At 46.3% G+C, this 288,358-nt stretch overlaps 4 protein-coding genes across 4 annotated transcripts; 1 reads left to right on the forward strand and 3 right to left on the reverse strand.

The window, feature by feature from the left end:
• The first annotated feature begins 18,170 nt into the window (after positions 1 to 18,170).
• IRAK1BP1 (interleukin 1 receptor associated kinase 1 binding protein 1) lies at positions 18,171 to 40,689 on the forward strand. Its single transcript, XM_054162465.1, has 4 exons — positions 18,171 to 18,449; positions 28,623 to 28,688; positions 38,921 to 39,051; positions 40,408 to 40,689. Exons 1-4 carry the CDS (start codon positions 18,171 to 18,173, stop codon positions 40,676 to 40,678), a joined length of 747 nt encoding a protein of 248 aa, XP_054018440.1. The 3' UTR covers positions 40,679 to 40,689.
• A 583-nt stretch (positions 40,690 to 41,272) lies between these two features.
• LOC128897294 (uncharacterized) lies at positions 41,273 to 66,380 on the reverse strand. The gene is made up of 7 exons (XM_054162490.1): positions 66,268 to 66,380; positions 63,597 to 63,660; positions 56,302 to 56,607; positions 53,496 to 53,663; positions 50,421 to 50,510; positions 43,901 to 44,011; positions 41,273 to 41,458 (listed from the first exon to the last, which is right to left on the reverse strand). The coding sequence occupies exons 1-7, from the start codon at positions 66,378 to 66,380 to the stop codon at positions 41,363 to 41,365; spliced, it is 948 nt and encodes a 315-aa protein (XP_054018465.1). The 3' UTR covers positions 41,273 to 41,362.
• Positions 66,381 to 69,655: 3,275 nt separating this feature from the next.
• Positions 69,656 to 195,182, reverse strand: PHIP (pleckstrin homology domain interacting protein). The gene is made up of 40 exons (XM_054162546.1): positions 194,815 to 195,182; positions 194,615 to 194,673; positions 194,411 to 194,440; positions 194,193 to 194,252; positions 184,190 to 184,340; positions 183,984 to 184,082; positions 175,599 to 175,759; positions 164,071 to 164,292; positions 163,347 to 163,447; positions 156,608 to 156,678; positions 155,436 to 155,536; positions 155,263 to 155,303; positions 153,339 to 153,437; positions 151,497 to 151,650; positions 149,572 to 149,706; positions 134,170 to 134,298; positions 128,914 to 129,139; positions 124,533 to 124,670; positions 123,254 to 123,437; positions 122,480 to 122,603; positions 116,745 to 116,885; positions 115,154 to 115,230; positions 114,220 to 114,451; positions 109,374 to 109,493; positions 101,858 to 101,965; positions 101,330 to 101,454; positions 100,487 to 100,569; positions 94,242 to 94,353; positions 93,965 to 94,026; positions 91,709 to 91,864; positions 89,744 to 89,864; positions 87,039 to 87,164; positions 82,676 to 82,748; positions 82,062 to 82,112; positions 80,933 to 81,082; positions 78,193 to 78,345; positions 74,353 to 74,516; positions 73,580 to 73,860; positions 72,668 to 72,829; positions 69,656 to 70,670 (listed from the first exon to the last, which is right to left on the reverse strand). Exons 1-40 carry the CDS (start codon positions 194,858 to 194,860, stop codon positions 70,027 to 70,029), a joined length of 5,472 nt encoding a protein of 1,823 aa, XP_054018521.1. The 5' UTR covers positions 194,861 to 195,182; the 3' UTR covers positions 69,656 to 70,026.
• A 28,565-nt stretch (positions 195,183 to 223,747) lies between these two features.
• HMGN3 (high mobility group nucleosomal binding domain 3) lies at positions 223,748 to 265,889 on the reverse strand. Its single transcript, XM_054162547.1, has 6 exons — positions 265,645 to 265,889; positions 237,939 to 237,989; positions 227,803 to 227,832; positions 227,112 to 227,159; positions 224,369 to 224,482; positions 223,748 to 223,813 (listed from the first exon to the last, which is right to left on the reverse strand). Exons 1-6 carry the CDS (start codon positions 265,657 to 265,659, stop codon positions 223,775 to 223,777), a joined length of 297 nt encoding a protein of 98 aa, XP_054018522.1. The 5' UTR covers positions 265,660 to 265,889; the 3' UTR covers positions 223,748 to 223,774.
• Positions 265,890 to 288,358: the final 22,469 nt, after the last annotated feature.

A 288,358-nucleotide genomic window follows, 5' to 3' on the forward strand; every position in this document is an offset into this window, starting at 1 on the left:
AGGCAGTTTGCAGGCAAAGATTCATGAGAGAGATCTACAAAACTGGGGTAATAAACCCTCCCAACAACCAGGTGGTAGACAGCTCACTGAAGTGCAATCTAAGGGCTATTAAGGCACAAATTTAGCATGGGTAATGCTTTTGAGGATTCTGCTGCACCAGGCACAAGTTTGCCTCTGTCCTGCCTGGTGGGAAGGTGGTTTGTGAGATCCAGTTGCATTTGTCACTGTCCTACTCTGATGCAGTTGGTAAACTGGTGGTGGTGCTGTTGGTTAAATTCACAGAATCACAGAATGTTAGGGACCTCAAAAGCTCATCCAGTCCAACGCCCCTGCCAGAGCATCATCACCTAGAGCAGATCACACAGGAACATATCCAGGTGGGGTTTGACTATCTCCAGAAAGGGAGACTTCATAACCCCCCTGGGCAGCCTCTTCCAGGCTTCTGTCACCCTCACAGGGGAAAAAAATTGTTCCTCCTGTTTCCATGGCACTTCCTCTGCCTCAGCTTCCACCATTGCTCCTTGTGCTGTCTTTGGGTATCACCCAGCAGAGCCTGGCTCCATCCTTTGGGCACTCACCCTGCACATCTTTATCAACAGCACTGAGGTCACCTCTCAGTCTCCCCCTCTCCAAGCTACAGAACCTCAGCTCCCTCAGTCTCTCCTCACAAGGAAGTTGTGCCACTCCATTCAAGTCTGTCTTTTACCCATGACCACAAATGGTAAGTGAGCACTCCATGGCCTTTGTCTCAACCCTGGAGCCTTGTGTTGTGTTTTCTCCTCCTCATCTCATCAGAGGAGGGGAAGAGTGAGAGAGCAGCTTCCTGGTGCTTTGCTGCCAGCTGGGTGGGCTTAACCCACAACAGGAGACTCCACTTTGACTTGCACTCTACAAGGCTCACCCCTAAACCATATCCCCAAGCACCACATCCAAACCACCTTCAAACACATGTAAGCGCTTCCTCAGGCAAATTGTATTCAGCAAACTCGCCCTCAGCTTTTGTAAACATCAAGAAAAAATGTACCCTCCAGGGGAGTCTGTAACTTTAACATTCAGGTACATTGTTTTGAAGCTGTTACTCTCAGTTATTAACCCTTATAAACCAGTTTGAGATCCAAAACTGAGCCAGGAGAGTCAGCCTTATACCCAGGGATTGGAATGTGCTGCCCAGGGAGGTGGTGGAGTCCCCAAGCCTGGCTGTGTTTCAAGGTGGTTTGGCTGTGGTTTAGGGGTGAAGCTTGTAGAGTAGGGTTGTGGGTTGGACTTGGTGATCCTGAGGGTCTTTTCCAACCTGAATGGTTCTGTGATTTCTGTGATTCACCTCACCTGAACATTTCCCCTGCATTAAAATAATGTCTCAGCATAAGAGAGGGTCTAAAATTCCCAACAGATCATCATAGAACCATAGAATGGTTTGAGTCATTTAAATATCATTTAGTTCCAACCCCACTGCCATGAGCAGGGACACCTTGAGGAGACCTCATTGCTGTCTACAACTACCTGAAAGGAGGTTATGGAGAGGCTGCTGGTGGTCCCTTCTCACAGGTAATTAGTGACAGAACAAGAGGGAATGGCCTCAAGCTGGCACTGGGTAGGTTTTGACTGGACAGTAGCAAAAAGAGTGGTCAGGCCCAGGGAGGTGGTTGAGTCCCCAAGCCTGGCTGTGTTTCATGGTGGCTTGGGGCTATGGTTTAGGGGTGACCCTTGTTGAGTAGGGTTCTGGATTGGACTTGGTGCTCCTGAGGGTCTTTTCCAACCTGAATATTTCTGTGATTCCCCTAGACCAGGTTGCTCAAAGCCTCATCCAGCCCTGTCTTAAACACTTCCAGGGATAAAACATCCACAACCTTTCTGGGAAACCCATTCCAGTGTCTCACCACCTTCTGATCCAAATGACATATAATGGATGTTTAAGTTTTTTTAACTTCTATATTAGTGTTTAATAACAATTAATCTACTGAGACAAATGAACAGCACACTTTATTTAGCATGTTTGCTGAGTTACTGGAGTTTACACCACCATCTGGGTTCTGCTTTGTGTATTCACGTTACTAATGAACTCTTCAGCTGCATTTTCCTTTGCAGGGAGGGTAGGTGCCAGGTCTTTTTTGTATTTGGACCAAATCCATGAAAGACACAAAGGCAAGAAACCAAACACAGTGGTTCTCCAGCAAACTCTTTAAATCCTTTCACTGGGCACAACATGAACTACAAGCTGTGGATATACCGAAGGTAAAGTGTGGCAAATCAAGCCAGCAGTGTGCCCAGGTGGCCAAGAAAGCCAATGGCATCCTGGCCTGCATCAGGAACAGTGTGGCCAGCAGGAGCAGGGAGGTCATTGTGCCCTGTGCTCAGCACTGGTTAGGCCACACCTGGAGTCCTGTGTCCAGTTCTGGGCCCCTCAGTTTAAGAAGGACATTGAGACACTTGAACGTGTCCAGAGAAGGGCAACAAAGCTGGGGAGGGGTCTGGAGCACAGCCCTGTGAGGAGAGGCTGAGGGAGCTGGGGTTGCTTAGCCTGGAGAGGAGGAGGCTCAGGGGAGACCTTCTTGCTCTCTACAACTACCTGAAAGGAGGTTGTAGCCAGGTGGGGGTTGGTCTCTCTGTGTCCAGAGGACACAGTCTCAAGCTGTGCCAGGGGACATTTGGGCTGGATGGCAGGAAGAATTTCTTCCCAGCAAGAGAGATTGGCCATTGGAATGTGCTGCCCAGGGAGGTGGTGGAGTCCCCATCCCTGGAGGTGTTCACAAAAGGCTTGGATGTGGCACTTGGAGCCATGGTTTAGTTGTCAGCAGGTATTAGGTAATAGGTTGCACTTGATGATCTCTGAGGTCTTTCCCAACCTGGTTGACTCTATGATTCTATGATTCTATACTACCATTTGACCTAAAAGTGTGCCTGGCTTCCTGTTTCAACATGAGAAGCAATATGTGGAGGGATCTGTAGAGTTACATTTCTGAACTGTGTTCTGTATTTCTCAGTCTCAGAAAGTGCATGGGTTACAGGGAAGAGCCACCAAGCAGGATCATTGAGAGCTTTCTCAGGTGCTAGCCTCAAAATTAACTCCAGAGAGACACAGGGTGGGGAAAAATAAATTATTGCTTCTTGAGAACCTGTGATCCAGGATTTCAGTTTATCTCTGGAATTCTTGCTTTTAGCTGATTCACTGCTGTGCACTGGTATGTTTATAGCCAAGAAAGAACAATGCTGAATTCATTCAGACCTGAGTTTATTAGTCAAGCTAATCCCACAGCTTTGGAGGAATTAGTGCAGGATTTCAGAAAGGGTGATGAGACACTGTTGTGATGACACAGTCAAAATATGTCTGAAGAGCAGAAACCTAGGTGTTTTCTTAAAACAACCAAGAGAAGTGTGGCCTGCAGGGCTGGGAGGGGATTCTCCCCCTCTACTCCACTCCAGTGAGACCACACTTGGAGCACTGTGTCCAGTTCTGGAGCTCCTCTTACAGGAAGGCTCTGGAGGTGCTGGAAGGTGTCCAGAGAAGGGCCACGAGGATGAGCAGAGGGATGGAGCTGCTCTGCTGTGAGGACAGACTGAGGGAGTTGGGGTTGTTCAGTCTGGAGAAGAGAAAGCTCCAAGGAGACCTAATTGTGGCCTTCCAGTATCTGAAGGGGGCTCCAAGAAAGCTGGGGAGGGACTTTTGAGGGTGTCAGGGAGTGATAGGACTGGGGGGAATGGAGCAAAACTAGAAATGGGGAGATGCAGATTGGATGTTAGGAAGAAGTTGTTCCCTGTGAAGGTGGTGAGAGCCTGGCACAGGTTGTCCAGGGAGGTGGTGGAAGCCTCATCCCTGGAGGTGTTTGCAGCCAGGCTGGAGGTGGCTGTGAGCAACCTGCTGTAGTGTGAGGTGTCCCTGCCCATGGCAGGGGGGTTGGAACTGGCTGATCCTTGAGGTCCCTTCCAGCTCTGACTACTCTATGATGATTCTATGATTTTCTAGAGGAAAGCATAGTGTAGACATACCACAGTATCAGAAGGTACTTTCAAAACAGCAAACCTACCTGCATCACTGTCCTAAGGAGGAAAGATAAGAGAGCAGCAAGAGCAGTATCCACAGTTACTTCTACAGATTCCCTTGACAGGGATTTTCTAACTCTATCATCTAAAACTCAGCTGCCTAAATACCACCTAGTCCCCTGGTCTCCTTGATAGTCTAAGGACAGAAAAAGAGAACTCCAGAAGGCAATTAATCCCAGCCTCAAGCAGATACCCAGACAGGGTCAATGAATCACTCTCTCATTTCTCTCTTATCCTGTGGCTTTGAAAGGAGGCTGACAAGTGACTTTCTGATGCCTAAGTTGGTAAGATGAATCCTGCCCTGGTGTCATTTTTCACTCTACTCTGAAACTTCACTTTTGGATTTTCTTCACCTTTGATGTCTTTTCTTACAACTACCTGAAAGTACCTTGTGGTGGTGGTGCTCAAGGACATTGAGGCTGGTGCTGGCTCTGGCAGAGGGGCTGGACCCAATGATCTCTTGAGGTCCCTTCCAACCTGTAATGTACAGTGGTACTGTGATAACCTAGCTACCATGACCTCTAAACTATTTGCTGAAGCATCACATCTACATGCTTCTTGGACAGCTCCAGGGACAGTGGCTCCACCACTCCCCTTGGCAGGCTGTTCCAATGCCTGACCACTCCCTCAGGGAAGCTTCCCTGGCACAACTGAAACCCATCTTAATTTCTTTTATTTTTAGAATAGAATAGAATTAATCAGGTTGGAAAAGACCTTTGAGATCATCAAGTCCAACCCACCACCTAACACCATCTAATCAATTAAACCATGGCACCAAGTGCCACATCCAGGCTCTTTTTACACACCTCCAGTGATGGTGATTCCACCACCTCCCTGGGCAGCACATTCCAATGGCCAATCTCTCTTGCTGGGAAGAATTTCTTCCTCACATCCAGCCTGAACCTCCCCTGGTGCAGCTTGAGACTGTGTGCTCTTGTTCTGGTGCTGGTTGCCTGGGAGAAGAGACCAACCCCCACCTGGCTACAACCTCCCTGCAGGGAGTTGTAGACAGCAAGAAGGTCTCCTCTGAGCTAGTCACTTGGGAGAAGAGATTGACACCAGCCTCACTGCAACCTACTTTGAGGTAGTTGCAGAGAGCAATAAGATTCCCAGCAGGAGCAGGGAGGTCATTCTGCCCCTGTACACTGCACTGGTTAGGCCACACCTCAAGTCCTGTGTCCAGTTCTGGGCCCCTCAGTTTAGGAAGGAGGTTGACTTGCTGGAACGAGTCCAGAGATGGGCAACAAAGGTGGTGAGGGGCTTGGAACACAGCCCTGTGAGGAGAGGCTGAGGGAGCTGGGGTTGCTTAGCCTGGAGAAGAGGACACTCAGGGGAGACCTTATTGCTGTCTACAACTGCCTGAAGGGAGGTTGTAGCCAGGTGGGGGTTGGTCTCTTCTCCCAGGCAACCAGCACCAGAACAAGAGGACACAGTCTCAGGCTGCACCAGGGGAGACTTAGGCTGGAGGTTAGGAGGAAGTTTTACACAGAGAGAGTGATTGCCCATTGGAATGGGCTGCCTGGGGAGGTGGTGGAGTCAGCATCCCTGGAGGTCTTCAGCAGGAGACTTGATGGGGTGCTTGGTGCCATGGTTTAGTTGGTTGGGTGGTGTTGGATGATAGGTAGGACACGATGATCTTGAAGGTCTCTTCCAACCTGGTTTATTCTATTCCATTCCATTCCATTCCATTCCATTCCATTCTATTCTATTCTATTCTATTCTATTCTATTCTATTCTATTCTATTCTATTCTATTCTATTCTATTCTATTCTATTCTAAAGATCTCCCCTTAGACTTCTCCAGACTAAACAACCCCCAGCTCCCTCAGCCACTCCTCATATGCCATGCCCTCCAAACCCCTCACCAGCCCTGCTGCTCTTCTCTGAACATGCTCCAGGACCTCAATGTCTATGCTACACTGTGGCAGCCAGTACTGAACACAGAATGTAACTCTAAGTACTAATGTAAAGTCACTACTGAAAATGTCAGCAAAGAGCTAATGAAATTGTTGAACACAGAATGTAACTCTAAGTACTAATGTAAAGTCACTACTGAAAATGTCAGCAAAGAGCTAATGAAATTGTTGACATTGAGAAACTCCACACCTACATTTTGCAAGGAACCCACACATTCTCTTTCATTTAGCAATGCCTAAGCTGGAGAAATCCTGCTGGAATTAAGTCTCCAGAAATATGCCCCTCTGGTTTCCTCCAGCTTCTTTTCATGTAGTTATCACAAACAGTAATTATCTTCATATACAAAACTCATTTCTCTGGCCAAGACAAGAGAGCTGTGTGCTGCCAGGTGATAACCCTGGACTAGAAGGTTATAAGAACCTAGGTGTCACCAGAGTCCCTAATGAAATGTTCCCTGCACCTCTACTAGACAGCTGTATGATGCCAGGTCATAACCCTGGACTGAAAGGTTACAAGAACCTGAGTAAGTGTGACCAGAGCCCCCAATGAAACTTTCTCTGCACCTCTCTAGACAGCTGTATGATGCCAGGTCATAACCCTGGACTGAAAGGTTACAAGAACCTGAGTAAGTGTGACCAGAGCCCCCAGTGAAACTTTCCCTGCACCTCTCTAGACAGCTGTATGATGCCAGGTCATAACCCTGGACTGAAAGGTTACAAGAACCTAAGTGTGTCAGAGTCCCCAGTGAAAATTTCCCTGCACCTGTCTTGACAGCTGTGAGTTGCCAGGTGATAACCCTGGACTGGAAGGTTACAAAACCCTAAGTGTCACCAGAGCCCCTAATGAAATGTGCCCAGCACCTCTACTAGACAGCTCTGTGCTGCCAGGTCACAACCCTGGACTGGAAGGTTACAAGAACCCAGGTGCCACCAGAGCCCCTAATGAAATGTGCCCAGCACCTCTACTAGACAGCTCTGTGCTGCCAGGTCACAACCCTGGACTGGAAGGTTACAAGAACCTAAGTTAAGTGTGACCAAGAGCCCCTAATGAGACTTTCCCTGCACCTCTACTCTCCTCAGGCCAAGTACAGCCCCTGGGCTTTAGCTAGATCAGCCAACATGGGTCTAGGCCCACAACAATGCGTCCTCCATGCTGGAGTTTAGCAGTGGATTATCTTCATAGCCTCCTGTTCACATTGCCTATGCTTCACCAGGAAGGCTGCAAAGCTGTATGTGCAGTACTGATGCAGTTGCTTCAACCTACTTTGTTCCTATCAGCACATGATGCCATATTTAATATGACTCTAAATTTGGACTCATCTTCATCCAGCACAGGAAAGTATGAGCAGTGAATTTGAAGAGCTTCCACGCAGATGGCAATATGGTGTGAAATGCTCTTCCTTTTCCCCTCACTCAGAGAAGGAAGTATAAATGTCAAATAAATTGGAGATCTTCCTCTGAGGAAAAGAAAAAAATGCAAAAAAAAAAGGGAAAAAGTTAGCTGGAGCTCAGCACCCTCCTGATTTGTCACTTGCTGTGCAGTCCTGTTTATTCCAAGCCAGTGGTTGATTCACTGGGATGTGTCACTCCAAAGCACCACATTTTGCAATCTTTTACTGCCATCTTATGTCATTTTTTGTCACTGCACAAGCCATGGCGTACTCCAGATTGTCAAAGAAATGCTTTCTCACACACAGCATTTCCTTTCACAGCACCACAGGACGGTAAGGGTTGGAAAAGGCCTCCAGAGATCATCGAGTCCAAGCCCCCCTGCCAGAGCAGGAGCAGAGAATCCAGCACAGGTCACACAGGAACACATCCAGACAGGGCTGGGAAGGCTCCAGAGAAGGAGATTCCACAACCTCTCTGGGCAGCCTGTTCCAGTGCTCTGTGATCCTTACAGTAAAGAAGTTCTTCCTCATGTTGAGGTGGAACCTCCTGTGCGGGAGTTTATACCCATTAGGCTGAACAAGAGCCAGCAGTGTGCCCAGGTGGCCAAGAAGGCCAATGGCATCCTGGCCTGCATCAGGAACAGCGTGGCCAGCAGGAGCAGGGAAGTCATTCTGCCCTGTACACTGCACTGGTTAGGCCACACCTGGAGTCCTGTGACCAGTTCTGGGCTCCTCAGTTTAAGAAGGACATTGAGACACTTGAAGGTGTCCAGAGAAGGCAACAAGGCTGGGGAGAGACCTTGAGCACAGCCCTGTGAGGAGAGGCTGAGGGAGCTGGGGTTGTTTAGCCTGGAGAAGAGGAGGCTCAGGGGAGACCTTCTTGCTGTCCACAACTCCCTGAAGAAAGGTTGTAGCCAGGAGGGGGTTGGACTCTTCTCTCAAGCAACCAGCACCAGAACAAGAGGACACAGTCTCAAGCTGCACCAGGGGAGGTTCAGGCTGGATGTTAGGAAGAATTTCTTCCCAGCAAGAGAGATTGGCCATTGGGATGTGCTGCCCAGGGAGGTGGTGGAGTCACCATCCCTGGAAGTGTTTAAAAATAGCCTGGATGGAGCACTTAGTGCAAGGTTTAGTTGATGAGATGGCGTTGGGTGATAGGTTGGACTTGATGATCTCTGAGGTCTTTTCCAACCTGGGTAATTCTGTATTCTGTAAAACAGAGCTGCCAACTGACAGCAGCTTCTGCAACCACATTTTATGCTGCATAAACTCCATTTTCATAAAGCACACTGACTTCAACCCTTCCCAGCTCCTGTAGTCCCAAAGCACAATGTTGCAAGACAACTAACATTTGTATTGATTTCTCAACATGTGCTACAAGAACTCCTATTAAACACACTTCAGTGATCACTCCCGACGACAGCGCAATCAAAGGAGAGCTGCAAAGTATCTCACTGCTTGACTTTCTCTAATGCTGGAGCAATTTCTGTATCTCACTTAATGCATTCACAGGAGAATCCATTAATACAGTATCATCTAAAGGCAAAATTATCTTCCTCTGTGCTCTGAGAAACAAGTGTTACCCAAAACAAAGAACAAGCTGAAGTGATGTTCAGTCTGGAGAAGAGAAGGCTCTGAGGAGACCTTATTGTCGCCTTCCAGTATCTGAAGGGGGCCACAAGAAAGCTGGGGAGGGACTTTTGAGGGTGTCAGGGAGTGATAGGACTAGGGGGAAATAGAGAAAAAGTAGAAATGGGTAGAGTCAGATTGGATGTTAGGAAGAAGTTCTTCCCCATGAGGGTGGTGAGACACTGGCACAGGTTGCCCAGGTGGTGGAAGCCTCATCCCTGGAGGTTTTGAAGGCCAGGCTGGGTGTAAGCAACCTGCTGTAGTGTGAGGTGTCCCTGCCCATGGCAGGGGGGGTGGAACTGGATGATCCTTGTGGTCCCTTCCAACCTTGAGATTTCTGTAATGTTCTCTACTCTCAGACATCATTTGGCCCCCATCACAATCCTCTGTGGCATGCTCCAGTATGGAGATATCTAAACAGTTATAAATCACTGATTTCTGCTTCCTTGCAAAGAGGAAGGGTGTGGAAACTAACCTTGAAAACTCCCAGAACAGGCCAGATTGGTCTAAACAGAGCCAGATGGTTAATCTTGCAATTATCTATTTTCTTTATTATGTATATAACTCCCTATGGTCTGTAGTTTTAAACATAAGAGACCCAATTCACTATTTGAGGTGCAGAACAGGGCCCCAGCTGCAAAAATGAGATATTAGATTAAAACTCAAGGTCAGGAAAAATATTGCTGCCTTTTTTTTTCCCCTTTTGCAAAATCTAAAGCTTGTTAATTAAAGGTCACCTGCAGTACTGGGTCCAGCTCTGGAGCCTTCAATACAGGAAGGACAGGGGCCTGAGGGAGTGGGTCCAGAGGAGGGCCATGAAGATGATCAGAGGATTGCAGCACTTTTGCTATGGGGACAGGCTGAGGGAGTTGGGGGTGTTCAGTCTGGAGAAGAGGAGGCTCTGGGGAGACCTAATAGCAGCCTGCCAGGACCTGAAGGGGGCTACAAGAGAGACTGCTTGCAAAGGCATGCAAGGACAGGACAAAGGGCAGTGGCTTCACACTAGGGCAGAGCTGATTTAGACTGGATGTCAGGAACAAGTTCTTTACCAAGAGGGTGGTGGAACACTGCAACATGTTGCCCAGGGAGTTCACTGGGGCCCCATCCCGGGAGATATTCAAGGTGAGGCTCAACGGGGCTCTGAGCAACCTGATCTAGTTGAGGACGTCCCTGCCCACTGCAGGGGAGCTGGACTGGATGACTTTGGGGGGTCCCTTGCAACACAAACCTTTCTATGATTCTATGATTATTCCAAAACAAGGAAGAGTAAACAAGAAGAAAAGTGGCATGGAATAACAAAGTCAACACTGGACTCCTGAAAACTGCAGGGAGGGACACTTAGCAGACATGAGCAGTATGAGCTAGTATTAAAAGATACTATAGAATCAGAAATTAGTTTGGGTTGGAAGGGACCTTGGAATGGAATGGAATGGAATGGAATGGAATGGAATGGAATGGAATGGAATGGAATGGATTGGAATGGAATGGATTGGAATAGACTAGACTAGACTAGACTAGAATAGAATGGAATGGAATGGAATGGAATGGAATGGAATGGAATGGAATGGAATGGAATGGAATGGAATGGAATAGACCAGACCAGGGTGGAAGAGACCTTCAACATCATCGTGTTCAACCCATCATCCAACACCAATGCAATGCCCCTGCATTGAATAGGGACATCTTCAACTAGATCAGGTTATTCAGAGCCCCATCCAACCTGACCATAAAGGTTTCCAGAAATGGGGCATCTACCACCTCTTTGGGCCACCTGTTCCATTATTTCACCACCCTCATTGTAAAAATATTTTCTTCTTTATATCTGTTTTGAATTTATCCTCCCTTAGTTTAAAACAGTAATTGCTTCTCCTGTCACAACAGCCCCTACTGAAAACAAAATCTGTCTCCATCTTTAAGGACACTGAGATGCTGGAAGGTGTCCAGAGAAGGGCAACAAAGCTGGGGAGAGGTCTGGAGCACAGCCCTGTGAGGAGAGGCTGAGGGAGCTGGGGTTGCTTAGCCTGGAGAAGAGGAGGCTCAGGGGAGACCTTGTTGTCTACAACTCCCTGAAGGGAGGTTGTAGCCAGGTGGGGGTTGGTCTCTTCTCCCAGGCAAGCAGCACCAAAACAAGAGGCACAGTCTCAAGCTGTGCCAGGGGAGGTTTAGGCTGGAGGTGAGGAGAAAGTTCTTCCCATAAAGAGTAATTTGCCATTGGAAAGTGCTGCCCAGGGAGATGGTGGAGTCACCATCCCTGAAGGTGTTCAAAAAAGGCTTGGATATGGCACTTAGAGCCATGGTTTAGCTGTGAGGAGGTGTTGGGTATTAGGTAATAGGTTGGACTTTATGATCTCTGAGGTCTTTTCCAACCTGCTTGATTCTATGTATTGAAACACTGCAATAAGGTCTCCTGGGAACCTTCTCTTCTCCAGGCTAAACTACTCCAACTCTATCTGCCTGATATGATCTATATGATGTAGTTTTATGTGCTGAGGGGACAGAAATTATTCAGGGGGGAATGCAACTTCAAGCTAAGTCCATAAACATTATAGTACAGAAGACTAGTACAGAGACTTGCAATAAAACAACTTGCCAACTTAATAGCAAGCAAACAAATACTCTTAACCAAAGATAATGCAGTTGTAAGTCTGAAGAGTATTCTACACATTCCCAGGTATGCATGAAGAGCCCATGGAAATTTGAGGTGAAAAAAAAGTTTTGTAGTACAGAAAAAAAAAAAAAAAGGTATTTCTATTGCACCTTAAAAAATACAATTTATCATTTGAAAAAAAAATGAAAATAAAAAGGAAAAAAGGAAAGGGGAAAGGGAAAGCAAAAGGGTAAAGGAAAGAGAGAAAGAGAAAAAGGAGAAAAAGGAGAAAAAGGAGAAAAAGGAGAAAAAGGAGAAAAAGGAAAAGGAAAAGAAAAAGGAGAAAAAGGAAAAGGAAAAGGAAAAGGAAAAGGAAAAGGAAAAGGAAAAGGAAAAGGAAAAGGAAAAGGAAAAGGAAAAGGAAAAGGAAAAGGAAAAGGAAAAGAAAAGGAAAAGAAAAGGAAAAGAAAAAAAGGAAAAGAAAAAGAAAAAGAAAAAGGAAAAGAAAGGAAAAGAGAAAGGAAAAGAAAAAGAAAAAGAAAAAGAAAAAGAAAAAGAAAAAGAAAAAGAAAAAGAAAAAGAAAAAGAAAAAGAAAAAGAAAAAGAAAAAGAAAAAGAAAAAGAAAAAGGAAAGAAGAAGAAGAAGAAGAACAAGAAGAAGAAGAAGAAGAAGAAGAAAAAGAAAAAGAAAAAGAAAAAGAAAAAGAAAAAGAAAAAGAAAAAGAAAAAGAAAAAGAAAAAGAAAAAGAAAAAGAAAAAGAAAAAGAAAAAGAAAAAGAAAAAGAAAAAGAAAAAGAAAAAGAAAAAGAAAAAGAAAAAGAAAAAGGAAAAGAAGGAAGAAAAAAGAAGGAAAAAGGAAAAGAAAAAAGGGGGGGGGAGAAAAAGAAAAATTTTTTAAAAAGAGAAAAAAGGAAAAGGAGAAGGAAAAGGAAAAGGAAATAAAGACAAAGACACCCAAGGCCACAATAAGGTCTCCTTGGGACCTTTTCTTCTCCAGACTGAACAGCCCCAACTCCCTCAGTCTGTCCTCACAGCAGAGCAGCTCCAGCCCTCTGCTCATCCTCGTGGCCCTTCTCTGGACACCTTCCAGCACCTCCAGATCCTTCCTGTAAGAGAGGCTCCAGAACTGGACACAGTACTCCAAGTGTGGTCTCAGCAGAGTGGAGCAGAGGGGGAGAATCCCCTCCTTCTCCCTGCTGGCTCTGCTTCTTTTGCTGCAGCCCAGGCTCTGCTTGGCTTTCCGGGCTGCAAGTGCTCACTGCTGGCTCCTATTGTGCTTCCCATCTACCAGCACCCCCAGGTCCTTTTCTTCATGGCTTCTTCAAGCCAGTCCCTGCCCAGCCTGTATCAGTGCCTGGGATTGCCCTGACCCAGATGCAGGACTTTGCCCTTGGTCTTGTTCTACCTCATGAGGTTGTCATGGGCCCACCTATGCAGCCTGTCATGGTCAATCTAGATGGATCCCTTCCCTCCAGCCTGTCTGCATGGGGTCTCATAGGCTTTCCACCATCCAAGATGTGAAGAGTGCTGCAGATAAGGATTATCCCCAAGGACTCCCATGAGGAGCCATAACCTCCCAATGACCTGGAGCATAACAGCCTTCCCCAACTTTTACCTCACTGCTATGAAATAAAATCATTCCTTACTAGCCTTTCAGAGACAGGATGAATTTCATTCTGGTTTTAAGCTACATGTTAGGTTTTTTCCCCTGGTTTCATTTTTAATCACTTTGTCAACTTATCCCATCCACCTGTCTGAAGCACTGCATTGCTTTTATGCCTTAGTGGTGGCCTTGGTAGGGTAGGGGTAATGGTTGGACTTGATGACCTTGAAGGTCTTTTCCAACCTAGATGATTCTGTGATTCCTGAAGGTCTTTAGGCCAGGTCACAGGAAGAATATTGGAGGCATTTCTCTTTCTCTATAGACCTCTGCATGTTGTTCACAGAAGGAGGCTGAGGGGAGACCTTCCCACTCTCTACAGCTACCTGAAAGGAGGTTGAAGTGAGGTGAGTGTTGGTATCTTCTCCATAGTATCAAGAGATAGGACAAGAGGAAACAGCCTCAAGTTGCACCAGGGGTGGTTTAGGTTGGATGTTAGGAAGAATTTTTTTACTGAAAGAGCGGCCAGGCATTGGAAGAGGCTGCCCAGGGCAGTGGTGAAGTCACCATCACCAAATGTGTAAGAAAAATGTGTAGACACGGCACTTCAGGACAGGATTTAATGGCCATGGTGGTGTTAAGCTGATGGTTGGACTGAATGATCTGAAGGGTCTTTCCCAACTGAATCACTCTGTTATTCTACAAAATCTGGCTTACAGTGGCCCTTATTATTGGCCATTGGCATGTGCTGCCCAGGGAGGTGGTGGAGTCACCATCACTGGAGGTGTTTAGGAAGAGACTGGATGGGGTGCTTGGTGCCATGGTTTAGCTGATTAGATGGTGTTGGGTGATAGGTTGGACTTGATGATCTCAAAGGTCTCTTCCAACCTGGTTTATTCTATTCTATTCTATTCTATTCTATTCTATTCTATTCTATTCTATTCTATTCTATTCTATTCTATTCTATTCTATTTACCCTACAGAGTGATTGTCAACATCCTGTAAGAAATGACTGACTGACCAATGTTGAACAAAAACACAGTAAGGAATAACCAAGTGATAAGGGTGTCAGGGAGTGACAGGACTGGGGGGAATGGAAAAAAATAGAAGTGGGTAGATTCAGATTGGATGTTAGGAAGAAGTTCTTCCCCATGAGGGTGGTGAGAGCCTGGCACAGGTTGCCTAGGGAAGTGGTGGAAGCCTCATGCCTGGAGGTTTTTCAGGCCAGGCTGGATGTGGCTGTGAGCAACCTGCTGTAGTGTGAGGTGTCCCTGCCCATGGCAGGGGGGTTGGAACTCGATGATCCTTGAGGTCCCTTCCAACCCTAACAATTCTATGATTCTATACACAGATATGTCATGGGGCCTCCACTCATATCACAGAATCACAGGAACATTCATGTTGGAAAAGACCCTCAGGCTCACCAACTCCAACCCAGAACCCTACTCTGCAAGGTTCACCCCTGAACCTGATCCCCAAGCACCACATCCAAACCACCTTGAAACACAGCCAGGCTTGGTGACACAACCACCTCCCTGGGCAGCCCATTCCCATACCTGGATATAAGGCTGACTCTCCTGGCTCAGCTTTGGATCTCAAACTGATACAAACAGCCCAACAAATTGTTTTTACACTGCAGTAAGTCAGCCTCTAAGAGACCTGGCAGAAAGACATCAGTCAGCGTGGCTACTGTAAAGTGTCCCTTCAGAAAGAGCATTTGGCAGCAGCTTTAGCAGAGGTTTCCTTGACACCCACACTGCAAACCTCTTACCTCACTAAATAATTCCAGCTCCACTGCAGAAAGGCAGCAGCCATGTAGCACTTCACTGCTACTGTGCAGAAACAGATCCAAACATAAACCCATCTGTTTCCTAAGGGGAAGAAAATACAAATCCCACCCACAGTTCAGCACCTTCTCCATCTCATCAGAGGCTGTAGTTAAGTTTTCAATGTTTTCATTCAGCAGCAATTTAGCAGAATGTTGCTCACAATTAAATTAGCTTTTGCAGCTCTGAAGCAACACTTTAATTCATCTTTTTTTTTGTTTAAAGTGCCTCCTACTCACTCAAACTGAAAGTCAGGGGGGGAGGAAAGCTGATTATCCACAGATTTGGCTTTATATTCAAATACTGAGTGATGGACTCTCAACACACTTAAACTGGAGCTTTCCAAATTACCCTTAAAGCCTGCAAAGTAAAAGTTATTACATTTTACTCAGTGCATGCTAACTGTGTAACAAGTGGAGTCCCCCAGGGATCAGTGCTGGGTCCAAGGCTTATCAATGACATTGATGATGGAACTGACAGTGTCTGCTCAGCAAGTTTGCTGACAAAATCATACTGAGAGGCCTGGCTGAGACACCTGAAGGCTCTGTGGCCATTCAGTGAGACTTGGACAGACTGACAGCTGGGCAGAGAGGAACCTAATGAGGTTCAACAAGGACAAGTGCAGAGTCCTGCACCTGGGAAGGAAGAATAAACTGCAGCAGTACAGGTGAGGAGGTGATCTGCTAAGGAGCAGCCCCAAGGAGAAGGAGCTGGGAGTGCTGGTGGACAACAAGTTCTGCATGGGACAGCAAAGTGCCCTGGGGGCCAAGAAGGCCAATGGGATTCTGGGGTGCATTAAGTGCAGTGTGTCCAGCAGATCCAGGGAGGTTCTCCTTCCCCTCTACTCTGCCCTAGTGAGGCCCCACCTGGAATATTGCATCCAGTTTTGGGCTCCTCAGTTCAAGAGGGACAGGGACCTGCTGGAGGGAGGCCAACAGAGGGCTACAAGGATGATGAAGGGACTGGAGCACTGCCTGGTGAGGAGAGGCTGAGAGCCCTGGGGCTGTTTAGTCTGGAGAAGACTGAGAGGGGATTTAATAAATGTCTATAAATATGTGAGAGCTGAGTGCCAGGAAGGAAGGGACAGGCTCTGCTCACTTGCTCCCTGGGATAGGACAAGGGGCAATGGATATAAACTACAGCACAGGAGGGTCCACCTCAACATGAGGAAGAACTTCTTTAGTGTGAGGGTCACAGAGCACTGGAACAGGCTGCCCAGAGAGGTTGTGGAGTCTCCTTTGGAGACTTTCAAGCCCTGTCTGGATGTGTTCCTGTTTGACCTGAGCTGGATTCTCTGGTCCTGCTCTGGCAGGGGGGTTGGACTCAAAAATCTCCAGAGGTCCCTTCCAACCCCTAACATCCTGTGGTTTAGTAACACTTGACCTTGTTTCAGAGGAAAGCATTTTTCCACAGATTAACTTGCATCTATTTTTATACCCAGTCTCCAATGAATCATCCAATTAAGTTCTTAATTGTGATCAGTTTTTTAAATACTTCTCCAAGACACTGTGTTCCCAGAAAGTTCATAACACAGTGCTGGGTTATGAAGTGTGAGATTTCATGTGTGTAACTACTCCAAGAGATTGTGTCTGATATGGGCTGCCTTTTATAAAAAGGCAAATCACTTTTAATCAACAGTTAAGGCAAATTAGTCTTGAACACACACACACACACCAAAAAAACTAGCCTGGGGACATGAGCCAACAATGTGCACTTGCAGCCCAGAAAACAAATTGCATCCTAGGCTGCACCACAAAAAGTGTCACCAGTAGGTGGAGAGAGGTGATTCTGCCACTCTGCTCTGCTCTGGTGAGACCTCACCTGGAGTGCTGTATCCAGCTCTGGGGCCCTTAACACCAGACACACCTTCACCTGCTTGCATGAGTCCAGAGGAGGGCCACCAAGATGCTCAGAGGGCTGAAGCACCTCTCCTATGAAGACAGGCTGAAAGAATTGGGGCTGCTCAGCCTGGAGAATAGAAGGCTCTGAGGAGACCATGCAGGTATATTTCAATACCTGAAGGGCACCTATAGGAAGGCTGGGGAAGGACTGTTTAGAAGGGCTTATAGTGATAGGATGAGGGGCAATGGTTTGAAACTGGAGCAGAGGAGATTTAGGTTGGACATAAGGAAGTTCTTTAAAATGAGAGTGGTTTACTCTGCCAGGTGGTGAAACACTGGAACAGGTTGCCCAGGGATGTGACTGAGGCCCTGTCCTGGAAGACACTGAAAATCAGACTTTCATAGAATCACAGAATCAGCCAGGTTGGAAAAGACCTCAGAGATCATCAAGTCCAACCTATTACCTAATACCTAGCACCTCCTCACAACTAAACCATGGCTCCACGTGCCACATCCAGTCCTTTTTTTTCAACACCTCCAGGGATGGTGACTCCACCACCTCCCTGGGCAGCACATCCCAACGGCAAATCTCTCTTGCTGGGAAGAACTTTCTCCTCACCTCAAGCCTTAACCTTCCCTGGTGCAGCTTGAGACTGTGTCCTCTTGTTCTGTTACTAGTTGCCTGGGAGAAGAGACCAACCCCCACCTGTCTACAACCTCCTTTCAGGTAGTTGTAGAGAGCAATAAGCTCTCCCCTGAGCCTGCTCTTCTCCAGGCTAAGCAACCCCAGCTCCCTCCACAGGATCCCTCCACAGACAATCAGCAACACTGGTGCTAGAAGGTTTTTTAATCGCTGTTAGGCAGGCACTGCCGCCAGCACAGGGCATGCTGTGGCACAACAAAACCGTCTTTCCTACACTAGAGAGCGACCACAGCCCTTCCTCCAGCTCTCCTCCTCACACTCTGAGGTGGTTCCGGAACTACATGTGCTGGAAAAAATAAGTCAAAACTGGCAGAAACAGATCAGCTGTTCCGCAGAAGAGGTGCAGCTACGCCACCCCCGCCACAGCCTCGCTGAAACCCGCAGCCGCCCGAGGCGCCGCACCTCGCCACCCAGCACGGCGGAACCGGCACGGCGGGCGGCAACTTCCGCCTCGTACCGGAAGTAGCTTCGCTGTGCCGACCGCGTGACGCCAGCGCCGCAACCAGGTGCCGGCGGCAGGAAGCGGAAGTGTGGCTATCGCGCGAGCCCCTCCCAGAGTGCCGCGGGCGCGCGGCGTCCGTTGCCATGGAGCCGTGAGGGCCTCCCCCCCCCCCCCGCCTCCCCCCCTCCTCCTACTGCCATGTCGCTGGCCGCGCCGCCCCCCGCCCGCGTCTTCGCCGAGCTTGCCTCGGCCCCGGCTCCGACCCCGGCTCCCGCTCCGGCGGGACCTGGCGGCCTCTCGGCATCGCCCGGGCGGGAGGTGCATGTGAGCGGCAGCGCGGAGCTGAGCGCCGGGCCGGACCGGGCGCGGGTGTCGCTGCGGCTGGGCAGCCGGAAGGAAGCGGCTGGAGCGGCGCGGAGCAGCGTGGCCCGCCGGCTGGAGTACATCGCCCAGAGCGCCCGACAGCGCGGCGTCCTGGTGAGAGCCGCCGCCGCCTCCTGCAGCGCCGGGGGCGGAGCGGGGGGGATCCTCTTCGGTGCCGGGCGGCAGGGGGCAGGCGGGGCAGTTCCGCTCAGCTGCGGGGGTCAAAGCAGCCCCTCCCGGCATCCGGGGCCTCCACTAGCCGGCTCTGCAGCCTGCGGGGTAAGGTGCAGGCAGAGGAGACCGCCTTGTGACCTCATCAACCTTTATACACATGTAAAGGATGAGTCCCGAGAGGATGGAGCCAGGCTCTGCTCGGTGGTGCCCAACGACAGCACAAGGGGCTGTGGGTCGAAGCTGAGGCATGTGAAGTTACACGTAAATATGAGGGAACAGGCTGCCCAGGGCAGTCTCCCTCTCTGGAGATATTCAAAACTTGCCTGGATGTGTTCCTGTGTGATCTGGTGTAGGTGATCCTGCTCTGGCAGGGGGGTTGGACTGGATGAGCTTTCGAGGTCCCTTCCAGCCCCTGGAATTCTGTGATTCTCTGATTCTGTGCCTTCCTGCCGGCAGCGGGGGTACGGCGGCCGGACTGGGGCATCCTGGAGGGGAAGGACACCCCGCTGAGGGGCCCCGGAGTGTGGGGCGCTGTGTGTGTAGGCAGAGCAGTATCGGCGTTTGGAATGTTCGTCCCTCTGCCTCGGGAGTACACCGACTGCTGGGTCCCGCTGTGGAAGCCTGCCTGTGTCTGGAGGGGGCTGCGGCTGTGCCAGCCTCCGCAGAGTCGCCACTCGGGCTCTCTCTTAACAGGTTGCTTGTTTTGCGTGTGAAAACCATCCTGCTTCCACAGTTTTGTCTGCTCCTGCACTAACGACAGCATCCTCATGCACGTATGGATGAAACTGATGAAGGGGGCAGGCAGCAACATCACTCCACCTATTCGTATGTGTAGTTACCAATACAACTTTGTGATTACCACAGCTCGGTGCCCTTAATATGCCACACCTGCAGAACTTTCCCCCCTCTTTCTTGTTCCACTTCAGTAGAAAGCTAAGGAAAAACGAGATGTGATCAAGAGAGCTGAAGTGACAGGGCTCAGAAAATGCATTTACCATAATAAGTTTCTTGGCCTCAGGAAACCATTCTGTAATAATCACTGAAGCATAGTCTTGGCTTTAAAGTTTTACCCACTCTGTAAAGGTCATATTTCTGCCAGCAAACATGCTGTTGTGCTGATGTTTGGGTTTTGGGGAGGGGGTTATTCAACAGTTTTGGGTAGTGCTTCACATTTAGGACTCTTAAAGCTGGTCTGTGAAGGTCTAAGTGGTTGCTCTTGAAAGTAACTTCCTGTTGACATGCCTTGGGAAACTGATGCCTTTTTAGTGTATTCACCACTGAGGTGGGGAAAAGGGAGATGCTGTCAACACCAAATGATTCAGTGTAGTAAAAATGGAAGAACTGCAGGAGGATTTCATGGTAGTGCATGATCATAGTATCAGTCAGGGTTGGAAGGGACCACAAGGATCATCTAGTTCCAACCCCCCTGCCATGGGCAGGGGCACCCCACACTAGATCAGGCTGGCCAGAGCCTCATCCAGCCTGGGCTTAAACACCTCCAGGGACAGGGCCCCAACCACCTCCCTGGACAACCCATTCCAGGGCTTCACCACTCTCATGGGGAAGAACTTCCTCCTCACCTCCAGCCTGAATCTCCCCACCTCCAGCTTCATTCCATTCCCCCTAGTCCTATCACTACCTGAGATCCTGAGCAGTCCTCCCCAGCCTTCTTGTAGCCCCCTTCAGATACTGGAAGGCCACAATGAGGTCACCTCAGAGCCTTCTCTTCTCCAGACTGAACAGCCCCAACTCCTTCAGCCTGTCCTCATAGGAGAGGTGCTCCAGCCCTCTGCTCATCCTTGTGGCCCTTCTCTAGTCACCTTCCAGCACCTCCAGATCCCTCTTGCAATAGGGACTCCAGAACTGGAGGCAGTACTCTAGGTGGGGTCTCACCAGAGCTGAGCAGAGGGAGAGAATCACCTCCCTTGCCCTGCAATGGCATCCCCCACACCTCAACTGCTGCATGCATTTAAAGATAAACTGTTGACCCCAGCTCTTTGATTCTGAAGCAGCTGAAGAAAGCATTTGTTCAGGTATGAAGAAGGCAATATGAAAGATCCCTTGCCCCCTGATTTTAGAGAGAGGTTATGTTGCAGCTATGGCACTAGATCATGGAATCATAGAATTGTTAGGGCTGGAAGGGACCTCAAGGATCATGAAGTTCCAAGCCCCCTGCCATGGGCAGGAGACACCTCACACAGCAGGTTGCTCACAGCCACATCCAGCCTGGCTGCAGACACCTCCAGGCATGAGGCTTCCACCACCTCCCTGGGCAACCTGTGCCAGGCTCTCACCACCCTCACGGGGAAGAACTTCTTCCTAACATCCAATCTGAATCTCCCCACTTCTAGTTTTGGTCCATTCCCCCTAGTCCTATCACTACCTGACACCCTAAAAGGTATCACCAGTGTGGAGACTGCTCTGGGCTAGAAATGTGGTCCTGCTTCCTGTGTTTTAACTGAACACACAGCTGGGTATGTGTCTGTCACAGGGAACGTGATTCTGTTGCCGTCAGAATGACTTGCTCAGTCTGGAATGGTGGATTTTTAATGGATTTTTACCAGGTTGAATGCCTCCAGTTTCTATTAAGTGAGTTAATAGGAGTTTAAAGTCTGGTGGAGCAGCAAAATACAAGGCAGCTCATCATGCATTTATTTTTATTAGAGAAAACAATAAGCTTTGTACCCACCATCATGGTGAGCTGTCAGGCTTTTGAGGGTGTCAGGGAGTGATGGGACTAGGGGGAATGGAGCAAAACTAGAAGTGGGTGGATTCAGATTGGATGTTAGGAAGAAGTTGTTCCCCAGGAGGGTGGTGAGAGGCTGGCACAGGTTGCCCAGGGAGGTGGTGGAAGCCTCATCCCTGGAGGTTTTCCAGGCCATGCTGGATGTGGCTGTGAGCAACTTGATCCAGTGTGAGGTGTCCCTGCCCATGGCAAGGGGCTTGGAACTGGCTGATCCTTGAGGTCCCTTCCAGCCCTCATAATTCTATGGTTCTATGATCATGGAGTGGTTTTCACCCCTGGCTGCAATTAAATAGCTCCTCAGAGTGTGGATAGATTAGAAGAGATAGATGCAAATGTTTAGCCTACAGTGAATCTGAATAACTGACTGCCAGGTTTGCAGTGATCCTGACTGTACTAGGATAGCACATGGTGGATGGCACACAAAAGGAGTAGGCAGTGCCTTTAGAGAGGTTGTACCCACTGCTGCAGGCACAGTTAAGCATGACCTGGAGAAACAACTGGCTATATGTGGGTGTGCTGCAGTTAGATTCAGAAACTTAATGGGAGCAGGGAACATAGATAGAGGAACCTGGTGGTGTAACCCAGGTGGAGAGTGGTGTGTTTTACAGTGTGAGAGCATTCTGTGTCTCACTAGAGTTGCAATAATTTCACAGGAAGCTTTTGCTCTTTCAGAGCTGCTGAGGACAGGGTGAGAGGGCTGGTGGTGTTCAGTCTGGAGAAGAGAAGGCTGTGAGGAGACCAAATAATGGCCTTCCAGTATCTTAGGGGGGGTGTACAAGGAAGCTGGGGAGGGACTTTTGAGGGTGTCAGGGAGGGATAGGACTGGGGGGAATGGAAAAATAATAGAAATGGGTAGATTCAGATTGGATGTTAGGAAGAAGTTGTTCCCCATGAGGGTGGTGAGAGCCTGGCACAGGTTGCCCAGGGAGGTGGTGGAAGCCTCATCCCTGGAGGTGTTTGCAGCCAGGCTGGAGGTGGCTGTGAGCAACCTGCTGTAGTGTGAGGTGCCTATGGCAGGGGGGTTGGAACTGGCTGATCCCTGAGGTCCCTTCCAACCCTAACCATTCTATGATTCTGTGCATTAAAGTATGGCAATGTTAATTCTTTCTACTGACTTGAGGGGCTGTGAAATGCTGCTTTAAATTGTGTGTTTCTCAGTGTTAGCAAAGTGTTAGCTCCAGGGAACTCTGAGAAACACAACATGAAGTTTGGTTTTGGTTGGTTGTTGTGTTGGTGGTTTTTTTTTTTCCCCCCAGAGTAGTTCCCTGCAGTCTAATTTTTAGTGCTTTGTTTCATCCAGTTTTAAATCACTCCTCCACTGGAGCTTTCATTTGCCTTGTAGCATTTCTGCTAACAAAGTCTCACTGCTGGCAATTTGTTCTTCACTGCATTTGCTCACATCACTTGCAGACCAGTGTAACATTTCTCCCCACAATCTCCACACAGTTCTAGTTGTTGCAAGCTTATTTAAGGCCTCTTCAGAAATCAGGTAGCTCTTCTATCTTGTTGGTTTATTTGGTTTTTAATTACCCCATGGAACAATTAACCCTTGTTGTTGCAGGAAGCCTGTGGGATCAGGAGTGCCCAACCTTTTTAGCAGCAGGAGCTTGCATTGGCAGCTTGTCAGGATGCCTGGGGGCAGCACCTGATTTCCATATATATTTACACAGGGTTTTAATCAGAAAGAGATTCACACAGTAGCATTTATTTATAGAGTGCTGTAAGTATATGCAGCAATTCAGAGCATGGAATCTGCTTTAAAGCCTGCAGGGAAAGTAAAAATCAATGGGGAGACCAATCTCTATTACTCAGCCCAGCTGCTCTAAAGTCACATTTTTGCCTCTGTCTCCTGAACCAAATGGATTTTTGTATTTACCAGCTCTGATTTATTTGGGGAGTGGTATGGAGATGACAACTTGTTTCCCTTAATCACTCTGCCTTAACAATTTGCATTGGCCATGTTGCCTAAAAATCCAAGCTGGTGCAGGATGGGTTCCATGGATGGACAAATCAGTGGATAAAGAACTGGCTTGATGGCTGCCCCCAAAGAGTGGCTGTCCATGGGACCATGGCCAGGTGGAGGCCAGTGCCAAGTGGAGTCCCTCAGGGATCAGTCCTGGGACCAGGCTTGTTCAACATCTTTGTTGGTGACATGGACAGAGGCACTGAGTGCACCCTCAGCAGGTTTGCTGATGACACCAAGCTGTGTGGTGCAGCAGACACACTGGAGGGAAGGGATCCATCCAGAGGGACCTTGACAGGCTGCAGAGCTGGGCCCATGACAACCCCATGAGGTTCAACAAGACCAAGTGCAAGGTCCTGCATCTGGGTCAGGGCAATCCCAATCACTGATATAGGCTGGGCAGGGACTGGCTTGAGAGCAGCCCTGAAGAAAAAGACTTGGGGGTGCTGGGGAATGAGAAGCTCAACAGGAGCCAGCAGTGAGCACTTGCAGCCCAGAAAGCCAACCAGAGCCTGGGCTGAGGTCTGTGGTGACAGGTTGGACTCGATGATCTTTGAGGTCTCTTCCAACCTTAGTGATACTGTGCTGCTACTGTACTGTGCAGCAAGAGAAGTGTGGCCAGCAGGTCGAGGGAGGGGATTCTCCCCCTCTACTCCACTCTGCTGAGACCCCACCTGGAGCACTGTGTCCAGTTCTGGAGCCTCTATTACAGGAAGGATCTGGAGGTGCTGGAAGATGTCCAGAGAAGGGCCACGAGGATGAGCACAGGGCTGGAGGTGCTCTGCTACAAGGTCAGACTGAGAGTTGGGGCTGTTCAGTCTGGAGAAGAGGAGGCTCTGAGGAGACCTAATTGTGGCCTTCCAGTATCTGAAGGGTGCTACAGGAAAGCTGGGGAGGGACTTTTGAGGGTGTCAGGGAATGGTAGGACTTGGGGAGAATGGAAAACTAGAAGTGAGTAGATTCAGATTGGTTATTAGGAAGAGGTTGTTCCCCATGAGGGTGGTGAGAGCCTGGCACAGGTTGCCCAGGGAGGTGGTGGAAGCCTCATCCCTGGAGGTGTTTGCAGCCAGGCTGGATGTGGCTGTGAGCAACCTGCTGGAGTGTGAGGTGTCCCTGCCCATGGCAGGGGGGTTGGAACTGGCTGATCTCTATGGTCCAAACCATTTTGTGAATCTATTCCAGAAGTCCACAATACCTGATACATGACAAGTGTACTTCTCCTGAAGACATAGTGAAAAGTATTCTTTTTACCTGTGATTATTGCAATCAAATAGATAATTCCTCAGCCAAAATATGTTCAGAAGACATAAGCAGTAGGGGGCAAAAAAGCCTTTTGGTTTTGATGATGTTGTTAGACTGGACATTAGGAAACATTTTTTGATGGCAAGAGTGGTCAGGGCTTGGAATGTGCTGCCCAGGGAGGTGGTGGAGTCACCGTCCCTGGAGGTGTTCAAGAGGGGATTGGATGTGGCACTTGGTGCCGTGGTCTACTCATGAGGTCTGTGGTGACAGTTTGGACTTGATGATCTTTGAGGTCTCTTCCAACCTTGGTGATGCTGTGAGACTCTGAAACATTTTTTTTATGGCAAGAGTGGTCAGGGCTTGGAATGTGCTGCCCAGGGAGGTGGTTGAGTCCCCAAGCCTGGCTGTGTTTCAAGGTGGTTTGGCTGTGGTGCTTGGGGCTCTGGTTTAGGGGTGACCCTTGTAGAGTAGGGTTCTGGGTTGGAGTTGGTGCTCCTGAGGGTCTTTTCCAACCTGAATGTTTCTGTGATTCTGTGCCCAAGTGTTGATTCCAAGTTCTGTTGTCACCTCACCTGTCTTGACTGTATTTGTCCAGACACTCCTGTCCAGTATCTAACAGCAGATGTATCACAGGGGACTACCTTATACATAGAATACATAGAATAAACCAGGTTGGAAGAGACCTTCAAGATCATCATGTCCAACCCATCAACCAATCCAACACCACCTAAACAACTAACCCATGGCACCAAGCACCCCATCAAGTCTCCTCCTGAACACCTCCAGTGATGGTGACTCCACCACCTCCCCAGGCAGCCCATTCCAATGGGTAATCACTCTCTCTATATAGAACTTCTTCCTCACATCCAACCTAAACCTCCCCTGGCGCAGTCTGAGACTGTGTCCTCTTGTTCTGGTGCTGGCTGCCTGAGAGAAGAGACCAACCTCTGCCTGTCTACAGCCTCCCTTCAGGTAATTGTAGAGAGCAATAAGGTCACCCCTGAGTCTCCTCTTCTCCAGGCTAAGCAACCCCAGCTCCCTCAGCCTCTCCTCACAGGGCTGTGTTCCAAACCCCTCACCAACTTTGTTGCCCTTCTCTGGACACTCTCCAGCAAGTCAACCTCCTTCCTAAACTGAGGGGCCCAGAACTGGACACAGTACTCGAGGTGCGGCCTAACCAATGCAGAGTACAGGGGCAGAATGACCTCCCTGCTCCTGCTGGCCACACTGTTCCTGATGCAGGCCAGGAGGCCATTGGCCCTCTTGGCTGCCTGGGCACACTGCAGGCTCATGTTCAGTCTACCGTCGACCTGCACCCCCAGGTCCCTCTCTGCCTGGCTCCTCTCAGCCACTCTGCCCCCAGCCTGTAGCTCTGCATGGGGTTGCTGTGGCCAATGTGCAGAACCTGGCGCTTGGATGTGTTCAATCTCCTGCCCTTGGACTCTGCCCATCTGTCCAGCCTATGACCTCAGCAATTATTCCTCTCGTTTACCTTCAATGTTGTCAAGCCTGGGAGGATGATAATTGGACCTGAGAGCAGTTTTATATGAGGTGGCACCAAGTGCTCTTTGTCGCTCCGGATGCATTGGTCCTGCAATAGCGCCCTGCAGCCACAGGATGGCACCGTCCTGAAACGCACAGGGACCCCTGGCAGGGCAAAGCCACTGAAGGATGTTAATCCGGTTAGCAGGCAAGAGAACTTCTTTTGTTTAAAGGATTAGAAAGCGGGCGTAAGGGAAAACAAAAGCACTTTGTCTTTGTTTAGTCTGACGGCACAGTTCTTTCTGCAAAACGTGAGCTGTAGGAGAAAGCTGAGCTGTGTGCTTAGCTGTTTAAGACAGGTGTGGACTCCAGAAAAAAGCTTTTCTTGGCAGCTCACAGGATCACAGGATGCTAGGGGTTGGAAGGGACTTCTGGAGATACTAGAGTCCAACCCCCCCTGCCAGAGCAGGACTATAGAATCTAACACAGGTTGCACAGGAACACATCCAGACAGGGCTGGAAAGTCTTCAGAGAAGGAGACTCCACAACCTCTCTGAGGTGGACCCTCCTATGCTGTAGTTTCCATCCATTGCCCCTTGTCCCATCACAAGGCACAAGTGAGCAGAGGCTGTCCCTTCCTTCCTGACACCCAGCTCTCACATATTTATAGACATTGATCAGATCCCCTCTCAGTCCTCTCCAAACTAAACAGCCCCAGGGCTCTCAGCCTTTCCTCATCAGGCAGTGCTCCAGTTTCTTAATCATCCTTGCAGCCCTCTGTTGGACTCTTTTAAGTAGATCCCTGTCCCTCTTGAACTGGGGAGCCCAGAACTGGATGCAATATTCCAGGTATGGTCTCACCAGGGCAGAGTAGAGGGGGAGGAGAACCTCCTTGGATCTGCTGGACACACTCCTCTGTATGCACCCCAGGATCCCCATGGCCTTCTTGGCCCCCAGGGCACATTGCTGTCCCATGCAGAACTTGTTGCCCACCAGCACTCCCAGGTTTTCTCCATGGGGCTGCTCCTTAGCAGATCACCTCCTAACCTGTAACCAGCACTGGTGCAGTTTATTATTCCTTCCCAGGACTCTGCACTTATCCTGATGAATCTCCTCTTTGCCCAGCTCTCAGTCTCTCCAAGTCTTGCTGAATGGCCACACAGCTGCAGTTTGATTCTATCCTAAACAGTAAGATTTGCTCCATTCTGTGACTCAAAGGAGCTGTCGGTGCTGCACTGACTTGAGCACTCTTTAACCAAGCACCAGCCAGACATGCTGCCAAAATACCTCAAACCTAGGACTGCAAAAGGAGAATGAGAGTTTTTAGAGACTTAACTGGCCCTGGGTCCTTGTGCTTACTAGAAGAGAGTATCCAAACCCAGGACTGCTGGGCTTGAATTTGGGCACTGCCAATCAATCATAACATTGCAATTCTAACATGTCTTGCTTGTAGGCTGCTGTGAAATGGTAATTGTGGATCCAATTTCCATATGGTATTTTAAAAGGAAAATGCTTCCCATGATTAATGTCATTTAGAGAAATACATGCATGAATGCTACATGATAAGCTTGAAGATGTGAGCCTCAGTAGGAACAAATCTGACACAGAAATCATCTCTTGCAGTGTGCCAGTGCTGAAAGCAAGGATTGTCTTCCTATGCAAATAGATTTAAACTTTTAAGGTAATTGGAAGGCTTATTATGTGCTTCCCTGCAGCTCATGAGCATTGAACAAAAAGGTTTGATTTACAGCTCAATTGTGAGTTCTGCTTTCTGTTGTGTTTGTGGTAATTTTACAATAAAAAGTGTTCATGCAGACTACTTCCCAAAAGAGAAGTGGGTGAATCACAGGATTGGCAGGGTTGGAAGGGACCTCAGGGATCAGCCAGTTCCAATCCCCCCTGCCACGGGCAGGGACACCTCACACCACAGCAGGTTGCTCACAGCCACCTCCAGCCTGGCTGCAAACACCTCCAGGCAGGAGGCTTCCACCACCTCCCTGGGCAACCTGTGCCAGGCTCTCACCACCCTCCTGGGGAAGAACTTCTTCCTAACAACCAATCTGAATCTATTCATTTCTAGTTTTGCTCCATCTTCCCCAGTCCTATCACTCCCTGACACCCTCAAAAGTCCCTCCCCAGCTTTCTTGTGGCCCCCTTCAGATCCTGGAAGGCCACAAGAAGGTCTCCTCGGAGCCTTCTCTTATACTGCTAGCAAGCTCGGTCATACAATCAGGTGTAGCTGGAGGGATTCTCTACCTTTGTTCAGTATCTCCAAGCCACTACTCTGAAAACATCTTACATTAGGGACCTGAAAAACACTTTTCACATAGTAACATTCTGAAAACAATTGAAGCTTCTAAGTTGTTGGGGCTTTTTTTTTTTGAAGCAGGTGAATTTAGTTGCACACTAGCAGTCACTTTTCAGACCTTATTGTTCTCTTCAAGTGAACAGCAGAGAGATTACATTATGGAGGTAGTGTGTAATTCACTTTAAATAATGTCAAGAAGCCTTTAACATCCTGCTAGTTTTTTAAGTGAAGAGCTTTGCATGGAAAATTCCATATTTCTGTTGCTAAGGAATAAGGCAAAACCAGTTCCCCTTTGCACAGGGCACGGTGTCCACACCTTTCCAGCAGAGTTTCTGCCCTTCTAAGATTACATTCTTTCTTACTTTGTTCTAGGAGGAAAACATGACTGTAACAGAGGATTTTACTAGAGTAGAAAATACTTACCAAGTGGAAGCAGAGGTATGTATTCAACATCACCAAATCAACCCCAAACAAACACCACCACCCCCCCCCAAACAAACACACACACCCCCCAACCAAACACACACCCCCAAACACCCTCCCCAAACACACACCCCCAAACACCCTCCCCAAACACACACCCCCCAACCAAACACACACCCCCAAACAAACACTCCCCCTCCCCCCAACACACACCCCAGACACCCCCCACACCACCCCCCTACACTCCCCCTCTACCCCACCCACACCCCCCCACACCCACACCCTCCACCCTCACACCCACACCACCCCCCCACATACACATACCCACACTCCCAAACACCCCCACACACATCCTCCCCCACCCACACCTCCCCACACCCATACCCCCCCATCCTCACACCCACCACCCCCCCCAAATACACACACCCATACCCCACACACACCCCCACACACACCACCCCCCACTCCCTCTCCACCCCTCCCCCAGCCACACCTCCCCACACCCATACCCCTCCACCCTCACACCCACACCCCACACACACCACCACCCCTACATACACATACCCACATCCCCCCCACCCCCCCCACACACCACCACCCCACATACACATACCCATACCCTCACACACACCCCTCCCACACCACCCTCCAATTCCCCCTCCACCCCTCCCCTCCCCACATCTCCCCACACACACCATACACCCCCACACCTCCCCCACACACCCTCTCATACACCCTCCACACACACCCTCCACACACACCCTCCACACACACCCTCCACACACACCCTCCACACACCCCACCCCCCACACACACCCCCCACACACACACCCTCTACACACACCCCCCACCACCCCCACACCCTCCACACCCTCCCCCCCACACCCCACACCCATACACCCACCCCCCCAAGACACACACACACAAAAACCCACACCAAAAAATACCCAAAACAACCAAACTCCAAACAAACAAACAAAACCCCCCCAGAAGAAATGTAGAGCAAAGAAAACGTGCAGGCTGTCTTTCCTCATACCAGGGAGTAGATGTTCTCGACAGGAAAGGCAGAAAGAAACCATTGCAGGACTGCAGTCTGAAGCAGAGGTCAGCTGCAGCCTTCTGTGGTTGTGTGCAGAACCTGTGTTCTGCTGCTGTGCTATAAAAAGAATCCTTTCCTTCTCAGCTCTGGGCTTTCCCTGCATTGCATGACACTACAGAAGGGAAACACTTGGTTGTAAGGCTCTGCACTTGTCATTCTGTGGCAGTGTAAGCAAAGCCATGATTCTGCACTCTCCTTTCCCCCCAGCCCTTCCTGCCCTCTAGCAGGTTGGAACCAATGATCTCTGGAGGTCCCTTCCAACCTCTAATGTACTGTGATACCCCCTGCAGGGAGTTCCATTTAGTAGATCAGGTGATAGGTCACTTCAGAAAGCTCCACCAGTTAATAACTTTTTATTTCCAGATTAGCTTGCCCCCTCCCCTCTACCCCCCCAGAATCACAGAACTGTCAGGGTTGGAAGGGACCTCAAGGCTCAGCCAGTTCCAACCCCCCTGCCATGGGCAGGGACACCTCACACTGCAGCAGGTTGCTCACAGCCACATCCAGCCTGGCCTTCAAAATATCCAGGGATGAGGCTTCCACCACCTCCTTGGGCAACCTGTGCCAGTCTCTCACCACCCTCATGGGGAACAACTTCTTCTTAACATCCAATCTCAATCCACCCATTTCTAGTTTTGCTTCATACCCCTAGTTCTGTCATTACCTGACACCCTAAGAAATCCTTTCCCAGCTCTCTTGTAGCCCACTTAAGATACTGGAAGGCCACAAGAAGGTCTTCTCAGAGCCTTCTCCTCTCCTGACTGAACAGTCCCTCTCAGTCTGTCCTCATGGGATTGGAGCTCCAGCCCTCTGATCATCCTTGTGGCCCTTCTCTGAACACCTTCCAGCACCTCCAGATCTTTCTTCTTTCTGTGTCCAGAACTGGACACAGTACTCCAGGTGGGGTCTGAGCAGAGTGGAGGGGGAGAATCACCTCCCTGGCCCTGCTGGCTCTGCTTCTCTTGCTGCAACCCAGGCTCTGCTTGGCTCTCTGGGCTGCAAGTGCTCACTGCTGGCTCCTGTTGAGCTTCTCCTCCCCCAGCACCCCCAAGTCTTTTTCTTCAGGACTCTCAAGCCAGTCCCTGCCCAGCCCATATCAGTGCTTGGGCTTGCCCCAAGCCAGATGTAGGACCTTGCACTTGGTCTTATTATTTGAGCTCCCTGAACTGGAGGCATTGGAAGGCAGAGGGCAAGAGTGCATGGGGGACTACAGTAGGGTGGCTGCCATAATCTAGAGCTGCTTAAACCAGCAGGTGAACAGCAGCTGGCCTTTGGTCTATGCTACGTGGCTCTGCCATCAGCTAGCTGCAAGTAAAGCAAAACTAATTGTTTCCTAGGTAAGTGACTTGGAATTCCTTAGGTAGCAAGTGCTGTGTGGAAGCTAGATATTACAGGAATAATCCCATTTACTTCAGAAGCAGCTCAAGGGAGCATATTTTTGCATGTTCATGCTGTAGTAAGGAAAAAAAAATGCTGTGCTGGAAGCATTCACTGAGGGGAAACTTGTGCTTTAAGTCAGTGGATCTTTTTAGACCACCAAACTTAAATCAGCAAATTTGCAGATCCAGATGAAGTAAACCTGGAGGCTGGCAATAAGGTGATAGCTGTTTCATAGAATCACAGAATTGTTAGGGTTGGAAGGGACCTCAAGGATCACAGTATCACAGTATCACTAAGGTTGGAAGAGACCTCAAAGATCATTGAGTCCAACCTGTCACCACAGACCTCCTGACTAGACCATGGCACCAAGTGCCACATCCAAGCCCCTCTTGAACACCTCCAGGGATGGTGACCAGCCAGTACCAACCCCCCTGCCATGGGCAGGGACACCTCACACTACAGCAGGTTGCTCACAGCCACATCCAGCCTGGCTGCAAACACCTCCAGGGATGAGGCTTCCACCATCTCCCTGGACAACCTGTGCCAGGCTCTCACCACCCTCAGGGGGAATAACATCTTCCTAACAGCCAGTCTCAATCTACCCATTTCTAGTTTTGTTCCATTCCCCCCAGTCCTGTCACTCCCTGACACCCTCAAAAGTCCCTCCCCAGCTTTCTTGTAGCCCCCTTCAGATACTAGAAGGCCACAATTAGGTCTCCTCGGAGCCTTCTCTTCTCCAGACTGAACAGCCCCAACTCTCAGTCTGACCTTGTAGCAGAGCAGCTCCAGCCCTGTGCTCATCCTCATGACCCTTCTCTGGACACCTTCCAGTACCTCCAGATCTTTTTTGTAATAAGGGCTCCAGAACTGGACACAGTGCTCCAGATTGGGTCTTACCAGAGCAGAGTGGAGGGGGAGAATCACCTCCCTGGCCCTGCTAGCTATGCTTCTCTTGCTGCATCCCAGGCTCTGCTTGGCTTTCTGGGCTGCAAGTGCTCCCTGCTGGCTCCTGTTGAGCTTCTCATCCCCCAGCACCCCCAAGCCCTTTTCTTCAGGGCTGCTCTCAAGCCAGTCCCTGCCCAGCCTATATCAGTGCTTGGGATTGCCCTGACCAAATGCAGCACCTTGCACTTGGTCTTGTTGAACCTCATGAGGTTGTCATGGGCTCAGCTCTGCAGCCTGCCAAGGTCCCTCTGGGAGACTGTATATGGAAAGAGATTTAGCATGAGGCTGCTTGGGCCAGCTTTTGACTGCTGTTCAAAAGTGTATGGTTGCCAGGGATCTGGGTGTCAGGAGCTGAAAAATCTTCCCAGAGCCCTGCTGGTTTGGCTGCCCTGCACACTAAGGCAGCAGGATGGTCGCTCTTTATGCAGAGATTAGTTTCTCCTGCCTTCCCCCTTTATGTGTGTACTTGTTTCATTAGTGCAGCTTCATAAACCAATGAAGTCCCATTGACCACTGTGTTTGCATACTTCAGCACAAGCAATGAATTTTAAATGAACTTCTGCTCCTTTACTAAAGAGTATTGCCATGATACCTGTGTTCCATGGAAAATAATAATAATAATAAACCAGGTTGGAAGAGACCTCCAAGATCATCGCGTCCAACCCCTCAACCAATCCAACCCACCTAAACAACTAACCCATGGCACCAAGCACCCCATCAAGTCTCCTCCTGAACACCTCCAATGATGGTGACTCCACCACCTCCCCAGGCAGCCCATCCCAATGGGCAATCACTCTCTCTGTATAGAACTTCTTCCTCACATCCAACCTAAACCTCCCCTGGTGCAGCCTGAGACTGTGTCCTCTTGTTCTGGCACTGGCTGCCTGGGAGAAGAGCTCTGCAGGCCAGCTGTCTGGAAGACATTCTGTCCTGCTAGTAAAAATTGAGGCAAAGAAGGTGCTAAGTACTTCTGCCTTTTCCTCATCCTTTGATACACCATTTCCCTCCATGTCCACCAAGGCGTGGAGGTTGTCCCTGCCCTTCCTCTTGCTATTCATGTATTTATAGAAGGACTTTTTGTTGTCCTTCACTGCAGAGGCCAGTCTAAGCTCCAAATGTGCTTTTGCCTCCCTAATTTTCTTCCCACATGATCTAGCAACATCCTTAAACATCCCATGGGTTGCCTCCCCTTTCTTCCAAAGATGATACACCCTCTTCTTTTCCCTTAGTTCTTTTAGAAGCTCATCACCCATCCAGGCTGGCCGTCTGCCCCGGCGGCTCCTCTTCCGGCACATTGGCACAGCCTGATCCTGTGTCTTCAACAGTTCTTCCTTGAAGCAGGTCCAGCCCTCCTGGACCCCTTTGTTTTTAAGGGCTTTATCCCAAGGAACCCTCTGAGTTAGTTCCTTGAGTAAGCTGAAGTCTGCCCTCTGGAAGTCCAGAGTGGAGGTCTTCCTGGAAGTCAGGCATTGTTTCATTCTGTGAACTGTTTTCATCCCTTCTCTGAAGAGTTTTCTGGAGGCTGAAGACATTCCCAGACAAGTAGCTATTTTAAGGTAGAGGTAAGAACTCAAGATATGCTTTCCATTTTAAGGAGATACTGCATCCAGTTTTGGGCTCCCCAGTTCAAGAGGGACAGAGAGGACTCAAGAGAGTCCAGCAGAGAGCTACAGGGATGATGAAGGGACTGGAGCAATGCCCTGTGAGGAGAGGCTGAGGGACCTGGGGCTGTTTTGTCTGGACAAGACTGAGAGAAGATCTAATGTTTATAAATATCTGAGGGCTGAGAGTTAAGAGGCAGGGGACAGGCTCTGCTCACTTGCACCCTGTGATAGGACAAGGGGCAATGGATATAAACTACAGCACAGGAGGTTCCACCTCAGCATGAGGAGGAACTTCTTCACTGGGAGGGTCACAGAGCACTGGAGCAGGCTGCCCAGAGATGTTGTGGAGTCTCCTTCTCCAGGGACTTCCAAGCCCCATCTGGATGTGTTCCTGTGTGACCTGTGCTGGATTCTATGGTCCTGCTCTGGCAGGGGGTTGGACTCAATGATCTCCTGAGGTCCCTTCCAGTCCCTAACATCCTGTGAGCCTGTGATCAATTTTAAATCCGTGCTGGAGCAAAGGAAAAAACCCAGAAGGCTGAAGTTGTCTGGGAGATTACAGAGCTCTACAATGCTCATCATAGATCATTCATTGCATGATCATCTCATGGGATGAAGATTATGTTGGGTTTGTGCATTTCTTAATATATTTGCCTCCTGCCAGACCATAACTTCTTATCCTCTACAGCCTTACCCAACCCTTATGATGTCATCATGTTTTTGCATACCTTTTTTCACTCTTTTTAACCTTCATCATTAATTTACTGAAGAAATGGAACCACTGCTTTAAATTCTAATGCTTGGATATCCTCTGTTAATGTTCATGGAGTTTTTCTGCATCTAGCTCTAAATGAAAACTGACTTTTAGGGGAAGAAGAGGTCACAGTTTTGCCCCAGAGGGTACTTGATTATGTGTTTCCTTTTTAACAACCACCTTCCTGAGTGCCCAGAAGAACTGCCCCAGTCTGAGCAGCTTACCTCTTGCTTGAGACCCACAGTTCCCCTGTTTGACCATTCTTTTGTCTCATCCCCTTGAGGAGACTATAATCATGTGAACACTGATAGCAATCTGGAAGACACTGTGACAGTCCTCACAGTCAGACTTGCAACTTTCCACAAAATATGACAGGTTTTTGGCAAAACAGCACAAGGGGATGTATGCTTTTTATATATGGTGAGAACTCCCACTAAAGAAAGAAATCTGGGCTTAGCTTCATCTTCAGTCTTTGTTCAGATTGCTACTGCACCTTCTAGAAAGCAATCCAACCCCTGAGCTGCAGATGAGATTTAACAAGCCTGAGTGCTGGGTTCTACACTTTGACCACAACAAGCCCATGCAGTGCTCAGGGTGGGGACAGAGTGGCTGGAGAGCAGCCAGGCAGAGAGGGACCTGGGGGTGCTGGTTGACAGCAGGCTGAACATGAGCCTGCAGTGTGCCCAGGTGGCCAAGAAGGCCAATGGCATCCTGGTCTGCATCAGGAATAGTGTGGCCAGCAGGAGCAGGGAGGTCATTCTGCCCCTGTGCTCAGCACTGGTTAGGCCACACCTTGAGTCCTGTGTCCAGTTCTGGGCCCCTCAGGTTAGGAAAGATGTTGAGCTGCTGGAAGGTGTCCAGAGAAGGGCAACAAAGCTGGGGAGGGGTCTGGAGCACAGCCCTGGGAGGAGAGGCTGAGGGAGCTGGGGTTGCTTAGCCTGGAGAAGAGGAGGCTCAGGGGAGACCTTCTTGCTGTCTACAACTACCTGAAGGGAGGTTGTAGCCAGGTGGGGGTTGGTCTCTTCTCCCAGGCAACCAGCACCAGAACAAGAGGACACAGTCTCAAGCTGTGCCAGGGGGAAGCTTAGGCTTGATCTTAGGATAAAATTCTTCCCAGCAAGAGAGACTGGCCATTGGAATGTGCTGCCCAGGGAGGTGGGGTGGTCAATGTCCTGGAGGTGTTTAAGAAAAGCCTGGCTGAGGCACTTAGTGCCATGGTCTGGTTGATTAGATAGGGTTGGGTGATTGGTTGGACTTGATGACCTTGGAGGTCTCTTCCAACCTGGCTGATTCTATGAAGAGTGTGCAGCTGAGATGCAGACTTGGCACAGTTTCACACAACAAGTGTGATCCTTTGTCCTTGTAGGAGATGGAATTGCCCTGCCACTCCATCATGGTCAGTTTTCAAGGCCCTAAGCCCAGCTTTGGCTCAGTTGAGTGAAGAGCCACGGAGCCAGTGCAAGGATTCAAGCCAGCATGAGGTACATGTAGCACACTGAGAGGCTACCAAGGGTAACAAGGTGTGTGCATTAATTACTTTGTGATAATTGTTGATACCCATTTTTATCTTACCCTGTCTATGAAGTAACTTCCTCCTCCTGTCTCTACTTCCTTCCACTTACCTCATTTTCCACAAGGTTAATCTGTGCTGTGCCCAAAGAAGCAGTGCAGCTGACAGGCCAGTACTTGGATTTCTGTACCCTACACCTTCACTGGGATAAACTGCTGCATGGGCTGCAGCAATCACAAGGGTGACTATGTCCAGGGGTTGGCAGTGGGATTTTCTTTACCACAGCTTTTTTTCTTCCTAGCTGTTGAAGATGTATTAGTATGCAAAAAGATAGGGAATAGTCAGGGCTAAGCAAGAACACCTGATCTAGAGTGAGGTGTCCCTGCCCATGGCAGGGGGGCTGGAACTAGGTGATCCCTGAGGTCCCTTCAAGCCTGACAATTCGATGATTCTAAGAAGATGAGGGTGACTTGGTGGTGAGAGCATTTTACTGGGAGGTCAAGATGAGGGTTTAGTGCTTCTGAAGAAGAGTTCTGAACCCAGGATTCCTGAATGTTGTAGCAGCCTCACTCCTGGCAACTGTGCTCTGCCACAGAAAAAGGCAGGCTCCTGCCTGGAAAGTTGCCACCTGACTAGATCAGGTTGCTCATTGCCACATCCAGCCTGGCCTTAAAACCCTCCAGGCATGAGGCTTCTACCACCTCCCTGGGCAACCCTGGGCACCCTGACTGGTGGCACTTTCCTGCAAGGAGGGCTGTAGGGCTTTCTGTCCAGGCCTGATAGTGATGCCTGCATTGTAGCACTTGGGAAAGCACCTGAATGCTCAATGCACTTGTACTTAATGCTTCTTGTTGCCAAGCCCACAGACAGCTAGATGTTGAAATTGTTATGAATGCAAATCTGATGTGCCCAGTTCTCTGTAGGCACTGGAGCACGTCTGTGTAGCCAACACAAGGGTTTCAAGCCCACTGCAGGTCAGACTGGGCTAGGCTGAGTTTAGTCTCATAGATTAGTTTGCTTGAACCTCATGTTTGAGATTAAAATGTGTCATAGGATGACAGGATGTTAGGGGATGGAAGGGACCTCTAAAGATCATCAAGTCCAACCCCCCCTGCCAGAGCAGGACCACAGAATCCAGCACAGGTCACACAGGAATGCATCCAGACAGGGCTTGAAAGTCTCCAGAGGAGACTCCACAACCTCTCTGGGCAGCCTGCTCCAGTGCTCTGTGACCCTCACAGTGAAGAAGTTCCTCCTCATGTTGAGGTAGAGCCTCCTGTGCTGTAGTTTATATCCATTGCCCCTTGTACTGTCACAGGGCAGAAGTGAGCAGAGGCTGTCCCTTCCTTCCTGGCACCCAGCCCTCAGATACTTATAGACATTGATCAGATCCCCTCTCAGTCATCTTCTCCAGACTAAAAACCCTTAGGTCTCTCAGCCTCTCCTCACCAGGCAGTGCTCCAGTCCCTTCATCATCCTTGTAGCTCTCTGCTGGACTCTCTCGAGTAGATCCCTGTCCCTCTTGAACTGGGGAGCCCAGAACTGGATGCAGTATTTATGATATTCCCTCTCAGTCTTCTCTTCTCCAGACTTAAACAGCTCCAGATCTCTCAGCCTGTCCTCATAAGGCAGATGCTCCACAGCAAACATCCTTCCTGGACAAATGTTTTCCACATCATTATGCTTGGGCTTCTACACCATTAACATCCAGTAATCTAAGGGAGGGACCAGGGGGCATCTAGTCCTGTGTCCCAAAGAGCACATTCATTCTTCAGATTGTCCACATACCAAGAATGCCTCACTTCCTCTCAGAAAGCATTTCTCAAACCTCAATTTTAGACCACTGTATGAAACATGTGCTCTTGCAAACCTCTCTGGAGCTATATAAAAGTGTTCTAAGTAAAGAAATGTTTGAGTTATAAACAGCAGTGTTTAGTTAGTTTCAGGTTGGAAAAGACCTCAGAGATCAAGTCCAACCTATGACCTAATACCTAACACCTCCTGACAACTAAACCAGGGCTCCAAGTGCCACATCCAAGCCTTTTTTGAACACCTCCAGTGATGGGGACTCCACCACCTCCCTGGGCAGCACATTCCAATGGCAAATTACTCTTTCTGGGAAGAACTTTCTCCTCACCTCCAGCCTAAACTTCCCCTGGCACAGCTTGAGACTGTGTGCTCTTGTTCTGATGCTGGTTGCGTGGGAGAAGAGACCAACCCCCACCTGGCTACAACCTCCCTTCAGGTAGTTATAGAGAGCAATGAGGTCTCCCCTGAGCCTCCTCCTCTCCAGGCTAAACACCCCCAGCTCCCTCAGCCTCTCCTCAGTTTGTACCTGTCTGGCTGTATGCTAATTTGAGTGCTGAATTAAAGGGGGAGAAATCAAAAGAAAAATGGGGCCCTCAGGTTAGGAAAGATGTTGAGCTGCTGGAAGGTGTCCAGAGAAGGGCAACAAAGCTGGGGAGGGGTCTGGAGCACAGCCCTGTGAGGAGAGGCTGAGGGAGCTGGGGTTGTTTAGCCTGGAGAAGAGGAAGTTCAGAGGAGACCTTATTGCTCTCTACAATTCCCTGAAGGGAGGTTGTAGCCAGGTGGGGGTTGGTCTCTTCTCCCAGGCACTCAGCACCAGAACAAGAGGACACAGTCTCAAGCTGTGCCAGGGGAGGTTCAGGCTGGATGTTAGGAAGAAATTCTTCCCAGCAAGAGAGATTGGTCACTGGGATGTGCTGCCCAGGGGGCTGGTGGAGTCCCCATCACTGAAGTGTTTAAGAGGAGCCTGGATGAGGCACTTGGTGCCATGGTTGAGTTGATTTTGGACTTGATGATCTTTGAGGTCTCTTCCAACCTTGGTGATACTGTGATCGGATGGTGTTGGGCGATAGGTCGGACTTGATGATCTCGAAGGTCTTTTCCAAGCTGGTTAATTCTGTATTCTCTTCTGTCTGTGTTCACTCCCAGGTCTGTATTGTATTCAGTGATTTTGGCAAAATGCAGAATGTTTGCAATCTGCTCACTGAAAAGTTAGGAGCCTCGGTTACCATCAGCCCCCCTCATTTCTACCATACGCCAGAAGCTGTGGACAACCTTCGGTAAGGTCTCTCCCCTGCCCCAACTCTTGCAGCCAGAGATTAACAGTCAATGTGAATACATAATTTATACTCCCTGTAATGGGAGCAAATAGCTTCCTTCAGATGTGAATGGCTGTTCAAAGATCTCAGTGTTTGTTTTAGATATAAATTAATGTGCATGTTTGGCCTAGGAGATGCAGCTTGCTCTGTCTGCAGGGTCCCTCTGCGAAAGCAGAGTGTGATAAAAGAAAAACAACCATGATTTCCATTGTAAGTATAATCTACTGTGCATAGCAGGTCGACAGAATTTGACTTTGGCTGCTTCAGTGTGGGTTTAATTTGTATTTATTCATGAAGGCACAAGTGTTGTTACCAGATGCTGGTAATTCTAAGTGCCCTTGCCAGTTCCAATTACTCTTGGCTGATGGCATGATCTGAAAAGAACCATGTATGGTGCACACTCAGCAGCAAAATAGGAAGCTCACAGTCCTGATATTTTAGGCATTAACTGTTGAATGTCCTGCTGCTCCCATTGACATGGAGGGGAGGAGCAGGGGGAGAGGGAAGGTTAGTCATGGTTGGGATTTTGCCTCTAAAAAGTCATGCCTGGTCCAAGGAGCAAGTACAACTAGCAGCTGTTCTGGAGGTGTCAGGAGTGTATCTCAGAGGCATAAACTTGAACATAAGATGTTCCATCTGAACATGAGAAGGAACTTGTTCACTTTGAGGGTGGTAGAGCACTGGAGCAGGCTGCCCAGAGAAGTAGTGATGTCTCCATCTTGGGAGACCAAGGCCTGCCTGGTTGTGTTTCTATGTGATCTGCTTTAGGTTGGACTTGATGATCTTCAGAGGTCACTCCCAACCTCTACCATTCCGTGATTCTCTGTATCTGCACAGGAGTGTGGAAATCAGGCCAGGGAGGTTAAATAGGTGCTTGTATGCTTTCAGCTGAGCCACCCAAATGTCTGAAGCAAGGGCAGAACCCTTGCTCTGCACCAGCCACTACAGCAGCATAGAGGTGTCAGAAGTGTTGAATGATCACCAAGGAGGATGCTAGCTACCCAAGGAGGTTGTGGGATGTTCAAAGTCAGGTTGGAAAAGGCCTTAGGCAGCCAAGTCTGCTTGAGAGGCTTTCCTGCCCATGGCAGGGAGGGTGGAGTGTATGATCTCTGAGGTCCCTTTGAACCTAAGCCATTCTGTGATCTTCTCCTCACACTCTACGCCATCACCCAGATGGTGGGGACAGAGATGTGCCTGAGTTCTCTGCAGCTAGAAAATCTGAGGTGTTAGAAACAGAAATGCTTGGCAGGAATGCAGCTGCATAGTCAAACACCACTCAGCCCTGCCTGTCACTGTGCTGCTTTTTCTGCCTCTCAGCCGGCAAGTCTGTGTGGCTGCTGTTGGGAACACACGGCGGAAGGCTCAAGAAGTCTGTCACCTGTTTGGCCAGTCCCTGGGAAAACCTTTGTTAATAAGAGAAGAAGAAACAAAAGAGTGGGGAGGTCACCTAGACAGCCCTTTGCCACACTCCCCAGATGCCCTGACTCTGCAAGAGAGAATCCAGAACGCTACCGCCCATGCTTCTTGTAGAGTGTTTGCTGTGTTTGAGATAAAGGGGAAAGGAAACAGAAGAACCAAGTTGCTCTAGAACCTTTCCAATCCTCCATGGTTTTGTAATAAAATTTTTATCCTTTCTTGAGTTGTTTGTTGGGTTTGGGTTTGTTTTTTTTACTTCTTAAGGGAGCAAATAGAATTAAGAGAGGATATTAAGAACGAGGTTTGTGTCATGAGTAGAAGGCTGCTCAACAGAGCTGTCCAGGTGCAAAGAAATAAACCACAGTAGATGAACTCTTCCTTTGCACAGGTCATTTGAATGCAGCACAGTGCATGCTCCTGTAGAGAGAGCAGTCAAAGTATTGCAAGATTTACATACTGCAGCCCTCCCCAGAGATATTCCAGTTCCTGTTGGCCTTTACTTAGCTCTGTCCCCTAAAATGAGAGGTGTGATGAATTCTGAAAGTACAGTTCTTAGCTAGTTAGTTGCCTCTTCTGCCCTCTCTGAAAGGGCAAGGTGTTTGATGTGAGAAAGCTTTGGTGCTCTCACCTGAAAGTGAGCTGTATTTAAACCTTCCCTCACAAATCTAGAAGGAAATTAATCCCCACCCCAAGTCCTGGAAGACTGAACACTCAGTGTGCTTGCTTCTAATGAAATGGATTGCTCAACAGGTAAACATGCCTTGGAATGGTTTATTTCATCAGAGGTAAAAAATATACATGAGTTTCAGCCTGCTGTCCATTTGCTGGGGTTTAAAAAGGAGGTTTGTTGAGGACTTCAGTCATGAGGATAGATTTTTTTCAACCATGGCTGCATGATGTATTTTGTCCCATCATATCCACTGAAATAGGTTTTAATATCAGGGTGATGCACCTGAGAAAAGAAAACTTCCAAGTTGAATAAGCACCAGAACTGGCAGTGAATACAAACTGGTAGTTAAAAGTTACTACAGGCAACTTTTTGGCAAACTCCCCATTAGTTTTTTAATAGATCAGGTACATAGAGACACTTTCAGGGAGGTTTTCTATGTACCTTAATTTATGTCATCACTTTCCCCCTGTACAAGGGAAGAGAGGGAGAAGAGCAGAGAGTAGCTTGTTACTACATAGCCACAACAAAGAAATGCAGCTAGATCCTGTTATCAGGAAGACTCTCCATTAGTTTTTAAATAGATCATGTACACAGAGATACTTTCAGGAGGTTTTCCATGTACCTTATGTCATCACTTTCCCCCTGCACAAGGGAAAAGAGGGAGAAGAGCAGAAAGTAGTTTGTTACTACTTGGCCACAACAAAGAAACAGCTAGATCCTGTCATCAGGAAAACTCTCCATCAGTTTGTAAACAGATCAAGTACACAGAGATATTTTCAGGAGGTTTTCCATGTACCTTATGTCATCACTTTCCCCCTGTACAAGGGAAAAGAGAGAGAGAAGAGCAGGGAGCAGCTTGTTACTACTTAGCCACCACGAAGAAATGCAGCTAGATCCTGTCATCAGAAACTGTTTGGAACCTTCTCAAAGTACTCTGCAAATGCTGAGCATAGTTCATGAGAGATGAAGTGCTGAATGTACACCAGCACTGATGTTTTAAAATTGGGGCTGCCTCTATTCTATTCTATTGTAATTTACTGATGCAGATGCCAATCATATGCTGTTGCTACAGCTGTTTGTTATTGTTTTTCAGCTGGATCAGAGATCTAACCCAATTAGGCCACAGAAACAGCAAAGAAGCAGTCAGGGAAGTGGGAAGAGACACCACATTGATGTCCTGAGGTACATGACCATCCAGTGTGAAGATGCAAGCCTGAAAAGGGCAATTCAAGTTGCATGCTTTGTTATGATGGAGAAAGCCAACAGTGAGCAGGTTAGAACTGCCACCTAGGAAAGGGCTGGGACAAGTCTGAGCATTTTCTCATCAGTCTCAACTCTTGAGGCAATTACTCTGCCTGTTAGGCTGCTGGAAAGGCTGAGCTGAGGCAACCCACAGACCTTCTTTTGAACTTGAGGTATGTGACTCACTGTTTCTAATTAATCTCAACTTAGGCAACATTCACAGACCTGATTTTGTGAGCCTGTTACTATTAGTTCCTCTAATAATCCATGGGGAGAATCAGGCTGTCATGCAGGTGAACAAAGCAATCTGCTATCTTAAAGACTAGTTTACACAAGGTCAGTGTTTTAAGGTGAGGTGTCTACTTCTTCCCATGGACCATAAAGATAACCCAAGTTCAGCTAGCTGACTGACACAAGAAAGGATGCATTTTTAGACACAAGTCAGAGTGATCAGAACCCACTTTTAAATACCTGGGACACTTAGCTGGCACAAGATAGTTCCTGGCACGCTGGTATGTTTTATATTGCAGTTGGTGGCTAAACCAGAAGTCACAATGAACTAAGGTTTCTCCCAAATAGAAGAGGCAATGGTGCCACACTCTTCAGCCCCACGGATTAAGGGGAGTCCTTTATGTGCAGCAGCAGAGTTTCAAGAAACAACATTCAGAGTCTTAAGGCTAGCCTAACTTACTTCCTTCGGGGGGTGGGTGGGGGTGGGTGTTCTCCTGAAAGGCAAAAGATTCCCTATCACCTCTTCTCTGACTAGATCAAGCATCTCCTCTTAAAGGAATGGTTCAGCTATTTGCTGTACTTTAAATGAAGGCACTGCTCTTTAAAAGAGGGCATCACAATAGCACTGAATGCCTTGCAGAAAGCCGTTTGTATGTGGCATGCATGCCTGAAGCCTGCTTTCTGGATCAGAGTCTCTTGCCTAGTTTCAAGAAACAGGAACACCTTCCATAAGCTAGAAATCAAAAGATACCAAGGCCATGATCCATAAAACAGAACTTCTGGCTCCCAGAGAGTTCTGCAGTTAAGAAGAGAGAGATAAATTCAGTCTGGGCAACAGCTGAGCAGGAGCTGTTTGAAATGCACATTCTCAGAGTTGAACTGAGAAACCGATGTGCTTCACCAGATCCAGTGGAAAGAGATGCAATGACTTGTCCAGCTTTGATAGGTCAGTGACATCCCAGAACAAAACTCCCTCCCTGCAACAGCCTGTATGTAACAGAAGTCAAGCTGCTGAAAGACAAAACTAGGCAGCTGGATTCACTGAAGCAGGCAGTGCCTGGCTTGGGTTATTTATCACCTTCCAAAAGCAGGTACTTGAAAGTACAGCAGTAATTTGTTTACCTGCTTGCTCTGTTAGTTTTTGCTAACTTTGCAAAACAGCTAGATAGATAGTGTCCATTAAGCCAAAGGTCAGCCAACTTCTACATGCACAGGATAACAAGTTGCAACTGAATAACAAAGAAATGCTACCTCTAATCCCATAATAATCGTTATCTCCTCCTCAGGAATGTAAGCTGTGGACTTGCCAAATCCATTTGCTTTGTTAATTAGAATTCGATAGTGAGGAGTCTCTCTTAGATCCTGCAAAAAACAGAAGGAAAAGAAATATCCTCAAGGGGAGATGATGACTGAAGATTACCTTACATAATCACTTCACTCTCACCAGGCTTGCAGAACCTAAACCCACTCAATATATATACAAACAGCAGCTTCATTTGTGTGATCTCACTAACATCACCTTGGAAAAATTAAATAGAAAGCAATCAGAACTGTAATACATTAACTTCTTGGTGCAGCTGGAGAGGTTTCTAAGAGCCAAGGTTTTAATGCACCTTTTCAGCCACAGATCTTGCAAGAAACAGGACTTGGAATATCCATGCTTTTTGTCCATACCAATTTGTTAGAATCATGGAATTGTTAGGGTTGGAAAGGACCTCAAGGATCACCTAGTTCCAACCCTCCTGCCATGGGCAGGGACACCTCACACCACAGCAGGTTGCTCACAGCCACATCCAGCCTGCCCTGAGAAACCTCCAGGGATGAGGCTTCCACCACCTCCCTGGGCAACCTGTGCCAGTGTCTCACCACCCTTATGGGGGAAAAACTTCTTCCTAACATCCAATCTCAATCTCCCCACTTCTAGTTTTGCTCCATTCCCCCCACTCCTATCCCTCCCTGACACCCTAAAATGTCCCTCCCCAGCTTTCTTGTAGCCCCCTTCAGATACTGGAAGGCCACAATTAAGTCTCCTCAGAGCCTTCTCTTCTCCAGACTGAACAGCCCCAACTCCCTCAGTCTGTCCTCATAGGAGAGTAGCTCCAGCCCTCTGCTCATCCTCATGGCCCTTCTCTGGACATGCTCCAGCATGTTCAGATCCTTCCTTCACAAGTGGTAACAGAGAACAAAGAGAAAGAGGCAAGCTCAGAACATAATGCCACCTCTTACAATCTTGGTCCCAATCCTGGGCAAGAGCTAAGGCAACTTCTGTGAATGTATTAAAACCTTCCAGCCAAGAAAGGCAAGGCATGGCTCACTGTTATTGTCCCAGTGCCTATGAAAACAAATCATGGGCCAGGATCCCACCCTGCTCACTTTTCATCCATGTAAATTTCTGCTCAAAGGAACCCATGATCTAAACACCAAAAAACCTGATGGGTGAATACAGACAGGTAACTGGAGTTTAAGAAGCAGGTAGTGTTGATCAACAGGACAGGCAGTGGCCTCTGATCAGCAGTTTAGTCAAGACCTGGAAGTCAGAGAAAGGCAAGGAAAGGATTTGCAAGGACCAAGCTTAGTAGTTGCCTTGTAAAGGGCAGAAGGTGCTGTGCATTGCTGCTGCATGTAATGTGATAGGCAAAGGCAAGTTAAAACAACCCCAAAAGCACACACTGAAACCATGGCTTCACTGATGAAATTAAACCAAAGATGGCCACAGGGTCACTGGGAGAACAGACAAACCCAAGGTACAATAACAAAAGAACCAGAATGCCTGATAAGAAATTCCTGGGGGTTCAGGGGGTGAAAATAATACAGGGAGGAAAAGAGGAGAGAAGAAAGTAAGGATGCAGGTGTTTGAGAACCCAAGTGGGTAAAATGAGAGAAGGAACAAACTGCACAAAACAGGACTGCATGTCTGCTCCCAGCTGAACAGGAGTCCTCTGCCACAGGCAGAGTTTCTCCTTTTCCCCCCCTCATTTTCAATCCTCTCTGACTTGATTAGTGCCTGCCTGCCACTTAAGCACAATGTCAATGGCCAACCCAGGGAGCATGCAGAACTCTATCTAATACCAGACCAGCACTGTCAACAAAGATTCAGCATCTGATTTTCAAGTACAGCAAGGTCTGAGGCTAGGGAATTTCAAAAGCTTCAAGAATTCTAACAAAAATATGCTGCTAAATTGATTCACATTCCAGTTGTCCACATCCCATTGCTTTACAGCTGAAACTGATTAAACACTAAGGATTTCAAGAGGGGATTGGACGTGGCTCTTGGTGCCATGGTTTAGTCATGAGGTCTGTGGTGACAGGTTGGACTGGATGATCTTTGAGGTCTCTTCAACCTTGGTGATTCTGTGTGTGATTATTTCCATTTCTCAGGTGCAATAAAGATCACAGAATCATAAAATGATTTGGGTTGGAAGGGCCCTTAAAGATCATCCAGTTCCAGCCCCCTGCCATGGGCAAAGACACCTTCTGCCTGACTAGGTTGAGTCTTTGACAAGCAACAACCCAAGCATCTCTCAGGAGGCTGTGGATAAGCCAACACTCATGTCACATCTGCCACCCCACCAATTCAAGCACCCAAATGACCTGTAGCTTAGGGGGTTGAAGCTAGAGCCCTGCTTGGGGAGGAAAAAAAGGGCAAAATGGTCCAGAGAAAGGGGAGTAAAATCAGCAGAAGAGCTCCAAAGGGCAGTTCTCTATAGAGAGGTTACCAATTATGGATGATCAGATAAAATACTTAACAGCCTCTCAACTTTAGTAACAGCACAACATGAGAAATCTGTTCAAACATAGCTTGGCACTGCCAGAACCCAAACCATTACATGCCTTAAATACAACACTGCATTAAAAGTGAGACAATTTAACTAGAGGCTTTACCAGCACAACCCTGACCAGCTAAGCTTGGCACTGCCAGAACCAAACCATTACACCCCTGAAATACAACACTGCATTAAAAGAGAGACATTTTAACTAGAAGCTTTGACAGTACAACCCTGACCAGCTAAGCTTGGCACTGCCAGAACCAAACCAGCACAGCCCTGACCAGCAAAGCTTGGCGCTGCCAGAACCAAACCAGCACAACCCTGACCAGCAAAGCTTGGCACTGCCAGAACCAAACCAGCACAACCCTGACCAGCTAAGCTTGGCACTGCCAGAACCAAACCATTACACCCCTGAAATACAACACTGCATTAAAAGGGAGACATTTTAACTAGAAGCTTTGACAGTACAACCCTGACCAGCTAAGCTTGGCACTGTCAGAACCAAACCAGCACAACCCTGACCAGCTAAGCTTGGCACTGCCACAACCAAACCATTACCCCCCTTAAATACAACACTGCATTTAAAGTGAGACATTTTAGCTTGAGGCTTTACCAGCACAACCCTGACCAGTGAAGCTTAGCCAAGTAATGATGCAAAAGCAAAAGCTTTACTGGGGTGACAGTGCAGAAGCTGCAGAGGTGCTGCTCAGCTACAGTGGTACATGGGACCCTGAAGTATTTTCCATTAGGTTAGCAGGAAGGCTGTCTGTCTGTCATAGTGTTTCTGAGGTTGGGGGGGGGGGTGGGAGGTGGTTAACCTAAGTTACTCTGTAGATATTAACAGAGTTGAATACATTCAAACCTGTTTGGCTGGAGGGTATTTGTGTCGTAGCCATTCCTCTGGAGCGTTAGCTTTTGCATCCCATCCAATAATGACTCCTGAATAGCCAAACCTTTTGTGCACCATTACCTGTCCCACACTGAACTGAACATATTCAGGCTTTGGACTGCGAACATGAGTTGATTCTAATAGAACAAAGGCAGAGACACAGCAAGGGTAAATGTTTGATCAAATCCATTATAAGCATTTAAACAGAAATCCTTCTGCCAGAAGAGAACTGACAATTAGAGTAAGAGGTGAAGTAAACAAAAGAAGAGGTAGTTTGGGATTTCTTTTCCCCATCCAGCAAGGAAGGCACTTTCCTGTTTGTATGCCTTTGATGCTACCCTAGGGTCTCCAAAGAGTTTTGGAAAGCATGAACACATGAATGCATTGACAATTAGAAGACTTTTATCATGTGCTAACTGATTTGGCTGTCAATTTTATTCTAGTTTAGGCCACAGAATTCTTCTGTTCACTCTGATTGCAGGGAATTTTTTTTTCCCCCCAAGAGCAGCCTGATCAACTGTTTCTTTTTCCTTTTATGAAGTTGATCTTAATCAGTTCTTTTGAGTCAAGGGAAAACTGCATCTCTGCTTTGTGCATCGATGCAAACCGAGCACACTCAGATATATTCAATAAAACTTAGAGCTGCCAAACAGAGGGACCTGGGGGTGATGATTGACACCTGCCTAAACACAAGACAGCAGTGTGCCCAGGTGGCCAAGAAGGCCAATGGCATCCTGGCCTGCATTAGGAATAGTGTGGCTAGCAGGAGCAGGGAAGTCATTGTGGCCCTGTACTCTGCACTGGTTAGGCCACACCTTGAGTCCTGTGTCCAGTTCTGGGCTCCTCAGTTTAGGAAGGACATTGAGACACTTGAACGTGTCCAGAGAAGGGCAGCGAGGCTGGGGAGAGGCCTTGAGCACAGCCTTGTGAGGAGAGGCTGAGGGAGCTGGGGTTGTTTAGCCTGGAGAAGAGGAGGCTCAGAGGAGACCTCATTGCTCTCTACAACTACCTGAAAGGTGGTTGTAGCCAGGAAGGGGTTGGTCTCTTCTCTCTAGCAACCAGCACCAGAACAAGAGGACACAGTCCCAAGCTGTGCCAGGGAAAGTTTAGGCTGGAGGTGAGGAGAAAGTTCTTCACTGAGAGAGTTGTTAGCCATTGGAATGTGCTGCCCAGGGAGGTGGTGGAGTCACCATCCCTGGAGGTGTTCAAGAGGGGATTGGACGTGGCACTTGGTGCCATGGTCTAGTCATGAGGTCTGTGGTGACAGGTTGGATTCAATGATCTTTGAGGTCTCTCCCAACCTTGGTGATACTGTTACACAACAGAGGCTGAAAAAGCCTTGGATTGTCCAGTTTTTGTTTTGCTTACTGAACATAGTATTTACAGAGAAGGGGGGGGGGAGGGAAGAAAAGAGGGGGAGAAAAAAAACCACCACCATTAAAAAAAAAGAAGTATAGCAACCCACTATAAAAGACCTAATAGACAACAATGTCACAAGCAAAATCCAAAAGGATTGCAAAGACTCCAATACCTGCAAAATAAGAATGGGTTTCTGCTTCAATGTCTCCACTTTTAGCTCTCTTTTCTCCAGAGTACCAATTCCTAAAATGTAAAATTAATAACCCAACATTCAAACAAGTTCTTTAGAAACTGAGGTTTAGGATAATTGCTCTTCTTTCTGCATTTGTCTGAAGAGAAGGATGCTGTCCAGGTTGCCCAGGGAGGTGGTGGAAGCCTCATCCCTGGAGGTTTGGAAGGCCAGGCTGGATGTGGCTGTGAGCAACCTGCTGTAGTGTGAGGTGTCCCTGCCCATGGCAGTGGGGTTGGAGCTGGCTGAGCCTTGAGGTCCCTTCCAACCCTGACAGTTCCTCTGATTCTGTTCAAAGCTTTGGATATAAAACTTTTCATGATTTAAGGCCCCAGATGGGTGTTTTACATTAAAAACACTTCTAAGGAATACACAAGACAAAGGAATTTGTTCAAAGAGGGGAAAAAAACCCACTCTACAAATCTAATTTCTTTGGATTTGTAACTCTACAGTTGCATTAGAATTTTTATGTCAGAGGAAACCCATTGATTTTATCCAGGCAAGCATATATTAGTGTAAACTCTTAACAGAGTGATTCCTCAGTGGAATCAGAGAATTGTCAGGGTTGGAAGGGACCTCGAAGATCATCCAGTTGCAATCTCCTTCCCACCTCATACTAGATCAGGTTGCTCACAGCCACATCCAGCCTGGCCTTAAAAACCTCCAGGCAGGAGGCTTCCACCACCTCCCTGGGCAGCCTGTGCCAGGCTCTCACCACCCTCATGGGGAACAACTTCTTCTTAACATCCAATCTGAATCTACTCACTTCTAGTTTTGCTCCATTCCCCCAGTCCTCTCACTACCTGAAGTCTTTAAAGGTGGGTGACAATGGTAGACAAGGTGAGTCTCAGCTTGAGGCCTACACTAAGTACAGCTTTTCCATCTACACTAGGCTGAATTTCATAGCACGTTACTGTTTACCAAGGCCTGTAGTGATAGGATGAGGGACAATGGCTTCAAACTAGAGAAGAGCAGATTTAGATTGGATCTTAGGAACAAGTTCTTTACCATGAGTGTGGTGGAACACTGGAACAGGTTGCCCAGGGAGGTGGTTGAGGCCCCTTCCCTGGAGATATTCAATGTGAGGCTGGACAGAGCTCTGGGCAACCTGATCTAGTTGAGGATGTCTCTGCTGACTGCAGAGGGGGTTGAACTGGATGACCTTTGGAAGTCCATTCCAACTCAGACCATTCTATGATTGTATGGAACACATAGCTGCTTGCAATCAATTAATGTTGTTAATCATCCTGACTTCATGTGGTAAGTTTAGGATCAACCCATCACACTTCGCCATCAGGTATAGTAGATGACATGTACAGAATAACTGCCATGCTTCAGAGTTAGTTTTGCATGTTTGCACACCATACAGGCACAAGTTTTTCTTAAGTCTGGTGGAAAGTTCCAAATCAGCCTTAATAAACAAATGAGAGACATTTCCCCTTTGTAACTTACTTCTCCACCTCCAGCACAACTTCCTGTTAAAAAGAGAAAGTTATTCTTAAATGTAGACAGGATTTAACACCCTACCTTGTCTTTGATAGCCACAGCTTCAAACAATCTGCCCATGCATCCAGGCTCAAGCAAGATTTTGTAAAGCTGCTCCAAGAGGTAATGACCCTTTAACAGTGAAAAAAGATCATCACATTGTTTAAACAAACCTCTACTATTTTAATTATTTTTTTTTTCCATATTTAAACTTTAAGGCTTAACTTCTGTAGCAAAGAGAAAAAGAAATATTCTTTGACCAGAAATAATGTCTTCTTGAGATTAGTATCAAGATTGCAAGGGGGCCAAGAGGGAGGGGGGACAGGCTCTGCTCAGTTGCACCCTGTGATAGGACAAGGGGCAGTGGATATAAACTACAGCACAGGAGGTTCCACCTCAATCCACCCTCTCTCAATCCACCACAAGGAGGAAACTTCTTTAGTGTAAGGGTCACAGAGCATTGGAACAAGCTCCCCAGAGAGGTTGTGGAGTTTCCTTCTCTGGAGCCTTTCCAGCCCTGTCTGGATGTGTTCCTGTGTGACCTGTGCTGGATTCTATGGTCCTGCTCTGGCAGGGAGGTTGGACTTGATCTCCAGAGCTCCCTTCCAACCCCTAACATCCTGTGAGCCTGTGAAAAAATAGCCCATAAAAAAGTTGTTTCATGAATCTAAAAGGTTATTAGTTGACTCATACCTCAAAACCTGGCAGTTGTTTAAACCTGGGTCTTTACACACCAAGCCAGGCTTAGCTCTTTTTATTTTGCTCTCATTAGGTCATATAGTGAGTTCTACACTGGGACCACACAACCAATGCCACTGCACAGGCTGCACTACTAAAACTAAGCCATAAAAGCCTCTCATTGCGTGGTTCATCTTCAAGATGTCAACATCCACCAATGAATACCACTATCAAATGTTTGCACCTGATGTAGTGTTCTCCACTTTACATCTGGAGATAGTTTACATAGAATAAACCAGGTTGGAAGAGACCTTCAAGATCATCACGTCCAACCCATCAACCAATCCAACCCACCCAAGCAACTAACCCATGGTGCCTGCAATCCTGCCAAGATTTAACTTCTTAATTGATATGCAAGAAAAAAAGAATCCCTATACTTACTAAACTCTACAACTGCCTTCAGAATTTACTGTGAATGAGGTTTGTTGGTTAAGAGGAGAAAGTTCTTCACTGAAAGAGTAATTGGCCATTGGAACGTGCTGCCCAGGGAGGTGGTGGAGTCACCGTCCCTGGAGGTGTTCAAAAAAGGCTTGGATGTGGAACTTAGAATAGAATAGAATTAACATCAATGATGTTGGAAAAGACCTTTGAGATCATCAAGTCCAACCTATCACCCAGCACTATCTAATCAACTAAACCATGGCACTCAGGCTCTTCCTAAACACCTCCAGTGATGGTGACTCCACCACCTCCCTGGGCAGCACATTCCAATGGCCAATCTCTCTTGCTGGGAAGAATTTCTTCCTCACATCCAGCCTAAACCTCCCTTGGTGCAGCCTGAGACTGTGTCCTCTTGTTCTGGTGCTGCTTGCCTGGGAGAAGAGGCCAACCCCCACCTGGCTACAACCTCCATTCAGGTCTCTGAGCTTCCAGGCTAAGCAACCCCAGCTCCCTCAGCCTCTCCTCACAGGGCTGTGCTCCAGACCCCTCTCCAGCTTTCTTGCCCTTCTCTGGACACCTTCCAGCATCTCAACATCTTTCCTAAACTGAGGGGCCCAGAACTGGACACAGGACTCAAGGTGTGGCCTAACCAGTGCAGTGTACAGGGCAGAATGACTTCCCTGCTCCTGCTGGCCACACTGTTCCAGATACAGGCCAGGATGCCATTGGCTTTCTTGGCCACCTGGGCACACTGCTGGCTCATGTTCAGCCTACTATCAACCAGTACCTCCAGGCCCCTTTCTGCCTGGATGTTCTCCAGCCACTCTGTCTTGAAGCCATGGTTTAGCTAGTCATGTGGTGTTAGGTAACAAGTTGGACTTGATGATCTCCGAGGTCTTTTCCAACATCATTGATTCTATGGCTCAGTACCCAGTCCATATCATGCCAAAACCCCCAAACTACTTCAACAGCAAATATCTGCAAGCAAATCTATTTTAGCAGAAAGTATCTGCATGGAGATCTATTTTTAACAGTAAGAAACAAAAGGTAGTGGAAAGTTATAAATAGTCTTGCTGATCAAACACTTCACTTTCCCCCTTTTTCGAAGCACATAACCCACAGCAACATCTATTGGAATGCTGAAAAGCAGATTAAGGCACAGTCATGCAATCATGTGGATTAGAGACAGATTTTTATGTGAAGAAAGCAATGGTTGTTATTCAAGTTTTGAAGGACATCTTTAAACAACTAAATACAGTCACATTAAGCCCCAAAAATGTCTGAGGGGTGAGCTGAATGTTGGTTATATGTAGGAATGGTATCCTGGGGTGCATTAGGAAAAGTGTGTCCAGCAGGTCTACAGAGGTTCTCCTCCCCCTCTGCTCTGCCCTGGTGAGACCACACCTGGAATACTGTGTCCAGTTTGGGGCTCCCCAGTTCAAGACAGAGACCTGCTGAAGAGAATCTAATGAAGAGCTAAGATGATTAAGGGATTTGAATATCTCTCCTATGAAGAAGGACTGAGAGATCTGGAGCTGTGTAGTCTGGGGAAGAGAAGACCAAGGGAAGATCTTATCAATGTCTATAAATATCAGAGGGGTGGGCATCAAGAAGAAGGGGACAGGCTCCTTGCAGTGGCACCTGGTAACAGGCAAGGAATAATGGATATAAGCTAGAACACAGCAAGTTCTACATCAACATGAGGAGAAACTTCTTTCCTGGGGGTGACAGAGCACTGGAACAGGCTGCCCAGAGAGGTTGTGGAGTCTCCTTATCAGGAGACCTTCAAAGCCAACTCGGATGCGTTTCTGTGTGCCCTGCCCTAGGTGATCCTGCTCTGGCAGGGGGCTTGGACCCAATGAGCCCTGGAGGTGCCTTCCAACCTCTAATATTCTAAGAATGGCCACTGTGTCTCACCCACCCTCCAACATTCCAGGACCAAGTGTCAGTGGGGATGAGAAATAGATACATTTAGTAGGGGAAGGGGAGATTCACAACCTTTCTGTTAACAGGATGCGCTGAGCAGAGTCCGTTCCGTACCACTGGGATATGAAATACTGAGCTGGAAACGCGGACAGCAGCGCACAGATCTGCAGGGCTGCAGCTGCACTGATGTGAGGCATTCCAACAGGAAGCTTCTCCAAAGTCACTTCCCTGCTCACTGCTCTGAAAAAAAAGAAGAAAAAAAAAGGAAGAAAAATAAAAAGGAGAGACAAAACAACAACCAAAGGTAGCCATAATCTGTGCTGGCTGTGGAGTACTTACGAGTTTCCTTCAGGTTTTGTTGGGTCACAAGAAAATCTGCAGTGTGTGCACACAGGTTTCAGTGACAGCCACAGCACACCTAAATTTGCTGAAGATCCTCTCCTATGGATCCAGACTGAGAGTTGGGGTTGTTCAGTCTGCAGAGGAGAAGGCTCCGAGGAGACCTTATTGTGGCTTTCCAGTATCTGAAGGGGGCTACAGGAAAGCTGGGGAGGGACTTTTGGGGGTGTCAGGGAGTGACAGGGAGTGGGGGGAATGGAAAAGTAGAAGTGAGTAGATTCAGACTGGATGTTAGGAAGAAGTTGTTCCCCATGAGGGTGGTGAGAGACTGGCACAGGTTGCCCAGGGAGGTGGTGGAAGCCTCATCCCTGGAGGTTTTTGCAGCCAGGCTGGATGTGGCTGTGAGCAACCTGATCTAATGTGAGGTGTCCCTGCCCATGGCAGAGGGAGTGGAACTAGATGAACCTTGAGGTCCCTTCCAACCCTGACAATTCTATGATTCTATGATTCCAAATTAGGCCAAACTGCACTAAATTTGAGGGTACCTACAAAAAAATAATAGAAGACTAAAGCAGACAGCTTCACAAGACAAAGAAAACAAAACCCTGGCTTAGAGTTGCACAGAGATCACTTTCCTCTGGAAACAGAAAAACAGAAAGATACAAAGAAAGGAGCTGGGAAGTTGTATGATTGGCCAGTTGGCAGTAAAAAGCTGCTCTCCATGAAACACAAATAACCATTGTGCTGCTTTATCACCTAATTAAGTGCATTAAACTTGTCTGACCCTTCAGATTGATGGCCTCAAGAAAAACCTATTTGGATTCAGCAATTATTGTGCATGTGACAAAACTGAGGGGCTTTTTTCTTCAGACCAATGCATAGCATCACACCCAAACACTATCTGCACATGCCACAGTCCCACCACTGGACTGGAACAGGATTTGACATCCCCATCCATTCCACAGACCCCTGCCACACCTTACCAACGCATTAAGGTGTTCCTCTCTCTTCCCTCCTTCCCCATCAAATGAAGATATTCACCTTCAGCTGAGGAGTACATTTACTGTCTTTTTACTTCTCTTTCAACTCAGAACTAAGACTTTCTCAACCTGAGGCTTTCTATCTTTTACCCAAGTATTCTCAGAGGGCATAGGTTTGCTGGAGCATTTGGAGTCATCTACCTCCACTCTCCATTCTGTCTCCTTTTTCTCCTGGCATGGCTGTTACAGCTACTACTCTCTAGAACAGTACTCAGCTTGTGTGCACAAACTGTTCCAGCTGCATCTGGGCTGCTATCTTAATTGGCAATATAATTTGGGTTACTGATATAAATACAGTAGAGGTTACATGGGAGGTTAGTTGTTGAAAACTACCCAACAAAGCTAATTAAGATCACCAAACCATAGAATGTATTGGGTTGGAAGAGACCAGGTGCTAGGTAATAGGTTGGACTTGATGATCTCTGAGGTCTATTTCCAAGCTGGTTGATTCTGTGATACTTATGACCCTCTAAGGTCATCTTGTCCAATTCCCTTGCAGTAAGCAGGGACATCTTTAACTCAGTTTGCTCAGAGCCCCATGACGCCTGTCCTGGAACGTCTCCACCACATCTCAGGGCAACCTGTTCCAGTCTTCCATAGCCCTCACAGTAAACAACTTCTTCCTAATGTCCAACCTAAATCTACCCTGCTCTAGTTTAAAACCATTGCCCCTCTGTGCTATCACTAGATGCTCTTGTAAACAGTCTCTCCCCAGCCTTCCTGTAGGCACTCTTCATGTATTGCAATGCCTCTATAAATAATGCTAAAGGAGACCCAAACAGTACTGCAAGGGATCTGAAAGCTGCAGGTGAGGTAACTAGACCTTTCACTTCTGCATTACCTGCTGGAGAGCCAGCAGCAAAGAGCAGACCTCTATTTTAGACGTTGTCAGCTGTTGCACATCTGGAGTACCTGTTTACCCGTGTGTACGAGGGGTGGGAGGAGAGGAAGAGTCACACATCGGTTCAAGGAAATGACCACCAGCACGCTGCCGGGCTGGAGAGGCAGGACAGGACCCCCCCGGGGAACGCTGCCCCCTTGCCCACAGCGTGGGCACAAACCCCACCAGGCAGCTGCTGCCGCCGCCTCCTACTTAGCCGCTGCTCTCCTACTTCTAAAAGACAGAAAGGATGCTGTTAGGAGGCGAAGAGACAGCCTGGACCAAGAGCTGGAAGGCCACAGAACCCAAATACTTCCGAAAAGCTGTCAGAAACCGCCTCTGCCATCACCCCAGCCGCCTGAGCTCGCCCAGCTGCGGGCCGAGCCGCAGCACCCACCGCGGCCACCAACTGTGCCACAGAACGGCACGAAGCCGACCAGCACCGCGCCTGAGGGGCTCCCGCGGCCAGGGATAGCCCCGGCGCGCCCCTGCACAGCGCCGCCGGCCCCCAGCCCTCGCTCCGGCGGCGGAAGGGATCCGGGGCGGCAGCAGGTGTGGGCGCTGCCCCCCGACCCTCTCCTGCCTGCCGGCTCCCCGCAGGGTACCCGCAGCCCCTCACCGCAAGGCGCGCCGCTCCCCCGCAGCTCCGGGCGGCAGGTGTGCGACCCGCTCCGCTCCGCCCGGCTCCAGAGCCGGCTGCGCTCAGGCCGGGGCTGCGCTCAGGCCGGGGCTGCGCGGCCAGGTGGGTGGGGCGCGGGGCGGCGCTCGCGGGCAGGTAGCGGCCGCAGGGGGCCGGCGGACATCTTGTGAGGCCTGAGGGGAGCGGCGGGAGCGGCGGGACGGGACCGGACGGACGGGACGGGCTTCGTGTCGCGGAGCAGAGGCACGAGAGAGAAGCACAGCACAGCTTCGGTTGGAAAAGTCCCTTAAGGTCAGCAAATCCAAACCGTCAACCCACCGCCACCGTGCCCACTGAACCGGTAGCTCCTCCACCACCCCCCGGCAAGCCTGGTCAAGGATCTGACCGCTCTTTAGTACAGAAATTGTTCATGTTCTGACAGAGATCACAGGGTGTTAGGGGTTGATCATCGAGATGAGCAGAGGGCTGGAGCACCTCTCCTGTGAGGACAGGCTGAGGGAGTTGGGGCTGTTCAGTCTGGAGAAGAGAAGGCTCTGAGGTGACCTCATTGTGGCCTTCCAGGATCTGAAGGGGGCTGCAAGAAGGCTGGGGAGGGACTGCTCAGGATCTCAGGTAGTGATAGGACTAGGGGGAAGGGAATGAAGCTGGAGGTGGGGAGATTCAGGCTGGAGGTGAGGAGGAAGTTCTTCCCCATGAGAGTGGTGAAGCCCTGGAATGGGTTGTCCAGGGAGGTGGTTGGGGCCCTGTCCCTGGAGGTGTTTAAGCCCAGGCTGGATGAGGCTCTGGCCAGGCTGACGTAGTGTGGGGTGTCCCTGCCCATGGCAGATCTCTCCAGGAGATAAGGGAACTCACTCAGCAAACTGAATCTCTGCCAGGAGTGTCCCCTGACAGTAACAGTCCCCTGAGGAGGAGAGGCAGGCTTAACAGGGAGCCAAGGGCCCAGGAGAAGTGCAAAAATAAGGTCCAAAGCTCACAGGAGGTTCTATAGGCTTTGTAAAAAGGCCAGAGACAGCACTACAGAGTGAAGTGTTTGCTTGGAACATTGCCAAAGCCAGAGGAATATTTTCACAGAATCAACCATCAAGCCCAACCTATTACCTAACACCTCCTGATAACTAAACCATGGCTCCAAGTGCCACATCCAGTCCACTCCTGAACACCTCTGGGGACAGTGACTCTACCACATTCCTGGGCAGCACGTTCCAATGGCTAATCTCTCTTTCTGGGAAAAATCTTCTTCCTACCATCCAGCCTAAACCTCCCCTGGCACAGCTTGAGACTGTGCCCTCTTGTTCTGGTGCTGGGTGCCTGGGAGAAGAGACCAAACCCCACCTGGCTACAACCTCCCTTCAGGTAGTTGTAGAGAGCAGTAAGGTCTCCCCTGAGCCTCCTCTTCTCCAGGCTAAATAATCCTCTTGATAAGTTAGCATATAAGAAACCCACCCCTCCCCCCTGGCCAATAAGACAGTTTTAGATGACTTACCTTTCCAAAATCAAAACTTAAATGAGTTTTCTGTTGAATTCTATAAATAGTTTAGCCTCTTGTTTGCCTTACAACTTCATCCAGCAAAAGAGTTTTGTATTGGGGAGGAGTAACAGCAGGCACCAGTACAAGCTAGGAGCTGCCCTGCTGGAGAGCAGCTCCATGGAGAAAGACCTTGGAGTGCTGGTGGACAGCAAGTTCTGCATGGGATAGTAATGTGCCCTTGTGGCCAAGAGCCAATGGGAGCCTAGGGTGCACCAAGAAAAGAGTGGCCAGCAGGGCTAGGGAGGTTCTTCTCCCCCACTACTCTGCCCTGCTGTGTCCAGTTTTGGGGTCCCAAATTCAAGAAAAACAGAGACCTGCTGGACAGAGTCCAAGAGAGAGCTACAAGGATGACAGAGGGACTGGAACATCTCTCCTGTGAAGGAAGACTGAGAGCCCTGGGGCTGTTTAGTCTTGAGAAGACTGAGAGGGGATCTGATCAATGCCGATCAGTACCTGAGGGGTGAGTGCCAGGATGAAGGTGATGGTCTCTTTTTGGTAGTACCCAGTGATAGGACAAGGAACAGCAGGCACAAGCTCGAACACCAGAAGTTCCACCTCAGATGAGGAGAAACTTCTTTACTGTGAGTGTGACAGAGCACTGGATCAAGCTGCCCAGAGAGGTTGTGGAGTCTCCTTCTCTGGAGGCTTTCCAAACCCACCTGGAAGCATTCCTGTGTGGCCAGCTGATCCTAGGTGATGCTGATTTGGCAGGAGGGTTGGGCTCAATGGTCACTGGAGGTCCCTTCCAACCTGGGACATGCTGTGGGTCTGTGTTAACACACATTTTAACTATCTCAAGCCCTCTGCAACCACTGAACAACGAAAATGTGAAGTACTTGATTTGCAATCCTTCCCAAGGCACTTGTGTGTCGGGGTTGAACCACACCAATGAAGGATGGCAGTAGTCCAGCATGTGCACCCCCAGCTCTTCATGCCAACAGCTGGGTGAACTCATGCAGTGCCTTGAAAGATCACTCATTAGGAGTTTGTCTCACATCCTTGGTGAATGAGCAGGTTTGGAGAGCTGTATTCCCTTTCTTTGCAGTTCATAGATTCATAGAATGGTTTATGTTGGAAGAGACCTTGAAGATCATCTGGTTCCAAGCCCCCCCTGCCATAGGCAAGGACACCTTCCACTAGCCCAGGCTGCTCGAGGCCTCATCCATCCTGGTCTTGAACACCTACAGGTGTCCAAGCATCCATGAGCTTCCTCGGCAACCTGCTCCAGCTTTACACCACCCTCCTTAATTAAGAGAAGACTCTGTGCAACCTAGTTGCTCATGAGGGTGGTGAGACACTGGCACAGGTTGCCCAGGGTAGAAGCCTCATCCCTGGGGGCTTTTAAGGCCAGGTTGGATGTGGCTCTGAGCAACCTGATGCAGTGTGGGGTGTCCTTGCCCATGGCAGGGAGGTTGGAACTAGATGATCCTTGAGGGCCTTTCCAACCCTGACAATTCTATGACTCTATGATTCTATGATTTTGAGCTAGGTTGTTTGACTATGAGAAAAACACCCTCAGTAAATTCCTCTACTGTAGAAAATGTAAATAGAGGGCTTCCTTCTAGGGCTTCAGTCATGTTCTAACAGACTGGGTGCATTTCAACTTAGAGCTGTTCACAGGCAGATTCAGAGACCTGAGACAAAGCACAAGTTAGCAGAGCAGGCTGCCTAGCCCTTGCATGCTAGCATTTAGTTTGGCCTTGGTATCTTCAGGAATATGCCTCTGCAGAAATCTGCTGCTGAGTAAGTCAATTACCTGCCTCTGCTCTTCTTTTTCTCTTGGCTTTTTTTTAACTTGGTTTTGCTTCCTCCCCCCTCCCCCCCCGCAGCTAGAGTAAAAGGAGAGGCAGATGGCTCTGTTTCTGAGACAAGAAAGCATGAAGGAAATGTGTATGGCTATTTCCAATTAGAAACAACATTCCTGACTTCCCTGCCCTGCCCTCCCAGCAGCACAAGCAGATTGCAAAGTGCAAGGGGGGATTTGTGACTCCTCACCACGCTCCTGCTAAGAGAGCCAGTGAAGCTTTTGGTGAAGATACAGCACAGGATTGCTCCCAGCTAGAAAAACAACCTGACATTTTGGGCTTAGAGCTCCCTGTCCACATTAGTAAAACCCACAACAACAACAATTGTGCATTTTTCATGCTAATTTGGCATACAAGGACTCAGTTATGTGCTATTTAAATTCCAGTCACTGAAGCTGGTTTAGGTTCTCTGGCACTTGCTTTATTTCCCCGTGTGCTGCAAACAGAAACATGGATTTGTTTATAAAGCCATTGCCCTTTGCTCATTTGTCTTTGGGAAAAGTGACTTTTTAGTGAGCCTCCTAGTTCTCTGGAGATATTCAAGGTCCTGTGTGATCTGCTCTAGGTGCTCCTGCTCTGGCAGGGGAGCTGGACTGGATAAGCTTTCGAGGTCCCTTCCAGCCCCTAACATTCTGTGATTCCTTGGTTGCTTTGGAACAAGAACTTTTCCCTTTGAAAACACAATGGTCAGCATTGATCCTCATACATCATTTCCTTCATTGAATGATCTAGCAGGAGTTCATGGCATCAAGAAGGTAATGAAGCATTAGTAGTGGCACAGTCAGTATCTAGCTGTCAGATACCAACATTTCACTGTGTCTGTTACTCCTAAGCAAAGTCCCCAGAGACAGGGATCTACTGGAGAGAGTCCATGAGGATGATTAGGGGACTTGAGCATTTCCCCTGTGAAGAGAGACTGAGAGCCCTGGGGCTGTTTGGTCTGGAGAAGACTGAAAGAGGATCTGATCAATGTCTATCAATAGCTGAGGGGTGGGTGTCAAGTGGAGGGGCCCAAGCTGTTTTGGGTGGTGCAAAGGAATAAGACAAGGAACAGTGGATACAAACTTGAACATAGAAGGTTTGATCTCAACATGAGGAGAAACTTCTTCACAGTGAGGGTGACAGAGCCCTGGAGCAGGCTGCCCAGGTGGGTTGTGGAGTCTCCTCTGAGACTTTCCAAACCCAGCTGGATGCATTCCTGTGCAGACTCCCCTGGGTGATCCTGCTCTGGCAGGGGGGTTGGACTCACAGGATCCCAGGTTGTTAGGGGTTGGAAGGGACCTCTGGAGATCTTTGAGTCCAACCCCACCTGCCAGAGCAGGACCATAGAATCTAGCACAGGTCACAGCATCCAGGCTGCTCTGAAAGTTTCCAGAGAAGGAGATTCCACAACCTCTCTGGGCAGCCTGTTCCAGTGCTCTGTGACCCTTACACTAAAGAAGGTCCTCCTCATGTTGAGGTGGAACCTCCTGTGCTGTAGCTCCATCTCTGAGGTCCCTTCCAACCTCTAGCATTCTGTGATGACTACTCAAAGTAAAATAAGCACAGGTTTCAAACCCTGTCACATGAGAACTGGGATACCACTGTGTTTTAAGGCTGCTGTACAAAGTTAGACAGAAACAGATCCTTTCAAAACAAACAAAATACCTCATGAGCTGCCTAAGACTATCCACAGCAGCACAACTACCATCCTAGACCCGGGGGGGCTGGTTTCTGGAGGAGCACACTGCTGTTGCTGCACTAAGGATGCACACACAACAGGACTACCAGCACTCAGCAGAAAGATGTTAGTGTGACATTTTCAGTATTCTGAAATAGTTCCTCTCCTAGCAGAACTCATCAGTTGCTAAAACTCACACAGATTACTTGAGACAACTGAGATTTTTTTCCTGATATGCTATAACAAGTCTTGCTTTTGCCAGACTCCACTGTGGACATGTATGGAGAGCTACAGGGAGCTCAAATTTTGTTCTGCTGTGACCATTCCTCAGTCCCACTGCTCAGCAGTACACACACTTGCATCTCTGAGTTTCTTCTGTGTGATTTCAGGTGAGGCACATAAGGAAGAAAAGATCACAGGATGCCCTGGAATGGGTTGTCCAGGGAGGTGGTTGGGGCCCTGTCCCTGGAGGTGTTTAAGCCCAGGCTGGATGAGGCTCTGGCCAGGCTGATGTAGTGTGGGGTGTCCCTGCCCATGGCAGGGGGGTTGGAACTGGATGATCCTTGTGGTCCCTTCCAACCCTGGCTGATAGTATGATACAGGATGTTAGGGGTTGGAAGGGACCTCTGGAGATCTTCCAGTGCACCCCACCTGCTGGAGCAGGACCGTAGAATCTAGCACAGGTCACAGAGGAATGAATCCAGACAGGGCTTGAAAGTCTCCACAACCTCTCAGAATAGAGGAATGGAATAGAATAGAATAGACCAGACCAGGTTGGAAGAGACCTCCAAGATCATCGTGTCCAACCCATCATCCAACACCACCTAATCAACTAAACCATGCAACCAAGCACCCTATCAAGTCTCCTCCTGAACACCTCCAATGATGGTGACTTCACCACCTCCTCATGTAGCCCATTCCAATGGGCAATCACTCTCTCTGTGTAGAACGTCCTCCTAACCTCCAGCCTAAACCTCCCCTGGCACAGCTTGAGACTGTGTGCTGGTTGCCTGGGAGAAGAGACCAACCCCCACCTGGCTACAACCTCCCTTCAGGTAGTTGTAGAGAGCAATAAGGTCACCCCTGAGTCTCCTCCAGGCTAAGCAACCCCAGCTCCCTCAGTCTCTTCCTCATTTTGAGAAAGCATTACCCATTAGAAGCACATTTAAGTGGCATTTGCAGTATTCAACCAGAGGAATGCCCTGGCAAAACACCTAAGATCCACTGTACATTTAGTGCTGCAACAAAGTCCCCTATACTCTGGGCAGCCTGTTCCAGACCCTCACAGTAAAGAGCCTCCTCATGTTGAGGTGGAACCTCCTGTGCTGTAGTTTCCATCCCTTGCCCCTTGTCCTGTCACAGTATCACAGTATAACTAAGGTTGGAAGAGACCTCAGGGATCATTGCGTCCAACCTGTCTCCACAGACCTCACGACTAGACCATGGCACCAAGTGCCACATCCAATCTCCTCTTGAGCACCTCCAGGGACGGTGACTCCACCACCTCCCTGGGCAGCACATCCCAATGACGAACGACTCGCTCGGTGAAGAACTTTCTCCTCACCTCGAGTCTAAACCTCCCCTGGTGCAGCTTGAGACTGTGTCCTCTTGTTCTGGTGCTGGTTGCTAGAGAGAAGAGACCAACCCCTTCCTGGCTACAACCACCTTTCAGGTAGTTGTAGAGCACAATGAGGTCACCCCTGAGCCTCCTCCAGGCTAAACAACCCCAGCTCCCTCAGCCTCTCCTCACAGGGCTGTGCTCAAGGCCTCTCCCCAGCCTCGTTGCCCTTCTCTGGACACGTTCAAGTGTCTCGATGTCCTTCTTAAACTGGGGGGGCCCAGAACTGGACACAGGACTATCACAGAGTGCAAGTGAGCAGAGCCTGTCCCTTCCTTCCTGCCCCCCAGCCCTCAGCCGTTTATGAACATTTCTTAGTTCCCCTTTATCAGATACTTGCTGTGCAGCAAGTTCCCAAAACAAGCTGATCTGAGGCTGTTTTGCAGCAGCCCATCAGCAGCTGTCCCTGGAGACACTTGAAGCACTGGCTAGAAACACAGACTTGTTGGGCCAGCTTAGAAAAACAGGTTTTGCTATTTATTTAAAAATAAGTTTGTCGGTACTACATTGCAGTGACAGCAAATTCTTACACGTACATTCTAGGTTTGTAGAAAAGGATTCCAAGTAGTATGCATCAAAACTTAACATAGAAAGTGTCCAGGGGCAAACAAGTGAAGAAACTTTCCAAATCCACATATGTACAACAAAATGAGACCCACACACCAAAGAAAGGGCGCTGATATCCTGGGCCAGGTGCTTCAGGTTAGAACGGCGAGGAGCCAGGGTTCTGGAAGGAAGAATGAAACAAACAAAAAGTCCAAAAAACCCCAGCAACAACAACAAAATAAAGGGTTAAAAAAAAAAAATATAACCCCCAACCTTGATAAAGCTAAAGAATTGTAGTTTTCCCCAACTGTTACTCGTTACATACAACAGAGTTGTGTTTTACATCATTCTGTACAAAATAAGCGGCGGGTTTTTCCACCCCCCCCAGCCCTCCCCCCCAGTCTGAAAAGGTCTCCGTTCCCCCAGTTGAACCCTTCCAGGTTCAGTTTCTGTGGAGTTGAGCTCTGTTCTGTACACTGTTTAAGCAGGATGACAGAATCTGCTTCCCACCAGCCCCTCAGCCAGTTTCTCTGCCACCCTTCCTGCACTTTTAAAGTATGGTCCAAAAATGTAACTTCTGTCTGGGCTCAGCGACTGGCAAAGCGGAGCACTAAGCAGGGCAGGTGCCTGGCACAGGCACCACCACGCAACAGGAACTTGTGCTGCTTCTCAGTCCTGATTTCTATGACCTCAAATCCTTTGTTCTTTCAGGGTAGAAACTGATAGCACAACTACTGCCTGCCCCTCCCTAAAATGCATCGTTTGCATTGCTCAAAGTGAATTTCCTGATGTATTTATCTGCATTAAGAAAGGATCCAAATGACTATGTGGCTTGCTACCTACACCTCCTAATCAGCCCAATTTATTCACCTTTTGTTTTATTGCAGCATGCAAGGTTTCTCTCTAGGGTGCTGTGAGGCTGTTAGAACCTTGGGGATAAAAAGAAAACAAGAAGAAAGAAAATGAAGCTAATCACCTTTCCCCCACCCCCACCCTGCAATTGTCTTTTAATCTTTGCTTTCCTGGTGTGTTTCCTCCTCTAACCCACCATAAAAAAATGACATAGCAAATTCCCCCGTTCATGCTAGCACAGATGCCAGAGCAGCTAGAGGTTAGCTCTGGCTGAAAAGCTCCGTTATTTCTCCCTACACAGAGCAGAAGGGTCTCTCCCAGTTCCAAATCAGGAAGCTGCTGGGTAAGCTGTCAGTACCAGATCTGTCATTGGAAACACCCTGTCAGGCCTTGGCCAGTTCCATGACACTTCCCCCGCTTGCTTTCCTCTGCCTATGAGCAGGCACACAGAGACCACCACTTACAGCAGAAAACTAACAGCCCTTTTATTAGTTGAATATCTAGGTCCCCTTGGAAACCATTCTGTTACACAAGGACTTGTGAGAGATAAAAAGAAAATATAGTACTTTTTTTTTTACAGTTCAATTGTCTCCATTAGGTAGTAAACAGAAAATGAGCTTTTGCTGGTTCCAGACGAGGTGTTAAAGCCCTCTACCTTCTGTATCACTGTGGTAGTTGCAGGCTATGCCTTTAAAATTTGTCACAGATCTCAAACAGAAACAAATCATGGCACTGTTGCAGAGTTGTAGTCCAATCCTCATTGAAACAACCAATTTTTGTTTTAAAAGGCAAACCAAAAACCTTTGGAGAAAGACCACTGTGGACAAAACCTACTACGTTGAGAGATAAGAACTCAGGACGCAGTGTGGACAAAACCTTCTACGTTGAGAGATAAGGTAAGGACTCAGGATGCATATTGGACAAAACCTACTACATTGAGAGATAAAGTAAGGACTCAGAGGATGCATACTGGACAAAACCTACCACATTGAGAGATAAGGTAAGGACTCAGGACGCATTGTAACCAGTGTGGGTACGGCTGGACCTTGACTGACCAGCAACGAGATAAAACTCCCTCGAGCAGGACTCGCGTGCCCCAACTTAAATGCAGATGCTGACGACAGCGAGCTAAAAACACCTCTAACTTCCACACTCTACTAGGCAAGCACAGGGTTGCCCATCTGGTTAAGCCTATTGCTTTTATAGAACCAGTCAACCATTCAAGATGTGCCTACATTCAAATCACAAGCTCCAGCATTTACTTGTAGAAGTCCTTGATCCACCAAAGTGAGCAAAAAGACTTAACAATGCGGTGTGAGAATGGTAAGCCTGAAGTTACTGACTGGACAGACTGTTTTGTGTGTGTGTTGTGTGTCTTCTCTCTTTTTTGGGTAAGGTCAAAGCCTCTGGCACAGAATCAGAATGGGCAGCTTGAAAAAATACTGGTACAGCAATACAGTGAAGTAAGTCGTCTCTACACTAGGCTTTATTTCTCTTGTTTTTAATAGATATGAATATATCCTACGTGCTGCAGCAGGGTCCTTTATCCATCCATAGTTTTACAAATATTAAGCCATAGTAATATTTAACTCAACCCGACTCAAATCTTTTACAAGTCTATCGACGAAGGGATCATCACATGTACAAAGCAGACACTGTACAAATAGACATCTGTAAATCTCTCAGCACAGCAGTCTCGTCCCTGGAGGAAGACAATTTCTCTGTTAGGCTGTATCACTTGGGCGCTGCCGAGTGACCCGAGAGCTCTAGTTCGGTACTGACAACAGTGAACGCTACATGGGCAGGGTGCAGTTCAGGTCCCAGGAAACGGGCTAGCAACGGAAAGCTGCAGAGCAGTGAGGTGTGTAGGTAGGCGGAGGCACAGTGTCAGAGAGGTGGAGCACACCGGCAGGGCAAACAGGAGTCGCTTCCTCACGGGCAGCTACAGAACACACCCTTAGTAAGATACCACTCGGTGGCAAACACCGACGGCAACCGAACACCGCCCGCAAGGATCCCCAGCACAGAGCAGGAACACCAGAACAGCATCTCCGCATCCACGGGAAAACAGAAACAGATTTAATGAGTTAAAAACTGCCCTAAACTGCTGCCAGCTCTGTCGGATGGTCTGCGTGTCTGGGACTACGAGCCTGGTATTTACAATGCAGATGAGGTCCTGACACTCCGCTTGCCGAGCCGGCTGCTGGGTGCTGGAGATGGCGGTTACAGAACCGTCACTGGAGTTCATCCATTGCTTCACAACACTGACCTAGAGTTTATTGCTCACATCAAAAACAAACCAAACCAAAGCAAACCAACCAAAAAACCCTTAAAGACTCTGTTAATCAAAAGCTCTTTTCCTGTGTGGTAGTACATCACAACCACCTCAAACACGACATTGGGTGTTTTTTTTCCTCTCCACAGTCTGATGGTGACTAAAGTCTCATAAATAAACTTTTCAAGCCTAGTGAAACTAAAATTACAAAAATAGATAACTTTGAAATAAATCTGGTATTAACTCCTAATATTTATTTTTTTAAAATTATTTTTATTGGGTTTTTTTTTCCTTTTTTTGTTTTTTTTTTTTAGTGTTGCTTCTATAAAAAAATTTGACCCCAATTATCTACAGTTTATTTTAAAAGGAAAAAAGGTGGTTTAATATGAGTTAAAAAAAGAAGAGACAGACAACCAATCACTGGCTAAAGTCACCGATGGTAGGGAGTGGGAAGCAGTCCCCGTGTTCTTCAGGTAAGGCCTTTTCTATTCTCCTCAGATTAAATGTACAAATTCCTACCTCCTGTGAAGGGAACAGCATTGTTTCAGTGTTCTTTCAGTCTCCCCAAACTTACAGACAAGGTCTTTTTGTTTTGTTTGGATATATAAATATATACAGGAACATGCCATAGAAAACATTATTACAAATGGAGTAAATGCAGAAGCTGGAGTTTTAAGATAGAATCTATTTTCATATATTACAATGCAGATAACATCAGGAAATTACACAGTTTATTTTTTTCAAATGATTGCCTTCATCAGTGAGATTTGACCAAAGGAACAAGGAGAAGCAATTAGCTCTGAATTCTGAAGGTGTACTGGCAACTGCACGACCACAGCTTGTTCTAGTACCGTGTTTAGACCTCCATTAGTCTGAACTGAATGACAAAGGAATAGGTGGTAGGGGAAAAAACCAAAACAACCACCAAACCCACAATAAATACAGCAACAAATGAAATGCAGACTAATCCCTGCTACCCAGATCCACATCTGTAACACGCCAAAGAGGAGCTGGAAAACATCTTACTCTATGTTTTTTTTGGTAGCAAAATGCATAATGAACTAGACAAAACTAAGGTATGGTGGATACTAATTTGCTATCCACAGCAGTGCTCTGGGCAGCCTGATCTAGTTGAGGATGTCCCCGCTGACCGCAGAGGGGTTGGGACTGGATGACCTTCGGAGGTCCCTTCCAACCCAGACCATTCTGTGGTGCTATTTCTCTTCCTCTTGGTGCCAGATACCAACGTTCAGAGGTATCTGAAGTTTCCTTTCAGGTTTAGTTTTTCAACTAATTGAGGGTCATACACACAGGGACAAAAAACCCCAAAACCACGGAGAAACAAACAAACAAAAAGGAAAATAAATGGGAAATCAACCCCCAGAATCTTTCACACTACCCAAATCATGGAGAAACCACAAAGCAACGTTTTTGTACCATACCAGATCTCAGACAACAGGACTGCTACTCTAGTGGGGTTTTTTCCTGTTGCCTCCTTAAAACTGGACAACCCTTTCAAGTGATAGAAAAATGGTATTAAAGTCTGTCTGTAAAGGTAGAAAACAACTCAAAGTACCATAACCAAATAAATAACTGCCTTTGCTTTTTTCCCTCCTTTTGCTGGAGCAGTACACAGAACAATACATTCCCCCCTAAGTCACAGAGCTCTCATTTACAACAGACAACTTAACATTACTCAGGATGCAAGAAATAACAGAAGACAAGGCACAATCATTACATGGAATCTGGGGGGGTGGTGGTGTTGGTTTTTTGTTGGTTTTATCTTTTCTTTAGGATGTATATTGACTCATGTCAGCGTGAGACACCAGGAAAAGTGCAGGAGAAAACCACAATGTGCAACGAGACCACTGTATAAAACACGAGTGCATAAAAAGTGATTTTGGCCTTTTTAACCCTTTGATCATTGAAAAGAACCAATCTTCCCCCTTAAAATTAAACTAGAGAGTAGGAGATGCTTTTGAATGATTTTCTTTTTTAATGGTTTTTTGTTTGTTTTTCAGTTCTAGTGCTAGCTAAAAAGAAAAGAACCCTGAAAAAATGGATACCTGGGTAATATTGTTCCTAGGTCCTGTGTGCATATATCAATATACACACAGAGACACACAGACACACACTTAGCTTTGTGGGCGGTTTGAGCCTCTTCAGCATCATGTCTAAAGTTGTAGAAGCCACAGTCTGGATCAAGAAAGTAAACATCAGCATTCCAAACCCCTCTCCTGTAATTTCCTTGAATCCTTTAACCAGTTGTACATTGTCTAAAACATCCCTGTCAAAGGACCCCCATGATCTCTTGGGGGTCCCTTCCACCCCCTGGCACCCTGCCATCACCTCCCCCCACCAGTGCATTATTTTTACTACCAAAAGAAAACAAAAAGATACACTTCAGAACAAGGTCCTACCAAGTGCCTACTTGAAAACAGGACACAGCTTTCAGCACTGCAGATGGGGTGCTGGACAGACACTCCCAACAGAGAAAAAAACAACCCAAAAGAATCCAAACAAAACCCAAACCCAAAGGTGGTTTGTTTCTTTTTTTTGCCTTTTTTTTGTTTGTTTGTTTTTTTTTTTCCACTGCACTGATTCTCAGTCTTTGGCACAATAAACAGAGATTTAGTGATTGATACAAGAATCAAGGTCTGAAAAATTAGACATTAGTCCAAACTCTTTTGTTTCCAATGTGGAGATATATCTAGCTCTATATATATATATATATATTTGTGATTACATTTTTGCTATGTTTGGCAGAGCTCGGAGGAGCCCACAGCCTGCGCTGGGCTCCTGTCGCAGGTGACCGTTCCCATCGCAAGTGAAATTCAACAGATTAGCAAAGTTGGGGCATTTTTCCTTTTGTGTTTAAGTAGAAAGGTAAAGTGAATTTACTGCCACTTTTGGTTGTGGTTTGTTGTGGGTTTTTTTGCCATAAATCAACCTTCCTAAGCAACTTGACTTTACAACCACCGAGCAGTACCTTGCTTGCTCAAAACCAAAGGCTTCTGTTTTCGCTCTGTGGCATTCAAGGCTTTTATCACCAGCCCTTACTCCAAGCTGAGTAGTTCCCAGCTCTGTAGGTCAGTCAGAAACTGCTTCAACTGTGGGTGGTTTGGTTGGGTTTTTTTTGTCAGCTGTGAACAAAAGGAAGGTTCAAAGGCATAACCTCTATCTGGAGGGCAATAAATAGCAAAAGTTTAAAATATATATTTCTCTCAAAGAATGTTCTTTCAGTTTGTGGTTTGTTTTTTGTTTGTTTGTTTGTTTTTTTGCTAATTTTTTTTTCCCCCTCCCCAAATCAGAACATATTCTTCTAAACCCATAATAGCAGCAGGGAAGCAGAAGTCTGTTCTGCTGTTCCTTAACTGTACCTGCTCCATAGCATTCTGCAGTGAAACCCTTGGTAACAATTTACCAACCGATTAAATTAGCTTTTGCTTTTTCAGTCAACTTTCGGACTCTGCCTCTGCTGGACGTTCCAAAAGTTAAGGAGGTGTCTTCAAACAATAGCTGCCTTTGCTCTTCCTCAGAGTCATCTTCATTGTAAAAGGCTGTCCTCCTACCCTGATTTCTAGTTCTCATGTGAGGTTCAGAATCTTTAAGCTCTTCAGACCCTTCCTCCATAGGCTCAACTATCTTTTTCCTCCTGCTTCTCGTCTGCATTTTGACGTTGGCAGGAGCCAAGAGGTCCGAGCCTGGCTGGCGGGTCTTGACCTTCCTTTTTGGCTTTCTACCCCCACGGCCTTTTTTTTGTAACAAGTCTTCCTTCATATTGTTTTCAGAAAGGGAATTGCATGCAGTAGAAGCAGAGGCTTCTTCTGGTATATCCCTTGGAGTCTGGATCGTATTCTGCTCTGCAACCTTTTGCTGTTCCACAACCTGTAGCTTTTTTGGTTTTCTGCCTCTTTTCTTGTGCACCACTTCACCGCTGCCGTTATTCGGCTCCACTTTGGGTTTCCGTCCGGGGCCTCTCTTCACCGGAGGTTTTGACGGCTGCCCTCCGTGTCCGTTGACCTGAATGCTGCCCGATGCCAAAGCGTTGTTCTTGCACTCTGCTGTGAGGAAAGGAGAGCACTTTGTCACCGAACAGCTTTGCATTTACATTCACTTTCACACTGCCTTAATGGAGCTCCTACCAAAATACCCCAGTGGATTCACAGTGATTGCCAATCTGTCAAAATCAAAGAAACCCCAAGCGGAGCTCAGACAGCTTCTTGCCAGGATGCAGTAAGGACTAACTTAGAGAACTGTCAGGGGTGAAAGGGACCTCAAGGAGCATCCAGTTCCAACTCCCCTGCCATGGGGGAGTTGGAGCTACATCAGGTTGCTCACAGCCGCATCCAGCCTGGCCTTGAAAACCTCCAGGGATGAGGCTTCCACCACCTCCCTGGGCAACCTGTGCCAGGCTCTCACCACCCCCATGGGGAACAACTTCTTCCTGACAGCCAATCTGAATCTACCTATTTCTGGATTTGTTCCATTCCCCCTAGTCCTGTTATTGCCTGACACCCTAAAAAGTCCCTCACCAGCCTTCTTGCAGGGCCCCTTCAGATACTTCTAGTTGGGTTTAGCTCAAGGTAGCTTGAAGGAAAAAGCCCTAGGAGGCAGCGAGGAACAGCTCAAGTGTTTTTCTTGGCTGATACACCACCAATGGACAAGAACTCCTACTTTTTACCTGCAACAGCAGAAAGCTGCTCAAGAAGCATTGCTGCAAGCATCAGGAATGCTTCCAAGCAGGTGATCTCTAGAGAAATGAGAATGTTTCTTTCAGCCTGAGGAAGCATCCTTTATATCAAGTTCATTAGACTAGGGAGGAAAGGGTAGAACCATGGGAGACTAGCAAAACAAAACCCCACAACCCACAAGTATGCAGGTTGCACAGATGTCCCACACTAACAGACACTCAGCAGAAGGTATTGGCTTGGAGACTTTTACAGGCTATGAGTTTCTCTTAGGTGAGTGGTCCCAAGTTCTGTCAGTGAGGCACCTCACAAGATCTCTTATGGAGACGTTTCAGTACCACAGAGCCCTTGCCTAAAACACGACCGGGAACAGACTCGGAGCCAGCAGCATAGTTCATTTAGCAGAGCTCCTGCTGTGCTCAAATGTGCCCCACATCCTGCACTGAAATCACAGGCCTCCGCTGTCCTGTGAGTGGGTGTGCAGGAGAGAAAGGATCACATCCACAATCAGGTACTTCTGACGTGACCAAACAGCCTGAAGCTGCTTTTTTCAGAAGCACAGAAGAGGAGCAAGATCAAAACAGATAATCCTCAGGGAGTGGAGGACTACAAGGAATAACCAGGTTAATTAGGTGGGGCCCAATTTGCAGTTTCTCTGTCTTCAGAGAAAAGATGCTTAGTGCATCTGGCCGTTTCACAGCAGCTTCATAACAGCTGAAACAAAAGAGCTCCTTCATAAACAGGACAGCTTCCATAACTAGGACATCTTATTTCAGTCTCCACAGCAGCCTTGAGTTTTGAGGTACCCAGCCATCAAAAGACCAAGTTCAGTCTGATGATTACACAAAACCGGGTCCAAGCAACCCATACAGATGTGCTAAGCAGAAGTGGTTAGCACTGCAGAGTCCTGGTTTGCTATGGCAAAAAGCACGGAAGGAGCAAGGTGCTGCTGGGATGCTCCGAGCAGAGCTCACGGCTCTGGAGAGTGCCACCACGCTCAGTGTTACCGACCAAAACCACGGGAGTTTTATCAGGTTAAAACTCTCAGGGCTCAAAGTGTGACCCAGTAGAAGGCTGCTTTGGACACTCAGAACTCCTACCACGCCCTTTGTAAGGACTGAAACGAGGTACAAATATGCTAACATATCAAAATTGGCTGGGCACAGTTACCACACCCTGGAGAGGGCCTTAAGAGGAGTCAACGCCAAGACGATTCATCAAGAAGGAAACTGACTGTGACCAAGCTGTTCCACCAGACTTCCCTCTTCTACTGAATCATGCTGCCCTACCCCCCAGTTATCAGGATCACAGTACAACAGCACAGCCACTGCATCAGTGACTGGGGGGGAAGTTCCACAGAAACTGCCTACCTTGTGGATTGACAGTGGAAGATTTCACTTTGCGCTTGATTTGCTTCTCCTTCTCAGGATTTTCTCTCGTGGAGTTGTTCCTAGTGTTGTGACTCAAATCAGACTGGCTAGGGGTTGGTACAATACTCTGGTTCTTGGAATGTTTGGTTGAGTTCTCCAGTACTGGAAGGACAAAAAGAAAAGGAAAAAAAAAATCATTATTCAAGTTAAGTAGTTGATACCACGTGCAGAGCAGGACAAGGAGGCTGGGAAGGGCCTGGAGAACAATCTGATGGAGAGAGACTAAAGGAGCTGGGGATGGTTAGTGTGAAAGAGAGGAGGCCGAGGGGAGAACTTGTGGCTGTCTACAGCTCCCTGAAAGGAGGTTGTGGAGAGGCTGCTGCTGGTCTCTTCTCACAGATAGTTAGTGACAGAACAAGAGGGAACGGCCTCAAGCTGCCACTGGGTAGGTTTAGAGCAGACCTTAGAAACAAGAGTGGTCAGGGATTGGAATGTACTGCCCAGGGAGGTGGTTGAGTCCCCAGGCCTGGTGCTGTTTCCAGCTGGTTTGGATGTGGTGCTTGGGGCTCTAGTTTAGGGGTAAAGCTTGTAGAGTAGGGTTCTGGGTTGGACTTGGTGCTCCTGAGGGGAATGTTTGTGTGATACCCACATCCTATCTTACCTGTCTGGAAAGGAAGTCATGTCCTACTATAAACAGTTAGAATCAGACATCTGGAAGGGAGAAAGCTTCCAAGATAAAACAACAGAGCCCATCCCATTCAGTTTTCCTCTGAGGAGCCTCTAAGACCCAATGGCTTGAACACAGAACCAGTCTTAACAGGGGCAAACACATCGGATTTCCTAAAAGCAAGTTTCATGCTCAAAGCTACTCACAGCTGAAAACAAAAGGTAAGACACCAAAAAGCAACTTGCCTGACTTTCCTGCCCCTGCAGTAGTATTAGGCTTTGTAATTAAAGGCTTTATTGTCAAAGGCTTTGCTCCTGCAGAAGTGGATGGTTGCTCTGTAACAGCCATATCTGTCACCCCCCTATTGCTTCTAGTCCGCACGAGGGAAGAGGTCTCAGCTGCTTTGCCGTTCATCTGAGGCGGAGCATGTCTCAGTGCCGTTGACCGTGCAGGTGCAGAAGACGAAGAGGGGGCAGAAGTTTCTGCTTTCAGCTGAGGCTTTATTAATCTCCTCTTCCTTTCAGGGCTGCAAAAGGAGCAACAGTTGGTGTCCTGGGTGAGCGCTTCTTGTACGCGACAGGAACAAATACAAATCAAATGCTGGTGTCTGAGGTTGTGGGAATAAAACAATCGTCTCTGCATGGAGCGTGTGGAGAACATGACGTTTGCTGTGGAAACTCATGTGGTTGTGAGCCCCTGAGCAGTGAATCTTTACAGTAAATGCTCTGGGTGACAAAGCACGATGCCATCACTACCCTCACGATGCCGGGTTGCTGTGCATGTTTAGCAGTTATTGGAATGTTAAGCACTTACACTAGGATAGCTCTAAGTAAAGTTTAAAACTCTTCCACATCATAGGGCCTTGCATGTCAAAGCTACCATTCTGCAATATAGGGAATAGCAAAGGAAGCAGTAAGAGAAAAAAAGCCAAAACCAAACACAAACACACTGAGATCTGCAGTTGAGGTCTGTCAAGCTCAGGCGGCAGCTCACGACCGCTGCAAAGGAGTTAACCTACCTGGATGCAACACTGCTGGAAACTGAGCTGCTTCTACTTCTTTTTTTCCTCCTCTTCTTGATGGTGTTCCTTTTGTGGAAGCGCAGGGCGGATTTGTAGTCGGACAGGATAGAACTGATGTGCTCTTCGAAGAAGGCAGAGAGGCGCAGGCTCATGCTGTAGATCTGCAAGAGGCAAAGCAAGGTTTACACTCTCCCCAAGCAGCATTTCATTTCCTTGTCACTGAACAACAGCTCGGGAAGAAAAGTGATTCGTATGGAAATGTCTTTGGGAAGTTTACAGCCTCAACAAATTCACACTAATACAGAATCACAGAATCAGCCAGGTTGGAAAAGACCTCAGAGATCATCAAGTCCAACCTATTACCTGATACCTAACACCCCCTGACAACTAAACCATGGCTCCAAGTGCCACATTCAATCCCCTCTTGAACACCTCCAGGGATGGTGACTCCACCACCACCCTGGGCAGCACATTCCAGTGGCCAATCTCTCTGGGAAAAACTTTCTCCTCACCTCAAGCCTAAACCTCCCCTGGCACAGCTTGAGACTGTGTCCTCTTGTTCTGGTGCTGCTTGCCTGGGAGAAGAGACCAACCCCTTCCTGGCTACAACCTCCCTTCAGGGAGTTGTAGACAGCAAGAAGGTCTCCCCTGAGCCTCCTCTTCTCCAGGCTAAGCAACCCCAGCTCCCTCAGCCTCTCCTCCCAGGGCTGTGCTCCAGACCCCTCCCCAGCTTTGTTGCCCTTCTCTGGACACCTTCCAGCAGCTCAGCCTCCTTCCTAAACTGAGGAGCCCAGAGCTGGACACAGAACTCAAGGTGTGAACTAACCAGTGCTGAGCACAGGGGCAGAATGACTTCCCTGCTCCTGCTGGCCACACTGTTCCTGATGCAGGCCAGGATGCCACTGGCTCTCTTAGCCACTTGGGCACACTGCTGGCTCATGTTCAGCCTGCTGTCAACCACTGCCCCCAGGTCCCATTCTGCCTGGCTGCTCTCTCCAGCCACTCTGACCTGACATGCTTTAGCCATGCAAACTTGGCTTTAACAGTTGTGTTACAACTGAAGATCAGACATAGAAGGAACAATCAGAAAAGCCACTGTTTTGTTCAGCAGTTCCCTTTTCAACTGCTTTTCCATAATGCAGCCTTTCTAGCCTCAGCTAAAGCACAGAGGGATCCTGAGTGCAATTTTACTGTATCATACCCAAGGTCAAGGAATCTAATTCTCTTCTGTATTAAGCTGCAGCATAATATCCCATATTTGAGTATCAGTCTGTCCTCTCATGGATGAATTGATACTACCAGTGACTTGGTTGTACCAGGTCCAGTAAATGTATCAGAATCATGTAGCTGCACTTCCTTTTTCCTCCCTAACCTTGGATGATTTACAGAGAGACACCCCCCCCTTCAAACTCTGTTTACATCACAACTCAAGTATTTGACCACAGTTGCTATTAAGAGCGGACAGGGCACCTCCCTAGAACACTAAGCCTGCTTTAGAACTCTTAAGCCTACACAGCAGACAAGCTACCCAAGTGCTAGGCTCAACAGTAAGTGTGACAGATTCTACAGTGCATTACTGGAGACCACAGCCAAAGAAATTTCATGAGAAAATCCTTTAAGAACCATATCATAGAATCACAGAATTGCCAGGGTTGGAAGGGACCTCGAAGATCATCCAGTTCCAACCCTCCTGCCATGGGCAGGGACACCTCACACTAGATCAGGTTGCTCTGTATGCCTACTGTCCTAAGGAACAGCACATCTGCCAGGTTTAGGCTTACCACTCCAGTAACCATCAACAATGTAAATCAAGAAACAGCACTGAGGAAGTCAGGGTGAAAATGAAAATCCTCTTTCAACAACTGCTGCATGCAGAGGAAGTTCATAGCTTCTAGAGTGTTACAGTTCCTGACATCAGAACCCTCCACTCCTAAGTACACTAAGTAAGAGCTCCAAGTTCACTACTCAACCAGTCTGTTTGGAAGAAGCATCAAAAAAACCACTGGAACGACAGAAGAATCTGTGAGACCACACTAAGAGCTAAGAGGTGCAACATTCTCCTGCCTCAGTTGGAGGTGATCAAGAAGAGAAATAAACATCACAGAAGAATTCCGAGCTGCTCAGAAGGCCCTGCCCTCTGATGCAGCTGAGAGCCAAGAGTGATTTTTAGGTGGCCCAAACACTGAGTGGGAATACCTCCTGCTGACCCAAGAGATCAGTCACCTACTACAGGATTTGTCCCTGCATTTTAGGGCAATAAAATCTTGATGATTACTATTTAGAACAGTCAACCATAAAAGCTGTTATTAATTCTAGCCTAACACCTCATGCACTTTAGGAGAAGAAAAGCTACCCAGAAGCCTTGAGCACGCATAAGAACACATTTATAAGCCTTGCTGCTGACAGATACTGCAAGTGCAAGAAAGAATTCACTCTGCCATGGGCAGGGCACTTCAGCACCAGCTCTGCAAGAATGGTTTGGTAGGCTCATGTAGCTTTATGCAAGCAGCTCTCTTTCACAGAAATCTTAAGGGCTTCATTACGATCTCACAGCACAACGGTGAAGAGCACAGGATTTCATCATCCTCTGCTCTCCATATCTGGTCCTTTCAGTTTGGGGCAACCTCAAAAGAGCAGGAGTTTGGGGCTCTGTCTGTGCATATCTCTTGAAAAATCTACTTTCTTCTTCCAAAGTCACAGTATCACAAAGGCTGGAAGAGACCTCAAAGATCACCGAGGCCAACCTGTTGCCACAGGCCTCATGACTAGACCATGGCACCAAGTGCCACATCCATTCCCCTCTTGAACACCTCCAGGGATGGGGACTCCACCACCTCCCTGGGCAGCACATTCCAGTGGCCAATGACTCTCTCCATGAAGAACTTTCTCCTCACCTCCAGCCTAAACCTCCCCTGGCACAGCTTGGGACTGTGTCCCCTTGTTCTGGTGCTGCTTGCCTAGGAGAAGAGACCAACCCCTTCCTGGCTACAACCACCTTTCAGGTAGCTGTAGAGGGCAATGAGGTCACCCCTGAGCCTCCTCTTCTCCAGGCTAAGCAACCCCAGCTCCCTCAGCCTCTCCTCACAGGGCTGTGCTCAAGGCCTCTCCCCAGCCTTGTTGCCCTTCTCTGGACACGTTCAAGTGTCTCAATGTCCATCCTAAACTGAGGGGCCCAGAACTGGACACAGGACTCAAGGTGTGGCCTAACCAATGCAGAGTACAGGGCACAATGACTTCCCTGCTCCTGCTGGCCACACTGTTCCTGATGCAGGCCAGGATGCCATTGGCCCTCTTGGCCACCTGGGCACACTGCTGGCTCATGTTTAGGTGGCTGTCAATCAGCACCCCCAGGTCCCTCTCTGTTTGGCAGCTCTCAGCCACTCTGACCCCAGCCTGTAGCTCTGCATGGGGTTGCTGTGGCCAAAGTGCAGCACCTGGCACTTGGACTTGTTGAATGCCATCCTGTTGGACTCTGCCCATCTGTCCAGTCGGTCAAGGTCCCTCTGCAGAGCCCTTCTGCCCTCTAACTGACCAACATCTGCTCCCAGCTCACTGTCATCTGCAAACTTGCTGATGACTGACTCAATCCCCTCATCCACTATCATGCTTCTACAGGATCTGTCCTTCAATCATGCTTCCACAGATCAGTCCTTCACCGTGGCTCTCCCTGTAGCTCCACATCCCAATATTTACTTCTGAAACACGTCTGCAGAGCGCCAGAACTTCAGGCACTTAAAGAGCATACACTGCTTCCCTTCACAATGCACAGCTGTAATATTCATGCTTGAAGATGAGAAAGAATTAAACTTGTTCTGAAAGAGAAAGATCAAGTCTTACCCTGGATCTTTTACTGGGTGTATAAGCCTTGGAGTTGCTGAATATAAGCCTCACATCTTTACATAACTCCATTGGTGACTCATAGTTGCCGGCTTCCAGTGTTTCTCTAACAGTAGCAAAATCCATAGGAGTATCAATAATATCTCTATAATCCTGTTAAGAAAAAGCAAAGTATTACAATTCTTTCCCCCCCTTGCCAAGTCTTAAATGTATAATTTTAATTAGGATGCATTTGATAACCTGTTTAAACCAAACGTTCTCTTTAAATGGACAGGAGAAAGAAGACAGCTGAAGACATTTTGGTCCTTTCTAATCACACACCACACAACTCCCCACGGAGGTACTCAACGGGACTGAGGTTAAAAGTTCACTGGTAGAAAATTGAAGTCATTTGGTAAACAGATTTGCTGAAGTACAGAGCTCAAAACTTCAGTGTCCCAAGGCTTGTATGGCTGACACGCTGTCACGAAGGTAACCGTGATATCAAAGTGTGACTACAAAGCTTTCTGTGTGACTTAACAGCTCCAACTTGGTACTAAGCTTAACACCTTTTTTTTTCCCCCCCCATATTAGCTTTAAAAGATGAAGTTTGAGTATTTGAACCTAATTAGAGGCTTAGCACATCCCTGCTGTAACCTGAGCAGTTTCTCAAATGGAGACCTGACAACTTAGGACTGTTAATGAGAACTCCGCAGGCTGAAAGAGGACCCTGCTCAAGCCACTGAGGTAACTGCTTTTTTTTCCTAGGAGGCTGGGAAAGATAGGAAGGAATGAGAAGATTCCATGACAAAAAAAGCTTAAATACCAAAATTAACCAAAAAAGTTAAGTTAGGATCATCATAGAATAGAATAGACCTCAGAGATCACCGAGTCCAACCTATCACCCAACACCATCTAATCAACTAAACCATGGCACTAAGTGCCTCGTCCAGTCTCCTCTTAAGCACCTCCAGTGATGGTGACTCCAGCACCAACCTGGGCAGCACATTCCAGCAGCCAGTCATCACTGAACAGGATCATCATAGAATTGTTGACTCACAGGATCATAGAATGGTTGAACTCAATCCATCAGAACAAACGGGCTGGGGTCAGAGCGGCTGGAGAGCAGCCAGGCAGAGAGGGACCTGGGGGTGCTGGTCAATGGTAGGCTGAACATGAGCCTGTAGTGTGCCCAGGCAGCCAGGAGGGCCAATGGCATCCTGGCCTGCATCAGGAACAGTGTGGCCAGCAGGAGCAGGGAGGTCATTCTGCCCCTGTACACTGCACTGGTTAGGCCACACCTTGAGTCCTGTGTCCAGTTCTGGGCCCCTCAGTTTAGGAAGGAGGTTGACTTGCTGGAACGAGTCCAGAGAAGGGCAACAAAGTTGGTGAGGGGCTTGGAACACAGCCCTGTGAGGAGAGACTGAGGGAGCTGGGGTTGCTTAGCCTGGAGAAGAGGAGACTCAGGGGTGACCTTATTGCTCTCTACAACTACCTGAAGGGAGGTTGTAGACAGGCAGAGGTTGGTCTCTTCTCCCAGGCAGCCAGCACCAGAACAAGAGGACACAGTCTCAGGCTGCGCCAGGGGAGGTTTAGGTTGGATGTTAGGAAGAAGTTCTACACAGAGAGAGTGATTGCCCATTGGAATGGGCTGCCTGGGGAGGTGGTGGAGTCACCATCACTGGAGGTGTTCAGGAGGAGACTTGATGGGGTGCTTGGTGCCATGGGTTAGTTGTTTAGGTGGTGTTGGATTGGTTGATGGGTTGGACACGATGATCTTGAAGGTCTCTTCCAACCTGGTTTATTCTATTCTAAACAGAAGCAGCTTCTGAATGCTGAGCAGGTTTGTGACACCAGGGAGCAGTGTTTCATGCCCAAGCCCAGCAAGGTGCTCCCTGTCAGCTTATCTGAGCATCTCAAAGGGCCACTTGTGGTTGAGTTTAAGTTACTTCAAAACCAATGGTGCCAAATGGCCGCAGGAGTGTCAAGACAGAACTTCCTAGTGACTTCCTAAAGAGAAGCATGTCTCTAATGAGGAGGATAGATTTTCCCCAAGTTAATCACCTGAGTGATATTTTGAAGAAAAACTCAAGATGAGCTAGGAGGAGAGCAGGAAAAGCCTTTGCTTTGTTACTTCATGGTAGCCTAAAAGGCTACAAGAGACGCAAGGCAGCAAGACTTTTGTGTTAAAGTATTCTGTAGTTCCAGCTGGCTGCTCAGGGCTATCTGAACTCCACTGTAATCACTCAGGCAGAAAATGAAAATTGGGAGAGTCATTGTTACTACAGCTCTTGGGTGAGCACCTTTTGTGCATCGAGCACAGATGAGTGATACACAAATTCCTTTTAGCTTTTATAGTTCTGGAAAGGAAAAGGGGGGGGGGGAAAAAGGCTAAAAATTTATCCCTGACAACACTTGTCACAGGCAACCATCAAACACAGCCACTTTTCCCTCAGAAAAGATGGCTCTTCATTTTAAAAGCTGTAATTTACTTAACAACATCAGCATCCCTAAAGATAGAACAATTTGCAAGTGCTTGAGAGCAGAGAAGCAGCATTTCTTTCAAAATTACTTTAAAAAGACAATAAACATTAGCACGAGGTGAGAGCCGAGCCCTGCAAACAACAGAGCTGCCTGGAGCTCCCAGCAGACAAGAGCTGGGGAAAAAGGGGGCAGCACAGCTGGGGAGAAACCCCCACACACCCCACCCCACCCCCTAACAGCTGCATTGGAACCAGCCCTCCTGATCTGAACTACTCACTGGGTACTCCAGGAGATCCACTGGCTGGCGAAACGGTTCAGAGTCCTCACACTGGAAAATGAGGTTGAGCAGCTCCTGGCACTGCTTCTTCCACGACTGAATGTCATAGGACTGAGCCCTGTTCCGCAGCCGCCGCTTCGGCTGGTGGTCCTGCAACGACAGCAGTGCCTGGCAGCTATTAAATAAGTCAGCTGCTTCCACAAAACCTCAGGGAAAGGCTACCCTGCAGGACTAGTCACTGCTAATTCATGGCTTGGGAACAGCACAGGCAGAAATGCTTTTACACCGAGCAGCTCAGAGGTCAACAGGTCTCTAAGTTGAAAACTTTCTGAAAGCTGATGTTACCCAAGAGTACAAGTTCTCAGTTTTACATTCAGGCTTGGAAGGGACCTCAAGGAGCAGCCAGTTCCAACCCCCCTGCCATGGCCAGGGACACCTCACACTACAGCAGGTTGCTCACAGCCACATCCAGCCTGGCTGCAAACACCTCCAGGGATGAGGCTTCCACCACCTCCCTGGGCAGCCTGTGCCAGGCCCTCACCACCCTCATGGGGAACAACTTCTTCCTCACAGCCAATCTGAATCTCCCCACTTCTAGTTTTGCTCCATTCCCCCCAGTCCTATCACTCCCTGACACCCTCAGAAGTCCCTCCCCAGCGTTCCTGTAGGCCCTCTTCAGATACTGGAAGGCCACAATTAGGTCTCCTCAGAGCCTTCTCGTCTCCAAACTGAACAACCCCAACTCTCTCAGTCTGTCTCCATAGCAGAGCAGCTCCAGCCCTCTGACCATCTTTGTGGCCCTTTCCGGACACCTTCCAGTACCCCCAGATTCTTCCTGTAATAGAGGCTCCAGAACTGGACACAGTGCTCCAGGTGGGGTCTCACCAGATTGGTGTAGAGGGGGAGAATCACCTCCCTGGCCCTGCTGGCCACACTTCTCTTGCTGCAGCCCAGGCTCTGCTTGGCTCTCTGGGCTGCAAGTGCTCACTGCTGGCTCCTGTTGAGCTCCTCCCCCAGCACCCCCAAGTCCTTTTCTTCAGGGCTGCTTTCAAGCAGCCTCTTCAGAAATGCATTTCTGATTGCTTCCAGCACTGTAAATCATTAACAAATACAAACAGAGGTATTTTACCTTTCTCTTTCTAGTGGAAGTTCCTGGCACATTTGTATCTTTCTCTTCTTCCTTTGAGCAAGACAATGAGCCGCATAAAAAGGTTAAAGAAATACAAGCATGTATGAGTAGGTGAGATCTTTCACACTTTGAACCTTCACACTTCTGGCCTCAGCCCTCTGGGTGCCCCCCACGTGACCATCAGTTCTAGAATCACAGAATGGTCTGGGTTGGAAGGGACCTCCAGAGGCCATCTGGTCCAACCCCCCGGCAATCAGCAGGGACATCGTCCACCGGACCAGGTTGGTCAGAGCCTTGTTGAGCCTGGCCTTGAATATCTCCAGGGCTGGGGCCTCAACCACCTGTGCCAGTGTTCCACCACTTTTAAGAACATCCCAAAATTCTAAGAGCACCTAAATTCCCTAATAACCAGTGAAAGCTGTCAGCACTAAAGGAGAAGAGGCTTCATTTTCACCTAGTTTCCTAGCTGATAAAAGGAAGTACGTAACTTACAGAAAAGTACATCCCACTCCCTTACAGGGACTGAAAACAGCACTTTTGTATCCAGTAGGAAACAAACAGTGGCCCTGATTCTCCAGTCTCTGAATGCCAATGTCTAAGACACAACCACTTACCTCATCAGAGTCAGACAACACTTTCTTCTTCATTGCATTGTATAATGGAATGATGTCATAGCAACTCTGGTCTCTGTGTGAAAAAGAAACACAGACTATCATTTCTTTTCCATCTACACCTGTGGAATCAGCTGCATCTTGCCTAGGAAAATGTTTATGAACCCATTCCTAAATAAAATGCTGGTTAGTGCTGGATGGATACTAAGAGGACTGCAGCAGTAAGAAAAGAATCATAGAACCAATAAGGTTGGACAAGCCCTCAGAGATCATCAAGCCCAACCTATCACCCAACACCTCATGACTAACTAAACCATGGCTTCAAGTGCCACATCCAATCCCCTCTTGAACACCTCCAGGGATGGTGACTCCACCACCTCCCTGGGCAGCACTTTCCAAGGGCAAATTACTCTCTCAGTGAAGAACTTTCTCCTCACCTCCAGCCTAAACTTCCACTGTCACAGCTTGAGACTGTGTCCTCTTGTTCTGGTGCTGCTTGCTTGGGAGAAGAGACCAACCCCCACCTGGCTACAACCTCCCTTCAGGTAGATCTAGACAGCAATAAGATCCCCTGAGCCTCCTCTTCTCCAGGCTAAACAACCTTAGCAAGAGCTGATTTTCTTCCCCCAGAAAGCTGTACAGTATTATCTGCACTCTGTATAACACAGATCACTTAACAGTGTCCATGCTTTAAACCTGGGAATCAGATAATCACGTTCCATGCATTCATCATTAGCAGTGGCAAAGCTGAATTCCATACCACATCTCAATGGGCTTCAGGGCCACCTAGCTTTGTCAGAAACACCACGGTGGATGCAGTGCACAGAAGTGCAGTTTACAACCTCAGCATCCACAATGGCAGGCATTTGAAATGGAAATGTTTATTTGTGTAAGGACCAACAAAGCTATTGTTATTGCCTGCATAATTACATCAGAAATGCAAACAGTGATTTCCAGTTCCTGCATAACACAACGAGCTCCTGCACTCAAGAAACCCCCAAAGTTGTTCTACTGCTGGGTCTACAAACCTCCAGAAAAAAAAGGAGTAAACATTCAGCAGCTCTGCACTGCAATCATAAGCTGCAACACAGGCTGCTGTGAACAGCCTGGGGAGAAGGTGAAAAACCAAACCAGGCAAGCAATATCCTGCCCACCCCCTCTATCTTCTGGGCCCAGCCAGCATAGATTCAGGAAGGGCAGACCCTGCCTGACCAACCTGATCTCCTTCTATGCCCAGGTGACAGCCTGGTGGATGTGGGGCAGGCTGTGGATGAGGTCTGCCTGGACTTCAGCAAGGCCTTTGACACCCTCCCCCCCAGCAAACTCCTGGCCAAGCTGTCAGCCCCTGGCTTGGACAGCAGCTCTGAGCTGGGTTAGGAACTGGCTGGAGGGCTGAGCCCAGAGAGTGGTGGTGAATGGTGCCACAGCCAGTGGTGTCCCCCAGGGATCAGTGCTGGGCCCCATCCTGTTCAATATCTTTATTGATGATCTGGATGAGGGCATTGAGTCCATCATCAGTAAGGTTGCAGAGGACACCAAGCTGGGGGCAGGAATTGATCTGTTAGAGGGTAGAAGAGCTCTGCAGAGGGACCTTGCCAGGCTGGGCAGATGGGCAGAGTCCAAGGGCATGAGACTGAACACATCTAAATGCCAGGTTCTACACATTGGCCACAGCAACCCCAGGCAGTGCTACAGGCTGGGGACAGAGTGGCTGAGAGCAGCCAGGCAGAAAGGGACCTGGGAGTACAGGTTGATAGTAGCTGAACACGAGCCAGCAGTGTGCCCAGGTGGCCAAGAGGGCCAATGGCATCCTGGCCTGCATCAGGAACAGTGTGGCCAGCAGGAGCAGGGAAGTCATTGTGCCCTGTGCTCACACTGGTTAGGCCACACCTTGAGTCCTGTGCCCAGTTCTGGGCCCCTCAGTTCAGGAAAGATGTTGAGATGCTGGAAGGTGTCCAGAGAAGGGCAACAAAGCTGGGGAGGGGTCTGGGGCACAGCCCTGTGAGGAGAGGCTGAGGGAGCTGGGGTTGCTTAGCCTGGAGAAGAGGAGGCTCAGGGAAGACCTTATTACAGGGAGGTGGTGGAGTCCCCATCACTGGAGGTGTTTAGGAAGAGCCTGGATGAGGCACTTGGTGCCATGGTTTGGTTGATCAGATGGTGCTGGGTGATAGGTTGGACTTGATGATATCAAAGGACTTTTCCAACTTATTCAATTCAATTCTATTCTCTTCTGCTTTTTAAGACAACTTAGAGAATATGCCTCAAGAGTCTCAAAAGGGTCTAGAAATTTCACTCTTGTTAGAGCCCTAAAGTTTGTCTTACATGGCCTAAGCCTTTGCCCTGCAGTTGGAACCCTAAGACAAACAACAAAGCATCTGTGCTGTCGGTGCCTTGCTAGCTCACTCCAGTGAGTTATTAATAGACACAAGCTACAGGCCATTATTAAATAAGGATATTCATGTGTTGCACTAATTTAGCTCAGCTAATTAAAAGCACACGCACTTTGAAAAACACTCAGCTGCTTAATTAATCAGAAAAAAACCCCATGCAGGACAAAAATATTGAACAAAATCAGGAACAGAGAAGCCCTCTGGATACATCACTGCTCCTAGAGGTGTAGTTCACAAAAGCTTTGGACCTCTGAAGCAGTGAAGTATTTTTCATTCTCCAGCCAGTGTCACAGGTGATAGGCACTGGAGACACCAAAGAGCACAGAATCATAGAATTGTTGTCAGGGTTGAAAGGGGCCTCAAGGCTCAGCCAGTCCCAACCCCCTGCCATGGGCAGGGACACCTCACACTACAGCAGGTTGCTCACAGCCACCTCCAGCCTGGCTGCAAACACGTCCAGGCAGGAGGCTTCCACCACCTCCCTGGGCAACCTGTGCCAGGCTCTCACCACCCTCATGGGGAACAACTTCTTCCAGACATCCAATCTGAATCTCCCCATTTCTAGTTTTGCTCCTTTCTCCCCAGTCCTCTCACTCCCTGACACCCTCAGAAGTCCCTCCCCAGCGTTCCTGTAGGCCCCCTTCAGACACTGGAATGTATGGAGTCAAAGTCCTAGATTTCCAAACGCATTATGCAGCTGTAATGGCCTTGAGAACACACAAAATAAAGGACAAGATTTAATTTAACAAAGAGAAACGAAATCACTACCACTGCTGCTGTTTTTGCTAAACTGCTGAAGCATCCAGCTGTTTCAACAAGGGGATTGCAGCTATCACTGTGTACAAGCACATGAAGGCAGTGGACAAATCAGGAGGCTCTTCTTACACACTTTGGATCTGCAGATGTGTCAACTGACTGAGAAACCAAAACATTTTGTCACTGAGTTTTAACACAGCCAACCAGAGCACTGGAAAGACAACTGCTATTCCTGTCAGCTACAAAGCTTCCCATTTCTGCTTTGCATAGCAAATACTATTTTTAAGCATGGCATGAATTTTAAAGGCTAGAATTAAATGCCCCCAACTCTGTTCACACAGGCAGTGTTTAAACTCAATATGAGAACTCCTGACTTACCTACATCTTTCAAGCCATGAAAACATTCAGGCCCATTTTTATAAGGCAGCAGGAAGCCTCCTGCAATAAAATGCCACGCCAATCTATGCCAGTCTATGCACAATACAACTTCAGCTTGTTTTGCAAACTTTGGTATTCACTGCCAAGACAAACTCGATTCTTCCCTGCCCCAACAGGCAGACCACAGGCTTATTCAAGCTGCAGAACTATCACAGAACCACAGAATGTTAGGGTTGGAAGGGACCTCAGAAGATTGTCCTGCCAGAGCAGGGTCACCTAGAGCAGATCACACAGGAACACATCCATGTGGGTCTCGAATATCTCAAGAGAAGGAGACTCCACAACCCCCCTGGGCAGCCTCTTCCAGTGCTCTGTCACCCTCACAGGGAAACAAAAATATTCTTCATGTTTCCATGGCACTTCCTCTGCCACAACTTCCACCATTTCCCCTTGTGCTGGCATTGGGCATCCCCCAGCAGAGCCTGGCTCCAGCCTCTGGCCACTCACCCTGCACATCTTTATAAGCATTAATAAGGTCACCTCTCAAGACTCCTCCAAGCTACAAAGCCCTCAGCTCCCTCAGTCTCTTCTTGTAAGGAAGATGTTCCACTCCCTCCATCATTTTTGTGTCTCTGTGCTGGACTCATTCAAGCAGTTCCCTGAGGTCCTTCTTGACCTGAGTGGCCCAGAACTGGACACGATATTCCAGCTGCAGCCTCACCGGAGCAGAGGGGGAGGAGAACCTCTCTCGACTTACTGCCCACACTTCAAAATTCCTATCTGAGAAGGCCAAATACCTTGGGTAAGAGACAGGAACAACAACAGAGCTAAAAGCAACTCACTTTATGAAGTGTAGGAGGAGATCTGTGACAAACTTGGCAGATTTGACAATAGGGCTTCCAGGTTCATTGAAGGTGCGAGTGTTGTGTTCTATGTATCGGACTTCCCACATCAACGAGGAGAGGCGCCTGTGTAGGAAGGGAGGGAAGAGGGGAGGGGAAGGAGGAAAAAGAAAAGACATATTTCATATCTAGCAGGGAAAAGAGCCTTATCTCCAGTTTCCAATGTACCATCTCATTCATTTGTTGTTTCCCTATACAGTGATGAGAAAGCCTGCACGCTTCGACACGTTGCTCGGTGTGACCAGCAGAAGGCAGCTTGCTCAGGCTTCCTGCGGTGCTGCACACAAATGGCTTGAAGAAGAAATTTGACACTCCTCAGGAGAATTCAGCTGTGATGCTCCAGCTTTTATTGGGCCTTCCTGATCTGCATAATCCACCCTGCACCACCTCTTAAGTCACAGCTAAGGATTAGCAAAATGGTAGTAATTATTTAAAGTACACATTGTTCTGTCAGCCATCAGATTTCCTCGCCCAGCTCTGATTTAATGAGCTATGCAATACCCACAGCATGAAAGATGATGCAGAAAGACAAAAATAACTGCAAAAAAGCCCATCCAGATCTAAATAATGATAAAAGACACAACAAGAAGGGAAACTACATTCTATGCCAGATAAAAACTGACAGCCCAGAAGTTACAAATCTGTACAATCATACTAGCTAAACATGGTGACGAGAAACGCTGCCCAAGTGTTCTGCAGAGCAAAGCAGGGCACCACTTCACATCAGGAACAGCGTGGCCAGCAGGAGCAGGGAAGTCATTCTGCCCCTGTACTCAGCACTGGTTAGGCCACACCTTGAGCACTGTGTCCAGTTCTGGGCTCCTCCGTTTAAGGAGGACATTGAGACACTTAAACATGTCCAGAGAAGGGCAACGAGGCTGGGGAGGGGTCTGGGGCACAGCCCTGTGAGGACAGGCTGAGGGAGCTGGGGTTGCTTAGCCTGGAGAAGAGGAGGCTCAGGGGAGACCTTCTTGCTCTCTACAACTACCTGAAGGGAGGTTGTAGCCAGGTGGGGGTTGGTCTCTTCTCCCAGGCAACCACCAATAGAACAAGAGGACACAGTCTCAAGCTGTGCCAGGGGAGGTTTAGGCAGGAGGTGAGGAGAAAGTTCTTCCCAGAAAGAGTAATTTGCCCTTGGAAAGTGCTGCCCAGGGAGGTGGTAGAGTCACCATCCCTGGAGGTGTTCAAAAAGAGACTGGATGAGGCACATAGTGCCATGGTTTAATTGATTAGATGGACTTGATCTCTGAGGGCTTTTCCAACCTTATTGATTCTATGATTCACAGTATCACAGGATCACTAAGGTTGGAAGAGACCCCAAGGATCATTGAGTCCAACCTGTCTCGCTACACCTCACGACTAGACCATGGTACCAAGTGCCACGTCCAATCTCCTCTATGTTCAGCCCAGTATAATATTTATGGGGCCAGCATTTAAGGTCCACACAATGCCAGTAGTGACTGGGAAACCAATTCTATATTTTTTCCTGATTAGAGTTGCATTTTTGAAGCCATACAGGCAGGCTGAGACTCCTGGTTCAGAAGAGCAAAAAAAAGTAATCATGTTTTAAGGAAAGCTTTGTGCAAAGCTACCAGAAGCACAGGTTGCTTGTTACCTAAGCAGGCCTTGGCAATGCTACAAACTAGTAACACCTGATGCACTGAGGAAGACATCCTGGCTGCCAGCAGTAACTGCTCACTCTTTTGGCAGGAGAAACAAAATCCAGCAAGAAGTCTTTGCAAGCACTGATTGCAAAGCAGCAGGTTAGAGAAGGGAAAGCTGGATGTCTTAGTTTAAAGAGTGGACAGAAGTAATTTTACTCCCAAAGGAAGGAAAATAAAGAGGATCTCACTGAACTGGAGAGACATACAGGAATTGCATTCAAGAATGTACAGGAAAATACAGAACACATGAATCCTTAACACCTCATACACATGCAGGACACGTGACAACCCCCAAAAACCTTCCCCCAGCCAGACTGAACCACAAGTCCCAGTGTTCCTTTTCTCCCACCCCACCATGCCTCCCTTCCATTAGGCCTAAACAGGGCAAAACTGCAGAGGACAAAATCATAGAATCATAGAACTGTTAGGGTTGGAAGGGACCTCAAGGATCAGCCAGTTCCAACCCCCCTGCCATGGGCAGGGACACCTCACACTACAGCAGGTTGCTCACAGCCACATCCAGCCTGGCTGCAAAAACCTCCAGGGATGAGGCTTCCACCACCTCCCTGGGCAACCTGTGCCAGTCTCTCACCACCCTCATGGGGAACAACTTCTTCCTAACATCCAATCTGCATCTACACATTTCTATTTTGTTTCCATTCCCCCCAGTCCCATCACTCCCTGACACCCTCAAAAGTTCCTCCCTGGCTTTCTTGTAGCCCCCTTCAGATATTGGAAGGTTGAACAACCCCAACTCCCTCAGTCTTAAAAGCCTCATCCCTGAAGGTTTTGAAGGCCAGGCTGGATGTGGCTCTGAGCAATGTGATGTAGTGTGAGGAGTCCCTGCCCATGGCAGGGGGGTTGGAACTGGCTGAGCCTTGAGGTCCCTTCCAACCCTGACAATTCTATGACTCTATGAAAAAGCTACCAAAACCTACAGCTGGCAGTATTTCACAGTGGGGACTGAGACTTGTCTCTAACCTGTAAAATCTGCTTTCCAGTCTTTGTTTAATGGTACTGAGGTCTGTGGGATATGCCACAACAGTGCAATACATTGGGTAAGCTTGAAGATCCACAGGTGCCACAAATGCAGAAGCAATATCTAGACAGGACAGAAAAAAATAACAACAATTAAAAACCCCCCAAAGTTATATATCTGTATCTCACAAGAGCCCCTGAGTGGTTTCAAGATTCACCTCCTCACAACATGTGCTCTTCCTTCATGTTTGACACACACAGCACCTTCCCCCCAAATACAAACTACTCCAGATATCCTGAGCAGTTTGTGCTGTTCCACCTGAGAAAGTGCTTGCTGAGGTGTCTGCACCGTGCTCCCGAGACACAGCAAGCACATGCAACATGCACACCCCTAAGCAGTAGATTTGAATGTAGAAATGAGGTACATCTAAAGAGATGCAATTTGGTATTTGCTGTGCTGGTTCATTTCAGTTGGTTTTATAGCAAAGCAAACAATGCAATTCCTGCCATCACAGTTACACAGTACTGTTTCACCCTCATGAAGATAGGTGGGGGGAAAAAACCCCAAACTCAAACCAGAAGCACAATCTCCTGGCCCTACCTGCCAGCAAAGCAGCCTTCTACAACAACTCCACCACAGTGTGAGAAGACTTCTGAGCAATCTGTGCACCTACACAGAGCTGATTTTTCATCTCCTTTGCTTAGAAGCCTCATGAATGCTTCCACATATCAAACACTTTGTACCTCAAAGGAAAGTGTCACAATACAAACCAAGGAGAACCTTTGAAGTCTCTCTCTAGTCTTTAAAAAGAGCCAATACATGGGTGCTAAGCAGACTGCTCTTCTAGAAGCCGTTTGCTCACTCCTAGGAACGTTCCAGCAGCTGCTGCTTTGCACCAACACGCACCACACAGGCTACAGTTCAAGCCCAAACTAAGCAGTCAGCCGATCAACACAACGCAAAGTGTCAAAGCTCTTAGACCACACAGGGTAAACAACTGAAATTTCCTTTCCTTGCAAATGATTCCTCATAACTCTGTACCCTGGATTACCACACTGCATGGGCACTGCATGGAAGCAATGAGGATCTTCTTATGTAGCAGTATGTCACCAAAGAAGCCATGCGGTGGGCCACGCAGGCGTCAGAAACATTTCAAAGTGAGAGGTTGGTGGCTTTTTTGAAAGCAAAGGGTCTTAAATTGCTTTGAGTGCTTACAAACAGCTACAAAAAGGGTGACCAGCTGCATATTAAATTTATGACCAGTTACCCCACAACACAGTCTGCTCCTGACAAAGCATACAAGAGGCTGGGGACTCAGCCTGTACTCCACTGATGGATCTCCACCTCAGACACCCATCTTTGATCACGTGAATGTGGCAGGGATGTGTTAAATGCTTTGGCAATTAGCTTTGCAGAAGCTGCCTGTAAAGAGTAATTGCTACCCAGCCAAACAGCAAGTAGCTTGTCATAAGTTCATCAGTTACTTTTTCCCCTCAACACTTTGCACACAACCCAGACAACATTGAGGAGAAAAAGCAAACCAAAAAGGCAAACACACATCAGTATCCATACTCTTAAGTAAACACATAACATTTTCCCCCTGTCTGCCTCTAATACAATTAACATTGTGTTCCTCATACAGTTTGACATTTTTAATTCAATGGGAGAATCTAGTAGCTAAAGCAAAAAAAACCAACCCAAACCACCAGGAACTTGCTTTTGGCATGTAGAACCTAAGCCCCTAGCACATGTCAAATTACCTACTAAAAAGCAAGAGCCCCCCTTGAAAACAGGAGACAAAGTGGGCTTCATGTGTACCCACTGTAGGAGTATGCTATGAGAAAGCTTTGCTCTCAAGAGGTGCAAGCTGGATCTTAGCCCATTCATTTTGGTAGGTTCAGAAGCACACACGAGCACGGACTGAAAACCACAGGACAAACCCAATCCCCACATTACTCAGGATTTACCCAGGGTCATGAGCTGGTTTATCCCTGCAATAACTCTGTCGCATTCCTCGTCCCGGGTTCTGGAACCCCACTCTCCGTCCAGAGGCTTGTAGAGCAGCGTCCTACGTTCATCATCTGTTAAAGGAACACTGGTTCCCAGTTCTTCTGGAAATACAGCTAGAATGCAACATGAAAACCAAATAAACCAGGAATCCCTGTATCTTGGGTAACACACACACCTCTCACTCAGAGGTACTTAACAGCGCTTCACTAAGCAAAACAAATGCATGGGGTCTTGATTTGCTCAGAGGCATTTGGGGATAGGAAGGGGGAATGGGGATAGGAAGGGGGAATGGGGATAGGAAGGGGGAATGGGGATAGGAAGGGGGAATGGGGATAGGAAGGGGGAATGGGGATAGGAAGGGGGATAGAAGCAGAATTAACCAGGTTGGAAAAGACCTTGGAGATCATCAAGTCCAACCTCTCACCCAACACCATCTAATCAACTAAACCATGGCACTAAGTGCCCCATCCAGTCTCTTCTTAAACACTTCCAGTGTTGGACGTACCCAAATATCATTTCTGTACATTAAACCTAAGTCCTCACCAGGCAGTCTGGGTACAGGGTAAGAATTCTCCTGCTAAGTGCAGAATTTTTCAGACCCAGTGAAGACACTCCTTTATCCCTGTTCAAAGTTTGTGGTTCGGTTGCTTGGGTTTTGTTTTCAATCCAAAAGTCTTTGTAAGAACTTATTTTGGTAAGAACTGGTCAGTGACTTTCAGATGGAGCTCAGGAGAATGACTTTGCTGTTGACATTAAAATGTCCTCCAGGGAGTGGTTCTCAGCTTTGTGAGGTCAAAGGCCTAAAGTAGAGCTCCTAAGCAAGCAAATTTTAGCATTCTTAAAGACCTACCCAGTTTGATAATCAATAATGTAACAGCAGCAGATTTTCAGAGTATGATGAAAAGAATTCCTCTAAAATATATATATATATATTTATTTTCAAGGAAGGTGTTAATAAAACCAGGATTTGTGGCTACAAAAAAAATCCATCAGCTTCAGGTTTGGTCATCTGCCTATTTTAATTAATTAGGATGTTATCACTCTAACTTTTGTATGCTATTGATGGTAAAGAGGTGCCCAGTAAGGATGGGTTGAACCTGAAGTTGAAATCAACACATTTTGACTTAAAAGCATTCACATGGATGGCTGCTTCTGGGGGGCAATACTATCAAAAGCACAAGGGAGGAGAGCTGACCCAACTTCATTTTTTAACCATGCCATTATTAAATCCTGAAAACAGCAACTCCAGTGAGGAAGGAAAAACTGCTGCACTCTTGTGTGTGAGGCAGTGCCCACTCTGCAGGGAGTCTACCAGCCTCGTGTGCTGGGCCAGACAGGGAGCAAGTCCTGCTCTTACCCAATTAGATGATCCTGCTCTGGCAGTGGGGTTGGACTCAGTGATCCCTGGAGATCCCTTCCAGCCCCCTAACATTCTGTGATGCTGTGCTCTCACAGACACATGGGCTGCTTAGCCTGGAGAAGAGGAGGCTCAGGGGAGACCTTCTTGCTCTCTACAACTACCTGACGGGAGGTTGTAGCCAGGTGGGGGTTGGTCTCTTCTCCCAGGCAAGCAGCACCAGAACAAGAGGACACAGTCTCAAGCTGTGGCAGGGGAGGTTCAGGCTGGATGCAAGGAAGAAATTCTTCCCAGCAAGAGAGACTGGCCATTGGAACGTGCTGCCCAGGGAGGTGGTGGAGTCCCCAGCACTGGAGGTGTTTAAGAAGAGCCTGGATGAGGCACTTGCTGCCATGGTTTAGTTGATTAGATGGTGATGGGTGATAGGTTGGACTCAATGATCTCTGAGGTCTTTTCCAACCTGGTTAATTCTACTCTGTTCTGTTCTATCTTGTATGCACTGAATGTCTGAGGACATGCTGACAGGGCTTGGAGAAGCCAGCTGCCTCAAAACTGACACAGGCCACAGGTTGATCTTTGACCCTCACTTTTTGCAAGCTTGGGTAACATTTCTACTTCCAACATACACTCCAGCTTGTACAAGTATGGCTGTACAGACTGCCACAGTCCAGGTCTCTTGATCTGCTCTTAATGTAGTAGTTTTTTTTAAGGATGGCCTTCAAATCCTTCACAGTGGTTTGCGGGCCTTCCCCTCCCTCCCCAAGAGAAACAGGATTGTTAAGGTGTAATCATACAAACGTTTTCCCCCTTCTTTAAATAAACTCTTAAAGCAAATTACATTATTAGTGTACCATACCATTACTTGGTATCAGCTCCATGTCCCAAGGGCTCATCTTCTCAGTATCACCATTGTCCCAGCTTAAAGAAAAAGAATCACATGGAAATTATCCACTAATATTGCTTCAAGGAGGCAATTAACTCAATGTTTGTAACATAACTTATTTATAGACTATAAAGCATTGTGACACACTGGTGCAGGGAGATGCATGACTGAATTTAGTGCAAGCAAGCTGTTCAGTCAGGACTTCAAATGAAAGAATTGAAATAGAGAGATTGAAGATAAATTTGCTAACCAGACATTGTAGCACTGAAACAAGCTATCAGGATAATCAGGCTGAAGAGGTTCCTGGCTTTCAATTGTTCCAAACCACCAAGCATCATCTATCACTGACCTGAAACGATCACCTAGGTAAGAAGACAAAACAATTTCATCAATACAAGGCAACTCCTTCCAAGAAAAGCAGTTGAGATAACTTTGGCTTGATCTCGAGTATAGAAATCTTTCTGAACACTTGCAGCACCCACAGGCAAATAGGAATCACACCCAGTTAAAAAAACAAACAGAAAAGCTTGAATTCTTTCTGAAGGCTGCTTTTTACACCAAAGGGAAGTCACTATGGCATAAAAAATATCAATGATTTGCAACTCTGCCTACAAATAGAATAGAATAGACCAGACCAGGTTGGAAGAGAGCTTCGAGATCATTGTGTCCAACCTATCATCCAACACCACCTAATCAACTAACCCATGGCACCAAGCACCCCATCAAGTCTCCTCCTGAACACCTCCAGTGATGGTGACTCCACCACCTCCTTGGGCAGCACATTCCAGTGGGCAATCACTCTCTCTGTATAGAACTTCTTCCTACCATCCAGCCTAACCCTCCCCTGGCACAGCTTGAGACTGTGTCCTCTTGTTCTGGTGCTGGTTGCCTGGGAGGAGAAAGCAACCCCCACCTGTCTACAACCACCCTTCAGGTAGTTGGAGAGAGCAAGAAGGTCTCCCCTGAGCCTCCTCTTCTCCAGGCTAAGCAACCCCAGCTCCTTCAGCCTCTCCGCATAGGGCTGCGTTCCAAACCCCTCCCCAGCTTTGTTGCCCTTCTCTGGACACCTTCCAGCAAGTCAACCTCCTTCCTAAACTGAGGGGCCCAGAACTGGACACAGGACTCAAGGTGTGGCCTAACCAGTGCAGTGTACAGGGGCAGAATGACCTCCCTGCTCCTGCTGGCCACACTGTTCCTGATGCAGGCCAGGATGCCATTGGCACTCTCGGCCGCCTGGGCACACTGCAGGCTCATGTTCAGCCTACCATCAAGCAGCTTTTCTATATAGCTTATAAGTTTATTTATTTCTTAATTACAGATAAGAGATAAGGCATTCTATTGCTACAATTTTGAAGTCCAATCTCCATGCAACAAACACTACAGGCTCACTTAAAGTAACTGAGCACTGTGACACACTTGTACAGGGAACATGTAACGTGCTTGCTGAGCTGCTCCTCCTTTGTTTCTGAAGTGCTACTGAAATGGAACTCAGAGGTTTATTCTCTTTACTGTGCAGGCACACTTTATTTTAATACATAAAATTCATTAAACACCTTTCAAAGGTTAGCAAAGTCATTTACTAAGACTTGAAATGCCTTCACTACTGCAAAGCATTGGCCCAGCTGAGGGAAAAAAACAGAAAGGTCAGAGGCATTATGAAGAGAAATTACATGTGAGAATGAATGTATTACACAGCATGAGGAAGCCTAACATCTTCTGTAACACAGACTACAGAAAGAGTTTTGAGTGAAGTATTTTCAGTTTGCTCAAGCCAAGAAATGTAATTGAAACTTGAGATTCCAAGAGCTGCACATTGTTTTTGCAGGACCCCACTGTACACACACTGCTGCAGGGAGAAGGGCAACGAGGCTGGGGAGAGGCCTCGAGCACAAGCCCTGGGAGGAGAGGCTGAGGGAGCTGGGGTTGTTTAGCCTGGAGAAGAGGAGGCTCAGGGGAGACCTTATTACTGTCTACAACTCCCTGAAGGGAGGTTGTAGCCAGGTGGGGGTTGGTCTCTTCTCCCAGGCAAGCAGCAACAGAACAAGAGGACACAGTCTCAAGCTGTGCCAGGGGAGGTTTAGGCTGGAGGTTAGGAAGAAATTCTACACAGAGAGAGAGAGATTGCCCGTTGGAATGTGCTGCCCAGGGAGGTGGTGGAGTCACCATCCCTGGAGGTGTTGAAAAAGGGATTGGATGAGGCACTTGAAGCCATGGTTTAGTAGTCATGAGTTGTTGGGTGATAGGTTGGACTTGATGATCTCTAAGGTCATTTCCAATCTTATTGATTCTATGATGCTAATGCTGCTTCTCTCTCAGTACATCCCCACACTGACCAAATGTTTGCTGGAGTTGTCTGAATGAATAGGAAGTAAATATAGTCATACAATCATAGAATTGTCAGGATTGGAAGGGACCTCAAGGATCAGCCAGTTCCAGCCCCCTTGCCATGGGCAGGGACACCTCACACTACAGCAGGTTGCTCACAGCCACATCCAGCCTGGCCTTAAAACCCTCCAGGGATGAGGCTTCCACCACCTCCCTGGGCAACCTGTTTATTCTCAAAAATGTTCTGCTTGCCTTAATGCATTTAAAAATACATATACACATTTAATGGAGTGCAAGTAATTCTAGGACAACTACAAAGCCTCCATTAACAGTTCTAATTGTGCTGAAAGCCACAGAACCAAGTATACCAGAAATATCTGAAATGCAAGATCAAAAATGTAAACAAGGGCTGAAGCTTTATTTGAAAGGAGTAAATTACTCTGAAGAGTCCTTGAAGCACAGTTTCCCAATATGGCATTCCCTGGTGCAGTGATCAGTTCTGGAGAGAAATGTGTGGGTACAACTGTGAGTGCCTTCATGGGGCTGCACATCAAGCAGATCAAAACCACTTCAAGGGGAGTATAATGGGAGCTGCTTCCGATTGCTCAAGAGCCACAGCATTCCTACGGGGCAGAATGCTACAGCAACAACGAACCATGACTGGAAATGCACACACAAGCAGCTCCTAACCCCCTGCTTTCCCTGTGTCCTCTGGGTTACCTCAATCATTTGCTGATTGACAGCTGCCTAAACATGAGCCAGCAGTGTGCCCAGGTGGCCAAGAGGGCCAATGGCATCCTGGCCTGTATTAGGAATAGTGTGGCCAGCAGGAGCAGGGAGGTCATTGTGCCCTGTGCTCAGCACTGGTTAGGCCACACCTTGAGTCCTGTGTCCAGTTCTGGGCCCCTCAGTTTAAGAAGGACATCGAGACTCTTGAACATGTCCAGAGAAGGGCAACAAGGCTGGGGAGAGGCCTTGAGCACAGCCCTGTGAGGAGAGGCTGAGGGAGCTGGGGTTGCTTAGCCTGGAGAAGAGAAGGATCAGGGGTGACCTCATTGCCCTCTACAGCTACCTGAAAGGTGGTTGTAGACAGGAGGGGGTTGGTCTCTTCTCCCAGGCAACCAGCACCAGAAAAAGGGGACACAGTCTCAAGCTGTGCCAGGGGAGGTTTAGACTCGAGGTGAGGAAAAAGTTCTTCACTGAGCGAGTCGTTCGTCATTGGGATGTGCTGCCCAGGGAGGTGGTGGAGTCACCGTCCCTGGAGGTGTTCAAGGGGAGATTGGACGTGGCACTTGGTGCCATGGTCTAGTTGTGAGGTCTGTTGGGACAGGTTGGACTTGATGATCCTTGAGGTCTCTTCCAACCTTAGTTATACTGTGATACTGTGATCTATGTGGAGAGCAGACCAAAAATTCTTAGGAGAAGGATTGAGTATAACTTTCCAGGCCTGTGTGTCGCTGGATAGCGTTGGCCTGATGAAAACACAAACCATGCTGAATTCCAAGTGGCTGCTGGGCCTTACAAAGCCTGGGGATTAGTAAATGTCAACCAATCTCATTGCTTGCAGCATCTTCCAACTGAAATCATCTTAACAGAGGAAATCAAGGTTTACATGTGCTACAGAATCAGAAGGTTCTTTATCAACCTCCCTACAGAGCAGAAGGCTGGCTGCTCTTTCAGACAGCACACTGTTAAGAAGATATGAAGCTTATTAATATGGCATCATGTCATGTATGTCACCTACTGCTAAGGCACATATCCCAAGCAAGTAACGACAATGAAGGCAAGGAACAATGGATACAAACTTGAAGGTTTGTTTCTCCTCAACATGAGGAGAAACTTCTTCACAGTGAGGGTGACAGAGCCCTGGAACAGGCTGCCCAGAGACGTTGCAGAGTCTCCTTCTCTGGAGACTTTCCAACCCCAGCTGGATGCATTCCTGTGCAGACTCCCCTGGGTGATGCTGCTTTGGCAGGGGGGTTGGACTGGATGATCTCTGGAGGTCCCTTCTAACATTCTATGATTCTATATCAGGATGTTCATCAAAGGACAGGAGACCAACTAGTCTTCCCTGGCAGAAACACCAGGTAAGAAACAACAGCAGAAAAGAGAGCTGTGCCAGTTCTTCAGCTGAGCTACTGAGCTTAGGAGAGGCCAGCACTCAGAAAACAGCAAATACAGACTAAGGAGGCAGCGTATTTGCAGAAATGTGTTGATTCAGTTGTTCCTGCACAGGCAGGCAGCTACACCATCATGTTCTGACACTGAAGTTGTCCATTCTCCCCTATGATGCTTTGCCTGAAGGGGCAAGAAATGCTGGCAAGCCAGCTGTGTGCTTTTTAGTCAAGAATAAACTGTAGGAATTTATTTGGTAATTTAAGGTGAGGGGCAGGCTCTTCCCCAGGCAACTTGTGAGAAGATGAGAGGGCATGGCCAGAAGCTGCCCCAGGGGAGGTTCAGGTTGGATGTTGGGAAGCACTTCCTGATGCAAAGGGGAATTAGACACTGGAATGGACTGCCCAGGTCTGGAGAGTTTTAAGGCCAGGCTGGATGTGGCTCTGAGCAACCTGATCTAGTGTAAGGTGTCCCTGCCCATGGCAGAGGAGTTGATAGGACAGAATAGAATAAGGTTGGAAGAGACCTTCAAGATCATCAAGTCCAACCTATCACCCAACACCACCCAATCAACTAAACCATGGCACCAAGCACCCTGTCAAGCCTCGTCCTGAACACCCCCAGTGACAGCAATGATGTGGCACTTAGTGCCAGCGTGGGGGTTGGATGTGGCACTTAGTGCCATGGTCTGGGCCATGTGGTGCTGTTAGGTCACAGGCTGGACTTGATGAGCTGAGAGGTCTGTTGCAGAATCAAGAATTCTGTGATTCTGTACACTGACTTTTCAATAAAAGAATAAGAAGGCTATCAATATTTCACCTTCAGAGCACAACCTGCTCTAGTGTGAGGTGTCCCTGCCCATGGCAGGGGGGTTGGAACTAGATGCTCCTTGAGGTCCCTTCCAACCCTGACAATTCTGTGATTCTATGCCACTTCATAGAATATATTGAGATGCTGGAAGGGATTTAACAGTGCCTATAGGTCTGTAAACATGGTATCATGCAGTGTTCTCTCTTAGAAGAATAGAGTTCATTGTGAACTCTGAAGAATCAGTAATGCTTGATCTCTTAAAGCTACAGGGACAATCTAAGGCTGCTCTTATGAATGAGAACAGGTATTGCCTGACATTCTGAAAACAACCAGCACCTCAGAGGATCATTTTGTCATAATGCAGCTTTCCCTCCTCCTAGTTATAAAGGTGATCTTTATTGTCATGAAGAAAAGCTGGCTAGGAAACAGATCTGACTGGAGAACGTGTCTGTCATGGGCACTCTCCAGTATCCAACAGTGAAACAGCTAAGCATGAGCAAAGTAAAACCAATTACAATTGTATACACTTCAGTGAAACTAAACCATGTGAGTTTAGACCAGAATCCAAACCAGTAAAGAGATGGGAAGAGGATTCTCTTTGTACAACCTAGAGATCATAAATTTCACATGGTGAAGAAAGTGCTTTCATATTTCCAGCAGACATCTCACAAATTTAAAGGAAAAGAAAACAAATTGAACAATACAAACTTCTAGCAGCAATGCAGCTGGAAGAAGGCCTTCAATCCAAAAGAGAAAGAGAAAGACAAGCTACAATGAGTAGGGTACAAGCTACAGTAAGTGAAGATGGTGAGAACACTACAACAGGTTGCCCAGGGAGGTCATGGTTGGAAGAGGCCTTTGAGCAACCTGGTCTAGCGGCAAGGGGGTTGGAACCAGATCTTCAAGGCCCCTCCCAAGCAAAACCATTCCATGAATAAGTTATCAGTTACCAAGAAACAAATATTTCTAGGCAGAATTCTTAATTGCTGCCACAACTGAGATTTCATTTTCTTTGCACCTTTGCAGATGACCTGCAGTATTTTGTTTGCCTTGCTGTAGCTTCAGTCAAGGACAAAGCAGGACTCCACATCCAAACATGGATAGAGCTTATTCCTCCATTTCAGCACAGTATAAGGATTTATTTACCACAGCCCACTTTTTAGCAAGCTCTCATGAAAGCAGGCAGAGACTTAGAAGCACAAACAAGCAAACCCCACTCCAAAACACCCCCTCTAGACAACTCACCTATATTCCATCGCCTGTGTTTTGCATCATCGAACTGCTGCCTCAAAACTAGGAAATCTATGACATCTGGCATGTCATGGTACCTAATCACAACAAAACAGACAACTATTAAGCAATGAAACAGCACAAGCATAAAGCACTTGTATTACAAATTCACATTTTGGATTCAGTTACTTCAAAGGCAAAAGCTCAAGCCACAACATTGATGGTATCTTTTCACTGTCAACCTGTGATGGTTTCAGCCTTAACTGGGAGTTGAGAGCTCAGATGGGGGCAAGGCTGAGAATCTCTCCCCCACTCCCCTCTCCTCCCTCCCAGCAGAGAGGGGAAAAAAAAGGAAGGAGCAAATCCACCAAACTGTAATTTGGAGTTGGCTTAGAAGTAGAGAGGTAAAGAGTTTCCTTTAAACAATATATATATAACAATTACTGGTAAGGTTTACAAAGGCAAAGAAGAAGGATGGATGAGAGGGGGACAAAACAGAATAATACAAAACCAGTCTCTCTCTGAAGAGGCACAGAGGCAGCAGGGAGAAGGATCAGGCCTGACCACGTGGCAGAAGAGCAGGAGGGCAGCCGCAGTAGCTCTGATCCAGGGGAGGCAGGAGCCAAAAGGAGAGCTAATAGCTGCAATGCCCTGCTTTTGATACCCTAGCTGGGCAGGGAGGGGGGGAGTGGAACTGACTCAGCTTCCCAGGGGGAAAATGCCCTGTGGGGAAGGCAAAGCACCTGCAAGCCCTCCCCCTGCTTTGCTTTTGGATTTCAGAATGGGTGTTAACCCACCACACAACCTCACTCCCCCACAAGCAAGCCCCCACTTGGAATACAATATTGCTTTCCTTACTTCATGGTGAATGATCCTCCAGTCAGTTTACCCGTGTCAGGGTCAAGGAAAGCTAGCTTCAGGCAGCAGAGAGTAGGCAATCCCACTTCGTACTTTATCCCAACTATTTTCATCAGCTCTTGCTCCTGGAATAAAGACAATGCCAGGCACCACCACTGAGGTTAATTAGGAGGACTATAACAGCTTCCTGAGCTATGCAAACAGTAATACACTGTAAAGACAGCAAGAGTTCTGCCAGAACATGTCAAAATCGAGCCTCTGAAATGTAGCCTCTCAAAACAAGCTGTTATTTCACAACCTAACTTCCCTGAGAAACATTTAGCTCTGAAGTGTAACCACCTCATCTGCTCAAGCAGATGCATGAACCAGTACGGCTTTGAGGTCTGATTTCAGCTGATTAAGTTCACTTTCTCTCCTTAAATCATTAAGAGCACAACATTAGAAACATCTGTCTTGAGTCTTCTTTCAGCTTGTTTCCAAGCTGTTTAAAGCACTGGGACACAGGCAACAACAGAAGGGCAACCCTACCCGTAACTCCATTTTATGCCAGGGCTGTTTCTTGGGGTTAATGCTATAGATTTTGTTCTTCTTGGCCATGACAACGTAGGCTTCGTGGCCTTGTCGGAAGTAGTACACCTGCAAGTGAAAAGTGACAGTCACTCAACAAAGGCAGGTACAGTTTAAAGCTTAAATTGTAAATAAGGATTAGATCACAGGGTGTTAGGGGTTGGAAGGGACCTCTGGAGATCTTCCAGTCCTTCCCCTCCTGCCAGAGCAGGGTCGTACAGGAATGCATCCAGGCCGGTCTTGAAAGGCTCCAGAGAAGGAGACTCCACAACCTCTCTGGGCAGCCTGCTCCAGGGCTCTGGGACCCTCACAGTGAAGAAGTTCTTCTTCATGTTGAGGTGGAACTTCCTGTGCTGTAGTTTCCATCCATTGCACCTTGTCTTATCCCAGGGCACAAGTGAGCAGAGGCTGTCCCTTCCTTCCTGACCCCCAGCCCTCAGATATTTATAGGCATTGATCAGATCCCCTCTCAGTCTTCTCCTCTCCAGACTAAACAGCCCCAGGGCTCTCAGCCTTTACTCATCAGGCAGTGCTCCAGTCCCTTCATCATCCTTGGAGCCCTCTATTGGACTGTCTCAAGCAGATCCCTATCCCTCTTCATTCATCCACAAAGAAGCAAGGACTGTGTTGGTGGCCTGTGCTGCACCATGGCCATGGCTCCTGCGTGCAATGGGAAATAAGTTCTGCTTGATCAATATCACGTTGGCATCTCAGACTGATCACAGATGCAAGCTAGAGGAGGGCACATCTAGATTAGATTCCAGGAAGAAGCTCTTCAAAGATTCTTCCAGAGATATCAGTGCAGGTGCTGGACAAACTTTTTTTTTGCTTCCTCAGAGGCTGAGCAGGTTACCAAGTAGCAGAGAAGTTTATTTCACTTCATTGGCTCCGCAAATTTCTATGTGGCTTAGGAACGTAGTTCTGTCCTTGTCTTTCCCTCTCCAGGCTGCCCCTTCTGCTTTGCTTCTGGCTGTTTTATCTCTGACCCTGCATGCAAGCTGAACTGTCTTCTGTGTAAGGTACAGAAGGGGGAGGGAGGAGGAGAGACAGAGGGCTGGCTGTTAATATAGCCCTCTGGGCTGCCCAGGGGCATGTGAGGGGGCATCTGGATGTGTTTCCCTGTGACCGGAGCTCTGGCAGGGGATGTGGACTCCATGATCTCTTTGGGTCCCTTCCAACCCCTGACATCCTGTGAGTCTATACAAGGGGTATTCTGATGTTGCAGAACTGTAAATACATGCAAATATTCCTTGTGCATGTTTATTGCCTTTTGCAATTGTATATTTAGTCCACTTTTGTAAATACAATTTCATTTGGCTTCCAAAAAACTCTTGAGTTAGTGTGGGAAATTTACTCCAGGGGTAAATTCCCCATCTGTTGGGGTGCAAATCCAAGCCACAACAAAGGCTTTGAGGAGGTCAAATGCCACCATATCGCTGCTATGCAATGTGTGTACTTTCCATTTTGACATCAACTTTTCCCCACTGTTTTCCTGCAAAAGGCAGAAGTTTTCAGAAGAACTGTCAGACAGTTAGAGGAGACAGAAGAACATTTACAGGAAAAGCAGGAATGATTCAGAACATCACTTCCCCTATGAGCAGTGTATCCAGAATAGAATAGAATAGAAGAGACCAGACCAGACCAGACCAGAATAGAACTAACCAGGTTGGAAAAGACCTTTGAGATCGAGTCCAACCTATCACCCAACACCATCTAATCAACTCAACCATGGCACCAAGTGCCTCAGCCAGGCTCTTTTTACACACCTCCAGTGCTGGTGATTCCACCACCTCCCTGGGCAGCACATTCCAAAGGCCAATCTCTCTTTCTGGGAAGAACTTCTTCCTAACATCCAGCCTAAACCTCCCCTGGTGCAGCTTGAGACTGTGAACTCTTGTTGTGGTGCTGGTTGCCTGGGAGAAGAGACCAACCCCCACCTGGCTACAACCTCCCTTCAGGGAGTTGTAGACAGCAAGAAGGTCTCCCCTGAGCCTCCTCTTCTCCAGGCTAAGCAACCCCAGCTCCCTCAGCCTCTCCTCATAGGCCTTGTGCTCCAAATCCCTCACCAGCTTTGTTGCCCTTCTCTGCATACATCCCAGCAACTGGGAGACCAAAATGGATTTTTCAACATCTATTTATCATCAGCACATAGAAAAATTCAACGACAGTAGCATGAATTCCACTAAGCTACCCAGTTATTAGTAGGGACAGCCCCTAGGTGACAATCAAGTACCACTAAATCCAATGACAATAACAAATTCCACTAAGCTACCCAGTTATTGGTAAGGACAGCCCTAAGGTGACAATCAAGTATCACTAAATTCACTGTCTGGCTAATCCTAGCTTTTTTGAACAAGAACTAGAATGCAGAAGGAAAATTCAGCTGTTTCATGGTTGTTCTGCTATGATTTGGGTGCTTCCACACCACCAAATGAGCAGCCTGACACAGGCATGACCGAGCTGCAAATAGATATTGTGAGTGCTTATTAACAAGCTTTCAAATCCTTCCCACTATGAATGTCCATGATTCAGACATCCAGAGCCTGTTAATTTTACTTTGATCCCTTTGTGTACAATACCAAGTGGATGAATGTTTTGTGCAAGATCACTGTAATGAAGAAATAAGCTGAAAACCTTAAATATATATATATTGTTTTTTTTCCAGGAAGGTATCTGAAATGGAAAACAAAGGATCCTCAAGCTAATTGGAACAAAGATCTGATAAACAGCTGCAACCCAAGTACATTGCAGTCCACACTTTAAAATCCACTAAAAGTGCCCCAAATCAGAACTGTGGGATTCCCCTGAAGTAGGATGAAGGAACACCAGTTCAAATCCAGGTCAGGGCAATCCCAAGCACCAATATAGGCTGGGCAGGGACTGGCTTGAGAGCAGTCCTGAAGAAAAGGACCTGGGGGTGCTGGTGGATGAGAAGCACAACAGGAGCCAGCAGTGAGCACTTGCAGCCCAGAAAGCCAAGCAGAGCCAACCAGGGCTGCATCAAGAGAAGCATAGCCAGCAGGGCCAGGGAGGTGATTCTCCTCCTCTGCTCCACTCTGCTGAGACCACACCTGGAGTACTGCATCCAGTTCTGGAGCCTCTATTACAGGAAGGATGTGGAGGTGCTGGAAGGTGTCCAGAGAAGGGCCATGAGGATGAGCAGAGGGCTTGGAGCTGCTCTGCTGTGAGGACAGACTGAGGGAGTTGGGGCTGTGCAGTCTGGAGAAGAGAAGGCTCCAAAGAGACCTTATTGTGGCCTTCCAGTATCTGAGGGTGGCTACAAGAAAGCTGGGGAGGGACTTTGGAGGGTGTCAGGGAGTGATAGGACTGGGGGGAATGGAACAAACCTAGAAATGGGTAGCTTCAGATCAGATGTTAGGAAGAAGTTCTTCCCCATGATGGTGGTGAGACACTGGAGCACATTTCCCAGGGAGATGGTTTAAGCCTCATCTCTGGAGGTTTTGAAGGCCAGGCTAGATGTGGCTGTGAGCAACCTGCTGTAGTGTGAGGTGTCCCTGCCCAGGGCAGGGGGGTTGGAACTAGAAGGTCCCTTCCAACCCTACCAATTCTATGATTCTAAATGCAAAGGTCCAACATCAAAAAGCCAGAGTGAAAGGCCCTCAGTTGGTTTCAAAACACATTAATCAAAATAAACACACCAATGTTTGCACAATAGCATAATTGTCTATAAACATCTGATTTCTTTTACTTGGCCTCAGCAATAGCTTGTAGCAAGCCTTTCCAACATCTATTCATGCTCTGCTATGTATTAGATCCAGACTGCAGAGCCCCAGATGTGACTATCTCCAGAATGAAGTGGGGAGAAGCTGAATACAGTTGGTTGTTTTAAAATACAGTATAAAACACATCTCCCTCTACATTTAGCCTAAGCTCTTGCTTCTAAACTCCTGGCACTTTTCTCTCAGTGACAATACTGTAGATGAAGCCCACCTGGATCAGACTAATCATCTCTAAACATCACTACCCCAGGTATCCCTGCTCACAGCAGGGGGGTTGGAACTAGATGATCTTCAAGGTCTCTCCAACACAGATCATTCTACGAATCTATGTCCCTGCTCACTGCAGGGGGGTTGGACAAGATGACCTTTGAAGATCCCTTCCAACCTGATGCATTCTGTGATTCCATTTCCACCTGCTTTCTGAAACTATCTGTATCATAAAATGTTATTAACATGTGGCTGTGAGCAACCTGCTGCAGTGTGAGGTGTCCCTGCCCATGGCCAGGGGTGGGAACTGGATGATCCTTGAGGTCCCTTTCAACCCTACCAATGCTATGATTCTGTCTGTCAGGTTTCTACATTAGGAGTTACTGAACTCCCTCAATGTTACATGGCAATTATTGTTTATGTATTTATGGAGTAAGACTCAGTGCCACAATTTCTTCAACTTTTGTTTTTCCAAGTATTTGACATGCACATTATCCTCCCAGGGTGAAAATGCACACTAGTTACAGGAGGTATGAAAGCACTGGGGGAGAATCTCCTGAGCACTGTCAGAATCAAAACTGGCAGGAAAAGGAACAGAGGCCACTGAGATCTAAATAACTGGGAATTTAAATCACCTTTTCAAGGGTGTGACAATTGTTTCCTATACCTTCCAGTGAATCAAACCAAGGTGATTCACTTAGTGACACAGGCTGCAAATAACTCCTCCTATAGTCTGCTAAACCTGTAGATAAATTCACCAACCATTTGTAGAAGTGAAACACTTTGATTTTGCAAACAGTTGTAAGCATCCAGACTTCTGTCAGGAGAGCAAACTAGAAAGAGATCTATGGGAAAAAAAAAAAGAGATTTGGTATCTTTTCCCTTGAAAAATGTTAGTTTGAGTCCTGTTAAATTCTGGCTTGTGCTTGTTTGTTGTAGCACCCAGACAAAATGGTTCTTTCTTGTGCTAATGGCAGAATACTCCAATGGCTGTGCATTGTGCATTGATAATCGGGCATGGAAATTGCAGTCTCATCTCTCAGGTGTGTTTCCACTGCTCCTCAAGCACATGACAAGAGTCTGTAAATGGCAGTATTCAGAACAGGAAAAGGGATGGTGTGTGCTATTCTTATGCACTGAGTATAACTAAATATAGTACTACTCTCTTGCTCTGTTTGTACAGCTGTAGGAGAGCAAATCTGAAATAACTCTCCTCCCAGAGCTCACAAAACATATCAACCATTCCCCAAAATGTCTGAAGGCCACACAAGACCTCTTCGGATCAGAGCTTCTAAGTGAGCTGATCTGTGGATCTCAAAAGTAACTCTCTTGATGAATAGCTTCTTTTCACATCTTAAGCAAATCTGGGGAGGCACAAGTATCAGAGATGAAATTTTAGAGCAGCTTGATTTCTTTTCTTTCCATTCTACCTCTGCTTTCTAGGCCAGGTCAGGAAATTTCCTGTTCACCAATACAGAGCTTTTTTTCAGCCTGCTTAGATACTGTCAGTACTCACTGCACAAGCTATTCAGCAGATGCCAAAACACCCTCACTAGTGCATCTTCCTAAAGTGGTATGTTCAAGTCTCCTGTCTAATATGGAACAGATAAACCCTTGGCTGCTTCACTGTATCCAGATGGTATCAAGCACCAAATATATTTATTTGGACTTGATCTTTTGAACAGCACAGTCTCCAAAACATGCTTGCTGGAGGGTATAAATACATAAGAGTTTTCTCCAGTTGCAACCCTCAGCTTGCAGTTCCCCTTGCCTCCCTCACTTAGCAATGCCAATGTCATTTTTGCATAACTGAGCTGTGAACTGCATCAGTGAAGCAATCTGGTAAAACACAAAACTGCTTGCATGTGCAACCTCTGCTCCTAATTCAGTTTCTAAGGTGGTGCTTACAAACAGCTCTAGTTCAGGATAAAGTTTAATCAACTTAGTCACCACAGTCAAGTATTTCTCCAACTCCATTCTGAAGGTGTGAGCTACAAAAGGACTCTGGTTAGTACCTTAGAAACATGCCACTCCCTGAAGAGCCAACAGACCACAGCATAAGCAAGCTACTTCCCCTTGTTTTAACCCGAGGGGACTTAGGAAACATGCAGACTCTGGTTTGCAAGACTGCCTTCTGACACCACTTATGTCTCTACTTCACTGTACATATGCTATACATTCCAAAGCAGAAACTGGTTGGTGTCCTTTAGCTACTGTGTTTTGAGACCATGGCCCTGTGATTACAAAGTGCTACAGTTAGTTCACAGAAAACACAGATATATACAAAACTGCTCTTGTGCTTTTCTGTTGTAAGGAGACCAGCAGCACTGTTTAGCTATCAGAAACATCAGTGAAAAGGACAGCAGCAGAGTTCTACTTCAGAACAGATTCCTCTTAAAAGACAAAACAAACAAACAAAACCCCTTCAGAATCCCAAACCAAAACATAACTCTCCAAGACATTCACCACAAAACCCAAACCAAACCATCCTCCCCCATCCTCCTTCCTGAGGGCCTGCATCAGGAACGGTGTGGCCAGCAGGAGCAGGGAGGTCATTCTGCCCCTGTACACTGCACTGGTTAGGCCACACCTCGAGTACTGTGTCTAGTTCTGGGCCCCTCAGTTTAGGAAGGAGGTTGACTTGCTGGAACAAGTCCAGAGAAGAGCAACAAAGCTGGGGAGGGGTTTGGAGCACAGCCCTGTGAGGAGAGGCTGAGGGAGCTGGGGTTGCTTAGCCTGGAGAAGAGGAGACTCAGGGGTGACCTTATTACTCTCTACAACTACCTGAAGGGAGGTTGTAGACAGGCAGAGGTTGGTCTCTTCTCCCAGGGAGGCAGCATCAGAACAAGAGGACACAGTCTCAGGCTGTGCCAGGGGAGGTTTAGGCTGGAGGTTAGGAGGAAGTTTTACACAGAGAGAGTGATTGCCCATTGGAATGGGCTGCTCAGGGAGGTGGTGGAGTCGCCATCACTGGAGGTGTTCAGGAGGAGACTTGAGAGGGTGCTTGGTGCCATGGGTTAGTTGATTAGGTGGTGTTGGACGATCGGTTGGACACCATGATCTTGAAGGTATCTTCCAGCCTGGTCTATTCTATTCTATTCTATAAGCTTATTTCCTGGTTTTTTGCTTCAAGTCTGGGGTTTTCCAAGCAACTTCAATTCCCATTTGATTTCTCACTATCCTTCAGCATACAAGATGCCCTACAACTAAGAACTAGTTCTAAAAGCACCTCACACAGCTTCCACATGTTGTAAGGAAATGAGCACACTGAACATGGTACAAAAAGGAATGTCACTGTAACAGCATGGAATAACAACAAAGTCAAAGCAACACCGTGCAGAATGTTTTAAGTATTGGAAAGTTGAGAGGAAGCAAAAGCAAATTTTAACTAGAACAAAGGAATGCTTTGTAGAAAACCCAAGATACTCTGATAGTAAATCTCTGGGGTGGGGTGGGGGAAAAACCCACACAGTTAAAAATGAGAAAGGCAAAACCAAGCTGAAAGAAGGCAGGGGCAAAAAGTACAATACCTCATCCCCCATCTGTGGCACAAATGGGCACCGACGAGGAACAGTGTCGGTGATCCACGCTGAAGGCAGCCATTCTTCCAGGGTCAGACCATTTTCTGCCAGAACTCCCACAGCCAGCCTCTGAAGAAAAAGCACACAGAAGATGAATGTGACTAAATGAACATTTGGGGAAGGCTTGGAGTTTGGGAAGTGTTTCATTGAAATCAGCTGCCCTTTCTTAAGAGCATTTAATGGAAAAAGAAGATTGTTGCCAGTGTGAGGATAAATCTTAACTGCTTACAGGAATGTCAAGACCAAAAAACATTAGTTATCTGAAACATAAAGTGGGGTTGGGTTTGGGTTTCTTTCTTGTTGGTTGTTGTTTGGCTTTGTCTTTAGTTTGTTGGTTTTAGAGGTGGTGAGGCTCTTTTAACAAGACTGGATTTCTCAACACTCTAGTAACTAGCTCTCAAAGAACCACAGAATTTCAGGGTCTGGAAGGGACCTCAAAAGATCATCTAGTCCAGCCCCCTGCCAGAGCAGGATCACCTACACCAGATTACACAGGAATGCATCCAGGTGAGTCTTGAGTATCTCCAGAGAGGGAGACTCAGATCCAAAAACCCCTGAAATATGCCATTTTCTGTTACCAAATTCACAGGGTTGCCTTGGCTTGTAAGACCACAACTACACAGCTGTCTCCAGATAAGGAACCCCACAAGATGAGGAGGAAGAGAAAAAGGAACACACAGAGGTAATGCATGCTTAGGCTGGCAGCTGGACTCAATGACCTTTCAGGTCTGTTCCAACCAAAACCATTCTATGATTCAATTCTATGTGGAAAGGTCCTGGACTGTACATCCATGTAACCTACTGGTGTCTATTCCATAATGTGCTGTGGAACTGCATTTTCAGACTGGAAGGAGGAAGCTCACTGCAGCTGCTGGTCTTAGGTGCATGCTGTCTCCATCTACCAGACCAGACAAGGCAGGTATTTGCAGTCACTCAAGCAAGGCTGCTTTGAAAGGAACAGAATCTTGTGCATGTACAGAAAGCAGCCTTGGATGGTTGTACAAAAATGCACTACAGGTATCACAGTATCACCAAGGTTGGAAGAGACCTCAAAGATCATTGAGTCCAACCTGCTGCCACAGGCCTCATGACTAGACCATGGCACCAAGTGCCACATCCAATCCCCTCTTGAACACCTCCAGGGATGGGGACTCCACCACCTCCCTGGGCAGCACATTCCAATGGCCAATCTCTCTGTCTGGGAAGAACTTCTTCCTAACATCCAGCCTAAACTTCCCCTGGCACAGCTTGAGACTGTGTCTTCTTGTTCTGGTGCTGGTTGCTAGAGAGAAGAGACCAACCCCTTCCTGGCTACAACCACCTTTCAGGTAGTTGTGGAGGGCAATGAGGTCACCCCTGAGCCTCCTCTTCTCCAGGCTAAACAATCCCAGCTCCCTCAGCCTCTCCTCACAGGACTGTGCTCAAGGCCTCTCCCCAGCCTTGTTGCCCTTCTCTGGACACCTTCAAGTGTCTCAATGTCCTTCTTAAACTGAGGGGCCCAGAACTGGACACAGAACTCAAGGTGTGGCCTAACCAATGCAGAGTACAGAGGCACAATGACTTCCCTGCTCCTGCTGGCCACACTGTTCCTGATGCAGGCCAGGATGCCATTGGCCTTCTTGGCCACCTGGGCACACTGCTGGCTCATGTTTAGGCAGCTGTCAATCAGCACCCCCAGGTCCCTCTCTGTTTGGCAGCTCTCAGCCACTCTGACCCCAGCCTGTAGCTCTGCATGGGGTTGCTGAGGCTAAAGTGCAGCACCCGGCACTTGGATTTGTTGAATGCCATCCTGTTGGACTCTGCCCATCTGTCCAGTTGGTCAAGGTAGCTGTTAATGAGAGACTCAGCATCCTCAGATGCAAATGGGATACTCCCCAGTGTAACTCCATTGCACAAGGTCAGATGTGGTTTCACCAGGATGGCACCAGCTTTTAGTGCACCACTGGCGCGCTGGTGGGTAGCCACAGGACAAAGCATACACACAGTCACAAACAAGCTATAACTCCAAAGAGAGCCTCTCCATTGTAATAAATCACTGACACAGAAGCACCTTGTGGATTCAGAGGTTCAAGCAGGTCTGCCTTGTGAGAAACTGATGCACTGCATCCCAGTAAAGTCTGTCTAGCTAATTAGTAATTAGGAATAGCCTTTAAACAGAAAGTCTGCCCTTGTTGGGAATTCACAGATTAATCATCAGTTTAAGACCCTCTGGAAGCCAAACCTGAACTCAGTTAATCATCAGGAAGAAACTAGTCCCAGTGACTTCATGTCATCATTTCTGAAACTCTACTAAATCCTGTAGTAATTAGTTCCACAACCTGATTACGTGCTCAGGTGGCTTGGGGTCGGTTTGCTGCCAAAGGGTGGGTGTGGAATGGGGAAAGGTTTATGTCTGTGTCATTAGGTGTTACATCTCCCTGTAACAAAAGGAGTAAGTAAACCACTCTGCATTTATTAATTCCTAGACCACTCATAGTTTTATAAAACCTTTTAAATTTTATCTCCTTCAAACTCCCTTCTAAGCAGCAGCCACTTTGTGTCTGCCCCTAAGGGGGGAAAAAATTAATGTTCTCTATTCTCTGATCTTCCTGAGGGCTCCTTCCTTGCCCTCCTTCATTGCTGTATCGGGTGTTAGATGGATTTTTGGTAGAAGGGGATTAGAAATATAAGCACCACTCAAGATCTTGACAGCCTGTGCATTAGGAGAGAGGAATGACATTCTTTCTCTACTTCCCTAATTCCTAAGATTCTGTGCCTGGCTACAAAGATGCCCAAAACTTCTTTCCTTGGCAGAAAGGCCTCATTGTGATTGATGTCCAAGAATCAGAACTTTCTACCAGACTCTACCAGAGCTCTCTGCCTGCTAAGGAGGTAGAGTCTCCATCACAAGAAACTTCAAACACCTGTCAGGAATTACAGGTATAATCACAGTATCACAGAATCACCAAGGTTGGAAGAGACCTCGAGGATCATCGAGTCCAACCTGTCTCCACAGACCTCATGACTAGAGCATGGCACCAAGTGCCACATCCAATCTCCTCTTGATTAATCCTGCTTAGGGGCAGAGGGATAGTTTTCTGCTATTCCTTCCAGCCTAATGTTCTCTTAAGAGTCAAGAAAGTAGCAGGTCATCTTTAAAAACAGACCCAAAGACCTCCTGCACCTCGATAACCAGCACACAAGCATGATAAAGGGATGCAAGGCTCCCAAAACACTCAGTGAAGCTTTAATCCAAGTGGAAATAGTAGATAGTCAGTGGGTCTTCTTGTTATAATAAAAAGCTAAACTGAAGGTTTCAGTAATACACCACCATCAATTTTCTGATCTTGTACCTTACAGAATACAGAATTAACCAGGTTGGAAAAGACCTCAGAGATCATCCAGTCCAACCTGTCACCCAACACCATCTCATCAACAGAACCATGGCACTAAGTTCCCCATCCAGTCTCTCCCTAAACACCTCCAGTGATGGTGACTCCACCACCTCCCTGGGCAGCACATCCCAATGGCCAATCTCTCTGTCTGGGAAGAACTTCTTCCTAACATCCAGCCTAAACCTCCCCTGGCACAGCTTGAGACTGTGTCTTCTTGTTCTGGTGCTGGTTGCCTGGGAGAAGAGACCAACCCCCACCTGGCTACAACCTCTCTTCAGGTAGCTGTAGACAGCAATAAGGTCTCCCCTGAGCCTCCTCTTCTCCAGGCTAAGCAACCCCAGCTCCCTCAGCCTCTCCTTCCAGGGCTGTGCTCCAAACCCCTCCCCAGCTTTGTTGCCCTTCTCTGGACACCTTTCCAGCATCTCAACATCTTTCCTAAACTGAGGAGCTCAGAACTGGACACAGGACTCAAGGTGTCGCCTAACCAGTGCGGAGCACAGGGCACAATGACTTCCCTGCTCCTGCTGGCTACACTATTCCTGATGCAGGCCAGGAGGCCATTGGCCTTCTTGGCCACCTGGGCACACTGCTGGCTCATGTTCAGCTGCTGTCAACCAGGACCCTCAGGTCCCTTCCTGCCTGGCTGCTCTCCAGCCACTCTGACCCCAGCCTGTAGCACTGCATGGGGTTGTTGTGGCCAATGTGCAGAACCTGGCACTTGGATGTGTTCAGCCTCATGCCCTTGGGCTCTGCCCATCTGTCCAGCCTGGCAAGGTCCCTCTGCAGAGCCCTTCTACCCTCTAACAGATCAACTCCTGCCCCCAGCTTGGTGTCCTCTGCAACCTTACTGATGATGGACTCAATCCCCTCATCCAGATCATCAATAAAGATACCATGATATTATTAGTATTGGCACAAAACCCAAATGACAACAACAATAAAAGCAGACTAAGCAAAGAGCAACAACGACCACCTAGCAGGCTGCATTTCATACCAGAGAGTCTCAGCAAAGCTGGTACTATGCCAACCTTTCTATTCCCCTTGCTGGAAATACAGTGGCAATCATCATGCAAGTATCATCCATCATGGAAATGATGGGAAAAAACTATTTACATCATTGCACAGGCCTAAAAGAAAGTGTAATTCAACAGGGAGTCTCTTTTGAGTGTAGCTTAAAAAACACAGGCACATGTTACAGCAATACTTAACAGAAAGGAAGCTTCTGCTCTAAGAAAAGATGGGTCTAAGAACATTGGAAGTGCTCCTTAAGTAAAATTTACCATGCTTAGAAAGTGTATCATTACAGGAATCTATCATTTGACTTAATAATTATCATTTAGTATGAGTAAAAGTCATGATGGGTTTACCAATTGGACAGGATTAAGTTCTCTCTAAGCCAGAAAGAGCAATGAACATCTCACCTTTTGTTTTCTTTCTTTGGGTTTCCTCTTCTTTGGTGATGTTGATGGTCCATCTTTCTCCTCAATCCCTTTTTTCCTCTCCTTCTTAATTTGCTTCTTTTGTTTTTCATGTCCTTCTTCATCCTCTGAACTACTTTCTGCTTTCTTTGTTTTAATTTTAGGAATTTTCTTTGGTGGTTGCAAATTGATTCCTGCATCTGCTGTCCAGTCAGAATAATCACTGGAGTAGTCACTATGTATGATGTACCAAAGAACACAGGACATTAAAACCAAAAGGTTAAAAAAGCAATTCAGGGTGCACTGGATTATGCAACCCAAGAAAAGATTATAGTTAACAGTCTAGAGAACTATAATAGTTAAAGCCAGTGCCTAAACCCCTGTGTTCTAACTGCAATCTAAATGGTAGTAAACCAAAAGCTTTGAGATAATTCAGTCTTGCAAGAAGCTTAACTCCTAGCATCACATGAAATAAATCCACTCTTAGCTTGGTCAACTCAGCATGAAGCATGCTGAAGTCTGGGTATTCTGAGTTTCAATAGCTTTGAACAAAAATGCAAGAAAAGAGCCCCCAAAAGGTCTTCTAAAGAAGAATCAAAGGATAGGTTGAGATTAGCTCCATCTCTGCTCTCCAATCTCAAACCAAGGTTTAGCAGAGTCAGTCACAGGAACTATCACAGGAATCTGCTGCCACATGCCTGAAGTGTGCATGTGCCTGCAAAACCTGCCAGAAGTGACCCTGATTCCAGCAAAGAAGAACGAAACCTTCCCTAAATTTTAGTTAGCAAGATGGCTGGAAAACACATTCTGAAAGTCTTCCAAGTTATTTTTCACCTTTTCTTCTAAACATGCAGAGATTTGAGTCATTGCTTTGCTTACAGCAAAGGTTATTTACAATTTATCAGGACTTTCCTCTGTAAATTGCACTGTCACTTACCTTGAACTGCCATCGCTGTGCCATGCTCTTTCATCATCTTCTGATGTTCCACCACTGGCAACAACCACTTCCCCTTCCTAACAAAGGAGGAGCAGAGGGGGAGGCAGGGAAAAAGAAAGGATTTTTCCTCTGGAACTCAAAAAGTGTGTAACACTTGACAATATGACTAAGACTAGAGGCTTTATGTGTGTTGTAAATGTTATAAAGCAAAGCTTTTTAACAACATAAAGGCATTTTAGTTTGAAGATAGTTATTTTAATGGACTAGATTAAGCAAAAAAGAAGGAAAATATCTCTGCCTGGCCAGCTGCACAGGCACAGATATGAAGAGTAGAAGAGGCACAGATATGAAGAGTACAGTAAGAATATAATAAGAGTGTAATAATATCAAGAGATAATGATTGTGTTAACATATAGCCAGTGGAAACATGAGTGCTTCTCAGTCTGCATTTGAATAAGCTACCATCCCTTGCTGAAAATGATTTTCAGTCCCTTTAACCTAACATTTCCACATCTTCTCAATTAGTATCAAACACCTACCACAAACTTCACATATTCTTATTACTCAACTCTCTACTGTAGCTACAGAAGCACAGAATAACTGAGGCTGGGAGGGACCTCTGGAGGCTGTATTATTTGACCTCCCTGTTCAGGCAGGACCATCCAGAGCCAGTGGCCATACTGCTGCCAGGCCATATGAGCCACACCTAGTTAGGTTTACAGTTACATTGCACACACATGCTTAGAAATCTGCCTTTACAAATGAATATTTCTCCCTTTTGTCACAGAATGTTAGAGGACCTCCAGAGGTCATTGAGTTCAACTCCCCTGCCAGAGCAGCATCACCGAGGGCAGGTCATACAGAAATGAATCCAGATGGGTCCCTTCCAACCCAATGCATTCTATGATTCTGTGAGTTTCCATGAGAAAGAAGCTTTGATTAGCTGAGGCAGAAGCTTAATGAGTAGAAATGCTGGACTGTATGAGGAATAGTGTGGCCAGCAGGAGCAAGGAAGCCATTCTGCCCCTGTACACTGCACTGGTTAGGCCACACCTGGAGTCCTGTGTCCAGTTCTGGGCTCCTCAGTTTAGGAAAGATGTTGAGATGCTGGAAGGTGTCCAGAGAAGGGCAAGAAAGCTGGGGAGGGGTCTGGAGCACAGCCCTGTGAGGAGAGGCTGAGGGAGCTGGGATTGCTTAGCCTGCAGAAGAGGAGGCTCAGGGGAGACCTTCTGGCTGTCTACAACTCCCTAAAGGGAGGTTGTAGCCAGGTAGGGGTTGGTCCCTTCTCCCAGGTAAGCAGCACCAGAACAAGAGGACACAGTTTCAAGCTGTGCCAGGGGAGGTTTAGGCTGGATGTTAGGAAGAAAGAAAGAGAGATTGGCCATTGGAATGTGCTGCCCAGGAAGGTGGTGGAGTCACCATCCCTGGAGGTGTTTAGGAAGAGACTGGATGGGGAGCTTGGTGCCATGGTTTAGTTGATTAGATGGTGTTGGGTGATAGGCTGGACTTGCTGATCTCAAAGGTCTTTTCCAACCTGGTCTATTCTATCTAGATGGAATAGATGAGATTGCTTCACAAACAAGAATCTTACATCTGAGGAACTGTGTCCATTTTCTAGCTCTTCAGCAGGCCTTGCAGTTTCTTCTACTGCATATCTGGTCCGGTAGTTGTGCTGGTTAGCTTGCTGCTTTTTCGAGTCGCTGGTGTCTAGTAGATGATCGTGGGAATGGTTCTGCAAAGACAGGAAAGTCAAAATGATTTTCTTTAATAACAGCATTCCAGAAAGCAGCTTCTGCAGAGGAAAGTTTAAACACCATAGAGCTCAAAACAGGCCACGAATCCCAAGCTAAGGAGCTGCTGAATGAAACGCTCCACACGCAGAGTCGAACGTAAGCACCAAGCTCTTCAATATATTCTGGAAATGATTAAGCCTTCTTCCCAGATATAACAAAAAAATTTGTTATCCTAATAATCAAAACTCAATTCTCTACAAGGCACATACCAGTTAACTAACTGCTGAGAACTTGTGACAACTCAAAACTGCACTAAAAATGGCCATCACAGGAAAGTTTTATAGAATCACAGAATGTTAGGGGCCGGAAGGGACCTTGGAAGCTCATCCAGTCCAATCTGCCCTGTGAGAGCAGGATCACCTAGAGCAGATCACACAGGAACACATCCAGGGAGGGAGACACCACAACTCCCCTGGGCAGCCTGCTCCAGTGTTCTGTCACCTTGGCAGGGAAAAATTTTATCCTCCTGTTTCCATGGCACTTCCTCTGCCTCAGCTTCCACCACTGCCCCTTGTGCTGGCATTGGGCATCCCCCAGCAGAGCCTGGCTCCAGCCTCTTGGCACTCACCCTGCACATCTTTATCAACATGAATGAAGTCATCTCTCAGTCTCCTCCTCTCCAAGCTAAAGAGCCCCAGCTCCATCAACCTTTCCTCATAAGGGAATTGTTCCACTCTCTTAATCACTTTTGTGTCTCTGTGCTGGACTCTCTCAAGCAGTTCCTTGAGGTCCTTCTTAAAATGAGTGGCCCAGCACTGGACACAATATTCCAGATGCAGCCTCACCAGGACAGAGCAGAGGAGAAGGAGAATCTCTGCTGACCTACTAACCCCACCTTTAGACATCTCCAGGGCTCAGATCTGTTAGAAGAGTTCAGATCTATAGGAGAGACACCCATAGAGGAATCCAACCCTTAGCACACACTAGCAAGTAAAGCCTCTTAAATGGTGTGATGGTGCATGGGAGAGAGATGAAATGAATGTGCTTGCTGGAAAGAATCCAGTTTCTTATGAACCTTACAAGAATGTAATAAGGTAGTAATTAAGAAACATTTCATACTCCAGCAGAAAGACATCTTGGTTTTCATGCTGAATATACATGATGCAAACACTTGCTCTGAGCACAAAGTGTTACCTTGTATTAGTCCCCACTGCCTGGCAATAAAATAATCAAGAGCTATGATCTCAATGTCAAGGTTTCTGCTAATTGTTTTTGGCATCCAACTTCAGCCTAGCTCAGATGGACACATTCCTGGATGCCACAAAGGGAGCTACACTTCCCCAGTGCTCTCTCTTCCATAAGGCAATTCTCAGCTACCTATTAGAGGGTCGAAAAAAAAATAGTCCCAGAGGTGAAGGAAGAAGAACTGCAGCAAACCACAGCAAGTACTAAATATTATCACAGCCTCCTAGCAGGACAGGCTGCTTGTACCAATTCCTCTTGGATTGTTTTCTTTTGTAGGAAAGAGAAGATCTTTCCTGTCTTATTTGATGAAAGTTGGTTTGTGAGGTTAAATTTTGTTGTTGAGGAAACAAACTGAGCAACTTTTTGGTGAAAGCTGAACTAAAACTTGGCATAGCAGCAGCAGCTAGTATTTGGTTTTCCTTAGTGTGCTGGTTTGGGCTGGGATAGAGTTCATTTTCTTCACAGTAGCTGGTGTTGGGGCTATGTTTTATGTTTGTGCTGAGAACAATGCTGATAACACAGGGATGTTTTTGCTGTTGCTCAGCAGTGCTGACACAGAGTCAAGGCCTTTTCTGCTTTTCACCCCACCTGCAAGTAGGCCTGGGGGGCACAAGAAGCTGTGAGGGGACATAGCTGACCCCAAGTGACTAAAGATATATTCCATTCCACACAGAATTAACCAGGTTGGAAAAGAACTTTGAAACCATCAAGTCCAACCTATCACCCAACAACATGTAATCAGCTAAACCATGGCACCAAGTGCCCCAAACAGTCTCTTCTTAAACACTTCAACCACCTCCCTGGGCAGCACATGCCAATGGCCAATCTCTCTGGCTGGGAAGAACTTCTTCCTAAACATCCCCTGGTGCAGCTTGAGACTGTGTCCTCTTGTTCTGGTGCTGGTTGCCTGGGAGAACAGACCAACCCCCACCTGGCTACAACCTCCCTTCAGGGAGTTGTAGACAGCAAGAAGGTCTCCCCTGAGCCTCCTCTTCTCCAGGCTAAGCAACCCCAGCTCCCTCAGCCTCTCTTCACAGGGCTGTGCTCCAGACCCCTCCCCAGCTTTGTTGCCCTTCTCTGGACACCTTCCAGCATCTCAACAGCTTTCCTAAACTGAGGAGCCCAGAACTGGACACAGGACTCCAGGTGTGGCCTAACCAGTCGTGAGTCCAGGGCAGACTGACTTCCCTGCTCCTGCTGGCCACACTGTTCCTGATGCAGGCCAGGATGCCATTGGCCTTCTCAGCCACCTGGGCACACTGCTGGCTCATGTTCAGCCTACTGTCAACCAGGACCCCCAGGTCCCTTTCTGCCATACAACTTTATGCTCAGCATAGAAAGCTGGGGGAGGGAAGGGGAGGTTGGAGACATTGGGAAGACAAAACACCATCACTCCCAAGTAACTGTGAAGTGTGCTGAAGCTCTGCTTTCCTCCAGATGGCTGAACACCTGCCTGCTACAGGAAGGAGTGAACGAATTCCTTGTTTTGTTTTGCTTGTGTGTCTGGCTTTTGCTTTTCCTATTAAAATGCTTTTATCTCAACCCTTGAGTTTGCTCATCTCTGTTCTTCTGCTTCTCTCCCCCACTGGAGGGGAGTGAGTGAGGGGCTATATGGTGCTTAGTTGCCAGGTGGTGTTAAACCACAACACTGGGCCACAACAATTTTCCTTAAAAGGCAGAATTCTGGCACCCAGAGCTTTTTTCCTACCTTCTCTGTTAGAAGATACACACCTTTTACATATGGGACTGCAAGAGCTCAGCAGAGTGAGCCAGCACACCAGCCTGTACAATTGTGTCAGTTTTCACTCAAGCACACCAACCCAAACTGCTCTGTGCTCTACTCAGAGCTCAATGTGTTCCTTTTGTTCTGTCCAGTGAACTGAAGCTGGGGAAGCATGACTGACAGCACAGCTACCTGAGACATTTCCAATGGGACTGCTCAGTAATCAGCATTTTAATACTGACCAAGACTTTTGGGACCTGGACTACTATTTCTGAATTCAAACTGGCAGCACATACCAGACCTCCTCAAGCTGCTCTGACCTGACCTAGAACAGCTCCAAGCTAGCCCTAAGACTAGTGGCTGAGCCTATCACACAGCCTTCTGTCTCTCAGCCTTCCAGGGCTGTTCACTTCTCATCAAGCTCTCAAGTTCCACTGCTGAAGGAGAGGTCAAAAAGGTCAGTGTTACAGCAACGACTTCTGCTACCAAACTGCAACGTCTCAGTAAAGTGCATCTGCCTCTTAGCATCATGAAACATGGTATGAGGAACCATGCACAACAGAATGAAACCAGTTAGTCAAGTATCCTTCACAAGAACCACACAGGATCACAGGATGTTAGGGCTAGGAAGGGACCTCTGGAGATTTTCAAATCCAAACCCCCTGCCCAGAGCAGGACCATAAAATCTAGTGCAGGTCATACAGGAATGCATCCAGACAGGGCTGGAGAAGGAGACTCCACAACCTCTCTGGGCAGCCTGTTCCAGTGCTCTGTGACCCTCACAGAGAAGAAGTTCTTCCTCATGTTGAGGGGGACCTTCCTGTGCTGTAGTTTATATCCATAGCCCCTTGTCCTATCACAGGGCACAAGTGAGCAGAGGCTGTCTCTTCCTTCCTGACCCCCAGCCCTCAGATATTTATAGACATTGATCAGATCCCCTCTCAGTCTTCTCTCCAGACTAAGCAGCCTCAGGTGTCTCAGCCTCTCTTCATCAGGCAGTGCTCCAGTCCCTCAACTGTCCTTGCAGCAGTCCCTTGTACTCTTTCAAGTAGATCCCTGTCCCTCTTGAACTGGGGAGCCCAGAATTAGATGCGGTCTCCTTAAGTTTGCAGAAGCTACCTTACAAGCCAACTGTAATGCTTCTATCTTCTCTCTAGAGACTGAGGTCCTAAAACTTTACATCCCCATATCTATCCAGAGGTGAGATCTCTCAGATGGTTACTATCAACACAGGCTTTTCCTACTTATGCTAGAACTACACATTCATGGAAAACTGAAACACTTTGCATTACTCTCTGGTTTTGGAAACAATCCTGGTCTTTTAACAGCTCAAAGGTTGAGGGGAAAAAAACCCCACCACTCCAACTACCCCCTCACCCCTCAAAGAAAAGAAACTCTGTCATGGAAGTGACATCACTGTTCAAACATTTGGCCACAGTTGATGCTAAAGGGTAAGAAATTGCTTTGGCAAAAATGCAGTGCTAAAACAAGAACAAAGAAACAAAGCCCACACCAAGTAATTATCTCATTAGTAACAGAATGGCTGAACTTGGTGGTGACTTCTTAGCTGTAAAGCAGGGACCAGAAAAGAGCCTCTAGGTATGTAACTTCCATGGCTCCTCTTCAACACAACTTTGCCAAAATCTGCTAAGAAGCAGCTACAGGTCAGGCAGATCTTTGTGTACTCAGGGGAGGGATGGGGGCAGTTCCATGAGAAGGGGTTGACCATAAAGGCTTCTTGTGACAAAACTGAATCTATCACCAATGTGCTCAACTATGACTGAGGGAACAGCTGATGGTCTTTTTCTTTCAGGTTTGGGCCCCACACTACAGTGAGGACACTGAGGTGCTGAAGGGTCCAGAGAGGTGTAACAAAGCTGGTGAGGGGTCTAGAGTACAAGTTTTGTGAGGAGTGGCTGAGGGAACTGGGGTTGTTTAGTCTGAAAAAGAGAAGGCTGCATTGCTCTCCACAACTTCCTGAAAGGAGGTTGGAGTGAGGTGGGGATCAGTCTCTTCTCCCTAGTATCAGGTGATAGAATGAGAGGAAATGGCCTGAAACTGCCTGGGCAGGGGTTAGGTCGAGTATTAGGAAAAACTTCTTGTCTGCAAGAGTGGTCAGGCATTGGAACAGGTCATGCAAGGAGGTGGAGTCAGCATGCCTGGAGGTATTCAGGAAACATGTGGACATGGCACTTGAGGAAATGGTTTAATAGCCCTGGTGCTGTTGGGCTGATGGTTGGACTTGATGACCTTAGAGGAAAAAAATTCTGTGAATTCTGATTCTTGTCTTGAGGACTGCAGAGCTGGACACGCTGTTCCAGGGGAGCTCTCACCAGAGCAGAGGCAGACTCACCTCTCTCAATCTCCTGGCCACACATCTTTTGATGCAGCCCAGGATGTGATTGGCATTCTAGGCTGCAAGTGCACATCGCTGACTCATGTCTGGCTCTTTGTTCACCAGCACCCCCAAGTCCTTTACCAGAGGGCTGCTCTCTATCTCATCCTCCCCTAGCCTGTATTGATAATGAGGACTGTTCTGAGCCAGGAACATAAATTTATGTGGCCTAACACATTAAGCTTACATTTAATGCTCCCTACTGCAACAAGGCACAAGTGACCATTTACCTTAGAGAAGGCAGGTATTTTGTTTTCCCTTTGAATGTGACTCGTTATGTGTTTCCTTTTCTCTTCTGATCGATACACCCTTACTTCTTCTTCTCCCTTTGCTGTTCTCCACTCTTCCTGCCTACTGTAAGAAGAAGAATTGAGATGTTAGCTTTACAAAGCAAAATACTGCAGTGGAGTATAGTATTTCTTTGAACAGTAGTTCCTATTTCCAGTGAGAAGAATATGGCTTCAAAATTACCCTCAGAACAACGGAAGATTTCCATCTCCTTCACAAAACTGCTGTTAATTGCAGTGGCTAGTAGGGGTTTTTGACTTACTGATGTAAGTATTTATCACAGGAGTTAATTACTGAATGAAATAAAGTTTCAGTTTGGAAATGAAAACTCACCTCAGGCATCCAGTGGACATCTAGTACAGTGTCCCAGCCATAAAACATCATATAATGGCAGGGCAAGCAGGATGGAAAACACACTGTAATCTTACGCTACAAATCAGGGAACGCTGAGGCAGCTGGAGCTCACTGCACATGCAAGTTACATTACTCTCTCATTTGTTCAATGCTCAATTTTTATTCACAACTCCACAATTCCAAGATTCTTTAAGTGATACTCAAGCAACAACTGATTTCATACTGGAAGTGGTAAGAAATAGGAGACCACAGAACAGATAAATACCGCACAAAGCGCTCTATGACGTTGTGACTTCCAAAACTGTTCAATGTGATGAAGTTCACCAAATGAAAACTGGCAAGCAAACCTGGCCTATGTTTACCTGGCCACACCAGAAGACAGTTCAGGCACCACAACCCTTCGACTCCAAGCCACAAGGTCCCTCTCAGTGGCAATTTCACTTCTCGGTGCGTTGCTGTGCATCTGACGGACACCTTCAATTTGCCCACTGCGCCTTAAGCCTATATTTGGTGGTGAATGGACTTCTGAGGTAGAACTTACAGACCCTAAAAAATTCAAGAAGTCATAGTCTTACTTGACCTGAAATTCCAGGGGAAGCATCTAAAAACTCAAGAGCTCAGGAAAAAAGAGAATTCTACTTCATCTGTTACTTCAGAAGAAATCAAGTATTACCTGAATGTAACTATTGCAGTGGCTTCCACAGTCACCATAACACACATGTTAAACATTTATTGGCCTGCAGTACTCTGATTAATAATTCACATTAAAAAAAACCAAAACCCAAACCAACAATCCAAAGTGAAGCAAATGATTCAGTGGGTTTGCTTTCCTTCAATCATAGAATCGTAGCATCAATGAGGTTGGAAGAGACCTCAAAGAGTCAAAAACTGTTCTGTGAAGCTACTGCTACTACACTCTAGATCCCTATTATAAGAGTGAGCTGACTGAGTGTAACAATCCTTTAATAGTCTATCTTAATCAAAGAAAAAGCCACAGGATGTGACATTTTTAAGTTATCCAAACTGGAAAATTTCTGAAGCCTTCAAGAGATTAAAACAAAACACCCAAAACCAACAACAAACAACCTAACAAAAAACCCCCCTAACCAAACAAAAGCCAAAAAACCACAAAAAACCCCAGAAGCCCACACATGCAACATCCCTCAAACACCTACACTGTAGCACAGTTTCAGCCTGCCCCCACATCCTTACACACACAAACTGTTCTGGCTTACTCCGCTGGGGTGCCAACCAGGATTTTTAAAGTACTGTGCAATCCAGTGCAAGACTGAGCAAAGGAACAGCTGTCCTGAAAAAGCAGCAACTCCCTCCTCTTTCCCCCCCTCCTATTTTATTTGAGACAATTCAGATTCCCATCGAGTCGATGGCCAGTTCCAGACTGCTACTCAGTAGAGTAGCTGTAAAGCCAAGCAGCTGCACAGACAGGAACAACAATAAATCTGTAATGTTGAGAGTCCTGAGACTCTGCAGAAGGATAAAAGATGGTAATGCTGTACTATTTTCTGTTGATCCATACCTCCTTCCATTCTAGAAGTTCAACAGAATGCTTCATGCTTTCTGACTCTCAGCTGCTTCAACAGAAAAGCCACGCCACCTATTCCACCCCCCACCATGACCTACCTCTGCTTATCCGGCTGGTACTACTGGTTCCTGCCTCCCCAGAACGTCTCTGGTCCTGCTCTTGCTGAAGTCTTTGAATCATGCTATCCAATGGACTGACTTCTTGATTTGCTTGTTGACTAAGAACCTGATTCAACCCTGTGAAGTAGAATATAGAAGAGAACAGCACACAAATGTTGAAGATTCAAATGTTACAAACAGCTTATCTAAGTTTTAGCTTTGACTGGGCCCAGAGGAGGGCTGTGGAGATGATGAGAGGGCTGAAGCACCTCCCTTGTGGGGACAGGCTAGGAGAGTAGGGGCTGTTCAGCCTGGAGAAGAAAGGCCCCCAGGAAGACCTCAGAGCAGCCTTCCAGTACCTGAATGGGGCCTACAGGAAAGCTGAGGAGGGACTTTTTGCAAGGGCTTGCAGTGATAGGACAAGAGGAAATTGATTGAAACTTGAGGAGGGTAGATTCAGACTGGAGATTAGGAAGAAATTCTTTACAGTGAAGGTAGTGAGACACTGCAACAGGTTGCCCAGGGAGATTGTGGATGCTCCCTCCCTGGAGGTGTTCAAGGCCAGGCTGGCAGAGGCCTTGAGCAACCTGGGCTGGTAGAAGGTGTCCCTGCACATGATGGGGTGGGGGGGTGGAACTAGATGATCTTTAAGGTCCCTTCCAACTCACACTTAAGAAATCTATCAAAGTACAACACATAATCACATGTGTAAGGCATGCAAGAATACACATTCTTCTAACAGCCAGGTTTTAAACAGAACAACTTTCTTCTTTTTTCCCTTCATATATTGAGAGCATTGCTGGAGCAGAGTCAAGATGATCACATGCCACTCTGATTAAAACTTTAAATGAGATCAATTGCCAGCAAGTCACAGAAGCTTAATAGCACTGTTGTTTGTCAGCTCAGCCAGTGTAAAGTGTTCAAATGTGTGCTCAGCCTGCCCCAAATGCACTATAGAACACTCCAGCATAAGCTTCAAGGAAAGGACTGCATCAAGCAAGTCTAATTGAACAAGAAAATAATTATCTCTACTGCAGGAAACTCATCAGTAAAAATGCTCTTTAGAGCTTCACAAAAGCATAATGATGACATGGGTTAAGTAGTGACAGTTTTCACTGGCATGTTTAACAGCCAAGAAACCTCCTTTTAGGTAGAGGTCTCTTGAACAAAAGGCAGATGTAACTACAAGGTGGCAATACTGTTTCAGCAAACGAGATGCACAGTGTCTAAGCATAACCAACACAAAACCTCTTCTCATCCTCACAGTGGTCACACACACACACAAAATTATTAGAGGCATGGAGGCAAGATTTACAGCACTGATTTGAAAAGGAAGTCAGATGCCTCCACACAGAATATTTAGATGGTGGAAAGCTCTGGTCAAGAGAAGCAGAACTTGGCAAGCTTTGTAATGGGGGATGGTAATGTTTGAAGAAAGAAGCTACAGAAATTAATTTTCCAGCGTGATTGGAAAGAGGTCTCACGGTACAAACTACATTTGGCAAGATCAAAGACAAGACAGAACAGTAGTTGTGCTATGAAATGAGGCGTTCTGATTATGTAGCTAGACAGAAGCAGGCATCGCCGAGTAGATGGCATGCAGAAAGAACATAAATATATAGGATAGTGGTCTCAGGGTTTCGAGGTTAGCACAGTTGAAGCCAGCTTCCCTAAGGCAACAGAAGCTCAGAAACATGGAATGAGCTCTGGTATGACCAGAGCTGGATGTTTTCTGTCTCAGGTAGTGACACAGTCAAGATTTATTTGGTGATCTCACCAGCAGACACAAGGTCTACTGAAAACAACAGGAATTGCTACTAATAACCCAATAAGGACCTGAAATAAGGAAATTGCTACCTAAATAAAGGAAAGGATTTTTATCTGTGTAGCTTGTGAGATTTTGCCTTCACAAGTAACAGCAACTCTTCTTAAATAAATAACAAATGAAAATCTCTAATTCATAACATCTGGCCTAAAGGAGCTTCATGAACATCTGAGCAGTGAATCAAATGTGACTATTGGAGCTCTCCCTACTCTTCAAAGCCCTTCAGAAACATTGACAAGAAACAGATTGTCATTGCTCTGGGGGAGATCCATCAAACCTCACAATAAAGTTTCAGAAAGAAATGGAGCTTCCTTAGCAAAAGGAAACACATAAATTGTATGAACACAGTTTAGCTCTGCATGAAAACATTATGTATTGTTGCTGAACTGTAGAGAGGTAGAAAAACATCTTCTGTCTCTCCATAATGTCTCTGGCACTCTGTCAGTCTGGTAGACAGCGTGCTGACATTAAACAGAACACTGTGGACATCGTACTACTGTAGGCATTCCTGTGTCAGCCACACTAAAATTTAATGTTGTTGGGTCTGTGTGCAGAATCACAGAACGGTAGGGATTGGAAAGGGACCTCAAGAGCTCATCCAGTCCAACCCCCCTGCCAGAAAGGATCACCTAGAGCAGATCACACAGCAACACATCCAGGCGGGTTTTGACTACCTCTGGAGAGGGAGACTCCACAACCCCCCCAGCACAGAGCCTGACTTGTTTCAAGACATTATATTGGGAGAATGTGCCCAGGAGATTTTCAGATTTGGAGAGTTTCAGAATGTCATGGATCCATGCTCTAAGTGCAGCAACAAAGTAAAATTGCTGCCTTCCTCAGAAATCAAATTTACCTCCAAGGCCACGAGCACAAAACATGGCATACACTCACCAGAACAAGCTGCTTCTTCAGGAGGTATTTCCTCCTGTAATTTTGGAGGAAAACAAGGAATTGCTCCTTGGAATTCCTTAGGTTCTCCTCCTCCTCTACTCTGCACTGGTAAGGCCACATCTGGAATATTGTGTCCAGTTCTGGGCCCCTCAGGTCAAGAAAGACAGTGAGCTGCTTGAAAGAGGCCAGCGCAGAGCCACGAGGGTGATGAAGGGAGTGGAACATCTTCCGTACAAGGAAAGACTGAGGGAGCTGAGGGCTCTTTAGCTTACAGAAGATGAGACTAAAAGGTGACCTCATCAAATGTTTATAAGTACTTAAAGGGTGATTCCCAAGAGGCTGGAGCCAGGCTCTGCTCAGTGGTGCCTGATGACAGCACAAGAGGCAATGGTAGAAGTTGAGGCATAGGAAGTTTCATGTAAATATGAGGAAAAATTTTTTTCCCTGTGAGGGTGACAGAGGCTGCCCAGGGGGGCTGTGGAGTCTCCCTCTCTGGAGATATTCCAAACTCATCTGGCTGCATTCCTGTATGATCTGGTGTAGGTGATCCTGCTCTGGCAGGGGGGTTGGACTGGATGAGCTTTCGAGGTCCCTTCCAGCCCCTGAAATTCTGTGATTGGAAATAATTTGAGTATTCAGTGCCTCGTAATCTAAAAACATGGTCTACAAATGACCACATGGACCACATTCAGGCAGTTTGCAAAAGCCAGCCACTGCCCCAAAACATGCAGGTTCTCCCCATGCTGTGCATGGAGAATAGAACTTTTGAAGAACTTCCTTGCTTTTTTATTCTCATTGTGGTAGTTTCAAGCTGTTTCAAGCAAATTTTCCACAGATCTTGAACAGAAAGTGGTAGAATGCAAATAAATCACCACTGGGTGTAAAAAGGAAAACAAGGCTGGTAATGAAAGCTAACTTTCTCTTTTCAGCTTCCTCACTCTGGGAAACTCTAACTTGTGCCTTCTGCTTTGCTGACCTTGGCTGTGTTCTTTGTTCTGCCTAATTCTCTGCTCTTTCTCTCGTCCCTTTGTGTACAGGGTGGTAAGGAGGGGAGTAGGGAAGGGGAAAGCTATTAGCTTCCCTGGTTTTTGGCCAGGGGGGTTCTTGTGCTGTTTATCAATTGTAAATACCTGTAAATATTGTATATATTCATTGGAAATTGTAGGTTTGCTTGTAAATACAGCTTCATTTGCTTCCAATTGGGCTGGTCTGGCAATTTTATGTCAGGGGCAATTTTCAACCCACCACACTCATAGATAGCATCATGACTTAAGTTGAACGACTGCCTTCATCTAAAGAGAGTTCTCCATGTTTCAGGAGTCTCTCATTTTCCTCTTCTTGCAGGTGTTACCTGTTGTAGCTGATCTAGACTTTCTGAAGCAGGAACTCCTGCCCCAAGGAGAGCAGCTGAAAGCCCACTCAGCATCATCCACTGTTTCAATAACGAAAACTAACTGGCATCATAGCATCAAGTAGCAGCGACTTGATCGATGCCAACACTGTAAGCGCAATTGTCACAAGCATTTAGTGCCAGGGGCACTGCAATCCTTCCACCCCAAGTGAGCTGCTACGCTCAGAAATGAAGCAAAAGGACAAAGTGAAAGCGTAGAACCCCTTGGAGGTAGCTAGACCGGACATTGTGTAGTGAAGTGAAATTTTCCATACCTGAAGACGTCACTCCCATCTGAGGAATAAGCTGTTCCTCCCTGCAGTTCTCACGACCAGGAACTAGTCTTTGATACCTTGCAGGATGAGGGTTGCCATCCACATCAACCAAAAAGGGGGGAGGCATAAGGTGTGGAGCCTGCTGTGTCTGTTCGTCCAGGACAAAGTTGTTGGCGTCACGGATGAGGGGCCGATAATCACTATGAAAGAACATCTGATCTGCTATCTGCAAACAAAGTCATTTTGTAATTTTTTAAAAGAACCTATTGGAAAGAAAAGCATACAGAAGAGAACTGCCAACAGTACTTTTAACAATGCTACTGGTGGGCACTTTTGCAAAAACAAGGTTCTAAGCTCATCGGTTCAGCTTAAAGGGGAGAATTTCATGACTTGGTTTTGTTTCTTTCTTTTCTGAGGGGGAGAGGGTTCTGTTGGTTCCCCCCCTCCCTCCCTCCCTTAGTACTCCTTTTCTCTATTATAGTGCAAGGAGAACAATCCATCTTTGAGGGTGGAAAACATTCAAAGAACAGAGGAATTGGATAATATTTAATTACTTGAAGACATTTAACTGAACACACTCTGGATGTATTAGTTTACAAATTGCCTTAACTCTGAATACATGAATATGTATCCTGATAATGAAAGGCTGTGTCACAGACTTATGAGCTTTGGTCTAGAAAGAGGAGGAACAGGAAAATATTTATCACATCATGCCAAATGCAACACTAGTAGGCAAACATATCTATTCCTACTATAATACTGGATCAAAAAGTTCCAATAGATAAAGTAAAGCTGATTGAAAGTTGAACTCTTCAAGCTCAAAGTTTTCTACTGCAGTCTACCAGCTCATCATTCATTGTAGATGGCTTTCCACAGACACTCAAGACTGAGGAACTCTGTCCAAACAGAATGTGAAAACGTTTGTGGCTCCATCTCTTGCTGACACATGCATCTCACTACCATGTAATCATGAAGACATTGAACCACAAGAGAAATTTCAGAAGATAAGTGACATGTATGCTACATATCTCAGCCCTACCTACTAGCAAGCAAACCTCTTGGCAGCTCCTGCACTCAGTTTCCTTGAACAAATAAAATCATCATTCACCCAACTTAGATTTCTAGTGCAGTATAGAAATGATTAAACAACTGACCCAGGACAGAGAGATCTCAAAAAAATCTTCTCTTGGGTGTTAAACCCAGGTACTTGGGCACAAAGGAATGCCTAAGTTGTCATAGAATATAGTCCAGTTTTTGAAGAGCATGATCATGACTAACTCATAACAGTTTCCAGTAACTTGTTATGTAGAAATCAGTAATGCAGAGATTACAGCATCTGCTCAGGGGTCTGATCCCTCAACTACAAAGGTTTCCTGTCCTGGGTGTGAGAAGTCCAGGAGGGAAGGATGTTGACAAATACCTGCCAATTACAGCATCAGAAAATGCATCCACAGGAGGTGGAGAAAAATACAGTAATAAAAATTCCCACAGGAATCATGGGATCTGGACCCCCAAAAATGCAGGGAAGTAACAGAGAGAAATTAGTAAGATATGTGGAAAGATGCAATGGCAAAGAATTTACTTCAGGGATTCAAAAGGCTGCCCTTCCAAAGTGTGTGGACAAGGTGACATGTCACTGCAGTAAGAAGCCTTGGCTGGATGAAATCTTCTTGTCAGATCTGTTAACTTAACGAGGCCAAATGAGACTTCCATGCATCCGACTGACAGAATCAAGGCCTGCTTAACAACTTTGTTCCTTCAGTTTAAATAGCTCCATGCAATAAAGACATAGGTCTTCTAGGAGGACTTGGGATTTTCCCTAGAATCATAACAGAAGAGCATCCAGTACTTTCACCAAGAGTAAATTCTCCTCTTAAGTACTTTTCCTCGCTGAGAAAGAAGAGATTCCAATGGCATGATCAGACTGTGAGCTGCAGTGTGCTGTGATACGACTGTACAGTGTTTTCTGCATCCCAGGTTTTGTAAGCAAAGGGAAGACCTAGAAATTCTTCCTTAGATTCAGTGACCTCTACCAGAGTAGTCTCTGGTGCAAGACCTCTTTGGAGGGACAGAGACTCCTTTGCAATTACCCTTCTGTGCACTCTGGACTGTAACCAGGTATGATACAATAGAGAGTAAAGAACCATTTTCTACTCCATGAGATAAGAATAGCATTGCAGGAAGAACCCAGCCCCAGACTAACTCTTAGGTAGAGCACTAGAACATCCCTACTGGAACCAAGGGCAATAATCTTATCCTCAGGCTATTCCATTTTTTTTCTCAGGACTTGGAAGATTCAGACATTTCAGAGAATCTTAGATGGCTATGTTCAGCAGACAAAAGTTAAAAGTAGCAAGCCAGACCTGTTTCTTGACATAAGAGAGCAAATTCACGACAAAAAGAAGATACTACACCACCACTAGGACATGAATTCTCTGTCCACATGACTTCACAAAACCTAGCCTGGGTTTGGGCACAAAAGCTTTTCACAAGGTCTGAGCTGTCCAAATAGATTCTCCTTCAGTGACTACACTTTGCATACAGAAGGCTCAGGTTCTCCAGATGTGCACACCTACACTGCTGTCCTATTGCTGCACCAATTCACAACACAGGCGCTGTCAACCCACAGCAAAGAACAGTGATCTGGGCAGCCTACAGGAATAAAAGCCTTACAGAGCTCAGAGATCTAGTCCATTCCAAGTCAAGTCAGCAGAAAGGTACCTTATGCTTTAGGACCAGTAGGCATTTCTGACCGAGTGTCCACCTAAGCAAGAACTTTCTGAAGTGCACATGCCCTGCTGAGAGTGAGCTTATCTCACCTCTGATGATTTTCACACACTCAGAAATCCTATCTGAGACTGGTTCAGGGTTCCTTTAATTGGGTCAAATAACAAAGGAAGCCCTAAACAAGCACAAGAAACTCTCTCTTCTTTTTTCACTCCCTTCTCTCTCTCCAGCAAAGAGAAAACAAGCCAAAGCCACCCCACGGCCTTCATCATGGCCAAGATTACAATATGGGGGGAAAAAATAATCCTGGACAGTTGTTTCAGTCAGCTAGGGAACACAGGTACTACTGAACACAACATGAAGAAACATACAGGTAAAAACCAAGAGCTTGCTCTCTCAGCAGAGCTAACACTATCTCAGCAAAAATTACTGTTCTGAGCACAACTCAAATGCAGGAATACAGGACAGGTGATCACACTCCTTTCTTCTGTAAAAATCATTCCCCATGGGAGATAGAAATCACTTTAAAGCCTTAAAGCCAAAAAAAACCCCACAGGTATAATCAGAACATATTCTCACAAGATGTCTGAACAAAACTCAAGTACCTGAAAGGGAGGAGCATAGAAAAATAGAACATCTAATCTCCAGCAGATACCTATCTGTAGTTGCCTTTTTTCCCTAAATTAGGTCAGAGAAAAATGAACCAGAAGATGGAACCAGACAAGGAAGTGATCACAAACTTCCAGGATGGGCATTCTGAGAGCTGAAGACAGACTAAAGAGGCAATAAATGTAAGTCCTATTTGCTGCCATTTTCTTCTACGGTCAAGAATGCCAGGATTAGCATTGGCACAGTACCAGCTGGAGAGGATCACTTTAAGTCACCCAATAAGACAAAACTTCTGAGCAATCTTTTCTGAGAGGCTGCAGCAGAAACCCAAGACCCAGCAAAGGGTCTGCAGAATTCAAGAAGCAAAAAGCAATTGGTTTTACTCTTCAAACAGATCTAATCCCTCACAAAGCAAATTCTCAAGTGGCTGTGTAAAGGAAACTCCTGATCTGCCACAGCAAAGACAAAGCTCTCAGTTTCAGTTTCATTTCCAACATTTCTGAGTAGCAGAGGGCTATACACTTCCAAAATGACTGCAGGGCAAAAATAAACCTGGAACAATCCATGGGACATGGTGACAAATATATTTAATTAGAACAGGCTTTACATTTTGGAAGAGTAAGAACTCTGAAAGATAAAGACCTTGATAATTATCTGATCATCTTGGTTTTCCTTGCTTCTGGTGTCTCTCTACATTTGTCTCCTTTGGAATGGAAGAGGAAATGCACAGTCAGGAATAGCTGAGGGATAGCAACAGCAGCCAAGTACCAAATACTTCAAATCATAGTTGAGAGAGAAGGAGGCAAAAAGTGCCCAATATGCAAATGTTGCTCTAACTGACATGAGAATCAGAGCTGGGAGACTACAGTAATAAATGCAGTGGCTTGCAAGACAAAGAATGACATGACTTTTGCTGTCCCTCCTTCAGGCTCCTCTGCACTGCTGTTTGCCAAAATGCTTTCAAGGCAAGTTTGAGTCCAAAGATCCAAGGCAAGAGGCAAGATCCAGAAGCCAGGATTTCACCCAACAACCTTCAAGTATCAGCTACCAGAAGCAGAGAAGATAACCCTGGAGCAAATACGCCTGCTAAAGTCTTAGAGGAGAAGAGACACAGCTCACCTCTTCCCTGGACAGAAGAGCTAGGACCTTGTGGCTGCTCCAAAGTAGGTAAAGTGTATTGTTCGTAGTGCACATTCACCCAGAGGGCAAAAAGAACCCCCAACCAAAACAGCACCACATATCTTTACAGTCACGAGGGTCTGTGGCAAGACACCCACACTGACAACACACAGTGCAGGCTAAGACATCAGAACAAAGATGTAATATTTCAATCACACAGTAACAGTGAAACATTGCTATGGTAAGCACCAAGGCAACCACAACAGCAGAGCTTCATTAGCAGACATAGAATCGTATCACTAGAACATACAGTACGTTCATTGTAAATAATTTCCTCCTAGGCTATGCAAGCTTTAAATACAGATAGCAGCAATGAGTTGTATTGCACCTTTCCCTTTTTATTTGGTCTTAATTAGGAACCAGAAAAATACTTAAAGCAACAGGTTTTAACTGTTAGCAATTCCACTGCAGTTGAATTCACTTTAGCCACGTGGATCCACTGCTAGACACTTACAACTTTGTCACTTCAGAGAGCAGACAGTGACTGGGTGTCTTTTTCAAGGAGGGTGGCTTTTTTTTACAGCTATTTTTAAGTTCCCATGTAAACAGTAGTGTATAGCATGTTTTCATGGTTCAAAAAAAGGACACGTGACAGAAAGCTCAATGTCAACAAGCAGAATCCCAAAGATCCCAGATTAAAACTGCGTGATGACAGACCCTCTCGAAATGTAGCTCTGCAGGAAAACTTGCACAAACACATTCAACACAGACAAACAGTTTGATTTTCATCTTGCACTGTACCTTGTCATATTTGCTACTGGAACCAAAGCCAAAAATCAGAAGGTGACCGTGAGAATCTGTACATGCAAAATGCTGTCCATCAGGAGAGCACTTGCAGTCAAAAACTGCACCATGTCCTTGTCCTTCAATCTGAAATACATCAACATACAAAATGATTAAGTTACCAGAAATAAATCATTTGCAGTTATGAGTCTCAAAACTGTGGTGCTGATGTTGAAATTTATTGTAAAAAATCTGCAAGACAGTATAGTGCTAGGTAGAAGTTACTTTAAAACATAGTTTGCTTTTTAGCTAGTCATTTTGCAGTGAAATTTTGTAATCATGCTCATGAAAGATGCCAAATTGATAGTAGTAGAAACTGACAGACTTTCTCCACAAAGCAGGCACAGTATAGGAAGTGAAAATAAAAGCTTCCCCTTGAGCGTCCTGCTGAATGAGCCTAACCAGAGAGCTGGGTCCAGTTCAGGGCTGAGTCACTACACCCTCTGCCTTCCATCCTCTGCCTTCTTGCTAAGCTAGCCCAGCAGCATTGGCTGCTGTGGTGTTTCAGAACACCTGCCTGCTAGGAAAAACGCACTGACAGACAACCCACATTACACAACTTAGCAACTGCCTGCTTCTGCAATTCCTACTCCTAATTAATTGGAGTGGGGGAGGTGTAGATTTGTGTAAAAACTCCACTGTTTAAAGGAGAACTGCAAAGATTTTAAAAAAGGAATTTTTACCTGATACTCATTTTCTGTTTTCCAGTTCCATTAAGCCAGAACAAATGGGTTTTTGTTTTTCCCTGCAACCTGTCAATCAAGCAGAGGTGACCAATCACCACTCTGAATTTTCAAGTCTTCAGCACCTCTTCAGAAAGCCCCTTTCTAGTCTCCCCAGCAAAGCACTTTTGCAATTTCTTTAAAGAGACACCAAACAAAATTCTTTCCCTAACTGTGGCAGGCCTATATACTGCCAGCAAAAACAACAACAACAACAACAACAACAAGGATCTTTAGCCTGCAGGCAGCATCGCTACTCACTCTGCAGCAGCTTCCAGAGGCCATCAGCATTAGTTTAAAAAGTAAGTGAACCAAGCCTCAAAAAACCTGTGAGGTGGGTACTGTGCTCACTATCTTACAGGTGAGACAAGGACAAGAAGGCTAAATCTTATGCCCATGGTCTTACAACACATCCACACCCACACCCCTGCACACACCCCCAATGGTAGAGGCTACTACACCTATTACCAGTGCTTTCAGGTTTTTGACAAAGGTCTTCCTTACTACATACAAGTCAGACGAGTTTCTGGACTGGCAAAAGAGGAACATAAACCAAGGCAAGTTTTATGTTCTGTTTTGCCCATTATTCCAGAAGAAATGAACCAAAGTGTCTTACAGAAAGAGATGCAAAACAAAACCAGAGCTTGGAGCGAGTGACACTAACATCGCAACAGCTGGGAATGCAGAATCGGTTTAGGCTAAGCACCATCCAACAACCAGGTTACAGCATTGTGCTCCTATTTGTCACCATATTAAAGGGAGGCAGCTGGGGGAGGGAGGTGCAGAAGGGAAGGAATTTCAGCCAAAGAGTAAGCTTTGCAGATGTATAGGAAAAAAACATGGAGAAAGAGTATTGACACAGAGATTTCCGTTCCCTTTCCCTTCCTGCAACAAAAGAAGTATCAAAGTGTCAAGTTTCCTAACATTCAAGGCCTTCATAAATAAGAGTTTGAGGCTGGTCCCAGAGCCTAAGATTTGAAGATATTTGTTTTACACAGAAAACAAGGCATGTTGTGGGAAGAACTAGAAGAAATAGACAAATGTAAACCAATAGGACGATGGGGGATTTTGGGTTTCCCCAGCAAGAAACTGGATGGCTGGCCTTCAAGAAATCCCTCAGAATTAGTGTTAGTTGGAAGCTATTCCCTTCTATAAATGAATAGTGATTAGCACAATGCAAACACTTTTACTCTAAAGGTGGTCAGAATGTGGTTTTAAAGTGTTTTTGGAAAGGACAGTAGTAAGACCTTTTAGTACAATCCCTCAAGTCTGAGGTACAGTTTCTTGGAAATATAAATCCTTAAGATTATAAGAACAGAAATTACTGTCAGGGGTAAGCACCCAAGGTACAATTACTATTACAAGTTCAAGAGCAAAGCCTGCCAGAGAATCCTAGCCATCAGAAGATTATTATTTTTTAAACAAAAATATTTTGGGATTAATAAGACAACACAAAGAAATTTCTTTAATGATAAAGCTAAAGCAGAGGAGTTGGTGGTTTAGAACAGAAACCAAATGTTAAGCTGCAAAAGGGGGAGCTATAATCGGTGATGCTCTTAACTTCACCAAGCAAGAAGGAAGCTGCTTTCTCCCCTCCACCCTTTTTAAACCAAAGATGCAGTAACTATATGAAGACTGTATCCCAATAGAAGATACTCTGTTTACTCTGTTTAGAACCTACACTGAATAAAAGTGCATCATTGGTGAAGAGAAGAGACTGCTCAAAGAACAGAAGAAAAACCACTGGTCAGTTAAGGGCTACCCCAACAAAGAGCTGCCAAGACTGAACGTGTTATGATGATGCATGGAATGCTGGTGACCTAAGAGAATGAAAAAGGGAAGTTACTCATTTGCTCTCAGTGTTGAAGACAGCTTATTGTTCTCCCCCAAAGCAGGAAGAACAGAGCTGCAAAACCAGTGCAAAGTAGCATATCTTAAATCCATAAAAATAATCTGTTGTATGAAAACCCAGTACCACCTACAGAGACACTGAGCTCAATAAGACTTTGTGACCTGTTATCAATGTGGTGGTATGAAAGGCTTAAAACCTGGTTTAACAAAGGCAAAAGACAGAGGGAAAGAAAAAAATTAAATGAAGATTAGTCAAGGTCATGAACCTGTTATTAGAAATAACTAACAGACTGCCAGAAAAAATAATGGAACTCATTCTTCTCACTATAGCACTATGCATTTCTATCACACCTTCCAACACATGAGAAGTTTTAAGAAGTCAGGGAACTAAACCTCTCCTAGCTTGAGGCAGAAAACCTTCTCTCCCATCCTTCACAGGAAAAGACTCTGTATTCACTGCAACGTGTCACATGTAATGCAACAACAAAAAGAAAGCCACAATCCTAGAATATACCAGAAGTAGATCCAGAAGAGAAGGAAGCAATGATAGGAACAGACTCTTCCAAAATCAATACCTGTAATTTTTGCTTCCCCTGTTCAAGAGAAGTGACTTTTAAGTAGAACACCTACAGAAAAATATTTCCATTATGACAATGGAAAACTTAAGAGCTCAACTTCTTCACATGGACACTAAGGAAAGAGGATGATGTTTGTGCCTATACAAAAAGACCTTAGCAGGAAGAGATCTAACTGTACTTAAATGCATAGGATCAAACGAGAATTAGTCACAAGGAACATTCAAACTTGGAAACTGAAATTCTAACAATCACAACTATTGGTATGCTAGGATAACACTCTAAAACCAGTAAAAAAGGCCACATTAACTAGTTGCTATTAAAACATACAACCTGCTTGCCAGGTGATGAAACTACATCAGAGCTGCTCATATCTAATCAGTGTTCTGACTACATTAAACTTCCTCTGCTTTAAGGAACAATCTCTGATCACAGTATGCTTCCACTGTAAGCCCAACAGTTGTCTGTGAGCTTTCTGTAAAGTTAGAAGAGGTTGCTGCAGATCTGGAGGAGTGGAAAGAACACTTCTTTTTGCAGTTAGAAAAAACATAAAAATAAAAATCAACAGGACTTCTATACTGCTTCCAGACCAGTAATAAAGGATTAAGTGGTAGTAAGAAGACAAGAGTTAAATGAATACTAAAACGTTTGCTAAGAACGTTTCTATCTTCCAACCATCCACATCAGTTATCCATTTGGGAATGGATAACACAGCAGTGAAAAGATCTGACAGATCACACACCCTATGGATGTTTGAACTTAGGTAAAGGTTATGTAAAAAGCATTTACAGCTCCTTTTTTTGGTTATTTTTTCTTAATAAATCTCCTGCAAACTCAAGTACAGGCTTCTATGTGGACTACTAGAACATGACCCTGGATCTGCTCTTCAGGATCTGCTCTTACCTACTATTTGAAGGTGGAACCTCTCCAAAATTTGAAAAGGACTGGACACTGGCTAAAAATCAAACAAAACACATCTATAAGCTTATTCTAAGCCATTCTGTATTTCAGCTGCTTTATTGCAAAAACACAATCCCATATAATCCCAGGAAAACTGGAAGTCTCTTTGGGCTTTATGAAGGCCACAGCAAAGGATATAACCATTTTAAGCCCCCTAGTTAACACAAGGTGACAATTCAATGTCCACATGAGCAAGAAGTATGCTTTTTGGACATCAGTAAAACAAAAATCACCTTGTGGCAGAAAATCTGTGCACAGAGCACTCTGCTGAGCTGTCCTACACGGAATCTGATCTTCCACGTTGCTCTTCTGACAGGGACTCCAGTTTTTTAAGTATGTCATTCAGGCTAAAACTAATCAAATAGCTGCCAGCACAGATTTATGTAGGCCAGGCAGGTTTACTGATTAACAGGAAGGAAACAATGTTGCAAGCAATATGATAATGCTGGTAGAGCTTCAGAGCTTATCAGGTCGCATCGAAAGCAGAAGTAGCATTAGAAAGTAATGAACCACACAGCACAGCTCAGTGAAAGCTCAGACCTCGGAACACGGGGCAGGAAAACCATCAAGATACACGGATAGGAGGGGGCATAGCATAGGAGTTGCTCGTAGTGAAGTGCCCACTCACAGCTAAAAATAAAGGACAGAGTCAACAACCAGCTCTCTGAAGGAGCAGGAGCACACAGAAAAATCCAATTGCAATATAGTAGCCTCTGCTTGATTGACAATTTGCAGGAAGAAACCCTTTTGACCTGAGTCAGTTGATGCCATAACACTGCAGTAAATTCTAAGCAGAACAAAAATTAAACTGTACTGAAACGTAGAAACAGTCATCACCAGGGGCTGTGTGCATCCAAACCCACAAAAAATAGACATCATTGAAATACATTACTACTGTCACCTCCTTGGGGGTCCCCAATTTTTCTCACTCGCTTGTATAAAAACCCAAGATGTGGGAAAAGGGCAGAGAGACTGTGGGGGGCAATCAGTACATCACTCCATCCAGATGGTCTGATTCTTCAACCACAGTGCAGACTCCCCATTAACTTCTCATAGGGACAAAATGACATCCTCTACCATTTCCATTGCAGACATCAGGAAAAAACCATCTCACAGGCTGCTAGAACTCGACCTTTTTATAGCCAAGTTTTGTATATGACAATTTCAGTCACAGCTTATACTAATACCTTCAAACAAATCCACAATATATCCCAAGCTCACAAAGCTAAGGAACTGTGTCTATTGAAATTTTTCAGAGGATACATTAAGTGTCAGAAAACTGGGGGAAATGTTTAAACTCGAAAAAGGGCCATGATATACAACTATCATACATCCTATAAATGGAATTAAAGACCCAACTGGAAAGATATGCATGAAACCAAGGCCAGCACCAGACAACTTTACATTCATTAGACAACCAGCTAGCTACACACCTGGGGACAAAACAAATTACACAAAATCAGGTATTAGCTTCAACAATCTTGTGCTTATTTCTTCATGTCCACATAGCCAGACCTTTCAACCTTAACATCAACATGTGGGTTGTTTTCTATTACAAAACCTTTCTCTGCATTTACCCAGCCTAACCATGGCTATGCAAAGGTGTAGCTTTTCACCATGGTAACTTCCCAGACTGGCTTGCTTCAAGCTTCCTCACTGGCTGTGTGACAGTACACATTTTCAGTAATTACCTTAAGGTTTTAAACACAGCTATTGCTTTGTTCTATAGCACTACATTTCCTGGGTTTGGCCCAGCACTTCTAAGAAGTGTAGCCTGTTCTATTAAGACACCCATTGAAACAGCAGCAATATTTTGGAGCTACACAACTATAATCACCACATAACCAGAAGAGCGTGGCCTTACAAGGCAGGTTAGTATCTGGTGGCTCATTCTGTTACTCCATTTGTTTTCAGAGGCAACCAACTGAAAGAAAGGAATTTCAGAGACATCTTCTAAACAAGTGTATCAAATCCTCAGACCAAGGCTTCTCAAGAAAGAAGCAACCTGAAAGAGGACCAAAAAGAGTGACAGGTGTTTTTTTTTCCTTTACTACAGCATACTTCTAACAGTCTGGGTACAAATGTTAACACTGGTCAGGAAATCAACGGTCCTAAAAGGAAGTCTGTGAGTATTCACAAACAAGCTCCATTTGTTTGATCACATGAAAGCATTACACATTTCATTGTGTCACAAAGCCTAGTGAAAGCTGCAAAATAGCAAACATTCTAATGAGCAGTCCTGCATCATCATGAGACCCTTCCAATGCACCTTCTCTTAGTATCATAGTATCAGTCAGGGTTGGAGGGGACCACAGGGATCATCTAGTTCCAACCCCCCTGCCATGGGCAGGGACACCCCACACTACATCAGGCTGGCCAGAGCCTCATCCAGCCTGGGCTTAAACACCTCCAGGGACGGCACCCCAACCACTTCCCTAGACAACCCATTCCAGGGCTTCACCACTCTCATGGGGAAGAACTTCCTCCTCACCTCCAGCCTGAATCTCCCCTCCTCCAGCTTCATTCCATTCCCCCTAGTCCTATCACTATCTGAGATCCTGAGGAGTCCCTCCCCAGCTTTCTTGTAGCCCCCTTCAGATACTGGAAGGCCACAATTAGGTCACCTCGGAGCCTTCTCTTCTCCAGACTGAACAGCCCCAACTCCTTCAGTCTGTCCTCATAGGAGAGCAGCTCCAGCCCTCTGCTCATCCTCCTGGCCCTTCTCTGGACACCTTCCAGCACCTCCAGATCCCTCTTGTAATAGGGGCTCCAGAACTGGAGGTACACCAGTACTCCAGGTGGGGTCTCACTAGAGCTGAGTAGAGGGGGAGAATCACCTCCCTTGCCCTGCTGGCCACACTTCTCTTGCTGCAGCCCAGGATCTGATTGGCTTTCCAGGCTGCAAGTGCACACCGAGAGCTCCTGTTGAGCTTCTCCTCCACCAGCACCCCCAAGTCTCTCTCCTCAGGGCTGCTTTCCAGCCAGTCCCTGCCCAGCCTGGATTTGTGCCTGGGACTGCCTCGACCCAGATGCAGGACCCTGCACTTGGTCTTGTCTTCTTCCTAACTTCTCTAGTCTAGAAATACAGTCATGTTGTATAATCCTCCAAGTGTGACAAGCAAGCCCTTTTCTTCTGAAGTACAGAGACATGTCTTCTACTGAAGTAAATCTTTTGGTTTGCAGAGCTATTATCTCAGAAATAGCCAGACATAACCAGTACAGCATTTCAAAGCTACCTATGAAGCTTTATTTCTATGATTGCCTTGCTTCACACACCTGACATTAAGTGCATGGAGATTAAAAGGGAAATTTAAAAGTAAATTAATTTTAAAGTAGCAATATATATACTCTTTTCCCTAAAACCCAAATACATTGTGCATGTTTGCTTGCAAACAAGCTGCAGTAATGTTTGTCTTTAATTGGCAGCAAAAAAACCCACCACCCAAACCTACAAACACCCCCAACCCCACTCCCTCCCAACAGAGAATGAAAAAGCAAGCAAAAAAAAAATCACAACAAAAAACACCCTATGAAATTGGTCATGCCAAGTAGCTGGTTTTAAGTCTTGCTAAGAAATCCTGACCAGCATTCTCAAGTACAGCTCTGCACTTGTATGTTTCAGAGAAGCAGCACTGTCCCATCAAATCTAAGACTTCGTTAGCCAATGCGAGTGTCTACTCAACTTGGAAAGAGTGTAAGACATCCAGAACAGGCTGGCTTGGAAGGGACCTCCAAGGGTCACCTAGTCTAACCCCCCCTGCAGTCAGCAGGGACATTCTCAACTAGATCAGGCTGCCCAGAGCCCTGTCAAGCCTCACTTTGAATATCTCAAGGGATGAGACCTCAATTACCTCCATCAGCGACCTGTTCCAGTGTTCCACCACCCTCATAGTAAAGAGCTTGTTCCTAACATCCAAGCTAAATCTGACTTTTTTCTAATTTGAAGCCATTGCCCCTCATCTTATCACTGCAGGCCTTTATAAACAGTCTCTCTCCTTCCTTCTTGTAAGCCCCTTCAGATACTGGCAGGTTGCTATTAGGTCTCCCTGGAGCCTTCTCTTCTTCAGGCTGAAAAACCCCAGCTCCCTCAGCCTGTCCTCATAGCAGAGGGGCTCCAACCCTCTGATCATTTTCATGGCCCTCCTCTGGACCCACTCAATCAGCTCTATGTCCTTTTTTTATGGAGGGCTCCATACCTGCAACACAGTACTCCAGGTGAGGTCTCACCAGAGCAGAGTAAAGTGGCAGAATCTGCTAGCAACACTGCTTTTGATGCAGCCCAGGCTGCTATTGGCCTTCAGGGCTGCAAGCTCACACTGCCTGCTCATGTCTGACTTCTCATCCATCAGCAGCCCCAAGTCCTTCAATGCTGTGCAAAAGTGTCATAATCCAAACAATTCTATAGCTAAAAGGTTCACAGTTTCATTAGTATTTTCACCCTGCTGCAAGACTACAAGCTTTTTTGGCTTTGATTTGTTGTTTGTTGGGTTTTTTTCCCTTTCTAACTCCACTCATGAACATAAACATAACATAAACAGTGTTAGCTCCACTGATGAAGTAGTTTCTGCCTCTTTGTATTGCATGTTCAACAACAGCTTGTGTACTTTGAAAAGCTTTTCAGTACCAAAAACTGTAGAGTTGCTGCTCCCTCTCAAGGTACCTGCTAAGGGTAATGACTGCATTTCAGTTGTGATGTGGCAATAAAATGCATAGCCAAAATAACCTTCTCTTGCTGAAAGGATCTGTAAGTATTTACATTAAGATTCCAGTAAGATGTCCTTTAGCAAACAGCTGGGATTCTGGCCAGAGCTCTACATGAAAATAAACCCCAGTGAAAAAAAACCCCACACAACAGAAACCTCACCTGTTTTTTTTTCCCTAGGCCCCTGAAAATCTCTAAGAATCCTCATCTTACCTTACAGCCACAGCAGCTATCAAAAGATGCTGCTGTCCTTTGAGGATTCAATAAAAACCCCAACTCTTAGCCACAGGATCAGAGTGTTTCAAAAACAGCCAAGAAACACAGCTGTACCCTCTACCTTCTCCAACACTGATGCAACAGGCAGGTCAACCTCCCCCAGGCTTTGCAATTTTAAAGGGTTGGGTTTTAGATCATTTCCATAACAGTAAGACAGAGGGCATAGGAACAACAGCCACCAATTCGTGCAGCAGCAAGTTGCTCTGCTGTAAGAAACCATCCACTGTTCCTGAAGTATCAATCTGGGATGTTTACTTAGTGACACAGAAGAACAATGGTGTTTCTGGGGGAGATCAAAGCTTTTCTTTCACAAATGTGACACGGTTGGCTGTCATTTCAAAGGAAGCTGAAGGTGGGAGAGGGGAGAACAGGTTCTACGAGTGATTTATTTTTTTCCTTCTTCCTCCTCAAAAAGAGTAAGAAGGTTGCTTCAAATCGCTAGTTTATAGTGCTCAAACTGTACTGCATTTCTGAAATGTATGCATGGTATTTCTATCTGCTCTGATGAAATGTGCTTTGGCATTTAGAAAGAGACCCATCATCAAATTCACAACAGCTGCAGATACATCGTGTGACCTTTAAGTGTCAAAGGCTAAGGTGGCTTAGCCTTTCAGCAAGTCAGCTGAAGTCACAAAGCTAGGAGGATTTTGAAGTATTAAGATCTGTGAGTTTAATACAAGACTGTAAAACCATTCTTTTTGTATCACTTTTTCAAAGTGTTCTTCACAATATGATGAAAGGACTGAGGCCACCGCTGCAGTGAGTTCAGAGACTCAGAACTACCACCCACCAGTAAGAGCACGCTGTAATACGTGACCGTGCTCAGAAAGATTGTCCCAGAGCCATGGAATCAAAAGAGCCCAAACACAACAGGCCTCACAACCACTAGGAGGAACACCTGAAGATTACTGGTAAGCAGAAGCCTGCCCTTAACAGGTGTTCAGGCCTACAAGAGGCCCCTAAGGCAGGTGAAGCGTGTCAGACATAAATAAGAACGCCTGCTACCAGATAAAGCAAAGCCTGACTTCTCAAACATACAACTTGCAACGCCAGTCAGTCCAGTAAAAAGAGTAATGTCTAGTCATGAAAGACTCATAGAATGGATTAGGTTGGAAAGGACCTTAAAGATCATCTAGTTCCAACCCCCTGCACCTCCAGGGAGGGGGCAGCCGTACTCTCCACCCTGGCTACTCATGCCCATGTATCAGTTGCACTGATACAACTGCACAATAAACTGGATCCATTCCTCTTTTGGTGGCAGTTTTGTTTTGGTTTATTGGGGTTTTTTGGGGGGTTGTTGATGTTTGTCAATTCTGTTGACCAGGAGAACCATTTCTTATTTAAAGGCATCAGTATTCCTATTTAATTTCTACATTACACAAGGAGTCCTTAAACGCCATGGGGCTAATCTTTATCAACTAATCCACAAGGCTTCCAGTGCAGCAACTGCAAGGCCTCCTTACAGAACCTGCTGAGTAAGGTATCAGATTCAGGCAAAGCAATTACATTCAAAGATACAGCACAAAAAAATCCAATATTTTACAGTGATGAAGACTGCAAAAATGCCTGCTCTCCCCTAGTCTTTCATTCTTGCCACTCCAGCACAGTTTTCATACTTTCAGCGACACACTTTTAAGTAACTGCAGTCACCATATGTTTCTGCAACTGTTCATAAAGCTATGCTGTAAACCAAGTTATTAAAAAACCCAAGAGATAAAAGAACAGAGCTACAGGCCTGTATATATTCTGAATATTTTAGGAAACTTTAAAATAAATATTCTTCTACAGGGAAGCCCACTCACAGGACAAGAACTATCAGCTTTACCGCACAAGAAACTTGCACTCTTTAAGGCTCCAGACAGAAAGCCCTCTGCAACCAGTATGAATTGGGAGAGTTCCACCCTGAGAGGTAGTGCTGAAAAGAAAACATGCTCAAAGGAACTACCAAACTCCACAAAACAATCAAGTGCAGCACTGCAAGATCACCAACCTATTTAGAGCCAGACTCGAGGAACACCAGTACTTACTGTCCAAACTGCAGCCACAAAAACCCAGTCACCAAACCAAACCAACCTCCATGCCTACAACTAACAGTACCAGGCACCTCCTTTTTGATCAGGAGGATTTCTTAAGTCCCTGTAGGTTTTTTCCCCTCTTCATACATCTTCAGAACTCAAACTTTTGCTTAGAGCCTACACAGGAACCGCAAGCATAAGGCTGAGCTGTAGCACATACCATCCAAGTGCCAACCCTGGCATTGCTACCAAACCAACTGTCTTAGGTCTATCCAAAAGTAACTTAGTGAGGACACCTGAAAGAAAATAGATCCTGTAACAACAACTGAGCAGTGCACAAATTTATTTATGACCTAACAGAGCACTAATCCTGCAAGTTCAAGATCCTGCCTGCAGCTTGAAGCCCCAGGCCATTTCTACCTCTTTCTAATTTACCTAGACCATGATTTCCATACCCACGAGAACAAGCCTGCAGAAGCACCTAAACCCATAGGCTACAAATTTGCACCTCTTCACAGTGGCACAACTTCAAGAGGAAGTTGGGACAAAGTCCTGGCTAGACACTTACAGCTGAGATGCCTTCCTGCATAAGGGCAGATACTGAACTGAACACCTTAGCATTGAGGAGAAAATAAAATCTAGGCCTCCCGTTTCCCAGCTCAACAGCTTAACATCAGTTAAGGCAACCTCCAAAGAGGGCTACCTGCTCCTGCATCCTGCAGGGACCTCCTTCAGTTCTCAGAAAGGGATCCAGATGCCTCACTGCAGCTCTGAGTAGCAAGCTGCATTTCAAATACATCTCTATGCACATCATCATGCAGTGGCTTTCTCCAGAGAGCCTGCCTTTCAGGGTATTTTTTTTTAACCTGGATCATCCACTAAGACACTGAAATCTCATCCACTGCTCAGTAACCTGAGGACTTGGTAGGACACTGCATCCCTCTTTGGAGACCTTAGTCCCCAACAACCAACAAGGTGCCACAACAGTCAAATCCCTCAGTAATCTAGGCCCTGGGTAATGAGCCACAATGTAAACATTTACAAGGCTTTGTGCTATTCCTCCATAGCAAAACCACTGCTTTGTGAAATACGTAAGCTCTGAAACAGTTGTCAGCAGCAGCAGCCACTTAGGGTTTATTACCCTGGTTCTTCACAAGTCTGCTAAATGCTTATTTGTAGCTGGGAAATGCAGCATGTGAAACCATCCTAATTTCACACCACCAGAGCCACAACTTCAATGACTCCTTCAAAAAAGTAACGACCCTGAACACATGCTTTTCATTAGCAGCTGTACTAAGTCAGGACTGGAAGGGGATATTGCACAGGTCAAAAAACAACAAGCACCTGTACTTGCATATGTAATTTAAAACCATCCCAGGACTTACTTGACTAAAGTTCTTTAATCTTTTCACACTCTTAGTATTTCTAAGGCACATTTTACTCTGAGGGATAGCAAATACACTCCCTGAGTCTAGCTGACTCAAGTCACTGAATTAAGCCAATTCTGAGCACCCATGAACTCTGACAGTGGAGTTATGCTATACTGAATAAACAACAGATAAAATGAACATCACAGGTGAAAACATGGAAGATACACAACATATACACACTTACTGGAAGTAAACCCAGGTATGTAGCCACTTACTTATGGGACTGAGTTTACTATGAAGACCAAAACCTGGCAAATTGACCAAAAATGCTTCCAATTAACTGTGACTGTGCCAACTGATTTAATAGCAAATCTTAAGTTTAAAAAGCTGGAGAGAATGTTCTGTAGGACCATCAGAGTCTCCTAGCAGCAGCTGTCTGTAACCAGCAGGGCATAACTAAACTTTGATTCCCTTTTTAAGTTAAATACAATCCAAAATGTTTCTTTGGTTTCTATGGCTTTGCAATTTCACACTCACTATCTGGACAAGAGGAGTTAAGCTTGATACTTCAGTCCTTCAAACTTTGAGTTAAGCTTCTAACTGATTGATGCTTGGATCCCTCAAACTTTGAATTTTTATTTCTTTATTTTTTTTAATTGTGATACTGACAATGAAGAAATTTGGGGCAAGGAACAACTTGAAAATTTCTGACTTTACTTCAGGCTTTAGATCTACTAAACAACCCATCACGGATGGATATAGCTGCCTGGACGACCATCAAGCTAGCAGTTATCTAAGACTTTGGTACTTCAACCAACACTCCCAAGGCCTACACTTTTTTAAAGGTTTTGTTACAACCAAGTCACACAGTGATAGCTCTGGCACCACAGGCACTGTTTTGTCAGGCAATCACAAGAGGTTCCTCAGTGATAAAGCAGGTATGTCATTCAACCCTTTAGTTTGGTTCCTCCAGGTGATATATTCCCTGCCTGATCCAAAAGAAACCAAATCTGTAAAGTCAGTGAAGGTAACAGCAGTTAGCAGAATCATTTAGTGGTGGGTAATCTGATGATGTTCCCATCTGACATGTCAGCTGGGAAATGGGGAGAAGACTGGCAGCTCTCTAGTATTCAGGTCCTCCCTTAGCAAACCAGAACACTTAACATTTGCAGCTCTACAGAGGTGACTGCAATCAAGTCTCATGGGCTTCTTAGAAGCATCTCCCACCACCTAATCATCTTAAATAACCTCTGATTTTCACCCATGTCTTTTGAAGGATCAGACACAGAAGACTGGCTGGTGAAAAATTCAGAGACTGTAGACAGATGAGAGATGCCATTCTTGCATACGTGGCTCATGACTTATTCATTGCTTGCAGACAAACCAATTGCCAGCTTTGCAATTCCCCTCACCTCATACAGCAGCCAGACCTTCTCTTTTTTTTGTAGCATAAAGCACAGGTTATTAGCTATTGGTATCTTCTGATTGTCTACACATTTCTCTGACTCCAAAGATCTTAAAATGCATGTGGTTTTTAACCTTTTCAGGTGTTTGTGATGCACTGCACCCTTGAAGAAATATTTCAGTCTTTCAGGGGTTTGCCTAACGTCATGGGCACCTTAACTTAGAACCTGATAGCTCTAAAGTGGACTTGTCTTAGGAAGAGCAGATGAACTCAGCCTCTTCTGACCTTCAGTTCCCTGAAAACCATCACACATCCATCATAAGTAATAGTGGAAAGGAAACCTAACCCTCTAGTGAGAACATACACCTCAACTGGTAACAGTCAATCGCACTCAGTAACAGAGATCTCCACTCATAGCTCCAAGATGATTGGCTCAGATCCTTCATAAGTTCAGTTACAGAAACCAATGCATAGGGGACAACAAACCTTGGTCAGTGCTGAAGGGGTCTAGGCTGCCCTCTCTCCCATTAAGCTTGGCAGAACTTCCTCAGAGACTTTATGAGCTGTCCTGTACCCTGCACATCTCAAAGCCTTTCTTTAGGATCAGAGTGACTTTCCTAGCTTGGCTTCATTTCTAAATGTCCTTTATTTTATTCTGTAATAGATGTATGGCAGGTCTTGCCTTCAGATTATCTTCTTTATGCCCATTTCCAAGACTGCCATTCCACTATGGCTGAAGGCTGGATGAAGCCCTTTTGCCTACTCTCAACATTCTCAATGATTCTTCATATTCTACAAAGACTTTTTATCGTTTTCTCCAAAGTCTGAATTGCACAACACATCATTACCTTTTTGAGGGGGGGAAAAAAAAAAGAGATATGTACAAAGACCCACTTAGTGTCAAGAAACAGATGGAAATACCTGCTGCATCCGTCTTCCAGAAGAATTAGTTTAGTGCAGAACAGACCAAATTTGAAACCTGCACATGGAAGAGCTCTACACAGAAAGGCTGACAGTATTCAGTCCAATGGGCCAAGGAGCATATAACAACATTGTACGAGATCAGGTGACTCCTGAAGAGCTTTAGCCAGATTAAGAATCAGTAATGCAAAAAACAAACCAAGTTGCACTTTGGTTCCCCAGGTGGGAAACAGAGCACTGAAAAGGGGAGTGTCTCTGTCACCCTGTCTCTTATTCATGATCTCTTGACAATGTACACTAACACTCCAATTTCACGTGGATGAAGCATAAAACACCCCACCCCTGACACTAGGAAATACAGCCAAACAAACAACGGTTTTGACATTTTATAGCTTTAGTCTTTGTCCCACTAAACTGAATAGGGATTTCTCTTGACTTCACTGGATGCAGGATCTTGCCCTAAACACCAATGCATGCTTCAAGATGGCCTACACAAGAATGTACCAAAAGCAAGGAGTTTAGACAGGTTGCTGTGGCGTATCTACGCAAAGCGCAGTAATTACCATGTTGAAGTAAGAGCGGATTTTGACCCCTCTCGCCAGATCCCACACGATGACATTTCCATCATGGCCAGCAGAGAAGAGAACTCTTGGATCAAATGGGTGGGGTTCAAGCACAAACACTTCATCTTCATGTCCCTGAATTTAAAGATACAGCAAGATGAACAAGAGGATTGTCTCAGATACTTACCAGAAATCCAACAGAACAGTAGCAGCTACACCATTAACCTATCAAAGCACCCACAAAGAACAGCTACTCTGACCACATATCCCTTTCCTGTATTTTTTTTTGTTGTTGTAGCATGCATTATACTCTTCATTCCAGTTGCAATTTTAGCTTCCTAATTCTTATGTCAAGTATCAGGAGCAGGGAAGTCATTCTGCCCCTGTACTCAGCACTGGTTAGGCCACATCTTGAGGACTGTGTCCAGTTCTGGGCCCCTCAGTTTAGGAAGGAGGTTGAGATGCTGGAAGGTGTCCAGAGAAGGGCAACAAAGCTGGGGAGGGGTCTGGAGCACAGCCCTGTGAGGAGAGGCTGAGGGAGCTGGGGTTGCTTAGCCTGCAGAAGAGGCTCAGGGGAGACCTTCTTGCTCTCTACAACTGCCTGAAGGGAGGTTGTAGCCAGGTGGGGGTTGGTCTCTTCTCCCAAGCAACCAGCACCAGAACAAGAAGACACAGTTTCAAGCTGTGCCAGGGGTGTTTAGGCTGGATGTTAGGAAGAAGTTCTTCCCAAAAAGAGTAATTGACCATTGGAATGTGCTGCCCAGGGAGGTGGTGGAGTCATCATCACTGGAAGTGTTTAAGAAGAGACTGGATGAAGCACTAGGTGCTATGGTTTAGTTGATTAGATGGTGTTGGGTGATGGGTTGGACTTGATGAGCTGAGATCTTTTCCAACCTGGTTAATTCTATTCTATCTCACTTTCACAAGTTTGCCTGAATACTTTCACCATGATTTGAACAGATTAAAGCCCACCATGTCTGGTATCTTCAAACTTAATCACAGTATCAGACTACATTAGAAGTTGGAAGTGACCTCAAGAGATCATCAAGTCCAACCCTCCTGCCAAAGCAGGACCACAGAATCTAGCACAGGTCACCCAGGAACACATCCAGACAGGGCTTGAACGTCTCCAGAGAAGAAGACACATAATATTAGAGGTTGGAAAGCATCTCCTGAGATCATTCATTCCAACCCCCCTGCCAAAGCAGGATCACCCAGGGTAGGCCACACGGGAATGCATCCAGGTGTGTTTTGAAAGTCTCCAGAGAAGGATGCTCCACAGATTCCCATTTGTTTAGGCAGAGTAGCAATCAGAAATTTAGCTCAGACCCGTAAGGAATCAAATGTGTAAGTAAAAGTTACAGAACATCTCCAAATCTAGTATCAAAGTTTAAAGCTTTGCATGAAAAAGGTCTGTCTCTAGCAGAGTATCTGGCTACCCAGAGCTAGCTGTTTTCTCTTTAAAAAAAGGATCAGACACCAGTAAAAATGTTGTTTTGCTTTGCTCTAACTAAAAGACTGGTGTTCTGCACTCATGAAACGACAAGCCTGCAGAAGTGTCTCCATTTTAAACAGGGTAAATTTCTCCATTAACAGGATTTCAAAACATCTGTCACATTAAATAAAGGTAAAAAGAAACAAGTGTTTCCTTCTCTCCTTCAAGATAGCACTTTAGGGGAAAACAAAAAACAAAAAAAAAAGGTCCAAAATTAGTTTCAGACATCTTGAACAGCAATGGTTATTTACAACTCAAAAGCTTTATTTCCCAACAAGCAGCTGACAGACATTTCTATTACACTTCAATTATCTGGAAGCATTTGTTAAGGCGGTTTTCAGACGGAAATAAAACACATAAGGAAGACTTCTGATGATGCATATGCAAATTTTGCATTCAGGATTGAGAAACCAAAGATGGAACATCTTACCATCAGAATATGAATGAGTTGGCCAGTGAAGGAATTCCAGACTTTCAGAGTCATGTTATTTACTGCAGTTATAACAGAATTGTCATGGCGGTCCCATGCCACCATGGTCACTTTCAGCTTTGTGATTTTATCTTCAACTCCTTGTAAACTTTGTCTAAAACAAAAGAGCAAAAAGTTTCAAAGAGATCCCAGTTTGCCAAAACATTTTAAGTGAAAACACTTCTGTATTTTCCTTCATTTGTTACAATTAGAAGCTTTACTTCTTAAAGAAACCGGAGCAATGAAAGATGTTTTCCGTTCTGTGGCACATGCAACTGCAGAAGAATTGTAGATGCTTCAACAATGACTGCAGGGTCCTCTACACTAGGCCATCTGTAACATAATCTGAGCACTCTAAAATTACATTTTTGTAAGCATGGTTTAAAGATGAATCACCCCTGAATTCTCCAGCACATTCATTTCTGGGCAAACATCAACCAAATGCAACAACAGCACGTTACCCCCAAGTGGGCAGACAAAATACAGCACCTTCCATACAGCAAGTGCTACGACACATTACACAACAGTATACATTGTACAACTCAGTAACAGAAAAATGTAGTCACAGACAGAATTCCTTTCTGGATTCAATGCAAAACCCAGGAGGCTTTATAAGCTCTCCACACACTTCCTTTTCAGCGCAGCAATTTCATTTTCTTTGATAAAATTGTGCTTGTGCAGAAAAGATCAAATTTGGAACTGCACTTATCCTTCTAGTCAAAAGGACAAAACAAAATTCAGCTAGAAGTGATGTATTGAAATGAGCAGTTCAGTTGCTCAAAGAAATTCAGCATTTGTGCCCACACTGGAGAAGAATCCATTCCTCTTTTTCCCAGGATCAGTTAAAGCTAAGAATTTTTACAGGGTGCATTTTGAAGGCAGAGTAACTCAGCCTCTTCTTAAACTACAGTTTAGTACTTTACTTCTCAAAAAAATCATATACCCTTGTCCAGATATTTCATATCCATATTTTGTTGCATCTGCTCATATCTGGCAAGATAATCTCTGACCTAAACATCCAAATTACAGCTTATTCAGCCTTCTCTTCCATTCCTCTGTGTCTTTCAGACACCTTTCCACAGGATTACTCCCAAAATGACTTTGAATTTAAATCACTCAGAATGAGCCCTTTTGGGGGGAAAAAAGTTTACCTCTTAAATCCATGAATCTTTCTAATGTAAGTCAGTCAGAAAACATCTCCTCCATGCCAAAACAAAAAGATGCAAGCAACAAGTCCTATTAAGACCTTCTCCATCTTCGAGACTCTTTTGCTGCTTGTTCTAGGGCACCAAAGTTTCCTGTGACTACAAAGCCTTGTCAATTTCTCAGATGTTCTAAGAAATTAGACTCCTTTACAGAGCAACAGATTCATTTGCTCTGGTATGTGGTATGAAAGAATCCAAGTACTGCTTTCCTGAGCTTGCAGATTCCACAATCTCTTGATGCTTTATTAAAATGCAAGCGGTCTCTAGAACAGATCCGATCTGTTTTCTTGCTCCAGAAATAAGATACCTGTGTAAAAAGCTATATAAATTTGACCTTTGGTGTGTTTTGAGTAATCTTTTCATCTCATGGAAACACTTGTAGAGCTCTTATCAAGACAGGCTAGCTGAATTCCAAGAGCTGGATAAGCATATTGTGCATCTAAGCAATAACAATTGACGGCAGTCTTGCTTCCCCTTTATTTTCCTTTCTCTCCCCAGCCCCCTCCACCCACCCACCCCTTTTTTTTGAGCAAGTAAACAAACTGTATCAGTTGCCTTTGAGCAGCTATGTGATAGCAGCACACTGTACACCACTTACCCTGCTGGGCGAGTAGCCATATCTAACAAAATGCTTTTCCATTCCCTGCGCTTAAACTGCCAGATTCGTGCTGTTCCGTCACGGCTCCCGCTTACGAATCTAACAAAAGGGGAACAAAGTTACTCAGAGATCAAAGGCAGATCTGTACAGAAATCATACTGCACAACTCAAGTGCCAGAAGTTAGAACTCCAAAAAGGAAGCTCTAAGTAAGGAGTTCAAACAGTAACCGAATGCGGTACAACTGGGTTTGAGGTGAAGAACACTTCCCACACTGCAGCCCTGCAATTTTCCTTTTACCAGCCTGTTTCTCTGCCCTGCCTTGACCTGTTCCAAACTAACCATACTTTAACCTGTGGTGCACCTTGCTTAGTTGTGGCACTGCTCTGGCACAGGGACACCATAATCCAGTGAGCATTCTAAGAAACAATGAGCCTGCCACGAGAGATAAAGCTAAGGAATAAATCCAAAGGATAAAAACAGTTGAGGGGCCGGTAGAGCCCTGCAAGGAAAAGTGCAGGCATGATTTAAGTCAACATCTACTCCCAGTAAGCTAGCTCTGGGTATATGTTAAAGCACTTTTCTGAAGTGCTCAAGTTTCTCCCCCACCTTTTTCTTCTCCCTTTCTGGTGAGCAGGAGTAGAATACATAGAATAAACCAGGTTGGAAGAGACCTTCAAGATCATCGCATCCAACCCATCAACCAATCCAACACCACCCAAACAACTAACCCACGGCACCAAGCAGTAGAATGAGGAGAAAGAGATGGGTGGAGCACAGTGAAGTTTGGTTTTCAACTATTTGCATAATAATAAAAGTGTCCATTAAGCTTAATTAGATGAAGTGTCAAAAACTTCATAACAATCTTAAGTATGTTCTTTAGAGTCTTTCACATCCAGCACCCAGAACTTGAAGAGGGACATCAAAAAACTATTAGGCTAGGTAAAAAAAGGATTGCTTGTTTGACAGCTTTCCTGTACCCAGCAGTCACATAACTGAAACAAGCTTTACATTTTTCAATGTCTAAAAATGCATGTATTTTATATGTGAATATATATATATACACACACACATGCACTTCTGAAAGAGAAGCTTCAAGCATTGTGATACTCCTTACTTTTGGCAAACTCAAAATACCTTAATCAATCATTACAATGAAAACAACTGTAGATCTGAAGGAGGAGTATCCCTAAAATAAAACAGTGAGAATCACTGTTGGTAGAGAATCACCTATTGGTAGAGATGGTAGAGAACCACCTATTGGTAAAGATGTTTTACTGGATGAACCTGGTTAGGCTGCACCTCGAGTACTGTGTCCAGTTCTGGGCCCCTCAGTTCAGGAAGGAGGTTGACTTGCTGGAGAGTGTCCAGAGAAGGGCAATGAAGTTGGTGAGGGGCTTGGAACACAGCCCTATGAGGAGAGGCTGAGGGAGCTGGGGCTGCTTAGCCTGGAGAAGAGGAGACTCAGGGGTGACCTTATTGCTCTCTACAACTACCTGAAGGGATGTTGTAGACAGGCAGAGGTTGGTCTCTTCTCCCAGGCAGCCAGTACCAGAACAAGAAGACACAGTCTCAGGCTGCACCAGGGGAGGTTTAGGCTGGAGGTTAGGAGGAAGTTCTACACAGAGAATGATTGCCCATTGGAATGGGCTGCCTGGGGAGGTGGTGGAGTCACCATCACTGGAGGTGTTTCAGTAGGAGACTTGATGGGGTGCTTGGTGCCATGGTTTAGTTGTTTAGGTGGGTTGGATTGGTTGATGGGTTGGACACAATCATCTTGAAGGTCTCTTCCAACCTATTCTATTCTGTTCTATTCTAACCTCAAAACAAACTCATTGATTTTTTTTTTAATAACTACATCTAGAAACCAGTGCCCTGAAGGGTAACCCAAGCCCCTAGCTCTGAATACATCATTTGTGTGCTTACCTGCTGCTACTATTAGAAAACTGAATGCTGTCAACTTTGTCCTGTATAAAAAAAAAAAACACAAAAGAGTAGAAAAAGGGGGGGAAAAAAATCAAATACAATTCCAAATTATCCAAGTTTATCCAAATGATTATTTTAATCAAATGCAGATGTAATTTTTTAAAAGTATTTACAGTATGAAACTCCAACTCTGATATCTTCTCTGGCTGACCTGATCCAAAGAAATAAACCCTAATGATGTGATCTGTACTCCCAGTGGCCAAAAACATTCCACCTGAGAAAAACAAACAGATAAGTCTTATGAAAAAAGGGCAATGTCATGTTATTACAGTACTATCAGATGGCTGTGACAGCAAATACTTAAAACTTCTTCCCTTAAATTTGAGCTGTATCTCATTTCAGCTATGCCTGTAACTGACCTTTAAGTAAAAACACGACGTAGAAATCGGCAAGTTTAACTGCAGCTGAATTCCCTCACCTCTGCTGTCAGACAAATATGCATCTGCAGACACACCTGAAAGATCAGCTAACTGCACCAATTTGTTTGTGACTAAACCTTGAGAAGCCTCATTCTTAACAACATTTGAATGGAATCAGAGCTTCAGTACGCTTTCTGAAAGCAAGTTTCCGTCATTTTGCTATTCTGTCCAATTATTTATGCTGCATACTTCAAATGTCAACTCTGGAATCAATGAAATTCAGACCATAAGAACCTGGTAATCAACACCTCCTTGTCCCAGGCCCTAGAAATGGCATCACAGATAAAACTGACTCTCAGAATCGCTCTAAGGAACAGCGTGTAGCTGGTGTTTTAAAAGACTCACAGCCACAAGAGATTGGCTTTCAACATTTTGTATTTAACTGTTTTCAAGAATTTCTGTATCACCAGGATTCAGTGCATGGATTCTGGCTCTCCATTTTAAGCACTTGTGGATTTTTTTTATAGCTATTTTAAACACATTTCCATATTGCTAACAAGAAATAAGCTATAACAACTGTATTATAGTTTGTATTACTCTCCAAATGATTTCTTCTACTGATAGAAAGGGGTAGATTCAGATTGGGTGCTAGGAAGAGATTCTTCCCTGTGAGGGTGGTGAGACACTGGCACAGGTTGCCCAGGGAAGTGGTAGAAGCCTCATCCCTGGAGGTTTTGAAGGCCAGGGTAGATGTGGCTGTGAGCAGCCTGATCTAGTGTGAGGTGTCCCTGCCCGTGGCAGGGGGGATTGGAACTAAATGATCCTTGAGGTCCCTTCCAGCCCTAACAATTCTGTGACTCAATACAAGGGAGAAAAGAGAAGCAAAAGGAAGCAGAAAAATGAAAAAAGAGAAAGAAGTCTTTTACCAGCACTAAAAGAAGAACAGATCATTTGGACTCCGGGCCGAGGGCGTTCCGTAAACTTTGTTGGCCTTGGACTAGAAATAAAGAAACAGTTAAATAATACCTTAAATAGGGCTTCAAAAAAAAAAAAAAAGTCAATGTCTTAGAAATAAAGCACAGAAGGACAAAATTAACTATGAAGGAACAGATGGCTGCCCATCTATAAACAATATTGTGTGACTATGCTTCATGATCTGATCTTTAGGAAACTAAGACATCCAGATGGACTAAGCAGTCCATGTATCCCTGTACACAACGTAAATCCTGTTCCACTCTCCCCTCTAATATTGCTGTATGTAACACACTGCTTGAGCCACTGCCAGCAAAGCAGAAGAGAAGACACGAGAACCAGTTGCCCATGATGTTCAGTTTTAAACCACTGGGTGTATTGGAACTCTAGTCTTCCCCATCAGCTCGTGGTTGCTTTTGCAAGAGACAAACAGAGCTTGGCACCCTTTCTAGAAAGAGATACAAAACAAACTCTTGAGGCCTTTCCACAATATTACAATACAGCAGTTTCTCTGGGGGCTAGTTTCAAAGAGTGCCCTAAGAATGCCAGGACAGTGCAAGCACTCTTAGAAGTGCCAAATTCAAAACAAATCAGATCTGCTTCTTCAGTCATTGCTTCGATTCTGCTCATGCACTGCAGCAACCCCAAATCAGTAGGTGGTCTTCTATAGTATGCCATCTGCAATCTTCACTCAAAGAATAAACTTACTAGAGAACAGCAGCATTACACCCACAAGTGTCATCACTAAAGCTTTAACATAAAAGGATGCATATTCATAACTTCTCCAAATTTTTGTCTTTTAAAAGCAAAAAGCTCCATTTAATTCATTTCAGCTGAAGACAGATGCATTGGAGACCTTTCTCTGCTAATCAGCTACTGCTATTCTCAAAGAAAGTAGCAGACTTGAGACCTCAGTGGTGCCTATGCATTAAAAAAAAAGGAGCAACAAACACCAGGAACAGCACTTAAGAATCTTTTCTCCAAACTGTCCTCTCAGTATAGGCTGTCTCTGTGAACCTTCCTCTAGGAGTTTTAAGGTAACTCCTTGAAGACTCAAGACAAGGAAACTTCACAAGATACACTAAACAAGACCAAAAAAAAAAGAACCCATTCTACAAAACAGTTGATACCTTTCTTAACTGAGATGCTAACATAAAAAGCGCTATCAGAGGATTCAATAGGCAGCTTACATAATTTGGAGCAAGTGTAACTAGATAAATAGGCTGCTGCTGATTTCCTCCACTGTGGTTTGTGAACTCTGCCCTTGGAGTTAGGACAGCTGCGAAATAGACCAAGTATGCACTTACGTTCCAGTTTGGATAACCAAGTTAAATCCTCCAACTTATGCCTCTCTGATGTGTGTTATTTTAGGCATTAGGAGACAAAAAATTATGGCATTCTTTTTTTTACAATAGAGCAGATTGAGGTCTTTGCAAAACGAGCCAGGCAATCAGGGTTTTTAGGAAAAAGGGAAGGGGACAAAAGCATCATTTCTCCCAATGTACAGAAACCAAGATAATTGTTTCACTTAATAAATGTATTGAGAATGTTTGTGAAGTGGCTCGAATGCCTAAAGATGCCTTCAGAAACACTTCCCCACCTGGAGTACTGTGTCTGGTTCTGGAGCCACTATTACAGGAAGGACCTGGGGCTGCTGGAGTGTGTCCAGAGAAGGGCCATGAGGACGAGCAGAGGGCTGGTGCTCTTCACTGAGAGAGTCAGCCATTGGAACGGGCTGCCCAGGGAGGTGGTGGAGTCACTGTCCCTGGAGGTGTTCAAGAGGGGATTGGACGTGGCACTTGGTGCCATGGTCTAGTCATGAGGACTGTGGTGACAGGTTGGATTTGATGATCTTTGAGGTCTCTTCCAACCTTGGTGATTCTGTGACAGACTGAGGCAGTTGGGGCTGTTCAGTCTGGAAGAAAAAAAAACCTCCGAGGACATCTATTTGTGGCCTTCCAGTATCTGAAGGGGGCTACAAGAAAGCTGGGGAGGGACTTTTGGGTGTGTCAGGGAGTGATAGGACTGGGGGGGATTGGAGCAAAACTAGAAATGGGGAGATTAAGATTGGATGATAGGAAGTTCTTCCCCATGAGGGTGGTGAGAGACTGGCACAGGTTGCCCAGGGAGGTAGAAGCCTCTTCCTTGGAGGTTTTGAAGGCCAGGCTGGATGTGGCTGTGAGCAACCTGCTGTAGCGTGAGGTGTCCCTGCCCATGGCAGCGGGGGTTGGAACTGGATGATCCTTGGGGTCTCTCCCAACCCTAACAATTCTATGTGTCTATGATTCAGAGAGAGGTCTAGCAAAGCCCTGAGAAACCATTTTCTCCTAGAGGAGTCCTGTATTAAGGCCAACATCAATCCAACAACAAGAGAGGTTGTAGTCAAAAAAGAAAAGCTGCACTCAGAGCAGCAGACAAAGCAGCAACTTGATCTATGTGTATCAGCTAGGGGGGACACTCACACACAAACATCTCAAATTCCTCTCCAAAATGCAGCAGTGGTGCAGTATTGTTACCTAATTCAAGCCCTGCAGAGTCAACTCATTCTGGACATGCAGTGGCTCAAGCAAGACAGAAAACAGACACGTGACAGAGCTGCTCCCAATTAAATCTCTGTTCACAAGCTAATGAACGAGGCTCAGCATATCCAAGTTCTGATGTATCACCAGCCCCTTTAACAAGAAGAGCCTTCTGCTTAAGAAAGCAGATGGGAAGCATCCCACCACACTGATGACAATTGAGAAACTGTCCAAAACAGCAATGTCAAAATCATCAGCACGTGTTTTCCCTAAGCTTTTTTTTTCCCCCCCTTCTCTCTTTTTAAAACTAGGAGGGGGGAATAGAAAAGAAGAAAAGCAGTATGGAAAGCTCCTCTATCCAAATCTGTGAGACACTTCTGCTGCCTTGTTCATATGGTCTGGCAGTAACAGACTAACACTGGAAAACTGTGCTCCAAACAGGTGGCAGCATCTTTCTGAGAGAAGTATGCAAATACTTTGCTGTGTGACTAATTTAACTTGGATGCACTGACCACTTATAACAACTTAACCCCTTAAACTTGAGGCAGATCATTCTTCGGTTTCTGATGACCCAAGGCTGATTTTTCTTTCCTCTCCCTCTTATCAGCTGATAAAGGATCTGACTCTTGACTCTTTCTACCACCATCCTGAATAATAACCAGAGATTACCTACATACTTAGTTACTTTCCCATCATCTTTGGACCACAATTCATCCTGGCCTACAGTAACAACCAATCTTACTGTTTCTCTATCTGGAAACCAAATTAATCTCCCTGGAATGCTACTGCTTTTAGACACACATGGCAACTGCCTGGCCAGAAATCTCCTCACTGAAAGAAGAGGAGCACGCAGGAGGCTCTCTTAATACTGAAGAGCAAATATCCACACCAGCCACGGAAGCACAAAGAATAGGGCTCATCACCCTCCTTTGAACAACAGGAACATTTCGTGGTCTGCTGTGCCAGTGTCTTGTACTTGATCCTACCTATGGCACCAAATCTACTGCAATGTGTCCTTTTGCAATTCATCAAAATAAAGCTCTGTCACCATTCACCTCCTGTCTGGGCCATATGTGTGACCTAGATAATGAACATGCCTCAATTAACAAGGTTATCAAAAAACTGAGAGAAAAGAGGAGAAGCCTCTAATTTCAGAGATACTAATTGCAGTAGAGCTGCTGGCAAACCTGAAGGCAAGGATTTTTTGTGATCCAGGAATGAAACAAAACAAACATTTGCAGAGACTTCAAAAACGAAACAAACAAAAAAAATCAACAAGAAAACAGAACTGGGTTAGGGCAGTAGACATTGGAAGGCTTAATGTATGTCAAAGTCGATTTTAATGGCAAGTACTACAATTTCCCAGGCAGAGAGCTTTCTGCTACTTCATGATCTGTTGAGACAAAAAATTGCTCCACGGTATTTTGATCTCATACACAGGGAATAAAGAAGAGTTTTGAGCTTCCTTGTCTCCCAAAGAAACTATCAGGGAAAAACACCCTTCAGAGGGAGCTCTTCCCAAGACAGAAAAAGACAGATTCTCAGTTAAAGACAGAGAGTGGAGCCCGTAGACTTAACTTTCCAAGCTGGGTCTCACCGAAACAGTTTTCAATGTAGCTAAGAACAAAACTGATCATTTTTAATTGAAGAGCACACCGAAGGCAGCAGCAAATCCAAACACTGCCTTTCCCCATACTTCACAAGAAAGTTCAGCAAAGTACTGCTGGTGCTGTCAACCCTCTTGAAACTACAATCAATCCACATGATCATCATGAGGATGCCCAACAGCTCATCTTAGCTCACTGCCAGATGATTCAAGTAGTGCTGAGTATAAAAAGGAGGGTAACATATATATATTAGTATTTATTTCTTTTTTCTTTTGAGCAATTGACATTTGGAGACTTCACCACCAGTCCCCATTCTAAGTACTGCACAATTCAGGAACATACTTCCATCGCTGCTAGCAATTGTATTCTTTAAGGACAGGCTGCAGCCAAGCTCAGGAGGAACACGAAAACACGTTCTGCCTTCAGCAAGCAACAGCACCCTTCACCTATACTACTCAGCTCTTTTTGTCTGCCTTTAAAGTTCCCACTTGTCCTTCCTAGAATGTGAGTGGTGTTGAAACTGAGACTCAGGGCAGCAATAACTGAATAACTGTGGCAAGAGATCTTATTTTCTCTGCCAGCTTTGCTGCTTTAGAGATATTGAACAGAAGCAAGCCTGTATTTTTTACTAGACTGATAAAAAGCAGTACAAACTTCCCACCCCATCAGTCATTCTCTCTTCCAGGTGGCCCTATCATGCTTTAAAAAAAAATAAAAATAATAAATAATAATTAAAAAAAGATGACAAAGAGCCTTATGGGAAAAAAGGTTACCAGGAATCCCACTTTCCTTTGAATGCTTCTGGCACATGTTTTCCTCCAGCATACTACTGAATGGATGTGGAGGAAACCTGCCGTGTTGCTGCAGTTTCTGGAAGCAGATCCAAAATTGGTACAAATTCTCATCTCAAAATTTACTCTGCACTCTGTGGTTGAGCAACATGAATCACTGACATGGCTTGGTTTACCAGAGCACTTCCTTGCTATGCTGCATGAAGACAGCTAGCTAAGCTGCTTTTTCCTCTGTCTCACTGATCACATCTGCTGTGACGACTTACACGTGAAAGCATTACTCAAAAAGCAAATGTTAAAGGAATAAAAGATAAGTGCATCTCACTGAAAGTTCTTATTCCACATTTATGTGCCACCATGGAAAGGAATTGGTTGAGATTCCCCTCCTATATCCAATGCCAGTTTTCTCACTCCTCCCTAAGTTTTACCTCAAGACAAATCCCACCCAACCCCGTGATTCATTCAAACCTCTCTGATTTCTACACTCATCTCCCAGCTCATGCAGTATAATCCACTGAGGTATCAGATTCTGCTGTTCTCTAATGACATGATTTGTTTCAAAATTCAATTCCATAGACTCAAATTACTTCAGAAGAGGAGAAAAGAAAAGAAAGAAAAAAAAAATAGAGAGAAATGTGCAGACTCAGAGGTTTACGAATCAAGCAGATTAAGATCTCATCTTGTCAACAAGACCTCAGATGTTAAAGCCTTAAGAAAAATAATGTGGTGGCAACTCCTCTCCTTTGCTCATCTAAGTATGTAAGCCAGCTATTTCTCTCCTTAGCAAGGAGATTCTTGCTTTGATTACAACATGTACAGGCAGCAGAGGTTTAACAGCCTGGGAAGCAGCTTCATCTACGCTACCAAACAAAGAGCCAAAACACCCAGAGGACATCAAAATAGTAATAGATAAGCACCTAGGCAACCATACCCAGGTAAAGTTGCCTACAAGCCCTGTCTAACCTCAGCACACAGCAAGAAAGATTTTAACAGCAATTGCCAAAACTACCAGAAAGTGGAACCTACCTACCAGGAAAATATATGCATAAGACCACATCCCATCTCCAAAGCCAAACCATTAATGACTACTGAAACAACTATTTCAGAGATGCAGGTGTTTTGTGCTACAGGAAAAGATGGAGCAAAATGCACTTGCAAGCCACTGAAGAAGTTAATGGTAAAAAACTGTCTCTATTGGATGGTCCTGACCACACTTCTAATATCCTACAAACAGACAGAAATTTCAGGCTCTGCTTCATCCAGCAATACATAGATGCCCCAAAATTCTGCCTCCTGCCATGCTACAGTAAAGAGCAACTATGAAGAGGTAATGAAGAAAAGTCAGAAAACCAACAAAAAAATGGAGGGCTTTGCTGTCTCCTAAACCTCCTGGATTTTCATGTCTAAACTGCAGTCATTTTAATCAATATAACTTTCATTTCATTTGGGATTAACAAATGAGAACAGAACCAAAAGACATCAACTTTGACATTATTAAAACAACAGAAAGATTTTTCTAGTAAAAGACACAGTAAAACCAGTTTTACAGTTACTTATTTCACTCCAAAAAATGTTTTATTATCAACTTATTCCTTAAAAGATAAGCAAGCTACAGCTCCATCAGAATCAGATCACACCCAACAATCACACACAGTGAACCAGGCAGTGACAAGTTCTGCTTTAGTCGCATTTTCCTCCAACACTTTCACATCATGCCTATTCAGACACACCAATGAAAAAAACATCAATAAATAAACAGATAAAATAACAACTAACTTTATTTTTAGGGTGCCAGCATCCCACAGCCAAAAGCATATCGTTCCATCCGCCCCGGTTGAAGATAAGTATCTCTTCGAGCCACTGCACAGTGGAGAGAACTGGGAGGGAAGAGGAAGAAGACAGAAAAGGTGTCCTGTTAATCTGTTCCAGATGTGCTAAATTCCTCAAGCCACTGACTTCTCACACAGAAAAAGGCAACAACATAAAAAAGAAAAGTAAAAAAAGTCATCTAGCAAACCATGCCTAAGGAAAATAAATTGCAATGAACACCACAAGAACATGATCCTGTGTCAGGGTCACTCTCTTCCTTCAGAACAAGCCTTCTGGGTTACTTGCCAGAGCACTCTCGGGTTCTCCCTCCCCACAACTCCAAGTTGTGCAAGGGCACAGAAGTCTAAACAAAAACAAAGCAAAGCACTCAGTGGTGACTGCAGCTCTTGCTCAATGTACCTGCGCACAGAATCACATCCTCCGAAGGGCTGAAAGTTCAAAGCAGACCTGCCCGTGTCTCATGCAATTTGGAACAAGGGTTGTTTTTCAGGGACCAGGCATTTTGACCATAAACAAGTGCTATTTCACAACCTGTCTTGTGAAGAGCCTCCTCGCTGCCCAGGCACACCAGGCACATGTTTTTGTCACACAGAACAGAACTGAGCGGTTCCTTTTTCAGTCAAATGCTGCGGTTTTGTTGCTCAGCTGAATAAGTAAAGCAAAAACCTACCTGCAACGACGTTATAGATGCACTGTGGCCCTGCAGAACTGCCAAGGGTGCACAGGTTCGAAGGCACCAAACTCTGATCATTTTGTCACAGCTCCCAGCAGCTATCATGGTGTTTTCATAATTCACTGCCATATCAGATATTTCAGCTGCATGTCCCCTCAGTGTAGCCAGCAACCTTCCATCATCCGTTGCCCAGATTTTTACAAGGCAATCATCTGATCCCTAGAAGCAAGGCAGAAATCATTTCAACCACACCACTGATGTTACAGTTAACTGACACAATGAACTGAAAAACAGAACTAGTGGGACAGAGATAAATATTCCACCTCCCTGTGCTTGTAACAGTTTTCCACACTGCTTTCGAAATGCAACCTTAGATTACATTGATTCTCAACGGCATGCGCAAAACACGATGCATTTATAGCACAGACCACCAATCCTACAGCAAGTGATTTATGCTCCTCACTGAGACACTTTCTCCCAAGCTCCAGCACAAACTGAAGAAGCTGGTGCAATGCATTGACACAGAACAATAAATTTACACAGAACATGAGAAGGAATTACAAATGGGTACCACGTTTCTCATTCAGCATTGTAACCTTTTCTTCCTAGTCTGACCTTTGTGCTCTACCACAGTAGCAGTGAGGTGAAGAGCCTCACTATAACTATAAGCAGCTATATACATTATTAAGTTGAAGGCCTATGAATCTGCTTTGATGCTCACATTAACAAACACTGAAATGGCCATTCTGTGTCAAACTTCAGAGGCTTCATCCACCTGTTCATACCTTTTTGCTGGTCTCCCCACATGGCTGCAGCAGCTGCTTGCCTGTACATGACAAATTCACAGCTCCAGCAAAAATTTCAGAACTCCACCCTTCATTTTTCACTGCATTCCTGCACCTCCTTAAAGTCTGAATATCCCTGCATTTCCTTCAACACTGACAGTTGAACACTGCACCGAGATACTGACAGAGGAGATTTCATTCATTTGGTTAGGGTCAGAGGTGATAGAAAGCTGGGTAGGAGGTTTGAACACCTGGAGCACTGTTCTGCTCCTGGACACATAGGTGCCATAGTAAATTACAATGTGACACTACTGTTACAGTATTTCACCTGGGGTTTCCTCTTTGATTTACTTACAGTGTCCCTCACAAGTCTAGTATTTATGGTTTAAAAAAGAAGGCAGGGCACTACTGACACCCACCTTCTATTACAAACAAAGGTATCCAAAGTACAGGACCCAACAGTCAGATGTTTAAAGGACTGGTAAGCATTTGATGACTGCAAGCATCTAACAACCAAAAGCCTCAAAACAATACATAGAGGTTACTGATGCTATTTTCTACATCAGAGCGTTGGTAAGTAACAAATATTTTCCTTCTTTAGTTCCTGTATCTGAAGGGGGCTACAAGAAGGCTGGGGAGGGACTGCTCAGGATCTCAGGGAGTGATAGGACTGGGGGGAATGGAATGAAGCTGGAGGTGGGGAGATTCAGGCTGGAGGTGAGGAGGAAGTTCTTCCCCATGAAAGTGGTGAAGCCCTGCAAGGGGTTGTCCAGGGAGGTGGTTGGGGCCCTGTCCCTGGAGGTGTTTAAGCCCAGGCTGGATGAGGCTCTGGCCAGGCTGATGTAGTGTGGGGTGTCCCTGCCCATGGCAGGGGGGTTGGAACTAGCTGATCCTTGTGGTCCCTTCCAACCCTGACTGATACTATGATACTCTTCAACCCACATTTGGATAACCACAGAAATCCCAGACTGCCATGGCTCAATTTGCCTGCTGGTCTGCCCAGCCCAACTGCAGAACACCAACACCCAGCTTGGCAAGTACCCACCAACAGAGCCACAAGCACTCCAGGGAACACTTTCAAAAGGAACCCAGATACATCCTGCAGATATCTGAATGCACAAAAATATTCATAAAGGGTTGTTTGTTTGGGTGGGGGGGGTTTACCTTTAAAAAAGATAAATACTGGCCAGCCTGTTTACATTGCATTAATACTCATGAACAGACAATTTATTTTCCCTTCCCTCCTTAACTTTTTTAAAGCTGTTATTATAAAAGAAATATCTTTTAAAGAACCCAATTTTCTGCTTGAAAAGGCAGCTGATGTTTACTCAGCACATTCATTCAGATTCAAGATTACCACCTGGGAGAAGGAAGGGAACAGAATACCTGCAGTTACCTGACAATTACACACAGAATCACCATGGTTGGAAGAGATCAGTAGCAATAGCCTGAAAACCAGGCAACTTCCTCAGCTTTTCCTTCAGTGAACAAGCAGCTGTATCTGGCTCACAGGCAGTTATTTATCCACAGCAGTTTCTCTCTCACTCTATTACTTGTATCACTTCAAACAAGACAGAAACCTCTTACCAAACCAAGACACAACTATAGCCCCAGTTTTTGGCACAATAAAAGGAAAGCTGATTGTGTTCAGACACATGGAGAGTGCACATTTTCCTACAAATCACGAACACAGGTTGCTTCTCTACACAAGGTCTTCACCTTCAGCATCAGCAAAAAGGCTATTTTGGAGCATTAGTGACATTTTAACCCAGCAGAATGTTTTGCAAGGGGACTCCAGACTTGTGAATTCAAGATAATTTAAAACTTCATTGTGTGTTTGATTTCTGGAGTGCATTAGTAGGTAATTTTGATTTGCCAGCTGCCACGTCCCTACTTTTAATCAGGTGGGCATGACTTTTCAGGCGTGACTTTTCTTTCTTCCCAACTCTTAAAACAGGTGACCCATGAATGCAGAGATGCAGGCAAGACAACTTCTCCCATGCTTCTGCCCTCATCATTTTTGGCATAAACTTCTGAGCCTCCAATTTAAGTTGTCAAATAAATTCCACGTCACTGCACACTCATTTTGAACAAGCACTTCTATAAAGAGAAGGCTCCTCTTCCCTCAAACAGGAAAGTATAATTTCAGAGTTCTCTTTGTTCCTCCAAGGACACCAAGGCCTCGGCACTCAGAGTACCAGTGAATGTTGAACCTCAACACCCAACCCAGGACTGCTCCCTTGTGCTGTCTTGGTTAGTCACTGGGAGCAGCAACAGTTTCTGCTTCTAAAAACTTTGTCATGCGAGGGAGTGTTGCAGGGACTTGATTCTCCAAGAGACAATAAAGGAATCTTGGTAATAATTACATTTCCTGCCACTTGGGTAAGGACCCCAGGGGTACAGCCTATAGGATTTCTTTCTGCTTACACATAAAGCTTCTGTGCCCAGATTGTGGCACAGGGAAAACCAGAATCTGTAGATTTGAACAGCAAGATACACAGAATCACTGATGTGGGATGGGATCTCTGCAAGTTGTCTAGTCCCATCTCCTTCCCCAAGTTCAGTCAGCTAGGGTAGGTCACCCAGGACTATATATCACCCATTCTTGTTTTGTTATCATCTGCTCATTTAATGAGAGTATTCTCTGTCCCATCACCCAGGTCTGTAAAGGAAAGATTAAAAAGTACTGCCTCAATACCAGTCCCTGTGGCAGACCTCTACTGACTGCCTCCAGCTGGACTTGGTGCCATTAATCACCACCCTTCAAACTATTTTGTTTAGGCCATTTTCAATCTCATGTCCACTTATCTAGCCTGTACTTCATGATTCTGTCTTTAAGAATGCTATGGGAGGCAGTATTGAAAGCCACCAACTACAGAAAACAGACTCAACTTGGGGTAAATTTACTTTAGTTTATTACCAATCAAATCAGAGTAGGGTAATAATAAAAACTAGATCTTGAAACACCTTCCCCAACCCTTCCTTCCCTCCCTTCTTCCTGAGCTCAGTGTTGAAAAAAAACCATTCACTACCACCTCTCATCCAACTTGGTTATTTCCTTAACAAACATATGACAACTCTAAACAGCACTCAAGATTCATCAATTAATAAGTTTCCATAACTGTTTCTGTCTTCATAGATTCAGATTTGCACTTCTGTAGTTAAAGTTTCAGAGAGGTTCAAATTCTACACTTACTTGATAAAACTGTAGAATAGAATAGAATAGAGTAGAGTAGAGTAGAGTAGAATAGAATAGACCAGGTTGGAAGAGACCTTCAAGATGATCACATCCAACCCATCAACCAATCCAACCCACCTAATCAACTAACCCATGGCACCAAGCACCCCTTCAAGTCTCCTCCTGAACACCTCCAATGATGGTGACTCCACCACCTCCCCAGGCAGCCCATTCCAATGGGCAATCACTCTCTCTGTGTAGAACTTCCTCCTCACATCCAGCCTAAACCTCCCCTGGCACAGCCTGAGACTGTGTCCTCTTGTTCTGGTACTTGTTGCCTGGGAGAAGAGACCAACCTCTGCCTGTCTACAACCTCCTTTCAGGTAGTTGTAGACAGCAATAAGGTCACCTCTGAGTCTCCTCCTCTCCAGGCTAAGCAACCCCAGCTCCCTCAGCCTCTCCTCACAGGGCTGTGTTCCAAGCCCCTCACCAACTTCTTTGCCCTTCTCTGGACTCGTTCCAGCAAGTCAACCTCCTTCCTAACCTGAGGGGCCCAGAACTGGACACAGGACTCGAGGTGCAGCCTAACCAGTGCAGTGTACAGGGGCAGAATAGTACCAGCTCATTCTCTTCTACTGTTAAAATCAATAAGGCTGGAAAAGACCTCAAAGATCATCAAGGCCAACCTGTCACCCAACACCTCATGACTACTAAACCATGGCCTCAAGTGCCACATCCAATCCCTTTTTGAACATGTCCGGGGCAGTGACTCCACCACCTCCCTGGGCAGCACATTCCAATGGCTAACAACTCTCTCTGGGAAGAACTTCTTCCTCACCTCCAGCCTAAATTTCTCCTCACCTCAAGCCTTTATATTCTGGTATAAATCTGAAGAGCATGAAGAACCCTGTGTATTCTTCTCAAAAGTGCAGTCACCACCAAAAAAAAAGCCATGAGACGGAAACCAAAGCCTTCCAGAATGCTATAGGAGGAGAAAACCACTCACATGTGGATTAATATCTTCCTCAAAGCAACATATGCATAAGAACAGACCCAAGCCTTTAACATTAAATTGTATCACAGTCTAAAACAAATTTCAAACCACTGGTCCCATTTTTCTTGCTGCACAAATTAAAAACCAAACCAAAACACACAAAAAACCCCAAAACCAACCAACCAAAAAACCAGAATAAAGGAAAATGTGACAAACAAAAACCAACAAAAAACTCCAAGCAAAAAGATAACAAAAGCAACAAAACCACAACAAAACCCCCAACCACAACACCCAACCCCCCTTCAAATGAACAAAAGGAAGAACAAAACCCCACTCTGTCTACAGAACTACACATTACATAAAGCATGCTTCTGCAACTCTCACCTTTTACAGAGCAGTATTATAAAGAAGCTACTGGACTTACAGTAAGATTAAGCAGTCATTTTACTGCATAAACAGGCTGTTCAAAGTGTAAAGAAAAAAGAGGGGGGGGGAGGGGGAAAATCCAATCAACCAATAAAACAAACCCTGCATTATGAAAAGAGGCTGCCTGCAAAATGTAACTGATGGAGAGCAACCTGCACATAGACCTAAAAGATGTAAAGCAGTCATCAAGACAAACTACATCTGGGACCTAATACCACCTGGAGGGTCCTCAGAGGGCTATTTAGTAACAGCAAAACCAGGAAAGAATAACAGTATCACAGTATCACCAAGGCTGGAAGAAACCTCGGGGATCATCGAGCCCAACCTGTCACCGCAGACCTCATGACTAGACCATGGCACCAAGTGCCACATCCAATACCCTCTTGAACACCTCCAGGGATGGTGACTCCACCACCTCCCTGGGCAGCACATCCCAATGGCTAACAACTCTCTCAGTGAAGAACTTTCTCCTCACCTCCAGCCTAAACCTCCCCTGGCACAGCTTGGGACTGTGACCCCTTGTTCTGGTGCTGGTTGCTAGAGAGAAGAGACCAACCCCCACCTGGCTACAACCACCCTTCAGGTAGTTGTAGAGGGCAATGAGGTCTCCCCTGAGCCTCCTCTTCTCCAGGCTAAACAATCCCAGCTCCCTCAGCCTCTCCTCAGAGGGCTTGTGCATAACCAGCATAAACCCAGCCTGCTCCCTACGAGCTGGCTACAGTGGCATGAGTGGTACATCTCCACTGCAGAGAAAAACTAAATGACTCTTAATAAGAAAAAAGGAAGGAAGACACATAAAAAAAAAAAAAAGAAGAGGGGAAAAAGAATGAAAACAAAGGCTAAAGACAAGCTGTAAATTCTGTAGCACCTGGGAAAGCTAACAGTACTAGAGTTCAAATAAATCCATGGAAGGTGGTGGAAGCCTCATCCCTGGAGGTGTTTGCAGCCAGGCTGGATGTGGCTGTGAGCAACCTGCTGCAGTGTGAGGTGTCCCTGCCCATGGCAGGGGGTTGGAACTGGCTGCTCCTTGAGGTCCCTTCCACCCCTAACAATTCCATGATTCCATGAAATGAATGGGACAATTCACAATGCTTAAGTTACTGCTGCAGTTCTCCTAGCAAGGGCATTGGCTTACATCATGGCTTAACGTTTCCAAGGTTTTGTCTTCAAGTGCCACAAATTATGTCTCCATTAAAAAGCATTTGTCAAAAGTGAATCCTAGAACAAGTTCAGCAGCGAGAGAGAACTGAGGACAGTGTTGCCAAGGTATGGAGTAAAACTGCTTCCCTTCCCTACACAGACTTGTGGGCTGAAGTCAAACTGCCAAGAGATGCACAAATGAATCTTGGGTTGGAAAGCTCACACAGACTATTACACAATGCTGTTCATTATTCCCTGGAAAGTGGAATCTCAGGGAGGACAGGAAGGTAAAGGTAGGGGAAAAGGAGAGGGCCATCCTTCTTTGCAGTCAAAGTTAAGTAGTGCAGGAACCAGAAGATAATGCTTGTTTCTGTTTCCCTGCAGGAGTTCTGCAATTCATGCTTTTCAAGACATACTGAATGCACAGACTGAAAAATAATTAGGTTTTCTTCACTGATGGCTGATAGGCCTTTCAGCTGTGCCTTTTCAAGTCAAGAGACTTTAATTGTGGTTAATTTAAAAGAAAAAATCAATTAATTACCATGACAACACACTTCATATGTTAATATTTTTGTATATCCAGAAAAACACCACCAGGTAAGAGACTGGTCTTTAGAAATCTTTTGTGAAATCCATACAGGATTATAAACAGAAACAGGCATTGCATGGGATGCCAGGTGCCCACCAAAGCTGTTCTATCACTCCCCTCTTTGGCTGGACAGGGGAGGGTTAAAAATTAGAGAAGGACAGGGAGAGATCAATCACCAATTATAGAAAACAGACTCAACATGGGGAAAATTTAATTTACTACCAATCAAATCAGAGTAGGATAACCATAAAAACGAAATCTTCAAACACCTTCCCCCAACCCTTCCTGAGCTCAGGTTCACTCCTGATGTCACCGCTTCCTCCCCTGCAGTGGCACAAGGGGATGGTGAATGGGAGGTGTGGTCAGATCATCACAAGTTCACAGTATAACTAAGGTTGGAAGACACCCCAAGGATCATCAAGTCCAACCTGTCCCAACAGACCTCACGACTAGACCATGGCACCAAGTGCCACATCCAGTCTCCTCTTGAACACCTCCAGGGACAGTGACTCCACCACCTCCCTGGGCAGTACATTCCAATGACGAACGACTCGCTCAGTGAAGAACTTTTTCCTCACTTCCAGTCTAAACCTCCCCTGGCACAGCTTGAGACTGTGTCCCCTTGTTCTGGTGCTGGTTGCCTGGGAAAAGAGACCAACCCCTTCCTGTCTACAACCACCTTTCAGGTAGTTGTAGAGGGCAATGAGGTCACCCCTGAACCTCCTCTTCTCCAGGCTAAGCAACCCCAGCTCCCTCAGCCTCTCCTCACAGGGCTGTGCTCAAGGCCTCTCCCCAGCCTTGTTGCCCTTCTCTGGACACGTTCAAGTGTTTCAATGTCCTTCTGAGGGGCCCAGAACTGTTGTCTCTGACGAGCTCTCCTCCTCAGAGAGGACTCCTCACACTCTTCCCCTGCTCCAGCATGGGATGACTCCCATGGGAAACAGTTCAGAATGGGTCCAGTCCATGGGGTGTAGTTCCTCAGGAACAGACTACACCATTGTGGGACCTCACGGGGTCACAAATCCTGCCAGCAACCTGCTCCAGCATGGGCTTCTCTTTCCATGGGTTCACAGGTCCTGCCAGGACCGTGTTCCAGCATGGACTTCCCACAGGGTCGAAGCCTTCCTCAGGCATTCACCTGGCCCAGCATGGGGTCCTCCATGGACTGCAAAGGAACAGCTTGCCTCACCAGGGTCTTCACCACAGACTGCAGAGGAATCTCTGCTCCAGCACTTGGAGCACCTCCTCCTTCACTGACTTTGTCATTTTTCTCACATATTCTCACTCCTCTCTCCAGCTGCAGTTGTGCAGCAACTTTTTCCCCTTCTTAAATCTGCTGTCCCAGAGAGACTACCATTGTCACTAGACAGCTTCTAGCAGCTGCTCACAGAAGCCGCTCCTGTAGCCTGCCTGCTACCAAAAGTCTGCCATACAAACCCAAATCAGACCTACTGGGTAGCAGGAAAGCTGCATCATGTCCTGTTTTCACTGCCTTTAGGCATATTTCTTCCTAGCAAAATAACACCTCCCAGAAGAGTACAACTCAAAAATGTGCTGAGATCACTTTCTCTTCCTTTTCTTTTGAAGCAGAAAATAAATAGAACTTGAATTTATAGGCTTTCAATCCTTCAGAGGTCAGGAGGAAAAAAGGTACAGTTCTGATGCATCTTCTAGAGCCAATTATAAATCTGAAACAACCTCTTATTTAGCCAATGTCACAGTGATTGCTGGAGGCTGTGGAGTAAAAATGTAGAGCAAGAATGAGTTTCTACTGATGCATGCTAAGTTGCATGCTGGCAAAAGACGTGTCTGGAATGAAGTTTGACTGACTTTTTATTATGAATTCCTATCTCTACTTTCTACACCAGAGACTTCAGGAACTGTAGTGGTCTAAAGTGAAAAGAATTGGCACCATTTCATGATACAGATGCAACGACAAGAAAGCAGCTCACAACCATTTATCCACCGACTACATCACACCACCTCCAGCAGCTTGGATTTGACTGGAATGTGGAACACAACCCACTTGTTTTCACTTTGCCAACAACTGCTTAAACATCTACACAAAACACTAGATTTACCTGAGAAATCAAGAGATAACAAGTTCTGTCCCAGGCTCTCCAGAATGAAAATTCACCAGCTACAATTAATTTCTCTGGGTACTTTATTTAACACTAGAATAAAATAATGATCTACACTGGGACCTTTTTCAAGCTTATCTGTCAGCAAAGACCTGCCAGCAAAGCTCTGGGATTGCAGAAGCAGTATTGCTCCCCCCATTCTATTTCAGGTTCTTCTACTTTTCTTTTGAAAACAAACTGCTGTTGCAGTCAAGAGAATTCTCTCTTTGATCACTCTTAAATCAGACTGCAAAAAAGCAAGGAAATGTGCAACCAGGAACCACTGCAGATGCACCTAAGATGAAGTTTAGTGTACCTCTGGAAGAAGAAAGATTTTTAGGAACACAGGAAAATTCTAGGAAAATGTAGAAGACCTTAACTGTAGCATATTAAGGGCACAGACCCCAAACAGGAGGCTTAACAGGGAGTTTTATGCACTTCACCTAGGAAGCACAAACTAAGGTTTTTATTTAGAGGTGAACACGGTGATGCTGGTACACAAAATCTCTAACCTGTTGTGCCATGTCACGCACAAAACAAACCCACATCAGAGAGCCCTTTTCCCAACAGATTAATCATGCATATACTACAGGACATAAGAATTCAATGCCTGTGACTGTTGAGGGGTCTTAGCTTACTGATGAAAGCTAAAGACATCTGAAAAAAGTCTCTGCTATGCCTGAAGCAACAAGTGAACAAATAAACAGGTCTGCTCACAACAGCTCCAGCTGTGACCTCCAATCCTGCAACCACACAGCTCTCCACACAACAAAGCAAAACATCTGTGGGTGAAAGGGCAAATTCCATTTACAATCACCTTGAAAGAATTTTAGAACTTAGGACTGCAATACTTAAAACAGGAGAAGTGAACTGTCCTTCCACCTGCATTGTTTGAATTATCTGCTGTAAGGATAAAAAAGGACACAACCAAGCTCCTGGATCCACAAAGGTATCAGTTATACCCTGTGTTTGTGGAAAGACTAATTGCAGCCCAAGTGTCCCACAAGGTGTGCATTCATGAGACCTCTGGCACCACTGCAACTGACTACTTAACCAAGAAATTCAAATTATGTTGATACCTGTATGCTTTCACAATTCTCATTCCTTGGAAAACCTGCCACTTCAGTACTGATTTCAGACATCCACCCAGTATATATTTGTCTCAAACAAAACAGTAAATAGCTCAGAATACTAAGAACATTTGTACAGAGGGGAAAAAGGGAAACCACAAAACCAAAACAGAAGTTCCTGGGATCTCATAAAGACAACTCTTTGTAAGCCAACATTTTGTACAACACACCACAGACAACATTCTGTACCAAATCTAAGTTTGTCACCAGACTAAGCTTTGATAGTCATGCTTTAACAAAAGTTCCAGGAAAGAAACAAATAATCTTTAATTTCATATTGATTGTCCTCTCTGACTTCCTAATTGAATTTTGTGGTAATGGTCTGGTTTTTTGCTAGAGAACACAGGTCCAGAGAAAATGATCCACGCAGGGTAATTCTGTTCCACTGAAAATGACCCAAGGTCTTCTGACTGAACGACACAGATCAGCAATCACCGTCAGCTCCAGCCTTCAGATGGGTGCCAGGACTATTTTAACATGTAAACCAGCATGGTTATTGTGGTGGTTTTAGGCTATGCCTTTAAAATTTTGTTACAGTTTTCGAGCAGAAAAGTAGAGAAATGTAAACAAACCACTACTGGCTGAAAAAAGGAAAATAAAGATCCTTCTAAACGATTCCATCAGAGATGTCTACCATAAGACTGGTGGTACCAAAACAATCTTTTCTCATCTCTTATCTGCTGGCTTTGTTGCTCTGAAGGGATACTAATCTGTTTCTGCTTGACCTTGGCTGCATTGTTTTGGTTAAGTCTAACAGCTACTACTTTCTCCCTTTTGGACAGAGGGTGGGGAGGCAGAGAGAGAGCTTCCCTGGTCTCTGACCAGGGGGATACTTGTGTTGTTAATTGTAAGTATCTGTAGATCCTGTATATTTTCTATATATTCATTGCATTCCATTATAGATTGTAGTTTTGCCTGTAAATACAGCTTTCACTGGCTTTCATCTGGGCTGGTCTGGCAAAGTTAATGTTGGGGGGGGCCAAAATCTCAACCCACCACAGTTATTAGAAAGCATGTAAGTGAATAACAGTAGTAAAGCACCTATCTGCTCTTGATAGACATCAGCAGCACATTCAGTTTTTGGAAACAGATGACATGCTACCTGTGCTTGGAAAAAAATGAACAGCATTATCATCTACAGAAATGAAGATTTTTGTACTTACAGTAAATATCCTCCTGCCAGTCCGATCAAAAGTGACACAGTACACAGAAGATAGGTGGCCTAAAATCCTTTTGTGCATCTTCATGTGTTGATAGACCGCAGTCGGAACGAGGCGCTCGAGTCTGTACTTTCCATTTAGCTTTCTTGAAAACAGAGTATCCACTACCAAATGGGGAAGGAGAAAAAAGAAAGAAAGAAAGAAAAAAAAAAAGAGAGACAGCATTTATATTTAGTTCATAAACCAAAATAATTCTCCAGGATGGAAAGTTTATTTTCCAGCATTGGACCATTTGCCGTATGAACAGCTCACCGCAGAAACTCTCTCATTTTGCACTTGTTAGGGGGATATACATACAAAAGTAGCCTGTCATAGAATCTTAGAATCAACCAGGTTGGAAAAGACCTCAGAGATCATCAAGTCCAATCTAATACCTAATACATCATGACTAACTAAACCATGGCTTCAAGTGCCACGTCCAATCCTTTTTTGAACACCTCCAGGGATGGGGACTCCACCACCTCCCTGGGCAGCACATTCCAATGGCAAATTACTCTCTCTGGGAAGAACTTTCTCCTCACTTCGAGCCTAAACTTCCCCTGGCACAGCTTGAGACTGTGTCCTCTTGTTCTGCTGCTGGCTGCCTGGGAGAAGAGACCATCCCCCACCCGAGCCTATGATGCAGATGTGCAAGGAAGTGTCAGACTGTAAGGCAAAGCATAAAAGTTGCAATACAGCTTTCAACTTTAAGTGCCTGAACATATGGTTCTCACTTTGTACCTAGCATGAGAAACTCAAGAGGACCAGGCAGCTTCCACAGAGGAGTAAACTACCTCAGATTTAAGATCTTAGCTTAAGTTTCCACAGAGCTAGTAAATGAAGACCAGCAAACATTCAAACCTTCTCCAAGGCAACCTGTTTTTTGATGTCTACACAATTAAACATTTATCCACCACTTGCAAGACAATCAAGTTTATTCTCTGTTTAAAGAATACTGCTACCCACTGTAGCTAATCAAACAAACAAACACCAATCAACTCTTTACATTTAAATTGACCACATTCTGATTTTGCCTAACAGAATCTTGTTCAAAGAGCTTGGGATATTTTTCAACTTCAAAAGCTAACAAGGTCCACAAACAGGAATCTGCTCTAATGGAATGGAAATCTTCTATCAAGAGCTTGAGGAAAGAAAATACAGCTCAGTGTTACTAACTATAATATGCTACTCATGCAATGATAAAGCAAGACAGTATTTATATCCATGGATACACAGACATTAGTCAGCTCCCCATATCATCACTAGACCAAAGAATGGCAATGGTGACACACTGTACAGTGCTCACAATTGTGATCAAGCAGGTCATACATTCAGACTTCCAGCTTCTGAATATGTGAAAAGTGAAAACATGAATACCCAAAAATGTTCACAGCACTACATATAAATGAAACCCAAGATCTATCAGTGCCAAGGCAAGTAGCTGACACTGTTATTACTGTTCTGGTTAACCATTCCTTCTGTGAACAAGGCTATGCCTGCATCAGTGAACAGAGCAGGACCAGGGCAGGGATCCCAGCATCCACTGTCAAACGGCTACAAACCTCTCGCATCACTTGGGTTTGGCCTAGACCAACCAGACACTGGTTCATGAGTCAGCACAGGTCAAACTACATTAAATATGCTAACTGCATTGTAGCTACTCTATAAGGAGCAAAAGCACTTAGTGGTATGGAAAACTGCCAAGTCTATTGGCCTCAGGCTGTAAGAACAGCCCTGAAACATTTCAGTTAACTGCCTAGGTAGCCCAAGGATTCAAGGAACTTCTCCTAGTTCAAGATGCTTTGTGAAGGAACAGGATCATTAGCTGTGGGAGTGAGGCACTTTTTAGCCAATGCACCACTACAAACTTAAGGCTCTGTTACATCCTCTTCACCCTTCTCTCATACAAGAAAAAGATGCAGTTGCATTTGTTTTATGACAAAGCTTTTCCTTGCCAACAGTCTACTTCAGAACAGCAGGAAACCAAGATTAGCTCAGCCACAAGAGAAATCTAGTTTGACTTCCTAACAAATCATACTTCCATTTAAATAAAAAACCCAACCCCACAAACCACCCTCAAAAAAAAAACCCCAACCCTCAACAAACCAACAGCAACAAAACACACAAAGAACCACACAACCCTAAAATAAACCTCCAAACAAACAAAATACCACACCCAAACACACATCCAGAATAAGGAAGGGCTCTGCCACAATGAAGTGAACTTGCATGGTAATCTCAGCCTACTCAAAAGTTTTTTGGGGGGTGGGGGGTGGTTTTTTTTTTTGTTTTAACGTGAGATGGAGATGGTTGTTGGCAATCAGCTCCTAGCAATGCCTTCAAATGAAGCTGCAGCTCACAATAAGGGGAAAAAAAGCTAAACTAAAAGCTAGATTTGCAGGCATGTTCTGTCAGCAAGACACAACTGTAAGCAGACTCTTCAGGACAAGACAACCAACGAGTCACATGAGGATGTATTTTTCTAATATACATCTGAATTTAGGAAAAATGTTTTTAAAGGGCCTGACATACATTTAAAATTTGGGTTGGTTTGTTTGTTTTTTTGTTGTTGTTTGTGTGGGTGCTTTTAATCACTGAAGAAGATTAACAGAACCCTAGCCAGTACTTCTGATTATCTTCTCTCTGTTGTGAAGTGCTAATGGGCACCTTGCTACTAATTCACATATCCCTGGCAAACTCGGTGGGTAAAATGCTCCTTGGGTAGTAACAGCCCACTGACTGCAGGAAATAAGAGGCAACACTCTGGTACTGACACCAAGCTGTGTGGTGCAGCAGACACACTGGAGGGAAGGGATCCATCCAGAGGGACCTTGACAGGCTGGAGAGGTGGGCACAAGCCAACCTCAGGAGGTTCAACAAGACCAATGGCAAGGTCCTGCAGCTGGATCAAGGCAATCCCAGGCACAAATCCAGGCTGGGCAGGGACTGGCTGGAAAGCAGCCCTGAGGAGAGAGCCTTGGGGGTGCTGGGGGAGGAGAAGCTCACCAGGAGCTCTCAGTGTGCACTTGCAGCCCAGAAAGCAAATCAGAGCCTGGACTGCAGCAAGAGAAGTGTGGCCAGCAGGGCAAGGGAGGTGATTCTCCCCCTCTGCTCAGCTTTGGTGAGACCCCACCTGGAGTACTGGTGTACCTCCAGTTCTGGAGCCCCTATTACAAGAGGGATCTGGAGGTGCTGGAAGGTGTCCAGAGAAGGGCCATGAGTATGAGCAGAGGGTTGGAGCTGCTCTCCTATGAGGACAGACTGAGGGAGTTGGGGCTGTTCAGTCTGGAGAAGAGAAGGCTCAGAGGTGACCTAACTGTGGCTTTCCAGTATCTGAAGGGGGCCTACAAGAAGGCTGGGGAGGGACTTCTCAGGATCTCAGGGAGTGATAGGACTAGGGGGAATGGAATGAAGCTGGAGGAGGGGAGATTCAGGCTGGATGTGAGGAAGTAGTTCTTCCCCATGAGAGTGGTGAAGCCCTGGAATGGGTTGTCCAGGGAGGTGGTTGGGGCCCTGTCCCTGGAGGTGTTTAAGCCCAGGCTAGACAAGGCTCTGGCCAGGCTGATGTAGTGTGGGGTGTCCCTGCCCATGGCAGGGGGGTTGGAACTAGATGATCCTTGTGGTCCCTTCCAACCCTGACTGATACTATGATGATACTGGAAACAAGAAAACGGAGGTTCATCTCACTCCTTGGCCTTGATCAAAGCTTACAACATACAAAAAACCCCAAAAGAAGTTAAATAAAATTAATTAAAAAGCAGTTTGATACCTCTAAAGCCAGTATTATGAATTTACATTCTAATGAAAGAACATTTTATATGAGGATGACACAATTGGCAGGGGGGGCAGAGGAAGACTCAGTCTCCTGTATTTTTAAATGCTGTCTGTAAGCATAGTCATTTTTTAACACTTCTCAAGCTGTTTTTTCTTGCTGTTTTAAAGTAAATTCTCATATCCATCATTGTCCTTCAATATGCCCTCCCATTTAACTACATTTATATTTACTCTCTCTGACTTTGTCAAGTGAGCCAACTTGATTTCTTTGACCTATTTCCACTCTTTATTCCAAAGGCTGGCAACTCCAGTCTGACACCTGCACCCTTTGCTAGCACAACAGCATTCATTTGTTTCCCCTTCAGAGTACAGGTGGAAAAAGTAAAAATATCTGTCCCTCAAAACTAAATTCCTGCAGCTGAACAATAAAATTGATTTTTCTAGTGCAAGCCAAGGCGAGAAAGTCTACCAACTGTTAATCATAATGCCTTGGTACTAATTATAGGCCTTTGGCTTTTGTAACTTGTAACGATTGTTACCCACATCTAGCATCAACACTTGTCAGGCCTTTCGTGGTCTCCAATGTATCTTAGCTTGTTTTACCTGCATTTGGGTAAAGAAAGAAAAAGTGAGCTTATAAACCCTGTAACCCTAGTACCTCTCTTGCTTTTGCCTTATTAGCAGTTTTTTGTCTTTGCTTAAATTGTTGCTCACACAACAAAGGTGTTAATCAAATGAATGGTGATAACTATAACTAGCTCAGCGGCTGCAGGAGGAGTCACAACCTATACATAGTAAGGGAGGGAAGGAGGATGAGACTTCATCCCAGGAAGGGTTAGAAAGCACTGGCTGGATCTTACAGCAAGTCAATCAAAATGAAGGAAGAAAAGTTAAAAAACCACCTAGAGATTGCCTCCTCCTCACTGGAATGGCCCAGTGAAGTGGACACTCCACAGGAAACTCCCATCCAGTGCCCTGGCAACTAAGGACATTAGCACTGATTCAGCTTTATATGCCTGTCTAATACTCATGTATCAGGATCTGCTTTTAAAAGAAATAAAATTTAAAAGCAAAACAAAGCAGATGTTACTAAGTGTTTGTTGTGCAGCACAGGATTACAATCCACTGCTTCCAAATGACATTTTGGTTTCACAATCAGGATTCCTCATATTTAATAATGAAGCTATCTGGGCAGTACAAACTAATGCCAGAGAAAGCCACCTATTTCCTTGACATTTGAAACACATAAAACCCACTTTGCCACAAATTTTATCATTTAACTGTCTATCAATTGCTTACCAATTAGTTCAAAGACTCCTAGTTTCCAGGTAATTGGGTTCATCTGCACCCAGTACAGCTAGCCTCAAAGATTGAAACAGCCTATCACAGAATAGAATGGTTGAGGTGGGAAGGAAACTCTAGAGATTGTCTAATCCACCCCCCCACCGCTCAAACAGGGTCATCTCAAGCAGGTTGTTCAGGGTTGCATCCAATAAAGTTCTAAGTATGTCCAAGAATCGAGACTTTGCAACCTCTCTGAGCAGCCTGTGCCATTGTTCTGATCACTCCCAAAAGATGTATCCTAGATTTCAGTTCTTGTCCACAGCCTCTGTCCCATCAGCAATGAAAAGAGTCTGGCTCTATCTTCATCACAGTGTCTTACTCAGGTATTTATATCCATTGATAACATCCCCATACCACACACACCCCCTCCCACTTTCTCTTCTCAAAGACAAACAATCTTAGCTCCTCCTTGTATGACAGATACCCCAATCCTTTCATCATCTGCCTGGTCCTTTACTAGACTAGCTTCACACTGTCCACACCTTTCTTGTTCTGAGGAGCCCAGAGTTGGATGCAGGGCTTCAGATGTTATCTTATGTACACTGAGTAGAGGGGAAGGACCATCCTTGCCCTATGGTAACACCATGACTCCAGCAGCCCAGGACGCTGCTTGGTTGTATTTCTAAAACCAGACATCCGCACCACTTTGAGAACCTCACATTCTCCCTGCAGTCAAAACAGCAGCATCATTTAACAAACAAACTGTGAGAAAAGGGGAAAATCCCTCAGAACATTTCTTGGACTATTGAGCAAGATCATGAGATACTATTTTTGACAGGTAGATACATTCACTAATCAGAAGAAACATTCTTTGCTGTCTGGTGTGAACAGACAGTCTCACTCAGGTCCTCCCACCAGAGTGGCCACTTCCCCAAGAGCTTTGAGCTCAAAGCTCTGGTTTGCTTCTGTGCTTTTTCACCAGCTCCCAAAGCATAGTGAAAAAGGGTTATTTTTCCTGAAAAAAAGGAGTTATTTTTCCATTTCTGCAACCAAGAAGATGGAACCTTTAACAAAACAAATGAACACATGACCTAGCTATTTTTGTTCTTAATTAAGCGCTTCAGAAATGTTTTATTAAGACACGCTGCTCAAGTGAAAGTAACTGGACACAGACTTGGCATTCAGGCTTTGTTTCTCTTCATTATATTCCACAGATAGTCTGGAGTTTTCTGGAGAGCTATATATTGCTACAGATGTACTTTAATTGCATGTAAACCAGCTACCTTCAAGGCAGCTGGCACAACACACAGAGAAATGTAATGCTAAACAATATCCCATCTGTGTCAGAATGGAATTGATTCATCAGGCTAGGAAACAAGTATTTCTGTATGTTCACTTAAAGGTAAGTTTTCCTGCACAAGTCAGAAAGACCTCAGTATATTTTCTGTTCCTCAACTACCTGAAATACACGGAGCCTGAAGAGCAATAGGTTACAAATGATTTTTTGGTTGGGCAAGTCCATAAAATAACAGCTTTCCCAGGGGAAAATGGAGAAGTTTATTTAAGGGAATAGAAGAAAATGTTCTAGTTCAGTATCTAGAAGAAGTGGCATTGCAGTTCATGATCTCATTGAGAGGATCAGTCTAGAATAGGATAAATCAAAAGCAAATGCTTTACCACACAACTCTGAACCAGACATCCAAAAAATCCAAATTAATTTCACAGTTGAAAACACTCAGTTACCAGCACTTATCTCAATGTTTGGAAAAGGAAATTATTGGTCATGAAAAATGTGGTATGTTGAAATAACTGCAATTTTGCAAATATACAGTGCTCTGCAAAAAGGTTCAGTAAAAATAACATTTATTTAGAAAGCCTCACTTGTTCTTCCCTAAAAAGAGCCTGAAAGTTATTTTTCTTAACATTCCACTACCACAGCAACTCTGTGAGTTTCTTGGAGCTGCCATGGACTTTACTCACTGCTCTTTCCCTTTAAATAGGTAGCATGGAGCAAGCTACAGTACGATGGCAGAACAGTCTTCTATTCCGATTCCTCTGAGGTGTTTTGAACTGTATTCCCCAAGCAAATGAAAAAGGTAAGGCAAGCACTGAAGAAATCTTGGCTACTAGAAATCCCAGCCCTCCAGCCACCTTGCAGAAATAGCTGCTAATCTAGCCCAAGATTTTCAAGCCAACGCACTGCCACTCGAGAGAGGAATCGTCTATTCAGCAACAAGCCTTCTCTCCCCCACAGGCGAAACACCGCACAGAAAACAACTCTCTGCATGAATGCCGAAACAGCAGCTCTGGAAGCCCCACACTGAATGGATGCAGGTGGAGTGTAAGCAAACCACCTCTGAAAAATACACATACTAGCTGAGGAGGTTCTGAAAACTTAGCTCTGAACAGCCAGCAGAACCATGTTCTCCTCCTACATTCCCAGGACCCACAGACATATCATGGAAAGTATGCAACTTGTGCTCTAAAACGAGAGCTACCAGGCCACCAAACACATTGCCATCTGACCACATTACAACTGGCTGTGTTCTGCCCAAGAGCTTCTTAGCCATAGCCTGTCTCTCCTTCAGCTGTTAAGAGAGGACCATAATTCTCTGGGTAATGTGCAGTGGTATGCATTTTGAGATTTGGAGTTTCTTCAGCATTAGAAAGAATATAAATAGCCCAAATTAAGCTCTCTCAATTATATATATTATGGATTTTTATCTCTCTCTTTCTCCCTCCCCTCCCCAGTTCAACAGCACAGACAGCATATGCATGCTTCATGATACAGCACAGCAAACTAAAGCAGCTATAAAAATCACTGAATGGACTACCAGAAAGAATAACTTCTACAAGAGAAGTCTTTCAAAGAAAACCACTACCAGTCTCTGTGACTTATTCTTTTCAACAATGGATCCAAGCCATGCTGCCCTAGTTTTAAGTTGGTATATAGTACTAATTATTTATCTACTGACAGGTTTATTATCTCTTCAAGAAAAAGAGTTTTATTTCTATGTATTCACTGTTGAAATGCCTTTCATTCCATTGAATACCTAAAAGAAAAAAATGAGCTTCAGAGCAGAACTAGTGTATGAATTTACAATACCCATTTCCCCCCCCACCACATACAAACTGGTAAATATGACAATACAACATCTTCATAAAAGTAATACCAAAGGTAAGGTGTATGACACAAACAATGGCAGATAAAACCAGAGCTCCTACTGAGCTGTCATTACCACAACAATCAATCACCATTACTATGGCAATGCCAGAATAAAATTGACTTACCTATGCTAGGTGGACTGCCATAATTCACAGGGGACTCCGGAGGCCTCCCACAATGCAGGGCAGCGAGAGCAGATCCCTTCCAGACTACGTGTTTGCAACCTGGTTAAAATAAAAAATGATTATGAGAGCGATGTAGGCAAGTGGGTGGTTTTTGATGTGAAAATGCAGAAAGGGCACTTAATACCAAGAACTGAAAAGTCTCATACTTTTGTTTGTACGAAGCAAAGACTGTCTGCCAGCTCCTAATAACGTCTGCACTCCGGGGACACTCTGGGGAATTTCTTGCTCTAGAAGCGGTCCAAGCCGATGGCATATTTGAAGCAAGTGATCAGGTGCCAAGTGTCTGTAATATTTCACCTATTATACAAAACAAGCAAACAAAACATTTGCTAAAGAAGACATTTTTCTAGGCTTGGTGGTTTAATTCCACACTCCCCCCCCCCCCCACTGTTAAACAAATTGTTTTAAAAATTACAGTACACCAAGGATCAAAACAAATAAAGACCTTTAAGTACAGTGATTTGTTCTAGCTGCTCCTAATTAATTTTTCTATTCAACACATGCAACTCTGTCCAGAGAACTGTTGGTAATTTCAGACTAATTTCAGACCCAGTTAGCCAGATTAACCAACTCCATCACAAGCACTGTAAAACCAAGTAGAGTATATATTGACTATGATAGTTCAACAGTGGGCTGGTCAATTTAGGCCACTGTAAGATACAGATGAGACAAAGACTGCAAGGACAGCAACATGTAGAGAATTCTTGGAAGACTCACATACACCCAATAAACAACAGAGCTTTGTAAAAGGCAATGCAGAAAGAGTTTGCCTCCAATTTGGCTTAAGTAATTCAACTTCAACATTGGTAGGCATGGTCCTTTATCAGGCTATAGACATGACTTAATTTTTTTTCCACTGCCCCACAGTTTTCACCTGCATAGCACTAAGCCACCTCCTATTCTTAGCAACACATCTCCTGGCCACTTCATTCTAACAATGCTGAACACGTATTAATGACTGCCCAAACAAAACCAGTTCAATCTTCTGAACTACTAGTAACTCTAGATACAGCAAGGGAAAATGCAGAAGGTATGTGACAACAGCAAATCCTATTAAGCAGAAAGCTTTCAGTTAAGATATGGCATGTTTTTAAATGTGTAAACTGTTGCCAGATTATTTCAACTATAAGAAAGAAATTCCAAATAATAAAATTAAAGAGGGAGGATAAAAGAACTCCGTTTTCTTCATCTCTTGTACAGGATTTGGCATGTAGTAGTTTTAGCCTTCATACAGCCTGAAATAGGTCTTCACAGTTTTACTTTGCAGAAGAAAAAAAAAGGAAAAAAAAAAAGAGAAGGGAAAAAAAGTACTGCAGGAAAAGCTTGTAATGTTCTGTTATTCTGCAATTTCATGGCTGTGACTGACATTTTAGGCAGCATGATGCTTCTGCATTACAACCAATTAACAGGAATACAAACACACCTCATTTTTCCTCAAATGTGCTCCTATCTTGCTGACACTGTAATCACTTCATGTATTCTAGCAGTTAATATAAAGAGTGCTGATGTCTGAAACTAAAGCTCTGCAAAAGCCTCGTGTATGCCAGCAACCTTCGTGTGAAGGAGAAGTTTTCTCTTTTGCTCTTGTCATGGTTTAACCCTCACCAGCAGCTCAGCCCCACAGACACTTCCTCACTCCCCCCTGAGTGGGATGGGGGAAGAGAATCTGAAAGGGTAAAAGAGCCAAAATTTGTGGGTTGAGGTAAAGACAGTTTAATAGGTAAAGCAAAACTGCAAGGCAAACAAAGCAAAATAATGAATTCATTCACTGCTTCCCATTGGCAGGTGAATATTTAGGTATTTCCAGGAACACAGGGCTTTCCTTCTGCAAATTACATTCCATTTGTAGAATGACTTACAAGCTGTCTGTATTTGACTGCCTTAAATTTAAATGGCTTTAAAAATTTCACCCAATTTAAAAAGAAAAAAAAAAAAAAAAGCTTTAAAAAAAAAATTCTCTTTTTTTAATAGCTACAGCTGATTGTAGACATCAGTTGATTTAAAATGACTCAATTCAGTGTCATCAGACAGGCACGCTGTGAGAATGAGCAGCAAAAAATAAGCCACAGAATGCAGAGCTTGCTGTTCTGATTCATTTTTCTTATCAATAACATGCAAACAAAGCTCGCTTTTTCCTACTCAAAGCAGGAATCACAATCAAAATACGTGCTTGACAGCCCTAAAATATCACAGTAGCCCTAAGAAATCACAAAGCTATGTACAGTTTCTGCCATCGACAGCCCTGATCTGTTCCATCAGCTTTTGTTCTCCTCTGTCACCGAAAGGAACACAAAAACTTAAATACTGCTCTTTGCATAATTCCATCTGAAACCAGACTCCACATCTACAGAATCTGAACTTGTCTGTTAAAGATTAATAATTATCTTTTTTAAAACCACAAATACTAGAACTAGACATGCAATACAATTGCTATTTTCTCATGCTCAAGCCCCTCTGGTTTTACACATGCTCACACATGTATAAAATCTGAAGTAAATGAAGCAAATCAGCTCCGACACATTCCCAAACTGCAGCAAGCTGACATCTTGAGTCACACTTCTCAGGATTTGTCATAAGCCATGTGTTCACTTTTTTATTTTAGCAGAATCTAGGTAGGCTCAATTCCTCAAGCAGTTTTTAAAGCAAATGTTTTGAAAAGGACAATCTCCTAGTATTATTCTTGATAATACCTATTAAAGATCTTCTCGTACTATATACCTTACACCCACACTAGTCTCTCCTCATTTACGTCCACTTGGGTGAAAGCAGCTATTTATGGCGAGTTACACAGGAGTCCTGTGATGCTTCTACACAGCATTTGTCTGAATAATCACAGTTTGCTACTAGGCAGCACTCTCAACCAGCTCATTAACAAAATGATTCAACAATACCGAGCTGCAGGCTTGAAACACCAGAAGCGACGCTGGCCATCTAAACACTGCTCAGTTAGGGTAAAAACTGGTTCATGAACCCTGCCCAGTCAACGTTTGCAGAGCTCTCCATTTCCTGTGCAAGACTGAAGCACACACAAAAAAACTTTTAAAACTGGGGAAAAAAGCAAGCTTCATTTCACTGCATCATCTACTAGGGAAATCCTTTTTTAATTTGTTATAGTTTCATGTGGACTTCTTTCTCTTTTTCTCCTTCCATAAAGAAGTGAATGGTTGAACCTAATAAATTAAGAGTAGATAATTAAGTAGGGGGGGGGGGAAGGGTTTCCACATTAAGTACTTCCTTCTCCACTAAAAAAATAAACAAACAAATATTTTTTTTAAAGAGTATTAATAGACTGGTTCCAGTTGGAAGTGACCTACAAACAATCCTCTGTCCCAACCACCTGACTACTTCAGGACTCACACCAGAAGTGAAAGGATTGTATTTATGAGGAAAGGAAAATCCATTGGGGGGGGGGGGGTGGGGGTGGGGAAGTGCAATAAAAATTCACTCTTTTGAAATTTGCAGGGAAAAAAAATAAAAAAGAACCACAATGTGGTAGCAACAACTCAGGCAAGGACAAAGCAAGGAAGTTTGCTACACTAAGAGAATGGCTTGAAAGCTAAAATGATTTGGGATTGTTCTAAGGTGCAGCCGACCAGAAGTCAATTATTGCATGGACAAACTGTAAGTGAACAGCGTAAAATGTACCTACCACTGTGTTCTCCTCTTAAAACAAATAATTATATTTATTTTTTAATCCTATTAAGAGCATTTAAAAAAAAGAAAAATAAAGGCAATTTATTTTTTAAAGGGGTATTTCACCAACTGTGAGAAGCAGAAAAGCTCCTGACAGCTCAACAGAACGTCGGGAATTTATCTGGATAGCAATCTCTGATTCCGATAGGAGCAATACAGCTCATGTGCACGTATTCAGAATTCACACAGCTCTATATCCAAAAGCTGAAAGGGGCTCTACCAACAAGAATTTTAAAATTTGATGCCAAAGCTGTGCTGTTTATAATACTGCTTGACACAGCACAGGTTTTTTCCCCCTCTGGCAGTCTTACCTAGCTGAAGCTGCTTTCTTCCCTCCTCCTATGAGGCCGAAACATCTAATTCTGCTCTTTTCTTCCACAAACACGCACGGAATATATGCTTTTATAAGTATAATAATGAACTCTCTTTTTTGTTTGCGCAGACTTTTCACATCAGACATGTTAATAATATTTCTTAAACATCACTGCAATAAAAATCAGAACTCAGACCTTAAGCACAAATAATATTTTCTAGAAAATAAACCGGCAGCATTACCCTCAACTTCACCCATCCCCTACTATCTCTAGCTTTACTCATTCCAAACAGCACAGGAATACACAAAACACAGTGACACAGATATTTGGACTAACATTCAAATCTCTGCTACCTCTGAAATAGAGCTGTGTGCCTGTATTTTCATTCTGCATGACTGCAGAATAATTCGGCATCAGAATCACAACGAACGCACCAAGAGAATCGTGATTTGACCTGGGCTCTTTAGCTACGTTGGTCATACAAAATGCAGGGGTTTGCTGCCAGTGTTTTAGACATCAAGAAAAATATGACCCTCCCCTGGATTTTGTTCCGAGCATTCTGCATACTGAAACGTTCTCTGAAGAATTGTTGCTGGGTTTTTCCACCCCGTGTTTAACTACAAGTCTAACCGTGAATATCTTTCGACAAAAACACGTTCCCACCAAGGACATCTAACAACCAAATCTCAGCCAGCCAGCTACCTGCATTTCAAGATGGGAAGAGCTCAACATTCCTAGTACCAGCAGCTACCCCAGCTTTAACTGTTCTGCTATGTAACATATTACACAAAACAAGATCCAAATTGAATTACAGCAATTGTTGTACTATATCAGGCCATCAATCTAATTGAGTACCCTGTACCACCAGCCTCTGCCTTGTCACTTTAAAATTAGGAATTGCAATGAAGGGCAATTACTTTTCTCTGAGGCATTCTCATTTCTTTTCTCTCTTTATTTTTTTTTCCCCTCTGTGGTGGGGAGCAACACATGACAGAAAGAAGAGAAATGGAGAATTAACCTTTTTGCCCAAAGTATATTTATTTCCTCTGTACTTTCTAATTATGCTTGAGTTAAAAAGATGTGGATACTTAGCCACTACTATTACCTATAGAAATGCCTATTATTTTCATAGAATCATAGAACAGTGCTGGCTGGAAGGGACCTTAAAGTTCATCTAGTTCCAACCCCTTGCCACGGGCAGCGACTCCAGCTAGACCAGGTTGCTCAAAGTCTCATCCATCCTGCCCTAAATCACCTCCAGGAAAGTGGCAGCCACGCCTCTGGGCAACCGGTTCCAGTGCCTTACCACCCTCACAGCGAAGAATTTCCTCCTTACATCTAGCTTAGCCAATCCCCTTGACTACCTGTGAAACGAGCAAACATTTGGTACTTCACACAACGAACCAAGTTCCACCTCATCAAAACAAAGCTTGAAGAGAAGCACAAACATAATCTATACTCCCAGCTATGGGAATAATCTGTAGAACAGAAATGCTTATCTTTTAGTGCTTTTTTTTGTCTAGCAAAAGCAGTGATGATGAGACCAAGAACCTGGCTATGGATCACAATCACTTCACAGGTTTTCTTGCCTCCAGAAGCAAGTCTTTCAGAATGCTGCCTAGACTTCCCCCAAAAAACTACACGATGACACAGCTCTCCGATTCAACGCTTTGTTTTTGCCCCTGATTTCTTTGAAAGCCTTTACAGCACCAGACTTCCTGAAGACACAGACCACTTATTAGCTGGTTCCTTCTTACGAAGCGCAATTCTGAAACAGTAACCACAATGCTGCCAGAAGACTTGGCTATGTTAGGTGTTACACGAACAATGAAACAGTGTCAATGCACTTAGTGTCCCAGTCCCACAGGCACTCTTTGTAACTTCAGGCCTTTGTGTAACCAAACAGAACGAAGTGCAACGTCCTGAAAGCAGCGTTTTGTCATTTTCACTTTTAAATCACATGTAACAACCGTGGGCAGGGGAAGAGGAAGGGACAAATGTTAACAAAAGAGAAATAAACAGTTCCTGAGAACAACGAGGCATACTGTCTACTAAACCCACCACACCGTCTTGCTATTTGATGTGAATTCCCTGCCTTCTCTCTCTTCAAGGAGCACCATGAACAAAATCCTAATTCGACAGAGAAACTGACAGTTACATGAGTATTTTTGGATAACAAAGTTAACACAATGGTTCTGACCACACACACTACGATGCTTGTACCCTAGAAGACATTCAAAAAAAAAGGCAAGCCACACTAAAAAACCCAAACCAATCAAACAAAACCCAAACCAACTGCCCTCTATGGTGGCTCTGAACTGTTGTGGTGAATCTTACCAGATTCATCCAGCTGATTTCCACTTTGCTTCCAAAAGGAGCAATGCCAACATATTCCCCAAGCCTCCCACAGCCCTCCTATGATATCCCTCAGGGTAGTTAGTGGTAGAACCCGTGTTGCTGCAGGCAAAAAGGAGAGCTGAACCACCTGAAAATGACTTTGGCTCATTTTTGTTCAGATGGTTCAGCTCCCTTACCCGATCAACCGCACACTGCGAGGAGTGCTTGTGCCTCCACAAAGCAGGCAGCAGAAGCACCCAGTGCTCACCCGCAGCCCACAATTAGAGCAGCTACACCCATGGTGAAACTGAAACACGTAGAAACAACTGCCCTGGAGTCAAACCCTGCACCACAGACTGTTCATGTGTCAAGGACCTAACAAACAAGTTTTAACTACACAGCACTTAACATCTTCAACCACAATCTATAAACAATTCACAAGGCTGAGTTGCTCTGCTGAAGTGAGCTATTAAGTCTTAAAACTCCTCATTTTCTAACCCCTATCACAAAAACCCCTCCATCTTTCAAAAAGAAAAGTAGATGGTTTACAATCACTAAGTTTTCACAACTCATGCAGCAGAACACAAAACATCCTAAGGTGTGTTACTTGAGAGCCCCACCATCCTTGGGAACACCTAGGTTGGAAGTGGTCTACCAGGCACTCAATTCGCAGGAAAAGTCTTTGGTCGTAGCACAAATAGAAAACTTAATACTGAGGATGTAAAAACGAGATTGGCACTCTGAAATAACAGACTGCACTCTCAAAGCAAGCTTCAAGTGTTTTATGCTACAAGTGGCAACTGGAGAAGAATAAACATTAAAATATCTGAATTCAAGGGGGGAGGAAAGGAAAAAGTCATGCTTAGTAATCGTAATGCTTTGTATTCTTAACAGCATTTCTGAACTCATGTATTTTCCTGAAGCATTGCAGGCACGTCAGCTTAGAAGAAAACAAAACATTTCTTTCCACTGACCAAACAGAAAAATGAAAGCAATCTGCAAGATGAAAATTGCATCAGATTTAGCATTATTTGCACAAATTTAGTTACATAAACAAACCATCCCAAGTCTGCAAATTTCGGTCTAGGATCAGAAAGCTAAGTCTAATAAGAGTTGCCAAATTAATGTCCTCAAAACAAGGCCAAACCCACGAACATCATCGTGTCTTGAAAAGATATCCACCTAAACAGATGCATAATAAAAGGAATTGTTTTGCAAACAGCAAAAAGAGAAGCCTAGGATTAAATTCCACCCCCTCTCACACAGAGCCTTTAGTCCATCCTAAAGCAGAAGCCAAGCATCCAAGACCTCATTTACTGGTGTTTTTATTTCTTTGCTTTTCTCCCTTCAGCCCCTTCTATGAAATTCAGTGAAAGCTCAAGGCTTCAAGCCTAAGAAATGGTACCAAAACATGCCAAAACATGCAATCTTCAGGTAGAAGAGTCAGCATCTTAAAGCTGGGAAAAGAAACAAAAATGTAAACTCATCAGCAGTCTCCACTTTAAAAATCCTTTGGTGAAATAAACAAGTTTCTGTTTAATGAAATGAGACACTGTGAAAAACACTTCTTCTGTATGAAATGTAACTGTTACACTGCAAATGGTGCTAGCTTTCACAAGCCTGAAATGTCAAGTAATACAAAGTTCACGCGTCTTTGGCAGCTGAAACAAGAGCAGAGAGGATACAGAAAAGTACCGAGAAAGTAATCCATGCATTCCCCCCCTCCTCTCCCAACAGCCAGGTAGGGTCAAGGTAGAAAAGGTGACATAAAGGTTTGTCAAGAAATGCAAGAAAACTTTGTTAGGAACAGATCAAACAAAAAGAGCAAGGACCTAACCAGAACTACGCCTCCAACTATACATACATAGGATCTAGCCCAAATTTTGAGGAAGTACATCTTAAGTCATTACATCCCATACAAAAGATGTTCCTTGAAAAGAAGGGTTTGGATGAGCTTTTTCTCATCAGGTCTTCTCACTTCAACCTTTAGCATGCCTTTTTCCTCAATGTCTTCACATCCTCTCATATTTTGACTACACAGAAGAAACCCAAACCCCTTTCTTCATTAAGACTGCACCTCCAGTTCTTTTGTAGTTTAGGGTAAAAAAGAGTAAGATTCAGGGCAAGTTTTACTACAGCTTCATACAAACAAATAAGTAAGAATAGCATCATGTAGAAGTATCAGCACTTTGACACTCCCAGTTGAACTGCTTGGTGATTTTCACTCCAGGAAAATTGAAAAGTATTGGTATGTATGAACATTTTCAACAAATCAATGGCTAGCAACTCTTCCATATCAGATGCACTGAAATGCCTGAGCCGATCCACCCCTATCTCCAGAGAAAACTAATGTGGTAAACAAACCTGACCCTAGGATTCACACTGTAACATTTGCAATACAACTAAAATAATGCCATATATATGCCAACAGTCTTTATCAGACACGTTACAGATGGGAACTGCTCCGTCTCCTTTTGTATGAGCTCAAAAGTTCTTCACACATCTCAGCCTCAAAAGTACTGGAGTTCAGAACGACAGCAACAAACCACAAAGCCTAAAGGGAAATCTCACTTTGACGAGCATTACAAGCAGGACTCGGTCTTCCTCCAAAATCCTATTCAGAAACTCAGGCACTGAATTATACAACAGTGCACCTGCCATAAAAACATTACTAGCAACAAGTTGCCAACAGACACAATTCAGACACCTTAACTGCTGGTTCCCCAACTAAAGTTATGAACTACAGAGCAGAAAAAAAAGAAAATAAATCCATCTCTGCTGGCAAGAAACACAGCCAGTGTAGCTAAAACTTGTTTTTCTAATAGCTGAGCTGCACCTGAGATGAAAAGCACACGCTGGAAGAGGGTAAAAAAAGGAAAGGAGAGGGAGGAAAAGAAAAAAGGGGGGGGGGGGGAAAGATAAATAAATGAGAGGGGGGAAGAAAAATCAAAGGAGAGAGAAAATACACACCAAAAGAACCAAAAAAGGATCAAACAGAAAGAAACAAAATGAAAAAAAAAAGGAAAAAAAAGGAAGAAGAGAAAGGGGAAAAAGACTGGAAAAGGGCAAATATGAAAATCCTACTTAGGTCACATTGGTGATGTGAACCTGGCAAGCCCACTTATTCCTACGCAGCAGGCACCGTACACGGAAAGCTGAAAGCCCTAAGGCGCACCTCAGCAGCATACAGCGGGCGCACACCGCAGCTGGAACGCCACCTCGAACCACCCCACGTCCGCTTAACAGCGCAGCAAGGCAGAGGACCGGCTGAGCACAGCCGCAGGGAGCCGGAGAGGCGCGCAGCTCGGCCGGGCGCCGGCAGCCATTGTGTGTGCGGGCGGCGGAGCAGCGCGCGGCCGAGGGCGCCCTCTGCTGGGCGGCCGGCCGGCCGCCGCCGGCGCTGCCAGCCTGGCTCCGCCCCGCGCTGCGCGCTCCCGCCCGCGCCGCGTCCATGACGTCGCGCTGCCGCCGGCCCGGCCAGCCCGCGGCTCTCGCTTCAGGGCGGTTGTTGTTATTTACCCCGCGCCACGGCCCCGCAGCAGCACCCACTGGCACCCCGTCCTCAAGGCTGAGGGCAACCCCAGGGGAGAAAGGGATGGAGGCTGAGGGTTTGGTTATTTTAAATAAATAAATAAATAAAAAATCACCAAAGTTTTTTTTTTTTAAGTTGGTTTGCTTTTTTTTTTTTTTTTTTGCGGGAAATTCAATTTTTTTATCGGGCTGCTCAGGGAGAGTGAGGGATAAAAAGAAAACACCAACAACTTTACCCGCCCGCCCCGCGGTCGGCCCCTGCCGCTCCTCTTACCAGGTTCTCGTAGCTCCGGGGATGCTCCTTGCCCGTCCAGTCCGTACGCTTGGGCAGCAGCTACGGGAGAGAAGAAAAGGACACCCCCGTGAGCGGATCCCCTCCCCCGCGGAGCCCCCCAGCAGCGCCCGGGATGGGGCGGGGGAAGCGGGAGAGAGCGAGGGAAGGGGGAGGGAGGCCGCAGGCGGGGCGAGCGCCGGGTGCGCGGCGCCGCTTACCTCTTTCTCCGCCACTTCTCGGATCAGGACCTGCAGCAACAACAAAAGAGGGGGGAGCAGAAGAAAAGAGAAACGATTTTTAAAAGGATAAAAAAAAAGGGGGGGAGACAGAGGACGAGGCAGCTAGCGGGCCGCCCGATCCGCCGCCCTGCTCGGCCGCCCCCTCCCCGGCAGGCCCGGCGGCGCCATCCATCCATCCCCTACCTGAGCCGCTTGCTGGCAGGGTCCGTCCTCCAAAAAGCGGGCGATGAGGAAGTAGAGCTCTGAGGGAAAGAGGAGAGGCGGTGAGGGCTGCAACTCGCCCCTTCCCCACCAGTTTTCCTTTCTTCCCCCATCCCCGCCGCCCCTCTCCGACTCCCGCTCGGTTCCGGCCGCCCCGGTACGGCGGCTCTCCCGGCACTCACCCGCTCGCAGCTCCGCTGTGTGCCTGCTGCCGCCGTCCCCGGACATGGCGAGGCGAAAACCGGGAAGGGGAGGGGGGGAAAGGGAGGGGGGAACTCGGGCCGCGCTCCCGCGGCAGCGTCGGGGCCCAGCGAAACGCGTCCGCCCGCCCGGTAGCTGTCACTGTTCGTTCACCAGGAAGAGTCTCGGCTCCACCATTCAACCCACGGGCAGGAGAAGGAAACAACAACTCACAGCAACCCGCCGCCAACGCCGCCGCTGCTGCTGCCGCCGCCAGCCAGGGCGAGCGAGCGCGATCCCTCCGCCCGGAGAAAGAGTCCCCTCCTCCTTCTCCGCGCCCCCCTCCTCAGTTCTCCCAGCCCCTCGTGCCGCCCCTCCCCTCCCCCCCACCCCCCCTCCCTCCCCAACCCGTGCTCCTCAGTCGCTGCTGCCCGGCGGCGGGGGCGGCCTGGCGGGGAAGGTGGGGAGCGGGGCAAACCGGAATCCTTCTCCCGGCCCCGCCGCCCCTGCGGCGGCGGCCCCCGGCGCTGCCCGGCTGAGAGGAGAAGGGACGAGGGCGAGCGCTACGTGTTTATTAGCGGGCGGGCTGAGGCAGAAGATGTCGGAGCGGCAGAGGCGGGGTGGGCGGGAAGGCGGCGGGCTGGCGGCTGAAAGGCGCTTTCTCTGCGAGCTGCGGGCTGCCGGAGCGCGGAGGGATACGACGCACGGGGAGGAGGGGCTGCGCGGAGGGGCAGCGGCTATTCGTGGCGGCGGCGGCGGGGAGGCTGGAAGTTACCGAGTTTCAGTGGCGCAGAAATGGGAAGCGAGCGAAGCCAAAATGCCCCCGGGGAGCGTGGCACCGCTGGGGAGGCGGGCTGAGGAAGCCCAGCCTTTCTCTGCTGTTCCCCCTCTCCTCCGCCCTCGTTCGCCGCGGCTCCCCCATCCCCCGTAGTCAGGCCCCTCCCGGGCGCGGGGCTTCGGCGATCCCGGGTTCCCTCGGAGCCCGCCGAGGGCCTCGGGGTGCTGCGGCTTTGGCATCTGCTCCTAAGTGCCAGAGTCAGGCGTTGGTGGTTCTTACTCTTGCAACATCCTGCCCGGGGACGCCTTCGTGCCTTGGGTTTGGGCGAAGGGAAACCCCCAACAAGCCCCAAACAACCAGAAACGCACTTTTCTCCGCGGCTTGGCAGGGCTGCCCGGGCGGCTCGGCTCGGCTCTGGGTGTCAAGGGGTGAAGGGCTCGCAGGTGTGCCCGCTTTGGAAGCTTTCCTCTGAAAACAAACGACCCCAAACAGCTAATAATGATTTTATTCATTGTTCTTGCCGCCAACCAAACCAGACGCGGGGGAAGGACGAATCTTCGGGCTTCTCGGAGCGATGGCAAGAGGAGCAGTGTTGTCAACGCGAGGAGAGCCGAGGGATGGTGATGCCTGCAACCTATGGCTGAACTGGAGGTAATTCACTAGCGGATCAATAACGTACTGAAGGTTCCTGAAAGGCTGCAACATTGTAGGAAGCCTGATTAGCGGTTAAATGGGTTATTTATTTAAGGGTTGGTAGTTTGATGATACCGAAAAATGTGCTGATTTGTGCCGTAACTGTTTCTTTGCTGCTTACAGTCAAAAAGGAAAAGAAGATAAAACCAAAGCAAATATGCCCTGATAATTACCTTTAAAAGAAAGGGGATGGGGGGGGGGGGGGGAAGAGTCCGTGTTGTGTGGGGAAGAGGTTTAAAGGAGCATCGTTACTTGTCTTTATGGTTTGTAATGCATCTGCACTTTTTCAGGTCGAGCTGGGGCCTTGCAAGAGCAAAACCTGTTCGTGGACAATAAGAATCAGTTTAGCGGGGGTCAATCTAAACAGGGGAAACTCTCGTTTTCTTTCAAAACCGTTTATTTTGCCCCGATTAGTAGCTAAGGCAATGCAGGAAGCAAAACCAAAAGTATCTTCGAAATGCTACAGAAACTAGACAAAGAAGATACTTTGTGTGTAAAGGCCCCGAAGCTCCCAACTATGTAACTTTTAACCCAAATTCAATGTAAAGCCTATTCCTGCAGGGCTGAGGGGAGGCTGAACGGAGCGTTTTCATGCGTGTGTTTCCAAGGCCCGCGTAGGAGTTTGCTGCTCGAGCTTTGTGCTTGACACAGCCAGAAAGCTTGCTGCAGCCACCCTTCTGCTTCACTGCACAAACCTAACCCTGACTGGTTAGGGAAAGGAGGCTAAAATGTCACGCTTCTGGAAAATCGTGTTATAAAAAGTGATTAAAAACTAGGTTTGCACAGGAGATGCCCGGTTGCTCCGAGTTTTGGGGCACTATTGTCAGATGTCCTAAAAATCATTGAAATCATCATCCAGCATGTGGTGTGTAGTCACTGGGGTAAAGGTATTTCGTGGGATAGATTATTTGTGGGGAAGTACAATTGTGCAGAGTGGATTTGAGGAGTTGATCTGGAGTTACACTCCCTTTCTGTCTTTTGAAATACAAAAGCGTCTCCCTTTCCCTGGTTTTTATGACAATAACCACTCTGTGCTTCAGCTTCGTTTTAAATCCACGCCTCAAATAACTGAGACGGCAATGAAATCACATTTTTACTGTCTAATAAAGACTTCAAAAACGAACTTGGCTGGGGTCCTTTCTTAGCGGTGTAAAATGTTGTGTTTGTCGTCTCTCTCCTCGGTGGTTCTAACAACAAAGGGCTACGTGAATAGTGTGATTAACATTTTAATGTCCCTTGATCTTGATGTAAAAGAAAGTCTACTTACCCACGGCATCACTGAAACGACAAACCAGAGAAATTTTAACAGTTAAGAGAATCTGAAAGTAGAGGGGGAAACCACCCTCGAATATATCGAACACCCCTGCTCTCTCGGCAACTCTTTTCAACTTTCCCTGGTGCAATGGAAAACGGCAGCCCACACAGTCAAAACGTTCTGGGTGTTTTGACAGTAAAATAAGGAGCGTGCCTTTTATTTAGGTTTTTGTAGAGCACCAAGCAAAATGGAATCCCAGTCCCTGATGAGCCTGAGTACCGCAGTGCTGTGAATAATGTTTAATAACAGCTTCCACGAACATCCATTCCACTTCTCTTTACAGATACAAAATAATCATCTTCTGGGGTTTGGGGTTTTTTGTCTTGTTTGTTTGTTTATGGCTTAACGTGGAAGTCGCAGGGGCCACGGGAGAAGCTGTGCAATTATTATTGTTTGGTGATGCATGTTAGGATCAGTCTTAAGAATTCCTGCAGCAGTGACAAATATTCCATGCATTTTTCAGAGCTATTTTAAATGTTGGGTTTTGGTTTTTTCCTTCCTGCAGTTAAACTGAGGATGTTTTGTTAGGGATGCAAATATCCTTACCCTTGAATTTTTGCTATCTTGACTGCTTTACTTGCAAATCATTCCTTTTCTTTCCTGTGATCTTGTCACCTTACATTATCCTGACGTAAAAAAAGCACAGCAGTTCTGCCTTGTCAGTGAGGTTTAATGGTTCTGAGGAGATATTTCTACTTTAAAAGGGTTGCATTAAAAAAGAAAAAGGTGCTAGCAATGGAATTATTTTCCCTTTTCAGCTACAACCCTTGTTAGAATTAAAACTAAAACCTCCAATTATTTTAGTCTACTCACTTGGTTAGCAGACAGCTGATAGCTCTGCTTACTCTTCTTGCAAATGCTGTGTCCTGTTATTTTGTGACTTTCAAGTGTGAGTACTCACACAAGTTCACTAAAATCATTTTATCACCCCCCAAATAAAGCCAACCAAGAATAAAGTTTATAAGCTTTCACTCTTAATGAAGTTGATAAGTAAAACTTGCAGTGAGTTATGGACTAATCCAAAGGGCTGGTTGGTGATTTGTCCTCCCCCCTACCCTGGCCTTGTATCTTCATTTTCTCCCCACTCCCTCCCCCAAAAAGTGCTATTAGCACTCTAAGTATCCAAACACAGGTATGTTAGAACTCTTTTGAGCTACTGGTTAACTTGGACATGTAAGAATGCCCTATCTTTGGTTTCTCCTTGATTTTTTCCCCCCTGTATCAATAGCTGGAGGGAGAAGGCTCTTACAGAAACAATTATGAGAGAAAAGTACCAGTCAGTGATGAGTGTGGCTTAATAGCTTGCAACCAGAAAGCACTTTACTTGAAACCTAATAATAGAAATTCTTGCTATGAAAACCCCTTCTTGTGGAATTTGCTCTTTGTCTATAAAGAAAACTATTCTCTATAAAGAAAACTATTGAAAACTATGGTAAACTATCAAGACATGGAGACAAATGTTCAAAGCATGGTACTGGCAGAGGGGAGATAGGTTCAGAGTACTACAAAGCTTCAGGCTTTGTTGGTCTGGGGTTCTTTTGGTGTTTGTTTCTACCTCAAATGAGAATTGTCACCACCAGCTGCCTTTTTGTGACTGTTGCTTCTCACTCTTGTAACCAACCATTAATTGCACAAGGGCAAGGAGTGAGTGCTGATGCTTGAGAGGCCAGGCAACTGTTTGAAGTTTCACCACGTCTATCCAAGATCTGCAGAAACAATCAAATTGCTAAAATACAATGCTAGGAGCAAACACCTTCTGCCCTTTCAAACAACAACCTGCAGTTTAAGTATCTTCACATCAAAATACTTTTATACACTCACAGGTTCATGCTTAGAATCACAGAATCAATAAGGTTGGAAGAGACCTCAAGGATCATCCAGTCCAACCTGTCACCCAAGACCTCATGACTACTAAACCACGGCACTGAGTGCCACATCCAATCCCCTCTTGAACACCTCCAGGGATGGTGACTCCAAGATGCCAAGAATTTATCCTTCACCAAGAATATGCCAAGAATATATCCTTCCTGCACCCTGCATCAGTAACCAACCTGAACTTGAGCCTGGGGAGCTCCTTACAGAGCACTGAGCCGCCGTGCATTCTGCCCATAGCAAATATTAATCAGATACTGTCTGCTTCAATTCTTTACTTTTATTTCCTTCTTTTTTTTTATTTCAGTGCACCCATTACCCTAGAATGGGGATGGGGATCTTCTAACTACAGTCAAAACATACTATTTGGCTTGCTTCAACCTGTTGGTGAAGAGTAGTGTAGAATTAGGTGCCTGTGTTACCCAAAGCTCCGTCAGCACTGACAAATTAATGCCTTGTAAAAGCACACAAGCAGATTACCCTCTGAGGAGCGTGTTTCTAGGTGTTCTGCTCAAGCAGAGCTCAGAGAGTAGAGTAAAAATCAAGCCACTTAATGAAGACAACTAATTATTTTTGTGTAAAATAATAAACTGCAAATCTACTACCAAGCTTCTGGAAGTAGATCTGTACATCACTTCTAAACGGTTTAAATTCATCCACTGACCTTAAAAACATTTCTGTTCTGAGCAGTAAATGAGTCTGGTTAAAATCCATCCGATGACCCTAAAAATGTTTGTATCATAGAATCAACCAGGTTGGGAAAGACCTCAGAGATCACACTTTGAGCAGTAAATGAGTCTGGTTAAAATCCATCCAATGACCCTAAAAATGTTTGTATCACAGAATCAACCAGGTTGGGAAAGACCTCAGAGATCATACTTTGAGCAGCAAATGAGTCTGGTTTAAATCCATCCAATGACCCTAAAAATGTTTGTATCATAGAATCAACCAGGTTGGGAAAGACCTCAGAGATCACACTTTGAGCAGTAAATGAGTCTGGTTTAAATCCATCCAATGACCCTAAAAATGTTTGTATCACAGAATCAACCAGGTTGGGAAAGACCTCAGAGATCATACTTTGAGCAGTAAATGAGTCTGGTTAAAATCCATCCAATGACCCTAAAAATGTTTGTATCATAGAATCAACCAGGTTGAGAAGGACCTCAGAGATCATACACAGAGCTCAGAGATCATACACAGAGAGAGTGACTGCCCACTGGAATGGGCTGCCTGAGGAGGTGGTGGGGTCGCCGTCGCTGGGGGTGTTCAGGGCGAGGCTTGACAGGATGCTTGGTTGTATGGTTTAGTTGATTGGGTGGTGCTGGATGATAGGTTGGACACGATGATCTCGAAGGTCTCTTCCAACCTGGTTAATTCTATTCTATTCTATTCTATTCTATTCTATTCTATTCTATTCTATTCTATTCTATTCTATACTTTGAGCAGTAAATGAGTCTGGTTAAAATCCATCCAATGACCCTAAAAATGTTTATATCATAAGAATCAACCAGGTTGGGAAAGACCTCAGAGATCATACTTTGAGCAGCAAATGAGTCTGGTTAAAATCCATCCAATGACCCTAAAAATGTTTGTATCATAGAATCAACCAGGTTGAGAAGGACCTCAGAGATCATACTTTGAGCAGTAAATGAGTCTGGTTTAAATCCATCCAATGACCCTAAAAATGTTTATATCATAGAATCAACCAGGTTGGGAAAGACCTCAGAGATCATACTTTGAGCATTAAATGAGTCTGGTTAAAATCCATCCAATGACCCTAAAAATGTTTGTATCATAGAATCAACCAGGTTGGGAAAGACCTCAGAGATCATACTTTGAGCATTAAATGAGTCTGGTTAAAATCCATCCAATGACCCTAAAAATGTTTGTATCATAGAATCAACCAGGTTGGGAAAGACCTCAGAGGTCATACTTTGAGCAGCAAATGAGTCTGGTTTAAATCCATCCAATGACCCTAAAAATGTTTGTATCATAGGATCAACCAGGTTGGGAAAGACCTCAGAGATCACACTTTGAGCAGTAAATGAGTCTGGTTTAAATCCATCCAATGACCCTAAAAATGTTTATATCATAGAATCAACCAGGTTGAGAAGGACCTCAGAGATCATACACAGAGCTCAGAGATCATACACAGAGAGAGTGATTGCCCACTGGAATGGGCTGCCTGAGGAGGTGGTGGGGTCGCCGTCGCTGGGGGTGTTCAGGGCGAGGCTTGACAGGATGCTTGGATGTATGGTTTAGTTGATTGGGTGGTGTTGGATGATAGGTTGGACACGATGATCTCGAAGGTCTCTTCCAACCTGGTTAATTCTATTCTATTCTATTCTATTCTATTCTATTCTATTCTATTCTATTCTATTCTATTCTATACTTTGAGCAGTAAATGAGTCTGGTTAAAATCCATCCAATGACCCTAAAAATGTTTGTATCATAGAATCAACCAGGTTGGGAAAGACCTCAGAGATCATACTTTGAGCAGCAAATGAGTCTGGTTTAAATCCATCCAATGACCCTAAAATCCTCTTGACTAAGTTGTTACCTAAACAAACACGAATCATGCCAACGATGACATTCTTTCAGTTTCACCATCATAGCTCTGTGTACAAAAAAAAAACCCCTTCCCTTACAAAGAGAAGCTAAGAACTGGGCCTACCTAATTCTTCCTGAATGAAGGAATTCTGCTGGTTTCTGATGGGGTTTTTTGTTTGGGTTTGGTTTTGTTTTACAGCCAATTTAATTTGTGCTCCTTGTACCAGGGCTTCGATTACATTTCAAGGCTGGGTTTGACAGCGCAGCTTTCCATGCTGAGTACATTCCCTAATTATCCAGAGAATTTTGAGAAAATGATTAAACTGCTGGACTTAATTGTTTGCTAGTGGGGCTTTTGCTACACAGAGAATCTTGGATGTCTGCCATGCTCAGCTTCAGGTCCGTTTAACGTCTCTAAAGTTTCCTGAGAAGTCCAAGAATTAGGTGGTGGTGGGTTTGGGTTTTTTTTTAACTGGACCTTTCAAAAAAACTAAGACCAGGTTGGAAGAGACCTTTGAGATCATTGTATCCAACCCATCATCACAGCAAAGGCTGAAGGAAATGTGTCTGTACAGACACTCACTGAGAGACCTGGGCTTGTTTGGTCTGGAGAAGAGAAGACCGAGAGGGGATCTGATCAATGTCTATCAGTATGTGAGGGGTGGGTGCTAAGTGGAGGGGGCCAAGCTCTTTTGGGTGCTGCACAGTAGTAAGACAAGGAACAATGGAGACAAACTTGAACACAGAAGGTTTCACCTCAACATGAGGAGAAACTTCTTCACAGTGAGGGTGACAGCACTGAAACAAGTTGCCCACAGAGGTTGTAGAGTCTCCTTCTCTGGGTGATTGTGCTTCGGCAGGGGGGTTGGACCTGATGATCTGTCCCAAAACAAACAAACCAACCGTGAGTCCTGTGTCCAGTTCTGGGCCCCTCAATTTAAGAAGGATATTGAGACACTTGAACATGTCCAGAGAAGGGCAACGAGGCTGGGGAGGGGTCTGGAGCACAGCCCTGTGGGGTGGGGGGGCTGAGGGAGCTGGGGTTGCTTGGTCTGGAGATGAGGAGGCTCAGGGGAGACCTTCTTGCTGTCTACAACTACCTGAAGGGAGGTTGTAGCCAGGTGGGGGTTGGTCTCTTCTGCCAGGCAACCAGCACCAGAACAGGAGGACACAGTCTCAAGCTGCTCCAGGGGAGATTTAGGCTTGAGGTGAGGAGAAAGTTCTTCCCAGCAAGAGAGATTGGGCACTGCAATATGCTGCCCAGGGAGGTGGTGGAGTCACCATCACTGGAGGTGTTCAAAAAAGGTTTGGACATGGCACTTGGAGCCATGGTTTAGTTGGTCAGGAGGTGTTAGGTATTGGGTAATAGGTTGGACCTCTGAGATCTTTTCCAACCTGATTGATTCTGTGATCTCTGCAGGTTGCCTTCCAACCTCTAACATTCTGTGATTCACTGTGCAATTCAGGTAAAACCACTGGAGGCCACAATAAATACCAGAGACATCTACCCAGAGAAGAGCTGACCAGAGCTATGTAGAACAATGTATTGAAAGGAACAACGTGAGTCAGTCATGCTCCATATGGGCTCCTAAATCAATAGAAGTGAAAAAGCTCCACTGGATAGCCAGCAGTAAATCTTTCTAAAAGACCATTCTGTATATTAATAGGATCACACAACTGCTTGGCTTGGAAGGAACCTTAAAGATTAGCTAGCACCAACCACCCTGCCGTGGGCAGGTTGCTCATGGCCTTGTCCAGCCTGTCCTTGAACATCTCTGGGGAGAGGGCATCCACAACCCCACAAACCTCCTCATTCCATAATCAATGTTGAGAATATGTCTTTTTTTTTTCTCCTCCCTAAAAATCTAATAAGAAACCAGTGAAGTGAAACAATGACACATCTTCTGCTGGAATTCTGAGTCATAGAATCATACAATTGTCAGGGTTGGAAAGGGACCTCAAGGAGCAGCCAGTTCCAACCCCCCTGCCATGGGCAGGGACACCTCACACTACAGCAGGTTGCTCACAGCCACATCCAGCCTGGCTGCAAAAAACTCCAGGGATGAGGCTTCCACCACCTCCCTGGGCAACCTGTGCCAGGCTCTCACCACCCTCATGGGGAACAACTTCTTCCTGACATCCAATCTGAATCTGCTCATTTGTATTTTTTTCCATTCCTCTGAGTCCTATCACTCCCTTACACCCTCAAAAGTCCCTCCCCAGCTTTCTTGGAGCCCCCTTCAGATCCTGGAAGGCCACAATTAGGTCTCCTCAGAGCCTTCTCTTCTCCAGACTGAACAGCCCCAACTCTCTCAGTCTGTCCTCATAGCAGAGCAGCTCCAGCCCTCTGCTCATCCTCATGGCCCTTCTCTGGACACCTTCCAGCACATCCAGATCCTTCCTGTAATAGGGGTCCTTCACTTTATCTCCAAAGAATTAAGAGTTTGGGGATATATGAGGAAAACAGATAGGAACAAGAGAAAAACAGGACTAGATTTAGGACCAAGGCAATTGAATAAAATACTTGAAGGACTTCATGCTTAAATATGGCATCCAATATTTCTCTGCTTCACAGAATCACAGCATGTTAGAGGTTGGAAGGGACACTGAAAGACCATCCAGTCCAACCCTCCTGCCAGAGCAGGATCACCTCGGGCAGATCACACAGGAACACATCCAGGTGGGGTTTGACTATCTCCAGAGAGGGAGACTCCACAACCCCCCTGGGCAGCCTCTTCCAGTATAAGATAAAGTGGGATCTTAAGTAAGCTCTAAGACATAGCTCAGGAACTGAAATTTGTGATGGGGAAACCCACCTTTTTTTTTTTTTTCCCCAACTAAATAGAGCCATCCTGGCTTTGTTTTGCTTCATAAACCACTAAAGCAGGGATGTTAGCAGTCCTGGAAGAACTGATGCTTGCATAAGGAAGAACATCCAGCGACAGCGCACGTACTTAATTAGAAAGATCATTAGTCTGATCCAACACTGCCTTGCTTGTGTTGTTAGCTTGAAGCCAAGCCCTAGTTTTTTCCTGTTTCCTTCTAGCCTTGTTTGATGTCTTTTAGAGCTGCAAGGTATTTTCACTTCCATGTCACTGAAACACCTCCTTCCCCCCCAGTAAAAATAGTAGTGATCTAGTGTGAGTAATACGGGTATTTCGGTGGTTGAGAGCCTGCTGAACATGAGCCAGCTGTGTGCACAGGTGGCCAAGAAGGCCAATGGCATCCTGGCCTGCATCAGGAACAGTGTGGCCAGCAGGAGCAGGGAGGTCATTCTGCCCTGTACTCAGCACTGGTTAGGCCACACATTTAGGACTGTGTCTAGTTCTGGGCTCCTCAGTTCAAGAAAGATGTTGAGGCACTTGAAGGTGTCCAGAGAAGGGCAATGAGGCTGAGGAGAGGTCTGGAGCACAGCCCTGTGAGGAGAGGCTGAGGGAGCTGGGGTTGCTTAGCCTGGAGAAGAGGAGGCTCAGGGGAGACCTTCTTGCTGTTTACAACTCCCTGAAAGGAGTTTGTAGGCAGGTGGGGGTTGGTCTCTTCTCCCAGGCAACCAGCACCAGAACAAGAGGACACAGTCTCAAGCTGTGCCAGGGGAAGTTTAGGCTGGAAGTGAGGAGAAAGTTCTTCCCAGCAAGAGAGATTTGCCATTGGGATGTGCTGCCCAGGGAGGTGGTGGAGTCACCATCCCTGGAAGTGTTCAAGAAAGGCTTGGATTTGCCACTTGGAGCCATGGTTTAGTTATCAGGAGGTGTTAGGTATTAGGTAATAAGTTGGACTTGATGATCTCTGAGGTCTTTTCCAACCTGGTTGATTCTCTGATTTGCACTTCCAGTAAAGATTTTAGTGCTGCTGGCACTGAACCATTTGGCTGGCAGTGCCTACTCCATGTAGCATATGCGATTTGTCAATCACCCATGAAATACACATCACCCAGATTCTGATCTCTGGTTACTGCTCAAGAATTCTGAGGAAATGCTGGGCTGCTGTTCCAGATTTCCCAACATTTCCCATTCCCCTAGAGCTTCTACTCAGTGCCTTGAAAGGATTCTTTTCTATTTTTCAGTTTTGCCCAGGTAAACTGCAGCAGTTCTGGAGTGCCACATAGGCATGGTGTACTAACTGAGATGGAAATTTGCTGAGGGAAACCCTGAGAGAAAATCAATGCCTCAGTCTCCTGATCTTACAGGTTTTAGAGCACCAGGGACAGGAACTGTGGTTAGACCACTCTTGCTTATACATGATGCTGAGTTTTTGTTTCCTTCCTTGTTTTTAACCTAATACTAATGTGCCCTTCTGGCCAAGCAAGCCAATGGGATCCTGAGGTGTATCAAGAAAAGTGTGGCCAGCAGGGCTAGGGAGGTTCTGTTCCCCTGAGACCACAGCTGCAATCCTGTGTCCAGTTTGGGGCTCCCCAGTTGAAGAGAGACAGAGACCTGCTGGGGAAGAGCCAGGAGGATGCTTAGGGGACTTGAGCATCTCCCCTGTGAAGAGAGACTGAGAGCCCTGGGGCTCTTTAGTCTGGAGAAGAGAAGGCTGAGAGGGGATCTGATCAATGTCTCTCAAGAGCTGAGGGCTGGGGGTCAAGAGGAGGGGGCCAAGCTCTTTTGGGTAGTGCAGTAAGACAAGGAACAATGGAGACAAACTTGAATATAGAAGGTTTCACCACAACATGAGGAGAAACTTCTTTGCAGTGAGGGTGACAGAGCCCTGGAGCAGGCTGCCCAGAGAGGCTGTGGAGTCTCCTCTGGAGACTTTCCAACCCCACCTGGATGCATTCCTGTGCAGACTCCCCTGGGTGCTGCTGCTCTGGCAGGGGGGTTGGACTGGATGATCTCTGGAGGTCTCTTCCAACCTGTAATGTCCTGGGATGTTATAACTTTTAACTGAATATTGAGAGATTATCCATAGAAAGGTTTCGGTTGCAAGGGACCTAAAAGACTATTCTCTCTCTTATATATAGTCATACCAAACCTTCATGTCAGCATCTGAGGAGCTGGGACCCTGTGATGCTGAGGTTGTCTACTCTTTGCATGTAAGTTATTTTTGTTCTTAAGAAGCACCTACCCCAGGTTTTAACCCTTAGAGTTGAAAGCTGAAGTTTTCATAGTTTACAGAATCATAGAATGGTCTGGGTTGGAAGGGACCTCCAAAGGTCATCCAGTCCAACCCCCTCTGCAGTCAGCAGAGACATTCTCAACTAGATCAGGTTGCCCAGAGCCCTGTCCAGCCTCACCTTGAATATCTCCAGGGATAGAGCCTCAACTACCTCCCTGGGAAACCTGTTCCAGTGTTCCACTACCCTCATGGTAAAGAGCTTGTTCCTAACATCCCTAAATCTGCTCTGCTCTACTTTGAAGCCATTGCCCTTTCTTCTTGACCTGAGCAATAAGGTAAAATACCAAATTCCCACAACTTCAGAAATAAAAATAGAAAACAATTTCTGCCATGTGGTCTGCTACAACTGATAAAAGTCAGAGGGTCTGAGAGAGCAGGGAGGGGAAGTGTTCTTTGGAACTGCAAGGGGAATTACCCACATGAAATTCTAGGTAACACTGAAAACAATACACTGACTTTTAAAAGAAAGGATCACTTGGATCCTCATAGAATAGAATAGAATAGAATAGAATAGAATAGAATAGAATAGAATAGAATAGAATAGAATAGAATAGAATAGAATAGAATAGAATAAACCAGGTTGGAAGAGACCTTCAAGATCATCGCGTCCAACCCATCACCCAATCCAACACCACCTAAACAACTAACCCATGGCACCAAGTACCCTATCAAGTCTCCTCCTGAACACCTCCAGTGATGGTGACTCCACCACCTCCCCAGGCAGCCCATTCCAATGGGCAATCACTCTCTCTGTATAGAACTTCTTGACATCCAGCCTAAACGTCCCCTGGCACAGCCTGAGACTGTGTCCTCTTGTTCTGGTGCTGCTTGCCTGGGAGATGAGACCAACCCCCACCTGTCTACAACCTCCCTCAGGGAGTTGTAGAGAGCAAGAAGGTCTCCCCTGAGTCTCCTCTTCTCCAGGCTAAGCAACCCCAGCTCACTCAGCCTCTCCTCACAGGGCTGTGCTCCAGACCCCTCACCAACTTTGTTGCTCTTCTCTGGACTCGTTCCAGCAAGTCAACCTCCTTCCTAAACTGAAGGGCCCAGAACTGGACACAGGACTCAAGGTGTGGCCTAACCAGTGCAGTGTACAGGGGCAGAATGACCTCCCTGCTCCTGCTGGCCACACTGTCCGTGATGCAGGCCAGGATGCCATTGGCCCTCTTGGCTGCCTGGGCACACTGCTGGCTCCTCTTCAGCTGCTTGTCCATGAGCACCCCCAGGTCCCTCTCTGCCTGGCTGCTCTCAGCCACTCTGACCCCAGCCTGTAGCTCTGCATGGGGTTGTTGTGGCCAGTGTGCAGAACCTGGCACTTGGATGTGTTCAATCTCATGCCCTTGGATTCTGCCCATCACAGTTTGGTCAGAACTTAACCTTTCTGTCTCAAATGAAAGCCTATTTTCAAGACACAGCTAAACTGCAGAGAATTCTGGATGATTTGCTTTGCAGAAACAGAGAAGAGGGCTGCCTAATAAATCACCCAAACCATTTCCTGCCGAGCCTGCTGCTTCACAAGCTTTTCTGGTTTTGGCTTTGCTATTTCTGAAGGATGAACAAGGAGTGTAGAGAGAAAGTAAGCAGCAGCTGAAGCAGCAGAAGGCCAGGCTAAGTCAGCTGTGCTTTAGGGAAACCATTTAAAGACTGGGAAAGGAAAGAAAAAGTTAAAAAAGTGGTCAACTTTCTGTCCTTCAGGTAAATACCCAAGTTAAGGAAGAAACAATTCATGCCACAAACTCAGAGTCAGCAATGCAGCATCACAGATGTTCCTCCTGAACTTCACTTACTGCCTTTCTGGTTAGTGACACCAAATAGGTACAGTGTTAGCTTTGTGAGGGTAGGGAGGCTCTACAGAGAGACTTAGATAGATTGGATCCATGGCCAATGTTACCAGGAGCTTCACCAAGGCCAAGAGCCAGGTCCTGCACTTGGGGCACAACAACCCCAAGCAATGCTACAGGCCTGGGGCAGTGTGGCTGGAAAGCTGTCTGGCACAAAGGGACCTGGGGGTGCTCATGGACAAGCAGCTGAAGAGGAGCCAGCAGTGTGCCCAGGTGGCTGGGCTCAGCAATGCTGTGTCCAGCAGCAGCAGGGAGGGGATTGTCCCCTGGGACTCAGCTCTGGGGAGGCCACACCTTGAGGACTGTGCCCAGTTCTGGGCAGCTCAATACAAGAGAGATGTGGAGGTGCTGGAGCCAGGGCAGAGGAGGGCAAGGAAGCTGGGAAGGGCCTGGAGAAGAAATCTGATGAAGAGAGACTGAAGGAGCTGGGGATGGTTAGTGTGAAAGAGAGAAGGCTGAGGAGAGACCTCATTGCTGTCTACAGCTACCTGAAAGGAGGTTGTGGAGAGGCTGCTGCTGGTCTCTTCTCACAGGTAATTAGTGACAGAACAAGAGGGAATGGCCTCAAGCTGTGACTGGGTAGGTTTAGACTGGGTATTAGGAAACACTTTTTCCTAGCAAGAGTTTTCAGGCCTTGGAATGTGCTGCCCAGGGAGGTGGTGGAGTCCCCAAGCCTGGCTGTGTTTCAAGGTGGTTTGGATGTGGTGCTTGGGGCTGTGGTTTAGGGGTGACCCTTGTAGAGTAGGGTTCTTGGTTGGATTTGGTGATCCTGAGGGTCTTTTCCAACCTGAATGTTTCTGTGATTACAGAAGGTTCTCAAACTCAAGCAGGACATTGCTTAAGTCCAACAGGACATCACTTTTGCCAGACTGGCACACTGGTAATGAACTAAGAAGACTGGTGAGATAATCAACAATTTCTTGGCCTCAGTCTCCACTGACCACCTCTACTCATCTCTGTGGAGTGAACAGACCATGTGATGGGGACTGGGGTTCAGGAGGAGACTTGATAGGGTGCTAGGTTGCATGGTTTAGTTGGTTGGGTGGTGTTGGACGATAGGTTGGACATGATGATCTTGAAGGTCTCTTCCAACCTGGTTTATTCTATTCTATTCTCTTCAATACCCTCCAGTTTTAGGGGCAAAACTTGCCTCATGCTGAACAGACCAGTCACTGATGCTTCAGACACATCACAGAACTACAGTGGTTGGAAGTGATCTCTGGAGATCATCTAGTCCAAATCCCCTGCCAGAGCAGTTTCACACCGAGCAGGTTGCATAGGACGGCATCCAGTTGCATTTTGAATGGTGCCAGAGGTGAAGACCACCTCTCTGGACAGATATCATCAAAGTAGAAAAGTTCCTCCTGAAGTTTAGATGGAACTTCCTGTGTTGAAGTTGGTGCCCAGTACCTCCTTCTCTGACACTGAACACCACTGAAAAAATGACTGGCCCCATCCTCCTGACACCCTTTAAGCACTTACAAGTAGTCAGTCTCCTCTTGGTTTCAGACTTTTTAAAGCCCCAGGTCCCTCAGCTTTTCCTCATAAGAGAGCTCTTCTAATCCCCTCATCACCTTTGTAGTCCTTTGCTGTAGGCTCTGAAGGGAGGTTGTAGCCAGGTGGGGATTGGTCTCTTTTCCCAGGCAACCACCAACAGAGCGGGAGGACACAGTCTCAGGCTGTGCCAGGGGAGGTTTAGGCTGGAGGTTAGGAACAAATTCTACGCAGAGAGAGTGATTGCCCATTGGGATGGGCTGCCTGGGGAGGTGGTGGAGTCACCATCACTGGGAGTGTTTAGGAGGAGACTTGATGGGGTGCTTGGTGCCATGGGTTAGTTGATCAGATGGTGTGGGGTGATAGGTTGGACCTGATGATCTCAAAGGTCTTTTCCAACCTGGTTAATTCTGTTCTGTTCTAAGAGATCATGTTCGTGGCCATCTGAAGGAGCTGAACATACACAGGCCTACAGGACCTGACAACTTAAGAACTGATTTCCACAGCAGTAAGTGTTCTCAAGAAAATTAAAAGCAGGGAGAGCCATTCACCTCCCTAATCCCCTTTCAAAACAAAACACAACACACTTCTTCAATTCTAAAAACACAGCAGCACCTCTACCCTGCTACTCCCCACCCCCAAGTCCATTTCTTTTAAAATCCTCTACAAGTGCTAGCAAAAAAACTTGTCAGATTAGAAGCCCTAAATCCCCTTCCTTTGTGTCTCTTAGCCTAAACTAATTAATTAGCAAAATTAGAAAAGCCCTCAACTGAAATTGACTTTTTGATTCACGGTTCACCTCTCTCAGCACACCCAAGATTTTGTAAGATTAAGTGCACCTCTCAAATGTTTTTGTTCCCACACACTCCCACCTCTGAGCTTCAATTTGATTGGTTTTGGGGGATTTTTTTTTGAGCAGCCAGTTCCCTTGGATTTTCCTCCTTCCTCCTGGAGAGTGGTGTGTGTGCCTCCCAGCTCACACACTGATGGATGTTCTGATGGTGTAGGATTGGTTGATGGGTTGGACGTGAAGGTCTTGAAGGTCTCTTCCAACCTGGTTTATTCTATGTATTCTATGTATTCTATGTATTCTATGACTCTGTAGAAGTGCAGGTCATGGCATACTTCATAGAATCATAGAATTGTTGTTAGAGTTGGAAGGGACCTCAAGGATCAGCCAGTTCCAACCCCCCTGCCACGGGCAGGGACACCTCACACTGCAGCAGGTTGCTCACAGCCACCTCCAGCCTGGCTGCAAACACCTCCAGGGATGAGGCTTCCACCACCTCCCTGGGCAACCTGTGCCAGTCTCTCACCACCCTCATGGGGCAGAACTTCTTCCTAACATCCAATCTGAATCTCCCCACTTCTAGTTTTGTTTCATTCCCCCCAGTCCTATCACTACCTGACAGCCTAAAAGGTCCCTCCCCAGCTTTCTTGTAGCCCCCTTCAGATACTGGAAGGCCACAATTAGGCCTCCTTGGAGCCTTCTCCTCTCCAGACTGAACAACCCCAACTCTCTCAGTCTGTCTCCATAGGAGATGAGCTTCAGCACAGACAACAAAAATTCTAATTGCAGTATGCAGAAGGTAAGGAGCTCTTGCTGCTGTATTCCTCAGTTTTGAATTCTCCATAGGAGTACACAGAAGAGTACCAGTGCCTGCCCCACTTCTCAGGCCAACTGCCTCATGCCAATGGCCACATCCACGTTATTTAACTCCTTTAGCCACCAAAACAGAAAGGCTGTTATCTGCTCTGTCAGTTGGAGCTGAGCTAGCTCCTAAACCACAACAAAGGTTGCTTGAAGAAGGCTGCTTGGTCCAGACCAAGTGCAGGGACTCTGCTGATGACAGCAGGTTGCAAGTCTCCAGCTCTGTGCCCTTTTGATTTCCTAGCAAAGTCACAGCCTTTGCAACAAACAAAACCAGAGACTGCTGCTCTAAAACTCAGATATTTGTTTAGTGAGGCACAATGTATAAACTATGGAATATGTCCAACCCAAATGCCCTTTGGTTAGGAAGTTCTAGAGGCTGAAATACATCCTAGCTAGCCTGTAACAAACCCTAACTCAGTCCACTTTTGCTCAGCCTCTGAATTATGTGATTCTTCATTCTGTTCAGCAAATAATGAGAAAACTCTGAAATGCTAAAAGGATGGCAAAAGCTTCTAAAGAAAACTGAAAGAGGTGATGTGGGAAACAAACCTGGAAAACAGCAACTATAAAGCTGTGGTGAAGCTGAAAGGAAACAATGCAACAGTAAATGGAGATAAACACACCTCAACAGCTGTCTGGGTAAGGGGCTGTGAGTCACAGTAAGTCTCAAACCTTTCCTGTGCTGGTAACTTGCTATAGTTAGAGAGAGTCAAGAGCTGGTTGCAGTTGTTTGCAATAAATCTGTTCCAAAGTGCCTGAGGGGCATTGCAAAGGAGATGCTGCATGATCAAAGACTTCATCAGACCTTACTAGGAACAGGAAGGGTAGTGCATGAAAAGCACTGCAAAGAATTCTTAAGTAGGATTTGAATATAAAGCTTCTTGCTATCTTGTTCCTATCTGGTGAAAATAGGCCTAGTTGGAGGGGAGGGGGAACACCCAGTTCAGAAAAAAGCAAGTAATGTATAATAAAGCCCTTCATTCACAGTCCAACAATAACCTTAAAGGTATCCATCTGCTGAACGTGGCAGATGCACTGTAGTGAAGAGATCTAGGATAGCAAATGCATTGGCTAATTGCTCCATGAAATAAAGGGGACAGTCAGCACCTTCCATGCTGGTGGACATAAACCAAGGCTATTGCTATTAGTGATAAACTGAATCAGTCATTGAATTCTCCAAGAATGCAGCATTTGTGCTGCAGGCTGCTTTCTACACCCTGCTTCGTGTGCGTTGGGGTCTACAGGCCCAGCACCAAAAGGGTGAACCCAGAGCCAATACTGCAGCATTCAGCAGGTCACAGAATGTTAGGGGCCAGAAGGGACCTCGAAAGATCATCCAGTCCAACCTGTACCAGATCACCCAGAGCAGATCACACAGGAGCACATCCAGCTGGGTTTGGAATACCTCCAGAGAGGGAGACTCCACAACCTCCTTGGGCAGCAGGGGAAAAATGTTTTCTCATGTTCACATGGAGCTTCTTCTGCCTCAGCTTCCATCATTGCCCCTTGTGCTGGCATTGGGCATCACCCAGCAGAGCCTGGCTCCAGCCTCTGGGCACTCCCCCTGCACATCTTTACCAACAGCAATGAGGTCACTCCTCAGTCTCCCTTGCTCCTTCTGCTTCATTTCTCTTTCAGATTATTTGAAGACAATTTTGCTTTCCTTGAAGAACTTCTTCCTGACAACCAGCTTAAATGTCCCCTGGAGCAGCTTGAGACTGTGTCCTCTTGTTCTGGTGCTGGTTGCCTGGGAGAAGAGACCAACCCCCACCTGGCTACAACCTCCCTTCAGGGAGTTGTAGACAGCAAGAAGGTCTCCCCTGAGCCTCCTCTTCTCCAGGCCAGACCCAACCAACATCCAACTGCAACAGGCAGCACTGCTCCCTCAATGCTGAGTGCCCTTCCTCCCTTTAGACTGCTTACCAATTTCTTTCCATACTCTTCCTAGTGTTTGTTTATATGTCTGTGCACATTCCCTGACTTTTAAAATAGTAAGAAAGATTCTGCACTTGATTGCTCTTTCAGTGCTGTCCCTTCCAACCCTGATAATTGTGTGATTCTGTATACTTTCAGAGGCCTAGCTCCCTTGGCAGGTGAAGCAGGCAAAGCTTCCTCAAAGACTCCAGAAGCTCACCAACCACAACAATTAGCAATTATGCAGGTGGAAATTTGGCACTGGCACCCAAGTGCAAAAAATGCCCTCGAGGAAAGATAAAAGATTAAAGTTCCAAGACTTAGCAGAATCTGTTATGGTGCCCAGAGGGAACAAAAAAATCATTCAAAAACTCCACAAACATAGCCCCAGTAACTGGATTATCATAGAGCCAGAGAATTGTCAGGGTTGGAAGGGAACTCAAGGATCAGCCAGTTCCAACCCCCCTGCCATGGGCAGGGACACCTCACACTGCAGCAGGTTGCTCACAGCCACATCCAGCCTGGCTACAAAAACCTCCAGGGATGAGGCTTCCACCACCTCCCTGGGCAACCTGTGCCAGGCTCTCACCACCCTCATGGGGAAGAACTTCTTCCTGACACCCAATCTGAATCTCCCCATTTCTAGTTTTGCTCCACTCCCCCCGGTCCTATCATTACCTGACACCCTCAAAAGTCCCTCCCCAGCTTTCTTGTAGCCCCCTTCAGATCCTGGAAGGCCACAATTACACCCCCTTAGAACCTTCTTTTCTCCAGACTGCACAGCCCCAACTCCCTCAGTCTGTCCTCATAGCAGAGCAGCTCCAGCCCTCTGCTCATCCTCGTGGACAATTGTTGATAAAGGGCCTGGAGGGGGGAACAAATTAAACCCAGTGACATTCAAGGCTTGCTTACACATGCAAAGATTTTTGCTGTGGTTTGTACCTATTCCTAGAAAAATCTTTCTCCTGTGTTATGTGAGAGCTCTTCCTCTACACTCACCCATGCAGATTTAAGGATCAACAGGGCAGCCTGATCTAGTCGAGGATGTCCCTGCTTGATACAGAGGGTTTGGACCAGGTGACCTTCGGAGGTCTCTTCCAACCCAGCCTGGCTTCTTCCCCTCTTGACATTGACCCCCACTCCCAGCTTGTCTTCCACAGAACATTGCTTTGTCATCAGTGCAGAGTACTCATGTATGCCCTCTCCCCCACCCAAGCTTGAGGGAACAAACTTCCAGCCTCATCTGGAGAGCTGGAGCAGCTCACCTACAGAGACAGACTAAGAGAGTCAGCGTTGTTCAGCCTGGAGAAGAGAAGGCACCAGGGAGGTCTCATAGCAGCCTTCCAGTGCCTGAAGGGGACTACAGGAAAGCTGGGAAGGGATTTTTCACAAGGGCTTGTAGTGATAGGACAAGAGGGAATGGATTGAAGCTTGAGAAGGACAGATTTGGAGTGGAGATTAGGATGAAATTGTTTACAGTCAGGGTGGTGAGACACTGAACAGGTTGCCCAGGGAGGTTGTGGATGCTCCCCACCTGGAGGTGTTCAAGGCCAGGCTGGATGAGGCTTTGAGCAACCTGGGCTAGTGGAAGGTGTCCTTGCCCATAGCAGAGGTCTGGAACTAGGTGATCTTTAAGGCTCCTTTCGACCCAAACCATTCCAATAATGAATCCTGGGGCAACACACAGCTGCCACCGAAGCAGCACTCCTCCCTCTTGGGAATACCATGCAGCCATCTTGAGCATGACAAACAGAATCACACGAATTCTCCAGACCCACTCCTCCTGCCTTAACTCTCAGTTCCTCTAGATGCAGCTGCCACATAGTAGTTTCTTAACCTCTCATGGTTTTGCAACTCTTCACATTGAGAGTTTACATCTGCCACCTTCTTCCCAAATACTCCTCATTGTACAGAACATCAGAAATTAGGACGGATTTGGTTGAAGAAATTAGATTCTTACAATACCTTATTCTGATTCTTCCAAGTGAAGCACAGAGTGGCCTTGGATCTTTACCCCAGGACAAGGCAGAAGTTCTTGCTCCACAGCCCTTTATTTCCTGAGGAACTACAGTAACATTTCATACTCCTTTTAGAAGCAGCCTGAGGACTTTGACAAGATCACTCCTGCCGGTCGCCGCATTGTCATCTTAAATTGCACTGCTCGCCGTTGAAATGTTCATTACCACCAGATTCCTATCAGGCAGCTTAGCACCTGAAATCAGCCAACACAAATCCAGTTTTTATGGGGCCCCTGGTCTGAAATTTGGTTCTGAATGAGAATCAAAACAGCGACAAATTAATCCCTACAAGCTCTACTCCCGTACCTTGAATGCAGGACTGAAAAAGCCCCCAAGCACAATGGCCTTGTGCACTCAAGTTTCTTCTCCTGAATTTAAATGACCAGCTTTAGCCTTATCTTTGCAGGTATGCTAATGGATTTTTCCAGTCACATTTTGGGGGGGGGAGGGGGGAAATAATTCCAAATAATAAAAATTAGGTGAATTAGGATCAGGAGATAAATTTGAAAGGTGGGGGTGGTTAACTCATTGTTCAGCAGAACTTTGAAGGTCCTCACAAGAGCAGAGGGGTTTGCTGCACTAGTCAAACACTTGTTGATCTTTGCTTGATACATATGAACTGGTCTTGTGGCTAAAGAATCATAAAATCAACTAGGCTGGAAAAGACCTCAGAGATCAAGTCCAACCTAATACCTAACACAACCTCACAACTAAACCATGGCTCCAAGTAACCAGAGATCAGAATCTGGGTGATGTGTATTTCATGGGCGATTGACGAATCGCATATGCTACATGGAGTAGGCACTGCCAGCCAAATGGTTCAGTGCCAGCAGCACTAAAATCTTTACTGGAAGTGCAAATCAGAGAATCAACCAGGTTGGAAAAGACCTCAGAGATCATCAAGTCCAACCTAGTACCTAATACCTAACACAACCTGACAACTAAACCACGGCACCAAGTACCAGACCCAAGCCTTTCTTGAACACCTCCAGGGATGGTGACTCCACCACCTCCCTGGGCAGCACATCCCAATGGCCAATCTCTCTTGCTGGGAAGAACTTTCTCCTCACCTCCAGCCTAAACTTCCCCTGGCACAGCTTGAGACTGTGTCCTCTTATTCTGGTGCTGGTTGCCTGGGAGAAGAGACCAACCCCCACCTGACCACAGCCTCCCTTCAGGTAGTTGTAGAGAGCAAGAAGGTCTCCCCTGAGCCTCCTCTTCTGCAGGCTAAACAACCCCAGCTCCCTCAGCCTCTCCTCACAGGGCTGTGCTCCAGACCTCTCCCCAGCCTCGTTACCCTTCCCTGGACACCTTCAAGTATCTCAATATCCTTCTTAAATTGAGGACCCCAGCACTAGACAGTCCTCAAGGTGTGGCCTAACCAGTGCTGAGTCCAGGGCAGAATGACCTCCCTGCTCCTGCTGGCCACACTGTTTCTGAAGCAGGCCAGGAAGATGACAGAGTTCTTGCCACTGAACACTTACAGACAGTCTCCATGTGTTCACAGATGATCTTTTGTGCTTTGATATAAATACAGAAGTTTACTGACTTATCTAATACAAATTGACAGTGAGCTAAACTGCTGCTTTAAACCCAGTCCCAGGCAGCTGCCCAGCAGGATTCCAAAGACAGCAAGTGAAAATACAAGTCCAGGAAGGCAGCCAGGTCAAAAGCCATTTATGGAGAAGAAAAATCCCTCCCATCTCAGATTATTTTGCCCCTTTCTCCTTTGAGGACACTGTACACCTTCACAGAACGGCCACTTGTTTCTCACTTGTGTAATCTCTTCAGGGTTATGCAAATGGTGTGTAATTTCAGCAGGAATTTAATCAACATTCTGGCTGTTGAGGCTTGGTATCACAGCATGTATTTTAGCACTGCAGAACTGCTTTAATTTTAAACCATATTCTCCCTTGAATATTTAACTGATCTTCTTTTCCCCTTTTAAAACCTCAGCTAAAAAAACACAAAACCACAGCAAACCAAGAGCACTAGAAGTGGGTAGATTCAGACTGGATGCTAGGAAGTTCTTCAGAGTGGTGAGACAGTGGAACAGGTTGCCCAGGGTGGTGGTGGCAGCCTCATGCCTGGAGGTTTTGAAGGCCAGGCTGGATGTGCCTCGGAGCAAGGTGATGCAGTGTGAGGTGTCCCTACCCATGGCAGGGAGGTTGGATGATCTTTGAGGTCCCTTCCAACCCTGACAATTCTGATTCCAAAAAGCATTTCCTATTGCACTTGAAATCCTAACTCTTACATATACATGTTATCTATTCTAGTAGAGGATCCTTATTTTCTTGCTATTCCTTCTCCCTTTCCCTGTTTTTCTTTCTGCAGTCACAAACACAGCAAACACCTCTCAAACTTTCAAGAGTTGAGCAAAAGTTCTTCCCAGAAAGAGAGATTGGCCATTGGAATGTGCTGCCCAGGGAGGTGGTGGAGTCACCATCCCTGGAGGTGTTCAGAAAAGGCTTGGATGTGGCACTTGGAGCCATGGTTTAGTTGTCAGGAGGTGTTAGGGATTAGGTGATAGGTTGGCCGTGATGATCTCTGAGGCCTTTTCCAACCTGGTTGATTCTGTGATTCTATGAAAGTCTAGCAAAACAACTTCATTTTCCCTGCTGTTCAACACAATTAATTCTCCATTAGTGTTCCTGTTAAATGCTTACACTTCCTTCTGCACCCCTCTCCCTTCAGAACAAGCTCCTCTGCCATCTGAAGAGACAAAATACCAAGTGTAACCTTCTGCTCACACAGGCACTTGGGCCAAGGTCAGGCAAGGACAGGGAAGCAGCAGAAATTACCAGTCAGGAGAAATTACATAAAGCTAAAAGAAGGTGGGCCTTTAACTACTCAAGAGTCACTTCTTTTTTTGGTCAGTCATTAAGTCTTGTTTCTGAGGTACTTGCTTGCTTTACACTTAAAGTCAGTCCATCCTTCCCAATCCATCCTTTTTTTTTCCCTGAGGTACCTTCAACTACTCACCTGTTAGACCTCACAAAGGAGGAATGACAGAATCACAGAATGCTAGAGGCTGGAAGGCACCTCCAGAGATCATCCAGTCCAACCCCCCTGCCAAAGCAGCATCACCCAGGGCAGTCTGCACAGGAATGCATCCAGGTGGGTCTGGAAAGCCTCCAGAGAAGGAGACTCCACAACCTCTCTGGGCAGCCTGCTCCAGGGCTCTGTCACCCTCACTGCAAAGAAGTTTCTCCTCATGCTGAGATGAAATCTTCTATGTTCAAGTTTGTGTCCATTGTTCCTTATTAGTGCACACCACCCAAGAGAGCATGGCCCCCTCCACTTGACACCCACCCCTCAGATATTGATAGACATTGATCAGATCCCTTCTCACTCTTCTCAAGACTGAACAGCTCCAGGTCTTGATCTGCAGATCCTACTTTTGGGGATCTCTCTAAACCTTGTTCTCTAGCACGAAGCAACCTGGATGAGGGAACAGAGGGCTCTGCCAGCAGCTTTGCTGATGACACAGAACTGGGAGGAGTGGCTGACACCCCCTCAGGCTGTGCTGCCATTCAGTGAGACCTGGGCAGAGTTGAGAGTTGGGTGGGGAGAAATTGAATGAAATCCAAAAAGTACAAGTGCAGAGTGGGATCCCCTCGGGGCTGATCTGTTGGAGAGCAGCTCTGAGGAAAAGTACCTGGCAGTCCTGTTGGACAGAAGGATAACCACAAGCCAGCAATGTGCTCTTGTGGCCAAGAAGACCAATGCCATTCTGGGGTGGATTAGAAGGGCTGTGGTTAGTAGGTCCAGAGAGGTTCTCCTCCCCCTCTACTCTGACCTGCTGAGGCTACATCTGGAATATTGTTCTGGGCCCCTCAGTTCAAGGACCTCAGGAAACTGCTTGAAAGAGTCCAGCACAGAGGAAAGGCTGAGGGAGCTGGGGGTCTTTAGCTTGGAGGAGACAGAGGGGTGACCTCATTCATATTGATAAAGATGTAAAGGGTATGTGCCAAGAGGATGGAGCCAGGCTCTGCTGGGTGATGCCCCATGCCAGCACAAGGGGCAACAGGTGCAAGATGGAGCATAGGAAGTTCCATGGAAACAAGAGGAATAATTTTCACACTGTGAGGGTGACAGAGCACTGGAGCAGGCTGCCCAAGGCAGGTGTGGTGTCTCCCTCTCTGGAGATATTCCAAACCCACCTGGATGTGTTCCTGTGTGATCTGCTCCAGGTGATCCTGCTCTGCAGGGGGGTTGGATTGGACAATCTTTCAAGGTCCCTTCTGGCCCCTAACATTCTGTGAACTCCAGAGCCATGAAGTGAACCAGCAGGCTGTTGTGCTTCATCATTCTTTACCCCCACTGAATTCTCTCTTCTTCTGACAGAACTCTGGCACCAAGCTGAATTTCCTAATCAGGTCAGGCAAACAGAAGAATTTGATGCCAAAATTACTAGGTGAGGAAACTCTGCAATTTAAGGACCCAACTCCTGCCCTGCTTTTAGGCACTTAAGTCAACAGAGGTCTCCTAAAATCAGCCTGTCTAGAGATGTGTCAGTGTCTTCTGACAGAGTCACTTACCAGATACTTCACCAAGTAAAAGCTGGGATCACACAGTTTAGAATTCTAGGGTTTTGATCAGCCAGTACTGGCAAGCCATGGACCTGACCTCTCTCCCTTCCATTTACTTCACAGGAAATATTTTTCCAGGGCTAAGTTAAATCTACATTTAAAGGGTCATTTCAAGTACTGTCTAGACAGGATTAGGCTAATTAACAGAGATATTAGTTAGAGATATTATTAGAGAGATATATTAGAGATAACTGATCTCTTAGTTATCCACACACCATGATGAGTGTACAAAACCTCTCCTCACAGGAACACTAAAGCCATACAGGGACAAATGCTGCTTACAAACAGCTCTTTGGTGATTCTCTGAAAACGATTCAGATGGTTAAACTTTCCATGAAGTTAGTTCCCAAACTAACTTCATGACACAGAGAATGGCCTCCACTTATTTAGGACAAGGGGCAATGGGTGGAAGCTGGAACATAGGAGGTTCCATGTGAACATCAGGAAAAACCACCCAGAGAGGTGGTGGAGTCTGTGCCTCTGGAGACATGCAAAACCTGCCTGGATGTGCCCTGCCCTAGGTGGTCCTGCTCTGGCTGTGGGACTGGACTAGATGCTCTTTTGAGGTCAGTGCCACCCCTAATGTTCTGTGACTCAGTGATTTGGCTGCAGCAGACCTATCACAAGAGCACAAGTGGCATTTATCTCAGTGCAGGTCTTAGCTAGCATTCTAGTTAGCATGTAGGGGTTTGGTCATCAAGCTTCAATTTGAAAGTATAGAGAGCCTTGGCTCCTTTTTTGTCTTCATTTAAAGAGGCAGCTGAAGATTTCTTCCCTAAGAACAAGCAGAATGCTAGGTCAGGCAACAGTCATAGTTACTGACTTAAGCAAAAGGCATCCTCAGACATAAGGGCCATCACTTGAGCAACACAGATCAAAGCTACTGAAGCACAGGGACCATCTTTTCTCCCACCCCTCCTATCCCAGAAGCAGCAACAGGAATACCAAGGACACTAGAGAGAAGAAAGAAACTAAATCACACAAGATGCTCAGAATGAGCTGCAGTGCTGCAACAGGGACACTAAAACAACCACACCAACCCAAACCACTAGCTAATCTACTCTGTCACCACAATCACCTCAAAAAGAACTTTCATTGTTCCATTTCACCCAGGTCCCCAACACACAGTGCTGTTTAACAGCCATTTCAATGGATTAACAACTTGTCCTCAGATGAAGCAGAACAGCAATTACTATTTATATGAAATTTGAAGCTGCAGAGAGAGAGAGAAAGGTTTCCACAGACTATGATGCATGATAATGAAAAGAGAGTGGGGAAGAAACAAAGCTACTTTTAAGCTACTGTATGTCTCTATCCATGAAGCAATTCATCCACTGTCAGCAGCTCAATGCAGACACCGTATCTCCATGGAGGATGGCAACTGTACTCACCCTGTGGCAATGGTAGGAAGAAATCTCCAGAGGCCATCTAGTCACAGAATCATCACACCTGACACTAGATCAGGTTGCTCAAAGCCCCATCCAGCCTGGCTTTGAAAACCTCCAGGGCTTCTGCCTCCACCACCTCCCTGGGCAAACTGTTACAGTGCCCAACCCCCAACTTCAACACCTTTATGTTAAGTCAGCTTTTTCTAACACAGATAAAAGTAACTTTACTTACTACATCAAGAGAAACCATCCCACAAAAGAGGATAACACAAGAGTAGAAGCAGAAGCCAAACCAGAACTAACCCCCCAGGACCCTAAAGAGCATCTCAGGACCACTGGGCAGGGAGGCAGGTGTGGGGCAAAACAGAAGGGGCTAATCTAGGTCATTAAGGCAATTAGCACCCTTAGGCACCTCCCTCGATGCAGCACATTGTCCTTATGGGGACTATAAAAGCTGGAGGAGGTTAAAGAAGGTTTCTTTTCTCTTCTTAGAGATCAAAGTTGCTCCTCTTGCCCACAGAGGTGCGACCACGAGAGCTGACCGTCGCAGGGGAAAGGAAATCCAGTCAGGAAAGCTGGGAGGGCAGACTTAGACTAGATGTTAGAAGGTTATTGCTTACAGTGAGGCTGGTGAGACAGTGGCACAGGTTGCCCAGGGAAATGGTGGGTGCCCCCTCCCTGCAGGTGTTCAAGGCTAGACTGGGGAGTCCTTTAGCAGCCTGGTTGAGGGGAAGGTGTCCCTGCCCGTGGCAAAGTGGGGGTGGAACCAGATGATTTTTAAGGTCACTTCCAACCCATACCATTGAATGAAAGCTGAAAGGAGATTGTGGAGCAATGTGTTGTTCTTTGCACCTCTGTGTGTTTGGCCAGTGTTGCAGAATGCAAATGTGAAGACTGTCCTCATTTCCATTTTTCACATGTGACAGGTAGGTTTGGGTTTAGGGTTTGGGGTCTTTTTGGTTAAAAAGCCTGAAGAATGAAGACTTGAGGTGAGGGCCATGGAAAATCCCAGGCTGCTACTCCCCTGTGGGTGTTTTTTAATCAGACCTCAGCAAAACAACCATTGCTAAAACCATTTCTAGTCTGCTTTGTAAGGGCTGACAACATGAGTAAGGCATTCCCCAGATCCAGAGAAAACATTAGGAGGCTGCAGTTGTTGTTGTTGTTGGTTTTTTTTTTGCAGGCAAGGAGACCTTTTATTTTAATCCATTAAAAGAACCCAAAATAGTCAGCAGGTGGCCACATCTATCCATGTTTCATTAAAACCACACCAACCCTAAAGTACAAAAGCACCACTGATTATTGCTCTAGAAAAAACTGCATGAAAAATCCAAACACACACACGCACACGAGAGTAAAAACATCACCAGTATGCACAAGACAACCTCTTCAAGCAAGTGTATGGAATGCTGAGCCAATTTGACACATACCTTGCAATATTAAGTTGAGATTTGTTTGGGGTTTTTTTTATATATATATATTACTTGGCCACAATGGGGGAGGGGGGGGGGGGGGGGAAAAAAAGTCCCTAAAAGCACTGTTATGAGAAGGGGAAAAATGTTCATATACAGTTTAATATGTCAGCTATCAGAGTCCTAAAAAAATTAGCAATTTACAAAATACTTGATAAAAATAGCTTTTAAAAGTTGTCCAAGAGGTACATAAAATCAACCCAAGATTTATTTGTGGTTTTGTGTTTTGTGGGTTTGTGTTTTTTGTGTTTTGTTCTCGTGACATTTCATTCATTCTTGTCACCTACAGATTCAGTTTTCTGAGCCTGTGGGGAAGAGAGAGAGAGAGAGAGAGAGAAAGAGAGAGAAATTAAATTACTAAAGCAAATTGCCACTGCACACCCAAACTGCCCTCGGGGTTCTTTGGACTTCTTGGCTCCAGTTTCAGAGTTTCCAGCCTAGGGTCCCCCTTGTGCCACTTAACCAACAGAGGTCCATCCCCACGCTTCTCTTGAAACAGATTGCTCCCCAGCTTGTCAAAAGCCACGCAAGCCTTACCTGGCAGCTGCCATTGTTCACACTGAAAAGCCACCACACTACTACCTGTTTCTATTCACTGCACACATGCTGAATGCTCTACCGTACCCTTAACTTTCACTGTTTCAATCTGCCCCCTTTACTGACAGTGTGCTGGGCAGGGCACCTCGGGCTGCTGAAACACTAACAGTTGGGCGAGAGATGCAGATCTGCAATAACATTATGGGCAATAAAAAGAAACATTATGAACATGCTATCAAGGTCTGAAAGGCTGAATCATTAAAAACCCCCAAAAAAACTACCAAAGACTGATTCAATCAGCAGGAGGTATGTGTGCAAAGTACCTCTTCAGCTTTATTTTCACCATTTTCAGATGGTGTAGTACCTTCCTTTGCAGCTTCTTGCTTTTCATCCTTCTTCCCTTTAGCACCTTTGTTGGCCTTTGTCCCAGGTTCCTTCTAACAAAAGATTAAGAACATGGGCAGAGACATTGTGTCAGTAGCCAGCACCTTACATGGGTTTCAAAAAACAAAACCCCAGACCTTCATGTGAACTACAGCAGAGGCATTTCTTGGCAAGCTGCATGTGCTGGACTGAAACAGCTAAAGACTGCATGGAAGGGGTGGGGGGGAAGGGAAAAAAGTGTATAGCCACAAAAGTTAGAGAGTTTTGTAATGTCTGGAAAATGCTGATGCCTGCTACTTTGGTGTTTCTGCTGAGTTACAGGGAGATAGAAACCCCCTCCAACTGTTTGGGCAGAGCTGGGCTGTATTATGCAGAGGCAGATACAAGATGCCTGTGTCAGCAAGTCCAGTTTCATAGAATGGGATTCACAGAATGGATTAGATTGGAAGGGACCTTAAAGATCATCTAGTTCCAACCTCCCTGCCAGGAGCAGGGACACCTTCCACCAGACCAGGTTGCTCAAGGCTTCAGCCAGCCTGGCCTGGCACACCTCCAGGGAAGGGGCCAGGCTGGCTGAGGCCTTGAGCAACCTACAGCCTACTGAAAGCTTACTTAGCTAAGCCCAAACACCCCCACAGTGTTTGTGTAACAGCACCACAGTGTTTGTGTAACAGCACCACATTTTCCATTAGCATCAAATATCAGACTTAAAAATAAGAAAAAAGCAGCACTTTTTATTGGCTCTGCCTTTTGTCAAGTTTGATGAACATCTGTGATGTTCATTCCATGTCAGTGAAAGAACCAACCAAAGCATTAGGGAGGTGACCTGATAAAATTCCACCTGCAGCAACACAAAGCAGAGAACTTATCAAAAGGAACTATTCCAACAGCTACAGTTTGATTTGGAGAGCTGCTCTTAAACAATTCATATGTTGGAGTTAACTTGGTTTTGGTGTTGTTCTGTTAATCCTTGCTTATGTATTTAATCCCTCCTCATATTTGTCACCTAAAGCTGGTAGAGACATAGGTTAAAGATTTTCCAGAGCAGCAAGATACAAATGGTACTTAATTGAATAGTTTACTCTTTAAAGTAGTTGAGATAAGCACTGTGGAGACCTTCCCTGTGATCATCTGTCCAAGTTTTTCATGCAAAGTGGCAATAGCAGCTGTGAACAGGCTCAGCCTCCCTTCATCAACTACCTTTCCCCAGGGACAAGGGGCAGTGAGGAGGGAGTGCCAGTGATCCTGGTTCCAGGGCAGCCTGAATCATCCCTTTCACCCTTCAGCTTCAATGCTACACAGCAGCTGTGGTGCTTAACACAGAAGCTTACTGGTGGTGTGAGCACAGCCCTAACTCCACCTATGCAAGAACATGCCTAGGACTTGACTCACTCAATCCATAATTTGCAAGCTTTTAGCACTAGAGAAAAATAGCTCAAATCCATGCAATTTTTGGTTGTTTACTTGCAGGTTCTAAGTACACACTTCCTGGGTTGTTTGTTTTGTTTAGGAGCCCAAGATTAATAGACTCCTTCAAATGTGTTAAATTACTGTATTAAAAAGAAGTTCCCTGGAATAACATCCAAAAGGCTTTGAGTCACCAGAAATGAGCTTCAATTGCCTCTCATGCAGCTTAGGCTGAGTAACACCGAGCTCATTTCACAGCATGTACAGGAGGCCTGCAGAAGCTACCATATCCCCTTCTTTATTAAGACTCAGTTTTAAGAGGGGAGCAGGATGGGCTCAGCAAGACTTTATTGGTAATTTCATTTGAGAAATTATAAACTCTTCAAAGTCATGGAGTTTCACTTTCACACACAGGCTTTGTATCCTGACACTTGCCCAACAGAGATACCAATAAAAGGACCTGGAAAAACAGAAGCATGAGGAGTGCTGGACTCTCATTCCAGCACCCTTTTTTTCCCCACTCTGATAAAGGAATTGCTCTTATTTAACATTCCCCTTGGGCACAAATAAATCTACAGTTTCTGAAGTACATGATTTATATGCAAGAAATCCTGAGAAGGTATTTCAGACACTAATAAGATTTTAATTTGACTGTAACTGGGCCTAGAAAACCCAAAGCATTCCATTTAAATGTATTTAATTTCACCTCTAATTAGAATTGTGAATTCCCAGCAATAGCCAGGCTTCCAGAACAGATAAGGGTTTCTGACTAAAGGATGAAGTGCTGCCCCTCTAGACAAGGAAACAGGGTGGCACAAAGTCATCTCAAAGCCTGCTGTAGGAATTGCTAAGTCTCAGGCAGAGCTTACTCAACCAAACCTGTACCTTGCAGCAAAGGTGTAGGAAAGGTGAAGATTCTACTTGCAATTAGGAATTGACTACCGACTAACACAGCCTGCATATCAAACAGGCAAGGCATTTTGTTTGGGCCAGGAATGAGGCCACCAAGGGGTGGTCCAAAAAGAAAAGAATGATCTAATTTGTCTTTTTATTTTTTTTCAAGGGGGATGGGAGGGGAAGAGGAGGGGAAAAGGAGAGGAAGAGGAGGGGAGGAGGAGGGGAGGAGGAGGGGAAGGTTGCTGCTGCTGCCGCAAGGGCAGGGGAGCAGATACCTCACAAAAATGCTGTGAATTGAAAAGTGTTTGCAATGCAAAGGAGCAGACTTGGTTCCTATTGGCTAACAACAGCTGGCAGCTAAGAAGAAGACTTATTTACCTTTGTGGTTTTCCTTGGTTTGGGCTCAGGTTTTGGCGGAGCAGGTTTCTATAAAACATTTTTAACACATTGCAGAAGGCGTTAGACGTGGTTAGCAGCGGGCAAGCCTCACCTCCACACCCCCACCCCACACCTGCCTTCCCCTCACCACTTCCTGCTCATTAGGGTGCACCTAGGAAGAGACTTGAAACATCTTAATGCACAAAGGCAGCTCATCACTCTCCACACCCCTTTTCCACCAGCTTGCTCATCCAGCGGCCAAAGCAGCTCGGGGCTCATGCCAAGAGGAGAACATGGACACTAACAGGAACTACTACAAGTTCTAACAGAGAAGAGGAACTAAACCCAAATGCTAGCAGTGGCACCAAAGGAAGTCCTTGAAGGACAGCTCTTTCTCCTTCCCAGACAGGTAAAGTCGCATTCCCACAACTAACAGCAACCTGCAAACCGATACAAAGTCAATACTGCACGGAACAAGAGAGTGGTTGGCACTGAGGTGGGGAAATGCATCTTTTGTCAGAACAACCTGAAAACCAAGAAAACAGAGAACTTTAGCTCTGGAGTTCTTAAATGCCCCTCAGAAAGAATCAAAAGTGAAACAAGCAAAAGCCAGAACAAACCTGTTTGGTCTGAGAAACCACATATACATGCCCAGAAATGTATATAGCAAGGGGGGGTTATGCATACTTACAGCTGACAATCTTGCTGATCGTCTTGTGGGCTACAGAAGAAGGGAACAGGAAAAAAAAACAAAGGAAAAACAACAAAAGAAGAGAAAACATGTTTATAGGCTTACAGCAAACAGTATCCAAAGCAACATAATAGCTGCCACTTCATGGTGACAGCATAAAATATGCCCTTCCCAAAAGATGCCTCTATTGCTGAAAACAATTCACATCTTCCTGAGCTTGGACAATCAAGAGTTTGAAGTGACAAAGTGATGTGAAGATTAGTGATAAACATTGTTCAGGAATTACACTGTCTAGATCTCTCCCTGATTAGATGTATTCTCCCCTCCCTGCTCCCCCTCTGCTGTAGCAGTATTTGCTGCTGGATTTAGGATGGCAGGGCTGTTGAGTCTGGAGAAGAGAAGGCTCCAAGGAGACTATTGTGGCCTTCCAGTACCTGAAGGGGGCTACAAGAAAGCTGGGGAGGGACTTTTGAGGGTGTCAGGGAGTGATAGGACTGGGGGGAATGAAAGAAAACTAGAGGTGAGTCGATTCAGATGGATCTCAGGAAGAAGCTCTTCCCCATGAGGGTGGTGAGAGCCTGGCACAGGTTGCCCAGGGAGGTGGTGGCAGTCTCATCCCTGGAAGTTTTTGCATCCAGGCTGGATGTGGCTGTGAGCAACCTGCTGTAGTGTGGGGTGTCCCTGCCCATGGCAGGGGAGTTGGAACTAGATGATCCTTGAGGTCCCTTCCAACCCTGGTAATTCTATGATTCTAAGAAAGGGGTCACCAACACAGCAAGCTGTGCCCAGGACACTGAACCTTAATCCTTCCCTAAAAGATACCAGAGTAGTAACATCTCAAAATATGAAACCAAGTCCTTTCACTTCCTCAGTTCCCCACACACTCAGAGTGCAGGTACACAGCTGCACAAGAGGGCAAAAATACTTCTTCTATTTAAACCTAATTCTCAAAATGACTGAAGAAAGTCAGATATTCTGCTTTCCTCCACCTTTATCCCTTCAACACACCTTCCTTATTAACCTTTATTGCATGCTGCTCTTTGTCATAAATCACAGAATAACAGAGTGCTCTGGGCTGGAAGGGACCTCCAAAGCTCATCCACTCCAACCCCCTCTGCAGTCAGCAGGGACATCCTAAACTAGATCAGAGCCCTGTCGAGCCTCACCTTGAATAGCTCCAGGGATGGGGCCCCAGGCATCTCCCTGGGCAACCTGTTCCAGTGTACTACTACCCTTACGGTGCAGAACTTGTACCTAACATCCACTCTAAATGTGCTGTACTGCTGTAAAGGAGGTAAGTCTCAGCAATAGTTGCAAGCTCCCTCCTTTGTGAATAACTGAAGAAAGCAGTAAGTAGTGTTCTTGACTTGAGCATCTCCCCTATGAAGAGAGACTGAGAGCACTGGGGCTGTTTAGTCTGCACAAGACTGAGAGGGGATCTGATCAATGTCTATCAGTACCAGAGGGGTGGGTGTCAGGTGGAGGGGGCCAAGCTCTTTTGGGTGGTGCACAGTGATTAGACAAGGAACAACAGTAAAAGCTTGAACATTGAAGGCTTCAGCTCAACATGAGGAGAAACTTCTTTCCAGGGAGGGTGACAGAGCCCTGGAACAGGCTGCCCAGAGAGGTTGTGGAGTCTCCTTCTCTAGATCAAAACCCACCTGGATGCATTCCTGTGCAGACTACCCTGGGTGATGCTGCTTTGGCAGGGGGGTTGGACTGGATGATCTCTTGAGGTCCCTTCCAACCTCTAACATTCTATGATTCTTTGGAGCTGTTGTAAGTATTCTCAGTGGAAAGCAAATAGTTCAGATTTGTACCCAGCATAACACAAATCTTGTCACGAAACACCTAAAGATATTTTCAGCTCTCAAATACTTATGCCTCATTAGCAAACAACTCTCTCCTTGGAAATCTAGCATGTCAACTGCTTGTTGAGCAGCCTAGCTCTGGTTTACTACAGGTTGAATAAAGCATTTTCACTTGCTCAGGTCATCAACTCCAAGCCCAGGATATCCTCTTTTACAAATCTGATCACAGGATGTCAGGGCTTGGAAGGGACCTCCAGAGCATTGAGTCCAGCCCCCTGCCAGAGCAGGACCACAGAATCCAGACAGGCCTTGAAAGTCTCCAGAGAAGGAGACTCCACAACCTCTCTGGGCAGCCTGCTCCAGTGCTCTGTCACTCTCACAGTAAAGAAGTTCTTCTTCATGTTGAGGTGGAACCTCCTGTCCTATAGTTAACATCCATTGCCCCTTGTCCTATCCCAGGGTGCAAGTGAGCAGAGCCTGTCCCCTCCCTCTTGACCCCCAGCCCTCAGATATTGAGAAACACTGATTAAATCCCCTCTCAGTCTTCTCCAGGCTAAGCAGCCCCAGGGCTCTCAGCCTCTCCTCACAAGGCAGCACTCCAGACCCTTCAGCATCCTTGTAGCCCTCCCTTGGACTCTCTCCAGCAGATCCCTGTCCCTCTTGAACTGGGGAGCCCAGAACTGGATGCAATACTCCAGGTGTGGCCTCACCAGAGCAGAGTAGAAGGGGTGGAAAACCTCACTAGACCTGCTGGACACACTCCTCTTAAAGCACCCCAGGATGATTTCTATTCCTCAGCGTTTGGGCCCTTGAATGTTTTCAGTGTCTGTTTTTAAAAGGATAATTTGTTGCTTCAGATAAATTACAACTCTCATGTTCCCCAACTGGACTGGTTTCATAGAAGGCTTTCATTGCTAGAAGTCAGCACAAGCCCTCAAGTCCTTTAAAAATGCCTGACAGGTAAGTCATTTTCCTTCTCATTCAGAGTTTGTGTGTAGTTGGTGATTATAAGGGAAGAACTGCACTCAAGTCAGCAAAGGTCACATTTTACTGTGTTTTTGGAACCTTTCCACACCCCTCCAAACAGCTGTTCTAACCCAGAAGCCAGCAGCTCACCCAACAGTCTGTCTGCTGCTGGCCCACCAGCAAACCTCTCCAGAGTCTACGAAACAGAGCAGACATGCAACAACACTTTGCACTTCTCTACCATGCCAGCTCCTGGCAATCTAAACCTGTGAACTTTCCAACCTGGATATTATATCCACACCATGTGTTTAATAGTCCCTGAGGGGCACTGCTTCCATAAATTTGCCTCCTAACCTAGAGAACTCATTTACACTTCCAGCTTCCATAACATCCTGAGGCAACAAGTTCCAGAAGAGGATTAGGCACTGGGGGGAAAAGAAAAAGCCAAACTCTCCCTTTCTCTTGTCCTCCCTTTCACCTTCTTCCCTCTTTATTTTCAGGAGGCTCCTCCCTTCTGGGGTAACAGGAGTTCACTGACTGCCTCTCAGTGTGTTATTGATTATTTAATCACCTCTGTTATAGTATATTAAAAAAAAAAGAGCCAAGAAACCTTAAAAAAGAGCTGATTTTAAAAATAATGATTATTATTATAATTAACAGTAATAGCAATAACAAAGTCATGATGATCATAGTGATAATGATGATATGTTTTTGGTTGTTTGGGGTTTTTTAGGTTCTTTTATTTGTTTGAGGTTGGTTTGTTTGTTAATTAAGCTGCTCTGTGTCCTCTCTGCATCCCACTACACTTGGGATCCTTTTCCTTCTACCACTGCCCTTTTAAGGACAAGTCAAAAGAACTTCATTTAGTAGCCCCACACCTGGAAGCACAACAAATTCATCTTGTGACAGACTTGATGTTCTACACTCTGCCCTTCAGTCAGCTTTTCAACTGACAGTTTCTAGTCACTATCCACTGGGATTTCACAATTGGCAGCTGAGTTGGTGACCATCACTGTGTCACCCTCTGGCTCCTGATGAAGGATTTCTCCATATTGAATTTCTATTGCTACTGTATCACAGAATTGTCAGGGTCAGAAGGGACCTCAAGGATTCTCAAGTTCCAAACCCTGCCATGGGCAGGGACACCTCACACTAGATCAGGTTGCTCACAGCCACATCCAGCCTGGCCTTAAAAACCTCCAGGGATGAGGCTTCCACCACCTCCCTGGGCAAACAGTTCCAGTGTCTCACCACCCTCATGGTGAATACTGGTGACACTGGTGAATATCAAATCTGAATCTCCCCTCCTCTAGTATGGATCCACCCCCCCCCCAGTCGTATCACTCCCTGACACCCTCAAAAGTCCCTCCCCAGCTTTCTTGTAGCCCCCTTCAGATACTGGAAGGCTACAATTAGGTCTCCTCAGAGCCTTCTCTTCTCCAAACTGAACAACCCCAACTCTCTCAGTCTGTCTCCACAGTGGAGCTCCAGCCCTCTGCTCATCCCTGTGGCCCTTCTCTGGACACCTTCCAGCACCTCCAGATCCTTCCTGTAACAGGGGCTCCACAACTGGACACAGTACTCCAGGTGGGGTCTCTCCAGAGTAGAGGGGGAGAATCACCTCCCTCGCCCTGCTGGCTGTGCTTCTCTTGCTGCAGCCCAGGCTCTGCTTGGCTCTCTGGGCTGCAAGTGCTCACTGCTGGCTCCTGTTGAGCTTCTCCTCCCCCAGCACCCCCAAGTCCTTTTCTGCAGGGCTGCTCTCAAGACAGTCACTATCAAGTAGTTACCAGTGACCCAAAAGCCTCCTCAGTCTCTCTCACTCCTGACTACCTTATTTTCTGGTAAGCTTCAGCAAACTTCTTTCTCTAGTACTGCCTCATCAGCAGAAGCCCAGACAAATCCTTCCAATACTGCACTGATAATTCTCCTCCACTATGAAACTCTTTCTTCCCTCCTCTCTTCTCGTGCTTTTACCCTGTTAGTACTTCTTAGGAAGATCTTCCCTTTAATCTGTGCTTGGTTTCTTTAAGAATCTTTAAGAGCCCCATCAAAAAGTGTTCTTTAAATGGAAGTTAACTATATTAACTGCCCTGCTGTTATTCTTATACATGTGCAGTTCCATAAATAACTCAACTGCCTGAATTATGACTTCAAAATCCATCCTGTGTCTCCCATTTGTCCACACTCACTTTTGATTTTTTTTTCCCCCTTTTAATTACTTTTGCAAGTTAAGATTTAGAGGCTTTATTTTCCAGAACCCCTTATCAGAAGTCCTGGGAGTATTTCATCATCTTCTGTTACTCTGCTACTGAGGCCAAGACAAACAGTAAATTACATACTGAACAGTTGCTGGTGCATACTGCCTAGCTCTGCCTAGCTCCCACTCCAGACTCTACACCCATGAGAATAGGCTATACTGTGAGAACCTTCCTAAGACCTCTCCACAGCAGGAGTTTCATTACTGCCTTGCAGCTGCACATTTCCCGTGCTGGAAGACTTCCTCCTGTCTTCAGTATTGAGATTGAACACATCTAAGTGCTGGGTTCTACACATTGGCCACAATAACCCCATGCAGTGCTACAGGTTGGGGAAGGAGTGGCTGGAGAGCAGCCAGGCAGTGTGCCCAGGTGGCCAAGAAGGCCAATGGCATCCTGGCCTAGATCAGGAATAGTGTGGCCAGCAGGAGCAGGGAGGTCATTCTGCCCTCTGCTCAGCACTGTTTAGGCCACACCTTGAGTCCTGTGTCCAGTTCTGGGCTCCTCGGTTCAGAAAAGATGTTGAGATGCTGGAAGGTGTCCAGAGAAGGGCAACAAAGCTGGGGAGGGGTCTGGAGCACAGCCCTGTAAGGAGAAGCTGAGGGAGCTGGGGTTGCTTAGCCTGCAGAAGAGGAGGCTCAGGGGAGACCTTCTTGCTCTCTACAACTCCCTGAAGGGAGGTTGTAGCCAGGTGGGGGTTGGTCTCTTCTCCCAGGCAACCAGCACCAGAACAAGAGGACACAGTCTCAGGCTGTGCCAGGGGAGGTTTAGGCTGGATGTGAGGAAGAAGTTCTTCCTAGCAAGAGAGATTGGCCATTGGAATGTGCTGCCCAGGGAGGTGGTGGAGTCCCCATCCCTGGAGGTGTTTAAGAAGAGCCTGGATGAGGCCCTTGGTGCCATGGTTTAGTTGATTAGATGGTGTTGGGTGATAGGTTGGACTTGATGATCTTGAAGTTCTTTTCCAACCTGGTTGATTCTATTCTATTCTATTTTCCATCAATACAAAAACCACCTTTCAGACAGAACACATTGTCTTAATTTTGCTATTAAGACATTCTATGGTTTGGGGTTTGCTGCTGTTGCTGTTTGTTTTGGTGGGATCTTCTTGTTTTGTATTTGGTTGGTTGGTTGGTTTGGGGGTGTTTGTTTCTGCATTTCTGCAGGCTTCTAGCATGGCCTACGACACCACAAAGCCTCTCTGCCACCTGAAATCACTGAACTTCCTTTGAATAGGCTCTCAGTTTTAATAGAACTCCCTTTCTTCATATCCAATCTTACCACAGCAGAGTTTATTTGCACCTGTATTCATAGAATCATAGAATTGTCAGGGTTGGAAGGGACCTCAGTGATCATCTAGTTCCATGGGCATGGGCAGGGACACCTCACACTAGATCAGGTTGTCCAGAGCCACATCCAGCCTGGCCTTAAGAACCTCAAAGGTCTGGGGCTTCTACCACCTCCCAGGGCAACCTGGTCCAGTGTCTCACCACCCTCATGGGGAAGAACTTCTTATTCATGCAAGGATGATGAACCTGAGTATATTATGGTCATAATAAAAGACTATTTCTCTGACAAATATTTCTTTAACTAGCTCCTACATACTACTGAGGATCAAATAAAGAGCTTGTTATCTTTGTAGACTAGAATAGACCAGACCAGACCAGACCACACTAGGTTGGAAGAGACCTTCAAGATCATCATGTCCAACCCATCATCCAGCACCACCTAATCAACTAAACCATGCAACCAAGCACCCTGTCAAATCTCCTCCTGAACACCCCCAGTGATGGTGACTCCACCACCTCCCCAGGCAGCCCATTCCAATGGGCAGTCACTCTCTCTGTGTAAAACTTCCTCCTAACCTCCAGCCTAAACCTCCCCTGGCACAGCTTGAGACTGTGTCCTTTTATTCTGGTACTGGTCCTTTGATTTGTTCCTCCTGCAAGCTAGCATTTATGGCACTGATTTGTTTTCTTTTGGTCTTTACAATGCGATCCCATGCCTTTTACCAAACCTCTGAAGAGTAACTGAAATCTCCATCAACACTGTTTCTGCCTTCAGAGCCTCTCTGATCTCCTTTAACTTCCCCCTGTCACTTTTACTCCTGCAGGCAGTTGATACCTGGCACAGTTTCACAAAATGACAGAATGTTAGGGGTCAGAAGGGACCCAAAGCTCATCCAGTCCAACCCCCCTGCCAGAGCAGGATCACCTAGAGCAGGTCACACAGGAATGCATCTAGACAGGTCTTGAATATCTCCAGAGAGGGAGACTCCACAACCCCCCTGGGCAGCCTGTTCCAGGCCTCTGTCACCCTCACAGGGAAAAAAATGTTTCCTCCTGTTTCCATGGCACTTCCTCTGCCTCAGCTTCCACCACTGCCCCTTGTCCTGTCACTGAGCACCACCGAGCAGAGCCTGGCTCCATCCTCTTGGCACTCCCCCTGCACATCTTTATCAACATTAATTAACTGATTTCTACACTAGACACTTCCCATTTACAGATGGCTCTGCAATCCATACAGGATTCTGCTGTACTTACTCATACAATTATCTAGAGAAACATTGCAGACATGTAACAGAAAGGCATTCTACCAGGAAAGCAGCTTGGCTCTCAACCCTGTGTAATTTGTGCCTTGGTGTCACAGTGTCCCAACAAGTTTCTCAGTTGCCCATTGTATCAGTGTCCTCATTGAAAGCCAGATAGCCCAGATTGCCCAGATTTACATTTCCAGCTTTGGTATTTTGGCCTGCCTGCCTGTTTCAACAGACATGAACTAAACAGGGCTTTGTTTCTCAAGACTGCAAACTTTTAAGGCTCCTGGGCTAGCCCCTGCTGTCCATCCCAACAGGGAGTTCTGACTTCCCCCTATCTGCACTCAAGCACTTGCCAGTCCCCCATCAGGTGTTTAATTAGGTCTCTTGGTTTAGACTGATGCCCCCCACCCTATTCCAAGCTCTGTGTGTTGCAAGAGCTCCCCCAGTTTCTATCTAAGCCTACAACTCCTGCTCCTTCACAAATAAAGGGCTAGAGGTGTATCTACTCAGGCTACCTTGATTTGTGGGTTTGGGGTTTGGTTTTGGGTGTTCTATGGGGTTTTTGGTGTGTTTTGGTTACTTTTTTCTGCAGCACCCACAGCCACTATTGCTCACCTTGACCAAAAACTACTCTGAGAGATCTCCTGTTTCAGAATCAGCAGCTCCCTCCAGACCATCTGTGTGCTTCTGTAAGCTTTTTGGTCTTCCCCCCTCCTTTGCTCTAGCAAACAGGTCTCAAACTTTCAGGGGAAGGAACTTTCACTTTTCTGGCTCTTGAAGAAAGACTATTTCAACTAGGAGAGGGGAAAAAACCACTCAGAGGAAAGGAGATTACATTTTCCCTGTGATTTAGTCATCCCTTTTGTACTTCATGTAAAAGAACCTAATTTTGTCTTCTAGGAAATTCCATGGGACTATACCAAGGTATTCAGATTTATTCCTCTCAGGCCTCCTACCTGGTTTGGGGTTTTTTTAGTGTTGTGGTGGTTTTTCACTTGTTTTGGTTTGGTTGGTTTTGGTTTTTATTTGGTTTTAGTTTTTCCCCCCCAGGATTTTCTTGTAAACTTTTACTACTGTTTACAACACTTTGCCATTTCCACTGTGCCACCTTCCTCTGCCAAACTGAGCAACAACCAAGCTCTCAGTTCAGTGTACAACCTCCTTAGACTGTCTCTGCTGTTCAGACATGCTCAAAGACATGCAAGAAAGGCCATGAAAGGTCCTGATTTATCCTTGTCTGCCATAAAAGACAATACCCTAAGAAAATGAATCCTCACAATTCTCTATCTGTTGTTTTGGTGGGGTTTGGGTTTTCTTCCCCCAAATGACATGAAAGGCTGTGGTAAACAAACTTGCCAACTTTGCTGTAGAGGTCAAGTATCACCAACTGTCCCCTTGCCTCCACTGATAGAAGTTACTGTGCCCTTAAAACAAAGACCAAGACCACAATAAAATGTGTCAGCTGCTCCACTTTAGAGCTTGGTACCTTAATTCAAGACACCCTTCCATCAGTAGCTTCAGCTAAGAATAGTTTTGCTACCAATGTGGGTTTACTTTCATTATTCCCACAGAAGACACCTCATCACCTAACACCATCTAATCAACTAAACAACCAAGTGCCTCATCCAGGCCCTTCCAATTCTATTCTATCCTATTCTGTTCTGTTCCTAAGCACCCCCAGTGATGGTGACCCCAACACCTCCCTGGGCAGCACATTCCAATGGTCAATCTCTCTTGCTGGGAAGAACTTAACACCCAGCCTGGACCTCCCCTGGTGCAGCTTGAGCCTGTGTCCTCTTGTTCTGGTGCTGGCTGCCTGGGAGAAGAGACCAACCCCCTCCTGGCCACAACCTCCCTTCAGGGAGTTGGAGACAGCAAGGTCTCCCCTGAGCCTCCTCTTCTCCAGGCTAAGCAACCCCAGCTCCCTCAGCCTCTCCTCACAGGGCTGTGCTCCAAACCCCTCCCCAGTTTTGTTGTCCTTCTCTGGACACCTTCCAGCATCTCAACATCTTTCTTGAACTGAGGAGCCCAGAACTGGACACAGGACTCAAGGTATGGCCTAACCAGTGCTGAGCACAGGGCAGAATGACTTCCCTGATCCTGCTGGCCACACTCTTCCTGATGCAGGCCAGGAAGCCATTGGCCTTCTTGGCTACACTGCTGGCTCATGTTCAGCCTACTATCAACCAGTATCCCCAGGTCCCTTTCTTCCTGGCTGCTCTTCAGCCACTCTGTCCCCAGCCTGTAGCACTGCATGGGGTTGCTGTGGCCAATGTGTAGAACCTGGCACTTAGATGTGTTCAGTCTCATGCCCTTGGACTCTGCCCATCTGTCCAGCCTGGCAAGGTCCCTCTGCAGAGCTCTCCTACCCTCTAATAGATCATCTCCTGCCCCTAGCTTGGTGTCATTTGCAAATCTGATGATGGACTCAATCTCCTTGTCCAGATCATCAATAAAGATATTGAACAGGATGGGGTCTTTGGTATGCAAGACTGCAGATCTCCAGTTAAAGAATTACATCTCATAATAAGTAATAATTTTTTAAAAGAGATAAAGTAAAATACTTGCCTCTTGTTTAGTTACTTTTGCTGCATCCTTGCCTTCAGCACCCTCTGGAGACTGAAAGAAAATATTAAGTCAGTGATTTTTTTTATTACAGACTCAAAAAGCATCCATGCAAGAGCAAAACAAAGATGATGACAAAGATTCTTCTTGCTGGACATTAGAATCATAGAATCAAGAAGGCTGGAAAGGACCTCAGAGATCATCAAGTCCAACCTAATACCTAATACCTAACACCTCATGACTGACTAAACCATGGCTCCAAGTGCCACATCCAATCCTTTTTTGAACACCTTCAGGGATAGTGACTCCACCACCTCCCTGGGCAGCACATTCCAAGGGTAAATTACTCTTTCTGGGAAGGACTTTCTCCTCACCTCTAGCCTAAACTTCCCCTGGCACAGCTTGAGACTGTGTCCTCTTGTTCTGGTGCTGATTGCCTGGGAGAAGAGACCAACCCCCACCTGGCTACAACCTCCCTTCAGGGAGTTGTAGACAGCAAGAAGGTCTCCCCTGAGCCTCCTCTTCTCCAAGCTAAACACCCCCAGCTCCCTCAGCCTCTCCTCACAGGGCTGTGCTCCAGCCCCCTCCCCAGCTTTGTTGCCCTTCCCTGGACACATTCAAGTATCTCAATGTCCTTCTTAAACTAGGGAGCCCAGAAGTGCAAGTTCAAGAAAGCCTGGCAAATTTACCCTATCTGCAAGCAGCATTATGCCACAGCCACTCTGGATTTTCCAAGCAGGAACACCAGGACTGACCCATCAGCAGGTACATAAATATCACATCATCCAGTGTCCCTCAGTGATTCCCCTGGCCAATTAACTGAAGCATCCACAGGCTCCAGTGGGAGCTGCATCTAATCAGCAGCTGGTAGTGCAGCAGGGTGAAGTGAAAACCTGAGGTTTGCTCTACTAGGGCTTTTGAAATCCCCAAGAAATTTAACACATTTCTTCCCAAACATGAACTCAACTAGTTCATGAGATGAGATGAACCAAGAAAGCACAGCATTACTGAAATGAGTTATTTCTTTACCTCATTTATTCTTTCTGTGCCTCAGGCTCACTCAGCTGGAAGCTTCAACAGTATCTTTCCCTCATTTCATCTCCTCCATCAGAACAGCAAATCTCAGAAAGATAACCAAGACACTGGCAGAGGAAAGCTGGGGAGAAACACGTGTCTTCACAAGAACAGGGTATCAACCTGACCATTCTAATGCTGGTCTTCCAAGGGTACTAGAGCAACCTCAAACCTCAGGAGCAGGTAGGGAGGGGAACTGAAAACCAACTACAAACTAGATAGACAAAAATAAGAAGCAGCTTCTGACTTTTGTTTACAACTCAAGATGCAATTTGGAGACATTTTGCAGATGACTTGTGTTTCCAGCTAGGAGGAAGCAATTCATGGCAAAGCAGGGAGAAGCAGCAGGTAGAAAGCTACCAGGGCAGCCTGTGTTTCAAAAAGGCAGCAGCAAAGGCTAATCGGATCCTGCAAAGGAGCAGGATTTGCCTTTCCATCTGAATCCTAACCCAAGCCTTCCCCCCGCCCCCCCCAGATTTTGACACAGAATGTCTCCAAGTTACACAGCAGTGGTTTGGAGCAGAGGGGGGAATAAAAAAGGCTGGTCTGCAGCAGATGACCACTGCCTTCTCCTGGCATCGGGCTCCAACGTACTTGGAGAAAGACACTGTGCAAGCCCCTGCCCAGAGAATAAAACGTGGCTTTGTTACTGTGCACTCTCCCCCAACAGAAAGGCAGCATGCCACAAAAGCAGCTGGCTTATAAAAAAACCAGAAAGGGCCGAGGACCGATCATCTAAGTAGCCAGAACACAGCAGGAAGCTAAGCAGCGCTGTGCAGCGCAGAGCAACTCAGAACAGCAACTGCCAGGCATCCAAAATGGAGCCTGCCTGCTCCCCGCACCGCTGCGCGCCTCCCCGCCCGCCCGCGGGGCTGCTGGCCTCACAACAGGCCCCTCGGGGGCAGGAAGGGTTGCTGCAGCTCCAGGGTGTGCTGCTGGGAGCCTGGAAAGCCCTGAAGGAAACAAACCCAAGCGGTTTCACGTTTGCTGTCGGTAGCCAAGTCTGCTTTCCCACAGGCTCCTCCTTCAGCTCGATCCAGCTGGGGGTGTAGCTCTTCGGGAATTCCTGATGCGTTTCGCCTGGAAGAATGTCCTCAAGTTTAACTAAGGTGCACTGCACCCTTTCCCTGGGAGGCAACTCAAACAGCATCCTTCCTGTCCTGGGTACCTATTCATATGGAAGTTCTCTCAGATTCCATCATCTTTTCTTTTCTTTCCTCTCCTAAGGGCCAAGAGGCTCAGGATTTAGAGAGGCAGGGACTGCAGGACGGCACGATTCATCTCCATCACAAACCAGCCTAAAACACTCACCATAAACTAACTGAGGCTGACTGGCACTCCACAACCTGGCTGGTTCACCCTGCTTCACTTTTAGGAGCCACAAAGCTTTGAAACAGGGCTAAATCATCACAAGATGGCACTGTCACATGCCACTAGCCTTGAAGTAATTGCCCAGGAGCAAACTCTCATCCTGCAGTACTGCAGTTATTTACTCCACAGTCATTTACTCCTTTCTCTTTAGCACTGAAGACAGACAAGTTTCCCGTGTTTCTGACAGACAGGGCAGACAGATTTTAGATCACAGGATGTTAGGGGTTGGAAGGGACCTCCTGAAATCATCAAGTCCAACCTCCCCGCCAGAACAGGACCACAGAGTCTAGTACAGGTGACACAGGAATGCACCCAGATGGGTCTTGAAAGTCTCCGGAGAAGGAGACTCCACAACCTCTCTGGGCAGCCTCTGCCAGTGCTCAGTGAAGAAGTTCCTCCTTGTGTTGAGTTGGAACCTCCTGTGCTGCAGTTTACATCCACTGCCCCCTGTCCTGTCAGGGTGTAACTGAGCAGAGCCTGTCCCCTCCCTCTTGACAGCCAGCCCTCAGATGCCAACAGATTGCTTGACAACAGATTTACAAAACTGCTCCTGAGGCTAACCACAGGGGTGGAAAAAAATTGCATGACAATACCCTTAATGCAACCACAACCACTGCATATTACTATGATCTATTACACAACATACTTCAATTAAGTCCGCTAATTAGCCCAGCATTCCCTCTCAATTTAGGAAGCCCAACAGCGATTCTGAAGGCCATGTAACTTTCTCTGTGTGGAGGGCCAGGCACAGTAATAATCTCAAGAGGTGTGAACAAGCAGCAAAGGGTTCTGACATGCTCTCATTTCCATTCCAGACCTGCTCCCTCCTCCTCTCTGCCATCGCGGCGAGTCCAGGTGTCTGGAGGCTGCGCTCATCCTCCCAGGGCCACGGCTCCCCAGTATGCTGGCAGAGCTGCGTGGGAGGCTGTATAATGCAGAAGGCAATTGATCCAGCTGAGAAACAGCCTGCTGCTTAAACTGGTTTATAAATATTAGAAATACACAAATTATAAATACAGAGTCTCCCTCACTCCAGCAGGATTGTTTTACTGCACAGCTGCACAAACAACTGAGCCAGGAGTGGCACAGGACAAGCCTGGGTCTCTTGAAGCTGACAGGCACACCAGAAAGAGGCATGTCAGATATGGCTACAAGCATTTGTCAGAAGAGGAACAGACACTTATTTTCCCCTCTGAGTCCTGCTTAGATGTTCCAGCAAGTCCCAGTTGATGTGGATCTTCATACTAATTTCTGCAGTACTTTCTCCTCTTCCTAAAGACCAGAGAGATTTGTACACAAATGGATTTGAGCCAAGCATAGTTTCCCAAAGAACTTGGCATGCCAGCCACAGTGCCTGTCTGCACTAGTATCTGCAAGTCACAGGACTTTGCTGTAGATAACACCAAAACCTTAAAGCCCTCATCACTAATCCCTCTACAGAAACCCTTTCCCCAAAACCTTAAAGTCCCTGTCTCTAACCCCTCTACAGAAACCCTTGCTCCAGAACCTTAAAGTCCCTGTCTCTAACCCCTCTACAGAAACCCTTGCTCCAGAACCTTAAAGTCCCTGTCTCTAACCCCTCTACAGAAACCCTTGCTCCAGAACCTTAAAGTCCCTGTCTCTAACCCCTCTACAGAAACCCTTGCTCCAGAACCTTAAAGTCCCTGTCTCTAACCCCTCTACAGAAACCCTTGCTCCAGAACCTTAAAGTCCCTGTCTTTAATTCCTCTACAGGAATCCTTTCCCAAAAACCTCCAAGTCCCCACCTCTAACTCCTTTGCAGCAATCCTTTCCTCCTGAAGGAGCTCAGGTTTCAAAGCACCCATTGGCTCCTTCTCCCATGCAGCACATTGTCCTGGCTCCCCACATTTCTCGTGGCACTCCAGCCACATTAACATGCTCCACAGGTCCTGTGCCTCAAATCATAAACCTGTCAGCAGCAGGACTGTCCATGCTGCAAGTGTTGGGCAGCAACAATCAAAGACCAGTGCAAGCACTGAATCACTTGACAAGGGTAGTACTCCAACCTCAGGACATCCTCAGCAGTACTCCATCGTATGCCCAGCCTATACTGTACCCCTAAGGCAGCACCTTTAGGCCAGGATGGATGCACACAAGAAACAAGACAGACATATAAGGAAAAATAAAATAGTTATTCATTTTTCACAGTATCACAGTATCACAGTATCACACAGTATCACAGTAACTAAGGTTGGAAGAGACCCCAAGGATCATCAAGTCCAACCTGTTCCAACAGACCTCACAACTAGATCATAACACCAAGCGCCACGTCCAATCTCCCCTTGAACACCTCCAGGGACGGCGACTCCACCACCTCCCTGGGCAGCCCATTCCAATGACGAATGACTCGCTCAGTGAAGAACTTTTTCCTCACCTCGAGTCTAAACCTCCCCTGACACAACTTGAGACTGTGTCCCCTTGTTCTGGTGCTGGTTGCCTGGGAGAAGAGACCAACCCCCACCCGGCTACAACCACCCTTCAGGTAGTTGTAGAGGGCAATGAGGTCGCCTCTGATCCTTCTCTTCTCCAGGCTAAACAATCCCAGCTCCCTCAGCCTCTCCTCATAGGGCTTGTGCTCAAGGCCTCTCACCAGCCTTGTTGCCCTTCTCTGGACACGTTCAAGTGTCTCGATGTCCTTCCTAAACTGAGGGGCCCAGAACTGGACACAGTACTCAAGGTGTGGCCTAACCAATGCAGAGTACAGGGGCACAATGACCTCCCTGCTCCTGCTGGCCACACTATTCCTAATACAGGCCAGGATGCCATTGGCCTTCTTGGCCACCTGGGCACACTGCTGGCTCATGTTTAGGCGGGTGTCAATCAGCACCCCCAGGTCCCTCTCCGTTTGGCAGCTCTCCAGCCACTCTGACCCCAGCCTGTAGCTCTGCATGGGGTTGCCGTGGCCAAAGTGCAGCACCCGGCACTTAGACTTATTAAATGCCATCCCATTGGACTCTGCCCATCTGTCCAGTCGGTCAAGGTCCCTCTGCAGAGCCTTTCTACCCTCTAACTGACTAACATCTGTTCCCAACTTGGTGTCATCTGCAAACTTGCTGATGACTGACTCAACCCCCTCATCCAGATCATCAATGAAGATGTTAAAGAGGATGGGGCCCAGCACTGATCCCTGGGGGACGCCACTGGTGACTGGCCGCCAGCTGGATGTGGCACCATTCACCACCACTCTCTGGGCTCGGCCCTCCAGCCAGTTCCTAACCCAGCACAGAGTGTTGTGGTCCAAACCACGAGCTGACAGCTTAGCCAGCAGTTTACTGTGGGGGACGGTGTCAAAGGCCTTGCTGAAGTCCAGATAGACTACATCCACAGGCCTCCCCACATCCACCAGACGGGTCACCTGATCATAGAAGGAGATCAGGTTGGAGAGGCAGGACCTGCCCTTCCTAAATCCATGTTGGCTGGACCTGAGCCCTTGGCCATCCTTCAGGTGCGCAGTTATTGCCGCCAGGATAATCTGCTCCATCACTTTCCCTGGCACTGAGGTCAGGCTGACTGGTCTGTAGTTTCCAGGTTCCTCCATCCGTCCCTTCTTGTGGATGGGGACCACATTGGCCAGTTTCCAGTCACCTGGGACCTCCCCAGTGAGCCAGGACTGGAGGAAAATGATGGAGAGCGGCTTGGCCAGCTCATCTGCCAGCTCTCTCAGCACCCTAGGATGGATCCCATCCGGTCCCATGGACTTATGGGTGTCCAAGTGGCTCAGCAGGTCCCGGACTAATTCCTCATGGATTTCTGGGGCATTACACTGCTCCCCGACCCTATTACCCAGCTCAGGAGGCCACTCATCCTGGACTCCTACCTTGCTGTTAAACATTGAGGCAAAGAAGGCGTTCAGGACCTCAGCCTTTTCCTCGTCTTTGGTCACCATGTTCCCCTCCAGGTCCAGTAAGGAGTGGAGGTTCTTCTTGCCCTTCTTTTTAGCATTGATATATTTGTAAAATTGCTTTTTATTATCTTTCACAGAGGTGGCCAGCTTCAGTTCCAACTGGGCCTTTGCCTCTCTAATTTTATTCCTACATAATCTAACCACTTCCTTAAACATACCTCGAGAAGCCTTCCCCTCCTTCCAAAGGTGATACAGCCTCTTTTTTTCCCTTAAATCCTTCAGGAGCTGCCTGTCCATCCAGGCCGGTCGCCTTCCCCGCCGGCTCATCTTTCGGCACATGGGGACCGCCAGTTCCTGTGCCTTCAAGAGCTCCTGTTTGAAGTAGGTCCAACCCTCCTGGACCCCTCGGTTCATGAGGGTTGGTACCCAGGGAACTTTACAAATAAGTTTCTTAAAGAGGCTGAAGTTTGCCCTCCGGAAGTCCAAGGTGAAGGTTCTGTTGGTACTCCTCCCTATCTCCCTGCATATTGAAAACTGCACTATCTCGTGGTCACTGCACCCTAGGCAGCCTCCCACGGTCACATCTCCCACTAGCCCTTCCCTATTGGAGAGCAGCAAGTCAAGCAGAGCCTGTCCCCTGGTAGGCTCACTTAACAGCTGCGTCAGGAAGCAATCCTCTATCCGCTCCAGGAATCTTCTGGACTGCCTTCTCTCTGCTGAATTAAGTTCCCAGCAGATATCCGGCAGGTTGAAGTCCCCCACGAGGACAAGATCTGATGATCTTGAAACAGCTTCCAGTTGTTTATAGAATAATTCATCAGCCTCCTCATTCTGGTTGGGTGGTCTATAACAGACTCCAACCAGGATGTCAGATTTGTTGGGCTGCCCTCTGATTTTAACCCACAGGCTCTCAATTCCCTCATCTTCCACCTCGAGTTCTGAGGCAGAAAGTGTATCCCTAATATACAAAGCCACCCCTCCTCCTCTCCTCCCTCGCCTATCCTTCCTAAAGAGCCTGTAGCCCCCCAGTGTAGCACTCCAATTGTACCTGTTGTCCCACCATGTTTCTGAGATGGCAACTATATCATAGTTGCCCTGGTGGATTAGGACCTCCAGCTCATCTTGCTTATTGCCTAGGCTGCGTGCATTGGTGTACATGCACTGCAGCTGGGCTCCTGAGCTCTCAATTGACCCTACCTTGTGCTCTACTCTTACCTCTGCAGAGGGACCGATGTCTTCACCCACCCCCTTCAGACCTAGTTTAAAGCCCTCCTAATGAGTCCTGCCAACTCTAGTGCTAGGACTCTCTTGCCCCTTCTAGATAAATGCACCCCATCAGGACCCAGGAGGTTGGGTGCCGTAAAAGTAGCCCCATGATCAAAGAAACCAAAGTTCTTCCGCTGGCACCATTCCCTGAGCCACTTGTTGATGGTGTGGGTTCTCCCGTTCCTCTCAGTGTACTCCCCTGCCACTGAGGGAACTGAGCAGAACACCACTTGTGTGCCTGCCCCATCAATCAATTGTCCAAGGGCCCTGAACTCCTTCTTAATTGCCCTGGTGCCCTTCCTGTCGATCTCATCACTCCCAGCCTGTATTACCAGCAGAGGGTAATAGTCAGAGGGACTGATGAGCTTGGGGATTCCCCTTGCAATGTCCCTTACCTGCGCCCCAGGTAGAGAGCAGACCACCCTGTGGGATGGGTCGGGACGACATATGGGTCCCTCAGTACCCCCCAGGAGAGAGTCCCCAACAACTATAACCCTTCTCCTTTTCTTTGTGGAGCTGGTCGTTATAGCTGGTAGTGGCCGCTTGGCCTTAGGCTTGGCCTTAGGCTGCTCCCTGGAGCTGGTCGTTACAGCTGGCGGGGACCGCTTGGCCTTGATCTCCCCTCTGGATGGCTGCTCCTCAGCCCTCTCATCCCCACCGCCCTCAGCCCGCAGGGCCTCATACTTATTATGCAAGGGCAGCGGAGGGGGAGGAGATGGCCGGGGTGGATTTCTCTTGCCACCCTTGGCAGGGACTTGTGTCCATCCCTCTCCGTTTTCAGGGGCCCGTCCCTCAGCAGGGGAGATCTGCAGAGCCTTCTCCCACAAGTCTAACTCCCTTTCACTTTCCCTTATTGACCTTAGCCTAGACACCTCCTCTTTCAGCTCGGCCACTTCATCCTTCAGCTCAGCCACCAGGCTGAGGAGAAAGTTCACCTGTTCACACCTGACACAGGTGTCCTCACCCTCTCCCTCTATTCCAACTGCCAGGCTGAAGCACTCTCTGCAGCTGGCAGCCTGGACTCCAGCATGCTGGAGAAACAACTCTGTCTGGGTAGATGCTGTCTTTCTACCCTTGGTCCGAGTAATGACCATGGTGCAACGTGTGGGTGAAAACCAAAAAATATTTTTTTTTTTTTTTTTTTTTTTTTTTTTTTTTTTTTTTCCTCCCAAGCAGCCGAAAGGCTAGCTACCGAGCCAAAATGGCGCCGCGCGCACAGCCCGCCCGGGATTTAAATCTCCCGCGGCTGACGTCAGGCACTAGCTCCCGTGCACGCTCGCGAGAGCACGAGCCCGCCTCAATCCCTGCCCCCGAGGAGTCCTCCCGACCCGCTAAACCCCGAAAGCAAGGCAAAAAGCCGAGCAGAAACTCACAAAGCGAGCGGTGCTGTCCCGAAGGAGCGGTTCTGACCGGCTACCGAGCCAAAATGGCGCCGCGCGCACAGCCCGCCCGGGATTTAAATCTCCCGCGGCTGACGTCAGGCACTAGCTCCCGTGCACGCTCGCGAGAGCACGAGCCCGCCTCAATCCCTGCCCCCGAGGAGTCCTCCCGACCCGCTAAACCCCGAAAGCAAGGCAAAAAGCCGAGCAGAAACTCACAAAGCGAGCGGTGCTGTCCCGAAGGAGCGGTTCTGACCGGCTACCGAGCCAAAATGGCGCCGCGCGCACAGCCCGCCCGGGATTTAAATCTCCCGCGGCTGACGTCAGGCACTAGCTCCCGTGCACGCTCGCGAGAGCACGAGCCCGCCTCAATCCCTGCCCCCGAGGAGTCCTCCCGACCCGCTAAACCCCGAAAGCAAGGCAAAAAGCCGAGCAGAAACTCACAAAGCGAGCGGTGCTGTCCCGAAGGAGCGGTTCTGACCGGCTACCGAGCCAAAATGGCGCCGCGCGCACAGCCCGCCCGGGATTTAAATCTCCCGCGGCTGACGTCAGGCACTAGCTCCCGTGCACGCTCGCGAGAGCACGAGCCCGCCTCAATCCCTGCCCCCGAGGAGTCCTCCCGACCCGCTAAACCCCGAAAGCAAGGCAAAAAGCCGAGCAGAAACTCACAAAGCGAGCGGTGCTGTCCCGAAGGAGCGGTTCTGACCGGCTACCGAGCCAAACTGGCGCCGCGCGCACAGCCCGCCCGGGATTTAAATCTCCCGCGGCTGACGTCAGGCACTAGCTCCCGTGCACGCTCGCGAGAGCACGAGCCCGCCTCAATCCCTGCCCCCGAGGAGTCCTCCCGACCCGCTAAACCCCGAAAGCAAGGCAAAAAGCCGAGCAGAAACTCACAAAGCGAGCGGTGCTGTCCCGAAGGAGCGGTTCTGACCGGCTACCGAGCCAAAATGGCGCCGCGCGCACAGCCCGCCCGGGATTTAAATCTCCCGCGGCTGACGTCAGGCACTAGCTCCCGTGCACGCTCGCGAGAGCACGAGCCCGCCTCAATCCCTGCCCCCGAGGAGTCCTCCCGACCCGCTAAACCCCGAAAGCAAGGCAAAAAGCCGAGCAGAAACTCACAAAGCGAGCGGTGCTGTCCCGAAGGAGCGGTTCTGACCGGCTACCGAGCCAAAATCCCCCCCAATCACAGAGGCACACAGAAGGAAAGAAGCTGACTGCCTAACTGAATATGCCTTTGAATCATAGAATCAATAAGGTTGGAGAAAACCAAGTCATCGAGTCCAACCTATCACCCAACACCTCATGACTGACTAAGCCATGGCTTCAAACGCCACACCTAACCCCCTCTTGAACACCTCCAGGGATGGTGACTCCACCACTTCCCTGGGCAGCCCATTCCAATGGCCAACAACTCTTCCTATGAAGAACTTTCTCCTCACCTCCAGCCTAAACTTCTCTGGCACAGCCTGAGACTGTGTCCTCTTGTTCTGGTGCTGCTTGCCTGGGAGAAGAGACCAACATCCGTCTGTCTACAACCTCCCTTCAGGTAGTTGTAGAAAGCAAGAAGGTCTCCCCTGAGGCTCCTCCTCTCCAGGCTAAGCAACCCCAGGTCCCTCAGTCCCTCCTCATAGGGCTGTGTTCCAAGCCCCTCACCAACTTTGTTGCCCTTCTCTGGACTCGTTCCAGCAAGTCAACCTCCTTCCTAAACTGAAGGGCCCAGAACTGGACACAGGACTCGAGGTGTGGCCTAACCAGTGCAGTGTACAGGGGCAGAATGACCTCCCTGCTCCTGCTGGCCACACTGTTCCTGATGCAGGCCAGGATGCCATTAGCCCTTGTTGGAGAAACCCAAAAGGCATACATTTGAACTCATGGTGACCAGCTTAGGGATAAGTATTTTGTTTGTCCTTAAGTGAATGTACTGCACTATTACAAAGCATGAAGAAGGAGAATACAAGTATGTGAGAAGGAGCAGACAGTACAGAAGGCTGCTTATGAAATTAAATAGCTCCTTCATTCTCTGAAGGATCTTATTACTAACCAAAACTCAACACCTTGGCTCTGACAGGACACAATTCTGCCTTTTCATAGCCATGTGAAAAGCAGTACAAAAAGGAGCTGCCAATTTCATCTGGCCATGGTAAGAAGTCAGGCAGAAAACCTTAACTGTCCCTGCACTGGAGCAATTCTCTGCAGCATTTCCTCCTCTCCTTGCAGGCTGCTTTGTCCAGCCACACAGAATCACAGAATGAAAGAATAGTCTGGGTTAGAAGGGAACTCCAAAGGTCATCCAGTCCAACCCCATTAGGATACACTGCCTGCATGGGGTTTGCCTGTAGATACTTCCCTGGGTCGCTGTCTTAGCTCCAATTTCCATGCTGTAATGAATAGAATAGAATAGACCAGGTTGGAAGAGACCTTCAACCTATCATCCAACACCACCTAATCAACTAACCCATGGCACCAAGCACCCTATCAAGTCTCCTCCTGAACACCTCCAGTGATGGTGACTCCACCACCTCCTCGGGCAGCCCATTCCAATGGGCAATCACTCTCTCTATAAAACTTCCTCCTAACCTCCAGCCTAAACCTCCCCTGGCGCAGCCTGAGACTGTGTCCTCTTGTTCTGCTTTGTTTCTTCCTCCAACCACCTTCCCAACAACCAAGATACGGTAACAGCTCGCAACAAAACCTCGGTACAAGAGATAGAATCATAGAATGGTCCAGGCCAGAATGGACCTCCTAAGGTCACCCAGTCCAACCTCCCTGCAGTCAGCAGGGACACCCCCAACTAAATCAGGCTGCCCAGGGCCTCATCAAGTATCACCCTGAATATCTCCAGGGAAGGGATCTCAACCACCTCCCCCGGGCAACCTGTTCCAGTATTCCCCCACCCTCATAATAAAGAACTTGCTCCTAACATCCAATCTAAATCTGCTCTTCTCCAGCTTGAAGCCACTGCCCCTCATCCCTGCAGGGCTTTGTAAACACAGCAAGGACATAGCAAGTCCCAAGCCTTTTTCAGGGTTTACTGCACCATTTTCCTAAAATGTCTTCTCCTATTATTTCCTTTGGAGTAGAGCTCTGGATTAGACCAAATTGAATTCAATGAGTTGTTTCCCCATCCACACTAGATCTTCTAATTATTGATCTTCAGAGCAGCCCTGAATGTTGTGTCACTTTGCAAATGTAATTAAAAAGCTCTTTATTTTCTTGGTTTAGATTAATGAAGACTACATGGTGACTCATTGAACACCAACCAACTCCTGCAACCAACTCCATTCTAACCACTCTCCAGCCCCTCCAGCATCTCAGCATTATCCTTTGCTTGCAGCCAGTTCTTTCCTCTGCTTTCAGCAGATGTGACAGTGCTCACTGCCAACACAGCAAGAAATGCTTTAAGAAATCAGTTAATTCTTCCTACTGCACCCCTTTATATCTTTTCTCCCATCAAGAGCCTGATCCTGGACAGGGAATAGTAAAAATAAACCAATAAATAAATAAATGTCACTAATTTAACAAACAATTCATTCATGAGTGAAGGACAGAATAAATCTGGCTAGTGGCTGGGCTTTTAAAAGACTTATCTGAAGTTATTTTTGTCCTGCTTTCTTCCAAACAAACACGAGGGCTGTGTGTTTGCTTTGAAACACTGAATAAATGCAGCATAAAAGAACCCACAGAACACCAAGTTAACATTTTGTGTATATAATATTTTAATCTTTTCTGTTAAGAACTACCAAACATTATACAGGATGTTTTTAGACTTTAAACCTGTCCACCTTGCATCTAATTAAGAGCAGAATTGTCAAGATGGGGAGGAAAATGTCCAGACCATCAAATTCTGGAAAGACAAATGGTTTAAATACAAAGTTTAAATACAAAGAAGATCACTAAGATCCCCTGGTATTAACACGTAGTAATGGGGAAAAGAACTAAGGATAACAGTTCCTGATCAATGTCACCATTGTGGTTTAGACATCCACAGAATCACAGAATCAACCAGGTTGGAAAACACCTCAGAGATCATCAAGGCCAACCTATTACCTAATACCTAACTCCTCCTGACAACTAAACCACGGCTCCAAGTGCCAAGACTTTGGTGCACACCTCCAGGGATGGGGACTCCACCATCTCCCTGGGCAGCACATCCCAATGGCCAATCTCTCTTGCTGGGAAGAACTTTCTCCTCACCTCCAGCCTAAACTTCCCCTGGCACAGCTTGAGACTGTGTCCTCTTGTTCTGGTGCTGGTTGCCTGGGAGAAGAGACCAACCCCCACCTGGCTACCACCTCCTTTCATGAAGCTGCAGAGAGCAATAAGGTCACCCCTGAGCCTCCTCTCCTCGAGTCAAACAGAAAGACTGGTTGAAATGCACTGTATTTTTTACTTCCAAAGACCACGTAAGAAAATAAGAATACAAACAGCCTGGTTATAAACAAAGTCACTAGGAACATAATAAAATCCATTTTATTATGTTCACTCATTCTTAATGTCTAACTTCTGCGAGCTTTATGCTCTCCTAGACAAGACAGATGAAACAGAAACCAAGTCAGGTCTGGGGTACTGCTAGACAGCCAAACCCAGGCTGAATTAAATGCTTTTCCAAAAGAGGAAATTCCTTCATTGTAGACTAAGGTTTTGCTATTCCCACTAAAGAGAGGTCAAAGATAGACCAACACAATCTAAAATGCATTCACATGTGATGGGACATTTTAAAAGCCTCACAACTGGTTTGGTTGTTATTTCTCCTTCCAAGTTTGTCTTCCCCAAAGTCAGGGGTTTTTTTTTTGACTACGACACAGTCTACCTATATCAGAGTGAAGAAGAGCAGTTTCTAGAGGCTCAGATTTAAAAAGAGCCACATTGTAATTTAAAATTAGACAGACAGTTCCTCTTTCAGACACTGAAGTAATCAGCTGCATTTTGAGAAACACAGATCAGCCATGGGAGCAGCGAGCACAGCGCATTCGAAATCCTTCCCCTGAACACCAAACAGCTACAGTCAGCCAGGTAGTAAATAAATGCTTGTCTCAGTGTTTGCTTAACCATTTTACTGCCAGCATGGAATTAAAAAAGAAAAGAAAAAGAAAAGGCAGATTCAAATTCTATGATGGATGAAATCCAACCCCTAATAACATTATTTCTCTGACCTTTCAAAGCTGATGCCAAGTGAGACGAAGCCGATCGGCTCACGCAGGCCCACATAAGACAGCCAGAGAAAGCCTTAAAGATTAGGCTCTGAAATCTGTATCTAAACAGAATGGATCAGATCTGCAAAGCAAAACTAGCACAAAGTACATCTGAATGAAAAAGATAGTCATTTTATTTACTTAAAGACAGAGATTAAACTGAGAGAAGTAGTTTCAATAACAACTTGTCCCGAAAACAGCCATTTCCAAAGAAAAGCACTCTAAATACCTGCCAAGAAACTCCTCCCCTTCCAGAGGACTTCATTGTGGTAAACCCCCAAATCATCTAGAACAGGACCTGTTCTGTTGTTCCAATAAACTGGCACCACAGAACATCAAACCTCCAATACAATGACAGGAAGTTCATGCATGAAGAGGGAGGTACCAAAGGCACATCTGGTACAACACCTCAGATACACTGGGGTAGCAATTGAAGCTGAGGTCACCAGGAGCGTTCCTCTACTACCACAGCCAGAATGGAGAGCTTCACAGACAACCTGCACTCATTTATTTGGAGGACCATGAAAATGAGCAGGGGTTGGAGCAGCTCTGCTATGAGGGCAGGCTGAGGGAGCCGGGGGCGTTCAGAGAAGGCTCCAGGGAGACCTAATAGCAGTTTGCCAGAATAGGATAGGATAGGATAGAATAGGATAGAATAGACCAGACCAGATCAGGTTGGAAGAGACCTTCAAGATCATCGTGTCCAACCTATCAAACAACCCAACTCACCTAATCAACTAAACCATGGCACCAAGCACCCCATTCAGTCTCCTCCTGAACCTGAAAGGGGCTACAGAAAGTATGGGGAGAGACTGTTTGCAAAGGCCTGAGGTGACAGAACAAGGGGCAATGGCTTCAAACTAGAGAAGAGCAGATTTAGATTGGATATCAGGAAGTTCTTCACTATGAGGGTGGTGGAACACTGGAACAGGTTGCCCAGGGAGGTGGTTGAGGCCCCATTCCTGGAGGTATTCAAGGTGAGGCTCAACAAGGCCCTGGGCAGCCTGATCTAGTTGGGGATGTTCCTGCTGACTGTGGGGAGGTCAGACTGGATGACCTTTGGAGGTCCTTTCCTGCCTGGACCATTCCATGATTCTATGATTTATGCAGTTTCAAGATAAGAAAAAAATAGCTGCAAGAGGCTGCAGGTGTGATAAGGAGGAAAGGATGCAGCAGAGATAAAGGATGCTGTCCTGCTACAAATAGAGCACTGACATCTCTCCTTATTTCTGCTTGAGAGGAACAAAACACTGCAGAGGTAAAAATGTTGTTAAGACATTTGATTTCCAATTATGGGTGAGTTCTCTGCTCCTACTTACTCAAGTGGCATTAGGACAAGGGAGGAAGCCAGGTGGGAAGAGCACCTAACAGTCTCAGCAAAGCTGGTGTGGATGGGAACACATGCAATTCTCTTTCTGCAGACAGATTCCAATCTTCCTAGGGAATGCTGCAGTTTTGTATTTGCAGCTTTCACTGTTACCAAGTACACCCACTCTTTACTACAGGAAGACAAGAGCTCCATCTCCAAGTTACAGGAGTAATTAAATGAAAACTGGTCATTTCTGAAGACACCAAGGGACCAAGGGAGACTTGATGGGGTGCCTGGTGCCATGGCTTACTTGTTTAGGTGGGTTGGATTGGTTGATGGGTTGGACACGATGACCTTGGAGGTCTCTTCCAACCTGGTTTATTCTATTCTATTCTAAAAAACCCACAACAAACCCCAAGCCCAACAGCTCCCAAGGACACAACACTGAGTTGTTCTGATTATTCTAATGAGTTAAAGAATAGCCCTTATAGAGTTATATGGTCCTGCTGTGGCAGGGGGCTTGGACTCCATCTCCAGAGGTCCCTTCCAACCCCTAACATCCTGGGATCCCTTACGCACTCTAAGTTAGGGGCCATCAAAGAAAAGCTAAGGCTGCCATCTGATTAATGCCTGGCTGCTAAGATGAGTTCTGCCCTTCCCCACCTCATCATTCTTGCCACTAAGCCAGCTTAACTCTTTGTGCCAAGGTACAGAAAGCTAGATCTGTAGAGAGGGGTGGCCAGAAGCTACCTCAAACAAGTAGGATATGTCACAGGTTAAGCCAGAGTAAGGACAGGAACAAGAATCTGAAATTGCTTCCTCTGGCCTGTACTTGGAACATCTGCTGAACTCCAGCCCAAAATGCACAGTCCCACACTGCAAATTCTGCCAACAGCAACATTGGTACAAGAGTATTTTACTTCTGTGTGCAGCCAACTGCTCATTTCCAGCCCTACTTCCTTAGAATCACAGAATCAACCAGGTCGGAAAACACCTCAGAGATCATCAAGGCCAATCTATTACCTAATACCTAACACCTCCTGACAACTAAACCATGGCTCCAAGTGCCACATCCAAGCCTTTTTTGACAGCTCCAGGGACAGTGACTGCACCACCTTCCTGGGCAGCACATTCCAGTGGCCAATCTCTCTTGCTGGGAAGAATTTTCTCCTCACCTCCAGCCTAAACCTCCCCTGGCACAGCTTGAGAACTGTGTCCTCTTGTTCTGGTGCTGGTTGCCTGGCAGAAGAGACCAACCCCCACCTGGCTACAACCTCCTTTCAGGTAGTTGTAGACAGCAAGAAGGTCTCCCCTGAGCCTCCTCTTCTCCAGGCTAAGCAACCCCAGCTCCCTCAGCCTCTCCTCACAGGGCTATGCTCCAGACCCCTCCCCAGCCTTACTGCCCTTCTCTGGACATGTTCAAGTGTCTCAATGCCCTTCTTAAACTGAGGAGCCCAGAAGTGAACCTTCTAACAGGTTACCTCTCAGACAGTCACTGTGCAGCATCTCCAAATGGGAACAGTAAAATGACCCAGGATAAAAAAAATTTAAAATTACCAAAGCACATTCCAACCTGTTAAGTAAACAAGCACTGAGAGGACCATGGCCTGAAATGCAAGTCTGGCACCTGGAAACACTGTTTGGGCTACTAGATCAGGGGATAAATTACTCAGTGCAGTTCAAGAACTGAAAATAGACATTATCTTAAAACTGTGGAATAGTAGTGTTGGGAAAGGATTCCAGTTGGGAATGGATTCCAGTCCCTGTGTCAAGGCAGGATTACCTAGGGCAGGTCACACAGGAACACATCCAGATGAGTCTTAAAAGTCTCAAGAGAAGGAGACTCCACAACCTCTCTGGGCAGCCCGTTCCAGAGCTGCCTCCCCCTCAGAGTACAGAGGTTTCTCCTCACGTTGAGGTGGAACTTCCTGTGTTCTAGTTTGTGCCCCTTAGCCCTCATTCTATCACACTATGATAGAATAGAATAGAATAGAATAGAATAGAATAGAATAGAATAGAATAGAATAGAATAGAATAGAATAGAATAGAATAGAATAGAATAGAATAGAATAGAATACACTGGGTTGGAAGAGACCTTCAAGATCATCATGTCCAACCCATCAACCAATCCAACCCACCTAAACAACTCACCCATGGCACCAAGCACCCCATCAAGTCTCCTCCTGAAAACCTCCAATGACAGTGACTCCACCACCTCCCCAGGCAGCCCATTCCAATGGGCAATCACTCTCTCTGTGTAGAACTTCTTCCTAACATCCAACCTAAACCTCCCCTGGCGCAGCTAATTTCCAAGAGAAACTGATGGACCTGCTTGACTTAACACTCTGCACAAAAGACAACATTAAGATCATGCCAAGAAAAATTCAAGGTTGTACAATTCTCTGAAACAACAAGGACACACCTTGGAACATACCAGGCCTATAGACAGCTATTGCTTGAGTATAACACAGCAGAGAATATGAAGTCTTTCAAGCAAGACAGAAGAAAAACAGCCTTAAACCTACCTGCTACATTCCATTTACACAGAGGACTTGACTGTTTTTTAAACTTTACTGTGTCCAGTTCTGGGCTCCTCAGTTTAGGAAAGATGTTAAGATGCTGGAAGGTGTCCAGAGAAGGGCAACAAAGCTGGGGAGGGGTTTGGAGCACAGCCCTGTGAGGAGAGGCTGAGGGAGCTGGGGTTGCTTAGCCTGGAGAAGAGGAGGCTCAGGGGAGACCTTCTTGCTCTCTATAACTCCCTGAAGAGAGGTTGTAGCCAGGTGGGGGTTGGTCTCTTCTGCCAGGCAAGCAGCACCAGAACAAGAGGACACAGTCTCAAGCTGCACCAGGGGAGGTTTAGGATGGAAGAAGTTCTTCCCAGAAAGAGAGATTGACCATTGGAATGTGCTGCCCAGGGAGGTGGTGGAGTCACCATCACTGGAGGTGTTTAGGAAGAGACTGGATGAGGCACTTGGTGCCATGATTTAGTTGATTAGGTGGTGTTGGGTGATAGATTGGACTCAAGGATCTCAAAGGTCTTTTCCAACCTGGTTAATTCTATTCTGTTCTACTCTACTCTATTCTATTCTAATACTGATACTCTAAAAAACAAATTAATCTTACCCTCAGTGGCATGTTGAACTACTGCATATGCAAAAGATTTCCTGCCCCCGGACAGTTTTCAACTTGCAAGGTGATGATTTGCAAAGCAGAAAGCACCGCTGGTGACACCTCACCTCGTACCATGCTTTAATGTGCCCAAGGAGCATTAAGAGTGATTTTAAATGGGCAACACAGTGAAATTCTAAGAACTTTGAGGTGTTCATTAAGTCCAGCTGTATTCTAGTGTGGTCCAAGAAGACTATTCATACATCAGCAACTGTTAACAACGTGCATGGGTCAGAGGTTTACAGGCTTGTATAAAACACATCAGAAACACTCTGAATCTATAAACCCTTGGTTGAGGAACTTTTAATCTCCATAACAGGTCACAGCTAAAATTATGCATTCAGGGAGTTTTGAGGTATTTTAAAGTGCATCTTTAAGATGAAACAGGGACAAACATTCGCTGCATGTATTTAATTGCCCTGGAAGCTCAATTTATTGCAGCACTACTCAGAGTTTTTTCTTCAGTGCCACTCAACACTGAACCATGCACAGAGGAACATTTGTGATCTTCCCAGCTTCATTTTTCTATGAAAGACACAGAGCCTTTGAGTCAGTCTGGTCAACAGATAACTGCAGCAGGCCAGCTAAGTAGTTTTCAACTGCTTTTAATACATCCAGGCTTAAAATTCTCAACAGTGCCAAATTTAGTACAAATACTACAATTTCTAAAATTGCTGAGTGACAAAATGTCCTTTTCCCTTGTTTTAGAAGCCTCTTGCAAGCTTCTGAGATGCTCTGGCCTCTCTGTTCTGTTTGCCTTGGTTGAATGTTAAGTGCATCTCTACATAGCACTTGTTCTACCTGTCCTTGCAAGGGATGTCAAAGGTAGGAGCCCACCTGAGGACTCTGCTAGCGTGTCAGGAGTGAGTTGTCAAGTGACACAGATGCAAAGAAGGTGGTCTCCTGCTGTTGCCTCCCTAGCCTGTTTTGGATGAGGACTGATCTAAAAGGAAAAGTGGAAAGGGAAACCACCTTTTCAGAGTGGAACTTCTGTTCTTAGTCTTCATATAGGAAAGGGATAAAGGAGGAATCAGTCAGCACGGAATACAGGAGGAGTTCAAGCAGAAAGCTGGAGAAAGAAGTGGGGAGAGGGCAGCTGTCTGGACATCTGGATCTGCTACTGACCTCCTTTCCCTGTAACTGCTTCCAGAATATGAAATGCAATATAGGACCTCTCTCATTTCTGCATCCTACTGCTCACTGAGTGTGTCCTGTGAGTTGTGTTCTAGGACAAACTGAAGAGTGCCTTTGCTACAGACGAAAAGCCTCCAGCCTCAGTGACAAAACAAGTTACGGCACATCACTGCAGCTTCTCTCCTGACAAGCAGCTTCAAAATGAAGATAACCTTGGCAGAAAAAAATACTGTGTGACATGGATGTTGGTGTGTCGAATTGCCAGGGGCAGATACACAGGTGAGACACCAAACCATGGGAAGGGACATGAAGTGGAGCTGGGCAGCACTTAAGCGTACTTCACGCCGTGGCATTACGAACACAAACTCACCTGCTACTCTTTGCACAAGATCTGCACCTCATTCCACAGACCAAACAGGAACAGCAAGATCAATCACAGCCACAGCAAACAGCTGTCATCTGCAGGACCCTTGGCTTCATTAGCTAATTGGTGTTTGATTACAGACTAGTTGCTCCAACAAAATATTGCAGAAGCAGTTATGATTCCAAGTTCTCCAGTTTCACACAGGAGCACGAAGACAGATTTGGAGAAGGGACAACAACAAATGCACCACTCCAGAGTGCAGCAGGTCCTTATTAGAGTGAGTCAAAAACAGCATCAGGAGAGGCAGCCCAAGCTCAGAATCCAAGATAAAGGGCCATTCCCCAAACTTGACTAATTCCTTCTGTGCCCCATTTCCTTTATCAGTGGATGAGGAGCAACATTTCTCTTTGAATGTTTATTACGCTTCACAAAGGCAAACTGCAATGTGCAGAAGGATTTTACAAAGAGAATCTAGTTTAGGTCCAGATAAAACAGCATTAAGCAGAATTTTAACAGCTCTGGGTTAGTACATGTAAGAACATGCATTTAAACCCAAGGGTTAAAAAAAATACATTCATTAGATGCCTGGCTGGCAAAATAACTGGGAAGGTAAAAGTCTCACAAAAAACCAACCAACAACAACAATCTAAAACCAAACACTGAAAAACAAAGCACAAACAAACCCCAAAACAACCCCAAAAGAAAACCAAACAACATCCCCCACACAGAATCATAGAATTGTTAGGGTTGGAAGGAGCCCCTATTACAGAAAGGATCTGGAGGTGCTGGAAGGTGTCCAGAGAAGAGCCACAAGGATGAGCAGAGGGCTGGAACTGCTCTGCTGTGAGGACAGACTGAGGGAGTTGGGGCTGTGCAGTCTGGAGGAGGCTCTGAGGAGACCTAATTGTGGCCTTCCAGTATCTGAAGGGAGCTACAAAAAAGCTGGGGAGGGACTAATGAGGCTGTCAGGGAGTGATAGGACTGGGGGAATGGAACAAAAAATAGAAATAGGTAGATTCGGATTTGATGTTAGGAAGAAGTTGTTCCCCATGAGGGTGGTGAGAGACTGGCACAGGTTGCCCAGGGAGGTGATGGAAGCCTCATCCCTAGAGGCTTTGAAGGCCAGGCTGGATGTGGCTGTGAGCAACCTGCTGTAGTGTGAGGTGTCCCTGCCCATGGCAGCAGGGTTGGAACTGGATGGAACTAGAGGGACTTCTCAGGATCTCAGGTAGTGATAAGACATGGGGGAATGGAATGAAGCTGGAGGTGGGGAGATTCAGGCTGGAGGTGAGGAGGAAGTTCTTCCCCATGAGAGTGGTGAAGCCCTGGAATGGGTTATCCAGGGAGGTGGTTGAGGCCCTGTCCCTGGAGGTGTTTAAGACCAGGCTGGATGAGGCTCTGGCCAGGCTGATGTAGTGTGGGGTGTCCCTGCCCATGGCAGGGGGGTTGGAACTAGATGATCCTTGTGGTCCCTTCCAACCCTGACAATTCTGTGAGTCTATGTGAACATGTAACTATGGATAGAACAATCCTGGAATATGGCACCTTCTAACTTCCACTGAAGAAGCAGCATTCCAAGCAAAATATTCCAAGATTTTGTTTTTCTGTAGTAAATATAACCAACCAGTCTCTCTGACTGAAGGAGTTTGCATAATGGGCTGGGAACCTGCCACAGATGTTCACTATTATGTTTTCACAGCCTCAACTGTACTGCAGAAGCTCACATTCCTGACTACAGAAAGGCAGCAAACAGCCTACTGAAATGGCTAATTAGATCACAGTGGGTTTTTTTCTTTGCTCAGAAACAACTGCAACATTCAAAGATATTATAATATTGTAAAAGTAAGACTTAAGAAAAATTTTTACATCTGAAAAGATGAGCAAAGAAAAACTCCCCTCATCTGACTAAATTGCAAGTGCTGGTCTAGTTGAGGATGCCTCTGCTTACTGCTGAGGGGGGCTGGATTAGATGACTTTTGGAGGTCCCTTCCATCCCAGACCGTTATATGATTCTGTGTTGATCACAGGATCATAGGACCACAGGATGTTAGGGGTTGGAAGGGACCTCCAAAGATCTTCCAGTCCAACCCCTCTGCCAGAGCAGGACCAGAGAATCCAGCACAGCTCACACAGGAACACATCCAGATGGGTCTTGAAAGTCTCCAGAGAAGGAGATTCCACAACCTCTCTGGGCAGCCTGTTCCAGGGCTCTGGGACCCTCACACTAAAGTAGTTCTTCCTCATGTCGAGGTGGAACCTCCTGTGCTGGAGTTTCTATCCATTGCCCCTTGTCCTATCCCAGGGTGCAAGTGAGCAGAGCCTGTCCCCTCCCTCTTGACCCCCAGCCCTCAGACATTTTTAAACATTTACTAAAACCCCTCTCAGTCTTCTCCAGACTAAACAGCCCCAGGGCTCTCAGCCTCTCCTCACAGGGCAGTGCCCAAGTCCACCAGTCATGCTGGTAGCCCTCTGTTGGACTCTCTCGAGTAGATCCCTGTGCAGGTTGCGCTGGACAGAGCCAGATTAAGGAAGTTGAGTCACTCTGGACTGCAACTTCCAGCTAACTAACAGGTTCTCCATCCTATACTGGACAAATCACCACTTCACCTATTACCATCCCTCAGAGACAGTGCATGCTGTGCTTAAAGGGGCAAGTACCAGTCATCTTGATAGCAATCCCATTAAAGCTGACCTATGCATGCTTACGGATGTATGTGACCATACCAAGATTCTCCTTGTCATCACAATGCTACAGGCTTGGGGCAGTGTGGCTGGAAAGCTGTCTGGCACAAAGGGACCTGGGGGTGCTCATGGACAAGCAGCTGAAGAGGAGGCAGCAGGGTGCCCAGGGTGCCAAGAAAGCCAAAGGCATCCTGGCTGGGATCAGCAATGCTGTGTCCAGCAGAAGCAGGGAGGGAATTGTCCCCTGGGACTCAGCTCTGGGCAGGCCACACCCTGAGTATTGTGTCCAGTTCAGAGCAGCTCAATACAAGAGATGTGGAGGTGCTGGAGCCAGGGCAGAGGAGGGCAAGGAAGCTGGGAAGGGCCTGGAGAATAAATCTGATGAAGAGAGACTGAAGGAGCTGGGGATAGTTTGGAGAAGAGGAAGCTGAGGGGAGACCTCACTGCTATCTACAACTGCCTGAAGGGAGGTTGTGGAGAGGCTGCTGCTGATCTCTTTTCACAGGTAATTAGTGATAGAACGAGAGGCAATGGCCACAAGCTGCAACTGGGTAGGTTAAGACTGGACACCAGGAAACATTTTTTGATGGCAAGAGTGGTCAGGCCTTGGAATGTGCTGCCCAGGGAGGTGGCTGAGTCCCCAAGCCTGGATATGTTTAAAGATTGTTTGGATGTGGTGCTTGGGGATATGGTTTAGGGGTGAGCCTTGTAGAGTAGGGTCAGTGGTTGGACTTGGTGCTCCTGAGGGTGTTTTCAAACCTGAGTGTTTCTGTGATCACATACAGAAAGGTTCTTCATCCTTTCATGGTTAACGTTGAGACATCTTTAATGGAGCTGTTTCAAGGTCAAGGAGTTTTCCAGTATGACCCAAGAGCTAATTCCAGCAGGACAAGCAACAAAACAAAACACTCCAATCCATTTCAAGGCATTGGCTGCTATCAATACCACAACAAGCACTCTGGTTTATCCCACAGACATGCCATTCTCCTTGGGAAAGGCCACCTTCACACCACAACATGTTATTACGACAGTCATAGGGTGCAGAAATCTGGCAGGGGCTTGGGAGTTCAATCCCTTTGTGGTTTTGCACAGTATTTAACACCATCTCAACACAGCAAGTTTTTCCCTTTCCCCCCATGACCCTCAGGCAACAAGAAATGATATCCTAATACCTTAGGCCACAGCCCTCCAGGGGAGACAGACTACACCTTTCTGTCCATAATATTCATAGTGAACAAAAAGCCAAGGACTCAACAACTGACTTCAGTTTACACAGAGATGAAAAAAAATAAATCAGAACTTTAAAAGAATCACAGAATCACAGAGTTGTCAGGGTTGGAAAGGCCTCAAGGATCAGCCAGTTCCAACCCCCTGCCATGGGCAGGGACACCTCACCCTACAGCAGGTTGCTCGCAGCCACATCCAGCCTGGCTGCAAACACCTCCAGGCATGAGGCTTTCACCACCTCCCTGGGCAACCTGTGCCAGTCTCTCACCACCCTCCTGGGGAAGAACTTCTTCCTAACATCCAATCTGAATCTACCCATTTCTAGTTTTGTTCCATCCCCCCGAGTCCTATCACTACCTGACACCCTAAAAAGTCCCTCCCCAGCTTTCTTGTAGCCCCTTTCAGACACTGGAAGGTCACAAAAAGGTCTCCTCAGAGTCTTCTGTTCTGCAGACTGAGCAGCCCCAACTCCCTCAGTCTGTCCACATGGGAGAGGTGCTCCATCCCTGATCTGCAGATCCTGGAGGTGTTCAGAAAAGCAAGGAAAAAGGAGCAACCAGTTTAGATAACTAAGGGATATACAGTAACAGGTACAGGTAGCCACCTGTCCTTTGATAACATTATTTACTTACCCCCATAAGTGTGAGATTCCTCATTTTGACTATTGCTCTTGCCTTCCTTATAAAACTTTCAGTGCTGGCAGCCTTTTTGTAAGGCAGAAATTTTAATTGAAGAATTGACTATTAGCCACACATGACAGTTTTGCCTCCATGTGGTAGCTGACTGGTGTGATTATTCAGCCACTGCTCTATCACTAACTTCTCACTCTGTGGCTGTTATTCTGGAATGAAATTGACTGCTGTGGAGTAAGTGTGGCAATTCCACTCTTCCCAAAAAGCAAAGCCACTATTAATCATACACTTTTCCTGGAAAGAGATTCCCAAACCCCATACATAATTTTAAAATGTAAATGTTTACCCATACAATGTCAATCCAATTGAAATTCATCTGCACTGCTCTAACTTTTATTAGTTTGGGGGGTTTTAATAACTTTCTAGAAAGAAGACTTGTTCTCATGGACTCATAAGATTCAACAAGACCAAGTGCAGGGTCCTGCATGTGGACTGGGGCAATCCCAGGCACTGACAGAGGCTGGGCAGGGACTGGCTTGAGAGCAGCCCTGAAGAAAAGGACTTGAGGCTGCTGGTGGACGAGAAGTTCAGCAAGAGCCAGCAGTGAGCAGCCCAGAAAGCCAACCAGAGCCTGGGCTGCAGCAAGAGAAGTGTGGCCAGCAGGTCGAGGGAGGTGATTCTCCCCTTCTACTATGCTCTGGTGAGACCCCACCTGGAGCACTGTGTCTAGTTCTGGAGCCCCTATTACAGGAAAGGTCTGAAGCGTGCTGGAGTGTGTCCAAAGAGGGGCCATGAGGATGATCAAAGGGCTGGAGCTCCTCTCCTATGGAGACAAACTGAGAGAGTTGGGGCTGTTCAGTCTGCAGAAGAGAAGGCTCTGAGGAGACCTTCTTGTGGCCTTCCAGTATCTGAAGGGGCCTACAAGAGAGCTGGTGAGGGACTGGTGAGGGTGTCAGGGAGTGATAGGACTAGGGGGGAATGGAGAAAAGCTAGAGGAGGAAAGATTTAGTTCTTCCCCATGAAGGTGGTGAGACATTGGAACGCGTTGCCCAGGGAGGTAGTGGAAGCCCCATCCCTGGAGGATTTTAAGGCCAGGATGGATGTGGCTCTGGGCAACCTCATCTAGTGGAGGGTATCCCTAACCATGGCAGAGGGCTAGGAACTAAATGAGCCTTGAGTTCCCTTCCAACTCTGACAATTCTGTGACTTCCTGGTCAAAAGTGGTTTCTCTTCACAAACATTTTGCAGCAGACCACAACAACCTACAAGACTGACTTTGCCTCCCTGTTATACAGGACAGCCTGAAAGATCTATAGTGTAAGCAGACAAAAGGGTCAAGGAAGCAGGGTTTGCATGGTTTCAAAAGCTGTGCAGAGTCACATGGGCACAGGCTAATTGTCAACTTTTTCCCAACGACGAGCAGCAGCGCTGGAGGAGCAGAACCACTCCAGGCCTTCGTGAGGGTGCAATTACAGAAAAGCAGGAAGACAACCTGTCCAACATTCCTTAACTTCAAGCCTATTCATCCAAATAAAAGCAACCAACCCCATGGCTGTATCCATTTTCAGGCAAGGAATCAGGTTCTTAACTATGAATTAAATAATTCAGTAGCACACTTGACAATTTGTCGTTTTGTTACCTCCCATAAGGAATAAGGAAAGGACACAATCTGAACGCTGAGCTACCTGGAAGTCATCATCTACCTGTAACTTTATTAAAACAAGACTTCAGCCCTGCCCTGCCGGGGTGGTATTAGGAGGTCAGAGGTGACAGTTTGGGAAATCTCCCCAGACACGAATTGCTTCGCTTGGTTGACCTAGTTAAAATTAAAGGACTGCAGCTATCATTTGTATTGGGTTTTTTTCCACGGCATGTATTAGTGTCAGGTCTCTTACTACACTCCATCAGTAGAAGGCAGGCAGTAACTTCTCGACGAGGACCTCCAGCACGGCCTCCCTCGGTCACCCATCCCCGGTGGCCGAGCGGGCACCTCCCCCGCTCCGCCCCGCACCTGGCAGGGGAGGCGGCCGCCCGCTTCTGCCAGCGCCGCAAGCGCTCCCCGAGCAGATAAGGGCTCCGGCTTCAAGCGACAAAGAGAAGGATGGGGAAAAAAAAAAACCAAAACAACCACAACACCGAGTCCGGCCGCTGAAGGGCTGCCTAAGTTTCTCTCCCTTCGGGAACGCAGTCTCAACACCGGTCCCCTCCGGTGGTTCCCTCCGAAGAGGCTGCCCGCACGGAGATAAAAAAACCCAAACGGACCGTGGCGGGGCCTGGCCGTGGCCCCTCAGCCCCACCACGGCCTCCTCGGCCCAGCGGGGGGCGGCGGGGGCCGCGCTGGTTCCCTCCCTCAGGAGGCGCCTCCCGCCCCGGCGGCCGCCCCCGCCCCCGGGGGCCCTGCCCGGATGGGCGCCGGAGTTGGTACATACGGGTCTGCCGCGGGAGGCGAGGAGAAGGGTGTAGTTTGTTTTAAACATGGCTTGCCTCTCCCCTCCTCCTTTTACCTCGGAGCCATCACCCGGGCACGGCTGGAGGTGGCGGCGGCGCCGGGGGGCCCGGCCGCCCTGGGTGGGGGCTGCCTCTTCCCCGCCGCTCCTCTCTGCTCCCCGCCGCGGTGGCGGCGGCGCCGCCGGAGTTTGCAAGCAGGAAACTCCTCCCGCCGGGGGCCAGGGACGAAGCCGCAGCTGCTGCAGCGCTTCTCCCCGGTGGCGGAGGGAGGAGGAGGAGAAGGAAGCGGAGGATCGGGACGGGAGTTGTGATAGCGACTTCAGCCCCCGGGGACGGGGCTGACACGGCCCCGCGAGGCGCTGGGAAAGTAAACAGGGGGCGGCGGCGCGGGGAGGGGTGGAGGGAGCTTGCAACAGGCAGCAAAATACCGGGGCTCGGGAGCAATCCGCCAGCTCCGGAACGCAGTGGTGGCAGGGGAGCAGCGGGTGCTCCCGCCCCTAACGCATATTTCCCCGCACCGGTCGCCGCTCGGCCCTCCACAAACCCTGCCCCGGGGGAAGCGCGGAGGCAGGACCGACAGCACGCCCGGGCGCCTCACCTTTCTCTTCGGCATAATGTCCCTGCTCCGGGCCGCGAAAGTAAAACGACGAAAGAAGCTCCGGCACAACGCGCGGATCCGCACGGTGGTAGCTGTGGCGGCGGCGACAGCAGCAGCAGCGGCGGCGACGACACCGGCGTCGCTGATGCCCGCAGCTGTGCCCGCGCCCGGTGCCCGCCGCCCCCGGCGCCCCGGCAGCCCCCACCGCCAGCGCCCGCCTCGCCGACGGGGCGGGCAGAGCGGGGCAGCCCCGGCCGCTGATTGGCTCCCCAGTTGCGTGGCGCCCCCCTCTCCGGCGGGCGCAGGCTAATCACGGGCAGCCCGCGCGGGTCAGAGGCCGGGCGCGCGGGGCGCGGCGAGGCGGGCGCGCGCGGGGCGCTTCGGGGCCGGCGGCGGCCCCGGGGCCCTGCGGGGGAGCGGGGCCAGGGCCGAGGCCGAGCGGCCCCCGGAGCGGAGCCTGCCTGCGGCCTGGCAGCCGCCCGCCAGGTAGCGCGTCCCGCACCCGCCGAGCTGCTGCCTTGACGCTCGCGAAGGTGAACCGGAGGTCCGGGCGCATCGAGCAAGTTGCGTGCGGCGAGCAGCGTCCGCTGCAAACAGCCCCTCCGGTGCTCATTATGCAGCCCAATTACCCCAACCTGGTCAAATTTACCTTCGTTTTAACCTCCCGCTGGTTCCAGTTTTTCCTTCTACGCTGGAATCCGCAGCAGTCTTTCCCGCACCGCGACCGTTCTCCCTACTCAGCCCCAGGGGCTCATTTTGCCGTGTAAAGCTGAACCTGCCCTGAACCGACGTAAGGAAGCTGATGTTTCAAGTCTGCCTTTTCACAGCCCCTCCTAAACTGCTATCGAGACAAGCCAGGGCTGCCAAGAGAACCGCTCCATTACAAGGTGGTGCCATCAGTTCTTCAGTAAAGTTGGGATGCAAACAAATACATTTTCTTTACAAATCCTAGTTTCAAACTGACAAGTCAACCATTTTGCCTTTAGTCTTCATTACGTGACCCCACTGGAGCACCTGCAGAGGAGAATCATAGACTTGTTAGGGTTGGAAGGGACCTCAAGGATCTTCCAGTTCCAGCCCGCCTGCCATGGGCAGGGACGCCTCAGGCTAGATCAGGTTGCTCAGAGCCGCATCCAGCCTGGCTTTAAGAGAAGAACTGAAACTAGAGATTTGCCTGGGTTGGCCACCTGCCTTTTAGCCAAGAGCTAAGCAGTTAGGATGTGACAGCCCTAGGCCTGGTTTTGCTCCTTGACTGAGGATATTTGAAGTTCCACCTCTTGTTTTCCCATAACATTGATTTGACAAACTACAGCGTATCTGGAGTGGAGAACTTATATTCTCCTGCTGACATTGTTTCAACAGCTTTGTTGAATTTATGTAAAGATGTTTAATTAATACAAATTCAACAAATATTTTTTGTGGTAATAATTAACCACAGCAGCAACCCCAGGTGGGTTTTACTCTCAGTTAAGTGTGCAAACCATCAAAATGGGAAGTTGCTCACTGGGGAGGGACTTTTGAGGGTGTCGGGTAGTGATAGGGCTAGGAGGAATGGAACAAAACTGGAAATGGGTAGATTCAGATTGGATGTTAGGAAGAAGTTCTTCCCAATGAGGGTGGTGAGAGCCTGGCACAGGTTGCCCAGGGAGGTGGTGGAAGCCTCATCCCTGGAGGATTTTTATGCCAGGAAGAAAACAAATACACAGCCACACAGCAACCCAGCCACAGAGAAAGCTGGGGAGGGACTTTTGATGGTGCCAGGTAGTGATAGGACTGGGGGGAATGGAGCAAAACTAGAAATGGGGAGATTCAGATTGGATGTTAGGTAGAAGTTCTTCTCCATGAGGGTGGTGAGAGCCTGGCACAGGTTGCCCAGGGAGGTGGTGGTAGCCTTATCCCTGGAGGTGTTTAAGGCCAGGCTGGATGTGGCTGTGAGCAGCCTGCTGTAGTGTGAGGTGTCCCTGCCCATGGCAGGGGGTTTGGAACTGGCTGAGCCTTGAGGTCCTTTCCAACCCCAACAATTCTATGGTTCTGACCACTTATGTAATTTATACAAAGTTGTATAGTTACACACAAAGACTCAGAAACATGCCCACCAGTATGGGAGATGCTTGTGCTAGTCCAAGGTTTAGTCCCACCTTACATTACATAAGGCCTAGGCATTGATTGCCATAGGATGGAAACAAGTCAGAATTACTCTATAGCTTAACCTTTTCCTATTTATTTTTTTCATATGTTCTCCAGAATTTTTCTCACATATTCTTTATCATTTATGGATGATAGGAGCAACCCCTACAGTTCCACTGTGGGCTAAACACCCCCAGCTCCCTCAGCCTCTCCTCACAGGGCTGTGCTCCAGACCCCTCCCCAGCCTCATTGCCCTTCTCTGGACATGTTCAAATGTCTCAACATCTTTCTTGAATGGAGGGTCCTAGAACTGGACACAGGACTCAAGGTGTGGCCTAACCAGTGCTGAGTACAGGGCACAGTGACCTCCCTGCTCCTGCTGGCCACACTCTTCCTGATGCAGGCCAGGATGCCATTGGCCTTCTTGGCCACCTGGGCACACTGCTGGCTCATGTTCAGCTGCTGCCAACCAGCACCCCCAGGTCCCTTTCTACCTGGCTGCTCTCCAGCCACTCTGTCCCCAGCCTGTAGCACTGCATGGGGTTGTTGTGGCCAAAATGCACAACCCAGCACTTGGACTTGTTAAATGCCATCATCTCCCATAAGCCTTTCAAAATTAGTTTCAGAACAGCCTTATGGTTTCTCTCTGAAGAAAAAAGAAAAAGTTCAAGCACTCCACATTCACCACACTACCATCATGATGGTTTCCAAGCTATCAAGCTTCTAAACAGTCCCTCCCCAGCTTTCCTGTAGGTCCCCTTCAGATACTGAAATGTAGCTATGAGGTCACATTATCACAGAATCACCAAGGTTGGAAGAGACCTCAAAGATCATCAAGTCCAACCTGTCACCACTGACCTCATGACTAAACCATGGCACCAAGTGCCACGTCCAATCCACTCATGAACACCTCCAGGGACGGTGACTCCACCACCTCCCTGGGCAGCACATTGCAATGGCTAACAACTCTCTCTGTGAAGAACTTTCTCCTCACCTCCAGTCTAAACTTCCCCTGGTATAGCTTGGGACTGTGTCCTCTTGTTCTGGTGCTGGTTGCTAGAGAGAAGAGACCAACCCCTTCCTGTCTACAACCACCTTTCAGGTAGTTGTAGAGAGCAATGAGGTCACCCCTGAGCCTCCCCTTCTCCAGGCTGAACAGCCCCAATTCTTTCAGCCTGTCTTCAGAGCAGAGGTGCTTCAGCCCTCTGACCATCTCTGTGGCCCCCCTGTTTTTCTGTTCCTGTGCACAGGCTTCATAGCTGGAACTTGCAGCATGCTTTGAAAGCAGCTAAAAAGGATCTTGACTTGATGGGGCCCTTGCCAACCTGCTGTAGTTGCAAGTGTCCCTGCTCACTGCAGGGGGGCTGGACAAGGTGACCTTCGAGTGTCCCTTCCAACCCAATGCAATCTGTGAATCTGTGAAAAGCTTTTGCAACATGTCACAATTCTCAGCAAAGCCCCTTCTAACATTGTTTCAGGGGCATCTCTACCACCTTGAACCACTAACAGCTACACATTAGACCTCTTAAACTTTCCTGCAGTGGTGCTTCACACAAATTACTGTGAGGGACAGCAGCAAACACATTCAGCAGATAGCTACTTCAAAACAGAAAGCAACAGCAGCTTTTCTACCCTACTTACCAAAATGCAGTCAGGTCCACGTGCATTTGCATTTGGAAAACAAATAGCTCTCATTTCCCACCCCCCCCACCAAATTCTCCTGATTATTTGCAGATATAGAGGAGCTCGAATACCCAGTCCCCACACAATCATAGAATTGTCAGGGTTGGAAGGGACCTCAAGGATCAGCCAGTTCCAACCCCCCCTGCCATGGGCAGGGACACCTCACACTACAGCAGGTTGCTCACAGCCACATCCAGCCTGGCTTCAAAACCTCCAGGCATGAGGCTTCCACCACCTCCCTGGGCAACCTGTGTCAGTCTCTCACCACCCTCATGAGGAAGAACTTCTGACATCCAATCTGAATCTACCCACTTCTAGTTTTGCTCCATTCCCCCCAGTCCTTTCATTCCCTGACACCCTCAAAAGTCCCTCTCCAGCTTTCTTGTAGCCCACTTCAGATCCTGAAAGGCCACAATTAGGTCTCCTCAGAGCCTTCTGTTCTGCAGACTGAATAGCCCCAACTTTCTCAGTCTGTCCTCATAGGAGAGGTGCCCTCATCAGGAACCACACCAATGAAATTTAAAGCAGAATTTGGCTATCACCATTCTCCCCAGACAACTTGGGACTATTGTGGACACCTCCATGCTATGATCATCCTAAGAGTTGTTAACATTTGTGATCACAGAACGTTCAAGGTTACAGAATGATTGAAGTGGGGAAGGGACCTCTGTAGGTCCTGGGGTTGGCTGGGATAGGGTTAATTTTCTTCACAAGAAGTTGGGAGGGGCCACACTCAGGATAGCTCTGAACCAGCCATACAACATGGTGGCCACTATATAACAGGGTGGGCTGGCACTGGTGGTCATGGTGGTTCTCTGGCACAGGGTGGGTTTAATGCAGAGGTGTTGGGTGAACTCATTTTTATACACTACTTCTTTACTGCTGTTGTTATTCCTGTGGTTCATTTGGTCTTTGTATTGTTCTGTTAAATTCTCCTTGTCTCAACCCATGGGGTTTTGTGTTTTGCTCCCAATTTCTCCTTCCCATCGTACTGGAGAAAAAGAGGGTAGGGGGCCAGTTGTGTGAGTGGCTACGTGGTGTGCAGATTCATCCAGGCTTAGAACCACAACTGTCTAGTCCAATCCCCTGTTAAAAGCAGGGGCAGGTACAGCAGGAGCTGTGTGCTGTTGGGTTTTTGATATCTTCAAGGATAGAGGCTCCACAGCTTCAAGTGTTCCAGTGTCTGACCACCTTCACAAGTAAGTGTTGTCTTACATTCAGATGTAGTTCATGGCCTTAGCCTCTTATTCTGCCACTGAATACACCCTGGGTCCTGCTTCTTTACATCCTTCATCAGGTATTTGTATACTTGGATAAGATCCCTCCAAGCCTCCTCTTAGAATCATAGAATCAATAAGGTTGGAAAAGACCTCAGAGATCATCAAGTCCAACCTGTCACCCAACACCTCGTGACTAACTAAACCATGGCTCCAAGTGCCATGTCCAATCTCCTCTTCTTCAGACCCAGCTCCTTCAGCCTCACCTTGTACATCAGATGCTTCATTCCCTTCATTATCTTCATGGACCTTTGCCACACTTTCTGGTATGTCTGTGTCTCTTTTATGCTTGGGTATAATCCAGTGGACAATGCACTCCAGGTATGACCTAGCAAGGATGAACTGGAAAGAATCAACTCCCTTGAACTGCTGGCAACACTCTTTGTAATGCAACCCTGGACTCCACTGGCCACAAGGGTACAAAACTGCTTCTGTCTGACTTGTTTAACAACTGGACTCCAAGGACTTCTGGCAAGCTGCTTTCTAGTTCATCAGCCCCTAGTGTCTACTGGTGCATGGAGATGTTCCTCCCCAGGGGCAGAACTTGGTATTTCTTTCTGGAATTTGTTTGATCATTTCTTCAGCTGTCAAGGTGGCAGCAGACCCATTTGGTGTATCAGCTATTGATCCCAGCTTTGTATCTTCAACAAGCCTCCTGAAAGAACACTGTTATATCACCCAGGTTAGAAAGCATAGAATCATAGAAGGAACCTCCAAAGGCCAGCCAGTCCAAACCCTTCTGCAGTCAGCAGGGACATCCTCAAGTAGATCAGGTTGCCCTGAGTGCTGTCAAGCCCCACTCTGAATATCTCCAGGGATAAGGCTCCAACCACCTCCCTGGGCAACCTGTTCCTGTGTTCCACTACCCTCATAGTAAAGAGCTTGTTCCTAACATCCAATCTAAGTCTGCTCTTCTCTAATTTGAAGCCATTGCCCATTGTCCTGTCCCTGCAGGCCTTTGCAAACAGTCTCTCTCCATCCTTCTTGTAGAAGATGGAGTGTGTCCAAAGAAGAGCCACAAGGATGGTCAGAGGGCTGGAGCACAGACAGAGAGTTGGGGCTGTTCCATCTGGAGAAGGAAGGCTCTGAAGAGACCTAATTGTCAGAGAATCAAACCCAAATAAAATAATGGAAACAAACAAACCAACCTTTAAGAATGTAATTCTAGAGGGCCTACTGGGAAAATAAAACAACTCTTTTCAGCTACCAAAGATTGCTGTGAGGAAAATCTTACCAGTTGGCTACTTCCAACATTCACTGTGACATAAGGAGAAAAAAACAACCTAAAGACTGCAGGAAAAAAAAAATAACAAAAATAATAATAATAATAAAAATAATAAAGATTGTAGGAAAAATAATTTAAAAGTAATAAAACCAATAAAGACTGCAGGAAAAAATAAAGACTTGGGGGTGCTGGTGGAGGAGAAGCTCAACAGGAGCTCTCAGTGTGCACTTGCAGCCCAGAAAGCAAATCAGATCCTGGGCTGCAGCAAGAGAAGTGTGGCCAGCAGGGCAGGGAGGTGATTCTCCCCCTCTGCTCAGCTCTGGGGAGACCCCACCTGGAGTAATGCCTCCAGTTCTGGAGCCCCTATTACAAGAGGGATATGGAGGAGCTGGAAGGTGTCCAGAGAAGGGCCACAAGGCTGAGCAGAGGGCTGGAGCTGCTCTGCTGTGAGGACAGACTGAGGGAGTTGGGGCTGTTCAGTCTGGAGAAGAGAAGGCTCTGAGGTGACCTCATTGTGGCCTTCCAGTATCTGAAGGGGGCTACAAGAAGGCTGGGGAGGGACTGCTCAGGATCTCAGGTAGTGATAGGACTAGGGGGAATGGAATGAAGCTGGAGGTGGGGAGATTCAGGCTGGAGGTGAGGAGGAAGTTCTTCCCCATGAGAGTGGTGAAGCCCTGGAATGGGTTGTCCAGGGAGGTGGTTGGGGCCCCGTCCCTGGAGGTGTTTAAGGCCAGGCTGGATGAGGCTCTGGCCAGGCTGATGTAGTGTGGGGTGTCCCTGCCCATGGCAGGGGGGTTGGAACTAGATGATCCTTGTGGTCCCTTCCAACCCTGACTGATACTATGATACTAAAATTAATAAAGACTGCAGAGAAAAAAATAATTTAAAAATAATACAAATAATAAAGGCTGCATGAAAAAATAATCATAAAAATGAAGACTGCAGGAAAAATACAATTTAAAAATAATTAAAATAGTAAAGACTGCAAAAAAAATAAAATGAATAAAGAATGCAGGAAAAAATAATAAAACTAATGACTGCAGGACACAAACCTAAAAAATAATAAAAATAATAAGGACTGCAGGAAAAGAATCAATAAAAAATACAGGAAAAAAATAATTTACAACTAAAGACTGCCAAAAAAAAAAGACTGCAGGAAAAAATAATTAAAAATGGTAAAAATAATGCCTGCAGGAGAAAAATAAAAAAATAATAAAAACTGCAGGGAAAAATAAAAAAGTTAATAAAGAATGCAGGAAAAATAATTAAAAAATAAAGACTGCAAAAAAATTATTAATAACATTAAAAAAATAAAGACTGCAGGAAAAATACAATTTAAAAATAATAAAAAGAGTAAAGGCTGCAAAAAAATAACATTAATAAAGAATGCAGGAAAAATAATAATAATTAAACTAATGACTGCAGGACACAAAAATAAAACCCAATAAAAATAATAAAGATTGCAGAAAAAGAATTAATAAAGAATACAGGAAAAAAATAATTTACAAATAAAGACTGCAAAAAAAAAAAAAGACTGCAGGAAAAAATAATTAACAATAGTAAAAATAGTGACTGCAGGAGAAAAATAAAAACATAATAAAAACTGCAGGGAATAATAAAAAAAGTTAATAAAGAATGCAGGAAAAATAATTAAAAAATAAAGACTGCAAAAAATTATTAATAACAATTAAAAAAATAAAGACTGCAGGAAAAATACAATTTAAAAATAATAAAAAGAGTAAAAAAATAAAATTCATAAAGAATGCAGGAAAAAAAATAATAATAAAAATAATGACTGCAGGACACAAACATCAAAAATAATAAAAATAATAAAGACTGAAGGAAAAGAATTAATAAAGAATACAGGAAAACATAATTAAAAAATAAAGAGTGCAGAAAAATAGTTAATAATAACAAAAATAATGACTGCAGGAGAAAAATTAAAAAATAATAAAAACTGCAGGAAAAAATTAAAAAGCTAATAAAGAATGCAGGAAAAAAATTAAAAATAAAGCATGCAAATTTTAAAACGAAATAATAATAATAATAATAATAATAATAATAATAATAATAATAATAATAATAATAATAATAATAATAATAATAAAGACTGCAGGGAAATTGATGCAAAAAAAATTAAGAAAAATAATAAAGACTGCAGGAAAAAATAATAATAAAAATAACACAAAGGTTGCAGGAAAAAGAATAAAAAACAGAGACTGCAGAAATTAATTAATAATAATAAAAATAATAAAGACTGCAGGGAAAAAGTAATTTAAAAAATAAAAAAATCCTAAAGACTGCAGACAAATAATTAATAATAAAAGTATTAAAAACAGCAGGAAAAAAAATTTAAAATAATAAACCCAGTAAAGACTGCAGAAAAAAAAAAAAAGAATAAAAATAATAAATACTGCAGGAAAAATAATTTGAAAGGAATAAAAATAATGGCTGCAGGACAAAATAATAAAAAATCAGAAAGACTGCAGGAAAAGAATTAATAATAATAAAAATAATAATGACTGCAGGGGAAAAATAATAAAGACTGTAGGAAAAAATAATAGCAAGTCAGAGCTCCATGTGACTAACCAGTCTGTTAAGTCTTGATGCAGTGGGACAGTGGGAACCCTCACCCTGGATAGGCAACTGCATAGTGAAGGTAAATGAGAAGCACACCACATGGGTACCCAGCCCTTTGTCAGGGTAAGGCAGCCACCTGCCATTCCAGGAATCTAGGTCTCTTCCAACCTGGTCTGGTCTGTTCGACTCTATTCGACTCTATTCGACTCTATTCGACTCCAGCTTTCTGACTCTGTTACACAATTCCATGAGGCAACTTCTGACCTATTTATACAACTACATTGTTTTGAGTGACTTGCTGAAATGAGAGCAAAGGCCTTTCACCTGTCTGAGGTACAGCCACACCTCCAGTTTAGAATGGAATAGAATAGAGTAGAATAGAATAGAATAGAATAGAATAGAATAGAATAGAATAGAATAGAATAGAATAGAATAGAATAGAATAGAATAGAATAGAATAATGGAATGGAATAAACCAGGTTGGAAGAGACCTTCAAGATCATCGTGTCCAACCTATCATCCAACACCACCCAACCAACTAAACCATGGCACCAAGCACCCTATCAAGTCTCCTCCTGAACACCTCCGGTGATGGTGACTCCACCACCTCCCCAGGCAGCCCATTCCAATGGGCAATCACTCTCTCTGTGTAAAACTTCCTCCTCACCTCCAGCCTAAACCTCCCCTGGCGCAGCCTGAGACTGTGTCCTCTTGTTCTGGTGATGGTTGCCTGGGAGAAGAGACCAACCTCTTCCTGTCTACAACCCCCCTTCAGGTAGTTGTAGAGAGCAATAAGGTCACCCCTGAGCCTCCTCTTCTCCAGGCTAAGCAACCCCAGCTCCCTCAGCCTCTCCTCACAGGGCTGTGTTCCAAGCCTCTCACCAACTTTGTTGCCCTTCTCTGGACATGTTCCAGCAAGTCAACATCTGAGGAGCCCAGGTCTGGACACAGGACTCGAGGTGTGGCCTAACCAGTGCAGTGTACAGGGGCAGAATGACCTCCCTGTTTGATGCCTTCTAAGTGCTAACATAGATGCTAAATTGCTATAAACAACAACATCCTTACAATAGTTTTTCCTCTCCCCTTGTCTCAGCTTCTCTCTAATCTCCTTGCACACAACAGCTGGACCAAGAGGCCACCACCTTTTCAGCTATGTTATTAAAAGTATCTTGAATTAATCTACCCAGCCAAGGGAAGAGCTTTTCTGACTTCAGTTAGTCAAGAATTCTGGAGAAGTGATTCTATCATCTTAAACTTTCCCCTGAGTCATTCTACTTGCAGCAACTCTGTCACTACTTCTATGCCAGTCCTTTCTAAAAGCACCCAGACATACCTGGCAGTATTCAATCACACTTCCAGTGGCATGCTAACATTTGTTTGCTGAATGCAGGAGACAGATCTTGAATATGCTGCTTTCCACATTTATTCTTAGCATGTCTAAACTCTTCTAGAATGAAGTAGCTAACAAATGAGAACAGAGAAGCAGCACCCTAAAGCACTTCCTGCATTGTGGTGCAAGCTGGCAAAGATCTGACTTCAGAAGGCTTTAACAGAGGTCTTCCATGTTGCTCCACCTACCAGTAGATGAGGTGGATCTGGAGATTCCTCTCAGGTCTGTCAATAAACCAGCTGATGTGGCCACACACTAGTTCACTTCTTATCAAAGGAGTTGGGTTAGAAGCATCAGTCTGTAGAGGTATTCAATTAATCAAACCATTTAACAGACCTGAGGGAGAGCAACCACAGTTACACTGTGGGCTCTGGGCAAATGCTAATCTCCAGTTAATGGGGCAGGGCAGCTACAGATGATGTAACTAGGGATGGTAGATTTCATTTAGCTGCTGCTAGAACAGCCTAATTGCAGTTGTCCCACCTTCTAGCCTTCAGGCAGCTAACTGTGGTGAGGCAGCTTTGCTAGGTCAAAGGACCTCTCCACCCCCTTAGCCATAAAAATCCTCTGACAGCTGCTGCCCTCAGTTCTGTTGGCTCAGTCTTTCAAATAGTCACTCTCTGGTTTGGTTTGGGCAAACCAGAATGGACCTGCAAAGGTCTGTCATTAAAAATCAGTGGGCCTGGCTCATTTCAGCACAGGTTGGGGAGCAACCAGACAAGTTACACTGGCACAAGCTGGGAGGTGGAAATGGTAATGAGCAGCTGAGGATGCCCCAAGTGTTCTTCTTTCAGCCTGGTGACAGCCAGAACTAGCTATGTGAACACAGAAAAACAGCTGTCCTGAGCATCCTCTGGGATTGATGGAGAGAGTTGGGTAGCTATAAGAGGTATTTTATCCTGCTAAGTTTCTCAATCATAGAATTGTCAGGGTTGGAAGGGACCTCAAGGATCAGTCAGTTCCAAACCCCCTGCCATGGGCAGGGACACCTCACACTACAGCAGGTTGCTCACAGCCACCTCCAGCCTGGCCTTAAAATCCTCCAGGGATGAGGCTGCCACCACCTCCCTGGGCAACCTGTGCCAGGCTCTCACCACCCTCATGGGGAACAACTTCTTTCTAACATCCAATCTGAATCTACCCACTTCTAGTTTTGTTCCATTACCTCCAGTCCTATCCCTCCCTGACACCCTCAAAAGTCCCTTCCCAGCTTTCTTGGAGCCCCCTTCAGATACTGCAAGGCCACAATTAGGTCTCCTTGGAGCCTTCTCTTCTTCAGACTGAACAACCCCAACACACTCAGTCTCTCCTCGTAGCAGAGGAGCTCCAGCCCTATGATCATTCTCGTGGCCCTTCTCTGGTCATGCTCCAGCACCTCCAGATCCTTCCTGTAATAGGAGCTCCAGAACTGGAGGCAGTACTCCAGGTGGGGTCTCACCAGAGTGGAGTAGGGAGGGACAATCACCTCCCTTGACCTGGTTATGCTTCTTTTGATGCAGCCCAGGATGTGATTGGCTTTCTGGGCTGCAATCAACCTCTAAAACTGCAAAACCCACAGAAGCACTGGGAGGAGACTGCTAAATACATGTGAATATTTTCCTGAGTCGTGTTCCCATCACTGTCATGCTTCTCTGAAATACTGACTGACAAAACCAGGAGTTTCTTTTACACTTTAAAATCAAGTTTAGTTTTAAGGAACATCTAAGTAACTGGAAAACCTTTTGTTACATACATCCTGAAAAGGACCAAAACACAAACCCATCCAAACTAGTGACTTATTCCTGTTTTACTGGCATTAGCCCTGCTGTCAATAATCAGTAAGAATTTAACTGGAGGGAGTGTTAAAAGGGCTTCATTGGGTCACCTAAAGTTTAATAGCTGTTTAAAGATTTTTCTCATTCTGCTGAATGTGTGTTTATTTACTTGTGTAAAAGGTAAGTGGGGGTTTTGGTGCAGGCCAGTCAGCCTGACCTCAGTGCCAGGGAAAATGATGGAGCAGGTTATCCTGGCGGCAATAACTGCGCACCTGAAGGATGGCCAAGGGCTCAGGTCCAGCCAACATGGATTTAGGAAGGGCAGGTCCCGCCTCTCCAACCTGATCTCCACCATCCCTGGAGGTGTTCAAGAGGGGATTGGACATGGCACTTGGTGCCATGGTCTAGTCATGAGGTCTGTGGTGACAGGTTGGACTCGATGATCTTTGAGGTCTCTTCCAACCTTAGCGATACTGTGAGACTGTTCATCTTAGTTGAAAACGCAGTGAGTCCAACTTGACTAATCATAGAATGCTTTGGGTTGGAAGAGACTTCTAAAGATCATCTAGCCCAACCCCATCTGCAGTCAGCAGGGACATCCCCAACTAGATCAGGCTGCCCAGAGCCCTGTCCAGCCTCACCTTGAATATCTCCAGGAATGAGGCCCTAACCACCTCCCTGAGCAACCCCTTCCAGTGTTCCACCAACCTCATGGTAAAGAGCTTGTTCCTAACATCCAATCCAAATCTACTCTTCTCCAGTTTGTAGCCATTGCCCCTTGTCCTGTCACTTCAGGCCTTTGTAAAGACTCTCTCTCCATCCTTGTAGGCTCCCTTTAGGTACTGAAATCATGACACATTGCTTCTAGAACAGAGGAACCATCATATTTTTGAGCTTGTCATTTAACGACACTTCGAACAGCTCAAGTCAATGCTCTTAAAGTTCTGTTGAAATTCTGGACCAGCTAAACCAAACAAGAACTTGCTCTGCATCCCCTCTTTCTAGCTCTCTTCAGTCTTTGCTTGAAGCTCCTCTGCAATCAGTTCATCTGCCTCAAGCTGGAAAGGCAGCAAGCATGCAAGAAAACAAACTGTAGCTGCAGAGGTCTGCCACAGAGGTCCCGAGATTACACCAATGAAATTGCTCTTGTCTCACCTTTACAGTGGAGCTGCATCCACTGCAGGGTAAGAGTCTGCTGTTAGCTGCTAAACATGAATCAGTCTTCTGAAAGCTGGCACTAGGGATGTAGAAGTTGGCTCATTACCTATTTTGTAGCAAGGAAGTAGTGTAAATATGTATTAATTAAGTCTTTCTGTCTTCCTTGCAGATGTTTTCCTGTGTTTGTCCCTTTTTGTGTATTAGTTCATGATAAATATGTCCAGAAATAATTGATTGCACTCACAGGAGAAACAAGGAAGTACAATGGGAACCTTGTCAAACAAGGCCTTTCAATAGCCAGAGTCAATTAAATGGGAAATCCTAAATCAACTGCTGAATAATGTAGTAAGTAAACATATTAACCAGTAAGTAAACCTGTTAACCAGCCACAAAGTCATAAATTGTGGTTGTTGATATATCAAAGTCTACTCACAGCAGTCAACAAAGGCATGAGGAGCAGTTAATGAAACCCAGGAAATCAAGATAGTTTATCCTTTTATAGACTTCATAAATTGCAGCTTCTAAACACTGAAACAAAAAAACCCACAAATCAAAACATTTCCAGAGTGCTGTTTAAGAATCATCACTGAAAAGTATGTTTGGTTCTCAGTTAGACTTCAACATCTAGGGGATGTAGAGAGAGGGACCTGGGGATGCTGATTGACACCTGCCTAAACATGAGCCAGCAGTGTGCCCAGGTGGCCAAGAGGGCCAATGGCATCCTGGCCTGCATTAGGAATAGTGTGGCCAGCAGGAGCAGGGAGGTCATTGTGCCCTGTACTCTGCATTGGTTAGGCCACACCTTGAGTATTGTGTCCAGTTCTGGGCCCCTCAGTTTAAGAAGGACATCGAGACACTTGAAGGTGTCCAGAGAAGGGCAACAAGGCTGGGGAGAGGCCTTGAGCACAGCCCTGTGAGGAGAGGCTGAGGGAGCTGGGGTTGTTTAGCCTGGAGAAGAGGAGGCTCAGGGGTGACCTCATTGCCCTCTACAACTACCTGAAAGGTGGTTGTAGCCAGGAAGGGGTTGGTCTCTTCTCCCAGGCAAGCAGCACCAGAACAAGAGGACACAGTCTCAAGCTGTGCCAGGGGAGGTTTAGACTCGAAGTGAGGAGAAAGTTCTTCACCGAGCAAGTCGTTCGTCATTGGAATGTGCTGCCCAGGGAGGTGGTGGAGTCGCCGTCCCTGGAGGTGTTCAAGGGGAGATTGGACGTGGCACTTGGTGCCATGGTCTAGTTGTGAGGTCTGTTGGGACAGGTTGGACTTGATGATCCTTGGGGTCTCTTCCAACCTTAGTTATACTGTGATACTGTGATACTGTGATGTTAACCCTCAAAGAATGCTTAATGTTCTAGGATGTATGATAGAGTGGTTACTGGGAGAATGCTGAGCTCTTGAACAACAAACAGGAAAAGCATTTGTTGGGGAAATGTTGTAACTGTTTTAGAAAAACAACACAGCCTGTCTAAGTGTGCAGGCATTCAAAAGAGGAGATTCTCCCCTCTACACCACTCTGGTGAGACCCTGCCCGGAGCACTGTGTCCAGTTCTGGAGCCCCTATTACAGGAAGGATCTGGAGGTGCTGGAAGGTGTCCAGAGAAGGGCCACGAGGATGAGCAGAGGGCTGGAGCTCCTCTCCTCTGAAGACAGACTGAGAGAGTTGGGGCTATTCAGTCTGGAGAAGAGAAGGCTCTGAGGAGACCTAATTGTGGCCTTCCAGTATCTGAAGGGGGCTACAAGAAAGCTGGGGAGGGACTTTTTAGGATGTCAGGGAGTGATAGAAGTGGGGAGAATGGAGCAAAACTAGAAGTGGGTAGACTGAGATTGGATGTTAGGAAGAAGTTCTTCCCCATGAGGGTGTTGAGAGACTGGCACAGGTTGCCCAGGGAGGTGGTGGAAGCCTCATCCCTGGAGGTTTTTAAGGGCAGGCTGGATGTGGCTGTGAGCAACCTGCTGTGGTGTGAGGTGTCCCTGCCCATGGAAGGGGGTTGGAGCTGGGTGATCCTTGAAGTCCCTTCCAACCCTGACAGTTTTGTGATTCTAATAAGAGATCTTTATAAAAATTTGGGTGAATTATGGCCAAATTCCCATGTACACAGCATACTTACATATCCATATTCACATGTACACACCATACTTACATACACATTTGCATGTTTGCATTTACACACCATATTTATATGGCCACACTCACAAAACTCCTCAGTTTATTTGCAATATACTCTTTTTTCTCATTACACACAGAGGTTTGTTTTTTCCCCTGAATTAATCTTACAATTATCCCCCCTAGTGAAAAGGAGAATGTAAGTTCTCCATTCCTTTCTGCTGCAGGCTGGCTCTTAACACCCTAAGCCAGGTAAACCCAAACAGATATAAACAAGCACCTCCCAAACACACAGAACTTCACATCATGTATCCTCTTCAAGCTGAAGAGACACCATTGGTATTCCCAAAGATTTGCTGTCAGCTGTCTGCTGCCACTGAGAACAATGAGTCACAGAATGTTAAGAGGCTGGAGGGGACCTTGAAAGATCATCCAGACCAACCCCCCTGCCAAAGCAGGACCACCTGGAACAGAACCATTGTCTGTTCTATATTATTATAACAGAACCATTGTCTTTGATGGAAGCAAAGTTAGGCCAAAGCTTAGGGCTTCTACAAATCCTTTCCCTGTCAGCTGCAAGGATGAAAAGTGATTGAAAATACATCTTTTACTTAAAATCTTTACAAGCCTGTGTGGTGGTTTAAGCTTTCACCTGTCCTAAAAGCCCAAATGGGACAGATTTAGATTACCTCCCCTCTACCTTTTTTTGCCAGGTAGGGGAAAGCAAATTAGGCAGGAGAAAAGAGAGGTAAAAACTACAAAAGAAAACAAGTCTTGAATTAATTTGGAAGTAAAAAGATAAGTTTAACAAAATATAAAAAGCATTTGAATAAAAGGAAGGTTACAAAGGGAAAAGGGTAAATAAAAATGTTATGCACAACTAGGCACAGCTGGCAAAGGGTTCCCTGGATGCAAGATGGATTTTCTTTAGATGCAGTCTTCAAGAGTCTGGAGCAGCGTGGAACAGGCCCCACCACATGATTAGAATAGAATAGAATAAACCAGGTTGGAAGAGACCTTCAAGATCATCACGTCCAACCCATCAACCAATCCAACACCACCCAAACAACTAACCCATGGCACCAAGCACCCCATCAAGTCTCCTCCTGAACACCTTCAATGATGGTGACTCCACCACCTCCCCTGGCAGCCCATTCCAGTGGGCAATCACTCTCTCTGTATAGAACTTTTTCCTAACATCCAACCTAAACCTCCCCTGGTGCAGCCTGAGACTGTGTCCTCTTGTTCTGGTGCTGGCTGCCAGGGAGAAGAGACCAACATCCGTCTGTCTACAACCTCCCTTCAGGTAGTTGTAGAGAGCAATAAGGTCACCCCTGAGTCCCCTCTTCTCCAGGCTAAGCAACCCCAGCTCCCTCAGCCTCTCCTCACAGGGCTGTGTTCCAAACCCCTCACCAACTTTGTTGCCCTTCTCTGGACTCATTCCAGCAAGTCAACCTCCTTCCTAAACTGAGGGGCCCAGAACTGGACACAGTACTCGAGGTGCGAGTTACAGCAGGAGCGGTGTCCCAGGCAGGAGAGGGCAGGTGCAAGAGAAAGAGGGTCAGGAAATGGCTCCCCTTAAATAGGCTTGGTGGCAAGGAAGTGGGAGTGGAACAGACTTTGACCTGGGGATCCCCTCCCGCTGGGTAGGGGGGGATCATGTCTCTCTGCCCTCCTGGGTCAGGTAACTTTGTCCACATGGAGGCCAGGTTCTTTTCAGCCCACCCCATCCTGGGCTGGGTGTAACCTGGCACAGCCTCATCACAAACAGAACTCACAAGAAGCCAACCTTCCTGAAAAATTCATATTCCTGCTCCTAACTGGGGAATGATAAACAATTAGCTGGTGCCCTCATCGTTACCTTCGGGGAAGGTGTGCAGCTGGGCGAACAGGGGAAGTCAGCAAACACAGGAACAAATGTTTTCAGTGGGGAGCAGAAAGGAATCCCATAGTTACCAATTTAGGCATTTGGAATGCAAACCCTGGGGAGCTCCAGAGAGAGAAGAGGTAGCTGCAGTTGCCTGAAGATCTCTTTTTGTTTGTTGGGTTTATTTTTTTTGTGTGCTTAACAAACAGAAAGCCACAGCTGAGGCTGTGTGCCTGGTATGGCCTTTTACTGAGGTAGCAATGCCAAAATCAGAGCATCCTAACTGAGAGCTTCAGAGGTCTACAACATCTATCAAACTTACTGCCACTTTATTTGTTTCTCCACAATTGTGATTGATTTATTTCCCAGTATTGGAATATTTATATTCCAGTATTTGTTTGGGTTTTTTTTTTCCCCTCCAGTGTTGTGATCCTATAAAGCCTTAAGAGATGTCTCTGGTGTGCTCTAGTAGGTGAGGCAATCACCCCCCTGGGGATCAGCGTTGTATGTACAACTCGTGTGTCTGCTGGGTTTAATTTTCTTTATCCTAATTGCCAGCAGAAGTTGTCATGATTGGTTTTTTGAGGGTTCACAGTATCATAGAATCATAGAACCAGCCAGGTTGGAGAAGACTTCAGAGATCATCAAGTCCAACTTATTACCTAATGCCTACCACCTCATGACTAACTAAACCATGGCTCCAAGTGCCACATCCAAGCCTTTTTTGAACACCTTCAGGGATGGTGACTCCACCACCTCCCTGGGCAGCACATTCCAATGGCCAATCTCTCTGTCTGGGAAGAACTTTCTCCTCACCTCCAGCCTAAATTTCCTCTGGCACAGCTTGAGACTGTGTCCTCTTGTTCTGGTGCTGGCTGCCTGGGAGAAGAGACCAACCCCCACCTGGCTACAACCTCCCTTCAGGGAGCTGTAGGGAGCAAAAAGGTCTTCCCTGAGTCTCCTCTTCTCCAGGCTAAGCAACCCCAGCTCCCTCAGCCTCTCCTCACAGGGCTGTGCTCCAGACCCCTCCCCAGCCTTGTTGCCCTTCTCTGGACATGTTCCAGGACCTCAACATCTTTCTTAAACTGAGGAGCCCAGAACTGGACATAGTCCTCAAGGTGTGGCCTAATCAGTGCTGAGTACAGGGCAGAATGACTTCCCTGCTCCTGCTGGCTACACTGTTCCTGATGTAGGAACACTGATCCAGGCCAGGATGCCATTGACCTTCTTGGCCACCTGGGCACACTGCTGGCTCATGTTCAGCTGCTGTCAACCAGTACCCCCAGATCCCTTTCTGCCTGGCTGCCCTCCAGCCACTCCTACCCCAACCTGTAACTAGGTTTGAAAGAGACATTAAAGAGTCAAAAGAAGGTGGTGAACTGAGCCTACATGTACTGATGAAGTGTATTTCTTCTCAAGCCCTGAGAGAAGGAATCGAAGGAACTGAAGCACAGTATGCTAATGTACACTGAAAGCTCTTCTACCTCCTGCTTTGTAAACTGCCTCAGTGTTTTGCTGCACTGGTTCCATATGCCAGAGACATACAGAGGGATGTCTCTGAAGAGGAGAAGAGGTGAGGGTGTGCTATATTGAGTGCCATTTGTCTTTAGATCTTTCCTTAAATTATGGATTCACAGCTGCCTCAGGCTGGAAGGGACCCTCAAAGGTCACCTTTTCCAACCCCCCTGCAGTCAGCAGGGACACTTCCAACTAGATCAGGCTGCCCAGGGTCACATCAAGTCTAATCTTGAATGTCTCCAGGGATGGGGCCTCAACCACATCCCTAGGAAAACTGTTCCAGTGTTTTACCACTCTCATTGCAAAGAACTTCCTCCTAATAGCCAACTTAAATCTACCCTGCTCCAGTTTTAAACCACTGCTCATTAAGAAGTGAACTCGATTTTGCATTTCTATATATAGTTATTTATACACATAAATAAGTTGAGAACTTACCCTGGTGGGACCTCAATGGAATATTGAGTCCAGTTTTGGGCTTCCCAGTTCAGGAGGAACACAGATCTGCTTGAGAGAGTCCAAGGGAGGACTCCAAGGATGCTGAAGGGACTGCAGCACTGCCTGGGGAGGAGAGGCTGAGAGCCCTGGGGCTGTTTAGTCTGGAGAAGGCTGAGAGGGGATTTATAAATGTTTGTAAATATCTGAGGGCTGGGGGTCAGGAGGGAGGGGACAGGCTCTGCTCACTTGCTCCCTGTGACAGGACAAAGGGCAATAGATATAAACTACATCACAGGAGGTTCCACCTCAACATGAGGGAGAACTTCTTCACTGTGAGGGTCCCAGAGCCCTGGAACAGGCTCCCCAGAGGGGTTGTGGAGCCTCCTTCTCTGGAGGCTTTCAAGCCCTGCCTGGATGTGTTCTTGTGTGAGCTGTTCTGGATTCTGTGGTCCTGTTCTGGCAGGGGGGGTGGACTCAATGATCTCTGGAGGTCCCTTCCAACCCCTAACAGCCTGTGATCTTGTGACACATATACACAATATAACTTGTATATCAAACTGTAAGGCAATAGACATGACCTCTTCTGTCATATTATTGCAATACATGTTGTATATTTCATGTTATATTTTATATGCAGAATAAGATATACATTAAAAGGTTATGTTGTTGAATTAGGCTTTCTCTGGAGTGTTTATCTTGGTCCTTAGATAAATAAAATAAATAGGGTCACAGCCTCAAACCCACCTCTGCAGCTTCACATACCTGCTGCTCATCTGCTTATTTGTTGCCTTTTAGGTATCTTGTCTAAAACTGTGTACACAGCTCAACCACCTCCCTGGGCAGCACATTCCAAGGCCTGACCACTCTTGCCATCAAAAAATGTTTCCTAATGTCCAGTCTAAACAGAAGCACAGAAGCACAGAAACATTCAGGTTGGAAAAGACCCTCAGGATCACCAAGTCCAACCATTAACCCCACTCTACAAGGGTCACCCCTAAACCAGAGACCCAAGCACCATACCCAAGCCACCTTTAAACACATCCAGGCTCAGGGACTCCACCACCTCCCTGGGCAGCACATTCCAAGGCCTGACCACTCTTCCCTTGAAAAAACTCTTCCTAATGCCCAGTCTAAACCTACCCAGTCACAGCTTGAGGCCATTCCCTCTTGTTCTATCACTAATCATCTGAGAAGTGACCAGCACCAAGCTCTCCACAACCTCCTTTCAGGTAGTTGTAGACAGCAATGAGGTCTCTCCTCAGCGTCCTCTTTTCCACACTAACCATCCCCAGCTCCTTAAGTTGCTCTTCATCAGAATTGTTCTCCAGGCCCTTCTCCAGCTTTGGTGCCATCCTCTGCACTAGCTACAGCAAAGATATGCTCTCCACTGCTGACTAAAAGCATTGCCAGGTTTGATTATCACACTGTGAGACATGGAGAAGAGATGTGTATGAAGAATTCAGTCCTACCCATATTGAAACTAAAGGTTTCAACACCAAACCTATCATTGAATGACTTAGGCTCAAAAGTTTACAACCCAAGCTTCAGAATTATTATCATAGAATCATAGAATGGTCCAGGCCAGAAGGATTTCCAAAGGTCATCCAGTCCAATGCCCTCTGCAGTCAGCAGGGACATCCTCAACTAGATCAGGTTGCCCAGAGCCCTGTCCAGCCTCACCTTGAATATCTCCAGGAATGAGGCCCTAACCACCTCCCTGTGCAACCTGTTCCAGTGTTCCACCACCCTCATGGTAAAGAACTTGTTCCTAACATCCATTCTGAATCTGCTCTTCTCTAGTTTGAAGCCATTACTCCTCATCCTGTCCCTGCAGGCCTTTGCAAACAGTCTCTCTCCATCCTTCCTGTAGCCCCCTTCAGGTCCTGGCAGGCTGCTATTAGATCTCCCCAGAACCTCCTCTTCTCCACGATGAACACCCTCAGGTCCCTCAGCCTGTCCTTGTAGCAGAGCTGCTCCAACTCCCTGATCATTTTCATAGCCCTCCTCTGGACCCTCTCTACCAGGTTCATGTCATTCCTATATTGAGGGCTCCAGACCTGTGCACAGCACTCCAGGTGAGGTCTCAGCAGAGCAGAGCAGAGTGGCAGAATCACCTCTCTAGCTCTGCTGGCAAGGCAGATTCTTTTGTGCTTGAAGGTTGTTGCAGTGTAGAGTTGAGACACATTCATGGGACATATTAAGAGATGGAAAGCCCTGGAGTGGCTGCCCTTGAAGACACACATCCTCAGGATGAACCACCACAATAGCTGAGAAATCAGTATCTTTCTTGGGAACTTGAAGCTACATCTGCAAATGAGCAGCTCAGTGTTGAAAGCTGCAGTCCCTTTCTTTTTGTGAGGATTTAAGACATTTCTGCATGGAGCCAGCTCAGGCCCCTGGCCTGTGTGGTGAGGGGAAGGTAGCACTGAGAGTGCATGGTTAGAATCACGCTCTGAGGTTTTGCCTTGTCTGCACCTCGCCAATGCTGACTGTAATTCAAGCTCTGGTCTGGGACTCAGGCATTCAACATTCTAAGAGGAGCCTTTCCTCCCCTCAGCCCATGTGGCAGCAATGTCTTTTTAAGAATAGGAGCAGATCTACAGACTTGAGACTAGTGGTCTTTTGGCTAAGGTTTCTGGACAGCTGCAGCCTGTTGGGGTTGCAACCGCCAATAATTTATCAGCAGAGGAATAGCAGCAGAGGAATGAAGAAAGCCTTTGAGTTCCACCCAGTGGAAAAAAGGATGTGATCCCAGGCTTCTCAGCCTTAGGGCCTTTACCCAGGAGGGGGGAGATGGAGTGCATTAGGTTTTGCTCCAAAAACTATTCATGATTTTTCTTCACTATCTGCTCCTTATAAAACACAGCAATTGTCAAGGCAGGGCTCAGATTCCCAGATGTTTTTCTAAGGCCAGCCAGGCTTCCTGCCTACATTCCCTCTTTCTTCTCAGGGAGCTAGAGGAATGTCATGGTTTCCCCTGCCTCAGCTGCTGCAGGAGCGAGATAGCTGATGAGATGCTTCAGAAATGCCTTCAAGAGAAGGCTAAGAGATTTGTGGTGAGATGTGCAGAGCAAGCAGAGGGTTTCAAATTGTCACTTTGAACTCGGGCATCTCTCACCCAGCTTTGGGGGCTGAAATCTTTGATCCATTTAATTTAATTTCATTTCATTTTATTTTATTTTATTTTATTTTATTTTACTTTATTTATTTTACTTTACTATGTTTTACCTTATTTTACTTTATTTTATTTTACTCTATGTTATTTTACTGTATTTTATTTGACTTTATTTTCTTTTGCTTTTATTTATTTCACTTTACTTTGTTTTACTTTATTTTATTTTACTGTATTTTATTTTGTTTTACTTTATTTTACTGTATTTTATTTTATTTTATGTTTTTTTTTTAACTTTACATTATTGTACTTCATTTTACCTTATTTTATTTATTTTACTTTCCTTTATTTTATTTTACTTTATTGTTGGTCAGTTAGAGGGCAGAAGGGCTCTGCAGAGGGACCTCGACCGACTGGACAGATGGGCAGAGTCCAATGGGATGGCATTCAACAAGTCCAAGTGCCAGGGGCTGCACTTTGGCCACAG

Source organism: Dryobates pubescens, chromosome 6 (assembly GCF_014839835.1).
Source record: "Dryobates pubescens isolate bDryPub1 chromosome 6, bDryPub1.pri, whole genome shotgun sequence".
Classification (NCBI taxonomy): domain Eukaryota; kingdom Metazoa; phylum Chordata; class Aves; order Piciformes; family Picidae; genus Dryobates; species Dryobates pubescens.

Bases quoted from the DNA above. Each gene is read 5' to 3' on its own strand.
- LOC128897294 (XM_054162490.1), bottom strand. From the start codon at position 66,380: ATGCTGTTCTGGTGTTCCTGCTCTGTGCTGGGGATCCTTGCGGGCGGT. The intron at 63,661-66,267 runs GTGAGGAAGCGA...TCTTCCTTCCAG, and splicing joins GGTGTGTTCTGTAGCTGCCC to AACCCTGGCTCCTCGCCGTT. The intron at 44,012-50,420 runs GTAGGGTGTTAA...TGTTTTTTGCAG, and splicing joins CTGTGGCTATCAAAGACAAG to GATCTAAGAGAGACTCCTCA.
- HMGN3 (XM_054162547.1), bottom strand. The intron at 227,160-227,802 runs GTAAGTATGCAT...AATGTTTTATAG, and splicing joins GATCAGCAAGATTGTCAGCT to AAACCTGCTCCGCCAAAACC. The intron at 224,483-227,111 runs GTAAATAAGTCT...ATCTTTTGTTAG, and splicing joins AACCAAGGAAAACCACAAAG to AAGGAACCTGGGACAAAGGC.
- IRAK1BP1 (XM_054162465.1), top strand. From the start codon at position 18,171: ATGTCGCTGGCCGCGCCGCCCCCCGCCCGCGTCTTCGCCGAGCTTGCC. The intron at 28,689-38,920 runs GTATGTATTCAA...GTTCACTCCCAG, and splicing joins CTTACCAAGTGGAAGCAGAG to GTCTGTATTGTATTCAGTGA. The intron at 39,052-40,407 runs GTAAGGTCTCTC...TCTGCCTCTCAG, and splicing joins GAAGCTGTGGACAACCTTCG to CCGGCAAGTCTGTGTGGCTG.
- PHIP (XM_054162546.1), bottom strand. From the start codon at position 194,860: ATGTCCGGGGACGGCGGCAGCAGGCACACAGCGGAGCTGCGAGCGG. The intron at 194,253-194,410 runs GTAAGCGGCGCC...TCTCTCCCGTAG, and splicing joins GAGAAGTGGCGGAGAAAGAG to CTGCTGCCCAAGCGTACGGA. The intron at 115,231-116,744 runs GTAAGATTCTTG...CTCCTTTGTTAG, and splicing joins ATGGACACAGTTCCTCAGAT to GAAGGGGAAGTGGTTGTTGC.